Consider the following 288,358-nt stretch of genomic DNA (forward strand, 5'->3'; position numbering starts at 1 on the left):
ATACCTGTATTTTCAAAAATCAGAATCCTGCAACTAGAGCTGACTAGATAACCCCAGGAAAAGGGCCACCATTCCTCCCTGGCACTGGGGCTGCAGACCCATGCCAAACCCTGCCCTGCCACCACAGGCCAGTGTCCCCAGGTCATCCAGACCTCGGGTGTTCCACCACACTGCTGGGTACAGGTAGGGATTTTTACCGACCTCCGTCCATCTAAACCCGACTGCACCAGGCAGACAACTGGGACTTCTGTCAGTGCCTGTCTGATTAACTACCCTCTCACTGGCACCTAACTAGTCTTTCTGAAACTCAAATATTGGCAGCTATAGCTTCTTCTTCATTCCAAACACCACCGCCAGAAATAGAAGCTTAGTTCTGTGAGCTCCATTCTGTACGAACTTTAGAGCTGTAAGCAATCATGGTTTGTCCAGCACCACTGGAAGCGAACACTGGTCACAAAGCATCCTCCGGGCCTTCAGGAGGACTTCTCAGAACAGTCCAGAAGGTGATTCCAAGTTTGGAGCTCAACCCCGAATTAGCTTACTTAGTAAGCCTGCATCACTCTGTTACCTAGAAACCCACTTCCTTTGTGGTGAAAGCAGAATAGTGACTCTTGAAGACATGCCCTCCTGGGCTTTACCCAGATCAACCACAGATTAACAGAGTGCAAGGTCTGAAGCCGTGCAAAGTGACCACATACCCACCTAAAGAAATTGCACATCTCATGGAACCAGGACATACACAACAAAACAAGGCAATGTTTTCTCAGAAACTCTTCATGAAATAGGTGGGTCCTCAGAGACTGTGCTCCCTCGTGTTACTTGAGCAGAAGTGAGAAGCAGCATGAAAATACAAGCAAATAAAGGAAACAGAAGAAGCACTCAACAGAGAAGACTGGGCAGACCATAGGACAGAGGAGCACAATGAAGCTAGATGAGAACAGAAGCATCCAAGCAATGAACTTTACGGTGAACAATGCAAAAGCAGAAGTGAGACATTTTCAATCAATAGTAAGCTGCAGAGGAGGCATGTTGTTCCAGCTGCAGATCTGTGAGAAGGGTTCCACAAAAGCTCTTTACACTGCCTGGAAGACAACCAAATTGCTTGCTCCTGTTCACAAAACAATCTGGAAGAACGATGAGTGCAGCTTTCGTTTGAAATGCCACACACACACCCCTTTAACATTTTGTTTGGGCAAAAGCTCATGTAACATCTTTAAAGAAAACGATGAATTGTTTTTTGTTTTGTTTTTTTTTTTTAAAGGAGGGGGAAGAAGTATCTTTCACTGAAGATTTTCCACACGTAATTTTTCTATTGGTCACAGATAAATGACTGTCTCCAAGCATGTATGTAGATGCATGTTACACATTAGTAGCAAAAGGTTGTGAAAATTCCCAGAGAAGATTTGTCTTAAAATACAGAGATTTTCATTAAAACACTTATTTAAGAGACACAATCTAGACGGAGTATGCACCTGAGAGTCAAAGACTACTTCAGCTTCCACCGAAAGGCATTCCAGGATCCAGTGGCTGAAATGTAAACTTCAGTCTGAGATAAGATGGAAGTTAAAGGCTGTAACAGCTGAACCAAATCAGAGGTTCAGCACAACTCCATATACCGAAGTCTTTGCAAAGATATATGCGTCCTTCTGTGGCCTAAATTATATACCTTAACTGTAACAATTTAAACAACTGAAGGACTCGCTATTCTTCCCTTTCATTATACATACCAGATAAGCACTCATGGTATTTTGTGGCTTTAAAATTCATTTGTCTTCAGACAACAAACTGTACCAATAATAATAAAAAAGTCTCTATCTAAACACACTCCACAATCTTATGGAAAAGTGTTAGGAAACAGTGTAACGTAGAAAATGCTAGTTTCCATACTCTCAATTTTCTGGCAGCAGCTCAAAAAGTTAAGTCATGTTTACTTTCCTTAATGGAAAGAAACCACTCGCTCTCCCCCTAATGTCAGGACTAATCATGCTTTAAGTACTGCAAGCAGAAGTTTGGCTGAGTCAGCTGCGCTTAGCCAAGCTGACACACAGTACAGGACACAGAGCGATTTAATGAAACGGAAATGAATTTAGCTTTTTCTTTTTTGAGCAGATGCTGTACGCAGCACAAGAGTTTTCCAGGAGTATCTTAAGGTTTTAGTTTGGTTTTTGAAGTGATGATTGAACTATACAGCATAGTTCAAGAGTCCTAGCATTTTATTTGGTTTTCAAGACCCAAAACACAAAGGAGCCTTCAACGTAACTACGCACAAGGCAAAGATCCTACAAACACTTGCACAGAATCAGGATTTCACTTTTAGATAGAAGTTTTACATGTATGCATACACACACAAATGTATAAATAACATTTTTATATGGAACTTTTTCATAAAACATAATTCAAAGGAAATTCTAATCTTTTCATATGTTTACAGTTCAGTTTGAAAACAGAGTGCAAGTAGCACTCAACATCCCCCATCAGTCTCATGTGAATAGCTAACCTCGTTAAATCTCTAGGTGCGTTGTAGTTAAGTAGAGGTAGAAGGTAACTTTTCCAGAATGTAACATAAAACACGCTTCCTGGTGCAGATTAGAGGAAAGCAAGGCACTATGCAGCTCACTTGCCTAGCTACATTGCATTTAGTTGAACAGGAAAGTAATATCAGTACGCTGCTCTAAATTAAGTATGCAAATAAATCCCTTCTCTTTAGTCTTTACTTGAACTTTTGTACCAGCATGAAAAGAAACCTGAAGACAGTCCTCAAACTCCATCAAAATGTGATTTATACTAGAATTATCTTAGTGCAAAGATACTGATGCTTTATGCAATATTATCTTGTTTTTATTCTTTTGCAAAACATTGCACTACAACTAGAAAGTTTTGAAGCACACAATGAATTTTTTTCCCCTGCAACACCTACTAAATAAATGTTTATCTCAGTTGACTGCAGAGAAACAATCTGCTCAAAACCCCTGTAACCCTGCTCTCCAAAGCAGTTTCAAAGTAGTAGTCATTCAAAACTTCAAGCCCAAGTAAGTCCTACCCTCTGACAGGAGGATTTATAATTTTCTTAACCCTCAGAAAAAAAAATAAATCCCATTTTCACAAAGTTCTGGATTTTTACATTAAAAACCAGTGAGAGAAGACTCACTGGGTAACTAAAATGGTCAGCATCAGAACGATGACACTTGGAATGAACAACTCTTCATGCAATACTCCTAGAAATAACCAGTGCTCTTGAACCAAGAATATAGAGGCAGATTAACAACTAGGGTTTATGTCCCTTATTCTTTAATCTGCAAATTTAACAGAATTAGGAAGAGAAATACAAGGAGTACAATAGAGTTGACCAATTATACAAAATGTCATCAATTCTACTTTACATTTCATATGCCACTACATATTTTGCTTTAAAAGTTTTCCTTGACAAGGTGCTGGAGGATTTGGTGCAGGTATACAATGGAAATATTTTTATTAAGTGCTTCAGGAAAAGAAGCAGATGATCCCAAGTCACTAAAAAACAAAAAACAAAACAAAACAAAAAAACCCCAAGCAATCTTTCAAAAAAATTATTCCAGTCTATGAACAGCAGCTTCGATGTTCATATAACCCAGAACACAATAGTTTCATAAAACATTATACAAAGTAGTCCTGTAAAAATAAAGAAAATAAAAAAAGAAAGGCGCAGTACAAAGTAATTTCAGACAATCAGTTTTGTGAGAGCTTTAATGGCACAAAATGTTTATAAGCTACAACTTATACATGTACTGTAAACTGTATATAATGTTACAAAGTGCTAACTAATTTATGAAGAATGCATAATCACTTTGGCTCAGTTAACTCCAATATTTCAACAAATGTCAATTAAAAAATTTGAATTTCTAACAATCTTCAGCTTTCGCCTTTTAAAACAGTAAGTAAATATGCATTTGCTGCAGTTAGGTTAGCCTGCTGCATTTTTAATGTGCGAGTTTATGCATTTTTTTTCTTGATCCTATTTACAAATATTCTAGGCCAGTTTTCACTGAATGTAAGAAAAATGAAGCCTGCATTTTTTTTTCCAAAACTGTAAACAGGTATAAAGCTTTTTAAACAACATTTATCTTAACAAAACTTCAACTATCAATAGTTGAAACCCCTTTTCAAATTATACAACAATCGGTTTCTGTTCATTGTAAAACTAGAAGTTGTAGACTTTCATCCAAAGTTTATAGTAGGGTATCAATAAATACTGCATTGTGTCATAGCAAGTGTTACAGTGATCATGTACCCATTCCTCATCTGTAGTTTTCACAATTTTCTCTTTACGGCTCCTTCAAACATTATAAGTTGTGTTGATACTCTAGCCACAAGCTTGCAATATTATTTATCAGATATTCTGAAGAAGAATTACCTTTTAATTTAGAAAGGGGTAATTCCCCCCCCCCCCAAAAAAAAAGAAAAAAGTACTCCCTACTTAGTAAAAACCTATTTTTCCACTATTCCAATTTCCATACAAAACAAGGTGCTGTAATCAGAACTGAGTGTTTCAGCCTCTTCCCCATAAAATGATGTACTTGATACTATCTAAAACACCGTTCACCACTTCCCCCTTCCCTCCCCCACCTTTGGGTGGAACCCAATATCCATGCTTGAAACAAATATGCAGTTGTAGGCAACTTGAGTGCCATTAGTATTCACAACTAAAAGAAAAAACGCAGATGTCTTCAACAAAATTTTTTGTTAGACTGCCCTCTCACCCTGAAAGCATTCAGAAGTAGAGAAGAAAAATAAATACAGTTTAGCAGTGGATTTATACTTTTTTTTTTTAACACTTCCTGGGAGCTAACAAAGCTCTTTTAAACCAAATCTCAATCGGTACTTAGTTTCTATGCATCAACTGTTTCAAGCGATCACTGCTATATCAAATAATCAACTTTATAAAGTCCAATGCAAGCAAACAATTATAGGTAGCTGTTCTCTCCAAACTAGCTGACTATATTTTCTTATCATTTTCTACAAGTCAGCCTAAAATTTTTATTTAAATGAGATTTTTGCTAGTCTTAAAATTAGCATTGGTTCCCTAAATACTTAGTATTAAAGTCTATTTTATTTTTTTTATATATTCATATATATATATATAAAAAAAGAGTATCCTATCCTTCAGAGTCATGCTACATGTTCTGAAATCCAATAAAATCTATTTAAGGACGTGACTGTCCCAATGCTTTGTAACAATTTGGTACTAAAGCTTCACATTTTGAAAAGAAGTGTCACTGAAGGAGGACAAGGCTTAATGTTCCCTAAGATGAAAGTTCAACAACATTAGTGAGAAGTCTACCTAACATGAGACATCACGAGTGACTTTCAGATTCCACGTATCCCCAAAGGAGATTGTACAGTAAACAGTGAGACAGGAATATTGAAAACTCATTCGCAGAAGACATTTCAGAGCTTTACAACTTCTGAATCTCTATGTTCCCGCAAGATTGTCCCCCTTATAGATAAGTCAAATGCTTTACCTTCTGAAACTGCCATATCGTCATAATTGTAAATGGTTCCACAACAAACAGAATCATATTCTTTTATACAGAATCTAACTACACCTACAGCTGTTGGGTTTTTCCTTAATTTAAAACTACTTTTAAAAGGAAAATTTCACATTTAAAATTTTCCCTTAAGAAAACAGGTAAGGAAAAGCTTCTTCACATGCAAACAATGCAATTTTTCTAATATTTTCTAGGCATCAGACGGGTTTTCCTACAAGGAATAAGGAGCTGACTTCATAGAAAAGACAAGATTACAACAATTACCTAATATTAAAATACGCTGATGGATTTAGTTATCCTACTTTAAAATTTATGCAGTCTTTGCCTCCTGCAAATCAAATGGCATTAGCCAATACAAGGGGCCAAGTAAATTCCCCCAAAATGTGTTTTAAACTGTTTTTTATTGCCAGTGATTTCTTAGTTTATTTCACAACCAGCTTGTTTTTCAAAAGAAAAATTCATTTTTTACTCCAATCAATATCTTCCAAAGAGACTGTTAATTTTATCACCATAATACAGTCAACATTTATACCATGCACAACTGCAATTTAAGTCAGGTTGCACTAAGGAGGCAACAGCATCACTGATAAAATTAAAACTTGCTGGTGGCATTTTGCATTGAGAAAAGCCCTTGCAACATATAGACAGTTGTAAACTCCATTCAGCAACTCTGACGTGTCTTGCAGGCCAAGAGGCAGGGGAATGGGAGGAGAGAGGGAAAGAATGTGGATAGCAAACACCTCAGCAGAGTTCCAACACAATACTGAATTCCAGAGTTAGCGAAAACCTGGATACGTAAGGAAAGGGTGAAGTCAGGGTCATGCTTAAAATGGTCTCAAGTCAAATGTACTAAATGAGACAGTAACACCTTCACAGGTCACATGGATTTCCAGGTTTTGCAATCCAACTTTCAGTAAGTGCTGGCTGAAGGTGTGGTCAGTCGTTTTCCAATGTAGATGCTGAAATAAAAAATATAAGGCATATCGTATTTCAGAGGAATACTCCCTGTTTTCCACAGTCCTCATGCACTGAGCTGTTCTAATTTGTCTTTCAATTAAGTCTGACGAGATTCTTCCAAGGACTTCACTTGTCTTCTATAAAACTGCTTAAAGACTGAGATTTTCAGATGAGACTAGAAGGACTGATGCTATCGACATTCAGTAAAAGTGTGTTTCTTCCAGTACCAAGCTCATTTGAAAACCCCAGTCCAAAACCTTTTGTTTTGTTTGTAGAGTACCTGACACAGGGGCCCTGGAACTGCTGAGCAACACTCCCAGATTACTACAGTAAAACAAACAAAGTACTGCCTATAAAGGGAGGGGGTGAGCTTTAAAACACTGAGCATTGAGGATCTACGCAAATGCTGACCTCTAACAAATAAATCCAGGCAAGATTTAATTCGCCGCAGAAATACACAATTTTGCTATAGTACAAATACCTTACAATAAATTCTTGTAAGCTATCAAATAAATTAGGAGGACAGAATACATGAGAATATAAAGAGACATTTGAACTACACCCCCAGAAACAAATATGAAGCTAAATAAAAACATATTTTGAGTACTTGTCTTTGTCCCCATCACAGAAAAACATAAGATGGATAAACATAACACAAGGACTTGAGCAAGCTCAGAGATTATGTTGGATTATGCAGGCAATGAGAACATTGCTGAGCAGAGTCGCAGCTGATCTTGCAGGACACATCCAGTATTTCATGTATCTTTCTTTAAGTATTGAAAATTTGACTTTCAGTAATATCACACAACCACAACATTAGACACTGAAAATTACAGAGTATGTGCCAAACACACAGAACTTCAGCATCATGATTTGTACAATGTGTTTTTGTAATGGTTAGTAAAAGTTACAGCAGTTTTCCACCTATTCTATTCTTACTTAAATTATTCTTACATATGGTAACCTGAAGCATTTAAGTAGAAGGTGTGAATAATCAAATGGCATGTTATAATTGCAAAGGTTATTTGCAAATTCATAATTCATGCATTTTCAGTATAAGAAACTTGATCTGTTCTAGAAATAAAACATATTAATAGCAGCAAAGTTTTAATTTCTGCAAAGTTTTCCTGCATTTCAAAAAGCGCACCAAGTCTATCTTGAGCAAGGTGTAACAATACTCTACTTATTTTACTTAAAGCCCTTTTCAGCAGTCACCTGACATACAAGTAAAATGGAAAAGCCAGATCCAAAAGTTAGAGAGAGAAGTAGATTAATACTTACCCTAGTCCCAAAGCCAAAACATGAGATATGAACAGAGACGGAATGAAAACCTTAAGAAATTCTGCAGAGAAAATGCCACCTTTTTTCATTGCTCCACTTTTTCTCATACTTAAAGACACCGAACGTTTAGGATGTCTGAAATGAAATTCCCTGAAAGAAGAGGGGGAGGGAGGGAAAATTCAACAAGATTTTTTTTGTTTATGGGGTTTTTGAGGGTTTTTTTTTTTTTTCACACAAATGCACACAGTATGAACATTTTTTAAAAGTACAAAGGGCTAGAGATCAAAGCAAGAGATCCCTTACACAGAGTAAGGAATCAAAGAGAATAATAGGAGGTATTGTGGAGAGACCACTTACACAGACAGTATAGAGACAAAGGGAGCAGTAGCTGAAGAGAGAGGTAGGTCCGAGAGAGGGAATTTCAGGATGTGATTTGTTAGCAAGAGCCTCATTTTTTGTTCCAAACAGAGATACAGAAGTCTGCCAGATTTAGACAGCATCCTCTATTTTAATAAAAATGCTTTGCATTCAAGGATCTCAACGTTTCCCCTTCCGTGGATGAACATTACATATTTTACATAGAAAGAAAAAAAGGTACAGAGAATTTAGGAGACTTGCTCAACACTATTCCATTCAATATGTCAAAACTAAATCCCATGAATCCCAGCTCCAAGTACCCAGCTCTCCTAATAATTACAATTTTGTCAAGAAGCCCTGTAATGAGCTTGCTGTGGATTTATATTACTTTTAATAAAAAGGTAATTCTGTTGCTATTAAGACTTTCATACTTCATTGTTTTGACTTTTTATAGCCTCCCCAAAGAGAAATCTATCTTTTTCTAAGATGATGTTATTTGGAGAGCCAGAGTAATTCCATGCGACTGTGACCTATGATTCTTTTCTCCTTCATATAAAAGCATATGCATTAAAAAAAGAGTTTAACTCACTTGGGAGGAATGTTTTCAGGTCTACTTGACCAGTCTGACACCCAGTCAGCACTTTTCTTCAAAACTTCCAACTCTTTCTCTCCTTCTACTGCTTCTTCTTCAGACTGAAAATATACATGGGATAAGCCTTATAACACTCAATTAGCTCCTCCTTATGGTGTTAAATTGAGAGCAACAACAACAGTGGTAAAATGATAAGCACCAAATGGTGGCACCTGATAAACAAGCAAGTGTTACTGGACTACTGTAATTTAGAATAAACTTTATTATGCTAACAGGAGGATTTGCAGAAGTGAGTATACCACAAATTTTATTACTATATCCAGGACCTCCACATCATTGCAAGTTGTTTGGTTGTTTTTTGGTTTTTTTTTTAAAAACTAACAAAAAAAGGATTATTTTAATCCTAAATGTAATAAACCAGCATTACACAAAAAATATTAAACAAAGTTTTCACAAATGGCAAAAACTTTAAACTGATGGCATTCGATTTAAAGCATACAGAACATGGCTAAAGCACAGCAAGAAAGACAAATAAAAAGGTTTCAAAAGAAGTATTTTGACTTTTTTAAAGATGTTACTAGTCATTTAAAATTTATAATACTTGCAACTACCAGCTTCTACTGGGTGCATCCCAGATGCAGTAGGGAAAAGCAAGCACTCGCTACAATTATCTTGATCCAAACATTTAACATTACATCATTAGATGCCAACGTTACCATATAGAAAAAAAAATATTAGGCTAGAGAATACCTCTGACTTTGGTACAAATTCCTCCTTAGTAGTAAAACAACTCCCTGAGTGACCCTTAGTAAAATAACATAAACAACTTACAACATTACAGTGGGAACTATACCAAAATCAGAAGTAATCAAATATGATAGTCACAAAAGTGAGATGGCAGGCCTAACTGACAACTTCATTCAGATCGTTCTGGCTCTGCAGGGCAGAACTGCAACAGTCCTACTGTTCGGCCAGGTCTTTGACAGAATTAAATGCAAGGTTTCATTCTTCCAGGAATGCTTTTTATTTATACTGCTGAAGACAGCAAAATCTATTAAATGATCAAACTAAGAGCTCAGCATTAGTCTCCTCTCAGTTTGTATTATGGAGATTACTCACTATCATGTGAGCTGACTTATCTGTAGAGCAATAAACTGAACACCCTGAAATCTTGTGCAGCAATATAAACATTTAACAAACAAAGCAGGTTTGACACTCACAGTGCAAGCAGAGCGTCAAACAATGACTGCTACTAAACAGGGCATTTCTCAGCTTTAGAGATGGAGCCTCATTTTACCCCTCACTCCAAAGCTATTAAACTCTAAAAGTCAAATTTTAATTAATACAGAATGTAAGCCTAAACAAAGTTTACTAACTCTGCCTTGTTTTTAAAAATAACTGTTCCAGAATGTGTTTTAATTTAATAAAACTTCATTCTGAAATCAACCTCTTAAAAGAAAAGATAATTTAGTTCATCTGACATAAGCTTGAGTGCACAAAAATTCTTCACCTATTTACAGGGAGGTACTATATAAAGTTCTAATAAAAAAGATTGAGTAAAAACCTGCAAGAACAAGTACAAGACAAGTAAACAGCCTTACCCAAATGACTAAGGGACACCTCCAAATTTTGAATAAATAAGGTTTATATAATTTATTTGCTTGTACTGCAGGTAACAGCCATGTTTAGGGTCTCACAATGGAAAAGAAATATGCCAGAAAGCAGCAGTTTAACGCATTTTTCTGACACATAAAATACAAACCATTTTAGACCTTTTGACATGACAGAGAGCTTACTCTACTGATCTATATAAATATATGATCTATATACAATATCAAAATTTAAAACATATTTTTAAAAAGTTAATGTATTTTAGAGGTTAATGAAGGAAATACCTGAGAACTACTGTCTTTACTTGTGTGCATTTCCACATCAAAAGTTATCTGTCCATCCTCTTGAGGTGAAGGGCTAAAGAAAAATTGATTTCATTATGTCATTTTGTCATATTACACTTTGTCACTTAAAGAATCATTAGTGTAAATAGCATCTCAGTTGAACCATTTCCACATGCATTTCTGCACACTATTCAGACGAGTTACAGACTATACTACCCTTCAGATCACAAGTATCAGTGGAAGAAAATCTTCCAGAACCCCTCATCCTTTCCATTTTTTCCCCATTTATAATCCTACCTTTCTCAACAGGGTCGATCATCCTTCCACTGAAGCAAAGAAAACATTGCCCTAAACTTCAACACCAAAGATGTACATCCCTTCCTTCTTTTAGAGAACGCTGCCAGTATTGTGAATTATACCTCTTTTTATGTCATTGCAAGTGGAAACAGCACATGTAAAACACCTTTTAATGGTTGTTAAGAATATATATTCCCCTTGTTAGTCTCAGTTTGAATATTAAAAATTTGGTAAGATACTCAAGAAATTAATCAACTGTCACACCTGAGGCAAGGAAATGGTAGCAAATTTAAGACAGGAACAATACAAAATACTGTATGATGCACCAATGCAGGTCAGTCTCATTAAATTGCTAAGAGCATCTTCTTAACCTGACTTAAGCTTTCATGAAAAAGGTGTATTTTGGAAATAGCCACAAAGAACCCAAAGCACCACACTTAAGAGCAACTTACTGTTTAGAACTTTAGAAAAGAACGCAAAATATCAAAGCACTTCCCCTTTCTTGTACGTTACTTCAACTGTCAGAAGGGGAAAAGAATTACCAAAAACTTAGCAAGTGGAAAATTAAGTTTAAAAAACAATAATAAAAAAAGGAATCTGTCTTCATTCACTTAAAATGTGGGTAATGATTGAAAAAATCCTATGCTAGTAAAAGAAAAAGAAATTATGCAACCATCATCTAAGCAAACATTCCTGGTTGGACTGGAAAGTACTAAACTACTGACAGCTAGTTTCTTAGCAACACAGATGTTACAAGCTTTATTTTCTATAAACGTAACCATTCTATCTAAAATACTAGTGTGGATTATTTTCAAACAGTCTACTACATTCAATAATTAAATCAGGCCTAACTAATTTTAAATAGCATTTAGATCTGATCAACTGCTTATATAAGCTACACAGCAGACGTGACAGATAGCATTCATCCAACAAAACCAAAGGAGGCATAAGCAGGATGACAGCTAAAATTATATACAGAAACCCCTCAAGGATTTCCATAACTGTCCCAAGACTTCCTAGGAAAAAGGTGTAACACACACATAAGAATATCATAATGCTCACATATGCCTCAAAGGACTATATTGTTAGGTAAGAAATATTTTGCCTTCACAGGAAAAAGTAGAATACTGAAAGCAGGGAGTACAAATTCTGAGAATCTTTTTTTCTATGAAGTTCAATGATATATTATGCTTTATTAAATATAAAGCACATGTACATAACATTATTATTAATAAGCCAGTAAAATTAGATCTTTTTTTATACCATATGTGTTTTATGACAATGTGAAATCTAACTGTGGTGTTGATCCCACTCCTGGATTCCTTAGCTTTCTGTAGCAACAATGTACTTTTCCAGTCAGATGTTTTATTTGATAGCCAGTTATCATAAGCCAGCAAGTAATCCAAATACTGGAGCATGACAAACTTAAGCCTGAGAAAAAGCTTTACCCTCCCATTAACATCCACAGGATAGAAACTGCAATAAACTCATGCAGGACAGCAAACACTTCTTTACCTGTCACAGTGGGAACTACCTCTTGAACTGCTCTGTCCTGATTCATGTTGGGCGTCCAGGAGAATTTTTTCCATGTCTCCATTGTGGATGGAGGATGATGAAGGGACATGTTCCAGACCTCCGTTTTTCCCATTGCCATTATCATTGCTATTGCCGTTGCCGTTCATCTGTAACTCCACCCAGGAACCTGTTGGACCATCCAGATGTCATTTCATTAAAAGCAGTGGAACTAAAACCCATCTTAAGTTTATCAATTACACACAGAAAAAAACACGAATGTGGTGAATTCAGATAACATACGCTGCTGCTGGGAGAAAGCTCATAAACATGTACTGAATACAAGAGTGACATGTTTCTTCCTCTTTCATCAACAAAAACACCCCTAAAAAGTTATGTTTTGTTGCTACCTACCTTCAGAGCTAGTCAAATAAAATGTCCCCTCTCTCCTCCACTATTAATACTTTAATAGGCCACATTTCTCTCTGCAGTTTGAAGCTTCAATTATCTATGTATCACTCAATTACACTAGTCACTCCACTTCCCTGTTCTACATTACTTTTCGAAAAGGAATTTTCATCCCCTAGCCCCTCTCCATACAATTCCTCCATCCGCAATTTTATATTCTCCTTCTTCCCTCTACTTCCAAAGGCCCTGAAATCAAACCCTGATTTTTATATACATCAGGCAGACTGCCATTCTCAGGCCTCATTCAACTTTCTTTGCCCTAGCCCTCTAACAAACATCTCCCATTCAACACCGTCTGCCACCTCTCCAGTCCTACCATAACCTTAATAAATGGGTCATACCACAATTAAAACCATCACAAGCCTGAGGTAGGCATTATGTTTCCTTATACAGCTAAAGGACCATGCTAACATATACTTCATTGCAGTTAGATTAAAAGATTTCACTGCTAATAAACCAAAATAAAGAACTGAGTAGCATAAGAAATCCAGAGCGCTCACACATAATAATTTCAATGCCATCACTTCAGCCTGCCTCTTTTTTCTTTTTTCCCTTTTCTTAGCCAGGGAAGGCTGTGTAGCCTACAAGTTGAGATCTACTGTTTTTTCCTCTTTTTTTTGGTAGTTGTAATTGTGGGATATCCACATGTGCACTGACATTTGACAAAAGAGGAAGCGTGTATCCTTGAATGATAAAAGCATCTGCTAAAGAGCTCATATACTCTGTAGTTAGGTTGAGGATTTTTGTTTTTAAACATCTTCACATGTATTTAATGTGCAGATTAACTAAATGCAAAACAGTATTTTTGTTCATTAGTAGCATGTTTCAATTCATAGGTTTTTGAAATATTCTTAATTCATAAACACACTATTTAATATCCTGAGGGGTAAAGATAGAATAGACTTCTACTGTTCTATCTGTTCCAAATATTTAAATACATTCCCTATCCAACCACAATTTGAACCTTCTCATTAAAACATATAACAAGAATCATTTATTAACCATGATTATGGAGGGAAAGATCTCCAATTTCTCAAAAGCACACTGTTTCCAATGCAACATTAATTCCCATTATTGGTCAGATAATGATTTTAGACATGTATTATGTGATCACAACTCCCATGTAATTTAATTTATGCCACCTGAAGGTGAGCGCTTTCAGGTTTTTTGCGTTTGGTTGATTTTTTAATTTTTAAAGTTCTGATATCTTCACCTCTGAGGTAAAAATACTCGAGAAAGAAAAAAAGAAAGCCTAAAGATACAAATACAACAGCTGAAACTGCTTTTTAAACATTATTTGTATAGGTTCTAAATTTTAACACTGACTTCATGACTTCTGAAATGCATCTTAAGAGTGCCTACACTTATTTCTATAGCAAAGATTTTGCTCTGGGAACCTTATCAGTGACACAGGAAGGGATGTATGTCATAATGAGTTCACATATTTTCAACTTGATTTTGTGAAGCTGAAACGGAGTTTATCCTTAGTACCAATTATTACCTATGCCATTATACCAATGACCACGACAGCATCATACTCGTTAAGAGTCCTAGTGGTTTATAGTCTGGTTTCCCCAAGCTGTATACACAAACAAGGCATTTGGGGTGCACACAGAGCTCTTGTGCACAATCTTACGACATACACCAACTCTGTACTACGTACTGGACTTTTCAGATAACGAAGTATTAACTGGGAAAAGGCAGCCTTTGCTCAGGCTAGTCAGTAAGAGACACAGACCATATTATTACAGATTTATGATGATTGCTGGTATCTAAATTTCAAAATAAAAAGGCCACACTAAGAACTACATCAGGAAGGTGGATCTGCCTTGTAGCAACACCTTTACAGCAAGAGGCCACACCTGCAGAAAAGCATGTGGCAACTGCAGTTAGAAGACAGGCCAGAAAGCAGCATGTTCCCCAATAACCATTTTGGAGTAGAGAGCATCTATTGGGAGAATTATAATGCTCAGGATCTGCAAAGACATGTTATTAAAAAAAAAAATAATTCAGCAGTGAGTGGCAAACAACATGAAAAGAAGAGACGGCAAAGGTGGAAAGGGACGTCTTCTGCCGACACCAAGCACGGGCAGAGAAAAGCCGAGCGGGAGATGATCAGAACTGGTTACTCTAGTATGCAGCTACTAAACACACCTCCACAGCAGTTCAGATTATGCGCAAATAAAATCTTTATTAACGTTTATCCTGGACTGACAAAACTTGCCGTTTATCTAAAATGTGTTGTGGCCATACTAGGAAGAACACTCAAATTAAACTGTGAGTAAAGAGTCCCAACAAGTCAAGCAGCAGTTTACATGACAAGCAGCACGTTCTCCATCTGACCTCACTTTTAATGAGTCAAAATACATTCAAGGATGCATAATCTGACATCAAGCTAAAACATGCTGCAATACTCCCACTGGCAGTCACAACCGGTTTGGGAGAGGGAGCCAGAGAGCCCTACTCAAAGACTCCGATTAAAGGGACATAAATCTCTGCTTCTTTGAAAAGATGCACAGGAATATATTTGAGAATAAACTGTCGAAGTAATGCAGAGTGCTTTTTTGCTCCAAGCTTTCTTCAAAACTAAGGAAGCTACATTAATCACCCATATAAGAACTCTTTAATTTTACCATATTTCCAACTTGACAGTAAACCGGGAAATATGGTACAATTTAGAAATATGGTAGAATTCTTCTCCCTTCATAAATCACACAACACACACTTTGGGGGGAAAAAAAAAAAAGAACCCAAAAGCCACAACTGTTTATATGAATGGTATTTTTCTCCAAAATTGTTCAAATTTTGACCATGCTCTAAGGCTAATTATTTCATTATGAATTGATATACACTGACTTTAATTACATGTTTTTCCATAACTGGTGGACTATTTAAACAACAGTAGCTAAACGTGTGGAGAAAGAAGGGTCTCATTTTGTTTATTCACTCTGTGATTTCACTTGGGTGGGTGGGAGATATCAAGTACAATTATATACATATATACATTTTTTATATATTTAGAAATACTCCAAACTCACAAGAAGTATGAGCCATGGTGAACTTCAATACACTCAGAAATAGCACTTCTACAATGAAGTAGACCACTACTTTAAAAAAAAAAAAACAAACAACACCCCCCCCCCCCCCCCAAACCTGTTCAGATTCCCATAATGGTAATTATTAAGCAGATTTTCCACAACTGAGCTAGATGAGTTCCTGCCTAAGGTGGGCTTTCTTCTTTTTGTCAATATGTAACCAAGCTTTATAATAATTAAAATATAGGAAGCATCTAGAATTCCCAGAGCAAGCAAGCCTTTTTTTTTTCTGTGTGTGTATATATGAACCCAACAAAGCATAGGTTCAGTTACCAGTTTTATTCCTAGGTCTTCTGACCTTCGATTCAAGTGCTAAGGGATCTTTGAATGAAAGGCCCTAGACATGCACAAATGACATACAGAACAAAATGAGTAAGTGTCTAAGCTCATTAGCCTAAAGAGGTTCACTGAAAAGCTTATATAATGGCAGAAAATGTACCTATAACACCAAAGCATTGTGGAGCAGCTGAACATCTGAAAGCAGGACTAAGCCTACATGGAGCTGATTGGTTGCATTTGTTTTGTTCACTGAGCATAGGCTATCAAACATTTCCTCTCGTACCTTGTGCTCACCACCTTCAGTAATCACACTGATTTTGCTAAGCCTTTACGTGCTGATCCAGCAATAAGATCTATGTGGGCAGATCCAGCACAGGCTTACAGTGCACTCATCTCTTGTTGCTCGTATCTTACGGCAGATTAATGTGTACCACAGAGTAAGTTAACATATTAACAGAAAACAAAAAGGAAATATTAAAATACAGAAGCATCAAAGATCACAATTTCTACAGTAAGCATTGAGTTAGGCACTAGGCATGTTACAACTTTAAGACAGCATAATTGTTATTTAAGCATGCTAACAGCCCTGAATAATTTGCTAAAATACTTATTTGACTCAGGTGAACATTGTTGTAAACTGCCAATGTTATCACAAGATGTACTGTTACCATAACACAATAACAGTGTTATGAAATGGGCATAGTTGATTCTTCTTTAATACAATTCCCATTGAGTTACAGGAGATCAACCAACCAATACACTTCGTGGTCAGTTTAACTTCATCGTAAACCACAAAGGTAACAGTTAATCATTAATGCAATTTATTCACCTCTTCAACTGCAGTATCCTTAACAATGACAAACAAATGAAAGGACACGTTGAAGTAGCTGTTTAAAACGAGGGAAGAGCATCTGCCAAGTAAGTACAAGAGCCTACGTACAAACCACCGACGTGCCTTACTAGTGTTATCCTAGGAACAAAAGGATGCAGCAGAGCAGCTGACATAGATGCCGGATATAGAGGAAAATAGCTCACGTCAGTGGTATTGACTCAGCCACTGAATAAACTCATTCCCACAGTCACGCTCCTCCCCCTACCCTGCTGTATCCCCATCTTAGCTGTTAGTATCAGCCACCGAATAAACTCAGTTTAACCACGAAACAAACCTGCTCCTGCTCTCCTCGGCTCGCACCGAGCCACGGCGCTAGCTCGTCCCTCCGGCTGCGCTCGCCGTGGCCGTTTCACCTCAGCCGCCAGCGCTGCTGTGAGGAGGAGCCCGGCCCCCAAACCCACCGGCCGCGGCCCTCCCCACAGCACCCCGAGCGCTCACCTCATTTTTGGCGCGCAACCCCCTCCGCGCATCCCCCCTCCGCTTTCCCAGCCCCGCATCCGGCGGCTCCCACTGTCCCCAGCGCCCCAAAGCTCCGCGGACACCCCGCCACCCCCTTCCCGCCAGGCAGCCCCCGGTGAAGCGCTGCCGCCCCCCGCGGCCCCTCAGGCCTCACCACCCGCCTCTTCCTCACGGCTCCCCCCCCCCGCCCCGGACGCCGCCGAGCCAATTACGCCCGTTCCGCCGCCGATTGGCCCCCGGAGGCTCGCGCGGCCCCGTCCTCCGCCAATCGCAGGCCAGGGAAGGGGGGAAGGGGGTCGCGGTCCCCGGGGCAGCCCTCACAGCACCCCCTGCCCCCCGCCCGGCCCCTTCATTTGCGCCCGTTTCCACACGGTAACGGCGGCCGCACTCACTGTTGAGGCCCGGCTCGGTGTGCGTCCCCTCAGCCGGCGGGTTGTTGTTGTTGTTGTGCTGCGGCGGCTCCTGAGGGTTGGACATGGCGGCGCAGGAGCGGCGGCGACTGAGGAGCCGCTGGGGCTGGGGACAACAACAACAAACCTGGACTCCGCTCCGGGCCCGGCTACCCCGCCTCCTTCGCACTGCGCAGGCGCGGGTCGCGCCGCTCCCGCCCTCCGCCGCTGCGCACGCGCCGCCCGCCGAGGGGCGCGTGCCGCGCAGCATGGCCGCTCACCGTCTTTGCGCACGTCCCGCCGCCCTCCGCCGCGCGTGCGCCGTGCGGGCTGTGAGGGAGAAGGCGCGAGAGCGCGGCGAGGCCTGAGCGGCTGCGGGCGGCTCGTCCGCCCCAAGGCAGCGGGAAACGCGGGCTGGAGGCGCCCGGCCCTCCCCACACGGCTCCCTGCAGCCATCGGACATCACCGGTCCCCTTCCGCTTCCAGACAGGACGAGATCAGCCTTCACAACTCCCCGCTGTCAGCCCGTATCGCGGTAGCCATCGAGCCTCCAGCTCAGGCGTGTTTCCACATGAGAGATTGCAGCAAATCCTCCTCCCCAAGCACAACGGGTGTGAGGTAACCTGTCAGACCTGCACAGCGTTAATGGTATGAGTCTCTGAACGCTTCTTTCCCCTCTCATCAGTCTTCCTTTTGCCTCAGATAATTGTAAGCCAGCTAGTAGGCCATGAAACATAGTTAAGACACTCTGAAAGAACTAATGGTTTTTTAAGATTAATAGCCATCTGAAATAATAGTGTTTAGCAGACAAACCAACCACGTGCATGGCAGGTTTTTTACCATTGGCAGACAGTTAAAATAGAGAAGATGGCATCTGTGTAACAAGATCAGGCTTATTCTTAACAGGGATGCAAAAGTATAGCTACAAAAAGTGAAATTCTTAGTGCACCATGGTTTCCTTTCCATATGACAATGAAGAGGCAACCTTAGGCTATTTATGTGCATACTGCTGTACTGAGAATGGAAGTAATACTGAATTTCCATGGAAGAGACTTTCAAATGCAGCACAGTATGGATGCAAACATCTACCATTATCCTGCTGAGGTTTCTTCAGTTGCACATGAGTAGCTTCTGTTCCAATTATCTATTCTAAGTAGCTTTTATGAAATGGTCATATATAGAAAATAAAGTTCTTCTGAATTATTAATTTAAAGATAAAAGCTGATTTTATCTTGAAAACCAAGTGAGTCTATTCCTCAAGGCAGAGTAACTTTTCATAGATACTTGGTACAGCGGTTAGCAGAACCTTTCTGCTGTTTCTTGTTTCTCACCTCCTTTTTCACTGACGTTCTGTACCAAAAAGAACCAGTGAGACTAACGATGACTTTTTAATTCGCCTTCACAGCTTGAGAAATGAACTTCACTAACTTCACTCTGTTTGATGTCACTTAAACGTCAAGGTTTACTTTGAGGCCTAAAGCCTTTTTGATGGAACTTTGTAAGTTAAGTCCCATCTCACACACGTATGTAAGCATTTTGCTTCCCAACAGCAGTAAAGGAACCTTCTATATTGTAAACCCCTCCCATCAGCAGCCACAATAATTGTGGGTTTTTACATTACTGTACCCACAGTAGGAGTTCAGTAACAGTAATACCCTCAGAGACTGCAGCCGCACCTCCATTTCTTTTGTTATGTCCCCATTACACATGTAAAGAAATCATCTTTTCTGGTTTTGTCAGAACTATTTCAAGCCTGTATGTACAGCTGTTGCAATCGTCCCATACTAGAATACTAGTTTCAAACTTTTTTCATCTTCTGTCCATCTATGTTATGTTGACAAGTGTCCAAATACCAAAGTCTGGACATTTGAAATCTGCCTTTCATAATGCTGACCTTTCTTACCAAATTGACTTCATACCTTGTGTGACTGTACCAAATGTCTCATCTTGTGGAAAATCTGGATGTCCCTTGGACATCACTGGAACAGAATTAGTTACACATGGTAAAAAGAAAGCAGTAATTTAAATAATTTAATAAAACAGCTGGTTATAGGTAGAAGGGCTGCAGATACATTCTAGAGTGGAAGCAGAACAATGAGCTATGATCTAGAGCTAAGCAGAACAATGATTTTGAATAGAAAACCTGCCTAGGTAACCCAATCTACTTTGCTACCCTAACATTCACAGGCTAGCATCATGAGTATTTGTCATCTCCATTGTTCAGGAAGCATTTGCTGTAATACTTGTGGCATGAATATTTATCAGTAAAGTGGGACTATTAAAATTTCTGAGTCAGAAATAAATTGATCAAGATTATAGAGTGAGTCAGTGGAGAGCCAGAAATAGCATTCACAAGTCCTGACTTTCAGCCTTGTGCTCTAACCACTACACAGGTTCCTTAAGGCAGTTGAATGATGTAATTAATGTTTGTAAAGTAATTTGAATCCTTGGATGGAAAATGCTGTGACAATAGCAAGGTTGGAGGGACAGAAAACCACGTTAATAGAAGAGAAACAATGGCCATGAAGTCCTGGGAAAGGTCTTCTATACTGAAGTGCAATAAAAAGGCTTTTCTTCTAGAAAGTTATAAAAAGCTTTAAGTTGATGGAAATCAAACAAGTAACAAGCCACCTGATTTATCTCAAAGAGCTGAGCCAAACCAACCCCACTGATTTATTCTCATGGTTCCAAGGTGTTCTAAATGTTTGAAACAATTTAAGTAAAGAATGATCTAAAGTCTTAAACTTGCAGCAATGACTTTTATTTTCTTCATTTAGTATGTATTTATCATAGAATGGTTTGGGTTGGAAGGGACCTTAAAGATCATCTAGTTCCAACCCCCCTACTGCGGGCAGGGACACCCTCCACTAGAATTTATGTACTAATACTAATTAATATGCCCCCAATCTAAAATAAATAAATGCTAACCTGTTGCTAAGATGCATGCCACCACAGCATCCAGCAAACACAAAGGCAGTCTTTTCCCTACATGCCTCAGTTGGTTCCTTTATGCTGGAGGTAGCAATGATGCGTACTGGAAACGCTTTTCTTGTATTTTATATTTAACAACTATCAAACATACAGTCCTTGCGAACAACTGGCAATTCCAAAGATGACATTGAGGGATAGTCACAACATCTAACCTTGATCCCTTGCATTTTTGAAGCACCCACCTCTCGTTGGTGACATTTTGCCTCCTAGTGGAGAGCACCAACACAGAAAAACCTGCATCAGAAAAAACTGCGAGTGCCATTTTCTTGTAAAAGAGAGGCAATAGCGTGAACCGTTTGCAAAAGGTTGAGATTATTAAAATTCAGGTGTAGATAGCGTAGAGAAATGGGATTCCTGCTGCATGTTACTCCCACCTGTATCACAGTAGAAAGAAACACTTAACTGTGTTTATTCCCGCTACTGCTATCACTTTCTTCCACCGCTCATTTTTACAAGCTCAAACCTTTCTATACCAGGTTAAATAAGATGTTTGCTAAGAGCAAACATACACACATCATTCAGGCCACCAAGTCATTACCTGCCAACCGCAGTTCCAGCACACCTTTCCGCACCCCGACTCAATACACCAATCCTTGGATTTACACCATCTGGTTACATGGGAAAGGGGAAAAGGAAACGTCTCCTTCTGTTCGATTACAGTCAGAAGTGTACAGCGTGCACAGGGAGCCTACGCATGTTCTCTACAGCCCGAGACTGAAGACCAGTGCACAAGAATTATTTCCTAGCTATGTTGTGCCTAAGAACACACAATTCCAGAAAAATATTAGTATTCCATCATCCAGCAGCCCCTCTCAAGAGGGGAAAAAAGTACAGCTTTCTGCTTATCAGCACTAGCAGCTTTTTCCAATTAGGCTGAGACTAATATTTAAATTTTAAATGCTGGAGTAGAAGTTAGAACAGTAAGGGGAAGTAGGGTGTTGCTGCATAGTCAACATGTTTTCAAGGCAGCAGATGCTTCTTAGCAGGAAAATGGTGGAGGGACTTCAGCCACAGAACTTTGCTACACCTCAGCATTGTACCAGTCAGGTAACTAAATTACACTGAATGTTAATTGGAATTACCCCAACGCCCCCCTGCCTGACAGGCCATCTAATCACAATACAGAAGCTAGCAGAACCGGGTGTCATTCAGCATGCACTAAGGAAGAGATCAGCAATTGCAAAGATACCTGTAAAAAGAGGGACAGGAAAGATGATAAAAAGTCAACCTGACAAAGTTTATTCTATGCATACTTTTATTAATAAAATATAAGATTTACAGCATATGTCAATGAACAGTTGTGTGCTTAGAGAGTCATCTAGCTGAATAGTACGACACCAAAGTCAGTAGCTGGTTTCAGTGAGGATAAATTAAACCTCAGATGACGTGCCAGGGATCACCGCTACTGACAAAACCAAAAATATCTTTCCCAAGACTCGCTTTAAAACCCGATTCCATCCCAACATGCACAGCTGAGGTCCGAGAGGCAGTTTCGCTTGAATGTAGTATTGCTAGAAGGCTGCGCTTTGTTCTGCATGAAATCTACCTGTTAAGCTCTTGTGTCGTCATCACATCCTCGCTTCCTTTTGTGTCTGTGCTAAGCGACTTTTCAGGTATTCAGTGCATCATTTGGGATAAAGATACACACAAGAGCAGCAGTCTAAATACCAGGACCCTTCATCTTCCCAAAATAGCAGTCATTAAACCTACGCATTCTTTGCAAAATGGAGGTGAATTGTACCAGCTGTGATGCAAAAGAAGAGTCGAATTACCTCTTTGCCCTTGCGATAAGAATAAACCTTGGCCCCGATCCTGTGAACACCTATAACACATGATTAACGTTACTCAACAAGTTGTTTCCTTAACTATTAGCAAGTATAGTCATTTGAGTAAAATTAGTCACATGCTGCGTAAGTAGGAGTAGGGCCTACTAGTTTATTCACCCATTGGAAAACAGTTGCTGTCCCTGGGGCAGTTAAATTTTTTACAAGGCTAACAGGTGGGAAAAAAAAAGTAAAATCCTTACAAAGGCTCATGGTCAGGCATGCATGTTACAAGACAAATACTGTATTTAAGAGAACCAGATCTAATAAATATTAGAATTTTTACATTTTCAAACCACTGCACAAAGACTCAAAGAAATTAAAGTATGGTTGCAATAGTAGTCTTGTTAACAATCTCTAACCCAGCCATAATTTTACAGCAGAAAGAGTATCTTAGTTGATCAAATAATAGAGTCATTATAATAACTACCTATAACTAAGCCACAGAAAAAATTCAAATATAGGTAACTGAAAAGTGAAAATTCTCCCAGTCAAGATAAGTTCACGACGACTTCAAACTTCATTCTGAGCATCTCCGTGAAGGAAGAGTAAACCTAAAAGCACAACTGGCAAAAATATCTGGAGGTAAAAACTCATGAGCCTTATAAAGCATCAAAATATGTAGTTCATCTTTGGATAAGCCTTATTTGCTGAAGAGTTTAAATCTCTCAAACAGCTATGAACACTTATGTCATGCAGCTTCTGTACTCCATGTATTTTCTGATTGCTGCACCATTTAACATTTCTTTAAGCGCAGTAACTTTACAAAGCCAAAAGCCAGAAGAAACACTTGCAAGGTAAAACTACATTTCCACTCAGTTACTGATAGCAATAAAATACAGAAAATAGAGCATCTCAGAATGCAGTGTGGTAGTTACCTACGTAACCACTTGGTATTTTGTACAACAGAACATCGTACTGCCAGACAAGAATTCAGACAACTTTTTAAAAAGCCACAGGGGGCTTCGTACTCTAAACAAGGCATTAAAGGTATCGTATCCTAAAACAAGGCATTAAAAGAAACCAGGATGAAACTAATCGTTAAGACATTAGTCCCATAAAATGGATTTTAAAACCTGAAAATTCTATTACCGTTCCAATTTAAGCAATAGTTTAAAAAAAGAGCCTTCAGGGCTACTGGAACAGTAACTGGCCTGTTCAGATTACGGCAAAATCTGACAGCAGTTTATGGTTTTGACAGGGAAGTGGTCAACGCATACAACGGCTGGTATTCTTGTCATTCATGAAAGAATGCAAATACTTGTGAAATCCCTCCCTCTCTTCGTTCCCGTGAAAAATAATTAATACTGGTTAAAATCATTACAAAAAACATCATTTTATTTTCATGCATCTAAGGTAAAACACAGAGTATTTGTATAAAGAGGTAGATTAAAAAAAAGAAAACAGATTCTCCATTCTTTGTCACTTTTATTCAGTAGTTTGTTTTTTTTTTCCTTATTTTCTCTTTTTTTTGGTGCCAGACATGGCAAGGAGTGATTACAGTCAACTGTTTATTAAAACATTTGTTGCAACACAGACCCCCTTTACCACTGACCCCAAGCGGACCCATTTCATGTGCTTTATTTTGTGTTGGTTTTTTTTTCTATACACCACCACCAAGGCTAGGTGGAGGGGGATGAAAGGGAAAGGGGGAGTCCAGGAGGCCAGGAGGAGGAGGAATGCTACAAGCCACAGCAAGAATGAGCTGTATTTAATAAAAAAGGGGGCCACGAATGATACAGTAATGAGGTTACACAATTAAATCCCATAGCATGATTGAAGGCTTTCCCTGTGTTTGACGTCATCACAATGGAAGGCATAAAAAGTGGAGTAAACCGATGTTGATACAGTCCAATCTAGTCCATTAGGCAAGATGGTGCAAGTAGTCATTTAAATTAAAAAGTGCCCTATCCTCACCTAAATGGCTAGCAGACATGGAGAAGAACGCAGTGACGGATCAACAGAGCTTTCTCCATGTAGCTATAAAAGTGTGTTGTCATATGGCACATTTTTAAACACTGGAAAGGGGTGCCATAATGGACCTCATTCTCTTTCATTTACAGGTACAAATGCTAGATTCAACTATTTCAACTATGCAGGAAGTGGACTCTTCAGTTAGGAATGCCAACCCTAATTCATTTTGTCTTGAAATATATACAAGTTGTTTGTAGTAGCTACAGCGATGATGTTTTCCTTAGGATGCCAGGCTGTGTGTAGAATCTTCTTGTTGAAGTCTAGGCTGTCAACGCTGATTTCATCCTTCTTTCGCTTACCGCTTGCACATACTTTACGTGGCTTCAAAACCGTACGGGGTTTATTGTTTTCCCGGGATGCCTCTAAAGTGATGTCTCGCTTTGTGTTTCTGTCAAACATTCTGAAGAAGTTGTTGTAAGATCCTGTCATGACAATGCTGCAGAGAGGGGGAAGGAAGAGAGGAAGGGTTCAATTGACAATAACCTCTCCTTTTATTAAACCTGAGGGTCCCCACTAAGATCATGCCTTAGTATACCAGCAGAAAGCAGGCATCCTTGCCCGTACCCCCTACAATCTGAAGTGAAGCTATGGCATTTGAATGTTATAGATTTTTAAAAAGGTATCTTTTTCCTTAACTAGACCTTTTAAGGTACACACTTTTTTATCTAAGCACTTCAATTTGAATGCCATCATTCAACTTGCTTCTCATGTACACATGGGGGAAGTGATCTAATGAAAGCCAAATACATTGGATTTTTAGCCATGTTTTAGTTTTGGTTACACACAAGTTGCGTGAGTTTAGGTACTAACATGTAATTTGTGATAATACCTTATAGGAGATCCTTATTCTATATCAGCTCTTCAGTAAGACAAATACACTTAAAGGTTTCCCTATCCTTCCTTTGCCTCAAAAAATATTTGGACAAAGTTAAAAAACTCAACAAACTCTGACAGTACTGACAGGGGTACAAGGAGCTGATAGAGATCTAGCAAATAAGCAGTTAATGATTAACACAAAAGCGACAGCTGTCTTCAGTGGTATCACTGGCTAGTCAACCATGCCCCAAGTGAGGCAAACTTGACAACTCATTCTAAGAAAGAAAATTCCTAGAAGGTTTTTCCCCAGCGTTCCACCTTTTCACAAGGCAGCTTAAATACAAACACACACGTAGGTTCCCCAGCAGGCCCAGTGCAGATTCCTGCAGGTAGAGCACACAATCAGACAAGATTCCCTTATTCCCATACAAATCATTCCAAAGTCGGATCATAACAGATGCCACAGCAAAACATCCCCAAAACCACACACCCAAAAAAGTTCAACACTAGGGATAATAAACGTAGTGGATTAGGGCATCGTTAGTATTTCACAGTTAAAGTTTGCAGAAACCCATCTCTAATCCTGCTGCTTCGTGCATCTCTCCAATTTAAGCGGCTGGAACACTTCATTAATATTTCACGCTGGCAAAATGACAAAACTCATTTTCTAGTCAAATTCTATGTCTCTTTAGAGCACTAAGGCAACTCTCTGTAATCCTGTGCTACAACATCAAGGGTTAAGAGCTAATAAACATATGTTAAAGCCTACTGCAGTACTAAAATATTAACCAGACAGGTATTTGAGATCGTGCTTCAAGTTGCCCACTTTAAGAATAACTTGTAAAAGTCTTAAGCATACACAGAAAAGAATTCAACTTGCCTGTCTGATCCATTCCAACAGCATTCAAATTTGTCAAAAATGCAATCATTCTCATACAGTGAGCAAAGTTTACTTCTGAGGTATTCATGCACCTAGAAAAAAAAATTAGATGAACTGAATATTGAACTTGCATACCTGTAAAATAACCTTCATAGATCCCATCCCAAAAGTAATTATCTAGCAGTGCTTACAGCCTATCCACAGGAACACACACAGCTCCCTCCTCTGACCATACACATAAAGAGCAAAATGAACAGATGCAGAAATTAACATATTGTGCTCTACAGAGATTTCAAATGATCTCAGATAGTAGCCAGTCACTTGGGGTGGGGAACCAGATGTTTCCCAAAACTTGGCAGTTGTGCAGAATGCTTCCCCTCTCTAAGCAGCTGTCATACCCTCACTACCCTTTCAGATATCTGAAAGGATTTATCAGACTTTGCTTATTTCTAAAAATTATGCTTTACTGATCTTCCTCCTATGTATGATGGAAAGAATCCCTTCACAAATTTTCTGATAAAGAAAACACCACAGCAATTTTCAGTGCTGGCTAAAAGCATTTTCTGCAGAGGAAATATTTTACCTCCCATTTTCTCCAGGAAAGAACAGGAGATAATAAAGTCAACTGAAGGCTCTAAGAGAGATGTGCTGTCTCATGGCTGAAGATTACCTTTCCACATCTCCACTGTGTAAGAGGGAAGCTTTTTCATACCCAAACATGGCTTTGGGTTCTGCAGTCAGCCTGCAAATAGCAAGATCCTTTAGCACATGTGTGGAACCCACAAATCTCACTGACGCTTTGCCTAGACATAAGTGATCTATAGACAAACATTTAACTGCTGCATCTTAGTAAGACTCAGCCATCCTTCAAGGTTTTAATTTCTAGCCTACATGATCTTAACTGAATACCTGGTATGTTTCCACAGGTCTATTTTCCATATTTAAATCCCAGATCTTCACTGACAGGTAATCTCTAGTCATCATATATCGACCACTATGGCTAAATTTGACATCAGATATGGAAGAGATGATTTCAGAGAAAAATGATCTGTTGCTAGGATCTTCTGGTTCTTCAAACACTGTACAAAAATAAGATGGGCATTTCAAGAGGTAAGTTTATGTCTCTTCCAATACAAGATACACCCAAATTGGGTTAACATTTTCTCAATAAGCTTGCAACATTGGGCTAGTCTGCCTCCATTATATACAACAATTTTCAACCAGAAAGCTGTGTAATGTAATTGTCATACTCTGAAATATTTTATTTTTGTAGGAAGTCAAGGTCAGCTTCTACATAAGTGAACCACTCGCTAATATTTGGAGTCTTCATTCACACATGTAGGATATGAAGCATCATTACAGAACAAACTGAAACTAGTACACGGCCTCCTGAAGCCTGCAGAAAGCCATTCCTCATCTTATTGTCTATGCAGACTCCTCAGCTTAAGCTGCTAATAATTTTATTCACTACTTTGGCAAAAAATGAATGAAGTTTTAAGACTTCCTTAATTTTACGTTTTAGATCTATAGAAATCCAATACAAATATACACATACTTCCAACAAAAAGACAACAAACACCACAGGACAGAACTTACATTTTGAGTGCCTGTCACAGAGTGCTGACGCTCTCATATCGCAGAGACGAATCGTTCCTTTACTGCTGCTGTATACAAATGTATTACAGCTGTTTGGGTGGAACTCTGCAGCTGTTATCACCTCTGTGAGCTCTTCCATGTTGGCAGGCTTAATATCTACAATATCTACAGCATTTGGTTAAGAAATTTTCTCCAGTTTTCATAACTTAATTTTCAGCTTTAAATGTATTCAGCAATGCTTTGATTCAAAGTATCTCTGAAATAGCCAAACAGAATTAAAACAAGCCAATAAAATCAAAATAATGCTTGAAATTTGGAAGTATGACAAGACTTCCATGCCAAGGACTGTGGGACCCAGTCAAAAACCAGGTAAAAGCTATAATTAGGTGCCACAATTTGTCTAGAAAGCAAGACCGTAACATCACATTCTGTATCAGTTTGAGGCTAATTCTTACAACAGCAAAAGCTTGCTTATTTTTTTGCTCCGCTTCAGCAGCAATGAATTCTATACTATATATACATCACCCAAGTTTTTTCACACAGAACTTTATTTTGCTTAAATTCTAACTGCACTACCCCATTATAAAGATGGCAGGTGTGATTTCTGCTCAGGATCCTGCTGATTTGTCCACAGATCTCTGCTCCCAGCAACAGGACTGAACACGTATTCCTGTGATCCTACTGCCTGCAACGTTTGCAGGTGCCCATGTGAGAGGGGCTGGTGGTTAGGTCGGAAGGTAAGAAAGAATACAAATTGTTGAGATAAGGCTGGTACTGCTGACTTGCTTCTTACCGCAAAGTCAAGAAAACTTTCACAAGATAGTTTACTGCCTTCCAGAACTGCTCATCTCACTTGAAACCTTAAGCTTTTTTTCTACTTTAAAAGTGTTTTTCACCATGCAAATGACTGCTTCTCCTTATATGGCTCATGCTCTGAGCTACCTCTCCAGAAGTAAACGTCCTTACAGCTACTAGGGAGAAATAACCAGGATATGGAGAAACGTGCTGTACAGAAAGTTTTTCACGGAAGGAAATAAAATCCAACAGTTTTGTTGTAACCAAACTGTCCCCATCATACAAAACTATGCAAAAAAGATACTAAAACTTCTGTCTGTAATTTCTAGGTGCCACAGGTTAATCCGCAAGTCATCTGCAGATAAGTACGTTTCATAATCGCTATTAATGGAGATGGAATTGATGTGATACGTGTGAGCATTGGCAAATATTCTTCGTGGACTAGCTTCAACCATGAGGTCCATGGGCCTGAATACTGGCACCTGCAGAACACAAAGCAATGGAAGTTTGAGACACAGATGTACTACAAACACATTAGCACTCATAATCCCAGTCTGTCGCTACTCCAAACCAATTAAAATATCTCAAAATCGCCTCAGAAGTAAACGTGTCTGCCAACTGGCATGCCAGAAAATGTAAAGTTAATAATCTGATGGGGCAGTTCCTCACTGAGCCACAGGCTAATTGGTGTGCCAGGAGCGGGGAGAGGAGAAATGAGTGAACTACTCACCCGTAGTGTTGTAACTGTAGTAGGATCCCTATACCGTCCATCTTCTTCCTTTAAATTATAACCCTCTGGTCTTTTGTCCCTTTCACTGATTTTCCATAACTTTATTGTTTTATCTGAAATAAAACAGCCACAGTTTAAAATCAAAGCTCTAGCAAAGATACCTATCTTCACAGTTGATGCATTTTAACATGAAGCCTTCAAACAAGACAAGACCACCTACGTGTACCAAAAAAAGACAAAAATAACTGCTTGGAGAAAACAAGACAAGTTAAAAAGCATTAAAGACCTCCTCCACAGTTTGTTCTTTTTATAAAAGTTAAAGCAAATTTCAGTTAGAGTCAGGACTGTTATGAATGACTAATACAAGCTCTCACACGGTTAGTTATACACATATGAAGGTACTATAAAGGAACCAAGCCAGAAATAACGTAATATACCACCCCACGTTGTGGGGTTTCTGTATCCAGGTAAGACAGAACGGCAGTGTAGTTAAACAGCACAACTCCTGTGTAGCCACATCCTACGTACCCACGTTTAAAACCAACTTGCCTCCAGCCTTTTGAAAGTGGAGAGGATTAGACAAAATCATAATACTGCACCTATGGAACAATAGGTTACCGTGCAAAAGTAACATGTTAAGTCATAACTTACCATTTGTAGACAATAAAAACTGAGCAGCATTTTTCTGGGGTAACCACCTAATTTTGTTGATCTTCTCTTCAATTTCTAAACTTTTCAAGTAGTCAAACTCTGGTTCATGGCTTTGAAAGGTACTGTAAACATTGTATTCTCCCCTACTGTGAGACTGGGTTTTGTTCTAAAAAGAGAATTAAATGATCAAGATATGTATGCAATGTACAGAATGCTTTTCAAGGCTGCAGGCAGAAGCCAGAACTAGATATTTATGCAGCAAGATACACAGGCAGACTGCTAATTAGCATAAGAACAGGTTAAGACTTCTACACTCTATTGTTGCCTCTACCACATTTTCCGCGAGTATCCTTTGGTGTAGAACTTGCCTTATTTTAACAAGCCTGTAGAACACATGAAACGAGCACTGTCTCTTTTGCAAGAACTTGATTAGAGTTTCTACTATTTTGGCTAAGAAAGCATCAGAGAAGAGAGAGTTACCACAGCAGCTTTTGATTCCTGAAGTTTTCAGAAACTCCCCTCAGGCACGTGAATAGTATCTCCAGCAGGTTCTCATATTAATTCCAAGCAGCTGAATGTACAAACTAACATTTTCCCTAAACATTCTAGGCATTGTAAGTTTTCTTCTTTTAAAAAAACTGAATCTTCATCATTCTCTCACCTTTAATTTTTCCACCTTTGTTTTTTTTAGGGAGAATAGTGTCCAAGAGAACTACACAGCCACACATATGGGAAATCTACTCTGTGGGTAAGTGTGGCTTGCTAGGCATGCTATGAAAATCCCATGTCACCTCTAAATTTATACAAGCGGCTCCACTATTCTGGTTTATAATCTTCATGTTCCCTGAGACCATCTAAACTGCTTAAGAAGCTTCTTCCTCAGTCTGGAGATTAGAGGCAAAAAGCTTAACACCTCTGCTGAATACATCTTTGACATTAAAAGTCACCTCTGCAGTTAGCCTGTTCAAGATTGGAAAACTGAAAAGCCTCCAAACTTCCATAATGCCTCTTTCTAAAAGCTTGTTTTAGGCAGTGGCTTCCTAGCACTAATACTGCACTGCATAGACTGAACCTAAATTCCCTCCAAGGGGTAAGGTGTCAGAAAACTGGGGCCATTTCTGAAATAGCGGCTCACTAGGTGTACCTGAAATGATTTCAGGCTTAATTTTGTATATATTCCTACTCCACCCGTTTCAAGAGGTTGCACCATCAGATGCCTTTCCTGTGGTATGTTCTCAACTAGGGACTTTGCTCCTTCCTTCTCTTCTGCGTCTCATGTCCATCCATTCATTTCATCCCTTACTACCTCACTAACACACACTTACTGATAGGATCCTTGCTAACCCACACTGGCCACATTCCTTGCATCATCATTATCTCTTGCTTCATAACCTTGCATTCATAGTGGGCAGGAATGCTTACATTTTACAATAAGCAGACAAAATGCTTAGAAATAAAATTTGGCACGAGAATATTGTACCATATCTATAATTTATAGTGGCTTTCCCACTCCGGAGGGAGGGAGGGAGGGAGGGAAGGAACTTTGTTCTAAATTCGACCCAACAAGTGAAGCAGGGTCACTGCATGAAACAGGCGACTTATAAAAATCTATTGTGCTTTAGAGAATACTGGTCATGATTCAGGGAGCTTTCCTTCAATTCCATACCTACCATGGAGTCTTAAATATACTTCTTGTGTATTCTAGTAAAACTCTACAGGACTCAAATAATATATAAAAGCAACAATATATGAAATTCATCCTTGGGATAAAAGCAGTATTTAAACCATCAGACCATCTCATGGCACTCAAAAAAAAAAAAAAAATCAAAATAAGAAGAGGTGTTGGCCCAAGTGACTTACATTGAATTCCAATTTAGGTAATTACAGGCTCCCACGCAAATTCCTCCTTCAGTTTCAATTAGATACAGTATTCATTTCCTGCCCCATACTTACGTAATGTCACTTGCTTCGCATTGCAGAAGGGCCACCACATTCCAACCCAGAGGTGGCAGCATTTTGGCAGTGGATAAAGTTACACAAGCTTGTACAACTCTATGCAGACCACTTGTGTTTTAGTGTTTTTCTTCCTATACGTATGGTCTGTAAAGCACTCGAATGCAGTGTGATAGAAGGTGGTACATATATTTAACTAAACCCACATAAAACTTGCTCTAGACAGTTGTGCTTGTGGCATAACTAACTACTAATGCATGAGGGAATCAAGTCCCCATTGTTCATTCATTCCCTAAACGCTGAGAAGCCACATTATGCCAAAAAACAATTCTGTGCAACTTAATCTGATAACCCAGGTGGTTCTTGCTATACCAAGATTCACCAATTGTAAGGGTATGAGCCATGGGTCGTGTGTCAAAAACAAAAGTGGTCATTTAAAGGCTACGCACTTGAGAACAGACAATTAGCTATTCAAGCTTTCAGCTACATTTAAGGATCCTTAAAGGATGCAAGCTAAAACTCAAGAGTTTAAAAAAAAAACCCCACAACAAAACACCACTCCAAAAACACCACAAGAATTTGTGCCTGAAACTATAGGAAAATTACCGTAAGGACACTCTATATACTCTCTTCATCTCCAACTCCAGCCAGAGAATCTTGGGAAGAGGCCAGTCAGAAATGTCCCAGTAGGTGGCACCAACTGACCACGGGGATTCATTTGTGAAGGGAGGGTCCTGCTCACTCCCAGTTGCCTGCGTACCAGCAGAAAAGCAACTTGTTCTGGAATTCTTAACGTTTAGGATTTTTAGAATTGAAATGGACTGAAACACCAAGGAAAGAAGTAACAGCATGACTTTTCTAGGCAGTGATATGACACAAAGTGCCTTTTTATCCTCTCCCTGAAATAAATTCTAACCAAGTCAACTTCTAACTACAGCCTCAGTTAAAAATCAAGCACTCCATCTCAGTGTTCCCACCTTTAACATGGGAGTAGAGGCCCTTTCCTAGCATTAGGAGATTTGTCTGTAGAATTCTGCAAAGACCAAAAGAACAAGTGTAAAATGGAAAGATACCTTCACTACTGATTTTACCTGACTGGTATCAGAATGGAAAGGGACATCTTAGGTCACAGTTACATACTCACTTAAAGGCAACTTTTATTTCCCAACTACAGTGAAATCTGAAATAACAGTCACAGCCAAGTAGAGTAATTGTAAAACAACCAACTTCAGCTTCCCCAAGGTCTTTGTGTGTCCTACCCTCCCTTTTTTGTTTTCACTTTGAACACTTTTTAGACCACAGCTAAAGAGCGTTAAAAGAGAAATTAATTTCTAACAGTGCCACAAGGTTATCAATAATTTCTTCACTCTTACATTATTTTAATCACTTACTACACGGGCATGTGCTTTGTGTAAAGCTTCTCATAAAAGCATGCTCCTTTTCTTTAAAAAGAGAATGAACAGAAACAGAGGAGAACATTAAATATACGTTAAGTAGTTAGCACTCACCTCCTGCTCCTGTTGAAAGATGACAACTCTACCTCCCTTGTCTCCTGTTGCTAACAACTCTCCAGAATGGTTAAATTCTACTGTAGAAATTATATCCGCTGCACAGGAACAAAAATAAACCCCATGAGTTAATAATTCTTCTAAATACTAAGTGGCCAAGCTGTGATTGTAAGTAAAAAAAGAAAATGCATACTTCGATTCAGTTCAAGTATACTTATCAAATGCAAGCAGGGATTTCTTGAAAAACTTTCTTCTATATTTTTGAAGCTATACATTTGAAAACCTGTTCAGTGTTGTGCACTAAATTGTTTTAAAAGTTTTTATATCTTCGCTTCTTAGAATTGTTTTTCTGATTGCTATTCGAGTATAGTGTAGGAATGCATTTTCAGTATGTGCTCTAACACTGGAGACTGTGTATATACAGTCTAACCTTTATTTTCTCTGTTCTTTCTGACAGAAGACTTTTTTTTTTTTTTTTTTAAGGAGTCTGTACACCTTTGACAGCTTAAGGGCAAAACGTATTAGGGTGGAGATGTTCAGACATCAGTGTCTAAGGAATGCAAGGATGGGGAACAAAAACAGCTAGAGAAAATCAGGAAATAAATTCAACAGATTGTCTCTAAAAACCCAAGTATCTCTTCTGGATGAGGAAGATTTACATTACCACAAATATTTTTATATGGACTGCTAAAATTAAATTGTTAATATACATTGACAAAAACACAGTCATGCCTAGTATCAAACTGATCTGTTTATAAAGCAAAAAGGACAAATTACAACCTAGGCTCAAGCACACCCATTCACATTTTCAAACACACGCATGCCCCTCATACTTCCAAATAGCAGAATCAGAAGCCAAACCATTCTTTGAACGCCAACTTCAAGTTGCAATACAACTATATGAATCTAATATTCTGCAGAAGAAAGTACCTAAGATTTTTGCATATGCAAGTCTTCAGGCTGTTGCCTTTCACAGCAGTCTAATGTAGATAAACAACGTACCCACATTTTCTGTTGGATGGTTTCTTCATTCTGTGTTTTATAGTTAGAAAAGTCTAGTAACTGCTCTATACACTGAAAGCTACTGCTAAACAAAAGCTACTCAGTCTGAATTTAAACCGCCACTATTGTGCGGCATATCGCAGAAGCTACCTTATCATAGATGGTAAAAGGGTTATTTCATTTAGAAGAAGTGAAACACACAGGTTTTTCCTCTTATTCATTTGAAGACCAAAATGAAACTTAGGTCATTCTGGAGTTGTCCCAAACACATGGGCGGTGGCCTCCGAGGACATTAGCAAGCTGATCTTTAATAACTGCATTACACAGGCAGCTACAAGCACGCAGCGATGTGTCGGAAAACTGCACAATGCAAAGACAGCCTAGACGAGCAGGCCAAACGTGGCTGCAAAATCCTCAAACAGAGGCAAAAGATGCAGAGTCAGATACTTGGCACAGACGGGTATGTACAGCTCAGTTGTGTTTTCTAATACACAGCGCAAACTGCCATGTAACAAAGGATAAACACAAGATCATCCTCTCCCTTGCCATGATTATCTGGCACTGCTGGAACACAAACAGGCTGAAATTTCTCAAGAACACTGTGTTAAGGACATAAATATTATGTAAGCATGTATGTAGATAAACCAGGATCCAGATCGCACATAGAAAAACCTTGATTCCAGTGCACGTAATTTTTTTTTTTTTTCCTGGAAGGTAACGGTGACTTTAGCCATTCATTAACACATTTGTGAACAAGATGAAGTGTTTTATCTCACATCTGTAAGACTGAAGGCTGCATGCCATTCAGATGAAGATAGGGCATTCAATATGCACCCTGCACAGGCAAACAGGGCATAAAGGTAACATACAATTCATCAGATCCAGCATGAAGAAAGAGTGAAGTGCAAACCAAACAATCTAATTTTGACTATTCCATACAATGCAAACCATGTTGTTGTAATCCTCTAAAAGGAGAAGAGCTTAAGGAAGTTATCATTTAACTGAAGAAAAACAAGGTAACTCACCTCTCAATAGTGAGAGGTATACAGAATAATTACTATTTTGAAAAACATTTTAATAAGATTTAACACCACAAGCTAAGCCAGTCTTAAAACAGAGAAGACAATACAGCAAGTTATCAGCAGATCTAAATGTGTGCATGTATGCAGAAGGAGAACGGCAAAAAAAATTCGCCTTAAAAATCTTATATATCCATCTAAGAATAGATGGATAAATTTATCACAGTACTTATTTGGTGAAAATCACTTAAAAGTTTTACAAGGTCAAAAGCTTTAGGCTGGAAGCCTTATGATTACAACAGGCAGCAACACAGCCAGAAAAGCCTTAAATTAAGGGATAAACCCTCCATTTTCTTAGGTCTGCTGATGTAATATGTATTTCATTTAATAATTATACAAGTCATATATAGCAGAAAGCTAACCACCTTCCTGTACAGTTCTAGACATTCTTACTTTTTGCATTTATTTTAACTTACAAGATCAGCCAAGCTTGGTATCAGAGATTTCCAAGCTGATACAAATTCTGCTTTGTCTATAGGCTCAACTGCATCAACAAACTTTTGGTACTAACATCCCCACACCTCCAAAAAGTCCAGCAGGCTCGGTCAGCAGTGACAAGGCACTCTGAACTCTCCAGTGCCTGACTGACACTATGCAGAAGATCTTTTACAAGTACCTGGATCAATTTTAAATTAGAAATAAAATACATTCCTTAGCAGCAATCACAACAGAAAATTAGTTTTTAAACTCAAGATACACCTACAGAATCTGATATGCCTTCTACGCTGTAATCTTGGACTGTTCCCTTTCCAAGGACAAACCAAACATGCTAAAAAAGTAGTCAGAAAAATGGTTTCTGCTTAACTAGTCCCAAAACAGGGCTGAGATGCACATTTTATACAAAAAATCAGTACTGGAGAGCAAAGCAACCAATCATACATTTAGAAGTCAGTAACTCACCATTATGAATATTGTATTCCCATACCTTGGTCAAAGAAAGAGACAGACATCAAGGCACTGGTGTTGAACTGGGCGGATTTAATAGTGTTTGAGAATTGACAGGGGAAGCATTTCATCTTCCGCAGTGCACTGATTCGCTTGTGTATTTTCATCTGTATTAACACCCTCGTTGCCAAATAAAATCAATACTATCCTTTTCTTTTCAAACAGTAACTATAATTCCCGTGATAATTACACGTAGGGTTATTTTAGTCCCTCAGCACTGCAACGGGCAAAAGAGCATCTATAGAACGCGTTGCCTTCTCTCTGCCTCCTCCCTTTTGTGCATGCTATTTTTGCTACAGTCTCTAGGTGGGAGTCTTGCAAACACAGAGAGGGCTCCTCTCACTGCCCAGAAGCTTGGAAATGATCCCTTCTATAGGCAAAGAGCACTAGGGAGGTACATGTTGGGGAGAAGCAGACATATAGGTGCTCTATTGTCACCAAGACCAATGGCTTTTTGAAATATACTGTGTTCTATTGTTTACTGCTGAACTCATTTCAATGCCTTCCTCTTCAAGCACCAGTATCAGAGATAAATAACCACCAAAACCTTATCTGATAACCATACCCATCCCAGGATAGAGTTAGATAGCATTATCTGTTAATACACTTCCACAAAGTTACCCGTGCCTTGAGAGACCAGATTTGTCTCTCTCCTCCCCCCAGGCATCTTGAGACATCTTTGACATCAAGATGAATTGTGACATTTCAAGTGCTGTGATTTTAAAACGCTACAGGACAACAATGAACACACAGGATGATGACATCATTCTGCCAAAAGCAAAAAGCAGGACAGAAATGCGTATCTACATTCCTGCAGCGTACCTGCAATACCTGTACTAAGTTTCTCCCTCTTCTGTAACTCGGGATAGACAGCTCAGGGGTTACCACAATGTTTAGAAATGCTACTTCACACAGATGTCTATAGTTGGCCTTTAGATCCTCTTAAATATCCCTTCATAGACAGGTATTGTTAACACTGTAGAAACACTGCTGAGACTACTAAATACTCCCAAATAATGGTTTTCAGTGACCTGAAAGCAAAAGGGGGGCTGGGGGGGAGTCACCTACACAACCTGAAGTCCATTTATTGTTGTTGCACATGTACATCACCAAGGGAAAATGTTTTGCAGCAGGTTGAGTGAAACGCTATGAATCAAACACAGAACTACTCTACAGTTGTATCCCTACCTCAAAGAAACAAAACACTACAGCCAAACCAAGCCAGTGAGCTTAAAAATCCTGCTGAACTGTAAAGAGAGGCTTCTGGTCCCTGACCTAGCAGTACATGCCAACCGGGCAGTCTGCTTCCCCAGGAGTCCTCAAAACCTCCTGACACTTCTGGATACAGCAGCTACAGCAGTTTCTTGCAACTGCTGTTGAAGTTGCTTTTTCTTCTGCACATGATCTTTATTTTTCACAACCCGCTCTGAGCTTTTTATGTATTGCTTCACTTTAAGTGCTCCAACAGAAATCAAAACCACTGCAAGGTCTGGACACTTATCTTCACGAGAGTCAGGTAAGACTAGCTTTTCCCATGGTACACATGGAGACAAGAGCCAGAAGAACCAAAGGACTCAAAACAAGGTGTCCAGCTTTGACAGAGAGTGGGACAACAGGGAAAGACATTTATGTCCAAGTTCTGATAATGCTTCAAGTAACAAGTTCGCCATGCGAAAGGGAGACATACCAGAAGCTCCCGAGCAATTCGTAACCAGCAGCAGACACACTTCTGATTAATCATCTCACAAGAGAACAGCCACTCAACACAAACCTAACATTTCCTAGTGGGCTTCTGAAGATAACAATCACAATTTCAGAATTTTTAGTCAATATTTATTACACAAAGTTTTGCTGTTTTGAGTAATTCACCTGTCATGTCAGGCAGGGTTCAGATGGTTTGAAAAACTGAGGCCCTGAGGCAGCATACTTGCGAAAGATGACAATTTCAAATGAAAATAGGCAGATTACACTGTTCAAAGATAGATGAGTAAAGGAATCCAACACTTCTCAAATGCCTTTTCCCCCCTTAATAATAATAGTAATATTGTTGTTATGTTTGGAATAAGAACAATCCAGTGACAGATACTAAAAAAGCCATCTTCACACTCTGGGGGCCTTCCACACTTTTCAGTGAATGCTGAACAAGAACCACACATCCATTACCATGAGCAACTTTTCCTGAAATACTAGAGAAAGGGCTGTGCTGAAATTTTACCACTGTCGACAAGTCTACAGAATAAGGGAATAAAACAGCTTTATCAATCCAAACAAGAAAAAAAAAAAAACAAAACTGTAATGCACTGACTTAGTTCCAGAAGGCCCATTGTGAACCTGAAAAGCAATTCTGTATTAAATTTGTTTCCAATAATAGAATAAGAGGTATTTTATTAGTACAGAAGAGGCTATCTATTTTAATGTACCATGAACTTCATATAAACTCTGCTTATAAAAGATGCTTGGTAGGCAAAACATGTCACCTACTCTACAGCAGCAAGTCAATCATGGCAGTGAACAAAGAGTGTCTGTATTTCACCAGACCTAAAAGGTTTCTGTGCAAGTTTTGGAATCACGTTGATTTGCTGCCTAAGCAGAGAGCAAGTAAATCAGTATGTTTACACAAGTGGAGCGATCTGATGTTTCCAAGGACTGCACAAAGAATAGTAGTATTTCAAAAACATTTTGGTACTTCTGCATTGTTTACACATCTTCCCAGTGGCTCAAAATACCATTTCTGGAATTTTCCAAAGAAGCAACTCAAACAAGTCTTATCCATAATGTAGAGCAGATTGCTTATAGGTTGGTAACTGTGTCCTACGGAGTAAAAAGACAATTCACTGACCAAATGTGGATCCCACTTCCTCAGTTTGCAGGTGTTAAATATAGAAGAAACTATTTTGATCAAACTAAACATCAATTGATCATTCCAAGGATACTTCAGAAACTGTCTGGAACAGAAAACATCAAGAAACCAACTTTTAGGATTATTATGAAAATCCAAGAAAGCTCAAAAAGCCTCAAATTGAGGAAGCACAGGAATGGATAAACATCAAGAGGCATAAAGACAGTGAAATATTTGAATTCAACACACAATTACTGAGCATGCCTGAGCCATTCTTCCTAGACTATCTCTAAAGATAACGTGCTCAAAACTGAGCAAGAGTATCTGTCCAGGACAACTTGCAGACCCTGAGTGTCTGGAAATCACTTGTGAATTGTTTGGTCCTTTCTAATCCAGGGTGAAGCAAAACCTTCCTGCTTCAGCCTACTGAACAGATGCAACTTCCAAAAACTCTAGCTCAAGTCACAACTAATGCAGAAAATTGTGACTTTTTATTGGTCTTTCTTGATTCCAGTCATGGTTTTGGTTTGGAGTTATGTACTTAACTGCTGGGGAAAACCAAAACAACACAAAATAAAACACTAGAAGTAAACAAAAGCTCCTCCAAGGCATCAAATATTTTAAGAAGCTACACAATGCACTCTGAATGCCTGAGTCATCCCAACATCACCCCATTGGTTGCATGATTTTGATTTACCATGCTTATCAAGAGTCCTACTATATTGTGTATTAACTCTCTGGAGCTAGATAGCAAAGTGTTAATCTCAAAGTGAACAGGAAGGCTGTTTAAGTAAGATTAAGAAAGAGTGACTATACATGTGTGTGTGCAGAAAAGAGAGCTCCCAGCATAGGATGCCACAACTATATGCAGGGAAAGAATAAGAGAGCAAAATGGCAAGCACTATTTAATACCGATGGTATAAAAGAAAAAACCCTCTGCATTCCAGCCTCATCCCTAATTTATGTATGTAGAGAGGGGGAAGGCACACAATGATTGTATAAAGTTACCATGACCGGTTTTACTATTGACTTCATTTCCCTTTTCTTCATTCACTTTCAAGAGTGATTCTCTGCATTCATTCCGTCTCTCAGAAGTGACTAGGCAACAAAACCAAAGGCAGCTGGGATAAGGCATTCCTACTGTTCAATTTACTTCAAGAGTCATTTCAGAAGTCCTTTTAAGTAGATCTCTTCTTTACTAGGAGAGGGAATTAAAAATATATTAATTCCTCAGAAATATGGGTACAGGATGAAATACACGCAACACAGAAATAAAAGGGGTTACCCTTGTGGCAAAAATTCTCACTGCTGAGCCATGAAGCACTGCAAGAGCCAGCTGGTTACTTGTTCTCTCCTAAGCACCAGCCCTGCAATGCTGCTGCACACAAAAAGCACACAAACCTCCCCTCCCTAACAGGGAGCGCAGTGGAATTTGTATGATGGCCAGCCAGCTTCACACTGCTGCCGGCCCTACCAGTGTTAGAATACAAACATGTGGGGAGCCAAAGAGGCAGTTCAAGCAGAAGACAGTAATTAAGCTGGTTTTGTTGGTTTGTGCAAATCTGGGGAATTTACACACAGGGAGAAAGATTCACAGAGTGTTCTCTAGCGTCCAACTTCACTCCAAGTGCTCCGGGCCCTGTGATGCTGAAAATAAAAAGTGCGATCATCATGAACTCATCATTTTCCCCATTGATTTTGAAAGCATTCTAGTCCTGTTTGGTAAAGTGTATTTAAGTGTTGAGGTTCTCCCCGTCGTATTTACATATGTATCTCTATGTAATATACACACACAAGATACCAGTCTCTGAATAGTAGAGAGTAAAGTACATGTAGCACTTCACATTGGAAGTTCACTGCATGAACTACCTAAGTAAAATAACCAAACGTAAAACTTGTCAAGCAGTCCTAAAACTCCAGATTTTCCCTCCATTTCTTGGACTTTCCTATATTCCCTTTTATTTAGTCCTTCTTCTTCCCTTCTCTCTCCAACTTTGCCAATCTTTGAGGAAAAACACCGCTTTCTAGAACATGCAAGTCTTAGTTCAACTAGGAGTTCAGCTTTGGATTTGAAAGCCCGAGTGATTTACTCTATTATTATTATTACTACACACCTTATTTTTAGCTTTCTATTCAGTTCCCTAAAATAAAGGTTGGACCGCTCCTGATGAAGCTTTTTCCTGTAGCTTCCTAAGTTACTTTAACATGACCGATGCCTACCTTGCAACTCTCATTCAGTTCAGAGTGGGCCAACAGGTAAGCAGGGCTCTACTCTTCAACGGCAAAGCAGGGATCACATTATCCTTAAGTACACCACGTCCTTCTGAGATTATGCTTTCTGCTGTCAAATCTACATACTAGCAGTGACAGTAAGAACACTGTTATCACCAGCCTTCAGAAGTAGCAGCTTGAATTCCGTCACGTTTTTTTAATGGAAGCAGGAACAATACAAGCTAAGGGAAGGAACCAGCACCATAAGACAACCATTTCATAGGATATACGTGTATTAGGATGGCTTTGAATTCACAGTTGCATTTATGACATGTTCTTAGATAGTCTAAAGATAACGCAATTTAAGTTCCAAGGTCAAAAAAAATTTTTTCTGTGGTTAACTTTATGCAAACAACTATTTTTGTTGAGCCTTGGGACTTCTTAGAAAACACAACAGTTACTGAGCAGCAAACTTCCATTCCCTCCCACTGAAATAATACAGCAGTACCAGCCTTAATCTTGTTGCCATTCGTTTTATGTAAGGCTAGTAATTCTCCTAAATAGTTTACGAGGCTCAATGCTCAGAGAAGAATACAACTCCAAATCCATCTGCCCTATGCAACAGAAGCTGCTCCTGTCTACAAAGCAATAGTGAGAAGATGGCATTAGACCTGCAGAGAACTGAAATACAAGTGACTCTCAAAACCCTTTACAAGTTGGAATAATAATGAATATGAAGTATTTTACAAAGATGGTAGTAAAGCAGGGAACAAAATCACCATCTACCAAAATACAGTACCTCTCATCTGGAAAAGCGGCTCCTGACACATTCAGAAATCTTTAAGTGATCTTACATTAACTACGATATCAAAGCATCTTCCTTATTTAAACACAATTCATAGAATGAACACTGTTCAATATTAAAATCTAAGCTGTATAGGGAGTAGCATACTAAACATTTTAATTCTTGTGTTTGGTAAACAATCGCTGTGTCTCACTGGGCAACTGCTGTTTGTGGGCCAACATTAGTAAGCTTCAACATCTCCATTCAGGTCAAGTTTCCATCATCAAACTTATCACCAGTTTCCCCTGTGGTCCATTTTTTGACCAAGGCAAGAGGCCAACGAACAAGCAGTGACTTTCAGAAGTAGCAGAAATCACTAGAGGGAATACTATCATCACCACCTCCGACTCATACTACCACCACCTCAAACTTTTGTGAACGATCCCTGACACATTTCAATTACATTAAGCAGTTGGTTTTTGCTAAGCTAACAGAATTCACTAAGACTAAACTGAAGGCATTACGTGAGCAAATTCGCTGGAGAAGGGGGGAGCCCGCCAAGCAACATGCTGAGGAGCATCCCCATCTCCAGACAGTACAGTTGTTTTTGTAAAAGGCTATCAAGCCCACAACTAAAATGCCAATTAAGTACATTTCTGTCTATATGTACACAGTATCCACAAGCTTACGCTTACAACAGTTCCCTACGCAAGGTCAGAATTTGGTGTCGCTAGAAGAGAAAGGAAACTGATTTAAACCTCAGATCACTGGCTTCCCGTCTCCATCTATAGTAGGAAATTCAGAGTCTCCAGTACGCGACTCCAAGACACCTGTGGTGGCACAGAGAAAACAGAGATGACGAACAGTAGCAAGTCAAAGCACTCTGGAACCAGATGTGTTATACACTCGTGTGAACTGATTGGTCCATGCTTCCTACCACTTGAAATGACATAAAATTGCTTTAAAGTTTGATCTTTGTGAAAGGAGTTAAAGCATTCACATTAATAACTAGTATGAGCTTTGGGAAACAATTTTTACATCTTAAATTGATTTAAAGCTGTGATCCATGGTGAAGCAAAACCTGTACCACAATTACTGTGGCCACTGTGCTATACCTGACTGTAGAGGTTTTACTTCTGCTCACCACATCTGGCACTGCATTCTATAATTCCTTTTTTGCAAACTTCATTGGAAACCTACAGAAGGAAAAAACCCAACCTATAGGGCTACTGTATATTAGCTGAAAACAATCTTTAAATGGTGCCTTGAAACCATTTCACCTGAGAATTAAATAGGTTTGGGTTTGGTTTTTTTTAAGCACAAATTAGTTATTAATAAAGCGCTTCAAAAATTACTATGAAAAATCCTCTCATATTAAAGTCATAACAGCAGCAGGTAAAAGAATGTTCTCTCTATATAAACAAATGCAAAGTTGTGTGGTTGCTGGATAGAAACCATTAACGCTCATCACCCTGATTACTTTCTATTTTTAAACCTTAAGATATTTTTTCTTTCAGAACACATGCATAGGAAACCAATAGACAAATCCTCTTCTTCCACTAGGTGAAAGAGAGTAAGTTGACCACAGCAGCATCTTTAGTTCCCAAGAAGCTGCAAACTAACAGAGTTCCCAGTACCTTGGTTTGCCCCTACGCTGGACATCATCTAGTTGGGAGAACAGAGTAAGGAGCAGTCAGTCTAATCGCATTCAGAGAAGTGGGAAACTAAATACATTTACAACAGATCAGTTCAGATGCAACCACCACAAAAAACTACTGCTGACTTGGCTGCCCACACTGAGGCACTGCATATTTAACTATAACATTAACTTAGCTCCAGCATCAGTTGATGTAAAAAACATCACACACTGCAGAACCAGTGAAACAGTTGTAGCCCTATCAGTTGCAGTTTCCAAGTCCTCTGGGAGCTGCCTTCAACTACGTATTATTAGGGCCTCTGAGGGCATATTTTACACATACACCTATGCCGACCTATCCTATGATCCTTCCCATCCTGGAATTGGGGGAGGGCAGATGGGGACATGGATGATGATGGTGTGAAGCTTCTTATAGTCCTCCACAACTCTGGAGGACAACACTATCCAAATAATTCAATCTGCAAGTTACTGCGAAGTGGAGACATTACCAGTTCCAGACAGGGCCATTTTTCAATTCAACACAAGCTAGATGAGCCTGAAAATACCTCAAACTCAATAATAAGGGATGTTTTAATACCTGACAAGAATTCCTTTGAGTCTCTAAAGGCATCCTTTGCCTTGAAACCACAAATAGCATTCTTCTGGACTTTTACAACACCCTATGAAAGGCAAGTGATCCTCAAGGTGGTCTGAAGCACCACCCATATATTTTTTTATTCAAATAAGCTTCTAGTCTTTGCAAAAGGCCTCTAAGTTTTAACCTGAGGAACAAACCTGGTTAGGAAAGCAACAACTGAGACAATTCCCCTCTTTAAATCATCTTTATGTAGGTTTAGAGTTTTTCCCCTGAAGAACACCCTAAAGAATCCATTCAAACAACTGGGACTCTACCTTACTTTATTAGTACTGCAAGCACATTTAGAAAGACTAACAGATATACGTACATGCACAGGAACATTTTACAGGGGGGCGGGGAAGCAAATGATTAGCATTTAGTTTTAATCTCTTAATACACATGCTTCCAGAAAACTCAAGTATTCCTTAAAATATGACAGGAAGTGCCTATTTGCTTTTCCTATTCACACTAAGTCAGGTCTATTGTTGGCTGAAACAAAGGTCTTTCAACCTGCATCACCCGTTCCCAGGACATTTGACACCAGTTTATTAATATCATAAACATAAGAGGCATAAGTGGCAGAAATCCAGACCCACTTCTGGTACCCATCTTAAATAACCTTAGAAAGGTGGGTGAATGATCTCACAGGTTGTGGAGCTACAACATTTATTCACAACTAGGAACAAGTAGTTAAAGGTTACAGCTTCTCCTTGCGCCTGTTCTTTGCAGCCACTGCGATGCTATATAATAATAATAATTTTTAAAAAAGCTGAAGTCCACAAGCATTCCTCTTTCCAACCAGCAGAATTATTCTGCTTTTTAAACAAAAAAATTATCAACAGCAAATCAAACATTTCAGCATTTTTAAATACCAGCCAGCAGTTCAATGTGAAAGCTGTCATAGGGTTCAGTTTTCCGAACACCACAAAATTCAGCTGCCGAGAGCTTCCAACCTGTGAAGTTTACATCTATTTTCAGGTGAGGAAAGGGGAAAAGAAGGGTGGCCCTCCTACTGAGGATGTGTCACACCTAGATTTGCATCAATCTCTTTTTTGCTTGCAGTGAAAACTCCTCTTCACTCAACATTAGGATTATAAAAAGATTGTGAACAGTAGTTTCCAGCCTCTGGATAACATCACCTTCAGAGGCTGTGCACCCCTAAATTAAGTTGCTATCAAATACACCATCAGAAAGGATGTTTTTGACGTGAAATATAAACAAATACAACCGAAACATTAAGTAGAGAAAATATACTACCTAAGCAACATCTGTGTTTAAAAGATGAAATCCATTCTTACTAACTTATTCCTTTTGAAAGCATCATCTACTAAATAAAAAGCCATCTGACATTTTGGATACTTGGCCTAGGTATGCTTCTGCCCTGCTCTTGTCATAGCACATATCAGTTACACTTAACCTCGAAAAAATAAGTGTCCCTGTTTAGCTGAAAATAAAGAAGTCCAAAATCTTAGGTTTTTTTATCAAGTGCCACAGAATTCTGGCAACCAACAAGGTTTATAACAGCCCAGAACAGTCATATAACCAAGACCTCCTCCAATGAGTGTTTTAAATACACTAAAAAATTGAAAACAAACATTCATTCTTCGGTGCTGCAGCAATAAAACTCTACCTATAAACACTCTTTTTTTTTTTTAAAAACTCCAAGTGAAATCTTAGCTGAAACGTAACCCTAGCAGAATATGAAGTCTATGGTTTGCTTGAAGGGGGAAACTGGCAGTGCCAGTGCTCTCTGCTTCTACAGTTTATAGTATAACGGAAACATTTTAAGTATTACTGCAGATAACTTGTCTAAATGACAGAAGAAAGAAAAAGAGCTTCCTCCCCTTTGAATTTTCCTATTTCAAACATCTATTATCACAGGGATTGTGCCTTTCAACCATACATTATCCCTTTAAACAAAGTAATCATACTAAGCAGTACGATAAACAATCCACACCAGTGATACTTCCATTACAGAAATACCCTTCAGCCAGCAAAACCTACACTGATTTATGAGAGGTCTTCCTGGACAAAGATGACAAGGGTTAAGTTCTATTTGTATTGTGTAGAATTTACTCATCATTTTTGTCCTTTGTACAATCACATACATATCATACATATCTAATTACAGGGGAACAAAATTAACTCGAGCAGGAACTAACTTCATGCCCACAATTGCTTCATCTAAGATCCTCTTAGGTACCTGAACGTTCTGTCACTATCACTCACAAAACTGAGGGGCTTACTGAGCAATATGAGGCAAAGACAAATAATTGAGACAAAAGGATTATAAATACCAGATTTTATTATTTCTGCTCTAACACAGCATTTGTATAATCTTAGTACTCTGGTACATATTTTCTGCCTGCAGAGCTTTACTTTACAACGTATCATTAATAAAGCTACAGCAAAACTGTTTCTGCATACCTTATTTCCAAGAAAGTAACATCCCAGGTTTTCGCACTGCTGAGGACAAAAGTTCAGGTTTACTGATTTTCCAGAATAAACTTTATGCTGGAATAGAGAAATTAAATATCCTCTATTCAGAGGAGAGCAGCACTGCCATTTCTGACCTCTCTGAAAACATTCCTGCTGACCTGCAGGTAAAGGACATCCTATTAACCATATGCAGAGTGAAGATTCAGGAGACCAGAACTCCATCTCAAGCCACTGCTCTCTGGAAAACCTGTATTCCTCGAGCTAAGTCACAGTATCACATACTCCTTCAGGATTTATGCATAATACTTACAGAAGCGCTCCGCAATTCTCATAAGACACGCTAAGAAATGCAAGTTATACATAGTACAAGGATTCCCCAAAATGCATTAAAAGAATCAGACTAAGTTTTATTCAAGCTTTATTTCTTCCCATTGTGATAAACGTGTTAGCAATGTATGTATTTTCCAAAAAAACATGCTAATTACCCCTTAGAAGTACTTTGCTGTGTTGCCTACCTGTTTTATTTACACTTCCATTTTCTTAGGGAACTGTTCTCAATATGCCTAGGCAGAACGAGAAAGAACGCTCTTTTAAAAAAAAAAAAACCAAAAAAAAACCAAAAAAAAACCTCTACAAGCTCAGAAATACCATCTAGGCCTTAAAAAGAAGTGTCAGCAGTTAAGCTGTTGATCCTACTAAGTTCTGTCCTGTTCATAGCACAAAATCACTGCCTTGTATGGGTAACAGGGCTATTTTCCATTCAAGACCAGCGTGCAATCCCCACACAGAAATTGTAGGTGCTCCTTCACCAAAGGAGATTGTAAGCATTATGAAAAAAAATGTCATTCAAGGCTATGGTAGCTAAGCTATCAAATACATGCTTCTGAGACTGTATTCTCCGCGGATGAAGTTTTTTTAATAATCATCTAACAGAAGTAATAGGTATAGTTGAAAGATTTGCATTTAGAGAACACACTAACAAGCTCCCAAGGTCCTGTCAGACGTATTCTCTGATACCATCCCCATTCTGTTGTGACAGCTGATAAACACATTTGTGTGATAACCAGAAGCTGAGAAGGACACCGAAGAGCCTACCACTCAGAGCATGGATCTCACAAATGCCAAAGCTATTTTCATTCTCTTTGATTCCTTTTAAAAGGGGATTTCTGCTTTGTTTAAAAAAAAAAATTGGCAGCAACAGGACTAGCAGAAAATCAGCCCTGTGAGCTAGGCAAATCACAACAGTATTTACTCATCTCTTCTAATTCACAGAATGTTTACAAGTTTTTCATCAAGATTACAAATTACCTTAGTCAAGATAGCTTACACCCATTATAAATGAACATATCTACACAAAAAGTTGCTGCTGTATTACTTATTCAAGAGAATGTTCACCTACGTAGCACTGAAAAACCTGCACTACAAAATTAGCTGCGTATTAATTCACATAACCAAACAACCAATCAGTAAAAATTTTTAAAGGATGCTTTAATTTGGATGTCTGTTCACTGAAAGAAGAAAGCATTTCTATTTCAAGTTGTATTTACTTGAACCATTACCTAATGCCTGAAGTCATTATCTGATGGCTTTTATTAAAAAACAAAAAAACAACTTCAATACTAAAAGGAAAACATACCTGCTTCTGCTTACATTTGTTTAGTTTTATTATCCTTTTTTTTCCCCCCCTATGCGCAAGCCAGGTGATTCATGAGTCCTTGAAATCAATTTGCATCGGTAACTATCTGCTTCTCAATTCCTGCTGACAGCCCCCCCCACCTCAAACTATAGAAACAGTCCTCACATCCACCACAGTATCTACACCAAAGTACACACTAAAAACATAGGCTAAATAGTCCCCTCAGAAGAGCTTACTTTAGATCTTTTCAGGGGCCTGTTTGTGTTCCGAAGTAGTACAGAGCTATTTATAGAAAAATCTCTGCTGGAATCACAGTCAGAATTTCAATAGGCTCCACAGCACAGAAAAGCCAGTGGTTAGTTTTCTGTTTACAAATAACAATATATTTGGAAATAACATACTGTGCTATTGTTTTGCATGTACATAACAGAAGCCTTTAGGCAATGCCTTTCTTGATTTGTCGCTGAGAATGCTACAGACTAAGAGCACGGGAATATCTTCATTTTCTCTTTTTGCTGAAGCCGTTCCAAAACATACACTGCAAATTAAGAATTAGTAGCGGTTTTTTAGAAAAATACTGTAATTTGGCAATGCCTTTCAAAATCAGTTACTAGAATTCTGTGACTTGGTGTGCATTTCTATTGTAGATATTAAAAAAAAAACCAAACAACCTAGAAACTATCGTGCTATTTCAGACTTCTCATACATTCTTTGACCAAAGCTTTTATTTCAGGTGGAAAAGCTAAGGCCACAAATTTCTAAAGCTTTTAATCTGCATGTGCAGAATGCAAGAGACCATTGTGCCTTAGACAACGTGTAAAGCGTCTCTTCCTAAGGAAGGAAAATGAAAGCAAAAAAATCACTCTTACCTACCATAATGGAAGGCAGGGAGGGAGGAAGGGAAGGAGAGAGGGAGGCACACTCACCAGCTGAATTTCAGGCAGCTTGCCGGAGAGCACAGCGCCTGTGAAGGTCACAAGTACAACTGAAGTTTCCAGCAGAGATGAATACACAGTTCTGACTATTAAGCAACCGTGGAATAAAAATTTCTCATTACTTCACCCACTATGGGCATTCACTCCTTTATCAGTTCATTTTAATAGTTAATGCATTTTTAGTGGCACTTGGAACCTGAAAAAAACCACTTCCCTTTACCAGTTGCCCCCTTCCCCCCCCCTGCCCCCCCCCCCCCCCCCCCCAGCAAGTATTTTCCTGTTTCTATTCTGGCCCAAGCATACATGCCTCAGCTTCTTAAAAAAAAAAAAAATTAAACAGAGGCCATTACTAGTTTCTGGCCTAGACTTTCAGAGATTCTTAACACTCACCTCTCTAAACGATGCAAAATGGAATCTACAAATCTTGACTACTCTGCAAGGCAGACACTTGTATTTATATCGCCTCTTAAAAAAATATATATATAGTCTACTAATCTGAGCAAAATACTGACCTTTACTTTTAAGTTAATTATGTCTCTCACCTTATCTATAGATTAGAACCTTTTCTTTGGATTTTGGAAGATTTGCATAACAGTTGAAAACAAGATAGAGTATTCAGTAGTATTGCTGTCCTGCAAGGATCTCCAAGTTCCTTGCAATAACTTTTTAAAGTTGTGGACCTTCATTTTGGACAACAGGCACACTAGTCTTACAGACAGGGAAAACAAAGCATGGAGGGGGTTAAAGTGATTTGGTGACCTTCCAGATGAAGCAAGTCTGGATGACTACTTGAAGTTATCTCCATTTCTAGTCTTCATTTTTGTCAATTCTACCCCATCCCCAGGATAATTAAATTTAAATCTAAACTTCAAATCTGGTAAAAAGTAAAAGAGTAATAATAGGCCTGTAAGAAACTGGAGCCTCAGTCAAAAGACACTGTTAGAAAGAACACAAATTGGAAGGTGCCAAACTTCCAGTTGAATGTTATATAATTGTAAAACTGGAAAAAGAATTTCAACATCTACATATATGAGCTTACAAGACCAAAGAGGGCTGTGTACACAATCTTCTTTTGATAACTTCTTCAAAATGATAGTAACCAGCAAGAGGAAAAGACTAAGCCAGAAGTGCTCCTACACAGGATGCAATCACTTGGTCGTATCATTTTTTTCTAACAACATGCATGCTTAATAACACTTGCACAGGAACACTGAGCAACAGAACAGAGAGATGACCTAGTAGCACAGTTGTAGATGGCAATTTAGAACATACTTCCCTGGTTTTCAGAAACAGCGGAAAAATAAGAATGCTGCAGAAACAAGTAGATGTCTGTTTTTCCCAGGTTTGGTATGAGCTTCTTCAGGTCAAATCAAGGAAAAGAATCTACAAGCTCCAGGGAGCCAACAACCTGATGTGTAAATCTCCAAGTGTTTTTTTTGTTGTTGTTTTGTTTTAAATGCTGTCTTCCTACTGCACTTTCCTCTGAGGCATCTAAATATTATCAGATACAAAATTGCTGGGTTAAGCACAGCATGTATTCTGCTCCAGTAACAGAACTGGAATTTTACCAGCCCCCATCACTTTCAAGAGTGGGTTATTACTTCCAAAAGGGTCTGGAGTAAAATGAAAAATCCTGGATCTTTCTTGGGGAAAAAACAAAAAACCACAAACAAACAAAAAAAACACCCCCACCCCAACAAAAAAACCAACCAAACAAAAAAACAAACTGCTACACGCACCCCCCAAAAAAACCCCCACCAAAACCTCAACAAAAACATGAAGCTGTGATAAGAACAGACTGAAAACAGGCAGAAGGACTATATAGTAAGTTTTACAATTATGGTCAAAAAGCCATTCCTGACAGTTCCACATTCCACTAAAACAGCTTCTGAATGCTTCACTATCACTTTTATAAAGCAGTGCCATTTTCTCTCTAATGGACTATAGAACGAAAAAGTTTGTGGGCTTCAGCTTCCATTGCTGTTTGTTCACATTGATCTTTTAGAAGAGTTGTCCTCAAACATGAATCAAAATGTACTGAAAGTAGAGTTTTCCATATGAAAGGCAGTCTATGAACAAGCACATACGAACTATAAGTATGAAAAGGCTGAGGAAGAGGCTGAGCAAGCTGTTCACAAGGCCATAGTTTTACATTTAAAACCCATTATCATATCTCCAAGAGAAGCAATCCATCCATTCACCTCTCACATCTCTTGTCCCATTTCTGCAGCACCTATACCTATTCCACCACAAACATTTGTTACAGTTTGACAAATCAATCTGGGAAAACAAACTCAGGATAAAATTAATCTGATAGCAAATAATCCAAGACACATAAATTTCACTCAGGTCAGTTACCCAAAGCAACCACTCTGAGCTAAGCAGACATCTGGGTCAGCTCACAGTAACTGGTCAAGGTACAAAGAAGGACCATCTCTTCAAGAAGCAGCAGCTACTTGAAGTAACAATGAACCTACAGAAAAGTCAAGATGCAATCTGAATTCTAATTCTTTCCATACCAAGGCCACACTTCAAAACAAGCTGAATAGGGCAATTATTAAAAGATAATCCAAGATTATTTCTTTTTAAATTATCTCCAATTTCTATAAATGAATCCTTACACAATGCACCAAGAACCATACCTGAGAAGTTAAGTTTATGTAATTCCATTGGAAAAAAGTCCAGGAGCTCTCAAACAAGTGTCTGAGAATCATTATATATTTATGAGAGTTGAATCTTAAGATTTACTTTAGTATGTACCTCCTGTCTGCTGGACCAATTTACCTTAAAATTTTAAGTTATCCAGAGGAAAAAAAAAAAAAAGTCCTTCAGACTACATTTAGAAGCACTACACACAAATGCACATAGGTCCTAATTTCTGCGAATCATCTTCTAATCTTCTACTAACAGAAAAAAGGCCAGCTGAAATGACTAACTTTCAAGAATCAAAGAATGATCCCTGGAACACTTTTTATATTTATCAGGGAAAAGGAAAATACAGCCACTAGCACTTAACAAAGTGTTAGAAATTATTCCAAATTTCAAATAAGCAGCTATAGTCTGAAGCCTCAATTACCTTAACTGATCCTGAACACATGCAAGCATCTTTTCTCAACTTCTCAAAAACAGAGTGCCAACTGAGTTAATTTGGAGATCATCTTATTCCCATAGCATTCATTTAAGAACTGCAACTGAAAATGCAAAAAGAAACATTTCTACACAACAGGCATTCTAGGTATCTGGGAAATCAATCTTTCTTATAATACAGCTCTTAAATCCTCTTTTCCTGACCTGAAAATTTTCTTCCAAAATTAGATGCAAGCATAACTGCCTAAGGGTTTAACATGTGACCTAAATATGCTGGTTTTCTTAATGGTGCTATCACTTGTGGATTGCTAAGAGGAAAATACACTTTTACAAAGAATGGCTGACCAAATTAATAATTTCTCCTCCAGTGCTTAACAAAAGCACGTTAAGTTAGCAGAGAGAAGCTTGCAGCCACTTCTGTTTCTGTAACTGAATTACAGTCATGCAGAGAATCCTCAAATAATTATTTTCAGTAATATTATCAACTTACAGTAGCAACATCCTACCTGACGTCTTGTTAGCCAGCATCTTCATTTTAAAGGCAAATGTAACAACCCAAAACCTTCTGGTCACAGAAAAGAACAAGGCAAGACCACCATCATGCAATACTGCCTGCTTCCCCAAGCAATGTCCTAAAGTAGTCGTGTTTGGGGAGCCAGAAAGTGAGCAACAGGATATTCAATAAAGGAAGTCCTGCTATATAAAACCATTAACAAGTGCACACGCACAAAGCATCAAAATTTTACCTCTTAAGACACCTTTTTAGGCTTTCCTCTTTTTCATGAAGCCTCATGTAACAGCATAAAAGAATGACAATGTCCTTTCTATTTCCAGTTAACTCGCATACTAACTGTACAAAAGTAGCACTTAGCTAATGCATGCTTTAAGAGTATAACCGAGCAATAAAGCAATATAACATAGCTATAATTACATATATTCCACTCAAGTTTAAAATCTAGAAGACTATCCAGATGTAGTTATTTTGACTATAAGACCTACTGCTGCTTCTTGAAAGAGATTATTCTAAATTGCTTTGGATCAAATATCGTACTTCCTGCATTTTTCTCCTTTTATTTTCACAGAAACACGGTAACTGTTGTCTCCATTCACATTCACAACATAAGTGCCTACCTATGCCAGGACTTTTCATTCATTTCAAAATATTTTAATTTCAATAATTTTTTTAGAAGGATAAACCTCAGTTTCAAATAATTATTGAACTCTGACTTGTTCTGCAAAACTTTTTGCTCCATACTAAACAGAACTCTAGACATAGTTATGCTACTGCATATTAGAGAGCATTGAAAATATGAAAAAATGTCTGGAAAATACCCTTAAGGCAGTTATAAAAGCATCTTACACTAAGGAAATTGCTTTGGGAGCACAGTGTTTCCTAAAGAGGAAAGAACAAATGGCAGCCTTCATTTGGTACCATCAGTAATTGATGTTTTTACTACAGGACGTACAGTACATAGCAGATTTAATTGTATGCACACTTAAACAAAGAAAGCTTAATTCTACAGCATCTAAATGTGAGACAATCCATTAGTTTAGGTGAAGTCAAAACCCCAAACAAGGGACCAATTTTGCAAATCATATTAAGAGTGATAAGACGTGGTAAGAGAAGATTATCATTTGCCAGATTAACTTTTTAAAGTGCTTTACAGTAAAGCAATCAGTAAGTAATCCATCTCCCAATTAAGTGGCATTCTTTTCTACAACAGCTTCCAAGAAACTAAACGGTACCAATATTAACACAACTCTTTTTCCTAACAGAGCCAGCAACAATGCTAAACAAATCTCACTTCCACATACTGCTTGTGTGGACACTGAAGGAAGAAAACCTATTTCACGTGTACTGGTTTTGCTGCAAAAAAAACGTTAAAAAGATTATTTACAACATAGTGATAAATGACATTGTGTGTGTATCCCTGCACATGTGTACATGATATCTAATTTTGAAAAAAAATCTAGAACTGGCACACTGCACAGCAGTTTGACAACTGGCTTATACCTACCTAAATCTGTGCTGCTATCAAATGAGGTAGTTCTGCATTCTCCACCTGCCCTCAGGCACACATTTTCATCACCCCTTCTCTACACCTCTAGTGTTTGCATGTCCACAAAGCCTTAAGTTCAGGGATCTGATTCAACTGCAACACAACCCAGTAAAAATCTACAGGTCTATTTGTTTTCAATAGCAGCACCTATCACCAGTGATCCAAGATCTCTGTCAAGCATTAGTTCACCATACAAAGCTTCAACTATTTTATTTGGTCAGTATTTTAGTTCAGTCTCTTACAGTATTGGTATTAGATATATTCTATTGCTGGCCTTCAGATAGCACATGTTCAAAGAATATATCCTGAACTGGAAAGGTTTAAAGTCCTCTTTATCAGTTGGTTTTACCATTTGTAGTAGCATAGCACTTAGAGATCAGAGTCTTGTGTTGAGTGTACATAAAATCCTATAAAGAGACCAACCCTCTTCCAGAGTTCCTCGTGTTCCTTTGAGCCACTTGATCACTCTCCACACTACACACACACGCACAAAGCACTGAGAACCAGATCGGGGTTCAATTCAGCTGAAAATTAATCCAGTCAAAACCACAATTTTAAGTATTTTTCAGCTGGATCAGCTTCCCAAACAAGTTCATTGTGCAGTTACATGAACACTTGTGCCAGCAAAGTGGGAAGGAGTGCCTCTTTAAGCAGAAATGCTGCCAAACATGTAGCCATGGCCTAAATAGGCAAGTCAGAGAGAACAAAGCTGGGGGGGGGGGGGGGGGGGGGGGAAGAGGCAGACAGCACAGCTCTATTCTTTATTTTAGTTCTTCCAAAACACATTCTATGAAGCTACAGCTACCACAGAAACCCATTTCTAGGGTAGAAATACCCAAAACAGAATCGTTTAGGTAGCACCTTTAAAATTAAAAGCTACGAAGTTTTGCAAAACTAATCAAGAGCTGTAATCCACCAGGATTGCCACTGAGAGCCAAGTTGCATTCATTTGTACTGTTGGAGTCTGATGGCTTGATCACTGTAACCGCCATATTTAAGACACACACAAAAAAAATCACTCCTTTTCTCAACTTATTTTTAATTTAAGCCAAAAAGATTCCAAGAACAGCAAAGCATGACAGAAGTAACAGAACAATACTGGTCAGCATGACTGACAAGCTCAAGCACCCTAGCTACCAAAGCCATGTCAAGAGAGTACTGAATATCTTCTAGGGAGCTAAACAGCCACTTACTATTTAGCCCTTTGCTAAATGCTCTTTGTTTTGGGGGACTGCATACTTTAAATGCACACTTTAGTCAATCTAGACCAGCAGTTCCTAGAACACAGTAGCCTATTTCTCTCTCTAGATAGTCATTCTGCAAACAGCTGAAGATAGAAGAGCTAAAATACATAAGCAGACTTAGGAATACAGAATAGGGCTATAATCTTGGGTCTTTTCACTTATCTACAGCACATTTCAAACTACTCCTTAAAAATCAAACCTATTACTCGTCCTTACTCCTAACTAATGTTACCTTATGAGCATACAGAACATAACCACAGCCCTCAAAATTAAGCTCCCTCCCACAATTATACTGCAATCCTGCTTTAGCAGCATTATTGCAACTTCTCACACCTTTACTACTTTTCTCTGAAAATTTTTCCTCCCCTCCTCTTCTGTCAACTCGCATTAAAAACATCCATCAGTGGTTTCTAGAATGCCATTGTTTCTCTTTCTGTGACTCCTGCCCACCAACACAGGTAGGTAGAAGCCTTTCTTCCCAACCGATCCCAGCAACATCCCTCCATCTGCAAGGTATAGGCTCCTACTAATCAGTTGTTGGTAAGCCCACAGAAATGTGCCACCAGGAGTAACAGTCTGGTAGGACAGAGCTAACCAACTTTCTGAAGGAGGCTCAACAGCTCTAACCCACTACAACAGATACACATTACTTGACAAAGAGAAAATATTTCTTCATAAGGCAAAAGAAGATGGTGAACTCCAGATGGTGGTAAACTGCTTTTTACAGCAGTCCTCATTCCTGGCTTCAGTTTTCCTTACCCCGAGATAACTATTTTCACACAGTGAAGACAAACTACCATTACTGAAGCAACAACAGTTCCCATAGCTGCTCTGCAATTTTGAAGTCTGCCAAAAATAAACATGAAACTACACTTGAAAAATACAACACACCTAGAATCAAATACAGAAAGCATTCCTGAACAAGAAAAAAGTCAAATCTTGTGTGTGGTCAGAGATATAAACATGAGCTGGCTAGGGATAGAAACATAAAGAGACTTCATCTGTTCATCATCTGCACAAACTGAAACAGATTACAGTAATGTTTTTGGCTATAAAAGAGGAAACATGAAACAAGTCATAGATTATTAACAAAGCCGTACAGAATGGTTAAGCATCAGACTTTAAAGTTACGTCAGTAATCAGCACCCACAGCAGATATTCCAGTACTTCCTCCAGAGACAATTCAGGCATAAAACAGTTAAAACAACTTGTCAAAGATGAGAGGTAATCACTCAGGGTTATAAAGCTTAGGATTTAAGTTCCTGGCTCCCAGCCTTGGACCCAGACTATCAGACTTCTGCAGATCTTTGGATTACACTTGAAAGAACATTTAGATACGGCAGCTTGACTCTTTTCCTTCTGCCAAGTAATTAAAGAAATTTGACTTAATTTGTTCTGAAGTACGAACTCATTTCACTAAGCAAGTGTCTAGTTTTCAGAAACAGTTTAAACGCACAATTCTTAGGGTTTTTTCCAACTGGAGTTGCCATTATGCCGCATCTTGGAGAACATAACAGCAGAAGAGTAAAAACAAGTCCCAAAACAACAAAACTGCTGCAGAAAATCTTTGTAATCCTTTTCTATAATCGTTCCCCTAAAGGAAACTTCCACTAAGACAACATGGTAATGTGTGCTCTCAAGTACTTTTGGACAGTTAAGTCTTACTTGCACTGAAACAGTGATGGCACAAAAGAAGAAAAATCCATGCCTTACAGATGCTTTTGACAACCTGATCATTGAACTTATCAAGGACAATGACTCTGTGTTCTTCACTGGAGAAATCCTGTCTAATCTAACTGAACACAGATACGTTGTACGATTGGGCTAAAATTAAGAAGGGAGGAAAACTTCTGTTGAGCAAAGAATCAGCTATTTCAGAAACAGAGACAACACAAGCTACAACACCCTTGCCCTTATGCAATGGACTGCTAAATCACAAAAAGGCAGACTTTTGCAATTAGTTAAAATTAAGGACCCAATCTGAAGCTGACACTCAGATTTCAATTTATAACCCGGTTTCTGTGCTTAACTTTGTGATCTGATAGGGCCAGGCCACAGCTTACAACCAAGGATAAATTCTGTACATACCAAGAGAAGAGAGGCTAAATTCTCTGCTCCTCACACATCCATAGTCCTCAAGTTAGAAAAACTTTGTCTCAGCAGAACACCACAGGCAAGCCCCAGATATAAACTTATTGCCATCTTCTTTCCTCAAGCTTAAGTAACAGCCTTCCCCTTCTTTCCCTTCCACTCTCATTAGCTCTAAAAGAAATGTTGTCATATCCATCTATCTGCTTAGAAAGCCAGAAAATAAAAAACTGTATGTATCAGAGTTCATGTTTCAGCCATCAAAGCCACCAAATATTGACTTTGTAACAGACAGCCATTCTAGCCTAAGTATCTAAAGAATTATAGGTTATACATATTACGTGAAGTTTACGAGGTCAGATTTGACCTCAAATATACTGGAAGCTATGTGCTAGCATTCTTAGCAAGCTTTTTAAAGTTCCTGCCACTATTACTGTATTAAAAATGTTATTCTCCATTGGCCTGTTTCATAGGCAACATTGTAGAGACACCACTGGTTTTGCATTCTACTAAGTAATGTAATTAAATGGATGCCATTTTCTTGGTTAAGGCTTCTATTAGTTTAGTTTAAGCTAGCTTTCCAAAACAAATATTGCAACATTGTATTACAAACAGGAAGAAAACAGAAAGTGAAACCTCCCCTTTCAGGTTTGTTTTCAGTGAAGTTTCAGCATTCCACAGAAAAAGTTAGTTTTTAAAATTTGAGCTCTAAAGCCATTCAAAAACCAGAAATCCACACTCTAGGTACTACCGTACACAAACTGGTACTGTCCTCAGCCACAGACAGCATTAGAGTCCGTACTTGTTAGCTTGCAGACCACTGTGGTTAAACAGTCATTTAAGTTTCAGACAACAAGATTTTCTTCAGCTTTCACCGTGGTGTCTGCCACAAGAAAGCAGACAGAAAGGCAGGGAAGGAAAAAAGGTCCTCAGACTACACTATGAGCCACTGTCAACCTGTCCATGGGTACCCTGAAGGAGGACCAAAGCATGCAACGCTCCTGTTCCAACTTTTGCAAGAACCACACAAGGCTCCGCTTCATTAAAATGAACCTTAAAGCCAGAAATATAGCTAATAAAAAGAAAAATGTGACCAGCTTCATATATTATTAACCCTTCCAACAGTATCACAGGGAGACATTACAAAGCTTAACAAGAACTCGAAGGATCGCATGGAAGCTAAACTTGCACTTTGATTAGCTGGCTTGTAACAACTTCCAGCATGAATTGTGGGAGGTGAACACACAGAAGAGGAGAGAATTTCAGCTCAACAAACTCATTACAACCAAATGCAATGCCAACCTTGGGACCTCTCTCCAGGATCTAGGCATTTAAATTTTAGGATGTCTTGCAGTATATCAAGACTCTGGGGTTTGCACCTTAAGACTCATCCTAAGTCAGCTATAGCTGACAATGAAATGAAGCTTCTCTTTGCTCTTTGGGTCACAAAATCAGAAGGCTGAATCTTCCATAAAATCAAAAATGGACATTCTTACATTTTTTTGGAAACCATGCTGTCTGGCTTGCTGAAACTGAAGCTAGCTAATTCACTTACAGCAAAGGCTTCCCTGAACTCCACCCACTATGACACCAGCAATACACAGTACAGCTGCTAACCTGTCAGGAAGCATAAGGCTAGCAAGTCACCTTACGTAACACAAAGTACAGTACTTCTGAACAGCTAAGGAAGTTAAGGACAGACTATTTCCTGACTTCTGCATTTCCAGATCCCTGCAAAAGCCACTTTACCATACGCAGATAAAGTTTATTATCACATGCATGTCAACATGCCTATTTTACTGAAGAATTACTTGCAAACACCTGCCACACAACCACAACTTCTTCAATATTTGTACTTAATTAAAGATTTACTTTGATATGTAATTAAAATAAAGGCTGCAGAATTTAAAGTTTGTCGGGGAAAAATTATACTACATTTTACAGGAGTTTTGAGTTCAAGCTTTAAAATATAGTTCCTGAGGAATTTAAAATTAAACTTTAAAAAAATTGTTACGGCTTCCTTGTTTCCAAAAGCCACCTTTCAGCTTGTAAATGACAGGAGTTTTTCTAAGTGCATTATTTGCCACATGCTGCACCTAATAAATAAAACCAATGCATATATGTTTATACTCATTTTTTGGCCTTTGGAAACTAATTTGAACCACACATCAAATGGGGAAATAACGGAAACTGTAGTTACCACTTTTCCAAATACAACATTAATCTCATTTGTAAGTCAAAGCATTCAAAATACGTATAAAATAGAAAAAACTTAAGAATTACATATGTGACATGGCCGACTGCTTGCAAAAGAAAAAAATTTAATCATGATCTTACAGGTTGTGTTGTGTAAACATGACTTCATGGCCAAAGAAATTTAAAAGTCAGTGAGACTTCCCTCAAAAAAAGATCACAGAATAAATTTTGCTCCCTAGCACAGCAACTGAGCAGCACAGAGAAAGCATCATTCCTCTAACGATCCCCAATCCAAGTAAAAGAAAATAACAAGTACATTTTTTTGCAGTCACAATCAGAGGCAGCCATCTTAGTGTAAGATGACATTTGTCATTGCCAGCTTAGAAAAGTTTTAGGCAATTTTCAGTAGTATTTCAAATACAAAACCATTCTTTACTTAATAAGTAAGCACGCACAAATATTCAGATTTCTTCCCCTCCTGGTTAATATAAGCTGGAAAGATGGGGGCAATTACTTGATCTTTATCTAGTACTTAGATCTTCAAAGAGTACAAACATGATTAATCAATTCTCACAACACCTCCCTGTGGAATGCAAGTATCACATTCCCCATTCTGCAGATTAGGAAAAAACACAAGTCAAAAGCTGCGTGACAGGAAAAACTTCACAATCTCAGAAAACAATTCCAGCAAACCATTTTAGAAACCTGAATTCAGCCCTTCTTACAAGTGTGCTGAACAGTACTCTCAAGCCATAGTTTAATCCTGAATCTGGGTATCCGAGTGCACTTTAAATGTCTATTTGCTTTGCTCAAGTTGCATGCAGCAACACTGAGCTATTTTAGTGAGATTGCATTCACATCTCCCTACCTAAGGAGCAGCTAAAAAGTCAGAAAACATCCAGTAAAAAAATGTCGCTCTTACCTTCTGCTACATCGTCATCTACAGCGCCTTTCACCTGAGAAAAACACCACTGAATGTCATTTCCTCCTCCAGCTCCTAAAAAACACAATCAAAAAGAATGAGACACCCCCCCCAGCAACACAAAGAGCACACAATAGTTACCAACAGAGAATTTCAGACAACATTGTACACGCCTACTTCCTCAGCAATGCTGTAGCCACAATTACAAATTGCCCCTCCCCACCTTTTTCCTTTACAGATATTGTTTTTGTCATTAGTGGTTTGCCAGCGTTCAATGCAACGTTTGTCAAAAACAGCGTAAGCATAAGCAGTAAGAGTGATAAAAGCCTCTATCGCCAAAATCTTGCTGGACTAAGTAACATTGCTAGCGCTAACTTTAGCCACGCATTTAAAGCAAGAGCGCATGAACATCTTATTTCGCACGAAGCTTCTTCCTACTTTAAAAGTCAGAACTCTGTACAAACACACAAACAACTTAAACCGTAACCGTCAAAAAAAGATGTACATTTTCGGAAAATTTCAATCTTTCATTCAATATAAACCAAGCATGCTATTCTTTTCCTTCTTTTACAAACATTGAACTGAACCTACATACTAAAGGCTAAAGAAAAAAAATTTTACCACAGTTTTAGAGTCTCTTCCCAGAAGTAATGAAAGCAATTATCAGCCTTAAAAAAAGCAGCAAGTCCGAGCAGAAAAGCAAACAAGCAATCTGATGTTAACAAGTTCTACTACCATAGAAAACGGATCGAAGAGAAAACTTCAGGAACATTACTGCCTCGGCGGAAGGCAGTGATTCATTTGAACCCTGCCACCAAAACACACAAAAAAATCACCACCCATTTCTTTTGCATTTCATTCTGAGCAAATCACTGCAGGGCTGGGTACATACAGGAAGAGACTGAAATGGGCTTGCCTTTTTTTTTTTTTTTTTTTTTGAAAGCCACTGTCAAAATGGAACTTTTTCTCAGCGCAATTCAAACAGGCTGAGCAACAGATGGCATTTACACATTAATCCAGAGGTCTGTTATGGCTTTTGGGACAACAAAGAATACAGAAGGGACTTCTTCCCTCTTCTACACTAAGTTGGGGGGGGGGGGGCAGGGAAGAAGTCAAGGACAAGGAAATCAGAAGCCCCACAATAATCTTTCCAAAAAGACCAAGTGTTTCAGAATGTGAAGAAAAGTGCTGGAATACAGTCAGAGTCCAGTTCACATTTTTTGCTTGCCTTCATTTCTTTTCTGAAGGATTACAGATATGCAAGCTACATAACCCGACAAGGTGAAGGCAAGCACAAGCAACCATCTATGCAAGAGACGTCAAAATGCTTTTTTGCAGATACACTGGAAAGGTTTGCCACACACACCTCTCCACCACTCCCTAAAACCCATACAACCCATTTTCTTTCCTCTCTCCAACCTCTTCATTTCTCATTTAGCAGCTGGCATCACAGAGGCATTTAACAGGGACAGCTTCTAAGAAAAATCACTCATCTTCCTACTTAAGGCTAAACTTCTATTTTTCATACAATTTACTTGAAGCGAGTTGGCACTTTTTCCTCTCCCCCCTGCCTAAAACAAAAAGAGGAGGGCGGAGCATAGGCATATGGTGTAGGGGGAAAAAAGAAAAGCACAAACCTAATACAGCCTCTCATGCTTGCTCCTGCAAATGCAAAGGGCTGAAAAGACAATTCATTTGCAGAGGAGGGGGATGAATATATTTGCAAATTAAGAAATTGCAAAGGAAAAGTAAGAAGGAAGAGATACCTTATGCATACATGCTTCTAGCCTACCAAGAGCACTTTAGGATGCAAAATGGGGAGCAAGCACAGGAAGGAACGAGAAAGAAAACACAGTAAGACCTGTATTATTTAATTACATCTTGTACCCAATTTTACTCTCATTTGCAAACGCTTAAAAGCTGCACCCTGCAGAAGGGTGCAATTGTACTCTCGACATGAGCACGTCTGCACCCTGGAACACCTCTCCATGCACAGCAGCACTTCTCTGCACAGTCCTAACTCCACCTGAGAAATAAATGCAACGTACAAGCACGTATACAAATTCAAAAAGCCTATAGGGAGAAAGAAAAAAAAAAAAAAAAGCAAAAGACCCACCCTGTCTGCAAGGCTCCTGCACACTGAACTTCAAAATACACCACTTCCCCCATCGAAGCCCCTACACCTTGCTTCTTTCATGCTTCCCTCCCCACCCCCAAAGGGAGGGAAAGGAAGAAGGGGTGGGTGGGAAGAAAGCACGATTTCCCGGGGGGGGGGGATTAAAAAAATTCAGGAACGCGCAGGCGAGGCGGAACGGGAGAGCGGGGCCGGGGGAGCGAGCGAGGCAGGGGCAGTCGGCACGCCGGCCGCTCGGCAGAGGCAGGCTGCCAGGCGTTCCGCGATCGGGGGAGAAAACCCCGGCGAGCCGGGGCAGGCGGGGGACGCAGGCGGCGCTGCCCCCGGCCGGCAGCCCCACCGCCCGGCCGGCAGGCCGCTGCCGCAGCCTCACCTGCGCCCCCAGCCCGGCGGCGGCGTCAGGGGCCGGTGCCCCGCGGGGGCAGCCTCCCCTTACCTGCCATGTTGGGCTCGCGATAGCGGCCGCGGCGGGTCGGGCGGTCTCGGCGCTGCGCGGCGGGGCCGCCGGTGCCGGGCGGGGGGCGGCGGCGGGGAGCGGATGGCGGCGGATGGCGGCGGGGGTGCGGCCGGCTCCGCTCCTGGGGCTGCCCCCGCTCCGCGCCTCGCTCCGGCCCCCCCCAAACGCTCCACTTTCAAAATGGCGCCGGCCGAGCTGGGGGTGACGTCACCCGGCGGGGGGCGGCGCTCCGGAGAGGGCGGTGCGGCGGGTCCCTCACCGCCCCCCGTAGGGCCGGGCCGGGCGGGCGGCATGGCCCGCACCCGGGGCCGGGCCCCTCTGCGCCTGGCTCGGCGGCAGCCGCAGCGCCGGGCCTCTTGCCGGGAAAGCCTCCTCCGAGGGCCCCAGTTACCTCTGTCCCCCACCTGCTCGGCAGGAGGCTTTGCAGGCTCACCCCCTATTTTACTCATTCCCTGCATCTCCCCATGCTTGGCATCGTCGTTGTCGTTCGATTTTCCTGGGGTTTTTTTGGTGGGGTTTTTTTTTTTCTTTCCTCTGCTCCCTCACTTCCTTCTGCCATTTCCTCATGCAGCAGTTCCTCACTGTAGCCACATAACCTGTTTGATGCACATTTTCCACCCTCCTGGATGCTTTCCATAACGTCTGCAGATTCGGTCTCTTATTTCACCGGAGAACCCAAGCGCGCCTTTGCCATTCTCATCGCTATTCCCTGCGTACACCCAGCCGTGCTTCTGAGCCATTTTTAGCCTCCATCCACCTTTCACACTGACAGCCTGCAAGATCTACAAAGAAAGACTTCCAGCCGAGCCCAGCTTGGCACAGCTCCTGCTGGCTCCTTTTTAGCTCACTGGGTCCCAGTTAAAGTCTCAGCTGTAGTTAACATACAGGACTTGGATAATTGATTCAGTACAATCTAAGATCTTGTGAAAGTCATCAGATTCCCTTTGCAGATGTTTGTGCAAACGTTTTTTCTTCTCAGGCTGGGTAAAGCTTGCTAATCCAGATTTCACTTTGAGATTCATGAGCTCATCCTGCAAACCCAGCACTGCCACAAACTCGCTATGTGCCTTGAAACAAGTCTCCTAAGTCATCACGTACACTAATTTTGCATTTCCAGCTCAAACCACCTAAGAGGCTGCTCTTCTTAAACGAAAGATCATTCAATTCCTAGTCAAGCATGGCACAAAACACAACTGTGGGAACTGAACACCCACCTACTTGTTTGACAGTAGACACCAAAAACCCACGACTGGCCCGGATTATAGGCTACTTTGGACAAATGCAGATTTACCTCTGCATCTGTGATAAAGATTGCACATGTAAATAAAATCAATCTTGGAAACAACAATAAAGTAACATTTGAAAGAGCACTCAACAGATACGGGGCATTCTAAAGAACTGCAACTCACCTAAGTTTGGGAATATCTGGAACCAAGTACGTTGCTTAGTCTATTCTGAGAGCAATCCAAAAATCTAAAACCAAACACAGTGCCAGTTTGAAAACATTCACAATCAAGACAGGCTCCTTCTGGATCACTAGAGCATTAAGGCTGTTCTCTTCATGCCCAGGCTCACGTTTCCCAGAGCTCAAGAACAAATTTACTCAATTCTGCAAATCTGTGGCCATGTTTAGTCGATACCAAATTCAGAATGAAAGCTGGCATTCCTCTTTTTTCAGGATTCCTTAAAAACTTCTTTTTCTACCCTAAACAGAATTGTCCTGCAACCATTTAGCAGGAAAATTTGCAATTAAAGTCCAATTCATCCATTGCCTTCTGTACAATTACTGCAGAATTTGGCCCTCATAATAGAATGGGCATTGTTTTAAGAACTTCTGTTGCCAAAAAAAAAAAAAAAAAAAGGCAAAAAAGACCTACAATTAGCTCTGCAATATAAATTAATGAAGCTTTAGTACATGCCTTATAATTAAAACAAAATTTAATATCATAGTGCCAGAAGGATGGATCACATCTCCAACAGTTCAAAACAAAAACATGAAATAAGTGAGCTACAGAATATAATGAAGTATAATAAATAATTAACATCAGATGACAGACAGGGTAATTAGCAGGAGAATCACAACCTTTGCCTGGGTGTTCACTTGCTAGTTAATTCAGACAACACAAGTATTCACACTAGTATGAATGGTTGGTGCAAATTAGCAAGAGTGCATTTCACAGCTCTGATTCAAAGTTTGTAAGCGCATACTTGTGCCCCTTTGATTTCATTGGAGTTTAAACATTTGTTCCTATCTCTCTGGGGAGATAGGAACTGTATTATGTTAAATTTATACGCAACCACCAACAGCACAAAGCTTTCATGAACATTTATCTATTCCAATCATGCTTTAATTACTAATTCTTACTCTACAGAAAACCCCCTTCAGCTCAGACTAAAGAACATCTCCAGGAAACGGGAGGGATGTATAGGGACAAGGATCCACAGAAAAGCATTTCTGGTTATATTTGTTAAAGGCCAGTGAACTACATACAGAGTCATCAGTTCGCAGCAGCCTAAATCAGGAGCTGTAGAAATCAGAACAACTTAAAAATCAAAACGTAAAATGTGACTGGCAGCCAATAAAAAGATATATATATATATAAATGTCAAATCACTGATCAAACAACTAAGGCCCCAAAGAAGAACTCTATCAGCAACTCATTTTGTATCTGCTTTAGTTTCCCAGTAATATGACCCGTTAGACAAGACTATAATGAATTACAACAATTCAGTTTAGAAATAAAGGGAGTAATTATCACTGGAATTTAGTAATAGCTGAGCCATCTGAGGTCGCACGCAGGTTAACATCAGGGCAATGTAATTCCCTACAGCGTACTCTTCTGTACTTCATTCTGTCTAGCTTGAAGTGTCTCAGCAAGAGGTTTCCATTGCTTTTTGGGAGAGCGCTTCACAGCCTAACAGCCTTTGCTCCTAGAAAATGTTTGCTAATATTCACCTCGTGTTTCCCCATTCTTAATTTCACATAATTGTCACTACATACATAGCCACTTACTTAACAACAATTATCAAAACAGTTGTGAGTCACATCTCACTACTGCCACATGGAAGTTCACACTTAACAAAAGGTCAGGCCGACCCTGATTCTGCAACGAGTTTCAGGCAAACTCACAGGGCAAACAGCATGTGGTGCAAGTCCCAACCCATCTAACCTCCTCACGTTGTATCAACACCGACCTCCCTCGAGCAGGTAGGCCCTTAAGGCTATTTGTGGGGTGCCAGCTGCCATGCCAAGAAGTCTTCTGTGGGCGTGCAGAACTTTCATTTGCTTTTTCTGACAGTCAGGCTTTACTCGGCCCAAGTTCATTTTAGCCAGGTCCCACCTGCAAGGCCCCAACTGCCAGTAGCCAGAGCTTTCCAGCTAAAACCAAGGTTTAAACACAGGTTTAAGCATTTCCAGTTCCTGCCTCACTATCCTAAACTTGAACGCTACAATGATGTATATGGCACCCTACTTCACTACAGCAGTTCCACTCAAGTCAGTTTTATTTAAGGGTCTTATTTCATTTTTTTTCTTTTCCAAAAATAAAACTTTCTAGCAGTTATGAGCATTTGTACTGTTGGTGAAATATTCAGAAGTGGCATAAAATGTCATCCTTCCTGATCAGTCACTGAGCAGTTTAAGCATTAACAATGATAAAAAGCAGAAGAGGATGGTACATAACTTTCGGTTCACTTTGCAACTGCCAGTAATTTTCTAGAGAGCCATTTCCCAAACAAAACAACGTAACAGTACTATCTAATGGTTCCATGAACAATTGCCCCAAACTACTCATCATTGAGCAAGCTTATGCAATGAAAGCTCACTAATTCTGGTAAACAAGCAGCCTGTGTCATCTCAAAAGTGTAAAGTTCATTGGATTAAAGCTCCACTATTACAAGGGGAAGCCTCAATTTTTTCTTTCAGAAATTACTAAGGCTTTTTTTCTTAACTTTAGCCTGGTGCAAGCAAACAGAAAACCTAATTAGGCTTGGAAAGAATTTCACATATTCATTAAGGTAGTAGTCTGCAAGACAGGCTTAAAACAAGCTCCAAAGTTGATTTGTTTAAAGCGGGTCTAAATTACAATGATTGAAATGACAATTTGCAAAATATTAGTTTAATGGATTATTTAAGCACAATTTGTACAGGATTCATGCATCTGAATTTTGGCAGGAGTTTTATTTTTAAAGCAAGTGCAACAGGGAAAAGAAGACTTCTGAAAAAGAAGAAAGAACATCTTAGAGGTAGACAGGAAGCACCTGTTTGGAGAGAGGAAAACAAGTATTTTTCAACTAGAAGGGCTTGTTTGGGGGGAGGTAGGGGGTGTGCCAGTATTCGGGGGTTAAAAAGTTAGAAGAGATGGGTAACTTGAGATGCATAGAAAAATTGCGTTCTTATTCTTTTTAAGTATCTTACTACAACTTTTACAAACTGTAGTTAGTTCTATGGGAGGATGATTCCAACCAAAAAAGTAAGAGAACTGTTAGGGGAAGCTAACAATCCTATTGAAACTAAAACTGCAGCCATAGGAAAAGCCAGGAGCGTTACAAGACCTAGATTCAGCCCTGCCTGTAACTTAGTAGATACCATTAACAAAGGGTGTAGTTCAGGATAACCTGCCATTTTGAATCTTCCACCTGAGCGTAACTTGGACATAACTTGCAACTCTGAAACCTACTAGCAGTAGAAAAAACAAAACAGAGAATCAAAATGAGAATGGTCAGCCTAAACTAAGCACCATGAACACAAGGCAAGGCACTCAGAAAGTGTTTTTATTTTAATAAGAATGACTAAACACCAAATTACCTTGCAAAAAAAAATCTGCAGCACATCCACTACCAGGCACTTTTAAGAGCAGATTAGATAACCACCTAGTGGGAATAGTCTAAGTAGAGCTCTCCCTGCCTAAAAGTAAGGGATGCCTTAGTCCATTCCAGCCCCAGTTTTCACCATTCTACAGAGAAACGACATTCTTCGGCTTGAAAACACAGGTTCTTTATACCAGTGACAAAATCAAGATATACCAAGCCCAGTAAAATCATAGCCAGAGAATACTTTAAAAAGTATTAAGATTTCCTTCTATTAGTCTTTAGAAAGGGGATAATTAACATTCCTCAGTCTCTTTGAATACATTGCAGTCAACGAAAGGAACATAACAGCAATACCAACAACAAAAAGCTATCTTGGGGGGAGAAAAACTAACGCTCCATGCGTAGACTTAACTGATAACATGCTGCATCTCTAAGGCACGCAGAGTAACTCAGAGGTGAAAAGAGCCTTACTCGTCACCACCTTTATGAGACACATTGCAGGAAGAGGAGGAGCTAAGGTACAGAACAGCAAAGGGCCTTGAATAGTTTTCATTTGGGGTTGGTTGGTTGTTTTTTAAAAACCTCCAAACTCTCGTGGCCTATACACAGAAATGTTTCTCTTGAGGGAAGGGTTGCAGTGTTATTGAGGGAATAGAAATGTTCATTTTTCCTTACTAATAAATCTATGTAGGTGATCCAAATAAGTGAAAGAGGAGCTTCAGAGACTTTTATGAAACAAAAGCAGGAAGTTGAAAGCAAGTGTGTTCAAAACACTGCCGTCCATAGGATTTTCCCTGTTATTTTTAATAGTTGGATTTAGCATCTTCCATTTTAGACTTTTACTAAGGCAAAGTACTTTTATGCATTAATTAAGTTAACAAGCTATTATCCTTTCCTATGAGCTGGAAGAATTACACCTGCACAGCTTTATTTCAAAAGGAATACATGAATACAAGTCTTGGCTCAAGCCCTGTGGTTATCTTGTATGTATCACTGAAGCCACGGTCACTAAAACATACATAAAAAGAGCACAATCAGCTCTTTGGAATCATGTTTTTGTACTTTGAAGCAGACTGTAATTTCACTAGTATTTTGCAGCAAGAAGTTAATTGCTAGCTCTGTGTGGCGCTAGCTGGGTGTATGAACTTATCACATTAATAATCTGACTTTGCCAGGAGAAACGTTCCTTAAAAACCATGGATCGTGCGAAGCGATAATTAAATATATAATTTGGAATAAAATGCCACTGTACTTTTTGAACTCAAGCATACTTGGTCTTGATCCTAAGCTCTAGTCAAGTCCTGTACTTGCAATCAGCTTGGTGTTGCTAATGTCTCATGGTATTTAAAGGGTGCAAACAGATTGATGTCCCAAGCCCTGGAATCACAGAAAGACATAAGAAATTCAGCTGGTATTTTTCAAGGACTTTTTAGCTTCTGATTCCAGAGGAAAATGTGACTTCTAAAACAAAAAAAAAGGAAAGCAAATGCAAAGAGCCTGAAGAGACTATCTCTTTAAAACTCTCTTGATTCTTAAGCCACACTAAGTACAAGTATTAGTAGTAACTTATTCTGAGTAGTAGCACTATTGCTCGAGTCACACGTGCAAAAAACAATGTGTGCAGGTAACTAGCATGATCAGCTTTAGTCATTCATTAACTTATTCCTTGATGTATGAGCTCATTTACCTTTTGGTTTCATTTCTCATTAATGAGAGCACAATATTTCTCCGGTATTTTTTATGTGTTTCAAACTTTCTTTAATTTAGCAAACATTATTCAAGTATTTGCAGCTGAAACTGTTCTGAAACATTCTTTACTTGCTTTGCTTTGTCACACAGTTCTTCTGGTAACAGGTTTGTAAGGATCTGAAGGTAATGCCAGGAATGAACCGACAAGGGAAGGAAGGGAGGCCGAAATAGCAGAATGAATTGTTCCATTCACATGGCTTTTCTGCTAGGGAATAAGTTAACATTGTAAACAGGAGAGAGGTGTGGCTTGCAGATTGGACAGGAAATCCTCAGTTTTAATCCCTGATTCCACTGGAGACTTTGAGCAAATGCTTTCTGTCCCTAATTTTTTAATTGGGGACAATAGCACTTAACTAGCTCATAAGTGCAGTCTTTCAGTTAAAACATTTATAACACGCTTTAAAAACAGCTCATGGCGCACAGGATTGAAATCAACTTGGCTACTTGTCTGAGGCTATTTCCTTACCCCGCTCTGAGGACCAGAGACCCTTGGGGGCCCAAGTCACCAGTGCGCATGTATGGGCTTTGTTTTTCTCACTTGCAACAATGCAAAGCAGATGCTTTACCAGGGATATAACAAAATGTAGCCTCACAGCCAATAGCCATTGTCTGACATGGTTTGTGGTCAGTCAGTCTTCTCTGCCATCCTTCGTACACACTGTGGCTGCATTTAAGCCCTGTTGTAAACAGATTTCTTAACTTTTTTCCCTTGGGTTGCAGGGAGCACACCTGCGAGTGAAGACATGTGAGAAAGGCTTACAGCTGAGTAGAGTATGTTCCTTAGGAAGACTCTTCTGTGTGTCAGGCCCTCATCAGAAGCCAGACGCTCTGATTGTTGAGCAGTGTGGCAGTCCCTTGTGCCCTGAGACCCCACACACCAGATGCAGCTGTCTGGCAAGCCGTTCAGCTGTGTCTGATGTGAAGGGTCCTGGAACCAGCAGATGATGCTGCTGGGCTGGGAATACTGCAGCAGCATAGAGACTGGAGGTGTGACAACCCTGCATGGAGTCCAGGCAGAGATTTTTTTAGTGCAGATTCTCTGTGTCGATGTAAATGACCGTGACGAATCAGACTTACATTCATATCCTACTTCAATCAGGGAGAACCTGCAGTAAAATGATCTACTAACAGCAGCATAGAAAGGCAAAAGTCCAGACTCCTAAAAAGTATGCCTTCACCTCAAGTTTCTCACTTTTTCTGTAACTAGTGCTTACAGCTAGAGTTTCAGACTTGTTGAGCCCACACAACTCATGCTAGTCCAGAGGAGCCCATGAAATGTTTCTAGAAATGAGACACAATTTCCTTCCATCATAATTAGAGAACGAAAACTCATTGAACAATTGTCCGTTACTTACCAAACCTTGTTCACTTAGCTGCAAGCATTTTGACTTGTCAAAACTGCTGATAAGTGTTGCTGAAATTTAGACAGCATTCTCAGTATTCTTATTTGGAACTACTTTTATATAAAACCCCATTTGATTCTTGCCAAAAAAAGCTTTGTGAATTAGGCTTAGTTTGAAAGACATCTCACTTTGAGAGCCTAAAGAAACTTGGTCCCAGTTTGCACATCCTTTCTCCTGAGCTTAACGTGCTATCCTGAATTAAGCCATTAAGTTTTACCTGTGTAGAACTCTATTCTCTTTTATTGCTTAGTTAAAAGAATCCATCTAACTGGTGGGAATCTCCCTAGTTAGTCCACAGACATCTTCCAATGTTTGCAGGATCTGTTTTTCTCAAGCTTCTCCATTCCTCAAAATCTTCTCTGCCCACGATCACCATCATCCAACACTACAGACACAGACAGATTCTTTAGGGATCCTCAGTAGAATGACAGTACAACACAATTGTTGTTCCAATCAAAACTCTGTTTAACCTGGACCCTCTACAGAACAGTCTACTTTTAAAAGCTAGCATCCAAGACTCACTACATACCAAGCTATGTTAACACACGAACTATACCCTCACTTTAAAGTATACATAAAAAAAAACTTACACTACCCTCGGAAGAGGCAGAGGCCTAACACCCACCACAAGCCCAAACACAACCTCACGTGACGTGTGCGGCTGCGCACTTCTGTAGGCAGTGCTCACGTGATGTAACGCGTTCTTGTTCTGTCACGTCGGTCATTCTGATTGGCCCGGGCGCCCGGGACCTCTTTAAAGGAGGAGCGGGAGGGCAGCCTGCTGGCTACAGTTAATGGCGGCCCCACAGGATGGCGTAGGGAGGGTCAGTGATGGGGCTACCGCCACAGGCCACAGATGCCGCTCAAGGCTCGGTAGAGGTCATTTAGCGGGTCAGTGACAGCACTGGAAAGTGACGTCTTCTGAGTTTCCTGTCTGCTGTCCCACCTACAGGGCAGAAGTTGGAGCTGTACTGTTCTCAGTAGGCTAATAGCCAGGAGCTCAGCTGGGCTGTAAGGTGCTATGTGTTTTGTAAAATCCTTCTTTGACTTCATTTGTGGGTTTTGAGCACTTGAAAAGTTACTTGTAGCCACTTAAATCACTTTGGTAGTTCATGGAAGAGGAAAGAAGAGATCACAAATTGTGTATTCCTTTCCTTTGCACCCTTGTCTCTCTGCTGTCTTGCTCAGAAAGATCCTTTTATTTCTTAAATTCTCTATTTGCTCCCTTTCATTTTCCATTTTTTCCTCAGTTTTTAGCCATGTTTTTGCTCAGTGTTTCCTTGTATTAGATAGAAGGCAATTTTTTCTTAAAGCACTGTATCTCTGTTGTTCTTTTAGAATAGTAATGAAACAACTGGACTTTGGTTCTACCACAAAAAATCAGAACAGCCATCACAGAAAATGAAACTGCAGTGTTAATTTGCAGAGAGGTTTTCTGCAGCAGTTTGAAATGGGTTCTGTCTCTGCACTTTCTTCTGACTACTCCGTGTAGTGCCAGTGTAAGTGTTGCAGCCAGCCTGGGTGTAGCACTAGTTTCATCACATGTAGGCAAGTTTGCAGTTTGGCAGAGCCTGGCCGTTCCTTCCCTCCCAAGTTGCAGGCAGACGCTGATTTCAGTGTCATGTTTGCCATCCACACAGCATGGATTATGTGATGCAGAGTGCTCTAAATAAAATGGGACCCCTGTAGAATAAGTACCTTGCTTTTGTTGTGACTGTGATGGGTGTTTTATTTACCAGGAAAGCCCTGTCACCATGAGTGAATTATGAAATGTATTCATCCTGGATGCCTCACCAGATTCCTCTGCAACTGGTGTGATGTTGGTCTTGAGGGGGAGGCTGGAGAGGCAATAAACAGTGGATTGGAAAATACCATCTGCAGGGCCCAACCTGACAGCCATACATTTGCATGAACCAGAATGATGTTTATCCAGTGTGACTCCCTGCATTTAGAAATGTGGTTTTGGCTGTGAGACAACTCAAACCAAGATCTCCATGAGGAGCATTCCAGCCCACCTAGGACTTCTGTTGACAGCAGTAATAAACCATCAAACCTTTGTTTTCCCAGTGTCTGATGTTTCTAGGACTCCTAAAGAGGGCATAGCTACATGCACTGTTCAATATTGTTGTTCCTTGTTTTTGTTCTGATATACATCAACAAAACAAAATATTTCGGGCTAATGTTTCCAGTTGCATCTTGTCAAAGATGATTTTAGAGTTGAATGTGAAGGTAAAAGAAGTTAACTGATCTTGGAAAGGAGCTTTATTCCCTAATGATCTGTAATCCCAATGATTATATAATGCTTTTTAAGCTGAAACTGGCTTTTTTTTTGCTATACAAGTTGTATTGATTGTAGGATCTGCCTCACGTAGCCATTTCTGGGGTAGATTTTGAAATCTATTTAGTGAAAAGGATTACAGCACAAATCAAAAAGGGACAGATCCTATAGTTTTTATTTATAAAAATCAAGAGTAAGTTCTTCATTAGAAGACTGACAAGGAATTTAAGGGATCTGGACTTTATTCTCTGTTCTGTTTCACATTTGTTGTGTAAGCTAAGCAAATCATCTAATTTCTTCCTTTCTTTTTTCTAAAAGCAGGAACAATAATGGTTTCTTTTGCTAGGTTCATGCATTTAGGTTATCTTACTGCATGTAACATAAGGAGCCTGACTTCTTTTTGCTACGTGAATGATTCTATGATTGCTATTTACTAAGTAAGACCTGAAATTCTTTTGGATCTATGTGTAAAATGTATGCTGGATAACATTTTATGTGATGTCAGGAAAATTATAAAAAAAAGCCAAACAAAAACAAAAATGAAAACATCAGCTAAAACTGTCTGGGAAATTCAAGGTAGGGAGTAATTACCCTTTGTGGAATTTAGCCAAGAACAAAGAAAATAACTCTCTGAACAATTGTTGCTAAGATATGCAGGTATCCTAAGCTCTTTAGAAATACTTCACAGGTGAAGGAAAACAAGGTCATTGTCCCTTTAAATGTATACAAGTAGTCAGGGTCTTGTATTTTAATTCACATCTGAGAAGGTGTAGAATTTCAAGGGATGTGCCAAGCCTTAGGACACGATGCTAGATGGCTCCAAACAGAATGGACACTTGCTTGGTTATTTTTGGACACATGAGTGCTTTAGTCAATGACGCTAGTGTTGCAGCTATAACAAAGAGAGGCTTCTGTTTTGTTGTGGAGATAAAACTTGAGTGCATGCATGGAGGAGGGGAGGAAGAGAGGAAGACTGGATGGCATGACCCATATCATATTTTGCTAACAGTGTTAATTCATTGTTTAATTAGTTAATTAAGTTCAGTGTGTGGACTAGATAGAACAATTAATTGTGGGCTTCTTGCATTTTTCCATTTGTTTTAAGAAAACAAAAATCAATTCATCATCATTCACTGAATTTTGCTTACCTCACAAAGCACTGATCTAATCAATGTGACAGATACTAGCTGGCCTTTGTAGTATTCATGGGTCATGGTGGAAGAGATTCCCATGCTTCAGGGAGAGTAGAAAAGACGTGGAAAATGTACTAAAATAGGAATGGCGATTTGTTACAGGTCATTTTTTAGAAAAGGCAATTTAAGTGTAATAGTTGAAGTGGGGAGGAGACTAAGGAGAAGAACTTGACTGGAAGGAAGATGTTGGAGAGTCAGGAAAACAAAAAATCAGAAAATTTTTCATTTTTAGGAAATTCTAAAGGAAAAATGCAAATGTCCCCTTATTTTTAGTGGGAACTCTTTGTTAAAATGCTATGAAACAGGGAAGCCTAGGGAAGTTATAACTAACTTTCAGACCTGTATAGTAAAAATATAAAATATTCATTGTCAAAATGAGAATTTGTGAGGTTTCCAGTTTATGTTAATTTTTTGTTGTGATTTTTTTGTTGAGGTAGGGACTTAACAAAATTCTAAAAATGCTTCAAATGAAAACTTAAGTGGAAAAAGCCCCACTCTTTCCCCTTTGAATTTGTTTTGAGTCCCCCCAAAAATAAATCCTAGACAGGCTTGGTCAGGTCTCTCTCATATGTTCGCAACGGTATGTGGCATTTCAGTTAATACTATCATCCAGGAATACTTCCAAGTTCTTCAGAGCAACTCAGGGTATTTGTCCTTGATGTGCCTAAGGTTAACATTTGGTGTGTGGACAGAGCGTTAGCTGTGTCAGGATGGCAAGGAAGTTTGAGATGGGCGTTCACAAGTTCTGGATAATTTCTATTCTAAGTCTCAGTTGTCAAATGATGAGCCAACACAGCTTGTAGAACAGGGAATGTCTTCTCTTCAGCCTTCTCTAAAAGTATTGGTTTATATTTTGCAATTTTCTCCTTATTTTTTAGGATGAAATCAGCCAGGAGAGGGAAGCAAAAGCATAACCAGATAAGGCAGATGTGAAACAACAGCAGTGAGATGATAGGCAGCTTCCTTTGGGATGTTTTTTACCTGTATCCTAAAAACAAGATGTGAAAGGGTAAGCAGGAATTTGGAATCACATGCACATATGAAGCTGATTAAGCAGAGGCCTGGGTACCTGAGGAAAATCAGTTTGTAGATTCTTCTGCTACTGTCATGTGGATTGCAATGGGACACTGACTTTGTCTACAGTTCAAAGTTATGTCATGAGTGTGCCTCTGTTGGGGAGTAACCCTCTAGTTTTCTCCTCTCCGTCTATATTCAGCCATAGCACTGAAGATGTGTGAATGACAGTACAACCAATTCAAGTCTCACAATGCAAACTAAATTGTACCAGCATGTTTTGTGATACTTTAATTGCATTGGTATTGGAGCTTTTGCTGATCTAATGAGTGGTGAAAGAGAAAATACCATGCCAAAAAGCAGAAAAGTTAGATTAAGGGTGCCTCGTGAGAGCAGCTATACAGGTAACACAGAAAAAAAGCCCTAGCCTTGGAGGGGTCAGAATTCATTATTGGCAGGACCTTTTCTGAGTGCGCTCTATAACCCCAGAATCTCTCCCTAATTTACTCACTAACCTGAAAAAGCTACATATTTGCAAGATTTTTGAAGACCACAGAGTATGCGTTTCCAAAGCTGCTACTCAGTTTTTAAAATATAGGTAACTCCTGCTTACGCTTACCAGTGAAACTGTGCAATGATGATAAAATTCAGAGCAATATAATGCCTATCGTGGATGTTAAGGGCATGTATCAGCTGCTTGCAATGCTGAAACTCAAAATGAGTATGTAACTGGTTTAAAATGCTGAAAATAGTGGTCTTGATTCTAGTGAGGTTTGGACCTTTCAGCATTCTTCTCCAGTGCTGTGAAAAGACTGAATTCAGAAAGTCTTCTATTTCAGGTAGGTTTCTGTGTTAATGTATACAATGTGAAATGAAATTGGTTGGAAGAGGTGAGTCGAAGGGTAGAAAAAGCATTTTGTAAGTTTTTTTCCTTGTCTTTACAGAATAATTCAATAAATTTGCTGGTTTAACTTCTAAATCAGTACTAGATTAATGAATTACTGCTGGTTTATTGCTTCAATTTTGGGTGGGAAATGTTTTATATAACTGTGCTATGTCACATTTTCAACTGAGAAAAGACACATTATTTTGTTCCCTAGTTGTCCTGAGAGATTTTTTGACCCATAAAAATGATGTTATATCATACTCTCATATTAGACATACAGTGAAATATATCTGCTTATTGTTTATTTTCCAAGCAGCTGAAAGATGATGGTTGAAATTATATGTTTCTTCCTTTCCTCTTCTGTTCCTCATCACCTCCTTCTGTTCCCTAGCTATCCCTTTATTCATAGGGACATCAGAAAAGCTAAAGAATGAGCTCTCAGAAATCTTTCCTGGGTGATGACCCCCCCAAAAAGTCAAATTTAACCCATATACAGGGTTATTTGGCTCTAAGAATACCTACTTGTTGTTGGATCAATATTTTGAGAGTATTGGTGTGCTGTTGTGAAATGTCCATCTTTTTGCTTCAGGTGAGGCTTATTTGCATGTGAAGCAGCTTTGTAAAAAAAAAAAAAAGTGGTTGTGTTGATCTCTTCCTTTCCCCCCAACCTGTTTGAAGAAGTCATTCCCAAGCACATGGAAGATTCTGTCTTTTCCTTAGAGCATGGTGTGGGATGTGCTGCTAGCAGTGCAATCTGAGGAAGCTTGCTCTCTTACATGCACTACGGATATCAGCAAGGAGCTGTGGTCAAGCCAGTGCTTTACATACACCCTTATTTGGTGGTTGTTGCTAATAGCTTTTCACAGGGATTGCACCAATTGTTAAACAGCCCATAGAATACAATACAGGCATATAACAGAGGGATGTGAGAGTTAACGAATTCTTTCCACCTGTGAGCCATTTCATATAGCACATTTCATATAACATAGCTATCCTTTGAAAGAATAGAATTCTTCCAAAGGTGAAGACCCCCCAAAGATGACACTTATGGCAAAACTATGCATTTTTACTCTCATAATAGCTCTTAATAAAGCTCTGAAAGTAAAGGCTGTCTTTTGGTAATAACAGGCCTATTAAAAGCTATAAATTAGCAATACACGTATCCAGTTCATTATTAATCCTTGTTTGGATGCAATTACAGCCTTTCTACTGGCTCTTTTTTAATTCATCCTCCAGGTCTGTATAGCTGCTTGTGCTGGGTGACAGCACTGTAGAAAAGTAAGTAATTCCTAGAAGCTTTTTCCCATAAGGGAGGTTTCTATTGATGCTGAAGCAACCATACTGCTCATCTGTATTTCTCACTGAAACTTTGCAGTAATGCTGCCACCTATGGAAAATTTCACAGACCTGACCTTTGCAATGTGGCTGACACATGTGCAGCTGTGAAAACAGGATTTGAACATGCACCTCTGATCTGCTGATAAAACTCTGTATTTTTTTACTGGATCTTTGTTAATCTAGACATGAGGTGGCTCAAACTCTCTTCCTTCCAAATAAATTAGTTTTGAAATTGAAATTGGTTCTGGAAATTGGTCCTTAAGACAATATTTTTGCTTGACAGTGGCACCTCAAGGCCCCAGTGTAAGATATCACTGCACCATTATGCTAAGTGCTGTAAAAACATCAGAAAGAGCTGGGCAGCACTTCTAGCCCCCATCTTTCCTGACACAGCTGAGGAAGGCATCAGGCAAAATTTCTTCTTCAAGGATATACCTGACTTGCTGCATCTATGTAAGATGTTTGTTTTGTATGCACATGATGGAGCAGTTCGCATGGCACTGCAGACTGCAGTGAGGCCTTGCCCTGTAACTTGGTGTCATTTTGTTTGTCAGAACACAAACCTGACAGGGATGTTGTGTATTAGGTGTGGGAAGAGGCCACATTTTAGGAGCAAGGAATAAGGGTGATGTGCTAGGCTGTCACTGCAGACTGTACAGTCTGAAAGCATGTTTTAGCATTACTGCCCATTTCCCACCCTGGGACCCACAATGCACACAAACAGATGCTGGAAATGTGCTTTTCTCTGCTGAGGGAGTGCAGTGGAAACCAACCCCAAAGGCTTGAGGTAGGGCTAATGCCTGCAAGTGCCTTTTCCTCAGAGGAAAGCACAGCTTGCCGCCTACCCCAGCTTTGCACATGGCCTTGGGACAGAGAACTGAGCAATATATTTGTTACTCTTTTATTTGTTGTGTAAGGGGAAAAACATAAAGGCTGTGAGGGGAGGAAGCGAAAAGTTACCTCAGGTGCAAGTTGCTTCAGGTGCCTCCACTGAGCTGCTGATTGCTGAGGGGCTGCGGAACCTTCCAGCACTGGGTGGGGCAGCCCCTGGCTGCTGAGGTGAAGTGTCCTGCAGCCTGGGCTACAGTCCTGGCTGCCTGGGGGCTCGTCTTTGTCAAAAATAGCTGTATGAGGATGCTTTCCAGGTAGGAGACTATGAAGTTTGCTCTAGCAGGGTGGTGGGATGGGGCTCACCTTTTGTGGTGCTTGAAATTTATTTTTTTCCCTCTGGTTGTCGCTAACTGTTGCTGGTTTGCAGCCTGTGGTCCTGCCTAAGTGGTAGTGTTTTCTATTGTCTTTTGTAATGGCATGGGAAGGGCTTTGCTAGGGGCTGGGCTGCCCCTTCTTTTTTGTAATAATAGTTCTTTTGCCCTATTTGTGGTATCCTGCATATAGGATTGCCAGTTCAGTTGGGTTTACTGTAATTGGTATAATGGTGAAATAATCAGTAGTGAAAGCTTCTCCACAGTGTTGGTATAGATATCTTGAGGTAAGGAACTAAGGCCTACAGAAAAAGAGGAGTTTTTTCATAAATATTCACAAGTGTTCTGGTTCTCTGGTTTAGCTTGATCTTTTTTCAGTAAATATGACAAATGTAAGCTGCTTCTATTACAGAAAAGTGTCTACGCATAGGGCTGTAGCTGCTGTACTTTGTATTCTTACCTATCTAAATTCAAACTAATATGCCATTGTGTGTAAGCCGTTGCTTCTAGAAATTTTTCTTGTTTGTTTCCCTGGGATAGTGCTAAGAGAAAGATGTTGTGCTAGAGTAGTTTTGAGACTTAGACTAGCATGTGTGGGTCATGGCTCTTTGTCCATGCCAAACAGAAAGAAAGGTGTTACCAGCAGAGAATTGAAGCATAAAGGTAGCACGGTTGTAATAAGATTTGTCTCTGACAGCAGGTACAGGATTTCAGCTGCTCTGTGGAGATGTAGTAGACACAGTGGACTCTGTTCTTTGTTTTGGTTTAACCCAATTCTCACTTTTTTTAGAGCAAATCTGATCTATTTGCATTTCCTCAGGGAGGGATTTCTAGATTTTTTCTTTTTGTGAGCAATCTCAACATTCCAGTTCTTGCCTTCCCATCAAACTGTGTGTAGGTGATGAGGGAGGGAAGAAGAAAATGGAGGTATAAAATGATTGCTTTGCATGTGTAATGATACCTCTTTTGGAGACCCTCTTGGAGGAGGAGTATTTGTTGGGGCCTTAATTCTACAAACTGTTTAATGTTTCCTGAATTAGATACTCAACAGCTTATGCTTTGGCAGCTGTTCGGCTCATCTGTGGAGTGCTGTTACTTTAAGCACAGGAGGCAATATGAGGAGGAACACAGGGAAGTCCAATCTGATGTAAATGAGGGCATCGCTGTTGCACTGTCTAGTAGTAAGGAGCAAAAGTTCAAATACTCAGGTGGTGCTTGTAAGACGAGGTTCAGCAATCACCATAATGGGCTTTTGTGTCAGCTTAAAATCTGGCACTCGGTTGCTTCAGATGAGATTGGGCTTGTGACAGTTGGTTTATATTCTTGCTCTTATTAGGTGACTTGCACAGACCCTTTAAAACTTCTTTCCTTTCCTCTCTCTATCCCTCCGGGGCAGTGGGGGAAGAAGAAGATTTTAGGTACTTCCAATCTTTGTAGACAGTTAAAAAATGCGGGATAAAAACTATAGAGACTGAACTGTTCTTAATTGAATATGCTGCAGTATGGCTGTGACCTAACTATGTCTTTTAAGTGTATTTCAAGGAGGGTAGTTGTTCCATATGTTTCACTTTTGCACACTGAAGTATTTTAAGCAATTTGTTTGTTGAGACAAGTATCTAAAAATCCAATGTGTTATGCAGAAATGTTACAATAATGTCTCCTCCTTGTAATAAGGCATAACAAGTTGGTTTGTAAAGCAATTACTCCTTTACTTAGGCTTTCTTTAGAAGGCATTAATGACTTAACCAGACTGAGTAGTTTCTGGTTAAAAATATAATAATCTAAATTACCCTATATTAATGTATCACCTGAGACTCACAAACAAGAATCAGGGCCCAGTTGAGCCAAGGGATATGAAGGTAGGTAACAAAGATGGGCAATATCTTGTCATGCTTTCAGCATAGTGTTAAGCCAAATCTAAGAAGTGTCTAAATAAAAAGTAATGAAGTGGTAATAGTTGTTTGTTGCTGGGAATATTTCCCTGTGTTATGTGTGTACAGCACCAAGTACAAGAGGTTTCTGTTTCCTGGCACTACAGTGTAATGATTCTAGATTTGAAAAAAATCAGAATGAGCTGTTATATTGATGTAATTTGGGGCTGCTGTGAATTACAGAAATTCTTCTGCATTAAGTTCTTAACTTCTGACTAGCATACTTGAAGATGAGCGCAGGTGCCAGCCTTTCTCTGAAGGCTGTTGGAAAAGATAGCCCCGTAAAAGCAAGGATGCAATGAGCATCAGTGTCTTCCTACCTTGATGAGTCTTAGCCTTATTGTTAAGGTAGGAAAATGTTTATTTCATGTTTGCTGCATGAGGGATGAGTATGGTATTTGCAAGTGTTGTCAGGTAATCTGTCTAGTCTCAGTGGGAAGTCTTTGCTGTGCAGGAACTGGAGGCTGGCTAAGGCTCTCTTGGCTTTGAATTGGATGTTTCTACTTCTCTTTGGAATGGAGCAAAGTGTATTTCTGGAGAGGAGGTATTACAGGTGTGAATGTTTTGAACACCAAGTGGTGTCCTCTGATTACAGGGTCTGTTTTTTTACCTCAGTAAGAAGCAGCAGCATATGCCACTCTACATCGAACATAAGTGGTAGACTTGGACCACATGCTGAGCACATCTCATTGACCATATATTGCATACAGCTGCATGCTGAGGTCTAGACTTTATTCTGTAGTGTGCAAAATTTATGATCCTACTGCTTGTCACAGAATTCTGTACTGATTCCCAGAGCATCTGCTTCCAACCTGATACCTGGGGTGTTGGTGAGACTTAAAACCAATGTGTTCTCTCTTGACTGTCTTCCCTTTTAATTCTGGTTCGGGGCAGGTCTGAGGTAAGCAAGTCACATGCCCTGGATCTCTAAGGGAGCCTCTTGCTTCTCTCCCTGACAAAATAGAAGCACCAGTCTGAAATTACAGAAATTACTTACCTTGATGAGGTAGTTCATGATCTGGGAAAAATTATGTGTCTGTAACAGTCCACGGTAACACTGGGAATGCAGCCTGGTTGATTGCAATAAGAATTATTTCACAAAGAAAGACTTGACCAATCTCATGGATTATCATGTAACAAGTCAAGTAATGAATGAATGTGAAGACATACGCTAGCAAGACAGTGTCTTTTCAGCCGTAGGATTTGGTTAGCTGCAATGCGTGGTGTAGTAGTAGAGCAGGAATTTTCAGAGAGACTGTCATCTGAATTCATGCACCGGTTTTGCATCTAATGGGGTCTGAGGCCAGTGCTTCTGTGCTCTTAGTTTTGTGTGAGTTGGACACCTCTGGTGAATTCCAGAGTACTAGAGATTTGAGCTTTATTAATTATTATTACTGCCAAGTCCTCAAACAGATAATCTAAGATGTGGTCTTTTTTTTTCCCCCTGAGAGTTTTGAATGCACCTAGAAATATTAAAAATGTAAGCATATAGCAAGGGTCAGACATACTGTAATCTGTGTTGCATTCATTACAACATTTCCTTCTTGCTACTTGTTCTGTCAGATATTTACCATGTTTGCAAATTCAATCCCTATACCATAAGGTTAATTTTTCCCAATAAATGTTTTTTATGCTAATAACTGCACAAATCCATGTTGGTGATGAGGATCCTATTGTGTTAAGTGTACTATGAATGCTGTAAAGAGACTACAGTATTTGTAATTTAGATTAAGAGATTAAATATAGTGTGTGAATGTAGTAAATGCTACTGGGGTATGGGGGGAAGACTTTATGAGCTAAAACTTTCAAAAGGAACTCAAGGGAATACGGTGTTCAAATGCCTATAGAAATTAGACCCTAGAGCTTATCTGAGTGAGAAAACTGACAGGAATGACTTGATAACTGTTCTTAATCACTCCCAAAACAGATGTTTCCAGTCGAGAAATCCTGGTTTGTCTTGATCTGCTTTGGAGAAGATGAGAACAGTTGTTGTAAAATGGCTGATTCTGTAATAAAACATTCCAGACATCCTTCCCCATGGAGTATAGCCTCTGTTATTTCACCAGCAGAGTTCTGAAGCTGTTCCACATAGACCTGAAAGAAGCAGCAAGGTAAAAGAAGAGGGGAGATAGTAGCTTTTGATATTTTTGGAATGAGTTTGACCATGATGTAAAACTCTGAGGGCCCTGACTATTTGGCAAGTGTAAGCTAAACTGAGTAGTGGAACTTGCAAAATTAACTGGTAAAACAAGTATAAAACCAGCAAGGTAGTATGTGTTGCATCGAAGAGTTGTAATCCAAATGGAGGATATTCTGCCCCTGAGGAGGATACTGCAGGCTGTCAATGTCTGTTTCTTGAAAGGTGTATTCTTGGCTCTGATGTTACCCTGAACCAATTCTGTGTTGGTCACTGCAGGAAAAAATGCTGTAAATGCTTGTGTGTGCTAGTATCCTGGAAAGCAGCCTAGGTTTACATCATACAGGATGTCTTGATTATATCAGTAGCAGATATCCAAAGTATTTTTATTTCTTTATGGCGGTTTCAGATATGTGCTTTCTAGTTAGAGTAAAATTGAATTTTGCAATAAATAGTCATGTGGCTGAACTTGATAAGTTTGATGTTTGCTTCTATTTCGCCTGTCACCTGACGATCTTTAGTCACTGCAAAGGCATGATATGCTGATTTAAAAAGTAGGGGAGAGGAGATGGACATGCTTCGGGTTGTGGAATGTCTCATTAGAAAAGCGTGGGATTGTTGATCCTCCACTTCTTGCTCCAGCTTGTTACTGATGTGGTCTGTGTAGGCACCAAAAGCTGGGTCTAATCCAGAAGGCCACTTTATGCAGAATTGTTCTGGGGTGACAGGGAATAGTGCTTTCTCTTGCTTCTGTATGTAGTGTAACTTTAAGTCTACACTGCTATTTGTGCTTGGAGAGGTAAAGAGCCTCAGTGTGGAGGAAGGCTTCTTGTGTACCAGACTCTATGGAATTTGGTTTTGATTGATGTCATCATGTCCCAACAAATTTTCCTGGGAAGGGGTTGTAAAATTGGGCTCCTGCTGTAGTGACTGGCAGAGTTGCCCCCACTGACATAACAGCACTGGTGCTGTGATAAAAGCAGTCCATCCAACCTGCTGAATTTACATACATGTTATACGGAGCATGGTACTGTCTTGAGAAGCTGCTTATTGTAGATATTGTACTTGAAACAGGTAGCATGTCCATAATCTTATAGCCGAAAGATGTGCCTTAAATTCGTCATAGAGGTTGCCATTAGAACTCCCAAGATGGACAGTAATATGTGTGGGGGTTTTGATTTTTTTTTTTCCCCAAGGCTAGCAGCTAACCAAGTGCAAGTAGTAGCTGACTAACAGCTGGTGGCACCAGTGTTCTGTGACAGGTGGGAAATTGACTGTAAGTTGCAATGTTTTCAGTTTGTGGAAGATTGACTTTTGCAGTGCTATTTATCTGACTCTGCCACTAGTGCTAAAGTAATTCCACAGTCTATGTGCATGGAGATGCTCTCCTGTGTGTGTGCTACATGGCAGGAAAATTGTTCTACCCTCTTGTATAGCAGACAGCACTGTTCATCAGTAATGCCAGGCAAGAAAATAGTGGCAGAACACTTGAGTCTGCTCTGAGCATAAAGACTGAGCAAACATATCTATGAAGAGTTACTTGGGAAGTGTATATTTACACTACTCAAAGTGGGGAGCAGCAAGACTTTATAGGAATCAGTTTGACCTTAAGATGCTGTAAGGAAAAAGAAGAGTTTAGATGGGAAAGCCTGTTGGAGTACAGTATGGTTCAGAAGACAGAAAAGGCATCCAGAATAACAGTGCTAGGAAGGCCTTTTTTTCAGGATTACATGAGTAGGTAGTATTATGCTCATTCAGCATGTGTGGCTTTGTGTTGAGAACAGGTATCAAGTTTGTAAAACAATGACTAAATAATCGTACATCATTAAATTCCATTAGTGCATACCAGACAGAGCTATTAAGATTGTTCCTGAGTGAAGTCTAAGCAAAGTTCTCTCAAAAGAGAACAGTGAGACAGTATTAGATTTACGTACTATTGAAGACATTAAGATTCTAGTGGTGGTGTGACTGTACAGACCACAAGGTGGTGGCATTGCCCAGGTAAACGGTATGTGCAATGTTGATTTTTTTTTTGTTTTTGTTTGGTGTTTTTTGTTAGCTTTCTTTTGGGAAAGGAAATCACATGCTTAATGTTTTAGTCTTTTGCATAATTAATCAGGAGTGTAAAATACACTTTTTGATGGGAGAGACTTTTATTTTCTCTCTTAGAACACTTTTCTTCTCCCGCTTCCCACAACCCTAGTTATTAAGCAATTTGAATAACATTTACCTATCCTACAAAAGGACTGAATGCAGTTGTGCTCTGGAAAACAGCTCTAGGAGCTGGGAAAGTAGGGTTGAGTTCCTGGCTTCCTGTGTGGTTTCAGGCAAGTGGCTTAACTTTTGTGGACCTCTGTTTCTTATAGGTAAATTGGGAATATACTATTCCACTTTCTGTTCTCTTATTTACTGTGCAGCTTCTTCAGGCATGGCATTTGCATATAGTGCCTAATTCACTAGCATCCTGTCTCTTCTTGAGTATTTAAAGTACTCTTCAATCTTTGCAAAATTAAGAGGTACAGCACCAAAACATCTTTCATTTAGTTGTTAATAAACTTGTACAAATGAGTGACAGGGGCTCAGTGGAGATGGGCTGCCCACTGGTGCACATATTGGTGCTGAGGCCTATTCATTGACCTGTGGACTTGAACCATGAATGAACCTTCATACTCCCACCTTAATAGTATTTTAAAGATCTGACTTTTGTCTTTCTACCTGAATTGTCAAGGCTTTTGCTCTGGGACTGGGGTCTCCTGCCTCTATGGGCATGTTGACAGCTGCCGTGCTCCCCACGCTTCCTCCCAGTGCTGCTAGTGGGATCAGTTTAGGTCATTGGTTCAACTACACTGCCTCCTTCTTCTGTTCCTTCATTGGTTCTCCTTTTCCAAGATTTTTCCGTGGCCTCTTTAAGGGCCTTTCTCCAGCACTATCAGAACTGCTGTCTTAATAGCCTGTTTACCATTACCTTTACCCTGACAGTGGTGTGGGCTTAGTTCAACTCTTCTTCCTGCACATGCCCTTCCTTCTAGATCATCTGTCAGTGTCTGAGGAGAAAATTGCCTGCCAAACTTTTCACTTTGGAAAGTTTAGAACAAGGTTGATAATGTTTTCCTAGGAATTCTCTTGATCAGGAGATGAGCTTCACAGGAGGGCAGGGAGAAAATGCAGGTCAGAATTCATGTGCTTTGTTCTGAAGAGCTTTAAATCGTGTGATATGGATTAAATCATAGAATTGTGATTTGTAAATCTGTTTGGCATCTGTCAACTGAATGGTCAGTAAGGACTTCTGCTTTTCTACTAAATCTGCTTCTACATATAACCAACAGGCATATGCCTTTTTATTGTCTCTAACCTGTATTTCTTGACTTGCACACAGATTCTGAACTCTTGGATACATGGACTTTCTTTCTGGACTTGACTGCACAGCACAAGAAAAATCTGCTCTTATACTTGGGGTTCTACTATGACAAAGTATAAGGCTGGTGTGCATTGTGAAGTCAATGATCAGATGTGCAAGTGCAGCTTCGCTATTGCCAAAACTGATGGCAATACTTACAGCTGGTCCAGCTCCCTAATTCTCTCTGTTGTACTTAGGAACAACAAATGTACCTAAGATACTGGGGGACAGGAAATCATTGCAGGTGTTAAAATATGTCAGATGATCAAATATTTAGTTCCTATCTTATAAAATAATAAGGCCAGGTGTAAAACAGCAGTTCTGTTAACTATTAAGACTTGTAAACTATATTCCTCATTTTACAAAAAGTGTGGAAGTGGAAACTTTCCAACTGTTGAGTAGAACTCTGACTTTTTATCAGTATCTGAAGTTTTACCTCTAGTGGCAGGCTAAACACATATAATTTTATATACATTATAAATGTACGTGTTTATACTGTTAGAGTGTATAAGTGCAGTAATTCAAGTTTTTAGATAATACTGTAAATACAAGTGAATGTACTTGGCTCATTTAACCAATACTTGGTGGAAAGGCAAAGGTTGTCTTGTTCCCAGTCCACAGCATGTTCCTTAAAACAGATGTTTGTGTCTTGGCTGTTGATGACTTCTTAAATGTTATTATTTTGCAGGGTATGTGGCAAATGTGCCAATAATTGAGCCTTGGGGAAATATTTTCACATTCACGAATAGCATTGTCCCAGAATCCAGGAGCTCCTGAGATCTAGTCCCATTCTTGCAGCAGACCTGCTGCAATTTGATTTCCATGTGCTCCCACTTCCTCTCTTACTGAATAGGAGTGATACAACAGCGTTTACCTAATGCAGGTGCTGAGAAACTTGCCTTGGTGCTTGTATTAAAAAGGGAAAAAGAAACAACGGAAAACATATCAAATAACCTGCTTTGTAGGGCTTCTTGGTGCTTTGTGACTGAAGACTTTTGACATACATGCTAACCTGACACTAAGAAAAAAATTGTGGGGGCGTTGGATAAGTGTGTGTTATGCTTAGGTATATTCAATATTCATTGAAATGGGTTTTGTCAACTTGTGTATGAATAATGAAGAAACAACCCATTTGACTATTGCTCAATCGTACTTTTATGGAAACTAGCTTGCAGTGGTCAACAAAAAAGGAAAATAAAGAAATGAAAACCTAAGGGAAAACATGAAGAAATTAACTGGGCCAGTTCTTCAAAAAGCAGTCTTGCAAAATGGACTAATCACTGAAGAAAATTTGATTCTTGCTGTTAATGATTTGGAAATGTGGAATCAGAAGTGTTTATTAAGATGACTAAGTTTATACAAAGTATTTTGCCTAATTGGTGGTGTCATATGCTGATTACCCTGCCTGATAAAAATTGAAAAGCAGTGGAAACATTGGTATGTGGCTTTTGTGCTTTGAAATGTAGGTCCTTACCACTTGGCCAAATCTGCTTAAGCTGTGCACTGTGCAAGACTAATAACGTCCAGGAAAATTTCTTTCTTATTTCATTTTCTTATTTCTTATTTCTTTCTTATGTCATCTTGCAGTCTTATTTCTTGCCATGCTCAAGTTGTCTTTGGAACTCCTTTAGAAATTGCTGTGAGCAGCTTAGCACAGGGGAGCCCTGGACTCTTGGTTTGAGCATTTACGTGCTGTTTGAACAAGGGATGATAATAAAAGTAGAGATTTCTAATTGTCTGGTTTCCCAACCTATGTTTTTTTTTGAGCCTCAGCAGCTGAATATGAGAATAATAAGAATTTTCTTATCTATTAGAAATGTATATTTAAAACAGTGACAGGTGTGCATGAACTACAAATTTCTTCCTTTCTGGTTTTCACGTGGTTTTTTAAAATCAAAATATAATAGGTTTTCTACCTGTTTTCTCACTGGAAACCAGTAAGGCTATGTAATTACATAATGGACACTGGTCCTAGCCTTCAGTAGGAAGTGCTGGCTGATTGTAGCAGCTGGCAGAGAGCCAAAGCAAAGTTTGAAGCTGTTTGATACCTGCAAAGGCCTTCTATTGCCTGTAGGTTCTGTCACCATTAACATTATTCATATTCTACATGGGGAAAAATAAGATGCCATAAACCATCTTGTAAAATGGTTTTCCCCTCTGGAGGTTGTATATCCTGTGCTGCTTTGCAGTTTGGCCTTCCACACAGTGTGTGTTCTAGTTACCCGGCCCCCTGCCCAGCAATCTCAGCGCAGTCAAGTCAAGGTCAGCATAGCAAATCCTGGGTGTAAGGGTGCCTGCACACAGCTAGGACAGAAGCTAGTTTTAGACCCCCACTGGAAGATTTTTATCTGAAGTGACAACCCAGGCCACCATATGTCAGAGATTCAAGAGAGTCCCAAATCTTGTAGTCATTGGGGCACAAGCCTGTAGGGCATCAGGTAGTTTCTAGGTTCTTGGCTAAGTGTGAGGCAGGGCCCATATTTGAGGATGCTCTCACTTCTGTAGGTGGTTGATGTTCTCTTTCCCTCTGTCTTATGGGTACTTGGAGAGTGCTTTGACCAAATAGGGGACTGTAGTGAAGGGGAAAGTAAATAGATAGCAAGTCTTTGAAAGCAAATGGCTGTTCTAGATTTACTTATCAGTTATACTGTGTGGTCTTAAGTGTTCTGAGCGGAAGTTCTGTTCTCCTGGCTGCCCTATCTGTGCCTCTGCTTTATCCTCTTTCCCCTTGTTGCTTCTTCTAACGTTTGGATCGTGAGCAGTGCAGTGAAGGAGCTTTATCACATCTGGATTAGACCTTAGTCACTAGGATGGTATACAAGCACAAAGTAGTTTGATAGCACCCTCATATGGTGTTTGTACTTCCAATGTGAGTGGAGGTAGCAAGCAGATGGAAAGTCTTAAAGATGTATGGCATTGTTGTGGTCTTACCTGGCAGGCAGCTAAAACAGCCATACAGCCCAACCATTCACTCACTGCCACCCCCAGTGGGATGGAGGGAGAGAATCAGAAAGAAGTAAAACTTGTGGGTTAAGATAAAAACAGTTTAATAGGACAGAAAAGTCAGAGAAGAATAATAATGATAAAAGAATATACAAAACAAGTAATGCACGGCACAATTGCTCATCAACCAGTGGCCGATGCCCAGCTAGTTCCCAAGCCATGGCCCTCCCTGGCTAGCTCCCCCCAGCTTATATACTGAGCATGATGTTGTATGGTATGGAATACCTCTTTGGCCAGTTTAGGTCAACTGTCCTGGCTGTGCCCTCTCCCAGCTTCTTGTGCACTTCCTGCAGAAGGCACATGCCTCCTCGCTGGCAGGGCCTGGGAAGCTGAAAAGTCCTTGACTTAATTGTAAACACTACATGGCAACAACTAAACATTATTGTGTTATCAACATTATTTTCATACTAAATCCAAAACACAGCACTATACCAGCTGCCAGGAAGACAACTCTATCCCAGCCAACCAGGACAGGCATCTACTTGCTGTAAGCCCATCCATAGCAATGGTAACTTTTCTGATATTCACTTGCATCAACATGATGCCTAAATAGGCTTGTTAGAAGGACATGGCTGTGGAAATATTTTCAAATAAAAGCTGGAGTTTGTTCTTACTAGAACTGATCTTGCTGCAGATTATGAATGGAAGAAAGGAAATTATGCCATATGCTTCAACATATTCTAGTCTTCATATGCTCTGAACACATGCTCTTGAAAACAACAGAGGGTGTTTTCCTTTCCTAAAGCCAAAGAATGCATGTGGACTACAAAGCTGTGTCTGCTCAGGGTGGTGTTCTGAACCCCTCTGAACTTGCTCATCTGTTTTGTTGTCATTGATGTCCTGTGGACTCAGAATCAGCAAAGGTTTATTTTATGTCTTTAGCAAGTAGCTAAAGAGGGAGGGTGCATATGGAGAGTTGGTTTTCTTCCACACCCCTTCACCCCCTACCCAATATTAGTCAACTGGTACACAATGAATCTATAAAGCTAGTGCTGCCTGTCAAGAAAGGATCATGTTGAATAGAGGCATCTTCTGATGAATCACAGCTAACATGGCAATTCTTCCATCTACAGGAGAAACACAAAGTAAATAGAAACGTCTCTGAGCTGATATAATGGTTTACTGTAGCTCTTGCCACAATTTAAAATATCTCATGGTTTGTAATGAAGTTTACGCTGTGTAAATCTACCCGCTGCACAGCCTGGCTCTGGCTGGGCATCATAAAGGTGCCTTTTTGTGTTAACACAGTTCTTCACCAGCATGAGTCTAACCTGACTTCTGAACTTGTCTGTTATCTGCTAATTCTCAGTTGATGCCCTTAGCTTGATTTCTAAAGTTAAACTGACTTGAATCCTAAAGCTTGTAGAAAGAAATTTACTTCTTGTGCTGTATATTAATGGTGTTTGGGTTTTTCTCCTGACCACTATTAGAAAAGACTTAACTGCTTCCCTAGGTGTAATACTGCCAATTGGTCTTGAGCCCATCATCTTCTACAGGTCTGTACAGATTTCTTTCTCTATTCTCAGGTTCCACCTTTGCTGCTCCTAGTTTCTGGTTATGGAAAATGTGCTTGAGGAGCCACATCTAAGATTGTTATATACAGATTTACTGTAAAATCTACTTGAATCTACAAATTTACACTATGTCTGTCAGAGGCATAAAGCTAGCAAACTGGTTTTTGTCTTTATCTTTCTGTTGTAGTAGTTTAACTGGGTTGGGGGGGGGCACATGGTACAACTTTTTTATAAAAAAAAAAAAAAACTAGCAATGTCTCTCTTGAAATACTTTAATAGTATCAGGTTATTTAGTGAAATATATTACTTTTCCCTACCCAACTGATACTGCTGATGGAAATGTGATGCCATACAACCAGGCTGATCAAATCCTTTTAAGTAGCAGAACCATTTAGGTGTGTGTAAATTTCAAAGCATTGATGTTTAGCCTGTTCTGTGAATACTTAAAATCAGTGATGAAAGAAACAGTTCAAATGGTAAACTATATTTAAATAGCACAGAAGGCATAAAATTCTGGGTAGACTTCTCACCTCAGAAGATAATGTTTAGACTAAACTAGATCTTAATGACTTAAACTCGTAAAAACAAAAGCTCAGAATTTTACTAGTTATGGGACCCTAACCTTGGAAAGATCTATGGAGAGCAGTTGGTGTTACATACCATCAGCTTCACTGCTTGTAAGACAAGTGCAAATGTTTGCAGGATCAGAATCTGGTTGTGTAATTTGGCAGCTTTTGAAATGCCATGTACTGAGGTAGAAGTCTGTTTGGCTTTATGAAGTTAGGTGTGTTAATAGTTCTGTTCCACCAAATAAAATAAAAAACAAAATAAAACCTTCTTAAGTTTTTTTTTAATATACTTCAGAGAACAACAGAACTGTCTCTCCAAGGTTCTAAAGCTCTAATTATGATATACCGAGGTTTTAACTATCTCTTTCTTCCCTTATGAAAAGAATGTAGGAATAGTCAGATTAGATTTGGCTTCTTGTGTATTATATCTTAGCTTCCAGTACTGGATGCTTTAAAAGAAGGCACAGGAAACTTTGCAGGAGGCACATGTTATGATTATTGACCATCTCCAAGAGATATTTTCCTAATTCTGATAATTTCTATCATGGTTGCACCAATAAACTCCAGTCAGGGATTCAGAATTTTGGTGAGCTTCTGTGTTATACAGAATGGTTAAAGCTAGTTCCTCCTTGAAGAAGCCTGCAATTGCAGTGCCTAATAGTATAACCTGTTTTTATTTTTAAACCACAGAGCTCAATGCCACTTTCAGAACTGGTTTGTACTAATTTATGTAACTTGAAGTTGAAAATAGCCTGCATTAGCAATATATCCACATCCTTCAGCAGCATAAAGTAGGCTGCCTCCGTAGTCTTCCCTGAGCTCATACTAGCCAAAGTTCTTCGTGCATGTGTTGCATGGCCTGGGTACTCTTCTAGTTGTTATGGACTCCTGTGTGTTGGAAAAATGGTCCAGTAAGGGAAAGATGGTCTTGTAGGTGATGAGCGTGTTGGACCTTTATTCTTGTGTTATGTGACTTTTTGGTGCCTCAGCTTCTCAGCCTATCAAACAATAATGCTGCATGGATTAGGTGAGTTTGTCTCTTGCGGTACCTTGAAAGCTTTACAAACACTGAAATTTATCTAGAAAACCATCTTAAAGTAAGAAAACCAAATGCTATAATCGAGCTAATAATGACCCCTCAATAACATAAAATTGAAGTCAAAATGTTTCCACCAATATACTAGGCTTTGAATCAAACCTTGTAACTTTCTGTATTTTTGTGTGTGAAGTTCTGGGTTTATCCTAACAGTGAAAGATTAGTGGAAAGCCTGAGGTGGGTCTACTTATCTGAGTTATGTGAGGATAAAAATCAGTATACTTTATTGAAAACAAATATTTCTTTAAGAAGACTCTGGTGTGTATGTGTGTGTGTGTGTATATATGCATATATATGTATTTATATGCCTGGAAAATTACAAAACTTTGAAAGCTGAAGCTTTTCTGTGTAGCTAGCCCTAGCTGGAGGCTGTTCTTTCAGCCAATCAAAACAGTGCAATAAGATATACATTAGATATGTGCCCCCCCCCCAATTAATCGGAGGCAAAACTGGCAAATTTGGAATTAAGTGCGATTTGCACATTCCTGCTACAAAACTAGTTTGCATCAAAGCAGATTTGTATTACTGTAACTTGAGTGTCTGGATTTAAAGTTTAGGCTGTGCTACATGAAAGAACTAAAGAAATATACAGGTGTTTGCAACTCTTGTATTTTCAAATGCTTTAAAAATGAAGTTTTTATCTAGCAAGATGCTTAAGGTTTGACTTTTAAGCAGATGAAATGTCCCTGTGGCATCACTTCAGAGTGACTATTCATGTAATTAAAGTTAGACACCTGTTTAAGACAGAGCTGCATTGAGTTGAGTCAAGAAATAAAAATGAGGCATTCGCTGTACAGATGTTTAAGCATGAGGTTAGGCATGTGTATATTGTCAAGTAATTTTTGTAAGACTGCTCGAGTGACTAATATAGGTTAAGTGCCAGTATAAGAATGTTTGTAATACTGGGGACCACTTTTTATTTGGTTCATATGTTAATGAGTGAATTTAGTTCTGCTCTCCAGTATGTCTGCATTTATCCAGTTGCTTGTGGAGACTGTTTGACAGCTGGAGTTGGGTCATAAGTATGTACCTGGAACTAAAAAAGCTATGATAACCTAAACTTCTCTTTCTGGTGAATATTTTAGACAGTTTATATACAAAGACATATTGAAAAGCTGACCTTGATTGCTTTCGACAAACTGCAAAATGAGAGAGAGGATCCCAGCACAAATATACACCCACTTAAAGTATTTTTCCTGAGTGTGCTTGTTGCTTCAAATCTCCATGTGGTTAGAAAAACAAACTTCAACACTAATACTTCTCAAATCTGCATTATAAAATAAAATGGAACATGCACTCCCGATGGTAAAATATTATTTGCTAACATGTTCCAAAAACCATGCTAGGCAAAAGGCAGTAAAAGTATCTTTAAAAAAAAGAAAGTTGGATATAAAACCTAGCAGATGTGTTTTTCTGTTCTAGTGAAAAAAGCACCTACTTACTGGAATGAATGGAAGACTCAAAAGAGGATCTGATGGATACAGTATTTTCTTTCTTTTGGGAAAGATGAGGTAGAGAAGTTATTAAATGTTTACTTATGCATTTGTAAGTTTGAAAGCATTCCTTTGTTCACTGCTTGTAAATGTGATCAGTAGAATCTCTGAAACTTGCACATTTTGTTAAGTGCTGATCAGCGTGGAGAGTTGCCTCCAGTAAATAGTGCCTTTATGATGCAAGAGGGAAGGGGGAGAGAAGGAGACACCAGGTATAGCTCATGATTTTACAACTATAAAACCATGTTTCTGGTTATTTGCTAATGGTATGGGAGGGGTGGGGGAGTGTGTGTGTAGAGGATAAATTATTTTATACTTGGGGGGTTAAACTTTTTCCAGCAATCAAATGGGGGAGTTCTCTTCAGGGAGAAGCTGTATGCTAATTATATAAAACCAGGCTTATAATAAATATAACCAAAAGCACTTAAGCGCTTAAGTCCTTGTTTTGCATTTTTCATGCACAGTTAAGAGCTTGATTTGCTTTCATGATTTAGTTGTGTGCACCTGAACGGCTTCAAATCTCTCATATTGAAAACGTTTTGAGAAGCTTTTTTTCCTTAAGCTACGTACGTTCTTATTTCAGTTAAATCGAGGGTCTTGTAAACCAAGAGAAGTCTTGCATCAGTCGGAGCAGACTTCTAATCCAGTTCAGTATGTAGTGCTCCGACTACCCTCCATACACCTCTCATTACACAAGTTCCGAACACAGCTTCTTCCTGTTTCTTGTAGCCATGTTTCTGTTTCAGGGTATCCTGTGCAAGTAAATATTTTGTTTATACTTATGGTAGGCTCCTGAAAGTTATTTTCAGGGACTACTTTGTCAAATGCTGTTACATTGCCAAAAATGTGATTGATGCGTGCTTGAATGTGAATGACTTAAAACTTTAAGCTGCTTATAACAGGCGCGTTTATGTTTCTGGTACAGGTGTGCCAAAAAATGAAATGTCCGGTGAGATTGTTGGGTAAAGAGAGAAAGATTAGTTATCCTTCTCCATTCTGACATTGATAATTTTAACCTATGCTTCGTTCCCTTGAGACACCTGAAGGATGCTGAATTCTCACAAATGAATAGGAACAAGAATGAAATGCTTCCTTCCAAGTGTCGTCTTTAGGCATAGTTTAACTTTGTCATTCACGTTTTCTCCTTAAATGTGAGAGGAAAAAATAGTAGTTTTAAGGTTATGCTTTTAAAGGGCTTAAGTTATTATCTTCAATATATATGTTTCTTCCTGCTGGGAATTTCTAAGATGTGTCGAGTCGTGAAAGTTGACTCTGGCGTATAAAACGACGTTGTTAAAAACCTAACAAAGACGAGCATCTTGCTTTACCACGTCAAAACTGCCTCACCTGTCATTTTGACCCGGCATGTGGAAACGAGTGTGGCAGTCGTGGGGGGAATAGCTCTTCCTCCAGAAGAAAACGATCAGCTCTCACCGAACCATTTGCTTTTTTTTCTTTTTAGTACGAGGAAGAAAATCGCTTCTAGCGATTCCCGAGAAGGAAAGCCGCGCATCGCGGCGTGTGTGAAAGTTGTGGGGGCGCGGGGCTGCGCACAGACCGGCGCTGCTGCGGGCAGGACCCCGGCCCCGAGCCCCGGCCCCGCGGCCGTTCGCCCGGGAGGCGCGGGGGGTGGGGGTGGTGGGGTGTGCGGCCCGACACCCTTCCCCGCCCCGGGGCGGCTCCGCGGCGTGCTCGGTTCGTGCGCGACAGCCGCCCTGCCGCTGTTCACCGCTGCTGATTTAGACTCGTTTCCACTCTCGGTGCCGCTTGGCTCTGAGAAACCCTTTCCTCAAGCCTTTGGCGTGCTCTGATTTATGCCTCTAAATCGTAATTAGAACTGGGTGCAAGTACGATATGGAAGATGCTCTGCTGGAGGCTTCCTTCTCTTTACCGAGGTGTCCTCGTCAGGTCTTGCAGGGTTTTTTTTTCCCAAGCTTACGCGCTCGTTGCTCCCGGAGTTACATGATGCCATTTACCTGGCGGTGGAACCGACTCTTAGCCGAACCGCAGAAACCTTTAAAGTGCAAATCCAAATTAAGCGGCAGTTGCACTACTATAAATGCTGCTTTTACTCAGCGAATTTACATCAGAAGAGTCTGAAATGAGCTTTTCCTAAACTGTATTTAAACGAAGTGCTTGAAATGAGGAATCTAGATCAGGAGTTTATAATTTCAGAAGTATTTAAGAACTCCTGTCCTTTAAAGATACGCTGCAAAGGAGAGGAACGTGGGGGGAGAGAATTCTACCCTTGAAAGCGCTTCCAGGAGTCGCTGAGACGCCCGGGCGCGGGGCTGTGCCGCCCGCCGTGGAGCTGCCGCGCAGCGCTTCCCAGGTGCTCACAAAGCGGGTGCGGCGTGGGGAGGGCGCCCCACGGCGAGCAACCCCCGCTGGGGCAAGAGGGTAAGGCTCCGTTCATTTGTCCCCGAAGTGCAAAATTCTGGTGGCAGCTGTTTGGGGCGAAGGGAGTGCATCTCCTCTGACCTGCGCCGCTGCCCTCTGACCCTCTATGAATCCCGAAAAGCAAGGCTCCCCGGGGGCCACGGCACACGAGCCCCCATTGTTTCTAAAGCTGGCACGGTCCCGCCGTGCGCGCCCGGGCACTTAAGCGACTAGGCTGGATCTGAATAAGCATCTGGGTTGAATCCGACCGGACTCCCTTTAACGCCTTGCAGGGACAGACTCGGCTTTATCACTAGGAGCGAGGGACTTTAGTTATTAGGAAACATTTTCTCCTTATGAATACATCGGCCGAGGTTAGATCAAGTGGGAATTCCGCCCCCTCCCCTTCCGTCCCTGCCCCAGGTTTAAGAATAAATGCAGAAACGGTCAGAGTGGCATTGCCAAAAACTATCTTAGTACAAAGAGGGGGATTTATTCGAGGAAATGTACCCACGCCTATTGCGAAAGGGAGAAAAAAAATAATCACTGTAATATGCCTTACCATCGCCTGTACGTTTACAACGTATGTTCTTGTTTTCTCACTTTTTTTTTTTAAGTATCTTACCCTATTTGGTTGGACTGTTGTTTGGTTTTGGTTTTTTTAGATTGAGAAATTGCATCTCAGATACTAAGATCATATCATGAAAGGTTGGCCTCTGCTCTATAACGCCATCAAACTGCTGTTGCTTTTCTTTACCGTTAAAATAACGCCAGCCTCGCCTTTTGCTAACCTGGCAAAATCACTTACTGCGTATTTATCAATTTGGGGAGGTGGGTTAGCATGGTGAATTTCCTTGAACAAAGATGGTGCGAGATGTATTAGTTCATGCAATTCCATGTCTGTCACTTCTGTAGACAGAATAATTCGGAGTCCTGGCTTTGCCCTCAATCGTGCTTGAATTAGGGATACATTTTTATCAAAGTTTTATGGGAAGATTTTAATTTGCGAATTTTTTGGAGAGAACTGTATGAAACTCCATGAAAATAATCTAGCATTTAATAGGTGGCTTTTTGAAATAACAGCTGAACGTGGATGGAAGGAGTTAGGATTTATTCTGAAATGGAGATTATATTTCTATCCCGTTAAAAACAATAATAGAGCAGGTTAAAGAGAGGAGCTGCACATAATGAGTCAAGGAAATCCTTGCGCTGTCCCTTTAACTACCGAACATCTGATTCCCTCATCTGGCAGATGGTCTCTGAGCACAGATTTGCATTCATTGTCTTGAAATCTGTTTTCGCGTTGGTGTTATATAGATTTCAGACGCAGATCTCTACACAGATCAGAATACAAAAGGGCCAGGAGGAAAATATCACCAAGGCAGTGGTTTTAAAAAAAATAAACGCAGACGCAGGTATCGTCCTGGGTCACAGCAGGCTGGGCTGGGGAGAACTCCAACTTCCTTTAATGGGAAATTTTGCCTACATAGGATGTTGTAAAAAGTTGGAAGACTAGACTTGACAGCTCGCCTAGAGTGAGAACTTTAGGGTCTTCTGTGTGCGTTGCAGTCTCTCTCACTCGCTCTTCGTGCAGGCGGTCAAAGCCCCCGCAGGCATTGTGACCGCGACCCAGTTCGTTCCCTCCGACCACTTTTTTTTTTCTTTTTTTTTTCAAATATCGCGCCTGAAAGCACACCAGCCAACTACCTGTGCGATTGCTTTATTATTATAGTATGGAACAGATTTGTAGAGATCGCTGCTTTTAGCACAGTTCAGTTGTTAAGTGGCAGGACCGTCTGGCGTGGGGCTGACAGGCTATGGCATTAAACTCAAAGTCAGCTCGGCCGGGCTGCCGCGGCAGCGGGGTTAGCGCGCCGCCGGACGCCGGTCCGTACTTTCTCCCCGCCAGCAGTCGGCCACCTCCAGCTTCGCCGCCCCCCGCCCCGGGGTGACTGTTCGGAGCCGGGAGCTGAGGCGAGTGCAGAGCGGCTGCAGCATTGCCCGCTGCCCTCCAATCGCAAGAGGCTATGCAAATGTAACGCCCTTATTTGGAACAGGCTCCGCCCCCTTCCCGGTATGTCTGCTCCCATTGCTGTAACCCATTCATGGTGACCGGTTTGGGAAGGATCGTCTCTTCCCAGGCGTAGTGTATCATCAGGCTCTCTTTAGCTCCATTTCTTCCTTTCTTTTACAATTTATCCCGCTTTTTTTTTTTTTTTTTCGTGGATTAGGCAGCAATCAATCCTTCTCCCTGTGTGTGAGAAACAGGTGATCCTTGTTAACAGCGATCAGTTTCTGGATGCAGTTTCCTCTCCTGCGTTTGAAGGATGATGATACCAGGCAAGACTGAATCAGCGTAACTTTTACTTTGCAAGAGGAAAAACTTTTTTTCCCTATTTGACGGCATTAAAAACACGTAGCATTTAAAAAGCAGAAGAAGTTGGTTTTAAAGCTGAACTTCTCTATTTCCTGGGATTTGTGTGTGTCAATTTCAAAGGGTGCATTTTTTTTTTCTCCTCCCTTATCCCCCAAAAGGAAACTGTTGCTAGTTGGAATAGACTTTTTAAATGTTTGGGATTCAAGATACTTTAGGAAGAGGACCAATTCTGAAAGATAAATCTCTAGGTTCTGAAATGGATTCCGTCAGGTCCTGGGTCAGAAACGTTGGGGTTGTGGATGCAAACGTAGCAGCACAAAGGTAACCGTGACTATTTCTCCCCCACTTCCCTCCCCCCCGCCTCTTTTTTTTTTTTCTAAACAAGCCTTTTCTTCACTCCCTGTTGTTGTTTGCATTTGATATTAAATGTATTTTCTCCCTTTCTGTCCCCCTCCTAGTCTCTTCTAGTCAGCGAAAATTCAAGGTAGTACAGCTAGAGCTAGGGAGAAGTGCTCCAAAAATGGAGAGCATCAAGAGTTCTAAAATCCAGTGTGGGGATCGGATGACAGAGAGATCAGATCATTCCTTCTTTTTCTGCAGAAGGGAGGTGTACTGGTTGTACCCAGCGATACAGACTACTCCTTCCCGCTTTCTGGGTCCGACAGCCGAATAGGAGTGGACCAAGTCAGAATTAACTTAAATGTAGATTTCTCCCCCCCCCCCGCCCATCTTGTTTTACTTAATTCTAGTGGCTCTGTAGCTACCGCAGGCATTGGTGAAACCTTAACCCATGGATTCAAGGCTGCTAGCTGACTAAAACAGGCAAGCAGCGAGCAAAGCAAGGTTTCGAGTGAGAAGGGGAGTTTGCAGAACGGGAAGAGGTGCCGGCAGTTTGGCAGTGCCGCGGCAGCAGCGTGGAGCCCCGTGGGCGCGCAGGCTGCGCGGAGCCCAGAGCCTGCCGGCTTCTGCTTAGCCCACCTGCAAATCGCACGCCTGCTTGCCTGTAGCACCTTGCGTGTACGAAAGATCTCTGCTGATCTGCAATGCTAGTGAACACACCGAACTGGGGGCTTGTCTGTTTGCGTTTTACTTTTTGGGGCAGGTTATCTTCCCCCCTTTTATTTTCTCTTCCCAGTCGGCACAGCACTGTTATTCCAGTCTCTTCCCATTAGGGATAAGATGATGAAAAACCCTTTTAGGTAAACTATTTTTTTTCCTCCTTGTTCTCTGGATACCTTAGAAAGAAAGGAAAAAGGAGTAGTGTTGGGGAAGGCTAAATTGGTTCAGGGAATGTTGGGTTTTATTTAATGTAGAGACAAGGTGAAGGGCATGTAGCAGTAGATGGGACTACAAATGAAACTGGGATGTTATAGAAATAAGTGTATCTATGCCCCCACCTACGGCCTGATCTGTGAGCAAGGGTTTTCAAGCACTATGGGAGGAGTTATCAGAGTTTTATGAATGTCGATAGACTGTTTAATAAATACGATTGGGGGGGGGGGGGGGGGGGAAGAGGTTTATTCATGGGGAAACTGAAAGTAAAAGGAAATGGCTCCTAAGAAGCCTGTAATTCGCGGGAGACGTGGACATGCAGTCGCATGGTGCTGGGTGGTGGCACCGCCGGGTTTTTTTTTTTTTCAGAGATGCATAACAAACCAAGAAATCCGAGTTCTTACATGCAGAATGAGAGGAAGTTCCAAACTAGGTGCAGTTGTGGCGGATGTGGTGAGTTCACACTGTACCTATTTGGCAATGAAAAACACAGGGAAACATCTGTAGTTCTCCAAAAGACTCAAATACTTTGGCCAATGCACTGGAGTTATTTTGGGGACTGAAAACCGAAGCTGGTTTGACTCCCAACTTGTCTGGCAGATAGACTTAATCTGTCTATTAAATACTACGGAGGTGCTCACATGCACCTATTTTCTCTGCAGTAGATAGCAATCGGCATTAGGGAGAGAGAACTACAACTAACTTCATTAAGAAATGTAGCTGCAGTTAGGGATATTGTGGATAGGCAAAAGCGTTTGAATTGTTCCAAGCCGGGAAGTGTGTTGGAAATGTCACTGCATTTTCTGCAGTCAGAGACAAGATTTGGGCAAGAGCTAATTAACTTTAGTCTAAATTCTTTCAATTTAAATCAGAAATTGAAGATGCAGGCATCGGTTCAAATAGATCAGTGACTAGAGACTACATTGACAAACTTCGCTGCTGAGGAAAGTGGATGCTCTGCTAGAAGCTAGTTATCTTTTACCTAAAATGTAGATGCCCTCAAGTTGACAGTCTGCTTGTAGAAAATGTTTTAAGGTCGTTTGTCTTCCTGTACAGGAAGAGTGAGCGATGCTGGGATGTACAGATAGCCCTTCCAGACCCTCTGATATATTGCATCTACTTCCCACTCTGCACGTTGCATTCCAGAAATGAGTGTGACAGGCAAGAAGAAAAATAGGTAGAGGAGGAAGTAAAACGCTTACTGCATTTAGCAATAACCGATCTCTTAACGTTCAGGGTCTGTAAATTATTCTTGCCCTCAGAGCATAACTATAAAGATAGCGGGGCGAAGCCGAAACGAGCGTTACAATGACAGCTTCAAATTTCGGCATCACCCCTGCCCCCGGCCCGGCCCCGTGTTCGGCCGCAGCCGCTTCCAGCCCTCCCAGTCGTCCCGCCTTGAGAGCGGAGCCGCTGTGCGTGCCCGCAGGGGAAAGGCGACGACAAGTGACTCTTCGTAACCTCGTGTGGCACCCGCACAAGGTGGATGATTCCCGGCTTTTCTCTGAATGTGTTCTGCCTTTTCCGTTGTTGTTTTGCCGCTACTACTGCACAACCTGGTAATGTCTTTGTCTCTCCCCCCACACCCTATCCCGTATGTTTCCTCCACAGCGGAGTAGCTTTGTCCAGAGCTCACTTTGAAAAGCAGCCACCTTCCAACTTGAGGAAATCCAATTTCTTTCACTTTGTTCTGGCTCTCTACGACAGACAGGGGCAGCCCGTGGAAATAGAGAGGGACAGCTTTTTGTGGACTTTGTAGAAATGATAAAGTAAGGCTTGTTATCTTTCTTCTTCTTCTTTTCCTCTCCAAATTTGATCTTTTCCCCCATTGAGCTGCTAACTTTTAATACCTGTTGTCCCTAACAAAATACAGCCAGCTCTTGGTCAAGGGTTCAGGTGCTTTGGTAGAGCTGTTGCCCTCTGTGTGCTGCTGTAGTTAAAAAGGCTTGCAAACCTCTGCTGTATTGGGAACACGATGGGAATTTCATACACCCACTAAAAATAGAATAAAAAAATTCAGGGGGGACAAATACTTTTTTTTTTTTTGTGGTACTTACCAGATCTGCCAAGTTTTATTAGTACCCTATAATATGTCATATTATCTGTTGAGCTTCATTATATGTATTTCTTAAGACTCCAAAGTCACTGGCAGGATTTGAAAAGTATTTGCATTTAAATCTATGAGTTCACATTGTTTTTACAATTATTTTCTTAGTCATGGACAAGGTTTTTAAATTATGAAGGATGCTCATAAAAATTATCTTCTAGGAAATTACACTAAAAAAGCATGTAAGAAACATCCCTGTAACACAACCTTCAGGTAATACCAATAAAGACTTAAAATAACACTATTGCAAAATAATGAACACATTACAAACAAAACCCACTGAGCTTTCCCACTATCAATCTGCTTTATATTAACTGACTTGAAGTGTACAAATTCATCTCAGTGTATTGCCTTGAAATCATTGAGAGCATAATAGCAAACAAGAGAGTAAAAAAGTTCTTGAACTCCTACAGGAAAAGATGTCAGCAGTATTTTGTAGTTTGTCCTGGGTCATTCGGAAGGTTAATATACCCCAATCAGTGGATTCACCTCTCAGAATTTTAATGAACTTTGTTGTCACTTCCATCATGATTATCAGCTTTTGCATTTTAAATGTGCCAAGTGTAAGTTCTGGAAGATTTTTTTTTTTGTAATTCTCTCTTTCAGGAGCAAGGCAATGAAAAGACGAACAACGGCACGCATTACAAACTCCAGCTCCTTTATAGCAATGGTGAGTCCCCTTTCCAGTCACCTTCTGTAGGTTGTACAGCGAGGCAAGGTTTGTAGGTGCTGTCACTGTGATTTCTAAAATACATAGAAATTCCCTTGCATGATGCCACTTTAGCGTAGAGATGGGCTCTGAAGGTTATCTGGTGTGGAAGGGCTTGGGAAACACCCTAGAGGGAACAAAACTAAATGGTCTTTCTGAGCGTGTTTGGTAAGGCACTAGATGAAACTAAATGTTTTTGTTCTGATGTTCAGGGAAAGATGCATGTAACAGCATTATTTATTACTCTTCTCCCTCACTCTAGGTGTCAGGACCGAACAGGATCTGTATGTTAGACTCATTGATTCAGTCACTAAGCAGGTGAGCATAGCTAATATGTGCCATGCTATCCTGTCCTGCCTTATCCTTCCTTTTTTCTTAACATTGCCCTGCATGTTTTTCTTCTCTGGTTCATTTTTGTCTCTTGTTCATTTGTATTGCAGGCCTTATTTTTGAGGGCAATTGAAAATGCTCTTAAGTCTCTTTTTTCCCCTCTATGGATTATAGGTTTTTATCCAATTTTTTCAATATTTATGTATAAGCTGCTTTCCCTGCTCATAAAGGCTTTGGGGAAAGGTACTTATTTGCAAGCAATGGTGAGCAACAGTAAAAAGCCTTCACCTCAGATCTGAATATTATGACAAATAAGTAACCCCCTGACACAACTGGCTTACCCCTTTTGTTAATTTTTGTAGCCCATAACTTACGAAGGACAGAACAAGAATCCTGAAATGTGCAGAGTTTTGCTTACCCATGAAGTCATGTGCAGGTAAGATGACTTTATTAATGGCCTATCATTTGTTAAGTTTGTTTCCATAGATGCCAAAATGGCCTTTCTGATGAAGTTGTAGGTAGGAAGAGTTTGATATTTTTTTGTTTGTTTGTTTTGTCTTTGAGTCAGGGAGATTCTTTGTGTAGGAAGACTTTCTTTTTACATGTGGATAATGTTTGATTTGGGTTCAATACAGATATTTTGGGGTTTTTGGTTGTGTGGGGTTTTTTTTTTTTTTTTTTACTGCAAGAGATTTAGCAACCCCAAGTCCCCAGTCTGAGCTGCGCTATTTTTGTTTAAACTAGGCCTTTGTATGTATTGTTTAAATCGAGACTTTTCCTATGCTTCTTTCTTACAAAATTCCTGGTCACTTTTTGAGGATGAGCAGTTTAACATACAGATTTTTACCTGGAAACTCAAAGGCATTCTTCACGTAATTTTCTGTGGTAAAATATTTTAATTTTCTTAATTAAATTATCATAATTAATGTTCTTTAATTTTGCTTAGTTCTACCCCAAGCAAAAAAGAACCCCCTCAAACCAAAACATAAATCCTTCTTTTCTATACCATGTAAGCAATATTTAGGGGACTTCCACCTTTTAATAAAAAAACACGCTATTTTTAGCATGTAAAGTTATAAATTAGAGAGTTAAATGAGTTGAGGATGTTTTTAATAACACTTGTATAAGTCTGAAGTTACATGTACCTTATGTATGTACATCATGCTTCCATGGTAACTTATTACTTTCCCTGTTCTCATGTAATTAAATTTTTTTCAATACATATAACAATGCAAACAGTCAATGTTCTTATATTAAAATGTGCTAAATTGTGCATAGAATGTTCTTTCATAAAATGAAAGGCAAAACCTATCTTGACCTTTATTAAACACAGTTTGATTTATTGTATTAGTGGGAGGGGGTTAAGCTGTTGGACTGAATGTTGCTTCTTTTAATGTTGCAGTTTCCTACTTGATTTTTTTTTCTTTTTTTTTTTTTAAGTAGCCTTTTAAGTTAACATAGTAGTAAGAGCAGCTTATTTGGACAGACTTCTTGTCAAGGGAAATTCTCAGTTTCAGTACTTAGCAATTATGTCAACTATTCCATTACATCTACTTGATTCTTATTACATGTAAAAAGTATAGTGTTTATCTGTTGTGCTTTGCTCTCATTAATTAAGAAAATGAGCATGTTACTTTTGATGAACATTCACATATGTATGCACAAACGCAGTGTATATCATGTGTGAGAGATGCATACGGTGTGCTTTACAAGGACCTGTAGATGTAGTAGCAAAGACCAAAGGTATATATGTTACTTTCTGGCACATCTAGAACTTACATACATATTTAAATATATTTACTATCTGTATTGTTGAAAGTCTTTGCTATAACTAGGCGAGCATACCGAACTGCTGTGCAGTTGGGTCCTGGTTTGTGATAACAAAATAACAGCATACTTCATCCTTCTCCACTCTTCTTGTATAGAGTGCAGTATTTTAGAAGTTAAAATATTTCAGCAAACACCAGCACCTTCCCATCCAAATGTACTTGTTTAAAATAAAATTAATTTGGCTTTTTCCCCCATTTCCTCCCCATGCCTTTATAGTATCAAACACACTATTCAGCTTTTATATACCTGGCCTCCACTGATGCCTATAAACACATTCCATGTTTGGTTTCTAAAATGTAAGCCATTATTCTGATTATACAGAACTCTCCTGCTTGATAGCTTAGCCAAGGAAAAATTACAACTCGGGGACGTCCTTTCCATGTAAAACACAGATTAGTGAACGAAATCAAAAATCCTCTGTAACCCAATGAAGACATTTGATTTTAAATGTCGTGTTTTCCTAAAGTATCTCTGAACTGGATGCTGCGTATTCTGAAAAGGCATTACACATATCACTTTGAATAATGCCAAGGGAATGGATCCAACTCTAGTTAAACTTGACATTTTATTTTATTTCTTTTAAGTACAATAATCAAATCTTCCTCGTTGTGTGCTGCTTAAGTGGCAGCATCAATTTTTAAAGCCCCTAGCTTAGTTTGCATTAGTAACAGTATATAAAAATTTAATGCGCTGTACCCATTCTGCTGTCCAAATTGATGCCTACTGTTTTTAAAAAGAAGGGTCTGCCTGTCTTTCAGCTCCTCTTCTTCCAATCCTCGCTCATTGAAGGTAGGCTTTTCTGGGGTATTTTTTGTGTGTAATCATACACGCAGATATTCTTGGTGAGTAGAGACAAATGCATCCAAAACTCCGCATCTTCCACTCAGACAGTGACAGATGCATGCTTAGCAGGAAAGTTGTATAAATATTGATACGGCTACAACAATCTGTCATACCAATTGAAAGTTAAACTCTCAACTCTCAATAATTAGTGCTTTCAGTGAGAGGTTCTATTTATTTATTTGCAGATTTGAAATTTTTCATTTGGGTTATTATGGCCTAATGGGAACTGTTCCTATTAGGTGGGTCTATCTTAAATACACAGTCTTTCCCCCCAGTGGTTGGAAATCAAGGTAAACAGTCTCCTCTCCTGGAATAACTTTTTTCTCTTCTTTTTCTTCCAATTATCGACTCAGAGGAAACTAGTTGTTATGCTGCTGCCAGCAACCCTCTATGCCCTCAATGCTCAGAGGGTTAAAAGGTATTATAATTTGAACAGAAGTAGTCTCAGGGCCTACAGCTGGCTAATAACAGAGTTGTATTGAGTGCAAGCAAGCCCCACAGCTGTGACTTTCGCCACAAGGCTCAGACTAGACAGGAGCTCTAATCAGCTGGGCCAGGCGGCCACTGGGGCCTGTGTCTTTATCGGCCAGATGGTGTGAATTTAGACACTTTTGTTATGCAATTGCAGGGAGGAGTTGGGGAGAAGAAAACAAAACAAAGGCCACCATGCTGTGAGCTTATTTGAGTTTGAAATTAGAGACAGATTTTTTTTTTTTTTTTCCCTTGGTGGGGAGGGTGAGGGGAGGGAAGTTGAGGGCTGAATTTTAAAACCATTTTAGTCAAGTGCGAGGAGGGAATGGGTGTAAGTTTGCCTTTGACATAAGCCTTCGGGAGTATTCAGTTCATAGATCTGGTGGTGTCTGTAGCAGCTTTTTGGTTTCTGTGTTTGTCCTTAGTTTTTTTCAGGACCGTTCATAATATAAACAATTATTTTCCCATGTAGACCTACTTAGAAGGGAAAGTATAATACGAAAAGGTGTAGAAAATAGAAGTCTTGATATTCTTATTTTAAGCAAATGAGCATCTCTAAAGGTTTGTTCCTAGTACAACATTGTAGCGGAAATGTAAATACTGGTGAAGTCATGCCAATGATTTGCTTTAAGAGAATATTATAGGCTTGATCCCGGACCACCAGAGTTTGGGATTTTTGCCATTGCCTTAAATCGGAACAAGTCAATTCTGTTACAGACAGCAATTGTAAAACAAACCCAGTGGAAATGTCAGTGCTTGGATACTGTGATGAAATACTTGGAAACAGGGATTTAAAGATTTCAGAGGTACTTTTGCTAAAATGCTGTGCTGAAACGTCCTTAATCTTTAAAAGCACTCTGATTTACGTGCGAACTACTCATTCACTGGAGGTGAGTGAGTGTGTTACCTAATCAAGACATTTTTTTCATATATGTTTGGGCTCAAAAAGTATTATGGTGAAAGGGGGAAAAAAATCTAGCACTCTAACTGAGTTAGAGTTACCCGAGTGTGATAAGAATGTAGATATTTGTAAAATATTTTCAGAACTTTAGCTGTAAGCCACAGTTTCGGACAGAAAAATTTTACGTTTTACAAATGTCAAGTTCCTAACTCCATAATTGTGCAAACTAAAATAAAACAAAATGCACTTATTTCAGAACCCAGCCACGTTGTATTCCAATCTTGCATAAATTCATTCTAAAACATTTACTATGCCAAGAAATGGCAACCTCTCTGGGAAGAGTATATAAGCTGATGAGATGCAGTTAGAGGTACTGCTAGTGCTAATATATTCTGCTTGAATGTTACTGTGGTGTAGTGCAATCAGAAATATTTTGATGACCATCCGCTTAAGTTACACAACTAAAGGATATCTCATTTAGTATTATTGCAAAGAGAGGAAATGACTGCTGTTTCAGCTAGATGTAAAAAAAAAAAAATTAACAACAAAACACTATAAAAATATTTTAAAAATTGAGTTCCTTTTGCTGTTTTATTATAGTGGCATGTAAACTACCAAGGCATTTATTCCCGGTGTTATTTCCACTGCAGTTATATTGGACGTGTCAGAAGTACATGCCAAACTTAGATTCTTCCGAGTGAAGGTTTTCTGCTTTTTTGGGGATTTATTTATTTTCTTTAGAAAATATCTCACATCTTGGCTTTTAGTACAAAAATATGCAATTCTTTATAAACAGTCATTAGGCAGTGAAATGCATAAAAGATGCACTTAAAACAAAGTTGGGAGAAGGAGGGAGTAGAGATATTCTTAGCTATTGTGAATTACCATAGCTTCAGTGAAGTCGATGGAGCTATGACAATTTACAGCAGCTAGAGGGTCTGCCCCAGGGATTTTTAAATATTTAGTGTATCCTTTTATTTTAAAAGGAATAGCATCGATGAATAAGTGCAGGTTTGAGGCAAAGGGAATGTAGAAATGTTGAAACAGTTAGAGCTGCTATTCGAATAGATCTGCTAGTTGTATCTCATCTTGCTGGGCAATTTCAATTTGCAAACGGGAAGTTCCTGGCACACACTGTAACTTAAGGAGAAAATGCATGCATTTGAAATTTTTCATATTTGAAAGAGATTTTTTGTCTAATTGTTTATTTTAGGTATTTATAATTTAATTTTAGGCATTCCAGGAGAAAAAGCTACTCTTATTTTGTACTGCCTTCAGTGAATTCAAGCTTTTTTTTTTTTTTAAATTCCTCTGCTTGGAATTGCTCTCCAGTTGGAAAACTGTGGGATTCAGACTAACTTGAGAATTTTGCAAATGTATTCAGCACCTATTATATCACTGTACAAAACCCAAAACAATTTCTTGATTCCATACATGTAAATTTGAACGATCTCAGCAGAATGTGAAAAACATATTTTGGAAAGGCATTTGTGTAACTTAAGGCAGAATCTGATCTGGTGACTTATGAGACGTGTGGGACTTCTGATACAGTCTACTTAATGCCTCCATCTTCCCCCTCCCATGTTATGTTTGGTTGGAAACTATCTGAGCATCAAGACAGCTTAAATCTTCTAAGAGACTTCTTTGCTGCTACAGATTTTTAAAATTGAGAATTCCAGAGCAAGGACTGTTTTAAAAATCTCTTAAAATTTTGGTACTCAGCTGGTGTATATGCAGGGACCATCCCCCATGTCAATAAGTATATAACTGGAAATCAAATAATCACCTGTCTGGATTTTTTTTTCTTGTTTGTTTGGTTTCTATTATTATTAAAAATGGGAAAAGGAAATGCAGTGGTTCTCCTCTTCTTTCCTAAAGAAAGTTTAATTCACTGGGAGTGAAGAACATCAAATAGTTGCTGACTGTAGGTTGTATTCTTCTGTATCATATCCTGCTATATCTGTGTATATATGTACACATTCATGCGTGTGTACACACACACACATGCAGTTGTCTTTGCGTATGTGTGCATGCACACACGCATAGATGTGGACATAACGCTGATATCATTCTGTAATACGTACCTTACTGCACTCTCCTCAGTGCAACAGTATTATCTTGCGTTTTCTCACCGAGTCAGGTAAATATATTTATTTTGTGTTGTAAGCTCATCAGAGAGTTCTAATTTCTATACAATCGTGCTGGCAGCCACACAGTATAAAGTGTATATAAATGCATGCTTAATCTTAAGGGTTTATCGTCACTGAAACAATTGGAAAGGGGTTTACAGATGAAATGCCAACCTGAAAAATACCTCTTTGGATCATTAGAAAGATTAAAGTATGTTCAGTTTCTGTTTTTTCATTGGTGCTACTATCATGTTGAAGTTTTCTGTGGATGTATGAAACTTAGGGGTTACTAGATATTTAATAATCAACAAATCAGTTATTAGAATATAAGAAATCATTAGGTTGCTTATAGTCAGTTCTAACACCTTCTTTTGGTGGACTTTTAACCATACATAACACATGATACTCATGCCTGTAATGTCATTATGACATCTGTTAATCATTTATTAAGCCTGTATAAATAGCGCCTTACTCTAAAGTGTGACCATATTGCTGTTCATTTTTTGGCTGGGAATTTCAAACAAGACTATGGGGAGCCAAGTGCCAAACTCCACTTGGAATCAACCAGGACTTGTCACCCAATTCCCTTGGTTCTTCTCCCTTCCGGACAGCCTAGCCAGAATTTTCTCAGTCACTCTTCTAGGCATATATTGAGTCCTGAAGGTTTACAGACAAGACTTTTAGCTAGTTGCTTTGCTATCAACTGTCACGGTAATTCTTTAATTTTGGTTTTCTTCCTCTTTCTAGTCGGTGCTGTGAGAAGAAAAGTTGCGGTAACAGAAATGAGACTCCATCTGACCCTGTGATCATTGACAGGTAGGAAATGAATCTTCCCACAAAAGCAACCCCGAATTGTTTGTGCTTTGAGGTGGCTGAGGGTCTTTCTTGATAGTTCTGTGCCATACTGGGATGTCCGCGCTTCGTGATTCTTTACAAAAAAGCCAGCCTCAGAGTTGGTTAGCTTTTGTCCATCTGGGCTTACCTTGACAAAATTGATGATGTTTATTTTTAAAATTAAGTTCTCTGTGTATCATTTTCATTGTGACCAAATATTCTATGTATGCATCTGGAACATTTTCTATTCACTGGGGATATGATCCAACTGGATTACTGAGACAGATAAAGATTTGAGCAACCTGGCAGCTTCAGTAATATTCTTGAACAAAATAACAGTAGTTTTGTAGAAATGTGGAGAGCAAGGAAGGGGTAAGGGCAGAAATGCAACATATCAGGTAGGATTAAAACTGCTGGTTTGGGGATTGTGAGCAATTTTATGTAGAACAGCAGCTTCATGTATTACTTGGTTCCAGATCCAGGTCTAGGTTCTGCTTGCCAGTTTCTAGGTAAATAACATAAATAGGGGAGAGCAGCAGTTTGTTAAATCGTGAACTGGCACATTAAAAATTGTATTTGTGGAGGCTTAGAAAACTAGCCTGTGGAACTGACTGACTCAAAGTGTCATTTAAGATCTGGGGTTCAGCAAGGTTCAAAAAGGGAAAATAAGAATATACAGAGGTGTTTCAAAAGTACACAACCAAGAGCTCTAGAGGGAGAGCAGTAAATAAGGAAAAGTCAAGAAGTACCCTTCCCCCCCCCCCCCATTATCCTATAGTCAGTTTCTTTTCCCTGAAGCAGCTGGTACAAAGGGCCGGTGGAGAGCTGATGCTGAGGTGGATTGATTGTGGATTCAGTTTTTATGTCTGTATGTGTCTGGCATGTTCTATCTACATTTTAATAAGCATTATTTGTCACAGAATTGAGAATTTGTTTTGACATTCAGAATGGTCAAGCTGGTTTGAATAAAGATCTACAATTATTTCCTTCATTTTTTTCATCACAGAGTTAATCTAAATAATTTTGGAACTTTGATGGGGTTCTTCCACTCCCTTTACCTCATGGTTTTCCCTTTTAATTTTTTACTTAAAAGTTGTGGTTGTGGCCAAAGTTGGAAATTCCAGCAAACTGGGTTGTTTGTGTGGCGGGCAGTTTCCTGACTAGAAGCAAAGTCCTAGATATGCCATCTTGACCTTTTCTATGAAATTTCTAGCTTATTTTTGGCTGTGTTGATGTTTGGTATGAGCCTGCATTTGGGAACTTTCCAATCTGAAGCCTGAATTTTCTGAAACTTGCCTTACTGATGGAGAAGCAGCATGACGTAAGGCAGTATATGAGCCTGTGAGTTAAGACAATGAAGGGGGTAGTTCCTACCACTAACTGAATTTGTCATCTTGAGCAAGCTGTCCATTCTCATGCAAAATGAAGATTCTGATGGTTTTGGTGGGGATCTGAGATCTGCTGATGTAAAATGCAATGGAATTAAAAATATTAGAAAGAACAGGGTTATTTTTTTTAACATCTGTGTGTAAAATGTGCAGCACAAGTCATCCGTGTGGTCAACGAGTCCTAAGCTTTCCTAATTTGCTCTAAGCCTAGAACTTTTATTTGTAACTCCCCTGCTACCACCAGCGGGCATTCTGCCCGTAGGCATTCTGTTTGCGTGGAAGCATCCTCTAGGTTCGGTCTGGCAGTTTCTTGTTGAGTGTCAGTTCTTCCCTTTTGTTTTGTGAGTGTGTATGTCTCAAAATTGCAAGTGAAATCTGGAGTTCAGTAGAGCCAGTAATAAGGTAGATGAGAGAAATAAGGGATAGAGCCCAGTAGAGCTGTTTCACTTGGTTTTAAAGGCAGTCACTAAATCAGATTTAGGACACAGAGGAAAGACACTATTACAAATCTGCACTGCCGTCTGGAGGTGGCATGGTTTAGTGAACAATGTGGTTAATAGTAGCTAAACTCAAAGCTAAATCTTTTTCTTGTTCTACCACTAATCAGTACTGCAGCATCTAGCAAATGAGTCCCTCTTCTGTACAGTTATTTCTATTCCACCACTTTACCCAGTTAAACAAGGTTTGAAGAGTGAGGAGTAATCCTGTGTACTACATCTTAATCAACACATGTAATGCAAATATAATAACAAAGTTATGCTGTACATGTCTATGCACAGAGGAATTCATTGTCTAGTCTGTCATCCTCCAGACATTTTCACAGCAGTAAGTACAAGTACTTAGGAGTTTAACTGAACAGTCCAGTCTCCCGGGCTACATTCAATGGGGCTAATCTTTCTGTCTTTCAGACAAGCAGTAAACTCTGTTGGGGAGTCATGTGTGTTCTGAACTAGCTTGAGAATCTCGGGTGTGGTGTTATTATTTATTTAGGGGGTCTTTATATGGCTTCTTCAGAAGAAAACATGTATGCTTAAGAACTTGATAGCAGGTGGAATATAATTTCTGAAACGTAGCTTGCAACCATCTGCAATCATGCAGGCCGATAAATATGGTAAGATTTTCAGTTTGGTGTTGCCTTTGTGGTGGGTTTTTTCTTCATTTAAAATGAACTACAGGTTTTCTTTAAAAACAAATAATAATTGGAAGGAGGATGTTTTTCCCACTGTTTGGAATGATAGGCAAATGTAAAAATTTGTCATGTAACACTGCAGCTGTTACATTCTAGCATGTTTCTAGAGAAGTGGAAAAAAAAAGTAGAATGGAGAAAGAAGGGATTATAAAAATACATTTGTGTTATGCAGAGCCATGTCTAAGCAGTGTGTTCAAAGTGAAACAGGACTAGAGCTTTCCATTTAGAATAGAAGGAAAACAGAGGCCAGAGAAGAACTTGGTTGTCTGAAGGTCCCAGGTTCTCCCTTTGAGGCTAGTTTAGTTAATATGCATTGCTCCTGCTGCAAGAGTGTGTGAGAAAATTGTGGCTGGCACTCAGGAGGTGCCATCTGCATTGTAATTCCAGCTCTGTGGATCTACATGGTTAAAACATAGTTTGATTGTACGGCACAGAAGAGACCAATATCTTCAAAGCTATATTAGGTGGCTATCATAAGGTGTGAGAGCAGAGATGGAACTCAGTTTTAGGTTGAGATGTGTATAGCTTAGGTCTAGCAAGTTCTGCATTTGATTTGCAACTCCCACAAAGGCAGTGGCCTACTCAAACGCAAAGGATTCGGGAGAGCACCATGTTACTAATCTCTAAGCTGCTTTACTCTACAAGCAGCCCATGTGTGGCAAGCAGATTCTCTAAAGTCCTTTACCTTGTAACTCCTTTGCTGTTGAGATTCCAAGATGAAGCAAGCTCTCTACGGTACTCAGAGGTATACTCCTATCACACAAGTTAAATTAACTACATTGGATACCTCTAAGGTTGATGAAGAAGCAAGAAGAGGCATTTCTACTGAGTAGAGATATACACTGATGTCTGTGCCACTGCAACTTTATTCTTTATTGTTTTTCTTTTTTTGCCTGAGCTAACTAAGAGACTGCATCTGGTATGCCTATCTGTGCTATGATTGCACACTTCTGACCATGCTATAGATGCGTCCTACAAACCTCATGAGATTAACGAAGCATTCAAATTGGTTGAGGTTATAACCTGCCAGCCAGTGTTGCACTGAACTAAACACGCACCAAATTTAGCTGAGTACACGGACTACATTATAAGTTGCTGCAAATGAACATAACTCCATCAGCAGTACAGTGTTTCCCCCTTTATTGTTGTTTCTCCTCACTTCTTGGTTTTTTATGCTTCCAGAGACTGATGCTTAGACTATTGTGTTGGCTTGCCTGTTTACTGCTGTTCACTGCACAATTCATTGCTGTTTGCCAATTCATGGAAACTTGCATTCCTGTTTAAAAAGGAAGAAACAGTTCAGTGGGAAAAAAATGTCAGCCATGTTGCTGTTGTTGGGTTTTTTCTTCTCCTTGAATGAATTCCAAAAGTTATTATGCTGAATAAAACATTTCTGCTGTGACCTTTGCTCTGGGGACTAGATTTAGATCCTAAGGACCTTGCAGTTATTTTTCCATTCACTCTTGGAAACTAGCACTTTTCTACATGAAAAGGAGCTGACTGAAATTTACTGTGTACCTTTTCCCCCGACAAAGATCTGTAGGATACGTTAGAGCATTTAAGTTTCTGCACCATTCTGAGTTAGAATTCCAGTGTAACTCGGATCAGAATCTGACCTAGAATGCTGCCTGTGTTTTAACAGCAGCAATACAGCTCAAATCCTGCAATGCTGCTATTGCAGGTGTCAAAGAGCAGAAACGGACATAACTCCATGGGAGCACCTGAACAGAGACAGGAGGTTACATGACAGATGTTTACTCCAGAAGCACTTGCAAAATATGCACTCTGGTTTTTAGGTAATACAAGCTGTGGTCATTTCTCAAAATGTTAAAGCAAGCTTTAACCTTGCATACAAGATCAGAATTCATCACAGCTAAATTGGTTCTAGTGTGTTCCCATAGTGGATCATAGCACTGGTGGATTCCCAGTGATCTTAATTTCTTATTTATCCTGTCTTCCTGCTTAGTTTTTGAAGTTAGTGCCTGTGGAATTGGTAGGTTTATGAGACTTCAGAAATGTAAATGGTTTTGTTTCTGTTTCTCATGGCAGAAATGGTGGTTCTTGAGGTTCCTCGTAGTTCCTGGAAATTAGAGTGTGAACTTTGCATACTGATATTTCCTTCTTTGTAGAATTTGTAGACAGGGGTACGAAGTGGATGGGTTGGGGTGGCCTTCAGATAGAAGGGTGGAAGTTTGTTCTTTTGCAGATGATACTTCCCAAATGAAAGCTGTATTTTGTCGCACCTATATTATAATTACTTAGTTTGCTACCTTTCCCACCCTAGTTATGCAAATAAAAAGAATCTTGGTCTTATGATTAAGAGGTTGTGGATACTGCAAATGAATTCAATTCCTCATTTCACTGCAGGTTTTCTCTCTCATTTTAGGCAAGTTGTATAGTTTTGGATATAAATTCCCCATTCATCACGTGGAAAATTATCTCTCTTTTTACATTTTCTTATTCTTCATGTTTCTTGAAGGTTTATGCTCTTTAGAGCAGGTTATTTTGTACACTTGTTATTCTTAGTGCTTTACCTAGTTTACTAAAGTTGTGATCTAATTGAAGCCTCAAGGGTACTGGGGACAACTGGGTGACTTTTTCAGTTGAACAACTTATTTGCTTATTTTTTTTTCTTCTAAGAAGAGATAAATAGTCAAAATAAATTACTATGTAATTCAAATGAAACATCTTAATTCAATTAACCAATGCAATGCAACTGGGATGGGACAGACTTTTTTGTTATTATAGGGGAAATTACTTGGAACACCACTGCAAAACGTGAGCATGAGCTCTGTGCTGTGTGTAGCTAGCTGTCTTTACGGTTTTACTGTGTGGAGGTTCTTGTCTCCTCTGCTGTCTTTGAGCTGATGGAATGAGGTAATTTAGCTCAGATGCTGTAAGAATCTGAGATCCTGGGTTCAATTCCTCCTACTGTTATCCTAAACTCTTCCTAATTGTCCTGTAAAGAATCTAATGTGTTTTGCTACCACCTTTTATTTATTGCAGTTGTTACTGGGGCAGTGGCTGTAGTGATGAATGGGATTTGAATGAACTGCTGGGTTGTGTGGAATATTACCTTGGGTGGAGACATGTGCTAACCAGTGGGTGGAGGCATGGCGCCAGGTCTGCAGCTGGGTCAGCAGCGCTGCATTGACTTGCACCAGCTGAGCACTTGGCACAGTGGTTTCACTAGATGGTGAACTACAATATTGGTCAGCTGACATGTGCTGTAAACATTTAGGCTTTTATTATTATTTAAAAAAACCCCAAACAACAACCCAAAGCATGAACACAGCTGGCACCTTGATAGTATCTCTATAAAGAAGCAGAAGAGACTGGATTACATTCTTGTGCCTTGGGGGTCCATCCCTTCAATGCAGAAATGGGGTGGCACAAATAGAGATTTTCTTCCCTGCTGATACTCTCCCAGGCTGTACGGCACATTTCACAAGTACTAAAACTCACTTTAGGAAAGACAGCTGTTGCCAGGCTTAAACATTGTGACTGTGCCCCTATAGTGTCCATGCTGTGTGTTAAAAGTGCTCCGTGTGAGATGTCCACATTAATAGGACTGGGATTTATGTCGTCTTGTGTTTTCCTCTCCACTTCCCTATCCCTAAAAAAGGCGAAAGAGTATATAGGTTAGCTTTCATTTCGAAGAATCTGGCTTGAAATAAGTGTAGACTTCTGGCTGTCCTGGTTTTTGTTTTGTTTTTCTCTTAAAGTCCTTTTTAGATAGCTGAGATTATACCTTCCATCTCCCTTTCACAGTGATCCCAAAAAACACTGGGTAACACAAGGATATTTCCTAATGCTTAGAGGCAGAACACCATGAATGGAGAGGCCTGGATCAAATTCTCACTGATGCTGAGTTGCCCTGTCACTTTAGACAAGTCATATAACTCTATGCCTCAGTTTCCCCCTTAATGCAAAATGTTAGCGATAACCTAGCTGTGGAAAGTGATTTCAGATCCTTGGCAAGGAGTTTTTGTTTTATTTTTCATGTTTCTACTGCGAGGACGATTTCATCTATATGGTAGAGTTGGATTGTTCTTGTTCTACTCTGTTCTCCATGCTCCTTGTAAGTCTGCCAAGGTAGAATAAACGTCTCAAATCTGTTGCTGCTGTGGGGTGAAACTAGGAGCCACAGATAGACGCAGCCCTCCTCAGCTCCCTGCATGCTCCAGTCCCCCCTTCCAAGCCTCCAAAACCCACAATGATCTCTTCTCTTGTCCTAGGGAGTCAAAGTCCTTTGTTCACTGCTAAACCCTGCTCTCCTGCAAAGAGCTGCTGTTGTGCCATCTGTCTCTTTATGAATTTTTTAGTAGACTGGATGTTTGTGGAGAGTCAGTAACTTAAAGTGCACTATCCTAGCCATTTGACAAGTGGTTCTCTTAGTGCGTAATTTGTTTGTGTGTTTCTCCCCCCCCCCCCAACCCCTTCTTTTAGGCAAAAAGAAAATTTCTTTACTAATTTGCTGTCCAAAGCATCTTGAAATCTTTGACACTTACAATCACTTAAAGCTTGTAAATGGAGTAAACTGAAGACTAGCTTGTGTCACCTTATCTTTTTTTTTCTTTATGTCAACAGACAGATTTTCCAGCAAGCTGGTGTGTCAAAATAAGCTTAAAGATCTCTGAATGTGCTAGAAAAATGAAGAATGGACTTGTGGTTAAGGAACGAGTTTGAGCTGTGGAAGTCCTGGGTTCTGCTCCTTTTTCTCCATTGCAGACTCTGTATTTTGCTAGCCATTTGTATAGTCTCTGTTTAACAGTAAACTAAGTCTAAATGTGTGCTTTTCTAGCTATCACTGATAACACAAAGATACATATGCTGAAAATTCATGTGTGGAAGTACTATAGTGATGTGGGAAACATTACCATTAGGGTGGAGATTGTTTTGGAGTGATTTAAAAAGTTATTCTCCTCCCAGACTGTTAGTTGCTGCTGCCTGGGCTGAAGGTGTTACTGCTTCTAGAACTAAGCCAAAAATACACAAGTTTAAATCACTGCTGATTTCAAGCACAGTTTTATTAGGAAGTTAACAGAACTGGAACCTTGTTTCCACTAGCTTTTTGTACATGTGTGCTCCTGGCTGTGCGCTGTCATTGTGCGACTGTGCAGCCGTTGTGTCCTGAGCACCTCACTTGAGCCCTCTGAATGGAACACTTGCTTTGTTGGATATGTTAGAGGGAAAAATGTAATGGGCGGCGGGAGTGTTAACCAATACTGATTGCTTCAGTTCCACTAAGTCTGTAGCTGGAATAGTTAGCACGTGTTCTGGTTTCAGAACTGCGAGGGGAGCATGGTTAAGTCTGAGCAAGGACATATTATATAATTTAAAGAAATGAAATCTGACTATTGCTACTACTGCCTGGAAGGAAGCCTTAAGAAAGTAAGTCCAATGAAGGCAAGACCCAAAGGATTTTAGCAATTCTGCATAAATCAGATAAGCTTCCATGATGCTTTAGTGCAGTATGGATAGCAAGTATGGATGAATTCCAATCTTGTTAGATTAGTTGTGCTTTAGCCAAGATGAAAAACATTGATGGTACTGGGTGGCTGAATCCTGACTGAGCAATGCAAAGTTTATAGTAGAGTTCAAACATAGTGTGGAAAAATCTTTGTTCTCTTTTAAATTGAAGCTTTGTCCCTGCAATAAGGGGAATTTTATCCAGTTTGTGTTGTGTTCTCAGAAACAGCAAGCAAGGTGGTTAAATGGCTGCACAGCCAGCTGATAGTAACGGGTCTCAGAAGGACAGATGAGATAGCAGTGTAAGGAGCCGTTACAATCAATGAGTTTGGTAGTAGTGGAGAGGGGAATGGAATAAAAGTTTCCCATGAGCTAAAGCACCTCTGGGAATAGAAGCTGAGGATAAATTCACTATGCAAACAGCATAAAAGAAATTCTGGGCATGTAGAGCAGTAGTGTGTGACATGGGATCTCTACAACTCAACTTTGAAAATGGGTCTGCGTTGGCCTGGATCCATCTGCACTCATCGTTGAAAATGCCAATATTTCAGAGTATTTGCATCCTAATAAAAGCATCCTCTGTGTATTTATGACCTAAAATACACTTCCTTATCACTTTTGCACTCCTCTTGGCCTCTGTCTAGACCTGCTTTTATGGATTTGTCACTTCATCTGCCCTAGCCTTTTTTGTTACTGCCTCTTGCTTGCCTTTTGAACCTTTTGTTTCTGTCCATGCTTTCCTTGTGTGTTTCTTTCGCCATCTGTTTCTGGTGGGATTTCACATATTTTCTATCCTGTAAACATCCCAGGATTTCAGCCTCTCTGAAGCGAGTGCTTCACATCTGAAGGTGGCCTCCCAATTACTGCATAGTGTTTCCTGCCTTCAGATAGCGTATGAAATAATTTGTCCTGCTCAGAACATCACCCAAAGTCCTTGTAAAATGAAGACAAGGTTGAGATCGAAAGCAAATTTCAGATATACATTATATACTTAAGTCAGTTGGAGATGGGCTTGTAATTTTAAAGATATTAGGAGACATAGGAGACACAGTTTGTAACACAGTGAGGAGTGGAATCCAAGTTTTGTGTGTTCCAGGCTGGATCATGTAAGCATGTCTTGGAACAGCATTTCCTTTCTGCAAGTGTAATTCATAATCCCATCTTTCTCTCAGATTTGGATCTCTAATGTGCAGCTGTCATCCAACCCTTTTTTTTTTTTCCCCTTTCCTCTTCATCTCCTCTTCTCTGCTAATTTCCTTCTGTAATAAATGCTTATTTCTCCATGGGCGTTCCATTTATAACTCCATGTTTGGTGGCTTTTCCTTCAAGTGGAGTCCATTGAGCTTGTAAATTGTATTGGATCAGTGAGCCTATAATGAGGCTTCTAAGTCCAAACAGTGCAAGTCTGCTGGGATTTTATTGTTCATAAAGCTTCTTCCCTAGGGAGTGATAGAGCCATTAGGTGTGTGCTGTGTTTAATATTTGGTCATGACAGGAAGCAATAATTTTCTATCTTTTACTGTGGCTCCCGAGTTGTTTTTAAGCAGTCAGCTTATTAGAGTCTCGGTGACTGTGAACCCATTAAGCAAAAGGAGTTGCTCATTCTTATATGGATTTGTATCTTTCCTACAAAGGCTATTTCAAGGAAATAGAATAAAATGAAGTGGCAACTGATTGCCCTATGGTGGCTTTTAATCACTTGCCCCTCTCATGAACTCCCAAGCACTGTCACACCTGACAGGAGATGGCATAAAGCTGATTTCACCAGATGATGGCATTTCTCATGCTGAAGGGATTTTTTTTATTTATTTATTCCAGCAGAAAACAACCACCAGGGCTCCTATTTGTATGGTATATTGTGGCTTTGGGGATTTATCTTGTGCAAATCCCCATCAAAATTTCCTTTAATTTCAGCAGAAGCAGGACCAAGGTTGAATATGTATTCTAGAAGTGGTTATGTATATTTTAGCAGAAAAAAATTCAAAATAAACTAACAATTTTGGTTGCCTCCAAATTTTTTCTGAGGTCCAACTATGAGCCATTTTCAAAAGGTTCCATTTCCAGATGGCGCTATATCTAGCAAAAACATTTTCATTGAGATAATTAAAATGAAAATCAGATTTTTAATCTGCACTTAAAATGTATTTTCACTGGGGGGAAAAACCCCAACAGATCAAAATAAAAAACAAGGACTGAAAACCAGTCTGCTTTTCCAGTAAAGACTTGCAATTTGGGAAAGAAAACTTTATATTTTTCCATCAGTTCTTTTGCAGGCCTTGCCCTTGTTCTTTGAAAATCAAGCTATGTTATTATTTTAAATTGGGAATCTAAAGCTGCTTGATAATTCTCCAAGTACACATGCACTCTTGTGCCTTGAGTGTTTAAAACTGAGCTTTATCATACATTTAACCAGTCTACTGTTTTTTGAACCAAGTATCGTCCAACAGTGTTGTGTTTTTCCTTAGTACCTCTCAGGAGATGTGTGAGGTAGAAACACCATCTAGGACAGTCAGTCCCCATCAGCCTGACAGACACCCTGTTTTTCTTCTTTGTTTCAGCGGGAAGCTTTTGGTGGGCTGTAGGAAATGACAGTGCAGTAGTTTACACAGATTGTCCTTCCACTGTTGCACTGCACCCAAGGTACCAAAATAGGGTAACCTGCAGCTGGGAAGAGGAGTAAAGCTGTTGATGACGATACAAATGTGCCCATCAACTTAGGCTCTGTTACAACTATGTATGAAAGTTGTTCCACTGTCCATGAGCAGTTGTTCTCAGGGAAATTAATGCAGTTTGGTGAGAGTTTTATATAGGGCATAGTGTGTTACCAATCAGTAAGCAGAACTCCAAGGTAAGATTTTTTTGTAAGATCAGTATTTCTCTATGGGGAAGAGAAATATGATGAGAAATTTTAACTGACTTTAGAAAATCTATAATCCAATGTTTTCTTTTTGGCCTGTGGTTTTTTTAAGCTTCTTGTTTTTCTGTTTATTCAAGATCCTTTATCAAACTTGAGGAATTGTCCTAACCCATTCCTATCCTAGGTTTCCCACCAAAGCAAGATGAAATGAAGAGACTGATTTAGAGGAAGCCTATAACCATCAGTGAAATCAGTACCTACAGCTCCTCCTTTTCAGCTCTCCCCCTAAGCCTGTATCAATAAAGAAGAGGTCATGTAAAGGAAAGAGTAAATTTGGGGCAACAGGCTATGTAAAATCAGACTCTGAAGGCCACAGCTTTATAAATTCAGTGTTCACAGATCAAATTGGGGACCTGGCCTTCTGTGGTCCTACCTCAGAGACATACACCTGTTATTAACCCAGTACTTTGTATTAAGTAAGTATGCTCTAGTGGAAGGGATGGAAATTAGGATGTTTGAAGTCCATTTCCAGCACTCCTCTTCCTGTGGCCTGCAGAGGAACTTGGACAAATCACTTCTCCTTTAACATACCTTGATGTGCCTCGTTAAATTGCAAGACCTTTGAAATGGGGATCGTTTGGCAAGCAAGATGGCAGAGGAGGAGAGTTTCATCTTGACTAGGAGAGCTAGGTGATTCTGTAGTACCAATCATGCTGGCAATTGAAACAACATTGCTGGTGTCTGTCAGCAACAGAGGATGTTTTGAGTACACTGACAGCTAGACAAGGCAGAGCAGAGTCAGTCCACGCAGGCTGACCTCTTTCTGAAAAGAACATTGTTGCTCACGTGTGTGTACACCGTGATGTCAGTTTAATACACACAGTTAAGTACCAATTAATTTATTTTTTAAAAAGTAGCCCAGTGATTGAGCTGGAAGAGTCTGGGTTATAGAAACTTTGCAGCTCACAGTGTCATAACTTCATGGCCACATGGCCTGAGGCGATTCGTGGGGAAAGTGACTCTGGATCTGCAGCCTGTGGAATGTTCAGCCCTTCTCCCTCTGCTCAGTTTTTGGCATGAAGGCAGAAAGTTCTGCTCCATGCCTTTTTCATCCCTTTAAAGAAAGAAAGAGTAACTATTCTCATTGGAAATGTGAATCTCAAGCAAACTAAAATGATACTGTCAATTACCACCAATCCTTTTAGGATTCTGGCTCTGTAGCCTGATAGGGAGTTGCTCCTCTGACAGTCTTTCCCTTGTATTCCTGGTGCTTCCCTCAAAGAACTAGTCAACTTTCTCCACGGGATGTGCCATCAGTTCTGCATGCTTCTTATGCTTTTCATTGTTGCTGCTGACTGTGCCACCAAGCTGGTTTTTCAGCCTGATTATTGTAGGTGTTCACTTGCTCTAGTTAGGTCTGTTCCTTTGCTCCAGGGGAAAAGTTTTCCACTACCATATTTTCCCGCTGGGTCCTTGTCTTGATCTTTGCAGCTCTGTGCAAGAGGCTTGTATCAGAAAGGAAAGAAATAATTGCCTTGCTCTTATGGCTCTGTACCCAAGAGCTATGTTGCAAAAGCACGACTGCACAAGGTACGTTTGCATTATCCAGATACACACATGTTCTTTTTAAAAACGTCAAACCTTAGAGGAAGATCGTGGAGTGTTTGAAAAGAGGTGGCATAGGGAGGGTAATTACAGAGTCGTTTAAAGCAGTTGAAAGCCAGTACACAGTGAACAGATGAAATTAGCTGATGGCATAAAGAAATTAGACTTGAAGCCGAGAGTGTTGATGCCAATACAAATTGGATTTAATTATTTTTGAAGAGATGTGGTTAGGTTTTCTTATGCGACACTGATAAAAAGCTATTTCAGCAAATGGGTCCCGATTCAGCAAAGCAATTGGCACTTGTTATTATTTAGCATCAACATAAAGATGCATGTACCTAAATATTTTGTTGAAACTAAGTCCTGAAAAGAAAAATGAAACTGCTGAGATTCCCATCTGGGCTTCTGGTTTGTGTCACATTTGCAAACTTTCCATTAGAGCCGCCAGTTCTTGAAATTGCTTTCTTTGAAAAGATGAAACTTGGGATTCTCATGTTCACGTGAATCCAAACCAAAAAGTATTAATTTGGACGATTGGTAAAACTGAAGACGTCTTCCTCCATACATGCCATTTATCTTACGGATCTATCTTAAGTTTTTATGCTGGATGGCTTTAAATGATCCTTGAATTTATAGCTACTAGAAATTTCACTGGGTCTTCAAACTAGATTGTGCTAGATACTAATTTGGAGTATGAGTGAATACTTGAACAGTGATGTTTTTCCAAATCTCTGCTCTCGTTAGGAACAGGGGTACTCAGTACCTTGAAGAAAAATAATGATGACTTTTAAGGTTGAATCCATGCCAGTATAAATCATTCTACTTGATGTTGACAAAATATCTGGTCAGTCAAAATTCCTCTGCTAAAGAGGGGAGGAAAAGCATACAGGGTTGTGTCAGTGTCACTTGTTGACATAGAACCTCAAAAAAAAAAATCCTCTGGGATGTTTTGGTTAAAGTGGGGTGGGTGGTTTTTTTTTTTTCCCTTCCCCTTTATCTCAAGCATTTCCCAGCATTCCTTTAGGGACATCTGGTTCTCTCATTTTTCTAGCTTTACTTTGGCGCCTTCAAAAAGTGTCACTGTCAGTTTCTTTCTATTTAGCCAAACACCACAAGCAGGATAGTAGCCCTGCCTGATAACTTGCCTGCAATATAGTTGCCCTTCAGAAGCAGTGACCTTAATCATTTCTGAGATGGCTAATGTGACAGCGTTCCCCTTTATTTTCTTCTGTAGCCTCAGGGGTTTTTTTACAGGCAAAATTTATCTTTGTGTTATAGATGAAAGTATGTGAAGTTCTGTCTTTTTCTGCACTCATACGTTGTATGGCTATATGCTCCACTTGAGAGCACTGCTTTAGCAAGAGAAAAGCAGACAACACATAAATGCTCTCTATTTGCACAGATCAAAGCTGATTTTAGAGCAGCTTGGATTCTGATTCCTTTGCTAATGTGAATTGTCATGCAGCTAAGATAGTTTATATCAGCTAAGGCTTGCCCATGACACTTGTGGATATATGTTGTGCATAGTTTGGGAGCATCCTCTTGATGGCTGACTTGCAACCTGGGGAAATGGTACTTCTGGTCCAGAGAACTAGGCTTTAGGGTTTGGTGAGGAATTCTGTACTGGACTAGGAGTCTTGACTGGAAGATTAGGAACTGATAATAGGTTGGGCTCAGCTGGAGGCTGGGGAAGTGGCAAGAAGCAGCTAGAATGAGCGGGTAAAAATGGGGATGGGGGTGAGGTACATGCTGACACATTGGGGAGGAATTAGATAATAATATAATTAAAAATTGTACTGTGTATGTCCAAAAGGATTTAAATTAGAGTTACTTCTTTAATCTTAATTATAACATTTTCTCGCTTCTGAATGAGTTTTTATGAATTCAGTAATATTCCTGAACTTCAGATTTTTGGCATGTGAAAGACTTCCCACTAATGTTACTGTGAGCTGCAGGTATAGGTGAAGTTTTATCTTCCTGCAAGCTTTAATATGAGTGATTAAAGTAAAAAAATCCTCTATCTTTCACCTACATTATTTTTCTATATATAAGAAATCTAGAGCTGTTTTGTGAGTTGTTTTGGGACAGTGTCAGCATTGGCAAAGAGCAGTACAGGATAGATGTTAACATACTAGTTCTACGTAGCTGTATAAAACTTACCCATGTACAATACCTACAGGATTTTAAGAGACTACCAAGATTTCGCTCAGCTTAACCCTACACGAATTGAGCCTCTCTGTCATGTTCTCCTCTCTGCCCCCAGACACGACATTTCAAGTACACCTTGCATCTTTGTAGTCGTCCTGAACAGCAAAGTTAAAGCTGAAGTCATTGGAGAGACAACTTGATTTGAGTTGCAACCCTTCCCCCTAAGACGTGGATCTGAACTTGAAAAATTAACTGAGTCTGTTTCTCCCTGCAGCTGCTTCTAGCCCCCACTGCAAGCAGTAAATATAAGTCTGCAGAATGGCACGTGATTGGCAACTACCTCCTCTAGCAGTGGAGGCCCCAAGAAGGATGGTGTGCAGATAATGAATTGGTGTCTCTATCCCAGGAGAGTGGGAGATTGCAATGTGGTACCTGCTCTATTCTCCTGTCACCCATGGTGTCTGATATCCCCTAGATACAAAGGGAACTTCAGGTGTTAGTGTCATAAATCTAAGTTTTCAGTCTTAAGCATGCTTCTCCCCTTGCCCCCGAAGATCCTTACAGTGTTTCATCTTCCTCTGAAATGGTATCTGTTCCTTTCTGACTGCAGTGTGTTAGCAGCATGTCCTTTATCTGCGTGCAGACCCACCTTAGAGCATGCACTGTAAGCGTTGTCCCTTTCTTGCATTTCTTAGAGCAGAAACGTGGCTTTTGTATGACTTGGCGATGTTGCAGATATCTTTATTGAATTTTCTAGCATTTGGGTAGGGAAAAGGGAGCTGGCTGTCTTATGCTCAGTGTCTCTTTTTGTCACTGACTTAGGCTATCATCTTGTGCAAGTTAGTTTTCCTCTTGAGGAATTGTCAAAAAGCACAGGTGGTCATATTCTCACCACTGACGTAACACCATCCATTACCTGCTGCTAGAATGATATTGGAAACAATGTCTTATTGTCTGTATGAACACTGTGCTTAGTTCTGTCTTCTGTAAAAAGGGTCCGATATGTAGAAACTTATTTAATGGCAAATTAGTCTAGAGACAACTGCAGTGCACTGTGTTGCATGAACAGTTGGGAATGCACTACTTAAAAGGAGAGAGAGTGCAGTTTGTTAGTATGTGGCAAAAAATTAAGATCCTGCTCTTACATTGTGAGCCCTTTGCAGTTCATTGGCAGTATTAAAAGACTTAAATTGGTCTCTTGCTTATGTTACTTTTAAGATCTCTTTTAGGCTCCTGATATTTTAAGCCTGTTTTCTTGTTTCAGTCATTCGTTCTCTATTCTTTCTGCTTAGATTGGAAGCTCTGCAATGCAGGGGCTTTTGTACTGTGACTTTGTGCAGTGCCTAATGGATTGGAGTCCTGCTCTAGACTGAGTCTGTAACTCACTTCGTAATAAGTGATAATGCGATCGCTTCAAGTAGCACCTAATAGTGATTGTTACCATCCATCGAGATGTTTGTTAATTAAGTGAACTCAAAGGAAAAAGTCTCCTTTCTCCCCATGCCACAGTTGTTTGAACCAGTGTGATATATTGTAAATAATTCATAGAACTAACTGAATAACTTTAAATATTTTCAGTAATTTTTTAAAAATTGGTTTCCAGAATTCATCATAACTTTTCTCCTAATTGGCAAAACATTTCAGTAGGTTCTGTCACTTGTTGAAACTGTCTTTTAAAGTAAAAAAAAAAAAAAAAGTTTTTTTATTAAACTTTTTTCTATCTCCAGCATGCTCTTGCAAAATTCTAATTTTTTCACCAAGAAAAAGAGTCAAATTTAGGGATAACGGAACCTGCATTAAATCCTTCATGAAACCTATTCTACTTGTATGCCCCAAATAATAACTGCTAATGATAGGGTCTCTTATTTCTAGACTGCTGGTTCTAATTGATGTTATTTGATCTGAGCTGTTTGCTGGTCATTCAGTGGCAACTGAAACATGAGATGGCTTTCTGAGGGCCTGTGTGAAAAATAATTTACTGCCATAGTAGCATCACTAAAGAACTTCTGGCTGTGGATGAAAACCCTGTTAAGTTCTGTGCAAATACAAAAACTGGCTTTTAGTCCATTTTTGTTTGGACCAACATTCGTATCCCAAAATATTTACTGTAAATGGCAGTAGACTTGTTTCTGTGCTTTCAAGATCAGAAGAGGGCTAGGCAGTATACCTGCATGGTTGCCTGCAGTCAGGGACTGCCCTAGCTTTAGGATTAGCAGCTCTGTATTACTGCAATGATCCATATGGAGAACTTTCTACTAGCATGTTATCCACCTAGAAGTCCACCAATAAAAAAAGCTCCTCCCTTATCCCATTGAAAATTTCATATGTTGTATAGTCTCATCTCTCTCCTAAGCCATGTTTTCTCCTGGAGTTCACTATTGTTTTGTCAGCCCACCCATCACAAAGCAGAGGTCACATCAACATGACCTTTTGCTGGTACAAGGAGGCTGCTAAATAATTCACGTGGCCAACTTGATTTCGGGGTCCACATTTGTTTTTTCCACTCTCCTAATCAAGATGCTCATTTAATTCTATTCCAGCACCTGTTCAGCAATTAACACCCTACAATTTGCATCTTACCCTGACATTTGCTATCTTTCCAATTAGTTTTTATATCAGTATAATTAGGTAGGGTTATTACAGTGCATCAAGCAGGGTCGAGGATATTCCCAAGCCTTTAAGCTCTTTCCCAGATTTGTTTAGGGAAGCCACTAAGGGTAAACGGTTGATTAGGATCACTGTTTTTCTTCTTCATTCAGATCAGGCGAAAACTGTTTCCCCATGTGGCTCATGAAAGATCAGGGAAATATGTCAGTCTGTAAGAACTAATATTATGTAGTTCATGACTTTTTGGGTGAATTTACAGGGGATTATAAGTAAGGGTCAGGCTATGTAGCCACTTGCAGTAGCATTCATAAGGGGACATTATGCTCTTGCTTTATATTAAGCTAAGCAAATTGCAACAATGATTTTAATTTTTAAAATCAATTTTTGGAGTTAACGTGGGTGGGGAACAAATCAAAATTAGAAGGTAACCTGACCATATTGAACACTTAGCTTAATTGGTAAAGGCTATGGGAGTGAAATGACTATTCTTAACACCTTTTAATTTAAATTTCACAGAAGGAAGGTCTTGTTGTTCAGCTGCGATTGGTTTGGATTGTAGTCTCTTTGAGTCAAAAATTGTCTTGCAGCCAATGTATATAGTGTCTAGCACAGTGGACCTTTCTAATCCTACTGTACTGCCAATAGTAAAAGAGACAGTTCCTTGCTGCTACTGTTGATTTTTATTTTTTTAAATTTATTTTTATTCCCCTCCATCAGTATACAGTGCTGACATAAGGGAGACTTATGTGTATGTAGGTGAAGTGGGACACTAGGAGGTAAGATCTATAGTATGGATCAGAGAGGAGAAGTTTTTTCTGATCTCGCACCACCTGGCTCTGCATGGTACTTCTTTCTCACATTTGGTTTGAAATTATCTCCCTCCAACCCCCCAATTCCCCTGCACCTCTCTTAATTCTGTAGGTGCGTACAAAGACTATATTATCAAGAGGCGATGTTGCCCTTGGCGAGATTGCAATGAAGAAAAGTATGTGATTGTAGGCAGAGCACATCTTGCTGGGTAAAGTGAAGAGGTGGATAAAACCCCCCCCAACCATACCACACTTCATGCCTGGTGTATTGCTCCTGAATCTGGTGGTTATTCTGAGCTTTTATCTAATGTATCTTAATGATGCTCTCTAGACCTTGGTGGGGAGGGATACTGGGAGCTCAAAGGAGGAATCAGCCCACGCAGATTCCCTAGCCTGGAAAAGCTGGAGAGGAACAGAGACCTTGTGTGCTGTATTGGTACAGCCAGAGCTACAAGCAGTTCTAATGTTTTCAAGTATACAATAGATTTACTGTTGCTCAATTTAATATCATATATTGTAACGAACTTCATCTCTCCTCATTGTGTCTTTTTTTTCTTTAATCTCCAGTTGCTTTATATGGGTAGCTGAACAGGCTTAGAAAAATATTAGGGTGGAAATGTCTTGGGAAATTGGGGCAACAAGAAAGAGATGGAATGGGAAAGGAGGCTGGGGATGGAAAAGAAATTTGGTGAGATAAGGTTGATTTAGTGGGAATGATCAGATCCAGAATAAGAAAACAAGGCCAGTGATCAGACAAGTAAGGGTTTTGAACATGAAATCTCACTTTTGTGGGTGAGATCTCAGTCTTAGCTATTTTCTCCATCTAATTTTTAAAGTTATATCCCTTACTGCTTTTCATGATATCAAATCCTTAGCAATGAGTTTTCATGACCCCCCCTCCCTTCAAAGACAATTTAAGAGTGTTTGCTTTCCTTGGATGGTGTGTGTGTGTGTGAGCAAAATACACGATTAAATCAAAGCCCCATACTAGAAAACTTTAAATCTGGTAGTATTTTATTTGGGCTGAAAAATCAAAACTTTCAGCCTTTGTTTTTTACTGTAGTGGCTTCTTGATGTTTCTAAACCAGAAGGTGGGAAAATGAGGTTGACAAAGCCAATAAGGAATCAGAATAACCACATTAAGGAATTCCCATTTGAAATTCTTTCTTAAACCAGAGATAAGGAAAGGCCTGAAATACAGGTGGAACTAGTAAATTTACCAATCAAATAAAGGCTCTCAGATTGAAGTATCCTGATGCTGGGGAAAGGAGTAGGCAGAGATCTAAAGTGTGCAGGACTCGAAAAGCAGTGGTGCTTTTTTCATTTTGGTGACGAAACAACAGGAGGGGGGTAAGCTCAACCTCTGGCTTGTGAACCTTTCCCCTTTTCTGAAGGCTGTGTTGGGTTTCACTTGCGTTTCCAGGTTTGTATTAGGATTTGCTGCGGGGGGAAGGGGAGAAATCCTGAGAGGTGGTTTTATGGAGTGGGAGGAAAGGGTTAGATCTAAAGAAAGCAGAGCAGAACACCAAGATACAGTAATTCACTCCCTCTACCGGTGCAAAAGAACCAGCCTTTGCTAATTGCCTTTATTCATTGCTCTTAGTCTATATGTGAGAGCAGAATCTGATGAGAAATCACAGTAGCAAAGTATTCCCATTTATTGCTCTGAACATTCTATCAGGCTGTACATGTAGAATTGACCTCCTAAAAATACTGGAGCTACGAAGGAGGAGAGTAGAAAAGGAATGGAGTTTTCTGAGGGTCCAAACTCAACTTGGGGAGAACAGAAGCCACCTTGGTGAAGTGTTCTGCCCAGCAGGCTTTAGTGCCTTCTGCTGTGAGCTGGCAAAGCAAATGCTCACCTGTGGTGGCAGGAATTCTGGTGTGTCTTATTTTCAAGCTTTTATCTCAGCCAGTAACCTGGTTCTTTGCCTGAGCTCTCTTGATGAGTATAAGCCTCTTCATAAATTACTATACCTAAATGGCTGTAAATGTGCTTTGAGAAATGGGAAAGGACAATTTGTGTAAAACTGATTAAAAAGGGGAGGAGTCTATACTGAGGAGATTTCCTATCTGATTTTTCAAACTCATAGGCTTCAGCTGAATGCTTATCTAAGCTAAACCCTGAGCAGTGTGAAGCTTTACCCCTGATGTTCACCTCTGTATCTTGTGTTAAAATCTGAAGTCTCATGTACTTGGTAGGTGGGTGGAGGAGAGAGTAAACAAATAGTTCAGTTTAAAATGGTAACCATATCCTGGATTGTGTAGGATAATGCTATTATCTGATCACCTTGTCTGCACTGAAACCTCACACTTCATCTTTTCCCCTTAATAAATTTGACCTTGGAATGCAAATACACTTTGTCACTGTTGACCAATCTGGTTAATATAGTGCCTAGTTACTCTGGGCCAGGAAGAGAGTTTCTTAACATGCATCAGAAATCACTGCTAAAAGGCTAGCAGCTTCTAATTGATGGCGAGGAGATCGTCTCGAGCTGTTCATAGTGACATCAGGAAAGGTTTTGATTTGTATGTCTGTGACAGCACGGTGAAGGGCTGAATCTTACTGCTGCTGGTTGCGGACTCTTTCTTAACCAGCAAATGGAAACTCTCTGAAGCTGGCCTGCTTACGGACCAAGGTCTTGAACGTTAAAAATTTAAGCTTTAGCTCCCCCGTCACTATTTAGACTGAGATCTTCTGTGTTGCCTAAGAGTTTATAATGGAAATTATAATCCAAATCTAATAGCTGGCTTGGAAAAATTAGCCTAAAGGCAGCAATTGATGTTACAGAAATTGCTGGCCTTTAAGAACTTTTGAAAATGAAGCCATTTCTAGCCTGTTGCTTTTGAAGTTAAGAATTCTGCTCTAAATTATCTTATCTAATGGTACATAACACTAGCAACCTATTTTCAGGAGAGAGAATGAAGTTGGTTTGAGGAATCTTTTGTCAGTGTCCAAAGAGAAAATTTAACCTATAATGTTCAGAATGTGCTTACGGTGTATTCCTCTTTGAATCCTTAGGTTTTGGGCTGCTTTGTCAATGGAATCAGACTTGTAAAAGTTAGGTCTTTTCCACCTCGATTAGGTCATTCAATGCTCTCCCTAGTGTGGCCCCCTCTTGCTGTATTTTATTAATATATTCCCCTGCTGTAACTTGGTGCATTGCTTCCCTGAAGGCAGGTGTCCAACATTAATGGGAGTTACAGTCACTAGCAGAAGGACGTATTAGATCCTTGGTGTGCTGTCTCTAGGAATGGAAGAAGAAAGAAATTAATTAAGTAAATGAATAATAATATTAATGATGTTTGCTAAATCTCTCATCTAGTGCACTAGCCAGTGTAATTGCTTTAGTGCTTTGTGTGAAAGCCAGCAGGCTGATTGAGAAATATAAACAAAATTATTCCCCTCCCTTTTTCCCAAACAAGATGATAGCCATTAATAAGGGCTCTTTGTTTCCTAAAAATCTAAAAATAGGAGCATGATGTGTGAGCAGGCAAGATTTGTACATCTAATCAGTACTAGCTGCACTGCCAACTGTATCAAATTTCCTCTAGTTTTGGGGGATCTCTCAGAGCTTTTGCAGTTATGTTAATAGAAATGAAGTTTCTCTGTATATATGTATAAATATTTGTGTGTGAGAACCTGCAGTGATCAGTTTGACTGGGTTTTTCAACCCCCGATTTATCAACACCTTACTAAACTGAAATGTTGTGAAACTCTGCAAATCCTTTTTTAATCTTTAAAAGCAAATATTGGGGAAACAATAGTAATAAAGGCTTACATTTTAAAAGTTGAAACTGAAGTTTAAAATAAAGACAGAAATCCTTCAGGTTAGGTAATATCAGCAGAGTATATGAGTTCTCAGTTTCTCCTCCTTTAAATCTTTTTGGGTGAGTTCAGTGGTTGTAGGCTGTCAGGTCCAAAAGGAGTTGGCTGCTGTTTGGAAATAAATTAATCTGTAAGATGGAAGGTCATGCAAAATATTTGGGAGTTTTGGAGGCACTGTAGCAGAACTTGGTTGGCACTGGGAGCAGCTGTTGGGCTTGTTGAACTTCCTCTGATATATAATTTTGGGAGTGGTATAAAGGAAAAGGGGGAACCTGGTGAGTGTTTTGCTGCCTGGAGCAGGTGACCAAATTGATTAGTTGCTACTGTGTTTTGTTCAAGGAGGGGTCAGGGAAGAAAAGGGGAGAGGGGGGCAGGCTCTGCGTGGTTGCATTTTAACACCTTCTCTGCTTAGCAGGAGGCCAGCTTGGGGTGCTAAATTCCTGTCTGTGGCTGTCTGTGAAATAAATCTGTGTGTTGTGTAGTCCCAAGCTGTCAGCAACGGTTTGCACTGATGGACTCTGAAAGAGGTTTCCTCTCAGTTCGTGGAGTAGTCAGCAGCCGCTAGGGAGCTGTCTTTAGCTCATATTTCAGAGTTAGCTCATTAGACCAATAACAGCAGACACTCACTTTTTTTTCTTCTTCAAGAATTTGTCAGGTCGGGCTGTATTTATAGAGTTATGGCTAGACAATAATAATATTACATCTCCCTTTACCTGTAGTAATGGCCTCGTGGGTTGGATGGTACGTGTTTTTTCACAAAGACTATCTTTTCCAGTTGGTTATTATTCCTGCATGCTGGGCCCCCCTTCTCCCCATGGTGCGCACTCTATCTTACAAGAAGTTTGCATGGGATTGCCAAATTCTTTGTTCCTTCTCAGAATCAGGGCATAGCCTTCTGTTTTGAACGCTCGCTCATAAGGAAGTCCTGTCTGACTTTTCTTCCTCCCGTTTGCACTGATAACTGGCAATGTTGAGTGGGTTGTCTCATTCGCATTTCTCTTTCTCAACCTTTCTCTACGCCCTGCTCCCACCCAGCTGTGTTGTGCCAATAATATACTGTGTTGGTTTCCAGCAGCCTTCTTGTGATTCGTGAGACAGTGCCAGTAAGAACTGCTGAGCTGAGCTCTTTTTTAGTTCCCACCCGTGAAACTGCTGCTTGGCTTCTTTTTGCTCAAGTTTACTTGACCAGTTGTTCTGCTTTAAAATGTTTCTGGTGTCAGCCTCTGTCTTTTGCTCTTAGTGCTAAGGTGGCTGCAAGCACAGAGGTATTTTATAGGAATCATTATGAGGAAGCATTACACTATCACTCGAGCCATTAGTAAAATCCATTCTGTAGGACGTGGCCATGCTCTCTGAAGAGACGAGACAGTCCTGGTAACTCCAATGCAGCAGACAGAGAAAAACCAGAGGAGCATAAGCCAGGAATTCTGGAGTTGTAATCTTGATATCTGATAGTTTCCCTTTGTGGCCTTAACCAAGTCATTCAAGGTCTTTGCTTCAATTTCAGTAGTCAGTTTTGGCTATTTTTCAATTGGAGGCCTTCAATTAACTTCCATAACTAACGCAGAGGAAGAAAATTGTGGAAGAAAAATAATGCAAAAGTTCATCTTTTTCAGTTATAACTTTAATTTATGGAAAATTTGACTTGAAGCTTTTCAACCTGATTTAGGTACTGATAAACAGACCCTTCTTAGCCTGGCTTGTTATCATATGACGTTGCAGATTGTTAAACCAGAACAGTAATATCAGGGCTTAAAGTTGGAGCGAGCAGTACAGAAAGTCAGTGGAAATGTGTTGTGTGATCTTATTTTGGACTTAAAAGCTACTTTGGTGAGCAGGTAGGAATGTTGTAGCCCATCCGTTGTGATAGGGAAGGCAGGATATGATTTTAGAAGGAAGGATATGTGACCTCTCACTGTAAAATGTCATCACCCAGTACTAGGCTGTGACTGGGAAGCAGGAGATGTGTATCAGGGCTGGTTCAGACCACGTACCATGTACAGACTTTGGTGGTCTGTAATTCCATTCCAAAGGAGAACTGACTCAATCTACCCGTTGTTCCCAGCTAGTGACACTGATGTGTTTAGGCCTGGAATAGAGAGAGGAAAGTTGGAAATAACAAGGTCCCATATTGGAAGGAGTGTCCTGTGGGTGAGTCACAGAGTTTAGGAGACCTCATTCAGGTCCCTGTCGCTCAGGTGGTATTCAAAAAGGCTGACTTGTGGTAGGTAAGACTCTTCCAGCGGGTGAGTCAATCCAGCTCATTTAGTTAGCTCTGTGCTGCTGCATCACCTCCCCCAGAAGCGTCTGTCTCTGCTGACTGAAGCACAGAGAGCCTGTGCCCTTGCTTTCTGTTTTAGGTAGTTCATGTCTCGTTGGTGAAAGGGAGGACAGTTATACTCGCCTAGCTTACTGATTGTACATATTCGTGCCTGGAAGATGTTTAGATACTGAAGTATTAAAGAGAACTGGGCACAGAACTAGAGGTAAATATCTCTTTAGATAGAAGATTATAGTGTTGGAAATTCAGTGATGCCTTTCATGCCTTTTGAGCACAGAGGAAAATCCTGCACAGAGAAAACCCCTGAATTGAGCTAATACGAGTCTTAATTTTTCTTGATCAAAATACTCTCCCAGCTTTGGATCTCAACCTAAAATTTGTCCAGCTCATTTATCTCTAAACAGGAAATATTCCAAATAGGACTTAGAGGCAACTGATGTCTACATTTCTTTTATCAGGATAATGTAACTGTAAATAAGTTGAAAAAGTTTTTTAATACCATGTCAAGTTGGTTAGGAGAATAAGGTATTCCTTGCCAAACAGGAGATATGGCCTCCCTTGCTGTCCCTGTGTCTCCGTGTTTGCTCTTGCTTAGGTCCTAGCCATTTGTATCCGATGCTGTGGCTGTGACTCCTGGAACACAGTAAAACTGACATCAGAAATCATTCACATCATTCATCTATCACAATAGGTCCTCAGTTTTGCATCCTCTGCTCTTCCATGAGGGATATCTTGGCTGACTGGCAAAGATGTGAGTTAATAGTATTTCGCTGGAGGCACCAGTGGCGAGTTGGCATTTTGAGCTCATTCACTGTAGTAGCAGTTGAATGAACAAGTCCAACACAGTGATATCTGGCAAAAAGCACCGGCAAACTGAGTATTAATTAAACAGCTGATAAAGTTTCATTTGGTTAATTTTCCCTGCAATAAAGTACTAATTATATCAAAATGAGAACGTTTCTGAGCATTGCAGCAGAATAGGACTGAAATGACCATGATAGCACTGAGTGCAAAACCACCCAGCCTTCCCACATGCTGCCGTACTGAACAGAACAAAGGCACGTTTTCAGAGCCAAAGTGTAAGTCTAGTTCAACAGAAAGAGGAAGTGGTGGGTTTTGATTGTTAAATCCTTCATTTAGTATTTTTCTTTTCAGTAAACAGCTTAGTATCTCCATACTTAGGCTGATATAAGGAAACTTCTGTTCAAATGCATGTGATAACGGTGGTAACTAGAAATGGTTGGAAGTTGGTTGGTACTTTGTAACCATTAATTTTTAGACTTTTTATGCAAAGTTTTCCTCTCTTAGCAAGAAGCTCTTGAAACTTGGAAGTATATTTTCAATTACTGGAAGGAATAAAACCCAACGTTTTTTTTCCCTGCCAATAAATGCCTAGAAGAAGATGGACAGTTGCACTGCAATACTTCTTGAGGTCAAAATATTTCCTGGAAGGAGCATAACTAATAACGGAGATAACTGTATTATGACTGTTTCAGAGCTTTTTGGTAGAGAATTTGAAAAGGGTTTGGGGAGCTGGAGACAAAAACAAAGATAGAATTGCAGATGTGAAGGAGTAGGATTGATTAGCATTATTTCTCCAATGTATTTAATTAGTATCTTTCGTAGTATTAAAAATACTTTTCAGTTAATTTTTTCATTACCAGCTTACCATTTTGATGATTGTGTGCTAATTTCAGGACATCTTTCTTAATTAAGAACCACCTTCTCTACAACTTTTGAATTGGGTTAATAGGTTTTGCTTTTGAAAGTGTAAAATGGCCAAAATTAATCTATGATTAGGACTTTGATCTGTGCATTTGGAATGTATGCCATTAGAATATGAGACTATATGCTAAGGCTGACATTCCAGGAAAGGTCAATAAACTCATCTTGAAATAATAATTCTAATTCTTTGTGACAGGACGTTTGGTTTTAACCCTGTTCTTCACAGCTGTGTTACAGTTTGCGTTGCTTTTCTAGACTGCCAGTCTCTTCATCTTGACGGAAAATGCATGTAGCACAGGAACTGAAACAGGTCAATGAAGCAAATGCTTGCAGGTTCACTCAGAGAATAATCTACCTTCCTTATGACAATTAGCTTGCTTATTTGCTAACTCCATTTGTCTGTTCTGTATTGTCAGCAGAAAGCTGTAGTTCTGTCTCTACATTTTGTTTTACGCTGATGCTAGCCAGCCTACCAGTTTGTTATCTCACTCCCTTTGCTGCTGCTTCTGTTCTGTATGGACTAGTACATCTTCTCAAATACTATCATCCTCTGAGTATAGGCCTGAAGGCAGGAGAATGAACTGATGTCCTTTCAAGGTCTCTTTCAGTGTTGTTTTTTTAGTGCAGTGTAGCCTAATTTCCTTCTTGAAATAACAGTGATGATGCGGCATTGAGCATTACTGCCCTGGTAGGGGCATTCCTGGAAATGAAGCTTTCTGGGATCCATCTGGCAGTCTGTGTTGCAGGCAAGGTCTTCCCAGATGTTACCAGGGTGCTAGTTCTGTGCACGATTTTCCGTAAAGGAAACCATGTTTTTTGGTTGTCTGTCTCATCCTTTCTCCTCCCCCATCTCCCCTAGCCTAGTGTGGTGGTTGTTTCTCCTCTGAGGTTAAGCTACAGTTAGAATAAAATAATGAATGCAATAAGGAAAAGAAACGAAACGAAACTGGAGTTTCTTTTTAGCATTTCAATTTTATTTCTGTCAAATGACACTTCAGGAGCTGGAGTCTGTTAATGCTCTCTCCAAGGAGCAAGGTTTCTTTTGAGAGAAGAACTACAGGGAAATGCAGCAGCCGCAACAACAAAAGTGCACCAGAATCCTTCAGACCTGGGCATTCTCTAAAGAGCTCTGGCTGTCATAATTTACACACCTTGCCTAATTCAGAGCACATGTCTCAGCTACAACAGGCATTCAGTAGACACGCTGCTGTCTTCCTCTCAGTGGGCCTGCTGTGAGTTTGTCAGCAATGCTGTTAACAATGACAAAGTAGTTCATCAATATATTTTTTTTTCTAACACCAATATCCTAGAAGCAGCAAAAATCTTGTGCGCTGTTCCTATGCAGTCTTCTCTCCTGTAGCCTTAGGGAGAAATGCAGTAGGTAATAGACCTGCTGCTGCTGGATGCTGAAACCCTGTTCTTTAATCAAGAAATCTGCAGTTTGTCTTTTAATATAGCACTGACTGTGGCTTGTTCTTCTATCTGTGATTTCGATTATCTGGATTGTTGGTAGCTATTCCATTAGCACAGAGCTCAGAAATCCTGCTGGGCCAAGGATTGCACTGATCTGGAAGCAATATGAAATGCATCCTGTAGATGTCTAAATGGGTTCCAGGCAGAGCCACTTGTACTTCTGCATCATATTTTCCAGCTCTTCTAGATTTGGAAGGACATACTGCCTTAGATACAGGGCTGCATGGACGTGAAAGTCCAGCTTTCAGGCCTTAAACCTGCTCTGTGTCTTCTGTGTAGTACACAACTAAGTAAGTCCTCCTGGATCCAGAAGTACTTGCAAATATGATGCAGCGATAGTTCAGCTGGCTCTGCAGGAAATCCATCTGGATGATTCTATTTCCTGGGGATTCTTCTACCACTGCAATACGTAATGCCAACTGAATTGCACTTTATAATCAAAAAATCATCACTTGCACTTATCCACAGACCTTTAAGCTGCCCATTTGCCTCAGTGAGACTGATGGGAATAGATTAGAAATTTGTTGAAATTAAAGACTGATGATTTAAACACCACCACCACCAAAACCAAACGTAACTGAAAAAAATAGTTTTGGAAGCTGGAACAGTTTAACATAGGGAGAAATAGAAGAGTGATGGTTAAAAATTCTGTCTAGCCTGAAACTTCTGATGAGACTCCTGTGGCACAAGCTGCATGTTTCATCCTCAAGGAACACTGTAAAAGTGCAAATGGATAAAAACGTAGTATGAAGGAATATAAAATAGTACATGGCATGGAACAGGGGCATAGTTTATTGTAATTTAAGCAAAGAGAATATTCGATGAAGTGGAAATACTGCAGACAAAGAAATAGTATTATTTTGAGGTATAGTTGGCCTCTGGCATTTGTTCCTAGTCAATATTACAGAATTGAATTATCAAGCATAATATATCAAGCATTATCAAGGTTTATAAATATTCTGTACGGATGTGATATTGAGAATAAAGAATTTTATTTTAGGAAGGACATAGATAACTGCTTAGTGAGTTCTGATACTAGTCAATAACTCCGCAATCATGCACCACAGGATTTTCTAGAAGGGCTCGTCGTAGGATTTGAAGGGTCAAATGTTGTGTGTGATGTGGCAACACCCATGATCAAAGCCTGTGTGTTTGGCAGAGCTGCTGAAAAATTCTTCTTAGCAACATATTGCAAGACCAAGTTGAGGAAATAAAACACAAATGCAGTAGGACAGAAAAGCTAATCCATAGCTGTGAGCCTTAGATTTCACCTTGTTTCACTATGAAAGTGTGACATAGTCCATAAGGTTTATTTCATCCTCAGTCTCCATTGATCTGAGAAGCAGCCAGGAACCTGTGCACCTCACCCTGTTCAGCTCATTGTCATTTAGGACATGTTGAACCACTAGAAATTTACTGGCCAATAAAAGGATGAATTCCACAATTTTCACACTGCTTTTCTGAATTTCTTATTGGTCCTCAATTTTCAGCCTCTTGGCAGGACCATTTTTAATGCATGTATCTGTGTTGCTGCCAGGCTCTGGTGCTGTGCAAGGTAGCACTGGAGTGTGCAATGGGCAGTCTGGGAAATGGCCCCTCTCTTTGCTGACCCTCTGCTCTGCTTACCTCCTCCCTCCCCCTCCCTACTGCTTAAGGAGCTTGGTCTGACTCATGTCTGGCCTTTACAACATGTGGTAAGAGTTAGAAGGAGGGGAAAAGGGGGGGGGGGGGCAGGGGGGAGAGAAGAAAAAGGTGGGGGAAGGGTAGGATGGGAAGGTTCCACAGAATTTAATAAGACTGCTTAGAATTTTTGCTAAAATCCTACAGGGAAAGTATACTCCCCTCCACCCCGCCCCCAATGTTTTTGCAAGTTTAGAGCCAAGAAATGCAAAATTTGGGTGGAGGTGTCAGAAAAGATCTGGAAGTAGGGCTTGCAGGTAGAAAAAATGAAGGAAGGGCTATTAAAAAGAATACAAAATTAGACCCTGGCCTTGGTGGAAATAGACTTAAAGCTGTTGAAGTCACATTCCATTTGATACCAGCTGGAGGTCTATTCCTCTCCCAAGCAGTGGTTGGGAAGACTGATTGAACTAGCACTTGGCTGCAATGTTGGGTAAGTGTTTAAGGAAATAAAATGAATGTTGTTCAAGCCAAAGCTGCAGAATCCATGTTTTTTAAATCCCATCCTTATTTTGCAGCCCTGTGGAAGATGGTTTGGAATTGTTTTTAAATGCAAGGATTTGTTGAAAAATACAGCTCAGCTGCAGGAGTTTCATGCCTGGGTTTACCTTGTACCCAGCCTTTCCACTGCCTTGATCCAAAGTTTATGGGATTTGGTCTCAAGTGCATTGCTAAGTAGGGTCTTAGTGGTATGCTTGCTAGTGTAGATCCTACAGGGAGAGTTTGTGTTTTCCCTTGAACGTCTTAAGGACACATTTGCTTATGTTACCTCTGTGTGGGCTTTTTGGCTGCTCATGTACTAATTTGTTGACATAAGAATATAACCATCTTTTCAAGCAGCATCTGCTTGCCTTTCTTCCATGAATTCTGCATATTTTCTACTCTGTTTTTCCAAAAGCTGCTGGGCCTACATCCAAGAGCCTCTCCCCAACTCTTCCAAAAAGCGTTTCCGGCAGTTGCCCAACAGCCTGAGTAAGGATGAAAAAAGAGACTTATCTCCATGAGAACAATTGTAACAGTGCAATGATTTTGAATAAAATAAGCACTCTCCCCCCTCAGCAAAACAAAACATATGATCAGCGGAGTCCACAGCAAGGAAGTTTACAAGCAAGGCCTTGGGTACAGTTGCAGCAGTACTATAAAATCAGTTTGAAATCTTCTCACTTAGGGCTTTGATTTGTGTTTATTTACAGCACATTAGTTTCAGATGGTGCCTCTTTTTCACTGCAGAGCTGGTGGAGTGAAGTGTGCCTGCATCGTATTCAAGTTGTAGGCAAAGACGTGCAACTGAAGGTGTGTTTAAGCTAAGCTTAGCTGGGTCTTACAGGCAGGCAGCCCCAGGTAAATGCTGCTTATTGCATTCTGCCAGCTCTGCCCTGAGAGCATGTTTCTTGATGAAAACCAACTCAATACATAAAGTATGTGAAGGATGAACTTGCATGGTAGCTTTGTGCTTCATGGGTTGTGAATGCAGATCATCGAGCTCCTTTTGAAATGAGATCAGTCTTTTCATGCAGTGCCAGATATAGCTCTTAATTGCCCTGTCGTAATGCGTTACTCCTTTGCTAATAGTTTGAGTTATTTCTTTGTTAACCTTTACACAGCCAATAACAAATTAAACATCATTATCTGAGTTTAAAATAGGCTGTAAATCTTGAAGCCCTGGTTAATACTCAGGTACTTATAACAAGGGAGCAATAAAAGGGCGTTTAATGACACTCTGAAGTGCAACATGGGAAGTGTTATAAGCAAAAGAGAAGAAAACAGGGCAGTTACGAATTGTCCATGGAAAGATGAGTTTACATAAACGACAGCATTCTTAAAATGTCTCTGATCAAAGTGGAGAGCTTTTCTTAACAAATTTGTGGGCAAATAACATGGTTCCAATGCTCTAAATTGCTTTGACTTGGCAAAATTGAAGGCATACAGTAAAATTTTCAATAAAGTCACTCGGTGTTCTACGAATAACATTGGCATGAGAAAAGTAGCATTGACAATGAGAGATTTGAAATTTTGGTCTATTCTCTATTAGGAATATTTATTCCTCTGCTACCTGCACCTTTGGTTCGATACAGCCAGCTTCTGTTTTCCGAGAGTGATGCTTTGGTTCCAAAGCTGCCTCTTACGTACACCGTTTTGGCAACCTCTGCTTTTAGCAATGTGGGGGGAAAAATTAAGAACTATAGAAGAAGGGATAACAGAAAAATTATTTCTATTGCAAGTAGAAATATCCCACACAGTTTGAGATACGTTATACATTCTTTGCTTACCTGATCAGGATATGATACAGCATTCATATGAGGAGAGACTAAATAGAGACTCTAACTTGGAAATTACCAAGCTGATGAAGGATTGAGTAGAGGTATATGAAATTATCAATGACCCAGAGAAAGTGAGTGGGGAACTGTTGTTAATTGCTTCTCATTTCCCCATTGGGTCACCCTAGCGAATTCTCATGTATGGCCTTCAAACAAATAAAAAGGAGGACTTTAGGGTCTTGGATGTGGACTCCCATACTAATTCTAACTAGCAGACAAGCTTCTCAAATTCTGTAACTATAGATCTTCAGAGTTTCATATCTGGCTCTGTGTATCTCCATTTGCTCATGTGTCTAATGAGGCCTATATTTGGTAAACCTATATCTGTTGTTGTGAATGTTAAATGAATTATCTGTGAGCTGATTTATAGGTGAATCACAGAATGGTAGGGTTTGGAAGGGACCTCTGGAGATCATCTAGTCCAACCCCCTGCTAAAGCAGGATCACCTAGGGCAGGTAGTATGTGTATTAGGTCCAATGCAGATGAGTGCATGAGGGCTGCGTTTGCCCTGTGAATGTTGACAGGTGTGATAAAGTGCTCTTCTCTGCTTGGGTGGAAGGTTGTGTGTAAAGGTGTAGTCTCACATGGGACTTGGATGTCAATGTTGGACGTGGGCTAAAAATTTCGGTGCTTTCAGACTGGAAGATGGCAGGAGAACTGATGATGAGGAGTTTGGAGGGCGTTTCTCCTCTGGTGTTGAGAGAACAATTCCCTCTCAGATGTGTTAATAATTTGATGCTTCCAACTGCACACATTCCCCTTCTCCTCTCCCTTGTAACCCTGCAAAAAAAAAAACCCAAACCTGTAAGAGACCACAGAAACTACATGTAAAACATTAATTGGTATGCATAAATGCAGTAACAGTTGCATTAGAACTAAGCAACATACTGCTGGTAGTCTCAGAATGACAAGAGGTTAGTAGAGGTAGCCTTGATGTAAGACAGTGTATTTGTCTGGCCATGGCTTCTCTTGTACCCAACTTGGGAATAAAGAAGGACCAAGGAACATCTGATTTTTCTCAGCATTATATTCACTTCACTAAGGTTGGGAGCAAGAGGGTTAACAGACATTTAGCTATATCCTTGGGATTGTAGAGTGAGTGTGTGTATATGTACACCCTCTAAAGTTTTTACTTGTTTGGAGCACAATCCCTTAAAAATCCAGCCAGTCAGCAAAGTCTTTTGGTCTTGTCTTCACTGTGCCTCAGGGGTGGGGACCTGGAGCATGGCCTTTTTTGTGCTGGGAGGCTCACAGTTCCCATCATCTCTAACCCTGCTTATCCAAAGCAACCTGGTTTCCCCTGAGATGGTGGATAAGTGGGATTTATACTTTTATATGAGCTGGCCTGGCAGAGAGTTTTCAATGGAATATAATGAGAGAGTCTGTCCAAGTTGGGCTGAGGGTTTCTTCCCTGAGCTCAGTATATTTCTTAGGTTTTTAAATTATTTTTACCTTTACAGTTGTAATTTGACTTTCTTGGGGAGCCAAGTCTGTCTTCCTGCAACCCAACATAACCCAATATAAAGGCAAGTTTCCTTCCTGCAGCACAGAAGTATTTTGGTTGGGGGGTCAGAAATTTTCTTGCATAAGGAACAAGCCAATTCATACGAGGAAAGCTGGACTGCAGAAGATGTTAATGAAAAGCAAGCACAGACTCATTCACTTAAAAAAAATTACATATGCGTATATTTATATATTGCAGCACCAAAATGTTGTTGCTTGCAACTCTCGATTACTCTTGATTACTTGTGTTACATTAGCATTGAGAAAGCCGGCTGTGATTAGGATTAGGCTTTTGAGGATCTGAAGCAGAGCTATGGGTTTGATTCACTTGGCTGCGCTAGGACCGTGTAGCAGAGCTGAGAATGGAAGCTGGCATTTCTGAGTTGTAACGCTTTGTCTTAACCATCTCAATGTGGCATCTTTTCCCTTGTAATTCATCCTAATGATAGCAGCTGTAAACTAGAATGATGCTGTCTAAGCCTATTTCCTACAGTAGAACGGTGTTGCTGGTGAAGTGTGAGCCAAATTATTAGTGGTGTCTGTACACAGCCCTAGAAGATGAATCTTGCATCTTCAGTAAATTCTAGGATCAGAGATCAGAAAAAACTATGCCTGGGCCATTTCCAGGGTTTGCATGCATCGCTTGCCCATTGAATTTGTACTGCAAAAGAAAAAAGCAAACCACCAGTTCACACCCCAGTGCCTAATGGGGTGGTGGTGGCTGGCTTGGTGGAAGACAGGTTTCAAGTAGATTGTTTTTCTTATATGTTTCCAGGGAACCACAGTGTGTTAAGCCTTATTTTTATTTTATGCTAAAAATATATTGTGGCCTTACAATACTGTGATGATTTGTTTGGCCCTGATGTCCTAGTCAGATCCTGGTTTAGGAACTGGGTCACTGCATTTTCCTACCTATGATTCCGTATGAGGTTATTGAATAACATCTGTCCTCTGTGCTATGATCTAACTGGGTTTAAATACATTCCACCCCATATGTGATTGAGTTTCTATAGGAGGCAAGTAACTCCTACTTCTGCTTGCACCTACTTGAAGATATATTCTTTCACCCATATTTTTCTAAAAATCTGTGCAGCTATTATGCACTGAGGTTGGCTTGTGCAGAGGAGTATGTTTTTCTTTCTATTTTCTGCTGTTGGAGATGGGTGGCTTTTGCTACCACCAGTCTCAGCCAAAGATGATAAAAGTGTGGGGAGAGGCCAGGTCCTGGAGATGCTTATTGCTGAGCTGTAGGCAGCTCTTCTGACCTCCTGTGTCTCAGTAGTAAACATTTGCTGGATTGTGCCTACAGACAGGATTTTTATTGATTTTTTTTTAAGGCGCTTGTTTAGCTTTTTAACTGTTTAACACCTGTTACCTTTTATTGCAACTTGAATTGGAAATATTTTTAAAAGAAAGAAAAAAGATCAGATGCTTGTTTTTGAGCCTTGTACAGTCTAATAATGTGGAGTTTACATGTTACCTAGAACAAAACCAAGAGGACTTGGTGGTAAGAGTGCGGTTGCCCTTAATTCCGCTGTATTGTAGTGGTATAGAGGTAAGCAAAGAAGCCTTGAAAATCTGGGCACTACACTCGCCTTAATGGGCCAGAAGCATCTGTGAAGTAGCCTTTAGCATGGCTTCTCAGTGCTGCTTGACTCAGTTATTTATTGTTTTACTTGAAGGGACTTTGGAAAGTTTGTGGCACACAGGGGGCAGCAGGACGCCAAGGAGGTGGACTCCGGGCATCATTAAAGATGTCAAAGGTCGGCGATCTCAAAATTGACACACTTGACCCATTTCCTTGCCACGCTGGACCTTGAGTCTGGAGTGAGTTCCCCTGGGGACAGTGCAGTGGGTTTGAAGCTGAATCTTCAACCCTTTCTTCCCATGAGGTGTATAATTCGATATTTATAGCCTTTCTCTCCAACAAGGTCTATGGCACCTCAGGGACCCATTCGGTAAAGAATGCTGATTCCCTTTATGAATTTTTGATGGGGGAGGAGGAGCAAGAGAGGCCACAAGGGGAACTTGTGAAATGTTAATATTTTTTTCTTTTTAGCAATGTTAGGAACAGCTCCACTGATTGCGTTTGCTAGGATAAAGTTGTCTGAATTTTCCTTCTCCTCCCTTGCCCTATTCTCACCTGTAAAGCAAGAGCACAGAAACAAACATCTCCCACTCCACAACTTCTCAGTAATGCACAGATTTTTCAGCTGCTCTCTTCCTCCAAAAATAAAGATGACCAGTAAACAATGTATTTTCCTTGAATACAGTCTAAATGAGCTTACTTTGTTCTGCTTTATTTTGGTGGTCCATGGGGGTGGCACTCCTGGGACTGGGAGTGTCTGACTATTTCAGTGCAAAGGAGGAAATGAGGGGTTTGCTTTTATTTAGCGTGTATGAGTGCACATTACTCATAGTTTTAATTTTTCTTCTTCCTATCATACACACAAACACATGTACACCCCTGCCTTCTTTTTGCAGGTGAAACATTCACCAGTGTGACTTTAAACCACAGTTTTCATCACAGAGGTTGTTTTGGGGGGGGTTGTGGTGTTTGTTTTTGTTTTTTTTTTTAATGTATATGTTTCTTTTTTGTTTTTAAACATTATTTAAACAAAGCTTTGCATAAGTAAATCTGATTTTGTGCCTTTTTCTGGTGGTTTTAGTTTTGGATTTAATTATAGTTTTCTTTTGCTTTGGGTCATGTATGGTCCATCTTGTAATAAATTAAAAGGAACCACTGATGTTCAATTTTTCTAAGAGAACGTCAGTCAAGGGTCAAACAGGGCAAATGTACCCAGGCTTTCATCAGTAAGAAAAGCCAGAGTTAGATCTGGTGAAAGAAGGGAAATGGTAATACAGGTGCTCAGATAGTGATTTTTTTTTTTTTTTTTTTTTTTTAGGGGAGAATATCTTTGATTTTTTTAGAAGAAAAGACATGTTGGAAAGCATGTCCATGAGAGAGATGGTTTGATATGATTTTTCATAGGTGGCTTATCCTTGTTGAGGCAGGGAGCTGATGAAGTAAATGTTGTATTCCTGATTCCGTGACCAGCCTGCTAGATTGACTGGCCAGGACACCTTTCACCTCTCTCTCACTTCTCAAGATTTTCAGAGTGTCTGTGGTTAAGTGCCCAGTCCAGTAAGCTTCCTGGCTTTGACTGGGACCTCCTGCTGCCTGTGCATTACAAAACAGTAAAAATATAGCCACAAGGTTTCCTCTGGTGAGGTGGTCAGTGGGCTTTGGACTGTAACCTTCAGGCCAAATCTTAATGCCTCCTTTTACTACTGTGAAAATAAGTATCCGTGATATATGGCAACGTGAGGTACAGAGCCAGGCCCAAGTTCTAGTAACCTCCTGCAGACACACCAGCGTCTCCTTTGCTCTCTGTGTGAGGCTGCGTGAACACCAGGCATGCTATGCCTCTGTCACATCCTCCTTTGGTCATTTGAGCTTGTGCTATAAAGCCTGGCTTTGCTTGACATTAAGAAATCAGGTTTTGTAGCTCCGAGGGCAGTTTGTGCTCTATGTTTCCACCTCTCCCTGCGTGTTCTGAGGGGAGAGTGTCAGACAAGACAGTTTGTGTTGCTTTTTGGATGTAGTATGTTGGTAGGTAGACCTGTTCTCTTAGCTGAACAACAGCCTGTGAAGTTCATTGCTCTGTGGTTTCATTGGGGCTAAGCACTTTGTATTTCACAAAATTCTTCTCTTCGTGGCAGAATTCAACTGTTAGATCAAAAGAAAAAAATAAACTCTCACCTACCTCTTCGGACAGGCCTACTGGTCATTTTAATTTGATTAGTGTTCTGCTTTCACTCGTGTTCCACCTCTTCCTACCTTTAGGTAAAGCTTTGTGCTTGCTTTAAAGTCCTGTTTGAATGTTCTCATCCGGATCTGCCCCAGAAACCTTCCTCCTTTAATGAGAATAAGACTTGTTCTCCATGAGCTGTGAAGCCTCTAAGATGATGTAAAATGACGTTGCAAAGCATTCTGTCAAAAGCTTTGCATAGTATGACAACTTGAGCCTGCTTTTCAGTGCAAGGTGATGCAGGCATTGCTATGATTATTAAGGGCTTTTTACTTTGGATGTGGGAGGTAATAAATCTAACATCTGTAATGCATTGTGCTTTTCCTGTTGATTGACTCATAAAGCAATATTTGTGAAAACAGCAGCAATTACTACCTTAGCCTTAATTCTGGAGATGCTTAAAACACATTCTTAACTTTGCTCTCTTGAGTAGTCCTTGGAAGTAAGCCAGTGCCTGTAGTTTTGGGGTCTTATTGCTGAACTGGTAGATCAGGAAACTGGAAATCAGGACTCGCAGTATTCTGCATTGCTTTGAGGAATGTGTATTGTCTAGTACTGAGATGAAGAAAAGGACATCAGGGAATAGATGAGGTCTGCTCTGTTTGTGACTGGAGGAGGGGGGAAAGGATCTTTGCCTTAGATTTTCCCATCTGTTCAATACGGTTAAGATACTTTCTCTGCATCCCATCAGGGTGTAAAACTTAATGGATTAGATTGGCTGCTTTTTGATTCCACCTGTTATGTAGTATGCTATCAAGTTTGTTAGATGCTATCTTCTCTAGCAGCTCCTGTCTGTATAATCGTTACCCTCATTGCTTTTTGCAAAGTTTGTCAAAAAAAATTTTTTTTTTCTCTTGGCATTCATTTTCTCATCTCAGATTGGTCTGCCAGATTTTGACTTTGTTCCAACATTTGCCTTCTCTTATCCAATCCTTTTTAATATTTCCTCAAATATTTCTCCTTTGTCCTGTCTCGCATGTACTCACTGTTTTCCTGCATGGTCATCACTCACTATTGTAGCTTTGTACGCCTATAGCAATAGCCTTGGAAGGTCAATTTGACTGTCTGATTCTTATTCTGACAATGATGTCAGATTCTTTGCCAAGAAGTTTTAGTGCTTTGTTACCTTAAAGAATCACAGGGTCAAGGTCAATCTTAATTTCTTGACATCTGTGGGCAGCATCCTTCACCTGGTAATTTGTGCCCATGCCCTTGGTATCAGCTTCAGCTTTTCTCCTTTAATTTTGCAATTTTTGTTGTGCCTTTTCCTGCTAATGTCTCCCTGTCTTTGTAGATCCCTCTTTAAAGCAGACCTCTTTATTCTCCAGTCTGAGACTTGGTCTTTTCGTACATGGGTTACTACAACTTCCTGTCGTCCCCAATCAAAGAAAAAACATTCCCATCATTAGGACTTTACTCTGCATCCCTCTGGGTTTGAAAACTCTTCCTGGTTTCGTATGACCCACGTGCAGTTCCTCTTCCATTTCATCATGCCCTTTTGCTGCACCAAGACCTGTTTCTTACCTCTTTACTGTTGTTGTCCATTCCAGCAGTCTTCATCCGGGTGTTTTTTCTTTCTTTCTTGTTCCCAACTTGTTAAACACCTTTGGGAACTTAGAAAGGATCTCCCAGTCTTTTCTATCAAAATAATCTTTAACACTAACTTTTGTGATGAGCCACTCTGCCATCTTGATACTACATTGGTTGACTTTGTCTTCCTTCTTTCTTTAGTATGTTAGCTTATGAGTTTGCATAGTAAACCCTACAGACAACCACTGTTTGTGCAGTATATTGCCAAGCACGCTTAAATTTCTACCAGTGCTTTGCAAAAGGGTTGCTTTACATTGAAATCTTGTTGGGAACAGTCTATGGATGTAGAATGCTTTTAGCAGTCGCAGAGATAGGGACAACAACTTTCCTACCTAATAAAAACAGCTGAATATAAAAGCCTTCACAGAAATGTGTTAAAAGGAGGCTGTTAGGACCTCTTAAATAAAGCATCCAATATAAAGTGAAGCAGGCTATTAAAAACATGCATTCCCATCATGATGAAAGTAGGCTAATACAAACATTGATAAAACCCACAGCATTACAAAGGTAGACACGGTTTTACACCTATATAAACCTCCCCATCATAATAAACGTGAAGTAGACAGCAACCATTTAACATAAGCCTTGTTCACCATAATAAAAGCAAATTAGCCAGGCAAATACCACAGGCATCTGTCAGTAGAATCCCTGATCTATTTTGAGTAACTTGGAGCATCTTGGTTCTCACCAGCCATCTTGACATGCGGCTGCACTGTAAATTGCTTAGGGAAAAAGCCAGGCATTTAGCAGTCATAAAAGGAAAGGCTGCCTGCTGCTGCTGCTTGAAAGGATTGCTGCTTTGTACATTTTATTTTAATGCTCCTGCAGCAGGCCTGCAGACCTGACTTTTGTTTAGCCTCAGGTAAATGTGTCTCAGCTTTTCTGTTGGATGGGGTTCATGGTGCTTTACCTACATCTTCAAAGTGACAGTGGGTCAAAGTCATTTTTCTGAAGTGACTAGGAAAAGGACCGGTAAATGGGGACAAGAGGAGGGAGGCAGATTAACCTTTGCTGCTTCTCTTGTGGTCGTTATACCAGTATTGCTTTCTCCTGAACCTGTCTTGGAGCTCATGGGGGTAAAGTGCCACAAGTGTTTTTCATGCAGAGGTGCTCACAGAGACCAGGTCCTTGGCAGCTCCCAAATGGACATGACGTTCAGTTTCCAAAGCAAGACATGAACTAAAATTTCCCACTCCTATCCTGGCACTTAGCAAAGCTGATAGCAAAGTACTCATCAAATTCAGCAGCAAGACAGCCAGTCTTTACATTTTTTCGCACCAGGCTCTGATCCTTGCTACCCAGCTACAGCTCCCATTTGATTTAGTGGCAAGGAGGCATGACGTGTATGTTAGTCACCACAGCAAAACCAGACACTTGGCCCTGGTTCCCTAGCCATTGATACAGGATTTGTGTAGCATCTACAGCCTTTTGTTCTATGTGAATAATAATCTACTAGATCTGCTTAAGTTGATAGGCTCTTTGTTGTTAAAAATGCTGGTGGGAAGTCAAGAAAGCACCCCTGCATATTCTTATAGTGGTATCTATGTATTGTATTAATTCATTGTAGAAAGGCATTGGAATCCAATGTTTGTCAGAGGCCAATACTTGTTCTAGTGGGACTGATAATTTTATCTGGTGTGGAAAAGAAGAGTGATCATCTGAAGATAAAATTTAGTGTTTAAGTGGCCTGCTGTGGTGGGCTGACCCTGTCTATGAAATGGTTATTACGATCCTTCTCTTACAACTAGTAAATGTCTGGGTTGCTGAGATTCAGTGCTGATAGTGTTTCACATATGGATTGGCAAGAAAGATCTCAAATGCACTGAAAGTTGAATGTTTAGTATGTACAAATATTTTCCATAGTTTGTTTTGAAGACGGTTATATGGCTGAAATCCTGATCCTGCTCTATTGGGCAATTATTTCCGAGGAGCTATTACTGGTTTTGATCTCGTATCTTTCCAGCTTACCTTATTGTTAGTAAATAGAAAGTACCAACTGCTGACGGTGGTTATCAGTGAGTAACTGCTCTAGGTTATTTTGTTCAACTCCAGCTTTGGAAATGCCTCTTTTCTCTATTCCCTAATTGGATATTGGTCAGAAAACAACCCAGTCCTGGGAACATGAGATTTTAATGTGCAATGAATAAGTACCTTGAGACTGAAGCCTGTCACTAGAACTCATCTGGAATTGCTTACCACAGGGTAAATTTACTAGAAGCTGCGGCTTAATACTGGAGTTTAAAAGGTGGCACCTAAAGAAATCCTCTTAATGTCTCAACAAGCTGATGTTGACAAGGTCTTTGCATTGAGGACTTACGGCAAAGTCCAAATCCTTACTCAGTATGTTCGACAATTATTGAGAATTTTTATCATGATACTTTGCTCTGAGGTATCCATTCATAAAATATTTACAGTAGCTGCAGAGAACGCAATGACCATTTTTGGTTTTTTGTTCTGTTTCTGTTTACTGTTTCTGTTTCTCCTTTCTTCTTAGAACCATGATTCTTAGTACTGTAGAATTGTGAGAATAAAAATCAGGCTTTACGTTTTTTAGCAAAGACACTTCCAAGGTGAAATTGATTCCCCCCCCCCCGTAAACTTCTGTCTCTTTCTCCTTTTTCTCCTTTTTCTTCTTCTTCTTCTTCTTCTTTTTTTTTTTTTTTTTTTTTAATATACAAAGCCTGGAAATTTCAAGCACTGGAAACTAAAAGAATAACTAATAAATGCAAGAAAATGTGGGGAATCATACCAAGTAACAGCCGTGTTCAGCTGAAGTAGACTGTGTATTTTTGCAGCTAACTCCCCTTTATGTCATTTTCCTAAGTCTGTTGCCCAGAATATTATGAGTGCTTCTAAAGATGTCAAATAGCCATTCAGCATCTATTGGGGCCTACAAACCTTTATGGAAGTCAGAAAGCTTAGCACTTGAATAGTGTTTAATAGCAGTCTATGATGGGAGATGGCCAAATTGGCTAAATTGTACTGGGTTTGATTCTGAAGTGGGGAAATAACATGGAAAAACTGCATGTGGTTTTTAAGAACTTTATTCAATAATGATTTAACAATTCTAACCACATCCTATTTAAAAAATTAATTTATTTTTATGAAATGCATGATGCAATGTGATTTATCTTATGAGGAGTTTGTTCATTAGAATCAGAAAGAACAAGTCAGAACTGACTCATAATACATATTACTTATATGTGCACAATTGTCTATTTTTTAATTGGATATTAGTTTAAATATTATTTTGAATCTTGTAAAGATTTAAGCCAGAAGCATCAATTCATTTTTTTTGATTTAAATTTTTACTTTTCATTGGTAGCTATGTAAACTCTGAAAAACATTTTATGAGAAACGATTATTACTTAAATACAAATCCGTGGCTTGCTGGTATTTTTAAAATATACATATATTATTGTATGGTGGCTAATTTTTTATTTTGACAAATAACATTGATGTAAGGTAGTTAGCAAATGCTTGGGGTTCTTTTTAATTCTTCTGGAAATTATTTTGGAACAAAACTAGCAACATATTCTGAAAATTACCATTTAGGTAAATATAAAAACATGCGGTTATTTTGCATAAAAAGTTTAAAGTTCTTTCAGACAGATGGGTTGGATGGAATTTTTAAAATTATGATTTAATTAGTGAACATACTGACTGAACACACAAATACATGTGGTAGAGAATGGAAACAGTGATTCTAATAGGGATTCTTAGTTATGGTGTGCAAACAATTTCTTGTGAAAAAAAGGAGGAAAGATTGCTCTTATACCTATTTACTTAAATCATTATTTCTTTTGGAGCAAATAATTTTTCTGCCTAATTTATCAAGCAAACACTTGTTAGTTTTTAACCTGAAATAAGAGACTCAACACAAATAATAATGTTGGTTTTGGTGGTATATATTTCTCATAGAATCACAGAGTAATTTAGCTGTTGCTGAATTTTCAAAACTTTCAAAATTTTCTTTGTTCTAGGTGATTTCAGAATGGTCCAGAAAAAAGGCAGTTCCTGTGTCAAAGTACTTACAAGAGTTTCTAATTTTACATGCTATAAGGGTATAAGAAACTTAGAAATTCTTCCCGCACTCAGCTTCCATAGGTGCCAAGGAGTGGTTTGGGACTGAGTTCCTTTCAGCTGGAGATGGGGATAAACTTTTACTTGTATTTTTTTGGGTAGATGTGGGTCATGACTTAAAAGAATTATACCACTAAAATCTAAACGAAACAGACTATCTCAAATTAATCTTTTGCCTCTGGATTTCTCATTCCTAGCGGTAGTGGCTATTTCTCTACCCTAGTGTCAGCTTGGTAACGAGGGGGGAGGCACAGCCAGTAGCTTGATTGTTCTGGATGAACTATCAGCCATCCACTGGGAATACTGGTACCTTGACCTCTCTGACCCTCAAAGTGCTGAGTGTGGAAAATGTGAAGTCTCCATGGACCTCAATATGTGCAAGATGTCAGAAAAATGCAGTTCTTGGAGAACTGTACCTTTTTTTTTTTAAGGTTGCATCTGTGTGCTAACATTACAAGTTTTCCTTATTTTTGTTTTGTACCAAAACGCACGCTTTCCTTTTTTTCGATCCCTTCGATAATGGTCACGTTTTCATTGCATTTAGGGTGTTTGCAGTTGTCCCAAGAGAAGAAAACTGTAATAGAGGATTTTAAACACTGTTACATTGCAGAATTGTTTTTTTTCTTCTGCCTCCACCATGGAATTGGGATCTCTTTTAATAATGTCTTCCCCACATTTAGCCAAAACCTCTGCTGAACTTGAGTAAACTTCCTACAGCTCCTTTTGGACTCATTAAGGGCCAAGCTATATTTCAATTTTGATATTTGGGTGTTTCCTTGGCAACAGTTTTTTCATTTGGACACATATAAGGTTATGGATCATACACTTGCTTCTCTGAATTCCCAAGTATTATTCAGTGTAGTAGAGCACAGCCTGAGACTGTATAATAACAAATCTGATTGCAGACTAGCTGTTTGTGACTGATGTTGCAATTTAGGATTTATAAGCATTTCCAGATTTTTTTGCCAATATCCAGAAATGTGTATGGTGAGCGTACAACTGGCAGAAAGTTTAGTCAACAGTTTAAGATTTCAGTTAGCAAGCCAAAATTTCACACACCCCCCACCCCGTTTTGAGGACAGAAGGGTATATTCAATTTAAAGTTTATACAGTGTGCCTCTTCAGGGTTTGGTGGTGGTGTTTGTTTTTTTTTTTTCTAATCACCATTTATACTCTCAACACACCCGCCTTTTCTCTTAGTGCGCTGCACGTGTATTCTTTCCTGTTTTCAAACATGATGTGTAATGCTGCCTATGGACTTAGGAGTTGAGAATAAAAGTTCATCTTAGTGTTGCTTTAGTAATTTTTTTTTTTCATTGCATATGCTTTGGTTTCTGTAACTTGAAGGAAAAAAAAAACTTAAGAGGAACTGAGACTGGATTTTTAAGGAGTTTAAATGATTTGCTGTTACAAAGGAGAACCTTATCTCAGCATAGATCTAGTCATTGTACTGTATTCGCTAAACTGTTACTAACTTTCCCTAGTTCTTGTTGTGATTTCATTAGTGGATCTTCAGAGCATCTTATAGAGGAGGTACAGTAATTTTTAAATTTGAATGATTTTGACATGGATGATGAGGTTTTGGGTTTTTTTAAGATGCTGTTCTTAATGAGGTGTAATCACTTAGACATGCAAAAATTTTTTCTTAATTAACTGAAAAAATCAACAGATAAACTAATATAGTTAAAAAAATAAATGCACTGCATACACAAGATCCTGTTCTTTTACGTTTGAAACAGGAATAATTATTACTATGTAAAGTCTGCTACTTGAAAATAAAAATGCTAGAAGGATGCCAAATGAGTAACACCTTTTTTTAAGGTATACAGGAAAGGCAAAAAGGGCTTCTTTCTTTACCATGGTCACTTTATACCATTCTGAAAGTTTAAATAACTTCTTCTGTTTTTCAGCCACTTCAGTATTGTCAAAACAATGTAATGAGGCCCTAACATAAAGAAAATTGGGCTTGTCATGCTCCGTTATAAAAATAACATGGTATATATTCAGTATTCTATGAAAGGAGTCTTAAAAAAGGTATTTGAATTCTTGATTCCTGCAGACTAAATGCTTATTTACCTGAGAGACCAAACATCTCCATCGGTGGTTTTCTGGTCTTCTAGGTAAATAATGAGCCCTTTACAGAACTGCTTAGTTAATGTGCTTACCCTAGATACAGTGTTGGTCCCTGGCGTAAATTATGTGTTTTATGAAGCTGGTAAGAATTAAGTACACAAACCAACATTTAAATAATATAAGTAGGGTTATGTGTGTGTACTTGCACTTCCATCTGTGTACAAGTGGGCTTGATCCTAAAGATGAAAAGTTCTGGCAGGCATTATTTATAGCTCATTCCATTTTGTCTTTGCCTTTTCTTTTTCATAAGAGCCAGAATTTGTTAGTATCAGCCTTAACTTTCAATTTCCTGGGTTTTGTCAGCTTAAGCCAGACATTTAACCTTATTCAAAAAACCTTTTTCTTTATTTAATTTTTTTCAGGTTTTGTTGAGGCAGAAATATTATGAAAAATTGAAAAAAAGACTTGGCTCAAACAATATTATAGACCAAAGTTATTTTTCAGTTTCTTGAAACAAAGGGAAGTTGAAAAATGCTGAATTTTTACCACTACTCCCCCATAGAAAAAGGGGAGGTTGGGGAAGGAGAATGGCTTGTCTCTGTTTATAACTTTGCAAATATAATTCTAAAATCCAGATGTATAATTAAAAAGTCAGTGGCTCAGAAAACTGTAAATATTACAGCAGACTTCACCAGCATGAAGTGTGTGTGTCTGCTGACTTAGAGGTAGTAACAAATAGAAGATGAGGGGTTTTTTGGTTCATGAACCTTCAGCAAGTGTGACATACATTAACTTATCAATTTTAGTGAGTGATTTAAAATGCCAACTACTATTTGCCTGCAATAATTTTTCCTGTAAACTACTCCTTCTGGACTTCCCTACAATATCATTCAGGGTTCATAAATCAATATCCAGAACCACTAGCATCTTGCTTGCATCTTGCCCCTGGATGTTCCTAGAGCTTTTCTGTCGGGAACCCATTTGTTGTTCATATACAAGTGAGATTTTTATTTTTTCGTTTGTTTCCTGCCTTATAAACACCACACGTGAATGCAAACACTAAGTCACTGGTTCCAAACCTTTATAGATCATCACTGTAAGTACAGTTTGGCTGAAGTGTTTGAGGAGAGCTTCCTATCAGCTTTCAACAAATATCGTTAAAACTGTGGAAATGCTTAGCCCTCAGAGATACCGTCAGTTGAATCAGTTGTGCACATGGGGCAGCTTTTATAGTGCTAGAGCTTGTTCTTGCTGATGAGGGCCAGTATTTGTTGGGGAAACAGAGTGCATAGTTACACGTGAACTGCAACTGTTAGCAGCGCTCTGAGTAAAGAAAGGGAGGGCCAGCTATTAGGACAACATGAAATAAGGAAACAGTTGTGGGTTCAGTTGCATTTTGTCATAGGCTATTTCTGTGACTGGATATCTGCGATATCTAAGAATGCATGTAGACTCTGGAAAGTTTTTTTTTTTAAAAACAACTAAATAAGCTGGGTTAGAAAAGCCAAGACTTTGCCTTGCTGCACCTCAGTTTCCCACATATGGATAAGAGTAATAGCACCTCTCTAAGTAGAGAAATTCAAAGTTTCCTGCAGTTACATGCTGAAGAAAAATGGACAAATGGTTGGGGGGTTTTTTTGTTTGTTTTGGGTTTTTTTGGGGGGGCTGTTTTGGTTTTTGGGGTTTTGGTTTGTTTTTTGGTTGGGTTTTTTTGTTGGTTTTTGTTTTTGTTTTAGAATTAATGGTGTTCTTTCCACTGCAGCACTACCAATGCTTGATTCTGGTTTGAAGGGCTGTGTCAGTGGGGACTGTGTTTTCTCCTGAGTTTGCAGGATGCACGGCACATCATGATCCTGGCCTGTGGTGAGGGGTCTTGGGATTTTTCGAGCCACAAACTCAGATGGGCCAAAAAACTTCCCCCCACAACCTTTACTGAGAATTGAAGTGCTTCAAAAGCATTCCCTATTTGAGCGCTGTGTCCTCACTACCAGAGGTGTGAATCTGTGGGAGAACTGACCCAGGAGCAGTTCTGTTTGTTGTGGGCTATTTTACTAGGGAAAGAAAAGCAACTCTCCCAGTTTGCAAGTCTGAGGAGAGCTTAATTAAACTGATTTTCTGTTACTTAAAATACACCTACACCTGCTTCTGTGGTGCTTTGAGAGGCTCCTGTTCCCAGAAGGCTGGGGCAGATGGGGGGAAATGAGAGGAGACTCATATTGCAATTTGTTTTTTTTTCATCCAGGCTTTTGAGTCTTGGGTTTGGATGTTTGGATTCAAATGTATGCATAGGGGAAAGAAAAATGGAATTTAGGTGACTTTCATGGGGGGGAAGTTCCCAACTAGTAGCAAATTCTGCATGTGCTTAAACTTTTTTTCTTCTTAAAAAAAAACACTTTAGAAATTCTCAAAATATAGTGTTTATAATTTGATTATTCACAGCTTTTAAAAATAGTCCTTAAACAATTCTTTTTGCTTCCTATTTTTCCTATTCCAGAATTTTTATATTGAAAATTGAGGTTAGGGAAGAAGACAGGAAAAAGAATAATAAAGGAACAAAATTCTCACTCTTGCCCAAACATGGGAAAATTTGGGAGAGAAAGTACCCTTAATGATAAGTTTCGTCAGGGTTATTTTTTACTTAAGCAGGTAGTTTAAAAAAAAAATTCATCAGCGCTGATTTTTACAAGAAGTTATTCCTTGTACAGCCCAGTCTTCTGGCCAAATTTCACCGTTGTGTTGCAACGTAATAAGCATTGAATAATAAGTAAATTGTATACTATGCATGATTATATGTTGTTTACATTCCACCTGTAATAAAATGAATGTAATGACCAATGAATGAAATTAAATGAGAAAATTGGAATGTTGAAATATTGCCCTTAAAATTAATCATTGTCCATGAAACACTGCAGTTTTGATTAAATGGGGTTTTCTGCAGGATTCTTGTTTCTGTTCAACTTTGTCCAAGCCAGCAGCAGAGGGTTTAACACTCCCCTTTACCATACATGTCTTGCAAGTGCTCCGGGTAGCCAGAACCAGTCCTCTTCTGGCTTCTGATCATTTGCACGCTCTTCAGATAGAAGCTAAAACTGAAAGGCGGCACAAAATAGTTTATTTGGAGCAGATTATTGAAGCCACCTGGTGCGGTGCTGAGGTATTGCAATGATGTGACCCTCAGAAAAACATGCTTTTCCAACTGAAATCCTATTTGAGGGCTTGAGGAAAGGACTGCTGCTGGGCCGCTCTTCCCATTCCTTGTTTGTGTAGGTAGCTGGATGGAACAAGGAATAAAGTTTCGGTTTCGCTCCCCAGGGTCTTGGTTGACACCAGGAAGGAAAAAGGTTGTGTCAGGAAAAAAGGATTAGAACCACCTGGTTTCCAGAGGACCTGCATGTGAGGAGAAGCTTGTCTGGGACCAACCCAGACATGGGTTGGAGGCATGGTTCAATCATGCTGGGCACAGGCCTTATGCGAGGGGGTTGGTGATCTGCCGTGCCAGTGCCCAGGGAGCAGCTGCATTGACTTCGATGAAGTCCCCTTATCCGTAGCAAGTAGTTGTATTAGCATGCTCTGCAATAAACATTTGATTGCTATAAAAGCTTATTAACATGAGTAGTTCCATGTAAAACTGCTGGGGACATACTTAATGCTGGCTTTGTGCAAAATATTTGTAAGACAGTGTCCTAATATTAAATTGTATAGCTGATTCCTGCAGTGTCTCTTTAAGGCAAATGTTGCTGTTTCTTGAGGGAGTGTGAAAATTTGGGGGATTTCTTTCTCTTTCTTTTTTTTTCTTTTTAAATTACTTTCCTATAGGGCATACACTGTGATCTCTCTTTGTCTTGTCACCAGCTGAGCCTCAGCTGCAGATTCCCAGGCTCTTCTTTTCCCCTCTGTTCTCAGCAGTGATTTAATAAATACATTTAAAAATCACTTTTTCCTTTCTTCTCCACCCAGCTGCCAACTCCCACCCCCATAATGTGCGTATGCACATGCATGCATGTGAACTGAATTCACATTCGCAGTCAATGATAGGTCTGATTTCACCAGAACTTAATACAATCATGACTTTTATTTTTTAATAGTTGTGGGGTTTGGGGTGGTTTTTTTTTTTCCTTCTCCCACTGTGTATGTGCTTTTTGGATCCTGGTGTAAAAGTCCCATCTCTCAGTGAGAATATAAACTAACTATATACTGTAGAGACAGTCCATCAGCTGAGAAAGGCAAGATCAGAATGACCAGGTCACAGTTACCACCAGATACTATGCTGAAGCTTTTGACAAAGCCTGTCGGCACTAAATAGAATTCCCTAACCAAATTTGCTCAGTGCTACAGTAAATATTTTAGTTCTTTTTACTTAACATTCAAAAGCATGATGTTTGAATGCCGTCTGTGTAATGGGATTGCCTAACGTGTATGTGTAGCTCTGCTTTCCAGTGCTTGGATATTTCTGGGAATTTTCTGCTGCTGAAATCTCAAATTCAGTTTCCATTGGCATTGATCTATCACAATTCCCATGGACTTCAGTGGCACTTATAACACAGAATCTCTGAATATTTAACTGGAATATTAGAGGGCGGGGATTTATGCTCTACTATAGGCTGTGCTTGTGTGATATTCGCCACGACGCTGGCTCTTCCACCTAGCCATGGTGGTGGTTTTTGGTGCTGGTGGCAGTGCTGTCATGTTAAAACATGACATGTTAAAACCCCTTCTGCTGAGGCCATCCACATGTGCGAAGTGCAAGACCTGCACATCAAGATGCTTTAGTATAAATGGGCCAAATCAATAAAAGGGGAGACTAAGGAAAGAGATGCTTGGAGGAATGAAGTGTCTCACCACACCATTAGGCTGCAATCCTCAGATCTTCCGAGTCTTCTACCTGGACTATTTTATCTGGTGTTATCTTTAGTTTAAACTTCCTTTAGCTTCTCAGAGGCAATCAGTTTAGATCAAATTAATGTGTAACCAGGAATTAAATAGCAAAGTTCTAGTCTTCTGTTCATTCATCCTGATGGCTATAATGTCTGTAATAAAAATTCTTGCAAAGTAAGAGTAGTTGGCTATGAATAAACTTGAGACAGAATATGGCCCCAAGATTTTTACATTTCATGCACTTTTGAAACATGCGTATCTAAGCTAGTCCTGATGCCTTATTGGTGCAATGGTGTATAGCAAAAGCATTAAGGATCTGAATGTAAGTGAAGTAATGTAAGACAAGATCTGTCAGCACAAGCTTTAATGTTGCTTAACAAAATATGTTACAGTAAATCTTTATAGACTGTATAAGTACGTTGAGTTCTAACAAAGTAAACCAAAGTAAACATTTCTCTTATGGGAAATTAAATTCCTTGTGGTTAGGGCAGAGTTATGATTAATTCAATGGCAATGAGAATATAGTAAAGTTATTGACTGTGTCTGAGAAACAATTTAATGTCAGAAAAAAAGAAAAAAAGTTTAAACACCAGATATTAGGAGTGGAAAAATAGAACTGGAGTTTCTGATCTTTAATTATAAATTAAAGCATTGATGCTGTAGGTATTAAAGTTGCATCAATTATTGATAATGAGCTTGCTACAGTATTAGTAAGGAACCATCACCAGCACCGAAACATTGCAGCTATGGGTATGTGTGTGTGTGTGCGCACGCATATGTGTGCGTGTGATTTCGTTTACTCCCTTACCCAGTATCAACAGGAACAGCGAGCACTTGGAGGGCTGTTGGACTGAAGCCTCAACCAGAGTGCATGGTTTCATAATGTTCATTTTAACTTTAAATGATTTTTAATATTCTACATATGGTTTCATGGTTTTAAGCCTCCTCACTGGGAATGAACAAGGCTGTGGTATTATGATGAATAGTGGATCAAGTCCAGGAACACCCACTTGCTTCCCTACATATCAAACATGTGGCGCTCCCATTAAATATGGGAATTTCTCTGGGGATTAGAGTTGTCCTATCTAATCCGGTCCTATTTTGTTCCCCCGACCCGGATTGAGTAGGATGCATTGTTCCCATACATTCTTCTTTTAATTAAATGCAGTAGATATGTCATGTCAATGAAATATTCCAGGTCTGTTTTTACATCTGTAGCCATTTTCTTCTCCTTTACTGCCATTTGCCTTCTTGGAAAGAAATTCTACATTAAATACAGTCTTGGATTAGCTGATTGGCTGCGTGTATGCTGCCAAAACAGTTCAAATAAAAATCTTAACATTGTTTTTTATTTTTTTGCCTATGTAAAACTAAACTATAATGTCATAGAGACGCTGTTCCTCTGAGAAGTTTCAGACCCACCAGAAAACTCAGCCGCCAAATTACCTGTCGTCTTTTGTTTGTTTAGTTAAGTGGATGGCTTTTGCAGCAATCACACCAAACGTTTTTCTCCTTGTTACTTCTGTAATCCCTACAGGTATCAGCATGATGGACACTGGACTGGGTTGTTTTTTAAACTTGCTGGAATAATTTGGTAACTGATCCAATTGATACAAAGCTTCAACATTATTTAAAATAAAAATCCTCTCTGAATATATGCCAGGCAGATGATCCAGGTTTGAAAACTGATCTCCTTTTAAAAATGCTGTGTTCAATTATTATTTTTAAAATGCTGGATTACAGCTATGAATTCTCTGGAGGCTAAACTGGAGCCTTATTATAAGGGGAACTACAAGTAAACATTATTAATTATAAAAAAAATTGCTTAAATTAGGGTTTTTTTCACACCTGCTTCTTTCTTAATTAGCTAGTAGTCCACATATTTCAGTCAGTTGAACTCTTTAGTATTTATTCAAGCATACTTGACATTAACATACTGTTTGATGTTTGATATCCTGAGTTTTTAATTTAACCACATGACAACAAATGGTATTTATGAAATATCAGTGAGCTGGAAAAATATCCTGTGTTGCAGTCATGCGCTATAGTGAGCTGAAAGCTGTTTCCTTTTGGAGGTTTATAAGGGCTTAAATGCACAGGGTGCCTCGTACTGATACCCCTATTTTTTATCCTTACCAAGATTTACGGGCTGCCAGGGGTGCAAAGCTACCAAGAGAGTAGCAGGCCTGCCGTAGGAGCTGGGAAGAGGAAGAAACACAAAAATACTTTTTAAATGATGTCATAAGTTTGAGGGTTCTTACAAAATGGAATTTGTACTGACATAAAGTCATCAACAAAATATGTGACATCTATTTGTCTGGGTTTATTAATGTTATTACACTTAGGTTTTGGATCGTACCTTCTCCTCCCCCCCCTTATGATCCACAATAATTTACAAATTTGCCATCAAAATTTACAAAACTTCTGTTGTTTGTGTTACAATAGCACTCAGAGACTAAACTGCGATCAGGTCTGTGTTTGGTACTGTTCACCATCATCAGAGGACAGTTCCTGCCAAAGAGAACTTGCATTCAAAACAGATTGTATAAACAGAGGGTGTTGAGCACAGAAACCACATAGGCATGTGAAACAACTTCCTTAGGATTTCACAGCAGGGTAGTGGCAGCGCTAGGATTAGAGCATATTCCCTAAATCCCAGTCTCAGTTATGATAGCATTACTCCACAGATTTTTTTTTAATTTTTTTTTTTTTTTAGTAGGGAAACTGAGGACTGAAGTAGCTGGCTTTTTCGAAGCAGCTCTGTGTTGAGGACAAAAAACAGTCCCTCAGCTTGTGTTTGGGTTCAACATTAACTTCAGGATGTATCAGCTATCTGTCTCCAAGTGAATAATCTTACATTTGTAATTACAAAGTCTTATAGCCAACAATGACGGTTTCTAGAACTGGCTAGCATTAAAGTTGCAGAATCTTTGCCAGAATCTTGATACCTGCTGTTTTGGTCTTCATATGTCATCCTGTACAAGGTTTACAGGGAATGGCTGGTTTTGTGGGTAAAGGTTCTCAGTTAGAAGGGTGTGGAAGATCTGAGTCATTTGCTAAATCTGCTACAGATTCTCTTGTGCAAGTCTTGTCCTTCTCAGGCTGTTTCCTAACTGACAGCAAAGTGTTCTGATTTTGGTGTATGGGGGTTACATTAAGCAGAACTTGCTAAGTGTTTTGAATAGAGCTATGTTGTTAATTGACTTTTCAGTTTATCGGGAAAAATATTTGAGAGATCCAAAATGAAAAATTTTCAAAAAACCAGAATACTAAAAATAGGAATTTTCAGTTTGACTTAGACTAGAATTTTTGTGTGATTTTGAGTCTAAAACCAGATTATTTTTTTTTTAAATCAAAGCTCTTAAAAAGTGATAATAAAATATTTTTGTTCTTTTGATACCTCTGGTCAGTATGAAAAACATAACAAATTGTAAATATATTTTTTGCTTTTTCTTTTGCTTTGCATATTAAAGCTTCATATATGTTTCCATATTTGTTACAATGCTATTTATCATTATGATGACATTTTTATTTTTTCCAAGTCATTTGGACCATAACAAAGGTTAGAACTACAAAATATTTGAGAATAAATATGTATTACCTCTGTGATCTCTATTTCTGGGTCAGGTAAAATCCTCTGGTGAGGAAGACCTGGTACACTGCCCTGGTTCAGACTAATAACCTTTTTTTAAGGTTTCTGGTGGTTGTAGTAGACACCAGTTTACATATGATCTTGATCACCAGTAAATCAATCATTTTAGCTTCAGTGATGTGGATGTGTGTACACAATATGGTTACCACTATCTTGCTGCTGTTACAGTTCAAGGGCAGTCATTAGCTCTACCTGCTCTTTGTGCCATTAAAATGTTGCCAGGCAGTAAGACGATATTTGTGTTTACACCCCAAATCTCCAAACTGTGTGTACGCTCTGAACCAGGGAAATACATCTTCTTCTGGGGTGGGGTTCGGTCAGAATCAGGCCGTACTGTGTAACAAATGAAGCATGCGTAAAGAAATATTAAGCGTGGATTTAGAGAAAATCCCTCATGTTAGTGGAATGTTCTAAACTGAGAAGAATATCTTCATAAAAATAAATGGGAGACAGATGCATGAGTTTCAAGTGGCAGGATAAATTCTGAGTGAAGAGAAAGCTTGTTTTTAATGTTCACACTTGTTAGCAAGATGACATTAGAGAAGATGAAACTTTATTTAGATTTGCTAAAACTCATTCATAGCAGAACTGTGTTGGTTTTGCTAGGATCTTAACTTTTGATAGTTACCTGTGTATTAACTAACATGGAGTAAGAATGTACTTAGCTGTTTTTGTTACATCTCCAAAACAGAAAGCTAAACTCCCATCATCTGCAGGAGAAGAAACGGTTTAATCTGAGCATGTCAAAACCTAGGACCTCCAAGCATGCTCCATTAGCACCTTTGCTTTTTGAGCGGGCAATTTTTCTTTTTCTAATGTGACATTCTGCAGATGGTCAGGGCTGAAAGACAATGAAATCTCGAGGTATCATTTCCACTTTGTTGACTGCTTAGCATTGGTTTATCGGGACCGTGTAGTATTTGATTGCTAAGTATGCCACTTAATATCTCTTTCAAAAGATGCAGTCCAAAGACTGCTGATGTCAGTGGAAGCCTTTCACTAATCTTGGCTGAGTTTGTCTGGAATGTAGAGTTTGAAGCACTAAGTTGTAGTGTCTTTGACACACCAATAAGGATGAAGAATCCTGTTTTCAGCAATTTAGGAAAAGGACAGTACTTGCTATGATGAGCTCCTAGTCCAAATAGAGGCAATCAGTTACTGACCTGGAAGAGAAAGTGGCAGGATTACAGGATAGATCAACAGAAGAACTGCAAACAGTCCCGTAGCGTTCCTCTGATTTCATCAAAGGCACATTGCCCTTGATAGCCTATCTGACTGTCTTGTTCAGAGCTACATCCAGAAAACAGTTTTTTCTAAGTCTTAACCTTTACCCCTTACCTGCTAGGCTGTGTTACTCCCTGTCTAGAATTTGAAACTTCACTTTATTTTCCTCATAATTAGATTTGAGACTGGCAGGTGGGCTTGGTTGCATTATTGAACAGACGAGTATTACCTTTGAGTAGAGCATGTGAAAGAGCTGTGAGGTGCAGTATGTTAGCCCACAGCGCTGCTAGCAAATGTGGAAACAGGACCAAAACTGTGAAGAAGCATGTTGCTTTTAAAATTTACTATTATTGCTTCAAATAGAATAAATAAAAAGAGAATGTAACTCAGCAAAGCATGCAACACATCTGTGTTATAAAACCTTACAAGAAGGCAAACTCCCTTTGAAAGTCTGAGATGTAACACCAGTGCTGCACAAGCCACGGACAGCAGAATGTGTTGGAGTACATTTCGGCTCCCCTTGCGCTCTGTGGGCCTGAAGTTTTCATCTGTGTCTGGATGTTTTTAGCAAAGCTTTTGCTTGAGTTCTCTCTCATTCTCTCACAGTGAGGTCAAGTGAGAAGCTTAAGGGAGATGGTGGGATCTAGTTTTGCCAGCTGCAAAATAGAGTCAGCTCCCAGCAAAGTGTAATGCATGGTATTCCCCCAAGTGTCCTCAGAATTAGGTCCTCCAGTGTCTGAAATGAAGAAGATATTTGAATAATAATGGTTAGCTGACACCAGATTTCAGATTTACAGTCCCTAGGTTAGAGGAGAAAGGCTCAAATCTAAGAAGAGTGAAGGTGCTGAAAGCTGCAAGAAGAGAGAAGTTGAAGCTGTGAATTACACCTGAAGGGAAAGAGCAGAAGGCCTTAACGCTACTATTACTCATTGTTTGCAGGACTTATTTTGGAGAGAGGAAGAAGGGATGGGTGCTACAGTGATGCCAGGAATATTATTTAAGTTTAAAAAGTCCTTGAATAAAAATGCTTATGGAGTGGTCAGCTCCTACAAGACTAGAAAAGAATGCTTAGGGAGAGCTGGAGAAGTTTGTGAGCTTTCCCAGCAGATGAGACAGGATACTTTGAAGTGAGAGTCCAAGAAAACGTATAAGGACTACTGGAATAAGCTGAACTAGAGGAAGGAGATCTTAAAGAGAAGTTGATCTGGAAGAATTGCCAACAAGCATGGAAGAAAGGCACCAAACCCAGTAGTCACGAAGGAGAGATGCAGCCCTTTCACTTTGCAACTTAAGGGAAACATTTCGGGTATAACCCTAGTGTGTGTTTAGGGCTACTTTTGCCTTAGTTTCTTAGTCCTTTACCTGATCCTCTGATTATCTGTTGGTAGATGACACCTGCTTAGAGTGAATGAGAGCACAGAGACTCTGGTTCCTATTTATTAAAAATGTTTCCTTTATGTGTGAAAAGGGGAGAGAAGTTTTGCAAACCCACCAGAATAGTTCTGTGTAATTTAGAACTTGGAAAGTTCCTGCACTCTTGACAGTTATAGTGAGGACTTAAGTTCTGCTGCAGCTCTGCTTTTGGGTTTCACCTGCATGAAACGTATCTTTTATTGAACCACTAAGAGGATGATTTTTCTCTAAAGACCACAATCCTAATACCAGTTTATTCCACAGGTAGGAACAGCGCCAGATCAACAGACCTGTGTAAACAAGACACCACAGACTTTCTTCTTGATTTTTTTTTTGTTTTGTTTTTAAAACCTTTTTTTTTAGATACATAAAGAGGCTACTTCAGATTCTGCAGAAGTAATAATAAAACCAGACCTAATGGGTCACCATATGTGGAGAGGAGTTCTCTGGGGTCTTAGGATATACACTTAGAGAGTGAAATAAAGAAAAGGAAAAAAGCAGTAATATTGGCAACTGTTGTTAGGTAGTATAAACAATAGCCAGCCATTGGCTTGGAGCAGAGGATCAAGTTCCAATAGCACTCAATAGGGAGCCTTCCTTAAAAAATTAGAAGAAGCTGGGTTGGAGCTGGTCCATGCTGGGAATGGCAGAAGAAGCAAAAACAAGAGTAAATGAATGGAAATTAAGCAGCAGGAAATGGGGATTTGGCACAAGGTTGGAATTTGAAACTGCAGAGAGGTGTCAGTGATAAAGGTTGGATAGAGTTTCTCGCCAAAAACAGAAAGAAAGAATGCAGATGTGTTCATTGAATAAAGTACAGATGTAGAAAGTGGAAGAGGGGGGGCTGACAGGGGGAGAGAGGAATAAAGAAAAGAAAAAAAAAGAAAAAATTGAGGGAAAATAATGCTGAAAGGTGCATTCATGTTTAATGGGTTTTTTTGAAACAATTTTTCTCTGTGCGTCTGTAGAGAACGACAGGTCTAGGCTCAGTTCAGATTGTTGCATTCTACAGGGAGCATATTTTTGTATAAAACTTGTTCTTGCCTCTTGTGTGTTTTGGCCCCATGTTCTTTTGGATCATGCACTGTTCAACATCTAGGTGTGAGGTGGGGTTAGGGATTTGCTCATTTATCATCTGACAGTGTCTCTTCAGGAAGAGGAGGTGATGTCATTTCAGAGACTAACAGGGTTTACGCTTCCGGACTCCTTATACAGAGACAAGGGTGTAAAAGGCTTGTTTACAGGTTTTTCTTGTTATTACCATTTTCTTAATTGTTTTTGTTCCTTTCTACCTCTCTACCATGCAGTATTTATGCCTAAGTCTAGGCATACGGTTGCACAATCAAAATTTATCTTGTATTATTTAAACAAGCAGCAATTGACAGTGGGTATGTTCTTCCTAATTACAAAGTAGGCTTATTTGCTTAAACTGTTGTGAATATGAACCCATTTTTCCCTGCAGTTGGGCAGGCTAATTACAGTTTTGTTTCCGTTTCTACAGCTCATCTGATGAGTAATGCTGTTGTATTCTTTCCCTAAAGCCCTTTTATGGCCCACATTACAGTGCCTCTGAGTACTTCTCTATATATCTGGCTTCAGATTGCCCCAGTGACAGAGGGAAGTCCTGTCACTCCTCTTGTATTGCTATACACTTGGTAAACCCCAACACTGTGAGCTTTGAAGGCATTTAGCCATTTGTCTCCTATTGATTTCAGCACATAAAATAAGAAATATGGTCTCAGTGACTTGCCAAATAATCATGTAGCCTGTAGCAGAGCTCAGAGTAATATCTGGGCCTTCTAAATCTAGGCTAGGACTTCAACCATTGAACCACAGTCCTTCGATACTGTGCTTATAGAGCTGTAGCTGAGGGAATAAACAGTCCTGGAATTAAGCAGTGTCCTCCTAGCAGCATAACTGCATTCACCCTAGAGATTCTACAGACCTAATTACTTTTCATTGGCATTTTGTGTCCTCAACTTATATATTTGAATACGTGTGTTATAAATGTGATGGTAGGTTTCTGAAGGGCCTGATTCTTCACTGACCCCTGTCTTGTGTCATTTACTAAGTAGGAAAGTTAGCATTTTGTGTCTATTTTACAGTTGATATTAATATATGAAGTGCAGTGCTGCACAAGACCACAGCTCTTTGAAAACAGCAGCAGAAATGAAAGGCAGTCTTTGAGTTGTGTTTGACCAAATTATACTGTGGTTTATGGATTCATGGTGTTAGGCCCTCATCTTGTAACTTAACCTGTACTGTGCCCTGTTGATTTTTTTAAGAGCCTGTCCAGGAAAATTGTTTCACTACGCTGGCACCTAACCCAAGGCAGTTGCGAAGAACACACTCATGTGTGAGGTATTCACACACGTAAAGGCGGGTAACACTTTTTTGCCTACAAAAGACATGCTATTTGACTTATAAGTTCAATTTAAAGCTCACAAACAGAAATTCATGTATTATTGTGATACGTGCAACACAGATGAGGAAAACAAGACGTGGAGATGTTGAACAACCATCTTGACAAAGATAACAATGAGTTTAATGGACAAAACAGAGATTTAGTAAGAGAAATACTTACTTACATGGATTTAAATCTCTTCCCTCCCTCCAGCCCTTCCACCAACAACTTTGAAGATACAATTCATCAAAGTTATGCTGTTTATTAAAAGAAAAGCTAGGAAGAGATATTAAAGCTCCCATTTCAGGGCTAAAGCCAACTTCTGTATGGCTTTACTATGCGCTATCTTGTGACTGACTGCTGCTGGCCTTCTTGCGTCTGGCTGTAGCGGTGTCTGATGGTGGCTCAGGTCAGAGACCAGGTACTAGGTTTGAATGCCCAACGCTATGATAAAAGCTGGCACTGTGGCACTGGTGTGGATGATGGGGCTAGTCAGTACGATGTCAGACATACAGTTTTTAAGAGAAGGAAATCAATGTGCTTTAGTGCACAGACTGACTGCTATCAGCCTTCAGAATAAGCAGAAAATCTCTATGAGCAGATTTTGTAGTAGTTGTCTCTCTTCCTTCTGGAGGCACGTGGAATCAACCATTTTAGAATATGGAACAAAGTAAGACTTGATTTGGTGTGCCAATCCTTGTGCTTTCTGGTTATCTGTGTTTTTATCTAACCACTAGACATTTTCTGATTCAAAAAACTGGTTATATCTGGTATTTTGTTGATATTCAGTGAAATCAGTCTAGCCTTTCTAGATTTTTTTTGGACAGACAGTTGAATATCTGTGGGTAGATTGTACTAATGACACTAATGAAAACTGTGGCAGCCATGGTAGCCTCAAAAGCTTGGATCAGGCAAACTGAAGCTGAAGTATGGACAATTTGATTGTCTCTGAGCTCTTCGCTAGACCTTTCCGCTTTGTGGTATCAGTTTGTGCAAACTATTCTAATAGATATTTTTAGCTGAGATTTCAAGAGAGCTTAGATCTTCTGTAATCGTGGCAATTCAGCAGGCTGTTTTTAAAGGAAGTAAGACCTTAAGCAATCTAAAGCAACAATAATAAACCTTCATATTACTTATAAGAAATGAAATATTAGCTGTATTAACTAAATCATTGTAGGTTTGTTTGCTATTTTATTTCTAATTGCTGCAGTTTAGGACTTGGCCGTCTGACTGGATTTTTTCCATTAAGACAGAGAATAAGGGATATTTTGGTGTCTAGGCATCATTTAATATTTTACTCAAGTATAAAATGTTTTGACTCAATCTTTATTGTCCTTTGAGCTCTAGAAGGAATTTGTAGTGCTTTTTCACAGCTGTTGTTTTGCTCTTAACTACAAGTGGTTGTTGCACAACATTTCCTTTATATTTCAGGGTATTGTTAAAAAAAAATCCAATTATTTGTCTTATATTATTATCTATTATGAATTTTGCCACTCAGCTCTGCCAGAACCATCATTCTCAAACCCTGGAGAACTAAGAACTGGCAGGTGGGGAAGGCTCCTCCATCCTGCAGTAACAACCCCTTCTCAACCCTTAACATTTAGACGGTTTTGATACTCAATTAATGGATGTTTTGGAATTTATCATGGGGGTACCCAGTATGCCTAACTCCTGTGCAAATTTGAAGGCCCTTGGCACATCTCCAGGATCTAGATGCACAGATCTAATATTTCAGCCATTATTCTGACTGCCCTCCTGGGAAGTGCTGCCTAATTTAAGTTTGCAGGATCAGTCTCTGATCATCTAAAATTAACTTCTTAGCGTGAGCACATTCAAAAATCTCTTCTACGTGTTCTTGTATGTAATAATTTTAACTAAAGGCTGTATCTTGCCAAATATTACACTCTAAATTCCCTGAATTTAGAATAAGAAGTTACATTCATTAGATTCCTAGATTGCATACGGCTAGGCCTGTGAAATACCATGTATTCTCTGCCCTTACTCCCAGATTTTAAAGGGTTTCCTAAAAGAATGAGACACACAGGTCATGCCTGGTTCTTGTGGGAGCTGAACACTCGTCACGGGTACTCAAGCAGCTCTGCAGAGAGCTGCCAAACCTGGCCAACTGAGAAAGGTGCTGCACAATACCAGCAAAACTGGATGTCAGTGCCATTATGAAATCATTAAGTGCCCTAAATATTAGCTGAGAACACTTGTCTTTTCCTGTGTCAGTTCCTGGATGATGTTAATAAAGAAGGAAATAAACCTCCAAAATCAAATGCATTTTTAAGGGACACAAATCCTGGTCATTAAAAGGGTTGTTATCCCTGCTTTTAAAGCAGCATCTGGCCACCTTCCTTTTTCTATTTCTTCATTTCTGCTTCATGTCTCTTCCCCTCTTCCCCCACCTTTATGGAGTCTCTTGAGTATAGATGCTACTTACATGCATAAACAGCTGTAAAACTACCTGTGCAAACCCCCTGTAAATGCCGCAGAAGTGCACAGGGGTGAGATACACCGATGGACAGCACTATCGCCACATCGGGGGCCTGGACTCTTTGCCTTCTTCCCTTATGAAGAAGGGAAAGAAGTATAAAGGCGAACTCTGCACCAACGTTTAGCTCCTTTTGCTAGAGCAGGAAAGGTGATGCTTTGACAAGGTAGCCTGGAAAGGCAGTATAGTCATCTTTATTTTGAGTTTGGGTTTGTTTTTAAAGAGAAGAATAGTCAAACTTACAAATACTGTAGTGGTGCAAGATGACACACTGGGTCACATTCTGACATTCCTATCTTTCATCCTACACTGAGGATGCAGACTTGATTTCGCAAACACAGAGCTTTCACAATCCGTTCACCTAATCCTTCAGTTTGCCCTTCTCTGTTATTCACTGCCTTACACAGGTGTGCCATCGTCACTGGGGGAAATGGCAGTGGTGTAAATCTTGCCTCCCTTCTTAAAAAAGATATAACATACATCCCAAAGTCAGGTGTCCTCAGTGAGCAGCCTGTTATGTTGGGAGGTCTGCTGGCACCATGCATCTTGGAGGTTGTCAGCTGCATGGCAGGACTGGGAATGCCTCACTGAGGCACAGTGGCTTTACGGAACCTACAGGATGTGCGGCAACAAATACTGTAAAAAGCAAGCAGTGTGTTGGATATTTCTGAAGATCACCCTATTGTGTCTTGTCTGTGAACTGTTTACATGTAGACAAATAAGATGTGCTTCTCTAGCAAAGGGGTTTTGTGAAACTTTGCTGCCTTGTCCGCACTGGAAGCAGAGAGGATTGCAGCAAGAGGTAGGAGTGGAGAATATCTGACAGATCAGAGGTTTGCATGTGGAATCTTCTAGCACAGGCTGGGAGGTGCAGCCTGTTGATACTTAACAGTAAGCATCTTTAGGTACCTAGGAACTGCAGATGGTTAGCTATAACTGTGGGTAATGTTAGTTCTTACCACTTACTGCATGCCCAGACATCTGGCGTATCGTACTCCAGATTTCAGCTTTCTGTAATGCATGCATCTGTGGATTCTTTGTAATGCATTTGGCACAGGACTTCTAATTTTGAAGCTAGCCTCTTATTGTTCCTTTTTCATGTGCACTCCCAAGTTTCTCCTCTTTGCTCTCCCCTGCACCCTTTTTCACAACCTCTTTATTATAGCTAAGGAATGTTTATACAATTACTAGACATAATTTATTTACTTCCGTTTTTAAAAAAAATACAGAGAGAAAGAGATTGAGATTTTGATCTGAGCTCTCCCCAATATCTGGGGCATTGATATCGAAGAGATTGATTACTGGCTTGTGTGAAGTTAGAAGTGAGACCAAAAAGGGAGAAGTTCTTGTCACAGCACTTCAACAGGACTAACTTGGTCAGTGCCTTTCTATACATTGTTTTCTGAACTAATAACAGGACAATCAGGATCTTTTCCCACTGACTTATGTTCAGAGTCTCTGAGTGTCCAGAATGGTCCTGTCCCAGGACTCAGAAAAGACATTATGGTCAACTAGTATTTGTCAATGACCCAGGCTTGAGGGTTTAAGGTGTTGTTAGAGAATGGATCTAGTCCTACATCCTGGATTTAAATTTTGGACCAGATGAAAGTAACATAGGAGAAAGCAATCTTAGAGGATTATGAATGACAAACACTGTGTAAACACAAGGCAGAGATGTCACAAGATGTAAAATGTTTAACGCCCTGAAACCCTGAGGCTGGGGTTGATGAGACGGTCTTGCAGTATTGAAACATTTTTTTTAAAAAAAAAAAAAAAAAAAGCCCAACAAAGCAGATAATAAGCAGGTGGAAAATAGGACTAGATTTTTTGATTTGCAAAAGTAGAAGAAAAAAAAATAGGCAAGCTAGCTGCTGAGAAATCTGTAAACAATGGTTGCTGATCTGCTCTGACTAGGGCAGGATTTAGTGGGCAAACTGAAGCTTTTAATAGAATAGCTGACTGCATCACCAGCAAGAGCACTGTAAATATTACCATTACAAAGAGCACTTTTTCATCAAGGTTTTGCAGGTAGATACATTAAAATATCACTTCACGGTTATTTTTAAAAAAAAAAAAAAAAAAAGGTAAAATAATGGTACAGGGCCTGAAACCAAAAGCAGAGTGTGCTACAGCACGATTAAGAGAATTTTTTGTGACCCAAAGACAATGGCTTTCTCATTGTTCCTATTCCCTCCTTCCTCAAGTAAGTATCTGTTTCTAATGATGTTTCTGCCAGTAATTTGGTGATGGTCGATCACCTTATGTTTGCTTGGTTCAGCTTATACCTGAACTTACAACATTGGCTTGTTTGGGGTTTTTTTGGTTTTTTTTTTCTGCTTGCTCAGTGCAGCAGTGAGCAGTGACCTTGACCTCAGTAGTCAAGGTGCTCCTGAAGGAGCTTTGAGCTCTTACTGCTTCACAGGACCTTTTACTACAGAGGTGGTGACAGAAAGCAGGACTTGAGAGACCTGGTTTTCTATAAGGTAACCAACAAAATTGAGAAGAAAATCAGTGCCTGAATTTTACTTTCCACTACCAGCCACAGCAGGGTCTGGAGGGAAATGTTCTTGTTTACCTTGCAGAGCTGTAGAGGGTTGATATTTAGTGGCTGTTTATCAAACTCTTTGAAAGATGGCATCTGAAGACACTTTCCTGTTGCTAATAATATAAAACCGCTTTATATGGTGTATGTATATACCTTGTGATTCATGCTGCAGTGTGCAAAGGAATAACTTCAGAGGGTGGGCAGCGCTTGAGGAAGCTTTGGGAACTGAGCTGTGATGATGGAGAAAGATCAGAGGAAACACTCGTGCGAGACTAGAGCTGGACTGTTTCTTGGTCCTTGTTGGTGCTGGCCGTGTAGCCGCTGCCCTGTGGCTGTCGCCAGCAGTGGAATTAGGGACAGGGTCTGTGCAGCTGCATACCTTTTGGTCTTGAATGATTAAATGCAGAAGATTTGTACTTGTTGGATGTGTTGCTTTGGAATTTTCATAATGTGAGGATGAGAATTAACTGGGGTTTTGTTTGTCCTTCTGTTTGTTGCTAGCTCTCTGTTCACATTCTCTTGCTGGTCCTTAAGGCCTAAGACCTGAAAGTTCAGTTTAGATGTTGTCAGTGGAAAATAAAATAGGGATTTTTATTCTTCTTTCATGCAAATAAATTATTTTGGTACCTTTTTATGAGGAAGGTTGATTTAAACTTCAAATCGTTGAAATTTAAAAACAATTTAGAATCCTTCAAGGGAAGAGATGTACATTAATGATAAGCTTGTTGCTGCACATAACACCTTTTAATTGCAAAGTCATTTTCCAATTCCTGTATGTGTAGCAGTACTGAAATGCAGCCGCCTCTGTGATGAAGCACAGCAATTTGATGCACTCACTGTCCTTTGCACCTGTGGGAAGAATTCAAAACGGCAGCATCACACGACTGAGTCCCTTCCCCTGAAATAGAAGATGGTATGTGCGCACTGTCCGTGGACACTTGTGCAACTGGAGGGTTTTACCTCCAAGCCCTGTAATACGCTGTTCACATTCTGCTTAATTTGCCTTTGCTATGCTGAGAGTTGTTGCTGTGATTCACAAGATGAGAGGTTTAGCTACATACAGACTCCATGAAGCTGTCTATGTCTACCTGGCTTACCCAGCGGTTTAAACTGAAATCCAAAGTGCTGACTTGGTTGCTGATCCTTATGTGATCAGATGGCCTATTTAGGGGAAGATTCTTTGCTGCATCTCTTCTGGGAATCCCCCACTGAGCCATCTCCCAGTGCTTGATGATTCTGTTCTGCCTCCTTATGCCCACTGCACCAGGGGTGATGGAGGTTTGGTTGTGTTACCCATCTAATAGCCGTGCTCTAGGGGAATCATTCCTGATTCATTCTCCTTTTCACAGACTGTATCCCTTGCCGAAGATGGATCAGATACCTTTTCTTAATCACCCATTTTATGATTAAAAAATCCTTTGCTTACAAAGAAGCAGTGGTTTGTCAAGAAGCAGTTTCTTAATTTAGGATGATCTGTTAATGCTGAATGGTATCTAGATCAGCGACTGAAAGGTTATATCATTGACCGGAATCAGAAATGTTTCCACAGCTGAGATCCTTGCTCTGCTGTCCAACACATGTGCAATTCTGACAACATTGGTCTCAGTTTTAAAACTGTGGATCTTTGCATGCACGCTTAAGATGAACTAGGCAGTTGTCAATCTGAGAGATCTCTTGTTGAAGGACAGCATGTGATGTAATTCCCATTTAATGGATCATTCATTGGTTTGGTGGGTACCTTGTTTCTGGGCACATCCCAGTTTACTAATTTAAATATATCTGTGAGATTGTTCCCGACAGGGTAAGTGTTGTAACACAGTGGGACTCATCTCCAATTAAGGTTCTTGGCAGTTGTATTCTATTAACAGTGGAGGAAGGTCAAAATTCACAACCTTCATATTCAGGTATGAGCAAAAATCTTTGAATCTTAAAGTTTATATAAGTTGGGGAGACTGATAGGGTGATGACTGGACGAGGAAGATGGTACATTTCCAGACTCAAAAATAGGACCAGATTTGCTAATAAGGTTGAGAGGACTTCCTGACCTGCGTGGGTGGCTAATGTTGCTGTTTTTGTGTCAAAACTATGCGAAAACTGCAGCTGTGAATAAGGATGGGTCTGAGCCACAGGGTTTGGATCCATTTCCAGATTCACAGTCATGGGCGTCGGGATGTGATATTACAGTCTGAGCTACTCCTTGGTTCAGATCCAATTTAGATTGTTGTGTTTTCTTTTCTAGCTTGTTTTGTTCCCTTAAACTCAAATTCACAGTGTAAGTTCGTGAAAGTTTGCAACTCTTGGATTCAGAGTCTGTTGTCAGGGAGGGCAGAATCACGCTGGAGTGAAGCAGCAAGGAGATGTAACTGTTCTTACGAGGAGGGGTCTCAGTCTAGCAAAAATGCAAAGATACTGCGTGTGTGATGAAACAATCATAGGTCATATGTGCAAGAATGCTTTAACTAGGCATGGTGCTTACATGAAGTTCGAATAGTTGTTTCTTACATCATCTATGCGTGATCCTTGCACATTTCCCAAATTTTGGATTCTAATGTGCAAGTTGCAATTCTGGTTACAGGGAACCTTTGCTGAAGTTCTGTGCAAACAATTACTTCTGTTTGAGTAGTGCTTCAACCAGATCTCTGGAAATGAGTGTGCCTGCAGCAGCAAAGTGGTATTTTGTTCTTCCCCCAAACCACGGTTCCATCACATACCCCTGATTTTAGCAGTTTGGCCAAATGTTTAATTACTGCAATTACATAAGGGCATCATACTGCACATCAATCATCTTACATTGCAAATGTTTGCACATAACCAAGATTGAGAAGAAAACAAATATACAACACGTGCATATGTTCTAATTTCAATGTGAAATAATAATCTTCAAGCCTGCTAACACGAAGCTGGATTGGAGCAACACTGTTACCAGAGAATATCTCTGCTCACTGAGATTGCAAGGCTAGAACAAGTGGCCCTTTTGTTAGGAACATTTAAGATTGGTCCAGTGGGTTTTCTGGAGAAGGAAATCCTTTCTATAAGCCTTCCATATACGTATCTTTTAGTTTTATATCAATGTGATTTAATTCACTAGAGGAGCTGGAAAAAATATTTATTGCTTCCCCCTTGGAATTCTACTGAGTAAATATCTATAGGATCCTCCATGTTAAATTATGATAGAACCGTATGGTTTATTCCCAACTGAATATAGGACTCTTGAAAAGGAGGATGGTAGCATAATTTTTTTCAGCATAACCATCATTGTCTATGTACATCAGTTTCACAAGTATATGTTAGAGCAATGAAGCTGTTAAAATATTCTTTTTTTCTTTTTTCTTTTTTTTTTTATAATTTTTTAAGGGCCACTGCAGGATGTTGTGAGTCAATTTTGATTTTAAGAGAGATGTTCTGACAGTCAAGGCTGTGAACAAATATGGAAGAAAAATCTAGAAATGTGTGACTTTTTTGTTGGCTTATATTTGATTCTCTGTCGTATCAAATTATTTTAATCAGAAGAGACCTCTGCGCAACTGCTGAAAAAATCTTCTCTGGAAGGCGACGTACAGTTGCACTCCCACTTCTGTGGCTTTTTCGTCTATTAAAAAATAGATGATGTCACTAGGGCTTCTTCCTGGTTGTTCCTTTCTTTCATGTGTTTATTTGGTTCTCTTTCTTTCTCAGATAAAACTCACTAAGTATACCAGATTCATCTGTATCTTTAAAATATTGTGCAAGGTTAAGATATTACTCATCTATGTGTATTTTAACCCAGGCAGACTTTTTAACAGCTGTGTAGCTTTACTGATTTATTTTTTTTCTTTCCCCTTGATTTCTTTTGACTCTTGGGGGGGCAGGGGAATAAGCTGAGAGGAAAGAGAAAAAAATAACATTAACACAAAGGAGCACTTCTTATTAAGAGTAGGTGGGTAAAGGCATTGGAAAAATAATACCTCAAGATGCATTGAAACATTTTAGGGAATTAGGGAATTCTGATCTCCTGCAAAAGAAAAAAAAAAGGGGGGGGGGGGAGAAAATTAATATTAAAGACAAGCTGTGAGTTTCCATCTGGCCTTGCCGCTTTCGACTAACGCTTCCATGACGGAATTCATCTGTCCATCAACTGTCAAAAATTCTCCTGTCAGTAAATCCCTGGGTACTCTTTCTAGCCCACCCCACTCACAAATATTCTGAGCCACAAAGTACTCCGAATTCGGAATCGCCCCCTCTCCCCCCTCCCTTCCTGGCTCTGCTCTCAGTGGTACCAAAATTGTAGGTCCCAGTTATTTATTTATTTATTTACATCCTCCTCCTTCAAAATTGGGGTTCCAGGAGGAGGGGAGCTCTAGTGGAAAGAGACTGGGGAGCGTTCAATCATCTGGAGATTAAATTCCCACCAAGATCCTCCTAAGTCTTTCTATTACATTCTGACAGCAGACAGCCCACATCTGTTTTAAAACACTGAGTGGTTGTGAAGTGTGAACTCCCCACTGTTTAATGTAACTACATGACTATTTAATGTACACAGTGGTAGAGCAACTCAGAATGCCAAACTGTTGTGACATGCCTGAAGGACATATATAAACATAATATACAGTGGTTTATTGTGACAAAGTGCATCTATACCACAAATAGAGAAAGATCAGTTTGCTCTTGAGTGGAGTCAAATGGGAGCATAATACTATTTACCACATTTTTTTCATTGCAGACATAAGACAAATGTACATGAAACTTATGTTCCTTAAAATTGTGTGGAGTCTATTTAAATTCCCCAAAGCAAGATTTTATTATTAATTTTTTTTTAGCTGAGGATTCATCCCAATATATGTATTCTATGCTGTTACTGATGATAGGGATAGAAATGAAGGAAGCAGGTAGGGAATTTAGGAAGTGTGCACTGCACGCTTGAGTGGTCTGACTCCTTTGTACCAGCCAGAGACCTGGCCCAAGAATTTCTCATTTCATGTTCTGGGAGATTAAAGCGGTTACAGCCCACAAAAAAATTTTGCTTAATTGATTCGGAGTAGTGATTTTTCTATTTTATTTTTTCTGACCATGCTGAAAACTAAAACTGCCTTTGAATCAGCTGCCTTTTCTGTGGTGGGAAGAGGAGTGGGAGAAATGTTAAAACTTTAAAAGTACATTTTATTTCAGTGTTTTTCCTTCAAAAAACTAAGTGTTGGTTACTTGTGGCTTCTGACACCTCATTAATCAAATGATCAGAATTCAGTATTTTACAGCAGCAAGGCCAATTAACCTTTGCTAGCTACATAGCAGCCAAAAATAATTTCTAATTGTCAAATGGGGAAAAAAACCCCAACCCTAAACACTGAACTTCTGAAGCATATAAAGATAAAAAAGTGGGATTTTTGTTTTGCAAGCTTTTAATCAGACAGAAGTTCTAAACTCTGCTTGTGTGCATTTCTTTTTTGGACTTCTGAAAGTAATGAAGAAATTTGGAGAGAAGAAAGTTCAAAGGTTTGACTCTGCACAGTTGCAGAGTGCCAGCCTGTAAAATATCTCAAAATCCCTTCAGATGAAAGATCGGGCTTTCCTTCCCTGTAACTCGAGATTCTGTTTTCTAAAAAATCTCCCTTTCACAGAGAGGATATTAGTAGGAGACAAAAGGGGATGTGAAAATCTCAGCTCAAACCGTTTCATTTGAGCTTAAACCCCCAACTGTCCGACATTCACTATACCTTACTGCAACTACTTTCACGCCTGCAGTGTTCCCGTTTGGACCATAAGTGGCAGATCCTCATGGAAGTAATGGAGTGAATTCTGTCAGCTGAGAAGCCTTCAGGCTTTGTTTGCAGTTCCTAACCTGACAATTTAAAATTAAAGCCAAGTATTACTACTTAGGGGTTACTTTTTAGTGAAGACTTACTGCACTTCTTAAAACTAATCAGTTTTTTTCTCATGAATTTTATTTTATTATTTTGAGGAAAATTGCACTTTTAAAGGCAAAGCAGTAAACTTGTTTTGGGCAGTTTTTAATTTTTAGTAGAGATTATTTTAAAATAAGTCTTTTAAATATTAATTGAGAGGAAGGATAGTACAATAACAAGAAGTTCTTCATAAAGGGGAAAAGTTAACCAAATTGTCCTTATTGTCTTGTTACTATTTCTGAAGAGTAAGTTCATAGACGTCGTCAGAATTCCATTATGGATCTTTAAATATCCACAATTAACCAGTTTTGGGGGAAGGGACCCCAGTATGCAAACTGCTTGTCTGCCATACCACAACCTCCTTTTTATTTTCTTATTTAGTACTACTAAGAGCTCTCTTTATTTACCTAATATTTTTTGCTTTTACACTATTGTTTAATTCTTTACTATTGTATAATTCTCTAAATTTTTTTTATCATATAAGCCATCAGAAGATCCAAATACAAAGTCATGCCGAGGTTCAAATCCTGTATAAGCTTTGGCATGGAGTTTGAAGTCTGTATTATTGCAAGCCTTTAGTTAAGATTGTGCTGAAATTTGCAGTCAAACTGGAGCTCAGCTTCTTCAACTTAATGTTGTCATTTACTCCTGAAGCTTACCTTGATTTTTTTTCTCTTTATAGGCTGATAACTTTCAATTTTTATACGTTCATTATAAACCAACATTTGATTCAATTATTTGTGTGGACTTATCTTTAAGAAGTATTTCAAATTCTGAGTTTTCCTGCTAGTTAAGTTTCATCAATCACGCTTTTAATTAAAAGGGCATCTCTTCATCCTCACTTTGGACACAAAGTGCATAATGGGATTGTGTATCAGGGAAGACCTGTGAGGTTGGGTTTTTTGTTATGGTTTTTTTTTGTGGGGGGGTTCCCCCCGCCCCCCCCCAGGTTCCCCCGCCTCCCACTTCCAGGGTTGTTCAATGTATTCCAAGCGGAGGAGGTCAAAAACGCTGGTGCATATGCAAGAGCCAAACAAATAGCCTTTCTGATAGGGTTGGGTGACATGTGTCAACCCCTGTCATCCAGGAACAAGAGAGGCAATGTGCCCAGACAAAGGAGAGGGTGGAATCTCAACACACTGGCAAAACCTGACCCACACGCAAGGGCTTTGTGCGGCAGATGCCGCCTCTTATTGTTTCCTGACTCTCTCCCCACCACCCCTGACAACAGCCACTGCCGCTGGCATTCCACCCTGACATCTGTTCAGCTTTATTGATGCTCTCCTGGAGGAATTCCCAGTGTAAACAGGGAATTCTCTACGGGAACCCCATGTTGTAAAAGGGATGAGCTGCATAATGCAAAGATTTAACCACTATTTAAAGGTGTGACACTTGATTGAAAGTGACTTGATTTTTTTTTTTTTCTCCCCCTCTCCCCAGCCACCCTTAACTGTATTCGGCACAAACTGTCTGGGTTGGACCTTTTTTTATTAAAAAAAAAAAAAAAAAAACAAAAACAAAAAAAATTGATAGGATTTCTCCTCCTCCCCTTCCTTTCTCCCCCTCCTCCCTTCTTTTGTTTTCCTGTAGTAGAATTGTCAGGATGAATGAAAACTAGGAAATGGAGCATACCAAAAATGGAAAATGAAGCAAAAACTTGAAAAAACCCTGGAAAGGTGGGAGAGAAAAAACCTGGTTTTGTGCGTAGTGGAGTCTGGTTACTCCTATAAAAGCTGTAAAAGCCCACCTACTCTTAGGACTGACAGCAAATTTCTTGAAAATCTTTGTATCTCTTGAACCAAGGGAGAATTCCTTCTGAGGAGGCTGAAAACTAGGACACTACATTCAACATCTACAGCAATAGGAAGGAAAATAACATAGTGAACCAAAATACCTTTTTGTTCACATCCTTTTTCTCTCAGTATTTTTTAAAAAGGAATCCTATCTGCTTCCATTTTGCATGCTGCTCTGTGTGGGTTTTCCAGCTACATACGTGAGCATGTAGATCTGCTCCTGTAGAAAACATTTAGCTGAATTTTGGCACCAAAAGACCTGATCCAAAATCCATAGCAGCTGATGAGAATCAGTCTATTGATTTGAATTGGCTTTGGGGCAGGATATTAGATGCTGAAGTGGCCAAAACAGCATGAGGACTGAGAATTGCTGTGCGTTCTTGTCATCTAGGGACCACTATGAAGAGACTAGATCTGGCGTTATTTTGACTCCCTGATTTGTTTAAATAAATATGTGAAAATAAATGTGGATACTTGAAATGCAAACAGTAGGCTGTCTGCTGATCAGATCAACCAAAAATATCCTGAAAAAATCGTACTACAAAAGTCCTGTAGAATTTTAACAGGATGTAAGCTAATATTATTCTGTTGAAATTGCTCTATAAAGCCATTGTGTCTGATGCTGGAGGTACAGCTGAGGTTCTCCCATGCCCACAAACACGTGCTTATTTAAATTAGCTAAGGATCTGGCCTATAAACCCTCATTCTTTGTTAAAGTTTGGTCTGTGTTCTTTATTCTTTTAAGTAGTGTTAGTTAGCGTTAAGTGTGTTAGTTATAAATGTTTCTATTATAAGAATAATATTATGGATGAGATATAGGTATCAGAACATCCCCCCAAATAGTGAAGTACAATAAAAGAGACACCAAACGTACAATACAAATTATGCAGAAGGAAATAAAATGTTATAAATGTGTAAGAGGAACAAGTGCTACATTACAGAGAAATCTCTTCAGTCTGACAATGTTATATTTAAAATCAATTCAAGGTTAGACTGTGTTAGGCATGGAGAACACTAGTTATTTTGGTTCTTAGTGTGATATAATCATCTAGGCTAGAGTTTTTATTAGGTTTATGGTATCACTGGGATGAATAATGTAATCTCAAATTCATAGCGAACATGCATAATCTGCATTGGTTTAGATGTAATAAAAATTTCTGTGGTAGCCGTTACAAGGAAAGGTCTTATTGAAACGATAACTTGAAGTTTTATTGGACTGTCTATAGGATTTCATAGTCAGTTGTATATTCTATAATTCCATTGGATTGTTTAAAAAAACATCACTAATCTATTGATAGAATCATTTTAAAATAAATTTTACAGGATTTTGGAGGAATTTATTTTAGGAATCTTTGGCTTAATTATATTACCATCTTTTGGACTTTTCTCTGAGAAAGGGGAGTAAATATCTAAGCTTGTTTAAAGCAAAAAAAAAAATAGTGAAACAACATTCTCCCCCCTCAAAGCCAATGGCCAGCTGAGCATCTTTTTGTACTGGTGAAGCTGATAGTAAATGAGAGGCCTCGGTGATCGGAGAAAGATCGTTCTGTGTCAAAACAAGTTGTTAGCATGATGAGAGTTAGAGCTCCCAGTGAAGTCACTGTGGTAGGATCAGGCCCTCAGAGATGATTTTGAGACTAAACCGAGGATTGTAGGAAAAGAAAGGAGAGACTCATAATGAAGTTAAGGAGAGGTGGATTTGATGGTATTTGTAGGACTGTCTCTAATTAGAATGTCTTATTTTTCCCCTCACGTCTGCTTTTCCCTTGCTCCTAGTAGCTGAAAAATAATGAATACAAATACCGAAGTGTTGATGGATGGCCAAAGTCCTGGCCAAATCCCACTTTGTGCTTCCTGTACAGTTTAAACTAAAATACAAAGAGAGGTTGCTACTAGAATTCTCAACAGCAGCCAATCAAGAATGAATTTACAATAGAAATCAAGCTTCCCTTAGGAACAAATCACTTAAAGATTTAAGGGTGTAAATTAATATCTTGCAAGATTTGTTTGAAGCATAAAGTGAGTACAGTTTCATTAGAACATCCTCTTGATAGTGTTCTTAAATGCAGCTTTTCTCTCCTACTGTGTGTAAATATTTTGGGAAAATATGTATTTTCTAAAAAGTTAGCAAACATTCTGTGTATTTGCCTTAATGTGAGAAGTGTGACAGGAGTAATATGTGTATGGATGTGTTTATGTGCTTAATACATTTATATGCATGTGTGTGGGTATATGTATATAGTCTTTATGTGTGTGTGTATGCATATGTACACAAATATATTTGCATCCAGGTCAAATAACAGCTGTTATTATTAAGTTCAGCCTTTATTATCAATTTGTTGATAGATTCAGGCACTATTTAGAAAAAAAAAAAAAGTCCACATCTGAGCTTTTTCCTAATCAGTTCCCTCATTTTGCTAATATTCTAACGACTGTCAATTTACTTCAGTGGTGCCATTTGCAGAATTTTCCAATTAGCAGGAAACCTGTTCCACCTTCTCCCATAATTACAGGGGACTCGCTTCAGATCAGCTGTGGCCAGACAGCATATGATGTACTTGCCAAAATCTGTGCACTGTGGGTTTGTGTGTGTGTGTAATTTTTTTTTTTTAACCTTTGCATGAGCTGGCACAGACTTTACATCTCTGTTGTAGGCAGGGAGCTCCCTCAGTAGTGGCATGTGTCAAAATATCCAAATAATTTCTAATAAACACACCACAGTGAAAACACAAATACCAGCCTATCTGTGTTTTGATGGGTCTGGTGTGCGATGGATGTTCAGTGCCTTGTACTTCTATGAATCTCTGTGTGTGGCTATGAAAATCAGGTAAATATTCAGAAACTGCTGTCTTCCAGTCACACTAGATGATTTTATTCAAGAAGCATCCATTTGGTCACTTTTTATCACCTTTATCCTTCAGCATCTGTGTCAAGCCTTACAGCAAGGACAATGTTGTTCTGATACTCTCTGATATTACACCAGCTGATCAAAAAGCAATCAGCTCCCTTTTTTTAGAGCTGCTTAACCAGCTGATATTACAGCCATAACAATGGAGCAGCAATAACTATTATTGTTACATGAAAAGAAAATATATTTAATAATAAGCTCATTGATTTTTAACAGCATCTCTGTGTTGCCTAATTGATGGGAAGTTGTATGTTTGTGTAGCCAACGGGGGTTATGAATTAAATATGGTCGTCATTCCTTGAGGGATGCATGTCAATGCAAGAAAGATGGAGGATCTACATTTCCCCCAAGCTAAACAATCCCCTTGTAACAGGCATAGGAAAGCCTGGAATAGCAGGAAGGGGGGAAAGGGAATAAAAAGCATCCATCACTGTTTATTAAGTGCTGCTACTTGAAGGTAAAAGGGGTATTGAACTGTTTTTAAATTGGAAGGAATGTAGCTAGACAAAACATTGATGGTAATATTAGGTTGGTGACAAATTTTATTCATTTGTCCACATTTATTACAGTAGCAATTTGAAGTGATTTATGCCTCTTACCCCTCTAAGCCTCTCTCTTTGCATACACACACACGTGCAGGCGCACACATAAAAATTCAGTGTCTTTGAGTAATGAACTCTGCTGGTAACAGCCACAAAAATGTGGGGTAAAAGTGCCTGGAAATGTTGGATCTTAGATTTAAGAAGTGCTGAAGAGTGTCAGCACTTGGAGAAAATTAGGCTCATCTGAAGGGGTCTCAAACTGGGCACTTGATACAGAATCACTGGGCACTTCTGCAAACTTTGCTTAGCTCTGAGGTACATGTGAAATGTTGGTGGATGCAAAGTACTACAGCAGCTTTTCTTTCTTTCTTTGTTTTTGTGTGTGTGTGTGTGTGTTAATAGCAGTGGGAGTACTTTTTGGAAGAAATCCTTACCAGTAGTTAGTTTTGAGATTTCAGGTACGCTGAGCTCTCCTGGAAGCCTAACTTCCTCAGGTCTTGAGCTTGAACTGTAAGTCAAAGGGAAGTTCTTTACATGAGCTCATTACACTTATGATAAACAATTACAAGCGGAGTGTAGTTCAGTGCTTGTATGAGCAATTAGCACTTTCTCGCTCACATATATAGTCTTCTGTCATATGACCTAAAATACGCTCTCACATGCAAATATTGACGTTATATAATCAAAGGTATTCTGCAGATTGGAACATTTCACCCTTTAGATACTAATTCTCAGTCTCTAGTGAATGCGATGGTTGTTACTTGTCTCTTTTCAAGTACCTTTTGCCTGAGTTTTGTCTCAGGCGTCCCCCATTGTATGATCGCTTTCTGTCTGTCGAGAAGTTCAGCTAGCCAAAGCGGGCAAGGCTTGTTGTGTGTTGGTGGGTACTATCTGTTGGACCATAAGAATGCCTATGAAAGGATAAATGACTGGATGTACTCTTGACTGTCTCTAAGGCGGTACTGAGGATTGATGGACCGTGTAAGTCTGGGGAGTGCACACAGTGTTGAACTGTGCTGTGATGATTTTTAGGATGTTTACAAATCCTTGATCTCCAGCATAATCAAATTCCTATTACAAAATCTCTGAATCATAAATGCCATTCCATTTTCTTCTGAGCGCTACTGTTTTGTGGTCAGATCTAGTATTTTCCTGTGATTAATAGGGGATAACTTAATGTAGAGAAAAGTCTGGGGTGTTCATTATGTTTGCAGGGTGTATGCACTGGAGCTCACAGATGTAAGAACTCACACAACCCTAGTTACAGTAGAATATTGTCTTTAATCATCAAAGAATTCCTACCAACTTTAAGTAAGACTGCTTGAAATTAAGCTGGAGTAGTAGTGTTTGTCAGAGTTGGATTTGTTCTTGTAAACAGCTATTACAAAAACAATATTAACTACCACTGGGGATGCTAATTAAATGGGTAGATTCACATTAAGGCTCGACAGGCAGAGTTTGCAACATTTAGCCCAAAGTTTAGACCAAACAGGGAGTTCCCTTTAGGATGCTGTAGGAAAAATGGAAACCACCCTCCCACTCCAAAAGGGAAGAGAATGGTGAGAAGATTGGTTCTAAGAAGCCAGGAGAGTTTATTAAAAAGGAGAGCTATGTTTTTGAATATCAAGTTATAGTCAGCTTCACTTTCTACTTCTGATTTCAGGTGAAGCCTGTATGACTGAGCTGCAAATGCTCTGAGATGGAAACATTTATTTGTAAAGCAAAAACTTGGGTTGGATCTAAGCAAGGATCCCCTCATTGTTGGATCCTTAGAGGCTTGGGAAAGGGACTCTTCTGTCTCCTGCACTTTTGTAACTGCTGGGACAGTGAGGCCCTCATCCCTCTTTAAAGCTTTTGGATAGTCTCTTAGTAAAACTAATTTCTGTCATTAAGAGGCAAAGACGTTCACAAGTCCCCAACTGTTAGCCAGCTCAGCTTGCCAGTCTAGCTTCTTGCAATGGTATTCATAGTCACGGGGAGCCAAACCAAACCGTGGCAGTGAGGGGTAGAGGAAAAGCCTGTTAGAAAAACAATTTCACTTTTTTTCTAAGTTTTGTCATTTTCTAAGCTAAAGTAAAAACATTGCCAAACATAATAGCTGCTCAGGTGCTTAGGAATAAAAGCTTACTCAACAAGTAAAAAAAAAATGAGCAGGCTTTTTTTTTTTTTTTTTTTTTAAGAAAGAAACCCTGTGTTGTATGTAAAAGGCACTTTGCCCCTAATATTTTACTTGCTAATAGATAAGTACAAAGTAATTATGCAGGACACATTAAATGGTTTCTAATGCCTCACTTAGAGAATTATAGTGAATATTTTCCTAAGTTGTCCTCCAAATTGGTAGTCTAATTAAACAACAAATAATTATGTTGGCATTCACTGAATTATTGCAAAACCGGAATTTAGACTGAAAATGTTGACTAATTTTTTTTTTTCCCTCGAAGGCAGGGAAAGGGGGAACAGAGAAGGGAGGGATCTACTATTAGAGCAACTGATTAATCTTCTAAAAATCTCTAAGTGTCCTGGCAGAGATCAGATTTTCTGCCATGACATTCATTGGTTTGATGATTCCTTATGAGTGTGATTAGTAGATTTTAACCCTAAGAGCTTCAAAGCTATGGCACATAGTATATCAAGACGTGCAAGTATTCCAGCTGATCTCTATAGTAAATGCTGATCTTCTAGAAAGAAATGCAACATTTTTCTTCTGGGTCACCACGAAAACACATTTTGTTGAAATTAGTGTCTGTGAACTATGTAAAGCCACTTAAGGTTAAGTTTCTGTATTAAATTTAATGTTTGGCTATAAGAACTCACACAGCAAATGTTACTGTAATTGTCTTATTGAAACAACAATGCAGACTTTCATCTACAGGCCCTTTAAGAAGCATATAGTGGCGGTGACAGTGGAAACCCAAGTCAGAATGGTTTATCGGATGCTATTCAGCTTCACAGCATTCATCAGAGATGTAATTACGTATTTATGCACGAAGAAACTTTGCAGAGTTAATTGTCTCGGTAGAGAAAAATATCTTTGGAAATCTTGGTCTTTTACTGAGCACTTTCTTCTCTCCTGCTGGCTGCTTATAAAAGATGGATTTTGGGCCCAGTGGACCATAACTGCTGTAAAATAGCTGTTCCATAGATATTTCAGTAGATACTTCTTAACAGCTCCAAAGGAGCCTTTACAAGGGATTGCATCAAAATGTGGAGCCATTATGATCTTTTTGCATATTGGGGGAAAACACAGTTGTGCCATGGAGAGGGGAGGGAATACACAGCCGACTTCCAAGGAGCAAGTCTTTACCTGGTTCAAATCATTATATAACTGTAACATCTTCTGTGTCCATTTACATAGCTGAGATATGGCTGCAAGTATTTAAAAACATTTCAGGGAAAATAGCTGTAAGAAATCCTAGAAAGTTCAGTACTGTAAACCTGCATATAATCTTACTTCTATTTAAGCTCACTTGACTTCAGTGAGGTTAAGGTTGAGTTTTAGGCGATTCAAATTAAAATGGAAGAAGAATTTAACAATGGAGGCAAAACTTAGGACAGCTGAAGAGTCAAGCTGCAAATTCACAGTGCTTTGAGTGAAAGCACTGAAAGCCCAGGTACCCTCAGACTGAAAATTGCACTGTCAGTCTCAAAATCTTAAATCAAAACAACCCTGCTTACGACAAAGTTACGCAGCAACTCCAGTATTTCATTTGGGAGCTGGAGAAACCATCCTCGCTGTTAAATGAGCTTAGTGAACATGTCTACTACGTGGAGAAATGGAAATAATGCCTTTCTAATTTTTTTGTTTGTTTGTTTTTGTGTGCAACTAAATGAAACCATATGAAGAAATATAAGCTTTTATAATGGAAAAGCTCACAATATACTTTTCATTACAAGTTCTGTGCAATTTGCATTAAACCTTGCTCAGCAGTCTCTTTAAGCGTCATGGATGGTCTTGCATTGATGTGTAATGTTTTTCAACAAGCTACATGCCTTCATTCCTGTAACCTGTCCTGACATTGTAGGGACTGACTCCTTAGTCTAATGTCTCGTCATACAAGTTCTTTCTAACGACAATGCTACTCCCATTAGCCTCCCTTGATGTCTATTTACCATAGCAGCTTTTCAATTATTTAAAATGCAAACATCTGGATTAAATAAATGAAGAAAACATTCAGCAAATGTTGCATGCACTCTGAAACTTTTCTTCAGAAATTATGACTGCAGTAGAACTTGAGAAGGAAAAAATTCAAAATTCACTGCACGCATCAGCCTCTCCGTGCACCAGGGACACAGGCAGGAAGTCCTAAAGTTGGGAACTGCCAAGAGAGCACATTATGATGATGCATCTGGAACAATACCTTGTTATTTAAAGCATCAAAACATGAATATTTTCCAATCAATAAGCCAACTGTTGGCTTAAAATCTATGCTCTGCATGGAAGTGTGTATGTCTGCAGTTGGAGTATATAAAACATGTAATATGTGTGGATAAACCGTGTTGTACATCTCCAAGAGATAAAGTGAGTTGGATTTTCTCCCTGAGAAGTCTTTCACAGTCAGTTAAGTGTGGGGTTTGTATCCAACTTTAACACTGCCAAACTCTTGAAAGAGCCTCAAATCAGGCTTTTGCAATACCTGCTTAAGCATTGAGTTAAATCTGTCCCTATGATGTCCACAAATCAGGGAAGAATAGTGGAATTTGAAGTGAATGAAGAACTCAGACCATAGTTGCTGCATTTGGAAACATCTGGAGCCCTCACACAAGCTCATTAGTCTAGTCATAAAGCAGAGCATTGCAGAAGTCTTACCTTAATGAGATTAAAAACAAGCACAAACAACCCAGTGCCTGAATGACTGCTCTGGTCAGGAGTAGGAAGGTGTTGGTTACACCGGGCATTTATTAATCATTTGCTTGAGTTGTGTGATCAGAAGCTGGCTGGGGTGAAAGAAAGTTTGGTCAATCAAGACATGTTCCCAGACTGTCCCCGTTCTGCAGCCTCCTGCAGAAAAAAGCCAGGTCTGTGTCTGCCATGTAAAGAGGCCCAGTAATCAGATGTTTGCTTTTTGCCTTTGGTACATCTCACAGGCCTCCTTTGCTTTCAGTAGATGGAAGGTCAGGAGCTGAAGTTACAAAGTGTTAACTTAGGATCTCTTAGGGAAGCTCCAGGAATGTGTTTTGCTCTAGCCAGAGGGTAAGGCTCTGTAGCTGAACACAAAGCTCTACAACTTTATGAATATACACATAGATATGCTGTAGTGATCAAGGGGGAAATCAAAACTATGACCTTCACCATAAAAGCATGGGCACCAATTGCTGTGCTGAAGGAGAAGCTCACTTACTAGATAGGTGTCTTGAAGGGGGCCACTGCTAAAACCAGATCTGAACATGTGCACCCATTCAAGTGAATGGCAGACTTTGCATTGTGTAAAGCAATGTGGGAATAGGTATTACATATACACACTAAAATGAAACCAATCTCATGCTTCAGGGTGTAAATTGATCACTAGAAAGGTCAGGAAGCAATTTTCCTCTCCTGTTAACATCACTGCACAGTCAACTTGGGGTGCGTGTGTGTGCGCGCATGTGAGAGAGAGAGGGATGAAGTGAAGAGAAGCAATTTCTCCTGTAGCATAAAGTATTTGCCAGAGGAAAAATGGCTTGCTGCAGCCATGAGTTTATAGCAAACTGATTGCCCAAGTGTTTGAATTTTACCTCGTCTGATTTCTGGGTGCCCAATCTAAGACACTTTAAAGGAGCATGGTGCTCATGGTATATTTTATGAAAATCCAGGCTGCTTTTGAACACTGAGACTTGACGCTGTATGCAGTTGCACCAAATGCCTCTTCTTGCATGAAACCTGTCCTCTGAGCTTGTGCATGGGGTGCAGATATACAGTCACAGTTTTGAATTGTGAGCCCAGAGAAATTGCATGCCAGTGTTTGGACCTGTTGGATTGTAGAGATGTGCAGGTTAGTACAGTGGGTTTAGTACAGTGTGACTTAGTGCAGTGTTTTTTCTGAAGGGCCTGATAGTGAAAACATATCTTACCTTGTTGTGTATCTAAATAATCGTCATAACTTCTTAGGGTAAGACAGTTGCCCTGAAATAACTGAGGAGTCAAACCAGACAAAGTCAAGTCCCCTTGAGTGTCAACCCCAGCAGAGATACTGAAGTGAAGGGCAGTAGATTTGCCCTTGTTTTGCCCACCACCCTCCCTCCTTTCCCTGCAGCCCCGTATTAAGGTCCTGGGAAGGCATATCAACTGTGGGATATATCTTCAAATTAAACTGCTCTCTCATTCAAGGCTCATGCATTGCCAACTAACCGAGTTCACACTGGTATTCTCTCATCTGATAGGAGTTCCTACCCCAAAATGCTGCTGCTTTTTTGGCCTGTGGCACATATGTGCTACATCAAAGGGTACTGAAAAGGTTAATTAAATTTGGAGGGTAGTAAGCAGAGGTGAATGAAATGTTAGCAGTGAAAGGTGGAATCACTTTAAATGTATGAATTTATTTACTGCACACTAGAAATTTTCATATTCCTCATAAATACAAGATGGTGCATATATGTCTAAAGTATTAACTCTTTTCCTTTAGGAAATCAGTTGATTTCTGAGGATATATGTTAAAACATGGCAAAAGGTGTGTTTCAGAGTTCAGAATTTTTCTCATTAAGACAAAATTATCTCTCTCTACATAGGAATATGTGCGCACACATGATCTTTTTTCAGGAGTTGAAAGAATAACAAAGTGCAAAAGCCTATCAGCTGTGGCAAATTCCATGGTCATAGAATTGGGAAATGGTAGAAAGCCCTGGATATCAGAAATCTTCTAAAAGATGTGGATACTGACGTTTGGTTTTGGCCATATGCTGTGGCTGCAAAATATTTTATTCTGACAAAACAAGAATATCTTTAAAGAACTTCAGTGACTTGCGTACCCGGCACTGTGGCTCTGGAGATACAGATTCTATTTCTGCCTCAGCCATGTGACCTATATATCTTTGGGCCAATTCACCCATGGTTTAAAATGAGATGCAGGCAGAAATGAGGAGGGAAAAAATACAGACCCAATCCTGTATTTTATTTTATTTTTTTTAAATTCATTGTATCTTTTCTGTGTGCTGAGCTGGGGTATAGAAAGATAAGAAATGGAGATGTATGAGACAGAAAGATGTTTTCTGTTTACATTACTCATTTCGTTCCTCTTTAGGTTCCCTTGTCATCTGGTGATATGTTCAGTGGCTATTAGGAAAGCGATGTATATTGGCGCTGTCTGTAAATATATAACACAGAATTGTTAGAGAAGCTATTCTGTGTTTGGAGTCCTTTAGTCCCATGGTGATCTGCCACAATGAAGAGGTCTTGTGGTATTGCTATGCTTTGTGAGTGGTTGGGATTCCAAGTGTGCAATTCTTCTATATTTTTAATTTCAAGGTGGTGTTTCTTCTCCTAAAGAGAGGTCTTTGTTCAACATGTGCCATTCACAAGCAGCTATCTTTTCTGAGGAGCTCCACAATGAGTTAAAGCACAGCAGGATAATTTCCTGTCTGTCTTGGGCAAAAAAGTTGTTGGTTTAACCTTTTTTTTTTTTTTTTTTAAGTGATTTCCCATTGGCTGGCCAGTAGGAAATACTTGAAAAGTGCCTTGGTTGGCACACAGTACCAAGAAGTTGTCCTTGACCTAAGCCAGGTCCCTTTTACATTTTCTATTTATGCGTGGATATGCAGAACTCAAGTCAATTTAAACAAAATATTTATCTGAAGAAGGGCACTTGTCAAAATTAATAAAAAAACAACAGATACTTCAGGCAGAAGTGTCTGATAAGTATTTTATGTATATCATTTGTAGTAGACAAGCCACACTTGAAAGCTTTAAGTGGTTCAGCAATCTCCTAGTACAGGAATTCATTTTTTTTCGTCTTGCTTCCTTTGTTTGGGTTGAATCATGAGGTCTTGTTTCAGATTTTGCTTACTCACAATTGAAGCAAGCACCCGGTGATGTTGGCGAGTGCTGCATTTGAGAAGGATTGAAGTGAAGACTAAACAAGGATGTTAGCAACAGAGCTGAGATATACATCAAAAAGTATATAAATAAATACAGTAATTAGCGAATAGTTTACAGACAATGCGCATATAAGTTTATAAATATAATACACTCATATTATTCTTTGCATTCTTGTTTGCAAAATATCCTGTGATATTTCAGGATTCTCTTTCCCTCTTTCTCTGCACAATGAAATTCCTGGATGAGATCTTAGGACTTGGCTGTTTGATGCACAAGGGTTGCTTTGTGCATTGGTAGTAGACTCCCTGTTCTATGGCCTGTAACACTGCACAGTTTAAAAAACCATATTGGCATGCATATTTCTCTGAATCCAAGTTCTTCAACATTAAAGCAAAACCCTTCATTTTAATCATTAGAGAATGAATCCAATGCTAATAGCACTTAATTGTTTCACTAGAATGATCTCCGTTGGTTTTGGCAGCTGAAATGAAAACAATTCCAAATACTATCAAAGGAGCTTATCTACACACAGCATGTACAGGGAGAGTGTTTTGATATACAACGGTGTGTTAATATCATAACATCTCCTAATACTACATACGGTTCTGTAATCCTTTTCTGTCTCAGTCTATGATCTTGGAAGGTCCGATGGGTAAAAGCAAAAGGAATAAAATAGACACAGAAAATCTTGGTCCTTGTCCCTGAAAATAATGTGCTGACGGTCTCTTTGCTTCAACGATATACCCATATTAATCTTGACTTTCTTGAAGCTTGCCCGCTAGTTTAAATTTGTATGCGACATCAAACATACCTTTTCACATATGTTCTTTCCAGATTTTTTTTAACAGTTACTTAGCAGTTTATAGAAGGAAGTGAATGATCTCATCAAGCTGCTTAGAAATTAAAAAAAAATCTGTGCTTATTAATTATGCAGGATTAGTCTAATTATAATTCAGCAAATTAATTAGCGACAGAAGGTGTTCTGAAACATTGGAGTACATTTGCATGTTAAATGGAGAGGCTAGTCTGTAATATATGTAAATTTATGCATGGCTTCATAGTTTAATTTAAAAATTTGCAGCTGCATATGGTATGGGAGCAGGTGAAAAGTCAGTTTTAGTTTAATGATGCTAACAAACATTGGATGCTGTCCTGTCTTAGGGAAGGAATGCACTGAATGCACCCCTATCTGCCAATCTATAAATCTGTCATAGGAATATAATGTTACACCACTGTTCAGATTCAAGGTCATCTGTGACTAGACCCAGAAGTACAATAGGTGCAAAACTACCAACTGAATAGACCTCAGAAAAGGGAGGAGGCAAAATGCATATGGACCCAAGTTGCTGGGATGTAAATTTGTCTCTTTAGCAAATGAATGCACATTTATTCTATACAAAACCAGTTTAGCGACGGGCAATACACTTGCCTTCATAAGTGAGAGCTTTCAGCTGAATGATATCCACTGTGGCAGGTGTAAAATAGGTGCCTAACCTTGGTTCCGTCTCTAACATTCGCATCAGTGCAACTTTCTGATCTCTTGGAGTCACCGGAAAGTTATTGCCAAGTTCTGCATTAACTGCAGGGTAGAGAGTTTTTATGTGTCGGCCTCTGCCATCTGGCAGAAATAGTAAAAACCAGCAGACCCAGCAGCAGCGAAAAGGCCATTGGTGTAATTGGTGCTCACTGTTCAGCCTAGCATGGCTCAATAGACAGATATTTTTTGAGAGTGATGGGGTAAGAGAAGAGCCAAAAGATAAAGAAATCCTAGGCTTCTCTGGGTGTGGAAGAAAAATGCGTGGGGATCAGATTCTGTGCTCATTTAACACCTCCGTAAGCCTTTTCTGGGATCCATAGGGTTTGCAAAGCAGAACTTGAGTTGAATTTGCACCTGTGTACAGCTAGAAGGACAAAGCGATACCAAAGAATGAATAGATGTAACCAGGGCATCATCAGGTCTATGTTTGTGTGATACGGTCCACCACCAAACCATGTGTGTACTGCTGAGACTGACATAAGTGTAATGAAGATGAATTTGGCCATGTTTTCAAAATCCTGTTGGGTGTTATGTTCTGAGGTAATGAGCTTTATGAAATTGTTGTCACTATTAAAAAGAACCAGTAAAATCACAAACATGGACTTGCAGGAATGGTATGTGGTTCTTGGCTGGAGGAGCAATTTGATCTGTGCTATGGGGTAAGTCACTTAATTTCTAGGTGCCTTGACTTCCCTATCAGTGAAATGTGTATAAAGGCCTTTCTTTCCTCCTGTCCTTTGTGTATCTTTTCTCCAATAACGATTTCACAAAGTGACTGTGCAGTGCTTAGCACAGTTGGAGGCCATAGATACTGTAATAAACCAGGGAATATTATCTGAACGTCCCTTTCAACAGCCCGTCAGCCCAATCCTCTACTCTATTACTCCCTGCCTATTGACTTTTGATTATGCTATGGCATTTGGTCCTGTGCCAAATGGCATGAATAATATGGATCTTACAGTATAAATAAGCTTTTAGCCATTGTCTTGTAAGTTACTGGAAAGTTTTGGTGTGGGAGGAAGGACAAAAACCCAAAGGAAAAGGGAATCTGCTCAGATTGCAGAGAGTCCTCCAAAGACTTTTTGGCGAACAATTGCAATTACAAACACGCTGTTAGTGTTGTGTTTCATTTTCAATTCGAACCCATAGAGTTCAATTATTACTTTCATTAGTGGTGTCAGGTTTTCATCAGAGTGCACAAACAAGGAGGTTTTCCTTGGAGATTTTTTTCCTAGCAAACGTGGCCATGCCAAATAACGACATTCAGCACCGAGAAATGACTGTCTGTATAACTGGCAGTGTACTCTCCTCCGACCCTTGTTTCTTGAAGATGGGATCACTTTGCAAGACAGAATAAGCATTTACCAAATGAGTGTGAATTGCGGTTGTGGATGTGTGTGCCTGCTGCTGCTGCTCAGAAAGAGTCTGTTGAACTCTTTCTGAGCAGCATCAGCAGGCACACACATCCACAACCGCAATTCACAATTCTGTTCAAATCTACATTAGAGATGAAAATTGTGCAGAAGGTGAAATATGTACAGAATATAAATATCAAGTTTACTGACATGTTTTGGGTTTGGATGACATATTGCAAGCTTACATTCAGTTACTACAAGTTTGGAAACTAAGGTATTAAAAAAGCCACTAAGGCAGAGAGAAAGATGTTCTAGGCTGCAGAGAGAATGATATATGAGGAGGAATTGTTCTGTGGTTAAGGCACGAGACAGGGAGTCGGACATGAATTCAAGTCTGAGCATTGCTGTGGACTCAGGGGGCAGTGTTATTTCTTGATCCATTTGGAATACAGAATACCAGTACTTTCTCCCTGTATCTTTTTTTAATACATTGCATAGAGTGTTCCCTACCCAAGTGTGATTAGGACCTCTTGCATGGCAAACAAATCATAATTAGAAGCAGTTTTAAGATGGGTATTGCCATCCTGTAATTTTAAGGTTGACTTTTAAGGTAGTCTGTTGGCCTACCTTAGCTAAATCACTAACCTTTTTTTTGTTCCATTTTCGCATCCATCTCCAGTGTTAGCTTTTCTGAGCTCAGCGTTGCAAGGGGCTGTACAAATCAGCCACTAACTAGTAATAGTCTTCTGCCTTCCCATGGTGTTTCCAGGTGGCGTTTCAGGTCTGGTACTAGGCACAGAAAAAGAGGCCCTAAATAATGTTCCCACACCAAAACTTAAACTTAAAATCTAAATTGGAGTGATTGACTAAGTGTGGGAGAAGGAAAGCAGGATATTAAACAGTAGATGTTGGTAAACGACGTTGGACCGTTAGCCTTGGAAAACTGAATTGTTTTGATACTTGAAATTACCTGATGTTTCCAACTCATTTGAAGAATGCAATGCCTTGTGGCACTTTAAAGTCCTTTTTGAGCTTTTATCCTTTTTTAAAATAAAAGCACTAATTCCACCTGTTCTCTATTACACTTACCTGATCTGCATGTCTTCATATGCTTTGCATTGTGAGCATCTTGGAATGAGCATGCTCTCATTGATTGATTAAATATTAATTTAATAATAAAGATGGGCCTAAACAGAAAATTTCTGATCTAGGCTTTCCTCAGTGCAAAGGATCTTCGTGTCCTGTAGATTTTGGTCCAAACCACCTTGATTTAATAATACAAGTATAAATACCAAAAAAGCACGTCACATCTTGAAGCCAGCTTCACTTTTGCCACTACAATTCTGCTAACATCAGTGCAGTTACTCCTGAACCATACTCTTTAGACCTCTACAGAAGCAGACTTTACCTTGGCAAGCATCTAGTTCAAAGCTGGAAAAGAAATGTAGAGCACAGGGGAAAGTTCCTGTAGAAAGGGGTCAGGATCAGTGCCTAGAAGCTGAGAGACAATCAGAGAGGTGAGATCAGGAGAAAGATGTCATGGCAGGGGGTATGTGGCAGAAAGTATAGATGGAAGTGTAAAAATGAGAATCAGAAATTTATGAGGAAGGGACCTCAAAGGATCACTTCCTCCATCTCCCTTAGGTTTGCACAGAACTATCTCATCTCCCACAAGGCTGAGGAATTCTCTTGCATAGTCTGGTTGTCCTCTGCACACAGAAGTGGAGATCTGGTTTAACTAGATCGGTGGTCCCATAACTGAAGGAATAATTTTGAATTAAGGCACAAGGGTAGAGAAGCATTTCTTGTTCTTCCCATCAGGAAAAGAGGACATTGTCGGGGGCAGGAGTAGCAGGCATAATGTTCATGTGTGGTTTTTGGTACAACTGGAGTCTTTCTATTAAAAAACAAGTGACAAATGAACAGCCAACTCCTCCTGGCCTAGGCTTGGGACCCCATATCATCTCACTTCTGCTCCCTTCTTTCACAGTAAATTTCTGATAAACTCAGAAAACTCTTCTGACCTACATATGTTGGCTTTCACATTTGTAAAACTGGGTTCACACTTTATGCACAGGAGTTTTGTGAAGATTAATTAGCTGCTGTTTGTGGAGTATCATATAAATACTCTGGATTATTGTAATAACTTCACTCATTTCTCACACAGTGTAAGGTGTATGTTCATTTAGAATGCCTTTGTGCAATGCCTGATCCCGCATTGACCATAACTGCAGGAAAAGAGTAGGAAATTTTCTCATTAGCTCCCTAATAATACACACTGACATAATAGAACGAAATTACTCCAGAGATAAATATTCAGATTATAAAGAAGCATTCCACTGTGATATTCATTAAAATCAAGCTGATGATATCAAATAAATGCAATTAATTGATTTTAAATACTGACCTTCAAATGTATGTGCAAAATCTGACCTAGTCCCTTTGAAAGGAAGAAATTTCAAGCACAGCCTTCGACTTTGTTGTGTGGTGACATCGGGTAGGGTTACTTGTCACACTTATTTCAGAGTTTGCAATGCCAAGACACACATGGGTGAGTCGAGAGGAGGATGGGATACCCTGATCTCAGAATTTCCTAGCTTTGATGAAGTTGGAGTCAGGCCCTCACTGTAGTGATAGTTTTGCAGTTCATACTACATTTAATATTGTTTTAACTGGAGGAAAGATATTCATAACTAGTTTTTGCTTTGTTCACTTTGTGACTTTTTGGGAGCACTTTATTTAAGCAGAATGCCACCGTATCTTTATGTTCTCATTAGATGGCAGCATCATAAGATTTGCTGATAAACGTAATCATACTATAGATGGTAGGCATGTCCTCATGCCAAAAAATGACTGAGGCCATGAATCCAAATTCTACAGTAACCCAAACAAGACAGGATTATCTCCAGTATTTGCTGTGCAAGGGATATTTTTGAAGTGTATCCAGAGGATACTCACAAGATAAAACCAATGCTATATCTCTTGATTCTGTACCTGTATTTTAAGAAAGCACAAAAGGTGGATAGGAAGGTTAGTTAAGATGTAGAACCAGGAGTCATGAGATGTGAGTCCTAGTCCCAGCTCTGCGGCAGACCTGCAATGTGATGGGGAGCAATCCCCTCCCAGTTTCCAGGCCCTGGCATCTTTCCCTGTAAAATAGTGAGTTACATCACCTGCTGCAGAGGGGGTTTGTGAGGCAGAATTAATTGAAGTTTAAGTCCCATAGAATGGCGCTATAAAAGTGCAAAGCGTATTATCTGTTTCTGTGGTTCCATGTGGTGAGACCAATCAGTCCCAGGTCTTGTGGCAGGGTTTTAAAATAAGCATTAATGGATTTTATTTTTTTTTTTTTAAACTACACCTCCTGTTGCATGTGGGACTGCTCTTTAGGGCTTCTGTCTAGTCCTGTTGAAGTCACAAGAAAGATTTTTTTTTTCTCACTCCAACAGGATTTGATGAAGGTTCTTTTCAGTCATCCACGATGGAGGAGAAACATTCTCAAAGGTGTTGAACACTCTTTCTAGTTCTAGCCGGGTTTTTAAGTTGCTGCAGGTATGTGCAGAACCTGGTCATACAGGCATATGTAGACAAGGTGAGAGTGTGAGTTAGCAATCGCTTTGGAAAGAGCTTGAGAGATGCAAGACCTTGCTAACTTTTCCCTTACCCTTTCTCACTGTTCATTGGCAGTCCTCTGCAGGGGAATTGGTTCTGCCGCCTCTCAACTGCATCATGGATTGTACAAGCGCTCCTGGTCTGCTTTCCCCCAAAGTCAGATAGGATTGCTCATAGTATTGCTGAAAAATAGTTGAGATAACTCAGCAGTCTTTGTACTGAAGTAAAAAAAGGGCACTTAAATGCTTCATCAGCCGAACTCCTCAGCATGATGGTAACTCCCAGTAGGAGGAGCAGTAATGTTTAAAATAGGTCCTTCTAATTCCTAAAAGAGGGAGATATATTTAAGGTGGCATTTTGGAGACCTCTGCAAGTGTATCAGCCTGTAGATAGAAATGTCAACTATACAAGAGAGACAATAGGGAAAAAAGGATAAGTCTCTAGTTATATCTTAATTAATTTTATATTTATGCATTAAGTTAATCAGGTTTTCTATAGCAATGCCAGAAATTTTAGTGGTAGTCATTCAAAAGTATTTAGGTTTTCCCCCAGCGCCCTTAGATGTTGATCTATGAGATGACTGGGCAATGCTCTCTCTGCTTGGCTGGAATCAGTTATCTGTTAAACTCATAGCGAATGCAGTCCTTAGGAAGGAACAAAGGCCAGCTAAGAAACGTGAAAATGAGCTAATTTTATAAAATTCTAGTTTTAATTTTTTGATGTGTGTATAGGTTAAGGCCAAAAACTGGCTAAAGGTTCTCATTTAAAAAAATTAATAAAGCCTTTCTGTAATTCTCCTGTTACCCCTAAATCAGCTTCATTTAGTGCTAAACCTTCCCTCCTCTTTGCTCCCCCCAAGAAATAAGTATTCAAATGCTGCAATAAATATTAATGCCTTTCCCAGATGCAACCACTTAAAATATATATGTATATATAACGACCTACCAAATACTTCATGCAGATGCCCACTTGCAGCTAAAATTTGACTGGAGAAACTCTGAAAGGGAAAAAAAAGAGATGTGGTTCAACTAGAGGAAAGATGAAAATTCTCACGTGTGCATCTAAATAAAGCTAAATTAAATCTGGGGTGATGGGAGGGAAAAACTGTCTTAGTGCAGCATATCTGGTGGCCTCCAAAGAAACTGCCAGTGTCTTAGCAGAGGCAATAGATATGAATACTGCCCCAATGCTGAAGTACTAAAACCCAAGGCCAGCACTTTCAAAAGTGAGATGAATTACTGATGCCCAATTTGTGATATCTTAAAGGTGCACAATTTTCAGCAGCTCAGGTGGTCAGCAATTGCCAAAAGTCAGGCACCTTCAAGTTGTCTCAAGTGGGACTGCCAAAATTGCTGTTGGATAAATAACCTAGCTGAATACCCTAAAGCTCAGTGCGTTTGCATGCTGAATCTGTTTGTTGCAAAGCAGTTGATGAGCGATGAGAATGCTCTCCATCTTGTAGGAGGCAGACAGCTCGGAAAGGAGGAGAGTTTTGTTTTCTGTGTATTTTTAATGGTTGATACACCTGTTGGTATGAATCAGCACAGATCTAATGGAAATGCAAGTTAATTTTCACATACGCTGGTGATTTACATTTGCTGGGGATCTGAACCCCAATTTTCTGGAAACATTTAACAGAAAATACGAATTTAGTTCATTGCCATGCAGTGTTGCAGAGTTCAGTCATGGATACCATTAGACATACATTTAGAATTTTTACTTTTTAGTGTCTGCCTTTTAGGTGTGTGTGTAACATACAGTACCGCAGTATCTCAGCTCTTCCCAAAGTCCGTTCAGCTGACACAGCGAGTTCTCTTACACACACCTTTCTTTGCTCTGATTTTCTTCGTTCTTTAGTTCATGTTGAGCATTTTTCTCACCTGGATGAATAGGGATGCAAGCATTTAAAAAATTAAAAAAGGAAACAACATTTTCCTGATTAATTTGATCTTTTATTTTTCTTTCAAAGTAACAACTTCTTGTGGATTTTTGTTTGCAGTTATCCTCCAAAACAATCAGTTAGCCAGCAGCTCATTGATTTTCATGTAAAAGTTACTTGCCTTGGTTTCATTATACAGTTTGATTACGTTCTGCAGTTTTTCCTTCCATCGATAGATCTCAGTAACATAAGCAGTTTATGTATCGGCAAATATTTTTTGATATCTGTGAGAAGAGGGCAGGATAAAAAGAAGTGTTTGTGAGTAACATTTCTGGCTCAAATTCTCCTGTGAATCTTTGAGTGTGCCAGCACGCAGAGCATTTTTCTTCTGAAAACATTCTTACAGATAAAATCTTGCTTACCGAATCATTCAAATAAAAGAGGTCACAGGTTTTAGCACGAGGAGTCAATAAGACTTATTTGATAGAATATATTCTCTCAGTGCTGCTCCTGAGGCATGAAGTTCTGTAGGATTTTGAGTGCGGAATCCAAGGAGGTGAGCAGGGCTGTGTTCCCAGAAGTTGCCCTCTGACAGCCGAGCACCGACCCATCTCTCCTGCTGAACCCGAGTGCCAATGTGCAGAGCGACCGCAGCAGGACCCTGCACTTTCACCCTAATCTGTGCCACAGGAAGGACCAGCGAGCTCTTTAAGTCGTAAATGAGAAGGAATGGTGGAAATAAAACTAACAGTCTGCAAAGTGCACACATGGAGAAAATGAATATTTTAGATATTTTTCAATTGTGAGAGATTTAAGGAAGAAAGGAACATTTTAATTTAAAAAGCTCACTGGAAGGATATGTTTTGTGACAGTCATTTTAGATGATGTTATCTGGGTCTTTTTTTGTGGGTTCAATTGTTGTGAGGTTTTCGAAGGGTTTTGTTTGTTCAAGCAACACATAAATGGATCAGATCCTTCGATATTTCTTTGTATGTTTGGGGCAGATGGAAGAGAAATACCACGATGTAAGTGGTGCAAAGAAAGTAGTAATAACAAGGGAGAGTGGATTTCTGCTTTATTGTCTTGTGTTAAGACTATTTTGGTTGTTGTTGTTGTTAAACCCTAGGAAATATACATCTTTCTCCTTTAAAGTTCTAATTCAAGGCATGAATGTGTGAGTTCTGAAGGGACTTAGGGACTGCGGTAAAAAATCGTTGTCATAGTAACAGAAAGGGAAATAGGCCTGGCTCACCTGGGACTTTAACTTACTGCAAAAGCAGAATTTTTTTTTAAGGAAAGCACTCAGCAAGAGAAATAAATAAATAAACTGCTCTTTGTATTCTAAATCAATTCTTCAACTATTTATTTTTTCTTATTTACAAGTCTTTTTCCTTCTAAATCCATCTGAAAGTCTCTGATTATTTTTTTATTTTAATTGTTGCAGTTAAACCCATTTATCTGACAAATGGAAATGAAAAGAATCACAGAAAATATTTTCACTTGCGATAGAAGATGCCAAAAAAATTTCTTGCCTGTTATGTCTGAATTTTGAAGGCATGCTTTTTTTCTGTTTAATCCAACAACTGTGATTTTTCATGTAGTTTCTTTACCTCTGAAATGCACAGATTTAATCAGATTAATCAGATGACAAAGGGATGAATCCTCTTCTCCCTGGATTTGATACAAAATTTCGTGGAAAAGCTTATAGAAAAATGCCTGCCTAATATTTCTAAACTGTAAAATCTATATGCCCTGGTTGGGGGCAAGCCAATCAAGCATGCTGAAGATTCAACTTGTGTACATGACAAGCTAAACTCTACAGACTAATAACACCCAAAGATAGGCATATGTGACAGGGCAAAAATAATGGGCACGAGAACTTTGTACAATGTTAATAGGTTTATCTGCTTGGACAGCATGAGCTGTCATGTATTACTTCAGGTTGTGTTTTTGTTATCTTCTCTCAAAATCTGTGTAAGATTATAATCTGGACTGTTGGCAGTTCTGCTTCTCTGCTTTAGTTACTGAAATTTTAATAACCAAAAAACATGGTCATGATGAAATCTCATCAGCTTCTTCTGGGAGCTGTATTTGTTTCTATGTTTTTTAATACATTCTAAGTAGTTTCAAGGCTTATCTGCCTCAGAGTTGCCGTGTCGGTTTTTGTAGTTTTACAATACATTATCCTTCTATATTGTTTCACGGAAAATCCCTTCAGACAGTGAAAGAAAGACCTTGTATGCAAGGGAGAGATAAAGAGAGAGACTAAAATCGTGTGATCAGACATGCAGTGAGGAAACGGGCATAAATCGAAGTAGATACGTTAAGTTACACCAGCTAGCAGCCCAGCTCAGAGTGGTTGTACTTTACCCAATTGCTTTTTAACTTCTGTTTGTTAGGGTTTGGTTTTGTTTGTTTTGTTTCTGTTTTCATAAGTTCTTACAGTCCTGGTCTATAGACACACCATCATGTAAATCACTACAATGTGTACTTTAAAACACAGTATAACAACACGTGTTTTGTTATGGTTAATAGGAGTGACACGGTTCTTTATCTTTCCAGATTCTTCTTAAAATTTTTTCTCAAGTGCAATCAGAATTGTTTGAAAACAGCAGGAAACCCAAGAGATATGAGACGGTTCCAGGTAAGTCTTATAAGGCTCAGCATTAACCTGTCTGCTTTTTTCCTTCTTTTCCTTTTCCCTCTCCTCTCTCCTACATTGTTCATAATAAATATGATGACAGTATATCATAAGCCATATCAGATATTGTTAAAGTTTTTCTCCATTTGTTGTGTTTAAACCTTTTTTCCCCCTTTTTTCTTCTTTTTCCACTCTAAATCCCCAAGGGGAAGTGATGTACTGTACCAACCAGCAGTGGATATTTGATTTGACACCCTCGGGCAAAGCACTCGCACATACAGCTGCCCACAGCAGGGATCATGTTTGTGATACTTAGATGCCTCAGAATTTTTCAAAGTAGCTCTGTACGTGGTGCACAAGCACTCTCCTCATTTCCCTCCACTCCCTATCTCTCTCGCCTTTTAACTCTCTCATGCCTTCCCTTTCAACTTTTTTAAAAAAAGGAGCCAAAATAGTGATGGTCACTTTAAGATCTCACACAGCAAAGCAACAAGACCCATGGGACAATGACCCAGCTGCTTTGCAGTGAAATCTGCCACTGGTTTCATCATAGCTGTCGCTGATGTATTGTGAATACCAGCTAATAAAAACACAGAAGGAGGTGAAGTGTGTCAGTGGTGAAGAGAAAGGCAGCCTCAGTCTCCCTTCTTTCATACCCTTTTAAACAACCATGTTTAATAAATAAGTATTTTACCTGTAACTTAGCCCTCACAAAAATGTAAATGGAATGCTCAAGCCTTTTACGTCGTGGCTGCACTGTCATGTCTCTGTGTGGTGTGAAAGGTGGCACGGCAGAGAATGCTGTAAAAAAATGGTGCTAGAACCAACTCTCATGCAATTGAGGGTGAGGCAGCAAGATTGCAAGTCAGATGGTTGGACTTCACCACTAATTCACTGGGTGACCTTTGATGAGTCATTTTTCCTTTCTTTTAGTATGTATTTCCACCTCTCTAAACGGGGTTGCTCACCTTGGTAAAACTTGGTGGTCTGGATTCAGAACAGCGTTTGAGAAAGTGCGTGCTTTGCCAGCCAGAGCCTCTGGAATCTAGTGATGAAAATCAGGGCTGTCCTCGTCAATGCTGTTACTGCTTGTTATCATTACTATTGTACCTTCACAGTGTCACATCCCTGATACAAATTGGATTTTAGCTAATTGAGGGATGTGTGATTTTTCTTGTAGACTCACAAGACTTGTAGTGGGAAGGTGACATCCTTAGGTTTGGCAATTCATTTTTCATTACTTGCACAATTGCATCAGCTTCCTCATTTATAAATGAAGTTAAAACTCCACAGGAGTTTACAGAGCTGTTTAAAACTTTCCACCAAAACAAGATTTCACAGACAAATGGTTTTTGTTTTTTTTTTTTTTTTACTTGCAATGAAAAAATCACAGGAGGTATATTTTTATTAAAAAAAATTAAATCAACTTTTAAGTGAAATACTGCAAAATGAAAACTGCTGAAAGCTCAAAAAATTCTAAAGAAATGTAGAAAAAATATAAAACCATTGTGAATTTTTTGTTTTGAGCAGAAATAAATGTAAAGAAAAATTCCTGACCAAGTTAATTTTTTTCACTGGTAGTTTAAAGAGACTCCAGTGACTTCTTCATTGTGTGTTTTTAGAGATGATAAGACATGAGAAAAAAAGAGATGTTCATTGTTAGGAAACTTATACTGATTTTTTTTTTAAGTGGCAATTTTCATAAAGAAAAAAACACCAATTAGATATGATCGGCCAAGAATGCAAAAAAATCTGGGAGTAAAGTAAAACTCAATGTATAGCATGTAAACAGATCTTGTTAGCAATCTGAGCCAGCGAGAATAGCGGATTGTGGAATGTAATGAAACATAAATACAGAGTCTCTTTTTTTGTTTTGTTACGAATTTGTAAAAAATCTTGCACGAGGGTATGCTGATTAGCACCTGGGGATTCTAGGCGCTGCCATATTACAAATAATATTGGTTGTAACAGCCAAAACAGAAAATCTGGATCCAAACACACCTGAACACTGAAGAAATTCAGATCTGATTTCAGTCTCATGCTAGCTGCCCCCTCACTACGGTGAGCGAAACTAAAATCCTAGATTTTGATCAGGTGCTGAACTGCAGAAGGATTTTGGATCTAGGTTTTTTTGGCAGAAATTGATCTCTAGTATCAGCCTTATTCTTTGTTTCACCTCTGTCTCCACACTCCAAATGGTGATTTTGCAGAGCCTGAACAGCTCCAAATTTCCAGTGAAATATCGAACGGGGAAACTGCTCTGACTCTTACAGCAGCCACGTGGTTACTGATGGAATGCCTTCATTCCTTCAGCCCATCCAGCTGGTATGCCTCTTGTATATGAGAAAGTATGGCCTTGCTTTTGATCTTTGTACCAAAATCAAGAGTTTATTGGAGAAGAAAACAGACTGGTAGACTCTTCATCTGGGTTCTTCTGCCTTACAACGTGCCAAGCCAGAAAAACGGAGCCAAGTGAAACTCTCTGGTTCTGTTTTGCAGGGCTGACTTAAACTCCTTTTGCACTTTCAGTCCATGTGAGTTCATAGCCTTTGAGTTTCATTGTGAGATTAAAGTTCAAACCCCCAAATTAATTAAGATCAGGCAAAACAAATAGGTATATCTTAGTTTTGGTCAAAACCAAAAATGTTGACAAGGCTTTGTTTCAGAGTTACAAAAATGAATCCTTTGAGACAAATGGTAAAATGCTTGAGGTTTTGAGTGAAAGCAGGATCTTCATTCAGGCTTGTTCAAAACTGGATGCATTGGTTGATAAACTCTGTTCTCAGCTACACAGGTCAGTATGTATAAAAACCGATACAAAAAGTAGTTCAATTGCTAAAATTTTACACATTGGGAGTAAAAAAGCTCTGTTGTTCCAAAGGAAATTAGCCATGATGAACTGTAAAGACAATAAGCAAAGACAGCTTGTTTTCTGTCTGCCTCGTTGTTTCTAAGGATAGAAGCATGACTTCCCTGAATGTAAACAAAGTTAAGATTGCTCTGAAATGCTCCCCTGTGTCTGTTTTCTGGATCCTCTTTTTTTTTTTTTTTGGTTGGTTGATTTTTGTTTTGTTTTGGTTTGGTTTTTGTTTTTAAATTTGGGCAAACACATTTTTGCCTGCTGCTTGTTGAGCATGGTCTGTCAACTACTCTCAAAGTCAGAAGTGGGGGGAAAAAAAGATAGGTCACTCCAAATATTAGCGGTGTGCTTGCACACTGTGAACGTGTTCATTTTAATTGTTAAGATTTACATTAGGCAAAGTAATTAATGTGCAGAATTGTTTATTAGTTTTGAAAGGACAGTCATTCATCCTACCAGTACAGGAACATGTGAGCAGAGTAAAAGCAGGGTCAAAAAGCACAGTGGATACTTTACGATACTAAAGGATACTCTATTCATTTTATGATTTAATTCATTATGTTTTATTCTTGGGCAACATCTAAAACCTTTGTTGTTTTTTCCTAATAAATTATTTGAACAGCTGTTGTTATTAAGGCCCTCCATTTTCAAACATTTCTATACATTTAACTTTCCTAATGCAAACAGACTTCTGCAGTGATGCTCAGTTGAGTATCTTTGGATTTGTACCTATGTTTTTCTGCAGAACCACATATATTCATTTTCAATGGAGTAATGCCTGTCAGATCTCCAGGAGACATTAAGATACTCTTTTTTATGGTTATTAAAAAAAAAAAAACAAACCCCAAACCAGGAGAGAATCCTTATATCAAAGTTCTCATTGCTATTGAAATGTGGAACTGAAAGGGTCTCATCAAAAAACATTTTTGGTCTTTAATGGAGATTGAATGAAAGCCCAAACCTCAGGCTTTGTTGTTGAGACACAAATATAAATAAGAGACATGGAAATAGTGCTGTACAATGCATCTTATTGAGTTCTTCCAGCGTGGAGGAATGGTTACTCATGTCTGGAAAAGTGTCAAGTTAATGCTTCTGATTAGAGATGGGTGTGAAGCTACACAGTTTGGGCTTGGTTTGGCTGATAACCAAAGTTCCAGGGCGTTGGGATCCAGTCTCTGAGCCTGGCCTCAGCCTCATTTCTAGATACGTTATAAGATTTAGATACTTTATAGTATAGTTAAGATATATTAAATGAAATTAAATGTTAAATTTCACTTATATCACACCGACTTAAAAAAAGGGGGGTGGGAAGAAAAAGGGGTGCAAAGGTTACATTAACACTGCATTGTAAATTTAATACAGCTCCAGATGCCTGAAGAGGGGATTTTTTTAAGTATAATTCTTTAGTTTGGAGAGCAACACCAGCTGCTTTGTGATCACATTAACTGCTTGAAATTTGCTTTGATATTAAGTAGAGCTTCAGAGATACAATGAAAATCTCTTAACTTTCATTTTTTATAATCAAATACAAAGGTTCTCTACTATTGAAAAACTTGTTATACCTCAGAAGTTAAGTGATGTGACCTCAGAAGTTAAAGGATGTATGATCATTATTTTAGTGGGGCTCTTTTCCCCAGTAGTAACATAATTTTATTATGAATCACTGACTACTTTAGTGTCTGTCAGTGGCTAAAGCAGAGAAAGGGAATCTTTCTAGAACTAATGGATATTTTCATGGTTACTTGATGGCTGCCCAAATATGTATGCAGATTGAGTAATATGTCCTTGTGAATTTAACTGAAGCAAATATTGATTATTTATTAATTAAAATATTTCTGAATAAAGATTGTCAGTGGAAAGCCAAAACAGAAAGCATGTGAAGATCACCTATTCAGACCATAGTGCTGACTATTTGCGTTCAGCTAGTCTGTGCATTGGAGTTTTCATAGGTATTGTCTTTACTGTCATTGCTGTATTCTCAGTGAGTGATTCTCCCAGGAACAGAATTAACAACAACAACAACCAGAAAAAAAAAAAAAAAAAGATGCCCTCCATTTAATGAGGACTTCTCCTAGAGAACTTGATTGAAGCCCAATGATACTTAATGCTAACGACCGGTGTGTAATGGGGGACAATAATTCTGTGGAATTAAGATGAGGCACTTCAGCTAAAATGCTTCAGCTGAGACCTGGTGCTAATGCATTAGACTCCCATTGATTGGGAATTCTGCTTCATCCAGTAACATCCTGATTAAACAGATCCTACAGTGCTACGGTCAAGGGAGTGGTACAAGATAACAGAACATCAATACTAACAATGGTCATCTTTGAACCAACATGCTTTTTTAGAAACAAAAAGAGAAAGGTCAGCAATTGCCCTCTGTTTTCAGCAGAAATCATGACATGGAATGTTTCCTGGCAGGTATCCCCCTCTAGGTGCTCTAGGGAGAAAGGGAAAGGAAAAATAACAAGGTGTACCCCTGGGGAGATTTCCTTCCTGACCTCAGAGTGGTTGGATCAGTTCATCATCAGGCACGTGAGTAAAGCTGGCTGCATTTGAGAATTCATCCAGCTAGCTTTTAATATGAAGCACTGAAAGATCTGTGTCATTCAGGAAAAAGAAAAATTGGCAAGAGTGGTGGGGATAATATTGAGTTAGGAACGTTGTAGACTGTGCAGAAGCAAAATGGGATAGCAAGAATAAAACATAACTGGTCTAAATCAAAATCTTTTTCAGACTGATGGTGAAAGACTGTGCCAGAGACCCCCATAGTCAGATCTGGATATGGATAGAGATCGTTGAACTGTTGTTAGAGAGATGAATGTCATTATGGGAGACTAATTTCCTGGGCCAAATTGTGAAACAAACGCAACTGGTATCAGCAGAGTCCAGAGCTATTACTGGGTGGCAGATTTCTTCATCAGTGACTGACCCAACAAAAGGTGATGTTATCTTAGATTCTATAAGAGTAAGGGAGGGACTGACTGCAACTGCCAAAGGAAAAAAAAACACATTCAAGGAGCTTAATGTGCTCAGATCTGAAGACCAGATGGCCATTGTGACAGTGAGTTGCCAGAGTTGTGTATTGTCTATTAGAAACAAACCACAGATGAGATTCCACTATGTCTCAGGTAAGCTTTTCCAGTAGAAGGAAGGATGCATTTGTACGATTGTACCCTACTGATTTCTTGTTTGAAATACAATATACTGGTTTAACCATCTTCAAAAGAGAATGAAAACTAAATTTGAACAGGTGCAGGAATGGGTCATTAAGGTGACTGGGGAATAGACAAGAGCTTGGCTCAAATACTTCAGTGACATGCACTGAGAAGGGACATAACTGCTGTCTAAAAATAACCTAAGGTACATCAGAATGGGAAATAATAATAACAGTAATAATAATAATAATTTTAAAGCTAGTCTTAACTATAAACTGACTAGGAATAAATTCCCTAACAAATCAGGACAAGCAGGCTTTAAAACAAGAGGAGTACCAAAGGCAAAAGCTTGAACTAGTTGAAGACAATTTTATAAAAGTAGCTACATGCTTTGGTTGTCTGTAATAGCAAGAGACTAGATGTCAGCGACCCAGCAGTTATCTCCTACGTCTGTGCCCCTATAATCTGAGGAGGCCCCATTCCTGAAACAAAGGCCATGTGCATAGCTTTATCTGTTAGCCTAGAGTTTGCAGCAGGCTCAGGGTCTCAGGGAGGATTTCCCAAAGAATTCAATGGAAGTTTTGAGCAGAGACACGCTGCTGGCATTTTTCACATTGTTTATCTTCTTCCTAATCCAACTATGAAGCCAACACATTATATTCTAGCATCTACTCCTGTATTACTCGCTCAACCAAAACGCCTGTTGACATCAATGGGAGCCCTGTCCAAGTGAAGAAAGCAGGATGAGGCCTGACATCTTTTCTTCCACCCAGCTGGAAAATAATAATAATGATGATAATTTTTTAAATCCTCATAGTAGTTATTCTTTTGAAAAGTTAAAATAACATGGTGCTGTGACCAGAGAGTTATAAGGGAAAGTGCATCAGGAATGTAATATTGTTTCCAGATGTACAATGTCATAAAGAATTTTTTCCACACTTGGAATGGTAACAGGAATTTTTTGAGAGAGATCATTTACACAGTGATGAGATATGTTACATGTAAGTAAATGCCTGTATGCCTGGAATGTTTGTACCATATGTCTAAATAGGTGTCTGTGACTGATACAGCTTTTATATACATGATGATGTGTATTTACTTGTATATATGTGATTTGAAGAGAAGCATACTTTAGAAATACTGATCTAATGTGTAGATGGGGTAGGAAAGATTGTAGTACCCAGGGAAGGGTTTGTAAAGAAGTACAACACTTCGTACTGTGCATGGAAGTGAAAGAAGGGGCAGTGCGGCTCAGAGAAGCTGAGTTTAACATGCTGAAGACAGTTTGACTGAATGCCATGGTAGGGGAACCCTCATTGTGGTTTTTGAGCAGGGATTGCATTACAGAAATATACCCAGGAAACAAAAATAACGTGGAGATACAGCACATGCATTTCTTCAGTACTGCTGGGGAGTCATTGGTTTATGTCTGTGGGTTCACAGCTAATAACAAGACCCTTGCAGATTTGCAGAGAGAATCTTAAGAACTGCCCAAAACAGCGCTTAGAAGCCTGTAACTCCCTCACTGTTCCTAGAGATGGAACCCTCATTTGGACGGATGAAGGAATAACACGTTGCCCCGTCTCTCTCTTGCTTGTTCGGTTGTCCTCTGAAACTCCAACAGAGGTCGCGAGCTGATCCAGCTGTTGAGCGGCACAAAATCTTTAGTCTTTATGCTGTCTGTGTCAAATTTGGCCCTAAGCTACAATTACCAGAATCCGTGGCCTGCCTGACATATTTTGATGTTCTCAGATCATTCCCATAGGATTATGTTTTACATTAACTACTGATTTTAGCTAAAAGACCATCAACTGAATAGGCACAGAAGCCAAATTATCATACACAAGAAGTAGTGCCATCAGATCAGGAAAAGAAAAACGCACCAAAACTGTTTGCCAGTAATTTGCCAGTGCTGTGGTCAAATCTGAGAATTTAAATCTCCAGGGAAGTTTGCACATCACCTTTCATCAGCATTAAATACAGGTTTAAAAAAAAAAAAAAAAAAGGCCTGCAATGTTTTACGATGTTAGGAGAACAAGTGTTATTGATAAATATGTGTTCAGAAGGGTATTGGCAAAAATGCATATAAATGGTTAACAAGGTAATGGTAAGAAATGTTGACCTTGATTTGTTTAGCTAAGATGTAAAGATTTTTGAAGGTCAAAGGTGTTCTTGTGTAGTGTTTTGGAGTCTAACTGTGTCTGACCCTCTAACATTAAGCTGCTGTGGCCTGCAGTTTTGAAGAGTGAAGCAAACCAGGGGGAAAGAGGGAAGGGGGAGAGAACAGGAAATGGAGTGAGGTGTTTCAGGAAGTTGTCAGGAGTTGACTGATTGATTCCAGATGGAAAGGGTCACCCTTCATGACCCAGGAAATACTCACTGGGGGGAAGCAGTTGGCTTGTGAAAGGGAAGGGCCTGGGAGTTAGAGACCGTAGTGGAATGCACATTCCTCTTCCTTTTATCCATAAAACATTGGGTTTTAATCTTCAGTATAGAACAATTGGATTGTCGTCTTCATCAGGCAAGAGGGAATGACTGGAGCAAAGTGAAGAAGTTCAGTAATTTTTGTGTCCGTAATCTCACACGCTCTTACCCCACATCGTTGATAATGAGTTGACTAGCAGTGTTGTAGCAAAGATGACAAAGGTCTCTGCTGAATTTCAACAGTACCTTAGAGATTACTGCAAATAAGGCCCAAATCGTTAGGAAGGTTCTGGTCCAGATCTGAACTTTGCCTTTTGTCCTGTCCCTGAGAATGCTGTATTTATTTACTCTAGGTCCCAGCCTGTGAAATGCCAAGTGGCTTTGACCCTCCTATGATGAATGGGAGAGGTGAATAAAAATGGAACTGCTCATGGAGAGAGGTCTGAAAGTGCATCTTCCATTCCTGCTGGCTCAGGGAATAGAGGATGCTCAGCACTTATCTCTAAACAGAGGATTAGCTCTTGCTGTTACTCATGCTACAGGGATCTCTACAGCTCCTGCTGAAATGTGGCTCTTGTTTTGCGCACAACATTTATACCCAAATGGTTATTCAAACACGGAATGTGTGTGTACTTGAAGTCTGCATATATTCTAAAGATCTCATACTGAGAGCATGTGGGTGTGTGTTTATCACATACGTACCTTGTGTATGTGAGGTCAGATATGTATATATTATATAGTGTAACTGTATACATATGATATACTTTTTATTTACATTTGGTTACAATTTAAACACTTGTCGTAAATATTTCAGACACTGGAATAATTCAGGTCTATTCCCCTGTTGCCATAGTGTGCTTTGTGCTGGCCAGTGAGAGATTAAAATTTATTTCCATTGTTTAACGGAAAATAATGAAGTGCATCTGAGTGGGTTCAGCTATGTCATGCGGGAAATGTTCACTGTGGATAGGAGTCGCACTCCACCCAAATGTGCAATGATGAAATCAGTTGGCACACAAAAGCAACACATTTTGTGACAAGAATGCTTGAGAAGTATTGTACAGTATGACAAGAGCCTTTTGGAATGAATTAAACTTGTCTCAAGAAAGAAAGTATTCTTTAAGCTAGCATAATCCTGTAGGAGGGCAAGGTTTCTCCTGCTATATGCTGAATATAGTCTTATCAACAATTAGAGCTTGACATTCTCTTACCTAGACTGTGACAGCTATATCTGTGAAAATTCATGAACACATCCAGGGTCAGATTCTCAATAGCTGTGAATTACTGTAGCTGTGTGGCAGCTGAATGGAGTTAAGCTGATTTACACCAACTAATGGTCGAAACCTGGAAGTTTCAATAAGATGCATCTTCTTTCAGTAGTTAAAACACAGTTTGTTAATTTTTTCCTAAAAGTTTGTGGTTTAAAGGCACACATATTTATGGATTTATAGCACTTGCAGCTTTGGATCTTGTATTGTAAAGGAAAACTAAGTGGGATTAATTAACATACACAGTTACTTTCTCTAAGAATTCGTATGCTATTGGAACCCAACAACATAAGTCATGGAGGCTAAGGTTTAAAAACTACTGCTTGATTTGGGGTCCTCAAGCTCAGATTTTCAAAAGGCTCTAAGCAGGCATAGGTCAAAAACCAGACATGATATTAGGTACTGTTTGCACATAGTAGGAGCTTCCATTTTGCTCAGTCAATGGAGACCTGTATTTTCGGAGCAGATGCAGATACATTTGCATGTGTGCACAGTACAGCAGATGGCTCTGAATCTGCATGTATGTATCAGAGGGCAAATTGCTGTGGTGCTCTGCAGCCTGCCCTCCTGGTTGGTATGTATAGCCCTCTTTGCCATCAGCCATGCTACAGTGCATCACAGGAAACTAAATTTAGGGCCATCTGCAGTAGCTGGTTCATTATACAGTAAGGACTTTATACAGCCCTCAGGATGCTATGTTAAATGGAATTAATGCATAGAATGAAGGCTGAAAATACTTCCTCCTCTTCTTGTTAGGGAGTAAACCCTGCAGGACATGATACCATTTTACAAACAGAACAGGATTTTAACTAAACTGAATAATTAGTACTTTACAAGTTGAATTTCAAAGTAAATTTTTTACCTGCCTCCTTTTTCTTCCCTTTCTAAATATCTAGGTTGTGCTATCAACAACAGTGAATGTCGATGGGCACGTACTGGCAGTTTCTGACAACATGTTTGTTCACAACAATTCCAAGCATGGACGGAGAGCAAGGAGACTTGACCCCTCAGAAGGTAAGATATTTGTATGAAGAACAGTACACAAATGAATGCAAAAGCCTATTACCCATTCTTCAATTTCCATTTGTTTTCAGGATGGAAGGACAGCTAAGGGGGGGACTATAGAACCTCAGGGGGTTTAGAGAAGGAAGAGGCAGGAAAACAGTGTCTGTTGCATGCAAAATATGATCCTCTTTACATCTAAGATACTGGCTCCCCCACCCCTAGTTTATTAATTAGTTCGTACTGCAAAGATGAAAAACATAGAAACACTAAGTATTATCTAAATTTCAGACTTCTCATTCAGCTGGGATAGATTTGATTTCAAGCAAATTAGGCAACATGACATCTTAGTTAAACAGAACTGTTACAGCACAAGATGTGTATGAAAAAGTGTCACTGGTTCCCTTAAACAAACTATGCGCAAAGCATAACGATGCACAGAAGGAAGCTGACACTAATTGATTTTAGTTTGTTTGGCTAAGCAAGACTCATGGCCATCCACAGGATGGGTTTTGGACTATATTAAAGCAATTACAAATAGTTGTATCTGCTAAGCTTCAAAATGATTGGCCCCCTCCTCTCCCTCTTCCCATACATTCATTACCAACGCATTCCACCTCTCTCATGCAGACAGTACTCCGGATTACTAGAAAATGCTATCTGTGTCTACTTTTCCCTCCCCTGCAGCTAGTGAAAGTGAGAAGAGCTAGTGATGTTAGTAGAAAAGACAAGCAAGGATATTATTTCATTATGATGTTTTGCTGCCCCACTTCTTAACTGTGCCCTGTATCAGCCTAAAAGAAGAATTAATGAACTGGAAGAAAATGATTGAATCAGTAAAGAATTCAGAGTGGTGTTAATTCTCCCCCAGCGGGCAGTGAAATGGTAGAAGGAAAATCCCAAGATTCCTAGCCTAGGAAGCCATCCAGTTTTTCCTTGACTGATTGGATGTGATTGACTGGCTGTTCAAAGGAGTCTCATGTTTTTGGAGCACTGCCAAAGTTCCCCTCCACCTCTGACCCTGTCAGCATTGGGAATGGAGTGATGGATTGACTTTGGTTATGGCCTGGAAACCATATTGGGTTCCTGATGGGATGTATAGTCCAGAGGCCTTGAACATATGGAAGAGAGGAGAAAAAAAATCTCATCTATAAAATCAAGAAAATTATGAGAAATTGTCTCCTGATAGGAATTGGAGGAAACATTTGATATTCCCCTATCTTTTTTACCCATCGATAAATTTAATAAATCTTAATCTACCTCTCTTTCCACAGGGTTTAGCTTTTGTGTGATCATATCCTAAGAGTTTCGGGGGGGGGGGGGGGGGGCGCGGTTTAAGCAGCCTCTGCACGATCATTTAAGCATTTCATTTTTACACCCACTACAGTTTGCCTATTAGGCTTTAATGACACGATGTTAAGTGCCAGTAATGAATAGGCAAGTAATTAACACTAGCAAGGCAGAAAACACGCTATTTATTTATTTATTTATTGGATTTCATGGAATGGTAAAGCAGCCTTCATGGGTGAATGGCCGGAGACGACTTGTCCTAGGCCTTGGGAATTCATGCCAGCTGTGGAGCTGCAGCAGTGCAGAAACTCCCAGGAGCGGACAGGTGAAGCTGCTCTAAGCTTCAGTTTGCATCAGTACGACTCAGGACTGCTTAATGTGCACAGAAGTTGCTTGCACCTATCTGCTACAAGGGTTTACACTTAGGATTGCGAACAGTCACAAAACTGTGTGGGGAAAAAACTAACAACGTGATGCTCTGATATCCATTTTGTTTTGTTTAGCCACACCGTGCATCAAAGCAATCAGCCCAAGTGAGGGTTGGACTACAGGAGGAGCAATGGTGATCATTATCGGAGACAACTTCTTTGATGGGCTGCAAGTTGTATTTGGAACCATGCTTGTATGGAGTGAGGTAGGTAGAGATGCTTCCCTACCTGTTCTGAGGAAAGCAGAGGGGGAAGAGTGTTAATTCCTAATCCAATAATGGTACAAAAACGATGGCATGTAAGGTGGGCCATAGAAACCTGTGTGAAGGAAATTCATGGAACATGTCTGGAGACAAATAAAGAAATAAAGAAAGGGTTAGAGTTTGGGAAGGAGAAAAAATTCCCCCTAGGTCCAGAAATAAGCCAGCAATTAACCCATGGGCATAAACAGTACAATTTTCCTGCTGACAATTTATCCTAAAATGTGTCTTCCTCTCCTGGAGGCAAGAAACTAGAGCAGATGTATCACTTGGCTGATCTATAGTGGCTCCTATATAGGAATAAGCAATGCCTTTACTCATACAGCATGTTTGGAGGGTGAAAAGTGAAAACGGGAGGAGTAACACAGACATGTCCTAATTGTGCCTGTCCTTTTGTTATTTCCCAGCTTATCACACCTCATGCCATTCGAGTTCAGACACCTCCACGTCACATTCCTGGAGTGGTTGAAGTGACATTGTCGTACAAATCCAAACAGTTTTGCAAAGGCGCACCAGGCAGGTTTATTTACACAGGTAGGTGATCGCAATTTACGCTGGAGGAGCTCAGACCCTTGTCGTTTCAGTAACCGGTATTGACAACTCTGCTTACTTGCTTTATTTATTTATTTAGCCTCTTGCTGTTTGAAGGCCACTCTGCTAGTTGTGACATTTGGACGTGTAAGGAGACAGCTTCATTGTTGTGCAGAGGTGTTAAGGCGCTGTTCCTACACATGCTAATATTTTTTCCAGATTAGAGCTCATGCTGTTATGATATGGGTCTGCCTATAGATATATTGAGTGTACAGGAACATGATAGTGTTTTTCCACATACTGGAAGATGTTTTATTTATAACAGTATTTATTTTACATTTCTCTCTCGCTGGGGGTAACCTTTCATTTTCAACATAATCCCAGAGGACAAGGGAGCATCTTGTATCAAGAGACACCAATGGGCTAAGTGGAAAATAAATATGTTGGGGTTTTTTTATTCTTAAATGTATTATCAACTTATTTAGTGTCCTATATTTACCTCTGCTAGCAGGAGAACATTATCTAGAGATCTGAAAGAAAAAAAATCAGATGGGACCAGATGACCATCTCATTGAACCATCAGTACCAGTAGTAACAATGATGGCATACAACGTATACAATAAAGTTTCTGTAGCTTGTTATGCTGGAGAATAATGGTGCGCCAAATTCTAAAGGGTGGATTTATATTTAAGTTGAATGACTTGCTCCCACCAAATCGTATTCAGATTTCTCAAAATGGAAGAATTTATTTAATGTTTAAAAGCCTCTTACCACCAACAATCCTCATTAAATAATCTTTGTGTATTATATTTGACATATTTAAAATCATAATTTAACTCAAAAATAATAATGAAAGTCCAAGAAATTTTTTATTAAAAATTTTAACCACCTGTTGAGTGAATTGGTTAGAATTTTTACAAAAGTGGATTTGTGAAGAACCTGTTACTGTCTTTTGCCAGTTTATATACCCTTTATTAGTACACATGCTAATGCTGAAAGGTATTTATTCATACAACTGCCACACCTAGAAACCTGCAGCAAGAATTGTGTCTTCAATTATACCAGGTACTCTAATGAAATATAAGCCTAACTGACAAAGGATTCTTTTTGTTAAAATAGAGGTCCATCTGATCCACAGTTAATTGCAGATACTGAAGTGATATCCATTGACTGGAAATGACTCTGAATCAAGCTCAAAGAGATTAGGACTTTCTTCTGATTTTGCACCAAGTAACCCCAGTGCAGTGCAAAATCATTCTGGAATTATTCCTGGGCTTGTGAGATCAGGATCTGGCCAAAAGCTTTTGAAATACATTTTCTTCTGAGGCAGTGCTTTGATTCACTGGTCTCTGGGAAAAGGCAAATCTGATGTCTGAGCAGGTCAAACCCATCTCCTTTTCCTGAGAGAGAACTGGCAAAGCCATCAAACAGGTTAAAGATTCAAATCTGCATGTAAATGCAATCATGTTCCTACAGAGATGGGACAGGTTAACTTCACGGAGCCTGGCAGCCCTTAAGCAAAGCGATGGTGTCCTTGATTCATGTGCAGGACAGGGCTTGTAGGGGCTGCACTAGGCCTGACGCTTTCACCTTCAGAGAGAGAGACTGTTAATTCTTTAGTTACTGTTGCAGATTTAAATGTTAAGTTCTTCTGTGCCATTTTCTGCTTCTGGAGACCTTGCTCTCACAGTGTCCACAACACAAGGGTTGCTGAGGGCCACCATCCTCGTGCCATTGGTACCTGTGCTGAAAAAGGTTTAGGAGTGGAGTGATACAGAGATGTGTAACAGAAACGTGCATTCCTCTGTGGAGAAAAGTCATCTTACTATTGTAAAGCTGTTCTAAGTGCAAGACTGACTTGTACCATCTAGGGGGGGCTTGAGTCAGACTGCAGTGCAGTTCTTTAACATGTTAATTAGATTGCTTCCACAAAAAAGGACATGAAGATATATGTAGGAGCCAGCAGAGGAGAAGAAAGTTAAATATACTATCCCTGTTTTGCTGCTGTTACTGGCATAGGGATATCTGTTAGCATTCTCTGAGGAGTGAGTGGGTGCTTACTGCCATATGTTACAAAACAGCATTTCACAGAAGATGGCCGAGCTGTTAGAGCGAGGGTAGAACAGACAACTTTTCAATCTGTCTATTCAAGAACCTGCAGTTCTCCCACCATGGCAGGCAAAATGATAAACACAGCCATTAGGTAGAGGCTCACCTGTGTAATCAATTCCCCCAGGTTGCTGCTGCTAATAGCAGTAAAAACAACTTCTAAGCTATGAAAATAACATGGTGGCATTTTTTTTTTCTTTCCATGGCTGTGCTGTCAGAAAACTGCTGTGATCCTGCTATGAACAAATGATTTTTAACCTAGGCAAGCCTTATTCGGGCAGTTCAGGTCCTCCTGCCTGTAAGTTGTCTTCAGAACTTCCACAACAACTTTTGAACTTCTTGACCAATTTGTATCAGATTTTATCAGAAAGGCAGGATCATCAAAGATGCACAGTTCCAGCACATTTTTGTGAAAACAGAAAATGGTGAGAGAGATCTGAATTAATCCTCCACGGAAAGAAAGGGTGAAGAGCTTAACCATGTTATTAGACAGCAGAGAAGCTACCAGCAAACAGCCACAGGAAACCGGGTGGTTTAAATGCCACTACCCACAGAACGCAGGTGTGTATCTATAGCACTCTGGAAAATATACTCAGTAGCAGCACAGAAGTGCACCCATTTGTTGGGTAGAGTGTAGCAGACAAGTATCATATAAAATACTGAAGAGGAAAGTTCAATAGATTTTATAATTATTGATAAGGTAGTTCTGTGCATCATAACAAAAATCTGGATTTTTTTGGTGATTATCGAAGTTTATTATTTACTTGATACTTTTAGTACTTTATATTGCAATTTATTGCTCCAAGCTGTCACAAAGTTTGTAGATAACATGTCGGAGAATGCAGTAGGCTTGGAGTCACAAATAAGACCACTTCCCTCTTGAATGGTAGTTGCCTCTCTAAATGAGAATTTCTCCTCTAAACACCTTCCCTTTACATTCAACCTGCACTTGGCAAAAGCCTAAGAAATGCAGAGACATTAACATCAAGCCCAGGAGACTGAAAAGTGTGAAATCTTGCAAACTAAAAGCATGGGAAGATGTACTTCTGTCAGAACTAGTAACAGCAGCAACAAATAGCAGCCCGGTGCTATCAGGGTCATGTTGTATTAAGTCCTCCATAATTATTAAGTGCTGAGATATAACCTCAGATGAAAAGCACAAAGGGTCAAGTCATATGAAAAATACTGAGTACCTGGCTGTAGGCACTTCACAGGTATAACAAGAATAATTATTCATATAAAACCAGACCTCAGAGGGTTCATCAGGGCCTCACTGCATCAGACATGGGCAACCAGTTACAGAAGGACATGTGCTTCATTTTATACATGAGACTTTGGCACAGAAGGCCTAAGAAAGATTAACCGCTTGCCTGTGCTTATACAGGAAAACTGGCGATAGGGAAATAGATCTCTCAGGTTCTATTCAGATCCTTTAATCACCAGAACACCAATACTCTTTAAAACATGGAAACAGATCTTAGTATTGTGTGTATCTGCCTATGTCCTCAATATTAAATATACAATCAAATATTAATGTTTGACCTGATTATACTTGAGCTTTTTTCTTTTTTTTTTTTAAAGAGCCACAATAAAACCGGTTGTTTGAAGATGAAAATGATAAACTGTTAAAAAGATGAATATCAAAATTAGATATAATTTTCAAGGGTAAATCTAAATGCCACAATGGAGCTGTTATGGGAGCTCATACACGTCCTGTAATGTGTATTTATAATGGGGTCCTTGCAGTGTGCTGTGCTAGCATTGCTGTAGTTATGGTGCTGTCAGCATTTCTGCTCTTAAGTGCTATCATTCAGGGTGCTGCAACTCAGCCATCAAATTCCTCTCATTGCCGAAATGTGATGGGTGGACTTTTCCATAAGATTCCCAGATGGAAAACTTTTTTAAGAGTGAAGCCAACAGGATTCCATGGACATGTAACGATGTACTACAGAGTAAGGCAAAAATGTAAAGAAATGGCTTGTTATATGTTAATGGCAGTTGCTGAACCAGCTCACATACTTTAGTAGTTAAGTATATACTTAAAGTGAGAGATAAAAAGTCTATTTTTAAATCACCGTAACTAAACATTTAGTCTGCATGTGAACCTTAATGTGGTGAGAATACAGGTTATACATACATCTCCATGTTCTGAATTACTTTTCTTTCATCAGCTGTTCCTAGAATAGTAAGAAATTTGTTCTCTGCTGCTAATCTAGCAGGAGCCTCATATTCTGCTTTTAATACTACACAAATTCAAATTCTCTGCTGCTATAAGTAGTTCTATTATAGTTCCCTTGACTTTAATAACGCTTACATCAGTTTATGCCAGCTGAGGATATGTCTCGTAGGCTTTCATATCTTAAGTTTGATCACAGCTCTGCATTTACTTTGTCACGGAGACGCTAACCTGGAAATGTGTATATCAGGGAGATTTTGAACATAATTTTCCTTGCTGAGCAGAAATCCTCCGGGGGTTAACTTGTCAGAGCAATGCAATATAAAATAATCTGTAGGCTATGTTGGACTCCCGCGTTGCACTGTAGCAGTCTCTATGCCAGGTACCAAGGATAGTAGGTACTGGTTTGCTAAAGCTTGTAAGTAGATTTGAGAAGGTCTTGTTATCTGCTTGTGGGAAACAATACTTAAAAGGATGCAGTGAGCTCTACAAATTGGAAGAGCGAGTTCACTTGGCCAGAATACAACTGATATGACACAAAGTGTTTGCAGAGAACAACTCCCACCACTGCTTTAGCCCAGGAAAGAGACAGGCAATAGGAGGCAACGCTGTGTTGGGAGTAGGGTGTTTGGAAGAGCTGTTACCAACACAGCAAATATAACACAGGATCACTGCAGCAGCATCCTTCCAGCTTCAGACCACAATGTACCCCTCAGTGTGTACCCTACCAGTGTGTAGGCACTTCCCAAGCCCAGGATTAGCATGATTATAGCAAGTGAGCTTCTGTAGCTGACAACATGGAAATGGTTTATTCTGCAGGGTGGACACTGAGCATCTCTCTGCTGTTGGCTTGAGCAAAGGTAGTCACTAGTGCAAAGTTGGAATTCAAGCTTTAAAGGCTGCTAGTGCCTTTTTCTCAAGGTTAACATCTTTAAGAAGATTAGGCATCGCACTCCAAATGCTGTAGTCCCTCTGGCTCAGGAGGTAGTCCCTGGGTTCAGGATATTTCTAGAGGTATGCATACTTTGTTTCTTCTCATTCATAGTTTGCAAACAGAGGACTTGTTGCCCTTTGGTCTGGTCTGCATCATGGAGTAAAGCAAAGGTGAGCTGCAGAACTTTGCTGAGGTCCTTGAGTGTGGCCTTTTTGAGTGGTGCAGAGGGAGAGTGTGCCTCTCCCAAGGCGTACACTGGCAATATCGGAATGAGCTGTCACTCGTGGTAAATAGTGCAGATATTCATAACATCATCTTCCTTCAACAGTCATATGTGCTTTGATGTGTGGTGAAATAATTAATACTTTAAATGTCAGCACTGTTATCGTTGGATATCTGAGTTAGTCCCCATTGAGATGAATGGACTGAGCTGTTGTTTCAGGTTTTGCAAATGCAGACAGATGTCATGGCATTGGTTGCTCAAGTGTGAGAATTTATTTTTTTCTCCTATTCTAGTGAGTCATAATATATGGAGACTTGTATTTAAAATGAAAGCATGGATTTTGGACCATAAGGAACAATATAAAAGAGGAAGCACTGTGCCATACTCTGAGCCTTCTCATAAAGTGTGGCAGACTGTGGGGTATTTAGACCTCTCCCTACTGCTGACTGTAACTATTCTGTTGTTAAAACAGTTATGCTGGAGTGAGGTTTATAGACTAACCAGCAATTTAGTTTATTCACTAGAAGTTGCTCCTTTTTTGCATACATTATATCATGTCATGCACAATTTTTGAAACTGTGCTGTGGGAAATTTGAGAGACCCCCTTGTGCCTGACGCACTGGATTTGAGAGTTGCCAAAGGGATTTTGCTGTACCTGAATCAGTTTTCTTGGGGGTTTCATCTCAGATATCTGATTTGTAGGAAGTAATGGTCTCTGAACCCATGAACCCAAAAGTATTTGGATATAATTTTGGCATATTTATTTGTAACAAGAGATAAATCACTACTGATCTGGTAGCTCTTTTTTTCAGTGGAAGTGGTATTGTGGTGAAGCTGTTTAAATTTGCTGGTGGATTCTACATCTTGCCCTTCAGTTGAAAAGGCGCCATTTACTTCCACAAATGTTGGATACTGGTTTTTAACAGGATTTCATGACACAGATATTTTTGTTTCATTCATGAGTAAAACTAGTAGTAAGCAATTTTGTTACAAGCTGTACAGAAAACCTTTTGTGCTGAAAGACATAATATATACATTGATTCAAAATGGCTGAGCGCTTCGAACAATTCAACATTGTTGAGAAATTATTTGCTGCTATTTATCTATCAGAAAGAAAATGTCCATGTCAGTCCATTGGAAAAATGTTTGTTGAATAACAGCCAATTTCTTCCTCTTGAATTAGCATTTTGTATGTTCCCATTAGCTATTTTTAGTGAACTATGTATACATATATGTTTGAATTCCTATATATTTTATATTGCTTTTGCTTAAGATATATAACTTCACTGATTAGACTTGTAATCAAGAAGAGAAATGGCACACAATGATGTATAGGCTCTTGAGAGAATTGGCCTATAATTCTCAGGATTATTGGCAAAAAACCCCACTCCCCCAAAAAAACCCTCTTCCCAAATGGGATGTAGATTCTGTGACAGTTGAAATGTGTATTATTAAACTCCTTAAGCAAACCAGAATGGCTCCCAGTGGAAAGCAAAGACATTCTAAGTATAGCCAAGACTAAATTCTCAGGTCTGGGTTTTCTCTACTCAATTCCCACTTGATTATCTCCTGTAATATTTAAACCTCATGCCATGCCATAATTATTTAATAAAAAGTAAATATAAAATGTATCTCAGTGGGGAATATGACCTTTTACCTTCATGTTGTTATACCAAAGTCAGACACAGATAAACAGAGAATCTGGATCAGTGAAATAGTCTGTCTCACTTGATAGTTTCATTCTTCCAGCATCTGAGATGGTAATCCTGTAAGGTGCTGAGTATATTTTGTAAGATTCAGTAAGTGCCATCAGTGTCTCTTGGAATCATGTTTTCAGCTGTGCTGATGTCACCAGTTTGTTTTGTTGTTTTTTTTTTTTTTTTCCTCCAAAAGAACCACAAATGGTACAAGAGGATAGAAGCAGCTAGCACTGAATGAGGATAGTGCTAACGGACTTACATCTGTTACTTATTAAATGCATCATGGAATTCTTAGCAAGGTTCTCAGCATGTGATTTCATGAATGTGTCTTTTGAATTACAATGCACATTCTGAAGTAGAAGGAAATTCTAAAAACCTCATACCTGTAACTGTATTAGTAAACACTAGTAATCCTCATGTAGTTGAGGCAGTCAAAGCCTGTGAGCTTGCAGAATGCTAAAGAACTGACTTTTGGTTTCTGTATTAATTTGGAGTTTTGAATAATCAGAAATTTTGACTAATCAGAAATCACATCATTATTGCCAAGATTTCATAGTAGAGAGTATTAAAGTGTCTGAAGTTTTATGAAATCAGCAGTGCCAACAAGGCTCTACTAGCTATTGCTAACTGAGGATCTGGGTCAAAAATCTCTTGGTTTATCCACTAGAGATTAACATCATTACAGGGAAGTGGCTATGTATGCATAATAGCTGCACACAATTGAAGAAGTTAATGTGTCTAATGAATAGCTGTGCCCTAGTTTGTGATGGCAAAATATTGGGGTGGGGGTGGGTGATGTGTTTATTAGATGAGCAAATATGGTAGTCTTGATTTCTGACTGTATAACCAACATAGTAGAGGACCTGTTCTAATTTGCATTAGAAAAAGTATTCCCTTTGAGAAGAGATTAGGGATCTTCAAGCTGAGCTTACTATTGAGCCTGTCTTACACACAGCGATCAGGGCTCACCTGAGCAGTAGACACAATGTACAATGTACCTCACCCTCTAGGAGCCCAGGCAAGGAGAGGTTTTCTGGGGAGCAGTTGTGAAATCCATCTTTCTTAGGTAATGAAACTTAAAGTCATACAAAGATATATACTCATATAATATGGGTGTGTTTTTCTGTTTTCCTTTCAGCTTTAAATGAACCTACCATAGATTATGGTTTCCAAAGACTGCAAAAGGTCATCCCAAGACATCCTGGTGACCCTGAAAGACTAGCTAAGGTAAAATATTTTTTAAGCATTTCACTGAGCCCACTAAATATGTTCTTTCACTCATAAAAGAGACAAAACTGTATCTTAAATGACAATTCCATCTGAACATGTTCACCAGTTAGTTGGTCGTCCAAACAAGAATGCAATCATGCAGAACCCACAGCTACCAGTAATTTTTATCTGTTGGAGCTCAAACACTATCTGTGAACTTCTCCGGCTGCTAAAACAAGAGTCCAATGCAGATACCTTCCCAGTTCATATTCATGGCCCTTTGCATTTATCCATACTGGCAAATCTCTGAACCTAAATGATGCAAGATAGACATAAAGGATTTGTTGCAGAAGTCTAAGCTTAAGGGATTTTTTTTTTCATAAAAAACACTTAAAGCTCAACTTTTTCTGTAGCAACAACTGCAGTATGCACGTGTTGAAACAGCTCAGGATGCTGTGTATCTGTAGTACCGCACACTGTGTTGATGCAGCACCTAGCACAATGACAGTGGCATTAATGACTATATTCCTAGATTTTAGCGCAGTACCAAAAGTACATATTATTGTCTTTGCATGATGAAAGACTATTGAATTCAGATAGTACACTGTAATTTTTTTCCCTACAACCAGAGGTAACATAAGATAGCTACTAGCTAAAGTATTTTATTTGGTTACCATTATTGAGGAAAAAAATGGTCATGGAGATTAATCAGATTTTTACTGTGTCTATGCAAAAGAGTATATTGGAATTCAGGAGGGAAAGGGGTTCCTGTTTAAAGTGGGTATCTGAAGCTTGGCTCCATTTTGGAAGGGGAGTGTTCCCAGCAGCTTCAGGACTGCGGAGAGCTCCGAGCCCAAGATGGAGCACTGTGTGCGCAGCCGCTGGCGCTGCTGGACGTTTTATTGCATGTGCGTCACCGCTTTCCCAAGGGGCTGATGCTTTTGGATGTCTAGTTTGAGATACTGTAAGGGGTTCAGTTTTTCAGATAAGTGGCAAATAACAGGTATTCAAGGGAGCCAGTTTTCCAAAGGACCACACACAAACACTTCAGAAAATACCAGCCCATAGTTTTATTTGCACTGAAATCCTTTTCTACTAAAATTTCAATTTTATGCATCTGCTCATCCTTCAGGAAATGCTATTGAAACGAGCTGCTGACCTAGTTGAAGCACTGTATGGAACGCCACATAACAACCAGGTCAGAACAAGTACTCTCAACAGGGGAGTGGTAAACGTTCGGGTTTAGTAATAAACCCAGAACATTTCTCCAAGCACACTTTTGAACTTTCCCCCTTCATTCTGCAGGACATCATTCTGAAACGAGCTGCAGACATCGCAGAAGCTCTCTACAGCGTACCAAGGAATCCTGCGCAGATCCCCGCACTGTCTAGCTCTCCAGCTCACAGCAGTATGATGGGAATTAACTCCTATGGCAGCCAGTTAGGAGTCAGCATTTCAGAGTCAACACAGGGGAACAACCAAGGTAAACGCTGCAAGTAGTATAGTGTTAATTTAAACAACGAAAAATTGGATCACAGTTGCTTCCACAGTAGTTTCTTAACTTCTCTAACTGCTCAGCTATGAATGGAAAGATGGCTCTAAACATTCAAAATGGATGTGTGGTGCCATTTTGGATGATGCTGTGTCTGCACTACGTTTCAGTTGCCACATTGGCTGTGGCTGAAATAATCATTTTTGAGTATTTTTTGATACCAAGTTAGCCCTGAATTCTTTCCCTGTTCCCCTCAATTTTTGGTTATATCTCTGTTTGCATAAAAGACAAGGACAGCAACTGGAAAACAAACTCTCACAGTTAAAGAGTTGTGGAATTTTCTTCTTCTTCTTTTTTTAAAAGGCTTCTTTTTCAGTGTTAATTTTATCAACTTGCATATGTTGTCTGTATTACATTTACTCCAGATATATTATTGATTGTTAGGAAAACATCCCATAAAATGACATATTAACAGTAATACGTCATGGGAGCAATATCAACTTTGAGCCTTTTTTGACTCTTGAATATTTTGATTTTTAGCACTCAATTCCAGTAACGTACAATCTGTGGCTGACTGCGTGAATAGCTGTGTTTAACAGTCTAAGGCAGAAAAACCACGTCATATAAAGTTAATATTGCATGTGCCATGTCAAAAGTCATCGTGTAGATAATTTTGCTAGTTTATTTAATAAGGTCTTACTAGCCCTGAATTACAACTTCATAATATAAATGGGCAGAAATAAACTCACGTGGTATCTAAATGGTAACCACTTTTTAAAGTAGCTATTGGATCACATCTTTCTAATGAAAGCTTTGTGTGGAAAACACCTTCTGCAGCTGTAATAATAGCCTCGTACTTTAATGCTGATAGCTGTGGTGTTCTTCAAGTCTCCCTCTGGAGAAAGAAGAGGGTAAATTTTGGTTCTCAAATATTTGTGATTATGTTTTTACTTATCCACTTTATTCTTTCCCCCAAGTAGACTATCTTCAAATTCAAGCTGCTAATTATATATTGGTTATAATTTACCCTTAGTAATGTACTTGCTTTTTTGCAATTCATCAAGAATTTGAAAAGTATAACCTACTCCCCCCCCCCCCCCCCCCAAATTGTAGAAAATCCCACATATATTATAAATTCTACCTCAGAAAAAGATAAGCACACACTTTTTTCCCCCAGGTCTTAGAACAAATTTCAACTTCTAACAAATAAAATCTGATTAACAAAATATCATCAGTTCACTTCCAAAAGTTAATTTCCCACATTGTTTTAAAACTCAATATTGCTTAACTTGAAAGCACGTGCATAAAAAACACTGAATGTAATGGTACTTGCTTAAATGTTTTAATTAATCTGGATTTAAATAAGTTATTTATTTAAGCAGGGACTATACAGGAGAAAGCCAAATCCATTGATGTGTTTTGAAATGTGTGTGGGTTTTTTTTTTAGGTTATATCCGTAATACAAGCAGCATCTCACCCCGAGGTTACTCATCCAGTTCCACACCTCAACAGTCCAATTACAGCACTTCCAGCAATAGTATGAACGGCTACAGCAACGTCCCCATGTCCAACCTGGGCGTTCCAGGCTCACCTGGGTTCATTAACGGCTCTCCAACAGGATCCCCCTACGGATGTATGTGCTTTGCTGCTTTTATATTGTTTCGTATTTGATTCTTGCTCCTGCTCCATTTAATTTAGCACATCAACAAATGCAGCAAGTGATGTCTTTCAAGAAGTTCTCAAGATTTAGGGAAGATTTTTGTAAAAGATTCTGATTTGTGATCTGGTATTTTTTAGTACGAACTAGAAAATGTCCCCATTTTTCAAGAAAAATAGAGGAATATTGAATCTTACTTGTTTTTTTCCTTCATTTCTTATATCCTCATACAGATTCCTAAGTGGCAAAGGCCACAGTGAGAAATGAGGTACAATTTACAACTTTAGATGATTAAGCGAGTAACCATTACTTTTAGCACAGAGGTTACTCTGAATCCTATGTAAAAGTCACTCTAAAATAATTAACAGTAACTGAGAGCAGAATTGTGGATTAATTTCCTGTGAAACTATATAACCTCGATAACCAGAAATATAACAACGATGGAATTAAATTCTGGAAGTTAGTATTATCGTGCTTCTAGTTACTAGTTTTACCATGAGCGAGTCACTTGACTTCCCTCTGGCAAAAGTGTGTGTGTGTAACATATATATATATATAAAAAAATGTATATATAAAAAAGAGGACGAACAGTTAAACAGCTATTTAGTTATTCGCTTATTATTTAATTATTTAACTGCACTGTAGCTGATGGAGGGTATAGCTCCCTACGTCAGGATCGCGCCGTTCCAGAAAACACCTGCTATCCTGCAAAATACTATTTTATTTACATTCCCATCATCTGCATAAGGACTGACCCACTTTGCAGTGATGATGAAGGCTCCTTGCTGATCTGAAACCTGCTAAACAATATCCTCACACTTGGAGCTGTGATTTAGGGCTAAGATGCAACTCAAAGGATGTTCAGGTGCTTTTGATACTTCTATTCTGGAGCTTTGCCATTGGCTTTCATAAGGAAAGGGCCGAGTGTGCAGTGTATTGTTATTCTGATTTCAAACTAATACTGCCATGAGACTTGGGGATTCACTTGAACCCACATGAAATATGGTTATTTGTCCTCATTTTGCTAAGAAATAGCTGATATTTTTCCTGGAAGGTAAGCAAACAGTTGCTTAACAAGCTAATGGACATGTAATGGGACTTTTTCTTGCAAGAGACTTCTTTAAAATGAAGCTAATTTAGATTAAAATCTAAGCAACAGCTTAAAACATCCCCCCTCATGTCTAACCAAGGAAATCTTCATTTTAAAAGCTGAGGAGGCCTTCCCAATGTCCAGGCACAGACTATAAGTGGACAGGCCATTACTGTCCACTGTTTGTTCATCTTGACTCTCCCTTGATGATTTACCATTTCCTGATATCCTCACTCTTCACTGTAAATAATTAAGCACTCTCTTTTCTAAACTATTCAATATTAACTACCTCTTTACTTTAGACTTATTGTAAACAGCCAAGTCAATGCAAGAATGAGATCTTCATTAAGTAGTAAAATGAGTAATCAGAAGGTAGACATTTTAAGAAGTTTTACCAAACTTCTATAATTGCATTTCTGATGAGGATTCATTTTTTTCTCTCGCAGTAATGTCTTCAAGTCCAACAGTTGGCTCCTCCAGCACTTCTTCCATCCTTCCATTCTCCTCTTCCGTCTTTCCTGCTGTCAAACAGAAGAGTGCCTTTGCTCCTGTCATCAGACCCCAAGGGTCTCCTTCTCCTGCCTGCTCCAGTGGCAATGGAAATGGGTTTAGAGGTAAGAAATGTGCAATTAATACCCAGCCTGTACAGCACACTGTGCTAGCCTAGGTAAACACAGTAATCATCTGAATACCATTACACTGATATTACAGGACTCAGTAGTGAAAATCTGACCCAATCCAACTGGATTAAAGCAATGCTTCAAGCTCTGTCTGTTTGGTTTTAAAACAACAGGGGGCAGACACTCATTTACACCAAGAAGGATTTGACCCACGCTGCATTTCAATACCAGCTCTTTTGTGAGGAATGACTTCTCCTTAGGCTTCAGAGACTTGTAAAACAAACGTCTGCCCTGCAGAGTTAATACACAGCTCTGTACGTAACAGCCAATGTCTTGAAACCTGCTGCCAGGTTTAGGCTCATACCGGGAATTGAACCCTATAGTGCATTTACAGCCTTTTTAAAGGTGATCTGCAAAACAAATGTGAGTATTAAGATAAGAATGGAAACCTGTACTAAATTCTTTCATTTAACAGGCTGTGGGGGGGGCAGCGGCACATAAATATGCTCCAAGTCTCCATAAAAAAAGCCTTTATAGGGCCTGAGAAGTCATCTGGCTCCTTCAGACTTCACTAGAGATACCACAGAAAACACAACTCTGGGAATTCAGCCATGCCAAGAGCCAGTGGTAATTCTAAAATGAGCCCTACAAACCGCACCTGTTGATTTGGGTGCATTATAAATCCTTAGCTAGGCCACAGGGACTGACATAAACTGTGATTATTTTATATAATAAGGAAATTCTAAGTGTGTTGAACAAAAACAATTACATTTTTAAAAGCTGACTTAGAGAATTCTGCTATATATCTGAAACAGCTTCTTCCTCTGCCCCAATTACACCAAACTCCATGCTTCTCTAAGATCATCTTCTCCCCAGTAATGAAACACGTTGATCTACCCACATAAATGCAGAGGTATCATGTTGACAGGGAATATAATTTCTTTCCACTCTATTTAAAGAAGATGAAAAGAAGGATTTGAAGCAATTTTTTTAAACTATAGGTATAGAAAGTTTTGTTGGCCCAACAGTTGTAGCTATTTATCTAAACTGTTTAGAAAGGGGTTTATCTTTGATAATGTTTTCTCTGATCACAGTGTCTGAAGAGTCTCATCACTACCTGGTCTGCAGTTAACTTTTTTCCTTTTTCTTTTTTGGGCGGTTGGGATGGGAGGTGTTCTTTGTATCAGCTTATGAAGGGATGTATTGATTTCACTGCATATTTATAAAAAAATGAGAGGGAACTGCTCCAAGGTAACGTCATTTTAAACTGATTTAGTTACACATTTAACTAGGAAGGCCTATCAACTTAAGAATAGCGTGCTTGTTTAGCTTAAGCCAGTTGGACAGTGCTATAATCTAAAGACAAATCAGTGCATTCAGAATAGATTTAAGTCTGCTTTAAAGTTAAACTTGTCTAACTGCTATGTTGAGAAGCCCTAATTATGAAGAAGTTACCTAAGGTAGTGCTAACCACAAATCAGTTCCATGAGAAAATCATTCAGATAGATTGTTTCTGGGAGACAGAAAATGGACAGATGAAAAAACAGTGACTTTTTAATACTTTTCCGTAACCTACCATGTCTGTCCTGTCTGCTTAGCAAGAATTTCTCACTCTCTTAACCATTTTGTAAACAGGTAAAATGCTAGAGACCATTTGGTGCCGTTCATACCATTTAGTGTTTACAATATATTTTATCCAATCTATAAGTTAGTAATCACTACGAGATTCTAAAAATGGAACTTCAATATTAAGTATAACATAAAATCTCAAAGCTAAAACCCCAGTCCTCACATCCATGCATTTTTACAGACAAAAGTCCACTCTTGAGGTGTTTAGGATTAATCTATCTGTTAAGGTCATGACTACTTACTGAAATAATTTATGCATATAGAGATGCTGGCATGGATAAACCCTTATAAAAGTTATTAACCATATCCCTTTCTTTGTGGGATATCCCCTTGTACATCAACACCCTGATACATAAATAAAGTGATATGCTACAACTGTTATTTAAATAAGTTTTCAGCAGATACAGTACCTAGTACAATGGGACTTGACAGCCAGACTGCAACAACAATCAACAACAGACGTGACTCACAGCAAAGGTAGTAGTTGCTTCTCAGAGTCACACACATCTGCCCAAAGTTTGTTATGCCAGGTTGTTGTAACTATTTAACTATTTCAGCCATAGATGCAAATTCTTCTTTCCAACTGAAATATTTAAATTGATGCAAGCTGGGGAGCACATGCTTTGGAAAGGATCCAGATACACACGGCCTGATATCCAAATTAACGATCCCATAGTGTTGACAGACAGATGCGGCCAGAAAGTCAACAGGAGGGTCCCAGAGAGGCTCCTTGAATGGACTTACTGTGCTGCAGCTAGGGGAACTTGTTAATCTCCTCTGCTATGCCATCACCCTATACTATAAAACTAAGAATAGATGTGCTGGTAATGTAATTTATTTATTTACTTACTTACTTATCAAACTTAGGCATGAGCCAATACTGATGGAGATAGAATAGCAGAAGCACAGAGCAAGCAGTATCTGCAGGCTCCCTCCCAGAGCGCTTCAGGCCGGTGTTGTGACATTACCTCTCAATATCCCCACCCATACTATGGAGCAAACATCTCCCAAACCGGGCTTTTTTTGAGCTTTAATGTAATGTTTGCAATGTACTTTGGCTATATCTTTTGTTCAAAGGCAAAAGGTTCCTGGTGATATGGTCTCCATCCTATTTACTGCATCCTGTTGCAGTGAGAATGTTAGAAATACTACCAGCACCTCAGGGCATGCCACGCTACTTACAAGCAGCAATGAAAATCTAGAATATAGCTTCCATGTATGTTAACCACAGCAGTGATTAAGCCTGGATTAAAACTAGTCTAAACAGAAGGAGCTGTATAAGCTTCAGCCTCAAATTAGCATTCCCATTATTCCAGGCAGTTTATAGTACTGCTGCAAATTTTGTATTTTGGGAGGAAAGTCTCAGTGATGCTTAAAAGCTGCCGGAAACAGTAGGACAGCTGGTAAAAAAAATCTATTGTAACTCAAAGGTATTAGCTAAGCACGAAACTTGCCTATCTATCTACTGGCTTTCAGCTTGGGGCTGCACACCACAGCCAAGACATGTGGAATACCCTCAGATAACCCCCGGTGCCATGTGTTCCTGCTCACCTCTTTCACCTGCCATCTGCTATACATTCTTACAGTGTAACGGGACTTGATAGGTAGAGAACAAGCAGCAATCCATACTGGACACCACTCACTTCTATATACTCTCCAAATTGAGACCAGGTGATCCTGATCAGAACAATTGTGTGCTCTGTTCATGTCATATGTCAAGGCAGTTTAAAAAAGGCACCGGGAAGATATAATGTGACATGACGCAACACGGCATCATAAATACACAAATGCCTAATCATCTCATCTCAGATGGAAGGCAGCTGATGGGAAAAGCAAGCAAATTGGAAACTGCTGGAACAGCATGGACCGCTGACTGCCCAGATTACCTTTGGCCAGCTCAGCACATCTCAACATAAAAATGCAAGCTCAGTTACAAGGAATAGCAGGCAAGCTCCAGAAGGTCAGATGTTCCATTAACCATCAGGATCCTAGCCAATCCAAAAGGTATTGAAGTCTTGATACCCTTAGGAACAGACTCAATTTAGCAAAGGGGACATCTGCACTATTCCCCAAAGGAATGCAGATATTTGAATTGAAGACCCTAATTATTAATATCTTGTCTTAACAAAGTTAGGGGAGTCAACAGCACTGGGGATTCCAGTCCCTTTGTATTAAAAGGCTCTGCAAACACGCAACAAGAAAAATAGTTGCTTGGAAAAGTTTGCAAAGGGGTGGGATTCAGGAGAAATGGCTGGTTCGCATTTACAAAGCAACGGTTACTGATTGTTACCAGTCCAGGGCCTGACCTGCTGTTCCATGTCGAAGCCTGGCTCCAGTGAGCATTTAAAATAACTCTTCAACATATATTCTAACCAGGTAAAAATAACCAGGCCATTTCCATGCTCAGAATGTTCAGCAATGTGCTTCGTCTGAATCAGAATGGTTCCAGAGCCTAGACAGTGATTTAAGTATGCCGAAGGCTGCAAATGCTATATAGATGTGATGTCAATAGATTTGAAAAATATGTATCTGTCATCTGATTAAATTTGATACTTTGGAAGGATGAAGCACGTTTTTCTCATCAGTTTATTTGCAGAGATGTAGGCGGCACAGACTGCTTCAAAATAAAGAAAACCTTAAGAGATATTTAAAACTTCTTGCTAACACACTTAACTAAACAAAAATGTCTTCTATAACTATTAATTACTTACCTTTCAGTTGATGAGATGTTAATTTTAGTAGTTCCTCATATGTCACAGACTTATTCAGGCTAGACAAGATCTCCATTTTTAATGGCAGAAAACAAAAATCTGCCTTTTTTAATGGAAGAAAATATTCGACACTGTTAGTTGTCACACACAAAAAAGAGGATTTGAGGTTAGATTCAATATTGACTTCTCCTTTGCAGATGAAAACTTAGCCACTTTCTAGTATAACTGGAAAAATATATAACTGCAGAGTGGCTATACATTCCTGTGTTCTTTAATAATTAAACTAATGCATATCTGACTTTGCAAACACATTTTTTGATTTTAAGGGTGTTCCTAATTAACTTGAACTAAATCAAAGTAATATTGCAGGCAGCCCTTTGTGCACGTACAGCTTAGCACCATGGTGAGATAGTAACTAACTACATCAATGCAATTCAATAGATGAGGCCAAGTTAACTTCTCCATCTCTTAGCTATCAATGGTTTTGTCTAGATTTTCTAAAAACACGTTACATAAAATATGGTTTAACCTGCTTATCATCTAAAAGAGACAAACCCAGTGCTTATTTATAAATATCTCACCTGGCTGTGGTTAGATGGTCATGAATGGAGGAATGAAAATCTTCCATCCAAATAGAGAATTTCTGAAGGAAAAAAAAAAAAGAAAAAGTGTTATTTTTCCTATGGAGGAAAAAACAGAAATTCTTTAGGAAAAACTTGAAGCTTTTGGCTACTTTTTAGTGTCTTAGTTGGAACCATCCTTCACAGAAGCTGTAATTTAATTCACTTACGTTCTAGTATAAAGGAAGATGGTGCCCTTTGTCCAAGCCACTGATATTTTCTGCTAGATGAAAGCCAGCTGCGCCTTCCTCTGAAAATCCTTTCTTTTCTCTGTCATTTTCAGTTTCATAATAATAAATGATAGATAATGAATGCATGCGTTGCTTTACAAACATCTCCATGGTCTTAATATTGAAAGTGAAACTGCAGATTTGTAGCCATGCTGGGAGTCAGAGGTATCACTAAGGTGAAGGTGCAGGTGTAAGTTGCACCTTTTATTAGACCAAGTTACACAGAAGCTTGCTCTGATCTCAGCAGCTTGGTGGCTTGCAACGTGCAAACTCACCTTCTGTACAGGACAACTTCTGCACAGAGATGTTTCTGGCATTGCAGGGTAGGGACGTTCATTCCGGATCCTCAGAGTAGCACCACTGAAGTGCTTTGTTTGCCTCTTCAAAGAGCTGTAGAATGATAAGATTGGAGTTTGCCGGAAACTCAGTGGCAAGAGGAAAACCAAAAAGAGCAAGAAGTTTTACGTGACAGTGACTGAAAATGCTCAACACCTATCTTCTCTAGAAGGCATGGGTTTTAAACCAGGTCATAATTTAGACACCAACAAAGCACCTGGGGTCTCTGAAGAATGAGATGAGTGTGTGCACACATGCGTACACATGTGCATTTATAGAGCACTAAGCCCCTCTCCCGTTCTGACCAAATGGCTGTTTGAATTCCAGAGTTCTTTTCCTCTACAAAGTAAGACAGCATTTTCAGGGGCCACTTATACACACTAGGCTTATGATCATTATTAATTACACCCATTAAAGGTGCCTATCACCATAGCATCTGGGTACTATCCATGTTTGATTATTTATTTATAAAAAAATTCTCCAACCTTGTGACAATTTTAATCAAGTGTTTCAGTTGATAATTGCAAGCTGTCAAGGTTAATACAATAAGGCTCATCTCTAATTCCTTTTCCATTTCTCTCCAAGAAAAAAAAAAGACCCTCTGGGATAATGACTGTGGTTTCTATATTCCCAACTCATCAGGGAGTGTCCTGCATTGAACCACCTTTATTGAAAAGTTACATCGATTCAATATCTAGTAATACAGGCAAAAATAATTACAGCTTTGCTAGCAGTGTAAGACCTTAATCCAAACCTCACAAACATTCAATAAAAAGCGATACAGGCTGGGAATAGGCTTTTGACAGTGCAGCCCCAAAGGGGCGCAGAGGGGTGGAAATGGACAGATGAGGGTATGTAAAAAGAGAGAGAACCACGGAGCAAAGCCCTTTAGATGAGAAAACAGGTGAGAAATGATGGCCAGTATTCCTCAACCTACTTGTTCTTTGTTGCAGAAGGACGTGAGGTGAAGTTGCAACATCAGGATGAAATGCCAGTGCAATGATTAGTGCTTCCATGTCTTTTCTGTTATAGTATAGTTTTACCTGAATTTGTCCGCTGACAGGCTCCGTACTAGCAACTTCTGAGGGGATCTGTGCTCTGGGGGACTTACAACCTGGAATGACAAACAGACTTGGCCTGGGGGGAGGCACAAGGAAGGTGGTGAGGAATGCAGGGAGTTCCTACTTGCTCAGGAGGAGAGGAAGGGAGGCAAAAGAAGGATCACTAGAACCCCAAGGGTAATAACATCCTCCTCCTGATTGTAGACGGCAATTTTGCTGTTGCCATCACTAGTTTGAGTCCAGGACTGCTGGCTAACATAATACTAATAGTACAGTTAAAATGTACTTTCCCTTAAATTTAAGGAACTTTCCAAAATGCTGCACCTACAAGTAGTCTTAAAATATTTTTGAAGACACATGGCAGAAACTCAGGTTTGGTCTGCTGGAAGTTTTCCTTGATTAAAAAAATGAAAATAATGTTGATAACAATAGTATCAGAAAAAGCATTTATGCCAGTATGGCCTATCCTCCTTGGGAACAGAGAGTTTCAGCTACACTGGCAGCAGACCCTGCGTGTCTCAAATTAATTAAATCACGCTAGCTATACCAGGGTCTGCTGCCACTCTGCACAGACAATCTACGCAGCCACAGACAGCGCCTGACTCTGGCTATGCCAGGAGGACAGATTACTGCACGTACGGCTCGGCCAGGCATGGTCTGTGTAAGTGCTCCTTTCTTTGCTTCAGGCAAAAGACATGGCCAGGTTACCTTAGACAAACAGTTTAAATTCTTTGAGCTAACCGGGATGATTTTGCCTGAAGCGGATAAGAAGTGCTCACACAGACTGCTCCATTGGGATACCTGTGCGATGGTGGTGAGCAGCTGAGGGCACGCACTTTCCTCTGCTCCCAGTCCAGCAGAATCGGGTGGAGGGCATCAATCCAAGACTTAAATCACATTCTATTTTCTAGAGGACAGAAAGGCAGGCATGTGGTTAATCACAGGGAGAAGGCTCTCCAGTGTCAGGCTGGGACACTACCATTGGACTAGTGTTTTTTGGTTTTGGGGGTGAGGAGAAGGCAAGGAGCAGCCTCCTTAGTGTTATCAGAAAATCTCTCTCTCTACTTCTAATGTGCCCCCCCCCCCCGCCAAAAACAGGCATACACATTACCTACTTTATTTAAGGTTATGTAAATTGCCCCTTTGAAAAATAATAGCAAATTCTTAAGCAATGAAAAAGAGTAGGTATTTGACTCAAGATTGCTGGGTTTCACTTTCTCTTTCAGCTATCTGCCAAAATTGGCAGGGACTTCTAGCCAAAACATGAAAATATTTATTTTTCCTATTGTATTAAATCATAGGCCATAATCCACAGTTGTTTAAAATCAACACAGCACCAATAAAAGAGTGATGTTAGCTGAGGATCTTGCCCTAAGCATTGTTTTAAACACTATGAACACAAGGGTGAAATTCCTTCTCGGAGGACAGGGCTGTAAACACATGAATAATCCCACAAATTTCAGTGAACATAACTCTTTGCAGGATTAGGAACTTGCACTGCACTGAGGCCCCGTTGAAAATATGACTCGCTCATTTGTTACATAAATACACATAAACTTAACTTACCCTTCAAAACCTTCGGGAACAGCATCAGTTCCAGGCAGCTTCAGATGTTGCTGTTGTCAGTTATGAAGAATATAGCTGCAATTAAAGGCAGTGAGAGCGACTAATAAATAATTTACATAAGCCCAATGTTCTGGGACCATGCCAGGTAAGACTACAGGAATTCAGCCATATGGGGTAAACCAAGTGAAAAAGAGGCTGGTCCATTATTTCCATGGAAACTAAATTAGCAAACTCTAGCTCTGGTCATTGTCCAGTGAATTGGGACTTGTAATTCTACGGCTAGGTCCCATAAGCAGTGCACGGGTGAATCCCACTTGCTTTCACAGCGTTCCTCACCCACAACATCACCCTTTCTGCAAGTGCATGAGCAGGCCAAGTGGGAAAGGGAGGACCCTGCTCGATTCTGGTTTGCAAGAATGACTTTGAGCGTTCAACTTGAGAAAGCATTAAAAGCCTGAATTTTTGGGGACAGTTCTGAGCAACATCCGTCTCCAAGGCCATCTTTCAGGAGATGGCTTTTGGTGAATTTTTTGTGAAATAGCAGATTGTCCATTGTATATTGTCATTGTCGGTCTCGCCATGTTAGTTCTTGCTAAAACCTAAAATCCTTGGCAGGAACTGAAGGTCTACTTTAACCTGCAGATAAGTAAGTCCATTGCTGCAACACGTGACTGCACACAGAAGGGTGAAGGGCTCAAATATATTTTGTTCCATAAAAATTTGTCAGAATTTCATCTTTGTCAATTTTCTTTTTCAGCCATGACTGGTCTTGTCGTTCCCCCGATGTAAGGCAGAGGCAGCTTTGCTCCTCTCCCTCTTCCCTTTTTTCCTCTTTTTTTTCATTTTTCTTTTACAGCACAAAACTACTTATTGTGATGGACCACTAAAAAGAAAAAAATAGCACTACAAGCTCTTTTTTGGGGGGAAGTCAGGCCCAAGAAAAAAAAAAGGAACATTTTTTTATGGATTGGACAAGATAGAAGTCTGCATCTTTTACCTGTTTCATATTTCTGACACAACCACGTCAACTCCTAAAACATTGTGAATGAAGAATCAGCCAGGAGCCAGCACGAACAACAGTTGGCAGAACGGAATCAGAAACACAAAGTCTTTCTTGAAAGACATGAAACCTTCCTAAGATTTGTAAAATATTAAAAGGAGAAAGAAATTGGCAAAATGATTCAAGCTTGATATTTTGGATACAATTTGTTTTACTTTGTAGGGGAAAAAAGTTGAAGTTTCTATTTTCTATCAGATATCAATTTAGTTTATGCAGAAAAAAAAATCAACAAAACAGGGTACCAGCATGAAAGAATTTCTAGGACAAACTGACATGAATGATGGAACGTTGGTGTATGTGTGTATTTGCTTATAGTTTAACCTCTTTAAAAAAATGTAAGATGTTTTACAATTATTTAAATAATAAACTTGTAACTTATTGTATGTAGAGGTAGAACTTAAACCCTTTTTTTGGATTTTTTTTCTTCCAGTTGTACAATGAAGAAAAATGATGCAAAAATGTAGTGATAAGTTTAAGATATATTATTACTGCTGCAATTGCTCCTCACTTTTTCCCTCTTACTGAATTCATGTGCAAGGATGTATAGGATTCTTTCTGGTTAACAAAACCATCAGAAACTTTTACATACATTGTGGTATTCAGGTCACTGATTCATGTATGAATTTGCATCCCCCTCATCTTTCCCCCTGCCATTTTTGGTTTCAATTAAACTGTTCAGGTACTAAGACGAACTGGGAAGCATCAAAGACCCTACTGGCGAATGAGTGGCACTTAGGGATTTGAACGAACCAGGTTTTTCATGAGGTACTGAGTTTATTTTCTAGATTCAATGTATGAATTAGGAGGGAAAGGGTTCTCTAACATAGTGTTTTTCCATGTAGTTAGAACACCTTAAGTTCAGTTATACTTCACATGAAGGGTGCATTTATAAAGGGTAAATATGTATTTGACTAATTTATGCACTTTTATCCTGAGTCATTAAAAATGGTAAGTATTTTCCATTTATATATTGAAGTTCATAGAAGTAAGCAATTGCTTTGAATTTTCCTGCATTTTTAGCATAAAATAAGTTTAGTTCTCCTTCACACCTCCTCTCCTGAAACTGGAAGGTGAGCACAAGTCTGATGATAAAAAAATCACTAGTTATCTGACTAAACCAGAGACCATTCAAAAGAATTTGATTGTTGGAAAGCCTTTTTTTAAGAAAAAAAATAAATCAGCTACACTACTTACATCCCACTAAAATACACACGGTTCATAGCCGCGTGAATAGTTGTTCCTATGATAACATATTTATGTTAATAAATAAACCCTTAATATATGGCCCCTGAAACTGTACTTGTCTGTTTGCCCAGAATCGATGGGTGAGTAAAATAGTGTTCTTGGTGATCCGTATATATGGTAGAAGATGTTCAATTCAGTACTGGACTCGGGAGGGGTGAAAGCGACAACTTGCAATGCTGAGGTACTCTGGAGCTCATTTGGAGCTATTGCAGAGCTAATTTGGGTTAGTAATAAGCTAGAAAGCCTCCAGCTAGCTCCCTGGTTCAAATCCAGCAGCAGTGATTAGTGACTGAGGCTTGGCGATGTGTGGTATATGACGCGATAGACCCTCGCCCACGGACAGGCCTTTGGCATAGGACTGCATTTTGCAATGGTGTCAAATCGTTGCCTCCAACAGCCCAGTGCAGGAGAGCCGACTGCCCCTTCCCCTGCGTGAGGGGGGTCCTCTGTGAAGTGTAGTATGCGGTTCAGCCTACGAGAGGAATGTATTTGGTGTACATGAAGCTTTACAGGATGCGTTTCTTAACCAGAACACAGCACAGCGGAGAAGCCAGGGGACTGGAAAGACAATGAAGCCAGGCTACTCCTGTCAATCCCAGAGACTTTTGGTAGGGGCTTTGCTTGGTGCCTTTTCAATGCTATTGAATTCCTTTTTTTAAAAGCTGGAGGGGGTTTACTGGCCTCTAAAACTCAAGGCCGAATTTATCGTTTCAGCAAAAATGGCAATTAGAAGCAACGTTAAAGAGAGATTTGGTGGGAATAGTGTGTTTTTAAGAAGCATGAATATAGTTAGTCAGAGTCTTACAGTCAGGCTACTGAAAGTGTCTACATTCCAGAAAAGATGAAATAAAATAACTCACCATTAACGATCGTTGCAAGTTTGTTGACGCTGCAGATTCTTTACGTGCCCTTCATGCCATCGAGGAAGTGGCGATCACTGGAGGTCAACAAGGCACCCATCCTCGGAGCCAGGTGATCTCTGAAATAGGAAGGAATCACAGGTGTCAAGCAGTCTGGAGCTGTAACTGTGTATGGACACCTTTGCTAACACAACAGGGTGCACTGGCTAAACTGATCATTGTTATTTGGAATAAAACCAAAACAAAAAAACAACAAAGTATTTCAGACTTTCATAGGTACCGATATCCCCGCGAGGGTAAGAATGGGAGGTCCAAATTCATGTTTGGAATTCTGTATGCATACAGGAAAAAAAAAAAGAGATTGCGGATTATTAGAGTTGGCATTAGAACTTCCATGAATTTCAGTGAATACTACATTGAGTCCTAGAGTTCAAACAAAATAATCTTGATGAACCAGACTCATTTCTGATCTTCCCTGCCCCCTTTTTTGAACTACTAAAAAAAAAAAAAACAAAAACCCCAAACAGCTCCAAAGCATAAAGATGGTGGATTTCACCTCCCGCCCCTTTCCTGTACAGCCTACTTTTTAAATTTTATCATCTCTGCTTAGACTCAAAATTCTATGCCCAGCAAATATTCCCAGATGATAGGAATTTCTGGACCACATGCTGAAAAGCAGCAGCTTGCTACCCTAATTCCTCTCACTTTTTTTTTAACCAAATCAGATTTTTCATTACAAAATCTCAGTCAGAAAGGTTTCCAATTTAAAAAAAAAAAAAAAAAAAAAAAAAAACCCAGAGACATTTCCTGGGAAAAGCTATTCTGTTAATGGTCGACTCTTTTTTTTTATTATTGCTTAGTCAGCACAGGCACATAAAAAAGATCACTGACATCTCAAGAAGATTCAGGGGAAAAAAATGACTGGCTAAAAAAAAGAAAAGGTTCTGAAATGCTTGACATTCCATTCACCCTTCAGTTATTTTTATTAGCTCTGTCCAGTTGCTCAAGTGGGAGAGCCATGAGTCCAAATGAAAAAGAAAACCTCCCTAGAAAGCTATGTCAGGTACTTGTAGGAAGAGAAACAAATGGAGCTGCTTAGGTTGAGGTAAACATGGAAAAATGACTTGGAAAAACGTGGATTTTGCTCGTGCATGGACATCATCATACTCAAGATGAGCGTAGAACTTGTAGCTTTACAAAGGAAAAAAGTGTGTAAATAAATACAATCCGCAATCCTTGAACATGAAAGAGGGACTTTGGCGGTGGCAAAGCACCCAACAAAAAAAAAAGGAAAAAATCATGTAAAAAATTTGTGTAAGGATTTTTTTTTTAATGTAATAAGCAAATCTGTCCTCTTTTAGTTATCGCTGTTTAATATTCCCTAACAGCTTTCCTTTTTTTGCTACTAGAAAGATGAAAGTGTTGCGATAGGTAACTACAAATTTTATCATAACTTTGAAAGAGTACATTTTATTTCATTATTTATCTTGGTATAGCATCTTACTCTCCCTATTTCTTTGCACACGTCCAATATGCATGGTTTTTAAAGACCTTTTTTTTTTTTTTCTTCCCTTCTGTAAATTAAGACCTCATTTCTCCCTACTGTATAGTTTTTGGGGATGGTTTGGGGTTGGCTGGTCGTTTTTTTGTTTTGGTTTGGTTTTTTTTTGCTTTGTCAGTTATATACGGTACGAAGTTGCTATGCACAGAGCTTTTGTAAAGATAGCTTTTTTTGTTTGTTTGTTTACTGTTTTTAATGGTCCTCCTTATGGAAGAATATCTTGTTTGTAAAATGAATATGTCTACTTCAGTTTTAAACTTTAAATTATCCTAACAAAAAAATAAAATTTTTGTACTGTAAACAAGGGGGGGATTATCTTAATTTCAGAGTATTCAATATGCTTTATTATTTATCATCATCTTCATGGGTTGCTTAAGGTACTGTTACAGCAATAACACTTTAAAAAAGGTTAATTATCCGCTATATGGCAGTTTTTCAAATCAAGCCTTCATGCTTGTCTGTAAGACGTCCACCCACAATTTGGTAGGGACAGGTCTAGGTGATGCCAGTCACAGAACAAGACAGTAATGGTCCGTTCTGACCATTCCACAGCTACAATGTGGACAACACCTTTATGAGAGTTTAGTCCTTTTGGGGGAGGAAAGGAAGCAAAAGGTAGGACCGCCGTAGCTTCCTTCTTGGAAACCTCCCCTTTTTGTTAGTTGTGTACAGTTGGTCAAGGCACAAAAATCAGAAAACAAACCTCAGGCTGATACTGGCCCTTTCTTGGGCTCTGAGTGCGGAATGAATTTGGGGTTGTTCCTTGGTCCTTGCTTAGGCACTGTCCTTGCGCACAACTCTGAGCAAAGGCTGACACTTACACTGCAGAGATGAGTCACGTTGGCTCTTAAGGGAAAAAAAACCCTGAAGTGTAGCTACTCCCTCTTGCAACAGAGTGTGTGTTTTAGTCACTGGGGTTCATAAATAACGCTTCTTTGTGGCTCCAGGGCTCTGGCCAGTGAATGAGCCCAAGCCGCAGAGGCCTTCCTGCCCTTGCACTCCGGTCTACCTGGTCTTCGGGACGAGTAAGATACGCTGGCTGCCAAAGCCCAGGGCAAGCATATGTAAGATAGGGAATTTCTGTTCCCTTTGTAAGAGCATGGAGCAAAAAGGTAAGTTAGCTTTAGCTTATCAGAAAAAAAAAATAAACCAGAGTGCTGAAAAGTGTCTTGGAAAATAATAATTGGTTATCTAAACCAGGAATATTCCGTTGTCTTGTGTGAAAATCCCTGGAAAGGTTCCAACAAATGAAAATTTTCTTTAATGTTGAAACTCACTTTTATTGGCATTTTTTGACTAACAGAAGCTGGAATATGAGTCAGTGTTTAAACTACTGCCAGATGTCAGTGAAAGCATCTGAAAACATTAGGCACTATCAACCAAAAGCAGAGAAGACGACGGGGTTTTTTTTTTTGGTAATCTGCTTCAATTACTCATTCAGGGAGAACACGCCATGAGTAGATGACCTTCCCAGCACTGAAACCCAAGTTGTCCACCGTCCTACTGAAATAACCTTCGTCTCCTCTTGAACAGAGGCCCATTCTGCTGAAAAAAATCTTATTCCACTTCCCCCCCCCCCCGCAAGAAGTCCCAGCAGTGTATTAAGTGACGATTTTAGTGATAAAACTAACAGTTACTTTGAAACAGATTCTTAGTCTTTAACAGTGACCTACTGTTACAGTCAAGCAAGGAAGTTTATTATGCAGATGAAAGCCTGGCAATCTACTGTGTTCCACTACAGCTTTGTTACCTCTTTTAACGACTTGATGATGTACAAATGCAGCGTGCGTCTGTGATATGTTGCCGCTTTCACCTTCAAAGCCGTCCTGTAGTCTGAGCAAATTGCAAATAAAATGCTGAGCAAGGGGAGGAGATGCACAAAATACTCCAGCAAGGCAGTTTCAGAAAAATAATATTAATGCCTAAATTCAAAAAAGCATACAAACAACTCCCTCCAACCCCAAGTAGCTTAGATGGTTTCATCCAAGTCTGTACTGAAAGGGAATCTCTATTAAAAAAAAAAACAAACCCACAACATGAAAACACTCTCTAGGATCAGTTACATTGTCATGCTGAACCTATTTTATTATTAGTCTTGCCCAATTCTTAAAAGCCAGGCTGAAAAGATTTTTCTTGGCCCACGTTAAGACCAATAAAGGCCAGAAATCTGCAACCTTCTTAAGTCCTTAATGCACCAAGTTTTACACGAAGACCAAATAGTTCATCCTTCCTTTGTAAGAGTGCTGCCATGCTCTGCAAAGAATTGAGCGACATTTCTCACCTCAAACATAGAAAGTGGTCCTTTTCCAAAGGCAAGGTATCTGGAGAGCTGTTAACCTGTGCAGTGCCAAGAACACCGAAGGACCAGTTCTCTCAACAGGAGCAATAAACGGAGCCTCCCCCCCATAAGCAGCCAGTGAAAGCCCTGTTAGGCTTTACCTAGGGAGCAGCCGATTGCAGTGGGACACGGCTGGGTTGCCAACTACACGATGCCCCACTTAAGAAAGGCCTTCTAGAAAAGCAGATTTTCTCTCCCACCTTCTTTTTTCCCTTTACAGATCTTTTCTAGATGGCTGTTTTACAAGAACTTGAATTTCACTTTAATAAATGGTGAAACAATAGCCACTCATTCAACCACTTACACAGGGCAGCTAGGGAATTGCCAGACCAGTTAAAATATTTATCTCAGTGACAACACACAGCTGTTGAGGTGCAAAGATCTGAAGCTTTAATCGCACCAGGTTATTTAAGTAGGAATGTCTCATTAACTCCGCTTGCAGGACTGGATTAAACAGACAGCTGGTGGCCATAGCAGAGGGTGCAGACAGAGCAGCCATGACAGAGCCAGCGTTGAGCAAACATCAGTGGAGATAGGGGGAAGCAGGAAACCCAACACTTCCCCCTCCCAAAGCGGAAAGCACCAAGATGATGCCCCATGGAGGCAACATAAGAAGGTTAGGGGAAGCTGGATCTGCTGTCCAGCTTACTTGGTGTTTATGCAAAGTCACAACAACAACAGAAAAAGGACACGGAATGACAAAACACAAGCCTGTCCATTGCCAGTTCCTTTTCGGGGGGGGGGGGGGGGCAGGGGATGGAGCACACTGGTTTCTTGTTAGTCTTCTGCCAGATTTACAGCAGTGTGCTTGGGGAAATTCATCCCAGGTCATTTGTGTGTGTATTCTCAGATGCAGTCCAGCGTGGACATAGAGGCTGGCGCTCCTCAGTTTTGAATACAAGTTGGTAACTGTTAAAGACGGTGTTGGCTGCGATCTTGCCACCGTTAACAGCAGTGGCAGGTTCAAACCTACCTGACTTAATTGCAGGGTCAAGCTTTAATGAACAGGATTCTGGGTAGAATCGGTCAGAAATTGCATAGAGCAACAGCCCTCGGAACAGTGAAAAGGGAAAGGAGAGTGGGATGGGGGAATAAACAGAGGCAGAGGAATTCTAGCTGCTTAAGTAACTTTCTGGCCTATTAATTTGCAAAGGAAGATCCTTAAAAATACAATGCAACTTTTCAGAAAGGCACTGATGAGTATGTTTACAATTGTGATTATTTTTAATCCAAGTCATGATTTTCTAAGACATGACTCTCAATCATGTCTAGGATTAATAGAGCTGACAGTAGAACAAAATACTTCCAATAGCAAATAGGCTTTTGAGAACACTTCAAATCAATTTCGAGAATGCACCTAACCTTGATGAGGAATTCAAGTACCCCTCCTGTTCTCGAGGCTGCATGGTTTGAGTGGCTGCAGCAATAAGCCATAACAGAGCAATACTGCTGCAGGACTGGGATGGAAGAGGACTGACTTCCTCACCGCTTCATGGAGAGTGTAGGAACTTGATTGAAATTTAGCAGCAGGGTCCCTATGACACTGCAATTGCTGTAGTCATTTCTTTGTCTTTAAAATGCCATATAATTGCTAATGTAATTAGTGATGTATACAGAGGGGGCCTGTGCAATTACCAAGTCCTAAGATCAAGTAATTAATGTTCTGTCAACAAAACAGCAACTGTTTCATTAACAACTGTCTGGGTCTGAAAACAGATCAACTCGGAATGTTACCCACTTGGCTGAGTTTCGAATAGCAGCGAATTCAAACCCAAACCATACCAGCCAAATCCACTACGGGCAGAAGAGGGGACTGCAGCATCCTCCACCTACAGCTACCAGTCATTTCTCCTCCCAGTCATTAATAGGGTTCACAGCTCTGGAGTCTGCTTCCATGCTGGCAATTGATGTTCCCATTTTTATGAATAATCTCAAGTATTAAAAACTTGTGATAGGTTTCCAGGACCTGGAAAGTTTTATTAAACATTGCAGGACTTTTATTTTTGGTAAGGTCTATGATTTTGGTGCCCTTTGGATTTGCTTCATATTTCCAAGCTTTTCTCTACCACCATGACCCTGAACGCCAATGTCAGAATGTAAAAGGAGGAGCTGGGTGTCCGCTCTGATTTCATTTTTCATTCTCCATCCTTTACAAAATCGATAGTTTTACATAGAGGTTTTAACAAAGAATTACTTTGCCTTTTTCCTTATTGCTATTTTGTTTCGATAGCTCACAATCCTTACAGTGTTAACCAAAACCACTCCTGTGTCTCTTACTTATCTCCTCGTTTCAATCCTTGCATCAAGAGGCCATTTTCAATGGCAAAGCCCAGGCCTGTGGAGACAGGAGGAGCTGGATGGCCCTGCACCACTCCAGGCTGTGCTCTGTCATCTTGAGCACCATCGACTGGTTCTTTTCCTCCCAGTTTGCTATTTAGAGGGACTCTAGCTCCTCCTCTCCCAGGACACCACACAGACTCAAAGTCCTGATGCACCACAGCACCCACCAAATTCACCACATGGGAATGGTCCCTGTGGCCCAAATACGCTTGCTGGGCAAAGGGGTTCAGTGCCAGCACTGCCTTCAACCCCCGGATAAGCTCTGCGCTCCGTGGCCTCCTAATTGTCTCAAAAGAGGAAGTTTCCATTGCTATTATATCCTCCCAAAACCAGCTTAGAAACCTGTTCTCCCCACACACTTTTTCTCTGCCTCAGAATTGCACTGTGTACCGTTAACATAGCTAAACGATAAACAATAGCTGTCATAGAATAGAATTAAGCGGCAGAAGCAAGAGGGATCAAGAAGGATTTCCGATGAGATTTGAAACACAAACAAGCGTGAGGAACTCTAAAAGTATACAATTTTTCCTCCCGCTCTGCGCGTGTCATTTTATTACAGGGTAATTAAAGAACACTTTAAAATTGTGGTTAGTAGGCTTTTTAGCTTCAGAGAAAGCAAATCTTTGATGTCAGTTGCTTAAACATTCAGTTTACTTTGCCATTGAGGAATGGAAATAAGAATGGCAAGTATGGGGTTTTTTTTTTTCCTCCTTTTACTTACTACAGGAAAGCTTTGGATAAAACTGATTCATGCAACAGAATGATGCCCTCCCAGACTAACTAAACCAAACCTTGTGTCACATGTGCCAGCAGCTCTCTGGCATCTCAGAAACGCCAGCATGCCTCTGGCACACAGTGCTGCTGAATAGGGTTCAACCAGCAGTTGGTATTTACACACGTTGCAGCCATTTCTCCAAGATATTTGGCCATACAGTTCAGAGGTTCCCTTTTTTAATAAGCCCCAGTCAGCACGAACATTTCTGATATTTTGCTGTTGTTTTTTTTTAAAGGGGGTGAAGGAAGCAAATGCTGATACCACAGATCCTAACCCAACACCAGGTACCTTCGCAGCCCATTCCCTGGGGACATGCAGCTTCCATGGACTGAGGGAACAAGCTGCTCCCTTTCTCTTTAGCAATACTAGCAAATCTCATGCACAAAGCCTGGTCTTCTGCCTAGTTTGAGCCACTGATTGAAGTAATGCCTTTCAAGGGTGCTTGTTTTTATTTCATATAACTATTTTTAACCATGGGTGAGTTTACCCATGACAGAGAGTTAAGAAAGAAATCAGTTCTAATTGCCCTTATTTTCCCTTTTGTTTAAGATCTGGACTCCATAACCACCAGCACAAACCCTTGACAGCCTGCGTTATGTGTCTTGGCATACAGATTATGGAAGTGCCTATTCCCATAATAGTATTTTCAGCCCACCAGCAGCCTATATGGCCAATATTTTTTTTCTTAAAGAATAACTGTTACCTTTTCTTTTCTCCAGTCCTCCTTTCTCCACTGAGCCTTTCCCTTTACATCCATAATTACAGATGTGTCTGAAGAACTTCCACGACCAGAGTCACTGAGTATCTCCCAGTTGTTGAATTCCACAAGGCAGGGCAGCACTGTGGTTTTACAGAAATGGCTCCAAAGCACTAAGGAACACACAAAAATCGATGACACTCGAAAGCCCGAGTGCCTTGAAGTATCGTGCCCCTAAGTGATTTGCCCAAAGCCCGGTTGAAGTCTGTGGGATCAGCAGAGACTTGAACCTATGTGCCAGAAGTGACAAAGGTACTGTAGGAAAGGGTCTTTGGGTGAATATACAAATCTGTTGGCTATATACAAGCATCAGTTTCTTAAAATATTTTTGAAGCAGCATTGACAGTGGTTTACTTCATGGTTCTGTTCTACTCTTTGCATGAATCCTGCCTAACACACTCTCTTCCTTCCACATATTTGTAACATGTCACGCCTATATGCAGATTAAAATCACGGATGCTTTTCATTCAATTGCTCTTGGAAGAAAAAGGGAGGGGAGGGAGCAGGGGGAAGAGCCAACTTTAATACTCTACAGTAGCACAAACCTCTTGGGCATAAAACATCGTTCAGGTAGACACATCTGGTGAAATGCATCATATCAAATTAGTATCAAGGGTATTGAGATTCTAAGACAACTGGCAGACAATTCCCCTTCTAATGTACTGCTTTTTAGATTGTTGAAGAAACTTGAATCCTAAATCTCCTGTGAAATGAGTGATACTAAACATGCCTGCTCAAATACTGAAAGTGAAGATCAAAGACACAGTGTCCAAATTGGCTTTGCAAACAAAGCAAGCCCAGAGATCCCCAAGAGAGCGTGGTGCTAATTTTATCAGATCTCCTTGACTTCTTCCTCCCAACAGTGTGTCATTTAAGAAAAATAGTAATAATGAGAATGCATTTCTGTCAGAAGCCTTGATGTAAGACAAACAAATTCATTCCCTTTTAAGTATATGCTTTGCAAGTCACCTAATAGTCTTAATCTAGTTTAAACAAAAACCAAGAATGTTTCAGTCTCTGAAAGCTACCTACATCTTAGTCCCCAAACCACACATATACAAACACACACACACCCCGCCATGAATATTTCAATACAACTCAGCCTTTCAGATCAATACAGGCAACTCTCGAGTTCTATTGATTTTTCAGAGGTTTGACTCACAAGGGTGATAAAATATTTCTCAAGTTATGAAACCTGAGTTAAGGAGCTTTTGCTGACACTTCAGCATTTACTAGACACATCTCTCTCTCCCTCTGTCTTGATTTATGACTAAGCAATAAGTCTTGGTAAGCTGGGCAATATCATCCCATAGGGCCCACTTAAGGTCAAAAAGAGAAGTCAGGATAATAGGACAGCCCTTCAGGTCCCTAAACTTCTGTTTTCTGAGGGAATCACTTATTCTTTTCCATATGCCTTCAAAGTCCTTATTCCAACATTCATTAGCCAGTGAGTGAAATTCCCTTTCAGTGTACCTCTGTAAGCTGTCAAAAAGAAAGGGACACCAAAGCAGACACCAAATAAAGCAACTCCCTGCTGAGGCAAGGAAGCTAATCCTCTCCATATGGAAAGGAAATATACTTAATTATGTATTTATGCATGTCATTGCAGGCTTATATCTTGTTTCACTTTCATCCACAATGATCCAAACCTATTTAAATATAATGAGTAAACATTTCTGGTTTTACAATAACATAAGCACACAGTCGCTCAACGTTTCCCAACCATTTCCTTGTAGGACATGGCAATTTAGGGTAGTTGTTATTTGTACTGAAGCAGCACCTAGGGAAGACAGTCATGGACCATGACTCCACTGTGTTAAGGTGTTTATAATCACAAAAAACAGAAGGCAATTGCTGGTCCCAAAGAGTTTACAGCTGAGTTGAAGAAGCATTTTGAGTTAGAAGATGGAATCTGTGGATTCTGGTTCCAGTATTGTGATTATTCCCTCCCAAATAGGTATCTCTGCGTAACAAAGAGTTACATTTCTGATCCAGTGGAGAGCACAGTCTAACACACCATCGGTCTGGGACCAAGGCTGTTTGCTGGCCCTGCCAAGAGACCTGTTGCATACAACCGGCTAATAACGCTCCCTGTACCTCAGTTTCGCTTTGTCCCCTTGTAACTGTCCCATCTGTTTAGATAACAAATTCCTTGGTGTAGGGATTAGCTAAATCGTGTCCAGGCAAAGAACTGGCCTTAAGGAGAGTAGAATATACACAAGCAACAAATCTTATCTTAGAATCTACCCAGGCAACGCTAACATATTTAAAAAATAATAAACACATTTCAAATATTAGAATTCAACTTTCGAAATGAAAAGCAGCGCCTATCATTGGAGGTACTTAAGGGCAGGCTGATCAGCTGCGGAGCAAAAATCAGATTGCATGCACAGACATAGAGAGGAGAGCCAAGGTTTAATTCAGTTTCCCTATTCGTTCTGAATCTTGTCAATAGTTCTACACCTAACACGGCATCTAGCACTGAAGCACCACAAGGCATTTTTCTAAAAAGATGACTACTTATTATTCCTTGTGAACAGATAGCAGCATAAAGAAAAAAAATGAGGTTAACTGACTTGACCCACAGAAGCGATCAAGTCCATAGCAGTTGTATTGAGTCCCCATTGCCTTCTCCAGCATTCCCTCCATTTTGTATTAGCTTTTTTGTTTTCAGGAATTAGGATTCATCTTTCATCACTTGAAATTTAAAGACCTTTATCTTGGAATAACCTCATTAAGTGGGACAAGTCCTACAGACTCTCATTACTCCCCAGTGCCATCCCTTTCCTGGGACGCGTATCAGCTGTTTACCAAACACAATAGGCAGGGCACTTTCTGGTTGCAGGAAATACATTTGTTACATTTCAGTGGGAAATCTGTAATTGCAGAGTTGCACATTAAGAGATATTAATGGTCTGGTAATTACTGGCTAGTAGACACAGGAGCTGTGTTGCTTTGTCTGTAAGTGCTTTTACAGCAGTTGTAAGATGTTGCACACCGAGGTGCTACTGGGGACGGGGGCTGATGGCAAAGGACCAAAGGCCATTTCTGAACCAGGGTTCGGGTCCTGGTGCTCAGTCAGTGCCGGTGTCAGTGGTGGCACCGTGACAGCTGATTCTAGCTGAGGCCTGACCCTCAAGCGTTCAGTTCCGCTTTTCTTATTACTTCCAGCATTTCAGGCCCCTTAGTAATTCTGAATACTTCCATTTGTCTACAGAAGTTCTCTGGCCTCCATTTCCTGCGGGGAAATAATTTCATCAGCACCAGACTGTCCTCGGTTACAAGCACTGGGAAAAGTCAAGGAATCAGCACTCTGTTGTGTGTCTGAGTCCCACAAACAGAGCAAATGCTTTGCTCCCTGGGAGGAAGCAAGCATCTTCTTGAAGCCTCACCAAAGAAAGAGAACAATTAAATGATCAACCGTTTAAGCTGGTTTTTCCTCCCTCCTATTGATGCTTTACACTATGCTACTTTTTTTTTTTTATCTGCAGCAATATGATGGCATGAAGGCTTGAAGGAGTGTTCTACCAGCGTCCTTAAATACCCTCCCTGATCAGTCTGCTGCACCTCTCTTCCATCCAATGTGTACTCTCACTTTTGGTGCACTGCCCCCAAGACTTAGCATTTTATATTTGCCTGCATTAAAAGTATATGCTCCACTTATTGGCCTCAGACAGACTCAAGCACGTCTAAAGGGCGTGGCACTGCTACCTCCTTGCTCAGTACATCCTCTGCTTTCAGAGAAAAAATAACCTAAAAGATATTCAGTTCCCATACATACACAAGACAATACTGGAAAGAGAAATTCTCAAGAGCACCTACATAACTTAAAATCCTAAAGCATGCAAGTACTTTTGAAGCATCATGCCCAAAAAGCCCAAACTTGAAAATGGTAAACAAATAGTAGTTATGATGCTTGATACTTTGGGAAAAGAAAAAAAAAAAAAATCCAGTTAATTATTAGCCTAAGTCACAGTTTAGTAACCTAACTTCTGGCCTTATCCCTGAAATTATCAGCAAATCTCTTCTGAAATATATTTTTTAAAAAAGTAAATAAAACTTGTACTACATGCTAAATTGCTTTTTGGTAGTTCAGGAGTATAATCCTATCTCCATTTCTCTGTTTAAAGTTATTTTTATTATTATTACTATTAGTCTTTTTTATCCAGTAGCATCAAGGAGTGTTGGGGACTTTGAGACCAGGGACATTTCGTGCTAGCTGCACAGGTTGGCAGGAGACTGTCCCAGCCCCTTATTTGTAACAGAGAAGGTTCAAGAGGGAACAAGAGCACAGAGGAAGACACCTGGCCAGATTCAGCCTCCGTGGCCAAGGCAAGAGTGGAACACACCAGAAACATTCCCTGAGCTGCAGCCTGCAACATAAAAAACATCAGCATTTTATTTTCAAACTGATTCACACAAACAGAGGATTTGTGTGCCTAGGCAAAGACTTGCTGATACAGTTACATAAACCCTGCTCTGATCTATGTATGTCTTAAGGAAAGCATCTGAATTGCAGTTAGACACCTAGAAAAGCTCATTTGAGAGAACCTTCCCTGGAGTAGCTTCCCTGAGGTGACACAGCTTGGTATGGGAGTACGGCTTGCCCAATTTCCATTTTTCCCCATGTCATGGTCTTTCTTTAAGACTTTCAGGAAGTAGAAGGCAAACCCACACTCCACCCCACCCCAAAACCAGCACTTCATTTCACCTCTTCAAACTCGGGCTTCCTCCCCTTCCCCCCGCCAGCTAAGAGGATTCATCATGCCACTCATTTAAACACATTTCAGATAGGTTCAGCAGCACAGTTCAACGAAACCAAGAGGAGCTCTGTAGTTGCATCCCAGTTTGCCACTTCAAAAACATAGCATAAGTACATGCCATCCAATCAAGATCCCTTACCTCCCACAGCAGCAATACCTTTGAAGAATCCTAAGTTAGTTAAAACCCACATCAAAAACCCACGTTGGCCATCTCTAATCAAATTACACTTCTCAAGCTGTTCACTCCCCAAACCCCATAAAATAGTTTCTAATATTTTTCCCACAACTGGTGTTAAACCGTAATTGCTTGCTGTATCTTTTTGCCCCTCTTGAATAATTGGTGTTAGATTTGCCACTTTATAGTCCTTGGGAATGTGACCTGTCATTATAAAGCTTCTAAAAATATCAGTTAACACTTCACAATTTTCTCTCCTTTATTTCAAGCTGCAGCAATGGATGTACCCTCCCTGGACCAGATACCTGATCTGCCTTTGAGCACAAAACCTTTCAGCAATAATTTTTGCAGTTATTTGTGCAGTAACACCTTTAACGTGCCTGGGAATAGAAAGTCAGATCTTTAACTGATGTAAACTGGCATAACTCCACTGATTTTAATAGTTACCTCAGTTTACACCAGTTGGAGAGTTCACAAAGAATTTCTATATATTTACTTCATTTAAAGGCTCAAACGAATTTCTCATTGTTTAAAAGAAAAGACTTAACTTGAATACTTCATAGACAATCAAACTCATGCAATAAGAATAGCTGTTATTAAACAACAGATTTTCAGTCTAACTTGAGAATGTATTTCAGGACATCTCTAATGTGAGGTCTAGTTGAAACTATCAATATGCTTAATTATCTCCCTGAACTGGACCCTCAGTTTATACGCTCAGTGCCTATTCCTCCGATGTGCCAAGAAACTACATTTCCAAAGGCACCTATGTGGACTAGCATGTGCAGAAGGTAGGGGTTTTGACAGCAATAGCCATGAGGATTCTCATCTAGGATAGGTTATGCACAGGTTCCCTTTTGGAGACCAGGGATTTGAATACAGAAATTTTTCTGAGAGCCCAGATGTTTCCTAGTGCAATCACAAGCTTTTTTAGCCTTTTCCCTCACCATCCCCTCAGCAGGTTTGTACAGATTTTCAGCAGTGGCTGGCACTCTAATTCCTGTCTCTGAAATCCCCAAACCACAGCCATTGTTGTTATTTATAGTGCTACAACACACATAACCTAGTTGCTCTAGCTAGCAGTCTCTTTGCAGACTTATTCTCTGACATCCCAAGCCACAGTGCCCAACTAGAATATTTAGAAGCACATTTCTTGACCAAGGATTGCCCAAGCTCTTTATAAAAAGAAGGATGGTACGCCTCAGCAGTCTTAGACTCTGTACATTCTTCCTGCCCAACACAGCCCCAAGTGGTTCTGGCACAGCCTCATCTCTTAGTTTAAGCACAGGAATCATACTAACACTCTCATGCAATGAGCCCAAGTCTCAAGAGGAAGGGAGGAAGGAGAGTCGGCTATATTCAGCATTGCTGCTACAGCGCCACAGTAGGTTGACCCCATGGCCTTTTCCAACAATCTTTAATACCCAGTGTTACATGATTCCTAACGGCACTTTTTTGGCGCTGGACAGGGCAGAGGTCAAGGTCTGGAATGTCACCAGGGCTGCTACTTACTGAGTAAAGACAATTAGACGATTGTCTAGACAACTGAGCTTTGTGCTGTGTGCGATAAGCATGCAATCAGCTCTCCGAGGTGATCTAAACAAGCTGCCTCACCACCATGTTTTCCTTTTCAGCCTCCTCCTTCCTTTTCTGGGGATCTCTTGCACTCTTCCTCCATGTCTGCTGTTCTCTGCAATTCTCCTGCTCTGCATCTGGTGGCTCTGGTGTTAGAAACCAGCCAGCTGTGGACATTACAGTTGCAGAACACAGAAAATACTTTAGCCACTGAGACTTAGGGTTTGGCCATTTACAGGTATTATTTATATTATAAAACTATTTATGCAAAATACAGAATCAGCAACGGGATGGATTAAGAACTCCTAATCCTAAACTAACAGCCATTCTCTGACAGACGCGCATATCTCAGAACTGTGGATTCAACTATCTAAGAGAAAGGAAATGAAACTGCATTTCCAAAGTCCAGAAAAGTTCGTTAGGCCACCACGTTATTGCATTTAAAAAACCCAAACAAATCAAAACTGGCCAGACAAACCATTATTCCCTAGCATCTCAGGCTATTTGTCAAAAAATATCACTGTGGTTTACTTTACTGCAAAATACTGATAATGGCATCTTACATTCTATAACACCTCTAATTCCAGTGATCTCAAAATATTTTATTGTGGCCCTAGTTCACCAAACAATGTAATCACAGAATTAAAATCCCATTTACTCCAACGGAATGTGCTCAAGTGCTTTGCTGAACTGGGGACTAAGCTATTAAAATTTACATGCCTGTAAGGCAGAAATTATCTATCCTGTTTTACAGATGAGAAGAAAACGAGGCTTGCAGAGAAACTCACTTAGACTCACGCTTTGTGATTCTAGGTATGTCCAAATCAAACAGAGGCATGCACAAGAATCCAAAACCAACAGACTAGAGGCAGACCCTGTTTTAAAGAGGTTTATATTTTCATCCCTGTGCCACAGAGACCAGACTTGCATGCATGAGAAGAAACAAGAGCATATGGGAGGGATGAGTGCATCAGCACAGAATATATACAGTCTAGAAAAATTATCTTAATTGTTCTTTCCCCTCAAAACAGGTACTCAGTTCTGGTTTTAGACCTGGCAAACTGGCACAAAGTCAATGTCTTAAATCCAAATCTTGCCTCTGGGTTCACAAAAGGATTTATGGAAATACGAGTCTTTTCAAGCTCTAGGGCCTGCAGGAAAACCCTTGTGGATGTCTGTCTTACCCAGAGCTGTTTTATAGGACCTTCTCAAGCAGAACTTGCAGCACACAATGTCCTGGGAATCCTTCCCCCAAATTTCTAAGTGGGACTTTGGAAGAAATGTGTCTCCAGAGAATCCTCATTGTATTTTACACTGAACCCACCCACATGTAAAGGGAGGTATTTTTCAGCCCCATGCTGTGTAGCTACAATCAATAAAGCTCACAGTTCACTCTCTCACTATCCATTCTCACTGCCTTGATTTAAAGAGCTCCCAATAACTTGGGACATAACAGCAAACTTCACACAGAGTGAACATTAAGTGAGGGCAAATTCCCTCTTACATCACCCAAAGGCTGGCTATATCTCAGTTAAGAGAATATCCAGGACGTGTTTTATTTATATTCCTCAAATAAGGCACTTGGGCTTTGGGGTTCTTGGGCTTTTGCTTTTTTTAAAACCAACTTTAGTCAGATGAGTTTGTCTGAAAATTTCTTGTAAAGCCCTGAACAAGTTCTGCTGAGCAAAGCCAGGTTTGCATTTACTATTCTCCAAGCTTCCAAGGCACCTTCTTGCACCGGGATAGAGCAATGATATAAAACTGAGGGAAATGAATCAAGGCTGTTAGTATCCAAACTATTAAATGTAAAACTTCTGTTTGTGAGCCTCAGAGGCTTCTTAAAGCATAAGGAACGTCATCAGTCTAACCACGATAGGAACTGTGACTTGTTTAAAGCTTGATTTAGCACAGTTTCTTTTAGGTTTAGAGCCACTTAAGATAAAGTCCTGCCTCGCATGAAGTTAGACATTTTATTAAAATTAGGAAAGAATGGCTCACTTGAAAAACATCTGTTCAAATATTCTTTGTCGTCTAGACCACTGATAGATTCAGACCCAGAGGAGTCCAACAAGTATTAATTAAAGGCTTGTTAAAGACAGAGAGGAAAGTAGATGCAGGAGAAGTTAATTTATTCACCTTTCTGAAAAAAGCTAAATTTAAAGTCCATTCCAAGTTGTGGGTTGCCATTGGTACCGTGCTTCCAGCGCCACACTGCCTAGCAGTTACTTTCAAGATTTCAGTGTAGTTGTAGCATGAAGGAGAGACATAAACTCCACCATCTCCAGTAGAGTTTCAACATGTGGTGCTAGGCATGATTAAAATATTTTGTAGCTTCTTCTAGGTGCCTGTCCACATATTTCTGTGCCCAACTAAACTTTGTTCTTCTGGTTCTGGTTAATAAGAACTATGAATAAAATTATTGATACTGTGGGGATTGTGAAATTTTCTTTCTTGAAAATTAAGAGGAATGGAAAATTTACACATGCTCAATTTGATTATTTTTAATTTGCAGGAAGTAATTTATCTATAGAAATCACTGTCAGAAGATAAAAAAGAGGAAAAAAGGAACATTTAAATAGAAGAAAATAAATCTCTACACTTATGTAAAGTAGTACAAGGTGGCAAGCTCTGAAAGCACATTACCCTACAGTCTTCCTGATTTTACTGATGTGAACCAGTCCGGGGACGTGGAGAGTACACAAACACACACTGGCTACCATTTGCTTTAGATTGGCTATAAAATCTGTCTTATAAGCATAGTCACAAGCTGTAAATCGCTACCAATAAAGGGAAGCATCTTTTAGCACAATGGTCCTCATCCCTATCTGTAGATCCAGCTGAACAGGAAAGGATACTTGCAGGTCATAGCTGGAGAGCTCTATCCAACCCTGGAGGTGGAAGGTAAGTAATCCGGGGTTCAGGAAAGAGCAGCTGTTTGCAGTCGTGATCCAGAGGCAGATTATCCATACAGCCCTAGAAGAGCCCTTGCTTTGATGAGATCAGGGGAGAATTTAACGATAGGATACTCTCTTTATTGGAGCTGGAAAAAGTACAGTTTATCTGGCCCAAATGATCCTGGGAGTCAAAAGACCTAGTCAGAGACTGCCTTTCTTTCCCTAAAATGCTTGATGCAAGAGGAATCTACTCCTTGGGTAATTTCTATTGCATTATAAACAAACAATAAAAGATGAATGTTTGTACAGCCTGTGAAGACTTTATAGCAACTAGCTACAGTAAGTGAAAACCTGAGCTCATATTGCTACTTCTGTAACATGCGTTACATCAACTTCCACTGGTAGCAATTCTCCTGCAGAAAGAGGGCCCTTCCTCCTTCCTTCGTATCATTTGACCCCCAGGGCATAAGAGCTTTCTCCTCTGCAGCTCTTGCCCATCAGTGCATCTTCTTTGCATCTCTTTTCCCCTTCAACTCATTCACAGTCTCTTCTAAACTCAGCTGGAAGCATCTCTTTTCCCCCTTGCCCATGACTCTTAATTTCTCTCTCCCTTGGCAGTTATTTAACTCATTAACTGAATTAATTTTAACCCTAAAGCACTTTGGGTGAATAGATTTTATGAAAGATCTGATACAAAATAACGTCTTGGGGGCCTTATGCCACTGTAGGTGCACAAAGGAGCCTTAGTGTAACTGAGAATCAGACCCTTCTTTCACAGATTCTACACGGAGTTTAATCTCAGCGCGACTCACAGGTTCCATTTAATGACAAAGTGGCTCTTTGATTGATAAAGGTCCCATGCCTCTGATGCAGACTAAATAGCCAAGCATCCTGAACAGTGGAAAAATTATTCTTGGATATGTATGAAACGAGACTCTCCATCATTTTCCCACATACACTTCTTAGAAAAATTCCTTTTCATTTTAGAATGCTGTTTGATTAGGAAATATTAAGAGCAGAGTAGACTCCAACACGGTGCTTTTGCCTTTTGCTCTAAGAGGTGGCTGTTTGGCAGGGGAAAAAAACAGAAAGTCAACCTAGAAATAACATGGAAGTTGCCCTACAGAATGTTTATTTTGCTAGGTGCACTGATGGCTTTGAAAATCAGTTAAGTTTCTCTTTCAGGTCAATTAAACTTTTGTTCAGCAAAACTGCACTGGAGACAAGAGTCTAAGAACATGAGGTATTGATTGTAACCTGCTAGCACCCAAAAAGGGGCATTTTAAGCTGGTGGTGCCTAAGTGGTTTCTGAGCCTACAATTTTCCACATAAATGCCCAGAAAAGGAGGAGGGGAGCTTGCAGAGGCTCCAGAAGTATGCTCGGAACAACCAAAGGGAATTATGGCCCTTCAGCACAGCTACACCCCATAGACTATAACACAGTTCCTGACTCACATCTTCATGGGATTCATGGTCTCTAAACTCAGATATATTTACATGTACATATATAGATATAAAATTGCCTATATATAGATATAAAATTGCCATAATACTAAAATGATTATAACTGTCCACCACTACTCTATAGCACTGTGAAACTCATTACAGCGAGATCATCCTTTATAGAAGCAGACAATTTTCAATGCAGCACTGATTCCTGCAGCATACTGTCTAGGTCTGTCACAAATCTCAACTTTAAAGAGCATTTCTTCACCAATAAAGCTCCATCAAACAGTATGTGTTAGAGAACAACAGAACAAAAGTGGCCCGTAGAAATCACATTCTGGTTCCCATTGCTGCCATCGACTTGCTAAATAACCTTGAGCAAGTCACTTCCCAAGTCCGCTTTTCTTCCCAACACTTCCTTCCTCAGACCATCACTACTTGGGACAGGGACACTGTATGTGAGGAGTACACAGGCGTAATGTTCTGACGTTCCCACAGCTAAACAATATATTGTTACCATAAACATACATACAAGCACAGGAAGAGATTGGAGTGGGCTTTCAGACATAAATAGCAGGGAAAGAAGTCCTGGTACTACTATCCTGTTCACTAAAAGGAAAAGCAGCATCTGAAGAGCCAATCTGGCACACAAATGCCTCAGCCTATTTTTATTACAATATATTTATTTCAAAGTTGCATCAGCTTCTGTAGCAGGACAACTCTGTGGATGGGCTGAGGAAAAAGGAAAAAAAAGGAGGCGGGGGGGGGGGGGAAGGAACCTGTCTGTGGCTGCTGCTAGTTTCTCCGTTACAGATACTCACACACTATAATCACGGGCACTAAAGAACTTGCTCTGATCTTCTCAGAACAGATGACCTTGCAGCTCTTTCCTCATCTGTAATTTCTAAATTTCAGTTGATTTAAAAGACTGCTCGGAAACAAAACACAGTTCATAGATCAGTGCCAAAGAGAAGCCCTCGTATCAGGAACACGTCTGTCTGCTTCTGATATGTGGAGTAAATTGACCCCAAATACAGCCCTGGACTTGTTGGTCGTTTTCCCTCAAAGCAGTAAATAAGGAGCAGGGCTGAGAAGCTAAGCCAAACTAATTTGGCCAGTTATTATTTGACTGAAAGGTGATACTGAACGTTTAAATGGTTTATCCCCTTCTTGTTAGTGGCATCATTCAATCAGGACTACTAAGCTTCCAAGTGAACGGATTGCAACTGCCAAGGGAATTACTCACTCCAACCAGGAAATGTGGGGTTTGTTAGTTCAAACAGCATCTGTAGGAAGCTGGTAAACAACAGCTGAGATGATGAAAGATCACATCAACTCCTTGCTTTGAAGTAAAAGATATTAAAACCACGAGTGTACAAGTTCTTATTATAGCTTAGCCCCCCCTGCATACTGATCCCCAAGAACCTGGCATGGTTGTTCTTGCTGCATAACAAGCTGTATAATAAAAATCCATAAAAATATCAACGAGGCACTTGAAAGTGACATGAAAAAGTGAGGGAGGCCTATTTCTAGTGATGCAGCCATTAAAGGCAATTTGTTATTTTATGCCTGGAATGAAATCAAACATTCTTCCAGGCCCAGAGTGACATTTTTAGTTTCAGAAACTTAAGATCTGTTGTCACCTGGATGGGCATATTATGAATACTCAGAGGCAGAACCATTAGCATCATTGGTATGTGGACTCTGTGTCATGCAATTTGCAAATGAGCACAAGGACAAGGGGTCATATTTTAACAGCAGACTCATAAGGCATTGAAGTATGAATTCTCCCATTTGCAAAGTTAGTTAGATATATGTTGTTAGTTACAAAAGTACAAAAACAAGTGAGGTGCCTCTGCCCCTGGGCATATTAAAGGGCTGCAGGTTAAATGCCTACGATGGTTTTGGAAAAGCAATGGATGTAGTTGCTTCTGGAAGTTCTGTAGTGGACAGCACTGAGAATCAGAGCACAGGCATCATATATTGCTGTTGCTGTCAGCTTCGATAATTTTAGTCCACTCCAACCATAGAGAAAAATCTCCTTACTTACTCCTTACCCAACATCTGCTTTCTCTGTCTCTTCTAAATCCCCTCAAAGTTTAGTATTGTGTTTCCCTTTCCTTTCCCTGCCAGTAACCTCTCCACCTTGCTTTTTCATCTGAGCTAATTAATCCTATCATGTTTTTCACCCTTAACAAAAATGGCATCTACAGAATCCAGTCAATAAGGCGCTGGACTGAGACAGTAGGGACCAGGCTTTAGTTCTAGGTCTCTGGTGGTCCTACAGTGCAGTCATTTCTCTAAGCCATTCTCATATAAAATAAGGATAACAATTTACATCTTCATTTGCAAAGTGCTTTGAGATCTCTACATGAAAAGAGCCAAACAGCAAGCATGAATAATATATGAGAGCTACAGGACAAGAGATGGGGTTTATTCCTGGTCCTAACATGCTGAGTGAAATGTTTTTATCTATGTAAATATTTTTCCACAATAAATTATTGTTAATAACAGCCTTTTCCCTTATTTTTTTAAAGCCTTGAGCTTTAAAAATTAAAAATTGCCTGGTCAGGAAGATCTCTAAAAACCGTAACCCTGACAATGTGGACTCTTTCTAGAGCTACTGTACAGCCTCTCACTTCCCTGCCATTTCCTCTCCCTGTCTCCTCCTCCCCAGGAAGGCACCCTAGATCATGTACTTTTCTAACAGCACCTTTACACATATTAGAGTAAAATAAGCTATACAGTCAAACTTGAACTAGTCGTGTCCATATGTCAGAAGGTGCCTGGAAAGTTGAAATATTCAGAGGTATTTTGCCATCTAATTTGTTTGATTAGATGCCTTTCAGCACATTTAAATACATTTATTTAGGATGCCATACAGCTTATAGAGACTACCGAAGTGCTTTAGGGTCCAGCACATCCAGCTTCTGCAGAAAATAAACATCTTAGGCCTTGACCCTCCAATAAACCCCTCACCAGTCTTCAGTATAGCAGTAGTTATGATTTTAAAATCTTGAGAATAACTGCTATCCCCAAATGAAGGAATGCTAAAGGATGTGGATCCAGCATCTGAGAGATACTGTGTCAAACCAATATCTTTCAGAAGATGAAATCTTCAGAGAGTCCTCCTAGCCCTTAAAAATGATGCTTAAACAACGGCAACCCATCGTCAGTGCAGAGTCCCATCCACTCCTGAAATCTTTGGGCAGCCACACTTACAGAAACAGAGTTCAGATCCAATAAAAGCAGATGCTCCAGAGACTCCATAGAGCCATCTAGGATTCTCATTCCTGGTTTTTTCATGCAAAATTGCAACAACAGGCTGTAGAACCCCGAGTATAAAGCCCAAAGGTAGATGGGAGATGCAGCCAGACATCACTGCTCACCTTCACCTCTGCCCCTCCACTTATGGAGGCCATAAACTATCACATTCATTTGCCAAATGCCTGTGCATGAACATGAGCCACAGATTGGCATCAGGTAATGGATTATTAATTACTGGTGATAGATGTACTCAGTGGCTTTCCCTTAGTTTCCACTTCTGGGTGGAAAACTGTACACTTGCCTTGAGTAAACCAAGTGGCTGTGGCAGAGCCTGCCTTTTGCTCTAAAGCTGAGGACAAATAGGTCCCAATTTTGGTTGTCAGTATAGAGCACATGGTTCCAGGGGCTGGGTGGAAAAGCGAGGCATGAGAAGGGCTTGACTCTGGATAGCCCTGACCTAAGCACTGTTGTTAGTCTACAAGATCATCTCTCTTCTTCCAGCACAAAGCTGCTGGGTCTGATTCAATCAGCTTTGAAATGTAGAATGTGTAAACAAATCTGTTCAGGTTCTTTCTCTCTGATTACAAGACTTAGCACCTTTGCAGAATGAGCATGGAGAGAAACACACACTCTGCAAATGAATTAATTAGACCTCATGAAAGAATATGTAGGCTTGGAGGAGTGTCTTACCCAGCAGTTTCCAAAGTAACAATTGTTGGGGGGGGGGAATTGTATTCCCCAGTGCCCTAAATATGACAGATTAGAACAACCAGGATAGAGAAAAACATGTGTTAGGATTGATACACTGATCGTCATGAATGCACATCTATTTGAAATGATAGTACAGTCAGTTGTCAGAATATGCTGTTCTTTCACTTACCCCCTTCCCTAATCTAAAGGTATCTGCCTGCATTATGGGGCTACAAGTAATGCAATAAAAAAAATATTCAAGTTTCATTTGACTCTTGTTGCATTGTACACCAGAGCTGCATGCTTTACAAGGCTACCAGAGTGAAATAAAAAGTAAGACTTCCTGTATGTCTGCTCCACTTCTCAGGTTATGAGGCAGAGAAAAAAAATAATCAGTAATTGCTTTACATATAAATGTGAAAACAATTTTAGAACTCCCTGGTCCTGTATCAACATGCATGTGTCTTTTACCAGCTCTGAACTGCACATTATCATAACACATAAGAGCAATGATAAAGGAAAGGGTTATATACCACAGTTCTATGTTAACCTGTTTATATCCAAGCATTTGCAAAATTACTGTTTTTTCCCTTGAGGTGTATCTGGGGATGCTGAGGGCTCTACAGTTTGTTTTATTTTGCAAGGCGTAGCAAAGTAAAAATCTAGGACCATCTCCCCCGGCCCCCTCCAAGCCACAGAGCACCACAGGAGGAATCTAACACCTAACGTATGGTAGCCACATCGGGTCAATTCAGATGCTGGTGGCTGTGTTATGCTGCTATGGTGTTACATTAGTGCAGAAAGTATGAGAGAAAGAGCAAGATGCTTGTATGTGTATTTCATTAAATCAATCAAAAGGAAAGCCAGATTCTGGGTGGCTGACATACAGACACACTTGCACCAAAATAACTGAATGGGTTTAAAACCCATTCAATTGTATTATTATTTCAGTGCTAATCTACCCACAGAAACCAGCCCTGTACTCTACTACATCCATCAACAACAAAACATACACTCCACCAAGAAAAAAGAAAATCAATAGTATGCAATTAAAAATATTTCTTTTAAGTAGCAGGTAACCTGTCTTTTCCTTTGGCAAAGACAAGCCAAAAGCTTGTATGGTACATACCTAACAAAAATAAACCCGAGTAGACATTCTCCTGAAGCATTCATAAGGAAACCCTAGGGACCTGAGAGCCACTTGAGGGAGAAACAAAGCACTTACCTCAGTGTAATGCATTGCCAGAAACCATTTGGAAAAAACAAAACAAAACAAAAAACAACCAGCAACCCACAGTACTACAACTATTAGTCCTGCCTGCTGCTTATGACCCTGCACCCCAGTTCTATCTATGTAGTAGTAGTTAAAGCTCTTTGAAAGAGGATTGAAATTCAAGAGTCTCATTAATTAATGCATTGAACAGTGAGTAGGTGCACTGCCAACATTCTGGGTTTGATTCTTAATACGTGAGGAAGTCCTTGTAGCCAGACCTTGTGCAAACCCACTGTTATTAGTGGGGATCTGCAGAAGTCCTTGCATGGGCCCAGGAGCCCGTAGAATTATTTCTTGGCTTTTAAGGTCAGCAAATACCACCAGAGCATTTAGCCCAATCTCCTGTATAGCACAGGCTAGAGAATTTCACCAACTGCCCTTGAACTAAGCTCACCAACTCTTGCTTCTTTAAAGTACAATTTCCAAAAAGGCACTCGGTCAAACTGTGGAGAAGAGGAAGATGGAGATTTCCATCATACTCTTTGTCCCAGTGGCAAAGGCTAAGTTTAAACAGCAAACTAAATAAGCTTCAGTCAAAATGATTACAAAATAATTTTTGTAAAAGAACAGAATTTTGTTGCAATCTGCCTATGCCCCTAAACATTACAAAGAAAAGCTTTTCTGAGCCAACTACACTTTTTTCAGGTTGAAAGAAGTGAAGAATTAGAAAGCAGAACATGGGAGATCAGAACAAAAACATACGTGATATTTGTAATAAGCTGCAGTTCGATATTCTTCTGTCCTTTTACACTGTGCTTTCATTTCTAAAGTCAATTAATCTCAGGTCCTATCACATGAGAACAGCGGTCCTTTCAATCTGTTCTCCTGTCTCTGGATGAGGCTTGTTGTAGGCACTGAGAAAGAATTTTCAATGCAATCACTAATATTTGCACACACTCTACAGTGAATTTTCTTCCCAAAATCCTTATCCTTCTTGTCCCCTTCTCATTAACTCTTCTAGTCATCACGTCATATCTAAAATTAAAAAATACACAGTGACAAATTTAAGTATCTGATCCAAAGAAAGGCTTCCCTGAAGGTGCCATCTCTTTAGTTCTGTGAAGTTGCTAGTACTGGATTTAACAAACATTTTTTGTATAAAAATATGAATGGGCATATATTAAAAGCCTTAGTCTTGAGGAGCTCAGAAACCATACAAAATGAAGAGCATTTTATTCCTAAGGAGAGAGTAGAAGATCAACAGGCAAACTAAGCTGACCTTGAACTTGAAACATCATAGACTGCTTGGGTGCCGAAGGAGACAGTCTGAACACTGTCCAGAATGCTTAAGGCTCTGATTTAGTGCCCAATGAAATCAATTATTGATTTCAGCGGGAGCTGGAAGATATCTTATGTGAGTTGCCCAAAGGGACACAGGAAGTTTATGGCAGAGCTGAGAACCAACCCAGATCTCTAGACTTTCCATTTAACCATATGTCCATCTGTCCTTTCAAATTTTTTCTGTATTCTTCTTAAAAGCGATTCCCCCCACCTCTGCCTCCCTACTCTGCTAGGAAGAAGTAGATGGCACTTTAACTCTTCTAGCTGCGCTCTGTCAGCTCTCACTGCCACTTGGGATGTGCTGTCGCTTCCATGGAAACAGAATCATGAATCTTTTTCCCAGGAAATGCCTCCAAACTGCCTTCATTTTGTTTTGTTGTTGTTTCTAGGCAGGTCTGCGTGCACATGTGTATGCTGAGGCTGTAGGACTTTTGCTGCTATTTAATGTACAAATCAAATTAAGGGCAACATTAATATAAGAGTAAAATATTCTCTCTTTTTTCAAAGGATTTCCCCTCTTCTGCCTGCAACTTCTTGCCAACATTGGTCTTGCAATTTGGATGGCATGTGGGTAATAAAATAGTCTCCGATTGATCTGCATCTGTCATGGTAAAGGAAAGACAGTTCTGTTGCAATGAAAGAGAAGGTGAACCTCTACCACAGCAGGTCCAGTACTCTCACATTAACATGGCACGTGCTTTCCACCACCTTCGTCAATGCCAGGGATTGGACTGGAACAGAAGACTTGACTGTCTACAGCCTGGACTGCCAAGGCAGATCCTACCGCTTGAAGCTGGAGTATCACATACTGAATCAAGCTGAGAAGAGGCAATATAACACACATTGACAGTGATTTACAGCCAGGTAGGTCCTCTTATACCTGAGGAGAAATGTAAGAGGAAAGAAGCCCATAGAAAAGACTGCAGAGCATATGAAGTCACTCTGTTGCAGAGATAACGATCAGCTTTACCCATCCAATAGAGGTTTCTCTCCATCAATATCACTATGCAAAGCTTGTCAGCACTGAGCCATGATTTACCTCCTGGCTTTACAGGACAGTAACCCTGAAATAAGAGTATGGAACTATGGAATCTTGAACTCCGCTCCTCAGGACTCATTGCAGAATAAGCAAAACACCACATAGCACTAGTGCTTGTACATGGCCATCTTAAATTCTGCTTCATCTATTCACTACTGGTTCTCTCATGATTTACTCTATACAAGGGAAAAAATATATGCATATTTTACTGTATACCCATAGTTATTACTATAACTGAGAATTTTTTGTATGTGAAAAATGCAGGTTCAACTAAAACTTGTCATAAATTTCTCAAATTTGGTTCAGGACAAATATTTTAAAACATTTCTAGAAGTGAAATATTTTGAGTTTTCATATTGAAATTATATTTTGTTATCATATTTACTTCAGTTTAACTTCTAAAACGTTGTAAAATGCAAAATGAAAACTATTTCGTTTTAGCCAAATAGCTTAAAATAAAAAGTGCAATTTTTTTTTTTTTTCTTTTTCAGAAAATGAAGCCTCTGCTCAAAGTTGAGAGGTTTTTTCCTTTGGTTTTGCATTTTAGCCAGTCCATTGGCATCCCTTGCTTTCTCCCTAAAAGATCATGTATTCCAAAATTTTTAGTTGAGATCAAGTCATAACAAACAACTATAATTGAAGTGCTTTGCCTTAATTTTCCTCTGCTATTCAACTTGAGGGAGGAAACACGCATAAGACCTTTTCATTTATCACTAAGATGTGGGAAAATAAACTGATTTGAAGGGGCTGAAGAATTGAAGTAGGAGACATGGAGCCCTTAACCTCTAGGTCACAAATCTGAATGCAGCCCAGTAGGTAAAAGAAAAAGCTGCCACCAGGTGATGGCTCCTTACAGGGTGGCTTTAAGAAGGGCGGTGTGCTTTTGTCCCACAAAACCCACACTGTACACTCAAGAGCCACAGTGGTGATTTTCAGAGAGTTTACAAATCAATTGAGGGGACCAAACTGGAGGAAGACAGTGTTAGAGGAAGTCTGCGCTACTGCTGGTACTTCAGTCTCTAGTAAATGACAACCACAGAAGCCTTTAGAAAGGTGATATTTAACAGGGACCATTGTAGAGAAAGGCAGTATTCTGGTGGCAATTACACCAAACTGACTCAAGGCATTGGAATAACTCTGCCAGAGACTCTTGGTGAAGGCTGGGGCACTCATCCTCCATATATCTCACGTATGACATGAGTAATAATCCTCCCCTGTCTTCTTCTGGTTACCTTTCCACCTACACACTGAATGTAATTTTCCGAGAACACGCGGCACCTGAATCTAAGAATTGCTCCTATTAGGGGCATCATCCAGAAATTCCAAGTTAATTCTAAAACCAGGCCTTAGCGCATGAATTTAGCAGCATTTCCAAATTCAGTGTGATACAAGTGCTCATGAGAGCATACTCCTGATCTATTACAAGCAATTATTAAACAATTAAACATTAAACTATTGAACAATTACGAAGCGTTTTCAGCCAGTCCTCAGAAAAAATAGAAACCAGCATAACAATAGCACTGATCAAGGTAACACACATTCCTGGTAAGAGTAGTTTATGAAGCCAACTCGAATATGACAAGGGTTAAGCTATTTGACATAGTAAAGCTGTATGTAACAGGCAGAAAAACTTTGCTCTGTCATGTCCTTGTACCAACTTGCAATGTAGAACAAATGATTTTGGCAAAGGAGAATTCTCCTACTGTTATATCTGCAATGCTAGTGCAATCCACGGAAACTGTGTTGGTTTCATGTATCATAACAGCCTGAGGGAAACTTTAGTCTTTTTTTTAATTTCATTCCTATCTCTTCCTATTTTTCCTCCATTCTGCAAACAATTAATTATACAGCTACACCTAAATTATAAATTACCAACTTTAGGGGAAAAAATTTTCCTTAAAATTCTGAAAGGCTGATATGTCAAGATCGGAGAGAACCAGCTGTTTTGGAAATGTTGCCTTTTTCTTTGTTCCAAATGCTATTTAAACATTGGCAGGGGGCCTCATTAAAGATGAATCGATGAATTAGTAAGTAGTGTTGTAGCCAGAAGAGACAGCATGTGCTCCTGTGGTGAAAACAGATTTACACAAAAGGGGGGGGGGGGGGGAGAGAAAATACCCCATTTCAATGTGTAACAAAGTCAGTGTTTTACAATATTCTATCAGAGCTGCACCAATCCCAGGCAGGATCCATCAGAATTTCCAATATAAATTCATATTTGGGGATAGAAGTTGGAACTGGATGCAAAGTTTCCTCTGGGCTAAAATGTAATAGGCAAGTTTTGAACCCTAGAGCATTTTAGTTACCAAAATGGTATGAAGTGTGAAATAATAATAATTAGGAATATAACATGGGAATCACAAAACACAAAGATATAATCCAGCTGAAAAAGCAGAGAGAGATATCAGATCAGCTATCACAATTGATGTATGCATGCATTAATATGTTAATAGCACCTTACTTTTGGCACCAGACTTCAATGGAAGTCTCAGAAAAAAGGATTAGTTTTAGCCATGGAACTGCAGGGGGGTTTCACATAGTCCAAGATGACGAGGGTATAAATATCAAGGGACAGACCAAAAGTGGAACTGCTTATCTGACTCTGAAATGCAAAGAAGTCAGTGAAGACAAAAGACCCGTCACAGCTCTGGCCCTCAGCATGATACTTAACTCTTTTGGCCTTAGTATCTCTTGCTCCAGCACCAGGAGATGCAAAATAGGAGCAAGGTAGCAGTTCCACACCATAGTAATGAGAACGGCGCTTCCAACACATGGCTGATCATACCTGTCACCTAACCTATTCAAAGGCAGGTGCCCACCACCTCATCCTGAGCATCCATACCTTCTCCTGTGCCACCAGATGCCTTATTATCAGCTGAACAGAAAGTTGAGAGCAGACCTGCAGCTCTAATCTTAACAACAGGAACCAGATCCAAGCACCCCTTGCATTTTTCACAAAACTCCCAAGAGGACTTCTGAGGAACATTTTTAAAGAAACATACTTGCTACTCTTTCCCATGCAGACCTCCTCTTGGTAAGGTTCTCAAATATTTTGCCAATCAAAACCAGACCACAACAATTCAAAAGTTACTATAAGTTGCATTTGTATTTTAAGCAAATGGAAAAGAAGGCACTTGCACAGACCTACACACTACATAACATGATTCCATGTTATTACTTGAAACTTTATTTCTCTAATAATTATTTGGCCTCTGCCTAACAAATAGAAGCTTGAAAACTTAGCCAGTGTTTTTAGAATGCTATAGAAGGATGAGGGAGAAAGAATCTATTATTATCACCTGTGAGCTGTTATTAATTATTCTCCCTTTGTGCTAGACACTACACAGGCATAGGTTAAATTAAACATGTACGCAGCCCAGAGAATATTTTAAATAACTTAGATTAAAAAAAAAAAAAAATCAGAGCAAATATAATTACTAAGTGCTGGGAATGGAGAATTGAGGCACAAAGAGGTTTTGTGATTTACTCAAGGTCACTGTGGGAATCTCTAGCAAAGCCACAAGCTGAAGCCAGACCTCTCATATTCAATAGCTTTTCATCTATGACCTATCCTGCAAATCACAAAATGAAGAAACATAAGCAAATACCAAGTAAACATCAAATTTCTGAGTGACTCCAGTGGGTTTTTAACTTATATATAAAATACATATATATATTGCTCCAGCTTCCAAGACTCCAGTTTATTTCAGATCTATCACTATTAATAAACCTCAAGAAGAGTCCTAAAAACTTGCAAGACATTAGTTGGTCTTTCACAGTTTCCAGAGGACCACTTATCCTACGTCATTACATGTAAAGAGTCAAAATTTTCAACTACTTTCAGCTAGCAGTCTATGCTAAAGGTGGAGAGTGAACAGTTTGATTTCCCTTTTAAACCAACTTCTGAGATCTTTATGTCATTTTAAGTTTGTTATTAAGGATATTAAGAACAGATTTTTTTTTTAATTAACTTTACGTCCCCCGACTCCTCCCCAACTGCTTCTTGTACATTATTATTCATGGTGACTCCCCGTGACCGTGACCCAGATTCTCACCAACACAGATTTGATCAGGCAGAGCTGAGACCATCAAGAAGCAAGATGAAACTCCCTGGTTCACATCAGGCAGCCACACCTGACCTAACTTGATGGCTTAAGTTAGAGCAACCCAGAGGATACTCTTAAGCATGCACAGTAAGACAATCAGTCTGACTGGACCCAACAGCACAGGAAAATTAGGTGCCACCAGATTTTCTCTCTATTTTATAATGTACACCTGTATAAAAACATGTTAATTTAGAACCTCGCTCCATGAGTAATTGCCATTGACAGGTAAGACCCATCCCTTTGGGCCATCTGGGCAAAGTAAAATGGTAAAACATGGGAAAGTTTTGCTCTGTTTGCTTCCATAGTAAATACCATTTTATTCCTTAAAAATCAAATTAATTACTTGCAAAATAAAATAGCACTTAGTGTAAATGAAGGGGATGATATTTGGCCCATAAATCATGCTCTGATTTAAATGAACTACTAAAAAAATTAGGGATGGGGAAAATTCTCCATCAGATTGTTTTCTAGCTCAGACTAAGAATCACCAAGAGAAATGCCAAAGGTAAGATGAAATCTGAATTACTGTAATTATTTAAATCAAGAGGACAAAAATGCTAAAGAAAAAAGGTTGAGAGAGAACAGCTAGAGAGCGCAATACAAACAAAAAAATGAGTAGACAAATAAGTGGGTATTTAATGCCAAAGAAATTTTAGGGTTACAGCTCAGAAATGGTTAACACATTCTTGCAGCAGAACATGTCTTAAAAATAAATAAATAAATTAATAAATCTTAGCTCGCTATTCTTCTAAACTGACATGGCTTCCATTCAAAATATTTGTTTCATACCATTGCTGTTCCTCTGGCTTTGCTGTACTTTCTCTAGGTAGGGTCATAAAAAAAAATATTGTATCTTAAAAAAAATGTACTTGAATCTATTGATTTCTGCTGTACTAAAGCCCCTGACATTCTGGTGCGATGAAGATATTGCTCTGGACCCTGTGTGCCTCCTCATACTTCTCCTCTGCTTATGAGGGTCTCTAAGGATGGTATTAAAGATATTGTAGTTCCCACTTTCCGACTCTGGGATATCAGCGAGATTCTCCTGTGTAAAGAATAATTATCAGCACTGCTGTTACCTCTAGTAAGTGTGTAATTACATGCTCTGTTTTGTGGGCTGTAGGCTGTGCAATTTTAAATTATACAGTAATGACAAATTCTCTCTTTTTCACCACCTTCTTCCAAATAATAATAATCATCATCATCATCAACGTCGTAATGAAAGAAAGAAAACCTTCTTCTCATGTTAGGATTAGCAGTTTGCATTTAGTGGTGGATTTATTTTTTTCTTTCAGACTGAAAGGAGCTTTGAAATCTAAAATTTCTGCTGAAAAATAGAAGAAGAAAGCTAACAGAGGGAGAAAGGGAATGAATAAAAGCACAGAGAGAGTGAATATAGAAGAAGCCTTAACACAGAGAGAGAGCATGCAGGCATGGAAGAATATTAGATTCCATTCATCCAACAGAATTTGCCCTGCTTTTATTGGAAAGTCTGGTCAATAACAGGACCCAATGCACACTGGAATCTTATCCCAAAAATGGAAAGTATCTCTTCACAAGCCCCAAATCGAGATTTCTCTGCAGAAAGAAATCAGCACTCAGTGAAGGAAATTAGCCTGACCATGATAAACAACATGTAGTGCAAAGTGCGTGTAATCAGTTCAAGAGATCAGATGTCAGAGTGCTCCCTCATCTGTCCCTTGATCATCACACCAATTAGCGATTAAATATTAAAACAAGACCACTATATATGTGCAGAGATTGCTAGAAGCTATCATAAGTATGCTTCTGTGCCCACACAGACAAAGGCAGAAGACACTTTCATTGGCATACCAAGCCTGTTCAGAAAACAGGGAATAAAACCAAAATTCATTTGCAGCAATGCAAAAGCAACATTTATCTGTGCAAGAGGGAGAACCTTTTCTTCGTGAACTGAGAAGCAGATCTTCAGCTAGTTTATTTGTCTTCAAGAGAGTTAAACCAGTTTATACTTCCTGAAAATTTGGTTCATAACCCTATTTTTATTTTTCTGCTCCTACTAAGGTTTACATATCTTCCTGGCCCCTTTAGGGAAAGTTTTATAGTGATTACTGGGGAGAAACCCAAAAGGGACCTATATAAATACATATCTAAAACCTACAGAATTTGAATTAGATCATTTCCATGGGTTATTTCAGGTATGGGGCTTGCAGGCAATCCTATGGAATTCAATGGTTTGGATATAATCCTCAATGAAATTCTATAGGAATGTCACAAAATGGAAAATTCATTATGGTACTATTTACTATCCAGGCTTCTTTTTGTTTATTTCTAAAAGCAGGATGCTATTTTAACTCCCAGTATCACAGGATGTAACCACATATTACCACATGAACGGCTGCTATTTACAGTACCATTTCCAAGTAAATATTCAGATGAGGAAAATACATAGGGTCAGCTCCTAAGAGCATACAGGTGTTTCAGCAGCATTCTATCAAGCTAGTCTTTGCTACAATGGAAAACAATGGGTTAATAATTGGAAATTTTGGCTTGCAAGCTAGTGAACACACTTTGGAAATGGAAACTGGTAGTGTAATTTGCAGAACAATTACAGGATCTATCTGGAACCCCAGGTCTGTGTTTTACTACTCAGGTAGTAAATAACACTAGAGGGGTGAAGACAACTTGGGCTTTACTTCAACTCCATCGTTAATGTCCTACTAGGAATTAAGTCTTCCACTGCAGTAGTATTCAGAGGGTCTGAGTAGGTAACATCATGTCAGGCCATGTGAAATAACCAAGTGGCAAGAAAGATGAATGAAATACAGAAAGGGAAAAGAACCTTTCCCAAGTCATGGGGAAATTGGTTATAGAACCAAACCTGGAATTCAAGATTCCCAGCTCTCAGCCAAGTGGTCTATTAACCACATTAACTAAGCTATCTGAGGTTTTCCAGCTCCCAACAGGAGGACAATCCTGCCTGGAAAGTGGCACAGCCAAAGGCATTTGGTTGTTAGAAAACATATGTAGATTTATAGCTGTTCCATTTCACCTCTGAAGGAAAAGAGTAAGTTTAACCAAAGTGTCCCATTCATTGTCTTTTGGATCAATTTGTGACTAGATCCTACTTCTTCAAGTTCAGAATGAAGCATACCAAGCATATCATCAATATAAAACTTACCAGCCGTACTCTAGGGGAAGAGCTGAATCACATTGCCGTAAGTCATATTTAACTGTTACTAAAGTGCATATCAAGAAGTAGACATTGCAGGTCACATATCTACTGGTTTGTACATAGGAAGATCTGAATGCCAGTTATGCCATAACTACCTTCACAACTTATTCTCCCCAGAAGTGAAGTTTCTGCCTAATAAACCAGCTTATCAAAAGATTTTCTTGAGACTGCAAATCATGAAAAATCATTCTTCAAATATGCTATAGTATTTTTTGAGACAAAGACAACATCTCACAGACAAAAGAAAAAATAATTCTGCTGCTAAAATATATGGCTGTGCTCAGCTCATTCTAATTCGGCACTGGAAGTGATACCATTCTAGTATCTCTGTACTACTCGCACTGCAAATGTTTTGTTATGTATGATTAGTGGATAGATTGGAGACAGACTGAGCTGGTGCATCACTTCCAAACAGTTGAAACCCCTTTGGCAATCAGACTGCCATTGACAGCGAGATCTTGAAAGATGCCAAGCATGGTGGCCCCATTCCAGAGCAGCAACTTGCATCTAAGCATCAGTAACCTCAGTGAGGTAGGACTGTTTTCAGTGAGCAGGTGCAAAAATATGATCTTTTCATTATATTTTTGTCCGTACAGAAAGTAGTGGAAAATTATTTCCTTTTATACTATATCACATCCATCCTGTAGGATTTAATACAGGACTCCAGAAGGTTTCAACTAGCACTGAGATCTCTTTTCTCGTCCTCAGTTTTATAGCTCTTTTAGCCATTGCTTTTACTGACATGGAAGGCGAAGAGAGTGGCTTGGAATCAACTCCCACCGGAAGTCACTGAGATTTGGGACTAATGTGCCTTGGAGAAATCCTCTCGGTAACATCTGTGGGACTAGTTAGATGCTTATGTGTTATTGGATCAGATGCAAAAGACAAGAATGAAGCCCGAAAAGAACAAGGTGAGGGATATGCACGACTGGGACGTGGAAAATAGGAATTAAGTCAAGCATGCAAAATTGTCATTAAAATTTACCAGGCCAGGGACTAAATATATGTCTCTCCCTTACAAAGCTTCATGGAGAAAGTCTTAAAAAAATTAATAGGCACTTAGTCAATAGCAGTCTATAGGAATAAAACAGGGTGCCATAGAAATTACTCCAAAATCTACAAGAAAAGGTGAAGTTTTAAATATATATATATTTTTTTTAAATGCTCATGTTTTAAATTCTGCAATAGAAAGAAAAGTCTAAGAAAAGTCTAGAAGAGGAAATAACTTACATTTAATGTCATGAAGAAAAAACGCTGTTACACTTGCCTGGGAAAAAACCCTATCTGCCCATAGCTAGTAGAATTTTATTCCTGAGCTACACCTCAGATGAATCTGAATGGTATTCTACTGTCCTTGATAAATCCTAGAGGGAATTCACTTAAATGGCATCTTTAATCTATTAGCATTATCTTGTTTATTTTGTTCTGTGATACAGGAGAGGTTGTGCACACATTTAACAACAGGTACCTCAGACCCAAGAAAAAGCTAATGCTTCATAAATAGGGAATCGGACGGTGAGGCAAATGGCTAAGATGCTTACTGAGAACATAGGAAGCCTTAGTTCAAGGCCCCACCCTGCCACGGTTCATATCACTGTATTACAGAGGTGTTGTGAAGATAAACAAAGCAAAGACTGCGAGTCATTTGGTTTACAGATGACCAGAGACAGGGATTAAATTCGGCAAGAAAACAGAATCAGCTGCATAGATTAAGCTGATTCATAAACAAGCTATACTTACATCTCTTCAAGGTAAAATAAAGTTAAATAAATTTCAGGGCGTAACCTGATTGCCACTGGAGAGTTGATATTTAGAACTGGGTCTGAAAACCAGTATTGCATCTATCCACAGTCCCACTGAAAGAAGACCCAATCTATTTGAAGATAGAAACGCTGCTATGCTCACTCTCTTTCATATCCTGTACAGCACTATGTGCATTTATGCTGCTTTGTCAATAATGTTTCCTGTTTTATATTGATACATTAAAAGCTCCAAACGCCAAGACCAGCCTCGTGTAACAACACGCAGTATTACGCAGCTCTCCGGGTGCACTGTGGGTATTTCATCTTCCTCTGGAAGATTTGCTATTGAACATTGCCAGAGGCAACGGGCCTCCTGGATCAACAGCCTGTCCACTCTGGCAAATCAGATGCTTGCCACAATTTTTCAAACAGCAAAGAGATTTAGGTAAACAACCCCCCCCACCCCATCACCGTGAGATAGGATAGATTAATGTGCTGCAAAGCTATGCAGCCTGTCTCATATGAACCCGCTTTGTAACGTAAAGCAGACAAGGTGTGACAATCGCCTGAAAGGATAGCGCATATTAGAACAGATGTAGATGAAATACATGCCTGGGTACCATACGACGCTACCTATTGATAACTCCTGCTTTGTTTTCACTGAAGGTATTCTGTTCCCATATGGGTAACACAGATATTGACAATAAAATAAAACTAATGCACTGCAATAGATGCCCGCATCCTTTTCTACTAGGAGTTTATGAAAAAAACCAACTATGGTGCATTGTGAGAAAGCTGCCGTGCCACGCAAATGGCCAGCAGTATTATATGGACTACCCACCCCATGAGAGCTAGCTGTCTATCGCAAGAGTCATTTAAAAACTCTCTGGATGATGCACTAGAAAAATAATCTGCTGGGAGTAATGCTGCATCAGTGGGAGGGATGGATCTGATTATCTCCAAGGTATTTTCTATGCCTGATCATTAGGCTCGGGCAGGAGATAGGAGGGGATGAAAGGAGTATAGCAACAAACCGAAAACATTTTGGAAGATATTATCAAAGCATTTTTCTACACTATTACACAAGACTTTTCATGATCTTTACAAAGCAGGTTTCTGTCTAGACCAGGATTAAATTCTGTGCTTTCTGCCTGCCCACGATTCCAAGAGGTTCTGTGGTCCCCACATCTACAATCAGTCACCTGGAAATTTTAGACTGCTCCCATTTCCCTCACTACATGGTTTTACATCTCACAGCCTCTCCTCAAGCTTTCAAAGGCAAAAATGACTGGATATTTGCTTTCTGCACACTTGAAAATTCCATCCTCTGACTGAAAGCCATTTGGGTATGGGACTTTCTTCTTTTGCATACAGGGGCTAACATAACAGAATCTTGATTTTAGAACTAATTTAAGCTGTAGTCATAATGTCAAAGAAGCTCCCTCAAAACATCTGCCAGTAGATTTTTGTTCACAATTATTTTTAATAGACGGGATGAAATTAATGTGACTGCAATGTTCTTCAAACAGAGGGGAAAGGAAGGGGGAGAACAAACAGTGCAAAAACCAGCATTTTCAGGCAAACAGAATGCCCTCTCTTCCCATTCCTCCCCCCCAGATACAGCTAACTATGTTTTTCCTTTTGCTACTCCTCTCTGACAATTTGCTACTTAGTGATTCCTGTTTGCGTTCAGGACATTTTGAAAGATACTATATTTGAGCTTTAAGAGAACAAATGTTTGGAGAATCAAAAGCAAACCGGAGCGGAGACTGAGGCTACCAAAAAAACCCACCCAAAAACACAACCCAAAACCAACAAAACCCCCCACCCCAACCCACCAAACACCCAAACAAAAACCCAAACACTTTGCCTGGTGCCTCAATTCCTCCTCTCTCAAAATAAGCAATATTCCTGACCTCCTTTGTGAAGTGCTTTGCAGCCAACAAGATTAAAAGTACCGAGAGGAAGATACGATTCATTATTATAATGAACAAATTCCAAACAATTCATACTTTTGGACTAGTCCTGCAAGTCCCTAGGTTAAGTCACAAACAGCAGCTATTCAAGGCAACCCTGGGGGCTCAGCAACTTTCAGGATCAAAAAAGCCCAACCTACCACGTAGTCTTTCTATATCTTACTTTGACCACTACAAGCAGCACAAGCAGTGATTTGTTTCGCCACTACATCATCAAGAGGTTTCTTTAATGTACGCAGCACAGTTCAACATCCTCTGTTGAAAGATGCCTCATAACTGCTAAACATTATTCATTAATAAATACCTTATATATACACATAAGAATTTTTTAACCCTTCAAAAATAAAAGGAGGTTGTTTTCCCGCCTCTTCCACCACACATTCATACAGATATTGGGTGCAGATTTTTTTCCCTAGTACCTCTTCAAAATTTGATAGGACAGATTTGGTTCTTCTCTTCCAACTCAGTTAGGCAAAAGGCTGTGAAAGTTCAGCTATGGATGAATTTTTTCCTCTGAGAGACAGAATGCAATCTAATTTCTTTGTTACTTAGACAGTTTTGAAAACCATCATCAGGCTCCCCATCCTTTTCTTGGGTTTCACATTTCAGATTTTGAATGGATCTCTTTTTCTGGATTTTAATTGACAGTGAAAACCTGATTTCTGAAGCCAAGGTAAGGTACTGAAGGTAAGTGATCAAAACACTGCCCCTGTAATAAATCACTGTAGTCCAGGTCACGGTTTGGAGTGTGAATGCAGCGTTCAATAAAGAAACACACTCCACCTTTCAGCTTCAAGCCGACCCCAGCTAATTGACCTCATTGTGGTCCCACCATTAATCATTCTGGCACAAGGGGCAAGAGGCAGCTCCACTGCACAGACTTTCACAAAGTGGGGGTGGAAATAAAAGGTAAGATGAAATCATAGACAATTCTTCCTTAATTAACTCATTGGATTTCCTGTTTTGCTAGATGTCACTATTTTACCAATGGAATATCAAGAACAATATGCATGGTTTGTCCAGTTTGTATTCACTTAGCCCATGGATGCCCAACACAGCAAATAAAAGTCAATGTGAACAATCGCCTGGTACCAAGTGGTACAAAGACACAGGAGAGTACAGTAAAGCTACACCAATGTTTGAATGCCCAGTGCAAATCACACCACCCATTCGTAAAATCTTCACTTCCAATATTCTGAGCTCAATTCCATGCATGACCCTGCTGCCATTTACATGAGACCAGGGTAAATGAACTGACCGCTAGATCTGCATATGGTTTCTTATACACATTTTGTCAAGAGAATATTGTGCAAGAACACATTGGAAAACTATGAAGCTAGCCCTGGACTTGCTGCATCACCTCTAACCAATTTTCATTCCAGATTTAAAACCACTGTTTTGCACCTAAACTAACTACACCTGCAAGTTTATCTATTTATTTAATAATTTAGAACAATCATCTAGAGACTTGTCACCATGCTTGTGTGAAGAATTTCAACAATTAACTTAAGGAAATGACCTCATTAAAATAGAGCTAAAGTCTGTGTGTAGACTGTGAGGCTGTGTTCCATTTCCCAAAGAAAATGAATTTTTGGGTTCCAAAATGGTTGTGTTAACAATGTTATTTAGGTGTCTAGACACCTTTAAAAATCAGGGTAAAAAAAAAAGACATTGAGAGACAATGGAATTTAATTTCTGAAATCTCTATTGAAAAAGGAACACACAAGCACTTTCAAATTTTTATCCTGTGTTTTATTTAGGATTATGCCTGTTTTAATTTCATTTTGTATAAATCTGTTTATAGGCTGTGAACAACATGATCTAACTTTAAAGTGGCCCTGCTTCAAGTGCAGGATTGGAGCAGATGACCTTCAGGCATCCTTTCCAACCTAAATTATCCTATAACTCTATTAGAAAAGGTTTAAGATAGACAGAAATAAGCCTTTTAAACATTGAAATTGGAGTGATCTCAACACGAACATACAATTGTTTGTTAAATCACCAGGAACTTCTGGGGAAACAACCACCACACACCTAAGATTTTTCAAAACTACCTAAAGGATTTACTGACAACCAAGGATTTAAAGTGAATTAGGAGCTCAAAAGTTGTGTAAGTATTCACAAATATCAGCCACAAAGAATATTAACCATATTCACAAATCACTGAAAATTCAGGAAGAGGATAAAATATTTAGGAGCTCTACAGTCCTGTCTTCACACAATACGTTATACTGAACTTGGTCATCTAAGCAAGCGCTATTAGATTACAGGGATTTCACAGGGTAGCATCCCACAAATACACAGATTTGGAATCATCTTGTAGCTCAAGCAATTGCTGCAGTACTGGGGTATCAGGAAATGACAAAATTTACAGATGGTCAGTGCTTGATTTTTGAAGACCCTGAGTACTTGAACAAAGTTACTGGAAACAGGAGTATCAGTATTTCTGCAAAGCCAGGTCCCTAGTCTTACGTTTCTGAAGACATGCTCCAATCTTTCCTGAAACATTCTTCTTTCCTTCTCCATTTGTCTCCATTTACAGTGACTGAATGCTTGAATGCTTCCCCGCTAGCAATTCAAAAGAAAGGACAATCCCCTTGGAGCATGAGACACAGAACCTATTAATAAGCAAATGGAAAGAGCTGGCATATATTCCTCATTGTTTAATTCGTCAGCCGCGAGAGTCTGAAGCGTTTCTCTCCAGGGTCTCAGCCATGTAGAGTCAGTGTGGGAGATGACTTAATGCTATTGTCTTGAGCAAACTATCTCAAACTCTCACACACAGCAAGGAATCGCAGGATGAAGGCACTCATTTAAACAGACAGGTCTAAATTTTAGGGGAAACAGCCTTTAATCCTATACATGCTGCCCACACCTGGGCAAGATTCAATTTTGTGGGTGAAAAGGAGTGCAGAGCTTTAGGGAAATGACACGCTCTGTAGAACTGATGAACTGTGTGAAGATGGCTGGTGAGAAGATCAAGCCCTTATCCCCAGCTGGAAAACTATCACTTCAGCTTGTGCTTCTGGGGCTGTCTTAACCCTCTCCTCTCTTGAATCTGATACTCCCCTCCTCCTCCTGCAATACCAAACAGTCTGAAGAGATTTCAAGTGAATCCTGTCTGATAAATACCTTCCTATCTACCCTCCTCTGCTGTGGAGATAACAGGGGGGGCACTTTTGTGTTGCATTAGAATTTGCAGAATTATTTCCATTAGGGAAAAAAAAAATAGAGAGACTTTTTCACTTATGGTGAAACTATGTTATTTTTTTTTCCTCTCACACATCATAGATTTTGAATAACTAACCTAGCATCTGATCATTCACTGGGAAGGGAATGCTGGGTTGGAAGTCAAGCTCAAGGGGAGAGAGGCAGTGCTGATTGTAAGATGGAGAAATATAGAACTCAGTGAGTACAAGCATTTTCACCTCCACTGCCCCTGTACAAGACATTGTTATGCCAAGCAATAGCAAATATCAACACTGATACAACAAAATCGAATTAGAGGAATGCACTTTCCTTTGAATTGAGCACATACAACTGTTGGGCCCAACAACATGTATTACCTGCCCAAGGTTCATCTTCTGTTCAACAGGTTGAATACTTCGACTTCAGTTCCTTAAAGTCTCTATGTAAGTCTGTTGGATTCCTGCATCTAACACACCCAATTTGTTTATGGATACACTAGAAACCTTCTGTGGGGAGGGAAAATGAAAAAGGAAAAAAAAAAAAAGAAAAAGGAAAAGAAGCTTCTATCCTGGATCTTCCTATCGTGTGAACTATTGTGTATTTAAATCTCAGCCTGTGTGACAATACTATTGGGTATATCCTGTACTTAAATCATTTGTCTTTCATATTGACACTTTCTCAAATGCAATCCCATCACACAAGTGTTTCAGTGACATGTTGAATATACAACAGACTCCCTAGCGGACACTGGTCATTTTAATGTTGCGAACAGCTCGTCACACCTTTCATCCTCCTTCCACCTTGCTGCATTTGCTATTTCTACTGTATAAATTGGGGTGACCACAGAATGACAATAATCTCACGTTGATGCACCACTTTTCATCCCACTGGATTCCTAAGTGATTTACAGATTTCACATATGATTCACTGCATCATTTCTGCGACTGAACATAGGCTGAACCAATGCTTGTATTAGGTGAAGCTATCACCATTTGAAATTGCAGGATAGGTTTCAGAAAGAACAAATGTGAATAACCCCATTAGAACAATATGCCAGTCAAAATGCCCCTGAGGAAAATGCATTGGATTTTTTTAAAATCCCAACTGCTAAGGACAGTTTATGATTCACACTCAAGCAAATCATGCTCTGGGCATCAGACAAGGACAAAGCGTTTGAGCTGTCAAGAGGCAGAGGCAGATAATGAAATGTATATGCAAACAGCCAGAATGTTTTGTGTCTGCTTTATCTATATGTTCTGTCTATATATACATATACATTCAAACTTAATCACTTAATAAATACTTTTATCATTTATCAAAACTTTATCATTTCAAGGTCAAGCATTCATGTCAGATCCTGCAAAATAAAGCTACTTGTTTCATTACTGTTCTGTTTTACTAGAATATAAAAAAAAATAAACCCTTCCTCAAGAAATCCACTCCACCAAACCCCCTAGTTTACTCTGCCTGGATACACTGAAATTCTTATGCTGTGAAGGGTAACCAATATGGACTATTGCCAGCCTCAGAGATGACCATTCTACTGGAAATCCCAGCTCTCATCTGGGGAAAACGCTTGAAAGCAAAGCTTTGTGAATGCTTAAAATCAAGCTTAATCGAGCACATTGACTTCAGAGCTTTTTAACAATAGCAGCACTGGAAAAACAGACCAGAATCATCTTCTAATGTTGGGTTGTTACTACTACGCTTCACTCAAAAGGTGACCTGTATCAATGTATTAAAGACATCTTTTAATATAAAATCATGCGCTGCATATACACAGCTGCAGTCACTTGCCCAAACAGTAAGAAATCACAATTAAATCAATGTGCTAGTTCCCTGAAGTTTTACAAAGAACTACCTGACACCTAGTCCAGAGTTAAGACAACAAACTCAAATCGTATTCACTTTTAACAGAAGAGCTTGTAAACAGCCTTGGGGGGAAGGCTAACCGAGGCATTACATGCATGTCACCAGCACAGTGGAAGTCAGTGGCCTTTAATACACTTCAGATTTCTTCAATGATCTCAATGTGCTGGCTTCATAATTGTTGGAACATGTAGATACTTTTTAAGTCTCTCATTTCAACTTCTGTGGTCAGCCAAAACAGGAAGAATAATGAATGGCGACACTGCCCTTAAGAGGACCAAATATATTTGCCTAATGCATCAGGAGGAATGATGCATTAAGACATTAAGAATCAAAACAATCACATTAATGCTTGACAGCATAAGCAGGAAACAAAAGATGAGAGCTGTAATACAAACCATATGGCTTAATAACTAATCTCTCATTTAAGCATCGGTGTTAAAACACCTCCGAAATGTTTGGGCCTTAACAGAACATCTCAGCATCATTATTTTACAAATTTATTCTTTTATTCCCTCCTCCCCCGCTCCTCTCCCTACTCTTTGCCTCTCTAAAAGTGGTTTCTTTTTCTGAAAAGATCTTCAAACCGCTTCTCCTTTCACAAAGTCCAAATCCTATGTCAACCCAATTAAGCCTACACAAGTCATAATAAATGAGGGTTGTCAGTTAGTCTCACTTGAGACACAAACTGTAGCTAATATTACTCAATATGCAGATGTTTTCTGTCTCTTTCCGTTGGAAAAAAAAAAAAGTATTATTCAAATGGATTAATGATAAATTGCTATTAATATGAAGAGGATATGTTACAGAATGACACAAGGTTGCAGAAATGTCAAGTGGAGGAGATGTGTGTGAACAATGAAGGCCTCTCAACATGCTGATGTGTTTCAATAATTTATATATTGTTGTGTATTTAAATTCCTGAAAATCAGATTACACTTGATTCTGGAAAGCAAAGTGGCTGGAGTATAAAGCCGGTGGCTGTAGCTCAAATGGCTTCAATGTAGTTAACCTCTACACCAATTAAAAAATTATCCCAAATATTATCAACACCAATTTGAAGTATCAAAAGTTACTAAATGCCTCCAAAAAAAATCAGCATTTGTTATCCTCAGCCCTTTAAATAGTCTTACTGTGAATTTGTTTGAAAATTATTCTTTTATTTTATGCTGCTCCTTCTACAGCTTTCCCTGTTTTTATGTATTTATTTCACAGATTGAAGCAGAGTGCTAATGGCAGAAAATTTGGACCTGAAATTTAAGCATTCCAAAGCTTGGGAAAGCATTCAAATCCTGACTCAAGGACTTATCTTCAAAATAGAGAATTTATGTTTGAACAACACATGCAGGAAGAAACCACCAAAACGTAGCTCTGGGAAAGCACTTCAAGATATCTTTTAATGCATTATCTTTAAATTTATTTTTAATTGAAGAAATAGCTTTTTGGAGGAGCTGGAGGGAGATAGGAGGAAGACATATATACCATCTTGTATTGCACTATTGGCCAAGATTAGGGCTTAATGCAAGTTAGTCCTGCACATTTTCCAGAAAAAGAGAGTCAAAAAGTACATTTAGAGTTTGCTGCTGCTTCAAGTACCAGCAGCTGCATCTTGTGATCTAACAAACACAAATTCCTACTGAGCTGCTATATAAATGCTAATGATTATGATAATTCTTTTCTTTGTTTTTTCACCCCCTCCCTTACAGTTAAAAATTTTTGCAGTGTAACTGAACACACTGATTTATCTAGGTTAGAGTCAATGTTAAACCAAAGACAGAATACTCTTTTCATTCAAGAACAGTTTGCTGGAAAGCATCCAGGGTTTGAAATTTTGATGATGGGTGGAGTTTTTTCCTCTGTTTCTTTCCCTGGTTTTTTTCTGCTTTGTTTTCAAAGCAATTTAATAGAGGTTGAAACAGTATAGAAAAATCAAAGTTTCAATACATACTAGCATGAAAAAAAAATTCTCCTATATTTAACATGTGTTAGCATGAAAGCAGATATGCCAAATACTGAAAATCCAATGATATCTGCTGTTACACAAAAACCCATTATATTTTAACAAGAGTTTACTTCTACCAATCAAGTTGTTTTTATGAGATTACAGTAACCACCTTGGCAGATACTCCTATTACTGAATTAGAGTCCTTCAGAATGAAAGCAGGAGTTTTCAGAGCTGCAGGAGATTCTCTTGTCTCTAGATTAGATGTCAGGAGAGGCATGTAAAATCGACCAGCAATTTTTATTTTTTTTTTTACTTTCCTCATGCTATTCAGTATATTTACGATCTGCACATTTGTTACTACAATAAATGATCTGTCTTTCAATATTTTAGGCTTCTTTTGTGGATTTGAATACAGATATTGACCAAATAAGAATACAAAATGTTATCTGAGGTTCTAAAAGTGAGATACTGTAAATCTAATTTTGATCTGAAGTTACAATGGTGTCACTTATAGCAGTTTCAATAGTATAAATTCATTCACTTCAGGCACAAGGACAAAGGGGGATAAAGTCCTATAGGAAATGAATTTGAAGGTTATCTGCTGGATCATGGACTTCTACACTACTTACTATCACCTGTGCTTTGGTGAAGCTTAACAAAACAAGCTTCCTCACTGCTTTCTGCATTTATACATGCAGAAAAGAAAGAATGAACAGAAAAGCACACAGGAATTATGGTTCCAGACTGTATAAAAAAATGCAGAAAAGTTTGGGTTATTTTATTTAATTTTTTATTCACTCGTTTTGCATCCTCTGCTTGGAAAGAGTTGGCTAAGTATGTCAGTTTCCTGCCTTAATTGGAGTCTCTGTCTACTGAGATCTACAGTAAGTAATAAATAGATTCTCACCTACCTACTTTCTGAAGCTATTCAAAGCCCACCTGGGCTACTGATGTTCTTGCTTACAATGGAGAATAGAGAAGGAGCTGAAGGATTTGACACTGCCTGAAACAGACACTTAATAAATAGTGTTCTCTTGAAATGATTAAAACCAGCTGGCCTCAGTGAAACAGTGTAGAATTTAACTTGGGAGAATGAAATAAAGATAAAGTCAGAATAAATTCATCTTCTGCTTCCCAGCCTTGCTTTCGTTATCCTGCTCCCTTCCCCCAAGGCAGCAAACCTGTTTTTCATAACTGCAAAGAGAAGGGGGGGGGCAAAATATCCAAGAATTCCTACTAAAAGAGATCAGCCAAATTTAAACTGTTCCAAAAAACATTAAAACCATTTGAAAATCTTCTGTGTCTCCAAGAGACTAGTAATTCCCAACATTTGGCTGCTTAGCTTCAGAAATTGGGGGGGGGGGGGGAAGAAAAATTTAAAACACAAGAACAAGATTTCCAGTCATGAGTAATGATTTTCAGGGACCTAGATCAAAATACACTGAAAAACACCTGCCTTACTGATAACGGATTCCCTTTAAGATATGTCAAACTGGACTGCCTGAAACAGACTCACTCACAGTGAAATTTTTCACTTTGAAAAAAAACCTCTTAGCTCCCAGATTTTCCATTAAAATAACATCAATCTTTTTTATCCCTAACGGATTCACAAAGCGTTTCAGAACCAGTGCACGAGGGAACCTCCATGCTCACGTGAAGTCCAGCTGCCACTCGGGTGACAAGCAGCAGCTGTTAAACAACACACAGCGATGCTGCGCAGCCCATTTAGCAGATCAGAGTATTCCAGCCAAGTGGAAGTGAAAAACGAAGAATGTAGAATACTGTTAACTAGCATGAGGTCTCACCAGCATGACAGGGCCAATATCCACACCCATAAAAAGGTTTACAAGTTCTTCGATGACCACATGGTTCACGCTTTCCTCAATTAAGGTCACGCCTCTAAGCCACACTCGGGTAGCCAGCACCAGTTCAACAGATACTCTTCCC

At 39.5% G+C, this 288,358-nt stretch overlaps 3 protein-coding genes across 9 annotated transcripts; 1 reads left to right on the forward strand and 2 right to left on the reverse strand.

Annotated features, from left to right (window-relative positions):
- Positions 1-3,705: 3,705 nt before the first annotated feature.
- Positions 3,706-18,195, reverse strand: BNIP3L (BCL2 interacting protein 3 like). Of its 3 annotated transcripts, none has more exons than XM_075736419.1 (6): positions 18,002-18,195; positions 12,420-12,606; positions 10,608-10,680; positions 8,710-8,813; positions 7,764-7,913; positions 3,706-6,484 (listed from the first exon to the last, which is right to left on the reverse strand). In XM_075736419.1, exons 1-6 carry the CDS (start codon positions 18,084-18,086, stop codon positions 6,436-6,438), a joined length of 648 nt encoding a protein of 215 aa, XP_075592534.1. In that variant the 5' UTR covers positions 18,087-18,195; the 3' UTR covers positions 3,706-6,435. The 3 variants fall into 3 exon arrangements, with proteins under 3 accessions (XP_075592534.1, XP_075592536.1, XP_075592535.1); XM_075736421.1 differs by lacking the exon at positions 18,002-18,195 and adding an exon at positions 17,425-17,556; XM_075736420.1 differs by lacking the exon at positions 18,002-18,195 and adding an exon at positions 17,088-17,208.
- Positions 18,196-24,129: 5,934 nt separating this feature from the next.
- Positions 24,130-64,249, reverse strand: PPP2R2A (protein phosphatase 2 regulatory subunit Balpha). Of its 3 annotated transcripts, XM_075736846.1 has the most exons (11): positions 64,026-64,167; positions 61,456-61,530; positions 49,850-49,887; positions 33,716-33,813; positions 30,255-30,420; positions 29,604-29,716; positions 29,178-29,355; positions 28,079-28,243; positions 27,392-27,561; positions 26,483-26,574; positions 24,130-25,222 (listed from the first exon to the last, which is right to left on the reverse strand). In XM_075736846.1, exons 7-11 carry the CDS (start codon positions 29,335-29,337, stop codon positions 24,943-24,945), a joined length of 867 nt encoding a protein of 288 aa, XP_075592961.1. In that variant the 5' UTR covers positions 29,338-29,355; positions 29,604-29,716; positions 30,255-30,420; positions 33,716-33,813; positions 49,850-49,887; positions 61,456-61,530; positions 64,026-64,167; the 3' UTR covers positions 24,130-24,942. The 3 variants fall into 3 exon arrangements, with proteins under 3 accessions (XP_075592961.1, XP_075592960.1, XP_075592959.1); XM_075736845.1 differs by lacking the exon at positions 49,850-49,887 and having other exon boundaries at positions 64,026-64,249; XM_075736844.1 differs by lacking the exons at positions 49,850-49,887; positions 64,026-64,167 and adding an exon at positions 62,191-62,324 and having other exon boundaries at positions 24,493-25,222.
- Positions 64,250-102,576: 38,327 nt separating this feature from the next.
- On the forward strand, positions 102,577-240,729 carry EBF2 (EBF transcription factor 2). Of its 3 annotated transcripts, none has more exons than XM_075736660.1 (15): positions 102,578-102,648; positions 103,803-103,866; positions 104,168-104,223; positions 104,598-104,671; positions 111,157-111,225; positions 204,369-204,450; positions 215,054-215,171; positions 216,953-217,083; positions 217,545-217,671; positions 225,949-226,037; positions 227,152-227,217; positions 227,325-227,502; positions 228,959-229,144; positions 230,705-230,872; positions 239,888-240,729. In XM_075736660.1, exons 1-15 carry the CDS (start codon positions 102,598-102,600, stop codon positions 239,905-239,907), a joined length of 1,479 nt encoding a protein of 492 aa, XP_075592775.1. In that variant the 5' UTR covers positions 102,578-102,597; the 3' UTR covers positions 239,908-240,729. The 3 variants fall into 3 exon arrangements, with proteins under 3 accessions (XP_075592772.1, XP_075592775.1, XP_075592774.1); XM_075736659.1 differs by having other exon boundaries at positions 102,580-102,648; positions 239,789-240,729; XM_075736657.1 differs by having other exon boundaries at positions 102,577-102,648; positions 230,705-240,729.
- The last annotated feature ends 47,629 nt before the right edge of the window (positions 240,730-288,358 follow it).

Source organism: Balearica regulorum, chromosome 27 (assembly GCF_011004875.1).
Source record: "Balearica regulorum gibbericeps isolate bBalReg1 chromosome 27, bBalReg1.pri, whole genome shotgun sequence".
Taxonomy (NCBI): Eukaryota; Metazoa; Chordata; class Aves; order Gruiformes; family Gruidae; genus Balearica; species Balearica regulorum.

Excerpts from the sequence above, each read along its gene's own strand:
- BNIP3L (XM_075736419.1), bottom strand. The coding sequence starts at position 18,086 with ATGTCCAACCCTCAGGAGCCGCCGCAGCACAACAACAACAACAACCCG. Across the intron at positions 12,607-18,001 it reads CACCGAGCCGGGCCTCAACA|GTTCCTGGGTGGAGTTACAG; the intron begins GTGAGTGCGGCC and ends ATGGTCCAACAG. Across the intron at positions 10,681-12,419 it reads GGTAGTTCCCACTGTGACAG|CCCTTCACCTCAAGAGGATG; the intron begins GTAAAGAAGTGT and ends ATTTTTCTTTAG.
- PPP2R2A (XM_075736844.1), bottom strand. The coding sequence starts at position 62,227 with ATGTTCCTGAAGTTTTCTCTTCGATCCGTTTTCTATG. Across the intron at positions 29,356-29,603 it reads CTACAGTTACAACACTACGG|GTGCCAGTATTCAGGCCCAT; the intron begins GTGAGTAGTTCA and ends TGTGTTCTGCAG. Across the intron at positions 25,223-26,482 it reads TGTTGGAATGGATCAGACAG|CATTGTCATGACAGGATCTT; the intron begins GCAAGTTGAATT and ends CCCTCTCTGCAG.
- EBF2 (XM_075736657.1), top strand. The coding sequence starts at position 102,598 with ATGTGTTCTGCCTTTTCCGTTGTTGTTTTGCCGCTACTACTGCACAAC. Across the intron at positions 102,649-103,802 it reads CGCTACTACTGCACAACCTG|GAGCAAGGCAATGAAAAGAC; the intron begins GTAATGTCTTTG and ends TCTCTCTTTCAG. Across the intron at positions 204,451-215,053 it reads GAGATATGAGACGGTTCCAG|GTTGTGCTATCAACAACAGT; the intron begins GTAAGTCTTATA and ends CTAAATATCTAG.